A 288358-nucleotide genomic window follows, 5' to 3' on the forward strand; every position below is an offset into this window, starting at 1 on the left:
AACTACTAGAACTCTTTATTAGTTTGATTCCATAATAACCCAATGGATGAATTGCAAAAAGCAAGTGCATATTTACTATCTAGATGGCAGACTACACAAATAAACAAGGTATGCAAAGTGGTGCAATGGATCGCTGGGTCCTACCACCTTGGTGAAAACTTGCTGGGACCCGAGGGGTATATATGCCTCCAGCAAAGGCTTCAGCATATACCAATGGGGAACAGGCTTTGACCCCATAGGTGAAATCTTTTCCCTTCAAGGTCTAGTCATAGAACATCACTGGAACAGAACAATACATCCACACAGAGCAAACTTGAACTAATATAAACTTCTTCTTACGATTAATTTTCACACTTTTATCATATAGTGAACAGTTGTGTTGTAAATACCCACAGAGTTACATATGCCAAGAAAGAAAACATATAAGTGGCTACATGTTGTGTGATAGAACTTCAAGAGCCTAGGCATAGTTGTCTGTAAAAATCTCATACAGCAATCATGTGAAAAGCAACATGAAAGCTAATAAGAAGAACCCGTCAAAGTCTAGAACTCTTGATTAGTTTGATTCCATAATAACCCAAAGGATGAATTGCAAAAAGCAAGTGCATATGTACTATCTGGATGGTACGCTACACGAATAAACAAGGTATGCAAAGTGGTGCAATGGATCGCTGGGTCCTACCACCTTGGTGAAAACTTGCTGGGACCCGAGGGGTATATATGCCTCCAGCAAAGGCTTCAGCATATACCAATGGGGAACAGGCTTTGACCCCATAGGTGAAATCTTTTCCCTTCAAGGTCTAGTCATAGAACATCACTGGAACAGAACAATACATCCACACAGAGCAAACTTGAGCTAATATAAACTTTTTCTTACAATTAATTTTCACACTTTAACCATATAGTGACCAGTGGTGTTGTAAATACCTAAAGAGTTACATATGCCAAGTAAGAAAACATATAAGTGGATATATGTGGTGTAATAGAACTGCAAGGCCCTAGGCATAGTTGTCTATAAAAATCTCATACAGCAATCATGTGAAAAGCAACAAGAAAGCAAATAAGAAGAACCCGTCAAAGTCTAGAACTCTTGATTAGTTTGATTCCATAATAACCCAATGGATGAATTGCAAAAAGCAAGTGCATATTTATTATCTGGATGGCAGGCTACACGAATAAAAAAGGAATGCAAAGTGGTGCAATGGATCGCTGGGTCCTACCACCTTGGTGAAAACTTGCTGGGACCCGAAGGGTATATATGCCTCCAGCAAAGGCTTCAGCAGATACCATTGGGGAACAGGCTTTGACCCCATAGGTGATATATTTTCCCTTCAAGATTTAGTCATAGAACATCACTGGAACAGAACAATACATTCACACAGAGCAAACTTGAACTAATATAAACTTTTACTTACAATTAATTTTCACACTTTAATCGTTGTAAAAACCTAAGGAGTTATATATGCCAAGTAAGAAAACATATAAGTGGCTACATGTGGTGTGATAGAACTTCAAGGCCCTAACCATAGTTGTCTATAAAAATCTCATACAGCAATCATGTGAAAAGCAACATGAAAGCAAATAAGAAGTACCCGTCAAAGTCTATAACTCTTGATTAGTTTGATTCCATAATAACCCAATGGATGAATTGCAAAAAGCAAGTGCATATTTTACTATCTGGATGGCAGACTACACGAATAAACAAGGTATGCATAGTGGTGCAATGGATCGCTGGGTCCTACCACCTTGGTGAAAACTTGCTGGGACCCGAGGGGTATATATTCCTCCAGCAAAGGCATCAGCAGATACCATTGGGGAACAGGCTTTGACCCCATATGTGATATCTTTTCCCTTCAAAGTTTAGTCATAGAACATCACTGGAACAGAACAATACATCCACACAGAGCAAACTTGAACTAATATAAACTTTTACTTACAATTAATTTCCACACTTTAATAGTTTTAAAAACCTAAAGAGTTACATATGCAAAGAAAACATATGAGTGGCTACATGTGGTGTGATAGAACTTCAAGGCTCTAACCATAGTTGTCTATAAAAATGTCATACAGCATACATGAGAACAGCAACATGAAAACAAATAAGAAGCACCCATCAAAGTCTAGAACTCTTGATTAGTTTGATTCCATAATAACCCAATGGATGAATTACAAAGCAAGTGCATATTTATTATCTGGAGGGCACGCTACACGAATAAACAAGGTATGCAAAGTGGTGCAATGGATCGCTGGGTCCTACCACCTTGGTGAAAACTTGCTGGGACCCGAGGGGTATATATGCCTCCAGCAAAGGCTTCAGCATATACCAATGGGAAACAGGCTTTAACCCCATAGGTGATATATTTTCCCTTCAAGGTTTAGTCATAGAACATCACTAGAACAGAACAATACATACACAAAGAGCAAACTTGAACTAATATAAACTTCTTCTTACGATTCATTTTCACACTTTTATCATATAGTTAACAGTGGTGTTGTAAATACCTACAGAGTTACATATGCCAAGTAAGAAAACATATAAGTGGCTACATGTTGTGTGATAGAACTTTAAGACCCTAGGCATAGTTGTCTGTAAAAATCTCATACAGCAATCATGTGAAAAGCAACATGAAAGCAAATAAGAAGAACCCATCAAAGTCTAGAACTCTTGATTAGTTTGATTCCATAATAACCCAATGGATGAATTACAAAGCAAGTGCATATTTATTATCTTGATTGCACGCTACACGAATAAACAAGGTATGCAAAGTGGTGCAATGGATCGCTGGGTCCTACCACCTTGGTGAAAACTTGCTGGGACCCGAGGGGTATATATGCCTCCAGCAAAGGCTTCAGCATATACCAATGGGGAACAGGCTTTGACCCCATAGGTGAAATCTTTTCCCTTCAAGGTCTAGTCATAGAACATCACTGGAACAGAACAATACATCCACACAGAGCAAACTTGAACTAATATAAACTTCTTCTTACGATTAATTTTCACACTTTTATCATATAGTGAACAGTGGTGTTGTAAATACCCACAGAGTTACATATGCCAAGAAAGAAAACATATAAGTGGCTACATGTTGTGTGATAGAACTTCAAGAGCCTAGGCATAGTTGTCTGTAAAAATCTCATACAGCAATCATGTGAAAAGCAACATGAAAGCAAATAAGAAGAACCCATCAATGTCTAGAACTCTTGATTAGTTTGATTCAATAATAACCCAAAGGATGAATTGCAAAAACAAGTGCATATTTACTATCTGGGTGGCAGGCTACACGAATAAACAACGTATGCAAAGTGGTGCAATGGATCGCTGGGTCCTACCACCTTGGTGAAAACTTGCTGGGACCTGAGGGGTATATATGCCGCCAGCAAAAACTTCAGCAGATACCATTGGGGAACAGGCTTTGACCCCATAGGTGATATCTTTTCCCTTCAAGGTTTAGTCATAGAACATCACTGGAACAGAACAATACATCCATACAGAGCAAACTTGAACTTATATAAACTTTTTCTTACAAATAATTTTCACACTTTAATCATATAGTGACCATTGGTGTTGTAAATACCTAAAGAGTTACATATGTCAAGTAAGAAAACATATAAGTGGCTATATGTAGTGTAATAGAACTTCAAGGCCCTAGGCATAAAAATCTCATACAGCAATCATGTGAAAAGCAACATGAAAGCAAATAAGAAGAACCTTTCGAAGTCTAGAACTCTTGATTAGTTTGATTCCATAATAATCCAATGGATGAATTGCAAAAAGCAAGTGCATATTTATTATCTGGATGGCAGACTACACGAATAAACAAGGTATGCATAGTGGTGCAATGGATCACTGGGTCCTACCACCTTGGTGAAAACTTGCTGGGACCCGAGGGGTATATATGCCTCCAGCAAAAGCTTCAGCAGATACCAATGGGGAACAGGCTTTGACCCCATAGGTGGTATCTTTTCCCTTCAAGGTTTAGTCATAGGACATCACTGGAACAGAACAATACATCCACACAGAGCAAACTTGAACTAATATAAACTTTTTCTTACAATTAATTTTCACACTTTAATCATATAGTGACCAGTGGTGTTGTAAATACCTAAAGAGTTACATATGCCAAGTAAGGAAACATATAAGTGGCTACATGTTGTGTGATAGAACTTCAAGACCCTAACCATAGTTGTCTATAAAAATCTCATACAGCAATCATGTGAAAAGCAGCATGAAAGTAAATAAGAATAACCCGTGAAAAAATATAGAACTCTTGATTAGTTTGATTACATAATAACCCAATGGATGAACTGCAAAAACAAGTGCATATTTACTATCTGGATGGCAGGCTACACGAATAAACAAGGTATGCAAAGTGGTGCAATGGATCGCTGGGTCCTTCCACCTTGGTGAAAACTTGCTGGGACCCGAGGGGTATATATGCCTCCAGCAAAGATTTCAGCAGATACCATTGGGGAACAGGCTTTGATCCCATAGGTGATATCTTTTCCCTTCAAGGTTTAGTCATAGAACATCACTGGAACAGAACAATACATCCACACAGAGCAAACTTGAACTAATATAAACTTTTTCTTACAATTAATTTTCATACTTTAATCATATAGTGACCAGTGGTGTTGTAAATACCTAAAGAGTTACATATGCCAAGTAAGAAAACATATAAGTGGCTACATGTGGTGTGATAGAACTTCAAGGCCCTAACCATAGTTGTCTATAAAAATCTCATACAGCAATCATGTGAAAAGCAACATGAAAGCAAATAAGAAGAACCCATCAAACTACTAGAACTCTTGATTAGTTTGATTCCATAATAACCCAATGGATGAATTGCAAAAAGCAAGTGCATATTTACTATCTGGATGGCAGACTACACAAATAAACAAGGTATGCATAGTGGTGCAATGGATCACTGGGTCCTTCCACCTTGGTGAAAACTTGCTGGGACCCTAGGGGTATATATGCCTCCAGCAAAGATTTCAGCAGATACCATTGGGGAACAGGCTTTGATCCCATAGGTGATATCTTTTCTCTTCAAGGTTTAGTCATAGAACATCACTGGAACAGAACAATACATCCACACAGAGCAAACTTGAACTAATATAAACTTTTACTTACAATTAATTTTCACACTTTAATTGTTGTAAAAACCTACAGAGTTACATATGACAAGTAAGAAAACATATAAGTGGCTACATGTGGTGTGATAGAACTTCAAGGCCCTAACCATAGTTGTCTATAAAAATCGCATACAGCAATCATGTGAAAAGCAACATGAAAGCAAATAAGAAGAACCCATCAAACTACTAGAGCTCTTGATTAGTTTGATTCCATAATAACCCAATGGATGAATTGCAAAAAGCATGTGCATATTTACTATCTGGATGGCAGACTACACAAATAAACAAGGTATGCATAGTGGTGCAATGGATCACTGGGTCCTACCACCTTGGTGAAAACTTGCTGGGACCCGAGGGGTATATATGCCTCCAGCAAAGACTTCAGCAGATACCATTGGGGAACAAGCTTTGACCCCATAGGTGATATCTTTTCCCTTCAAGGTTTAGTCATAGAACATCACTGGAACAGAACAATACATCCACACAGAGCAAACTTGAACTAATATAAACTTTTTCTTACAAATAATTTTCACACTTTAATCATATAGTGACCATTGGTGTTGTAAATACCTAAAGAGTTACATATGCCAAGTAAGAAAACATAAGTGGCTACATGTGGTGTGATAGAACTTCAAGGCCCTAACCATAGTTGTCAATAAAAATCTCATACAGCAATCATGTGAAAAGCAACATGAAAGCAAATAAGAAGAACCCATCAAACTACTAGAACTCTTGATTAGTTTGATTCCATAATAACCCAATGGATGAATTACAAAGCAAGTGCATATTTATTATCTGGAGGGCACGCTACACGAATAAACAAGGTATGCAAAGTGGTGCAATGGATCGCTGGGTCCTACCACCTTGGTGAAAACTTGCTGGGACCCGAGGGGTATATATGCCTCCAGCAAAGGCTTCAGCATATACCAATGGGAAACAGGCTTTGACCCCATAGGTGATATATTTTCCCTTCAAGGTTTAGTCATAGAACATCACTAGAACACAACAATACATACACAAAGAGCAAACTTGAACTAATATAAACTTCTTCTTATGATTAATTTTCACACTTTTATCATATAGTTAACCTTCTGAGGTCGACAAACGCGCCGGCGCGTTTTGCTGGATTTTCTCCACATTGTAGCACTTTAAACTTAAATTTCTCCGTCATTTATGGTCATACAGAAAAAATAAATATAAAAAAAGAATCTGTGGTATTTCTACTTTTGTATGTGTCCACTTCCAATCAAATCAAAACATTGTGCTTTTGTAAAATAAAGAAAATAAACAGTGTGTGCGTTCTGCCTCTCCGTCGCGGTGAACTTTTTTTTCTTGAGCACGTCTATAAACTGAAACAAAACTCAGCGAATACTTGTTACACATTTATGAGCCATACACCTTTATAAACATTTAAGTGTGTACTTTTAAATGATCGGATTCAAAACGAAAACAAATATTCTCTGTTTAAGTAATTTGTATAAAACCAACAAGATTTCCAGCTTCTCAAACGCTTCCTAATTATTTTTAATTCGGCCACGCCCACTCGCGCAAAAGATATTCACATGCAAATCTCCACATGGAACGCGATCGCCCTCATTACCTCAACAACAAAACACTTCACTTCACTTTTCGTCGAGTTTGAAAGACGTGCCTGAGCTTACATTGGATTTACATCAGAAGGAGAAGAACGATATTTGAAGACAAGAAAGATAAGGTAAGAAATTCTTACATATTAGTTTGCTATTGTTGCATAAATTTCACATTGCAGTTGAACTGTTGCTAGATATATGGTGAATATTATAATATTTAGACCCGTGTTTACTGTTACTGTGTTTGTGGATATCTGCTCAAACGTAGATAGGCTATGTATATGGTAGGCCTAACCATAATGTTTTATATTTGATCGCAATCGCGTTTTAATGTATCATATTTTTGATCGCGATCGCGTTTTAATGTATCATATTTTTGATCGCGATCGCGTTTGAATGTATCATATTTTGGAAAAGCAAAACGCTCCAAACGGCTTCATGTTTTTACTATTATCTCATTTCATATCATCATAACGAATGGAAACATTTGAAGTAACATGATAATCAATATATTTTTCTCTAGCTTAGTTGTTACTGAAATCTTTTTGAAAATATATATAGGCTGCTATATTGTTATTATTTTATGCAGCACTGCGCATAGCCTATACCTACAAGGCACAACAAACCTGGTGTTCATTATATATTGTTGGAAACATTTGTGTGAGTGTGTGTGTGTATTCTGTGAATTAAAAAGCAATTTTAACAAGAAAAATCTAAAATGTATTCCCAAAATCGTGCAGGCCTTTCTCTTGATATCAGTATGTTCACTTTTTTTTTTTCAGGGCCCAGATGCCACTGAGTCCTGCTGACTTCAACATTCACAGTACATGTCTCTGTACATGAACATGGTAAAGTGAAAATCAAACACCTTAGAAAATGAAAGGTATGTACAATGTTTTTAGGAATGGCACAAAGGTCTCTTTCTTCAATAAGTGCTTTTTTGTTGTGTATCTTTGGATTATGTTGTGTTGTAAATAAATCCAAACAATTTTAAAAGCCATTCTTTTTTAAATCTCCTCATTCTTTGTGCAAGGTTGGTCAGAATGATGGGCCCTGATAAGCTCCTAATAGGGCCATTAGGGAGGTTCTTTGTCTTTCTCAGGTGTGGAAAGCTTTCATATTAATGAGGTGATCCGCCCCTTCGCATATTGCTTTCTAACACAAAACACGTCGTAAAATTTTTAAATCAATATATTGTCTTCTCTGAATGAGCAGTCAGGGTGATTCTCACATAGTTTTAGAGCAAATATTCTAGGCTACGTGATACAATTTTCAAAAGTCTTGTGAAGAAATAATCAGTATGGGTTTCATGACCTTATTTCAGTGAGAATTTATTTTTGTATTTTCACAAACCACGCATAAATGTCATTATCTCAAAACTACAAACTTTTACATACATGCTGCTGATATATTATTGTAGCAGAGTTTGTGCTGAATACAGTGTAATTAGACTTTAGCCATGAAAATGTCACAAGTAACAGAAATAACTACAAATGTCAGAGCATGTCAGAACACCTCCAGGGCCCAGAAAACAGCTCAGACCTCAGAGGGTTAACAGTGGTGTTGTAAATACCTACAGAGTTACATATGCCAAGTAAGAAAACATATAAGTGGCTACATGTTGTGTGATAGAACTTTAAGACCCTAGGCATAGTTGTCTGTAAAAATCTCATACAGCAATCATGTGAAAAGCAACATGAAAGCAAATAAGAAGAACCCATCAAAGTCTAGAACTCTTGATTAGTTTGATTCAATAATAACCCAAAGGATGAATTGCAAAAACAAGTGCATATTTACTAGGGCTGACTTCTAATAGTCGAGGATTCGACGATTCGATTCGGAGAGGTCTGATTCGACTATGAACCTCATAGTCGAATACATGGGCGTCAGCTTGGTTTGAAATGTGCTGGGGACAGAGACGCATTCGCATTTTCAGAAGGGCTGGGTACCATTTTTATTTTATTTTTTTCAGGTCATGTTTTGAAAGACGATGTCCTGTAGCTTACTAATGTAAATAAATAAAAATGTATTCAAAAATCTGCTTCACATTTTCAGCAGGGCTGCGGAGCGGCTGTGAGTTGACTCCACACGGATCTCATGTGCGTTAAAAAGCTTTACGTGGTTTAATGTACCTAAACAATGATTACTAAATTCCCCTCTCATGTTGCTCCACATAACCACTTAAAATGATAAAAAAAATCGAACCCAGAGTCCAATTATTATGGACGTTATCTGATATTAAGCGTTTCTGCTTCACATTTTCAGCAGGGCTGCGGAGCGGCTGTGAGTTGACTCCACGCGGTTCTCATGGGCGTGAAAAGCTTTACGTGGTTTAATGTAGGCTACCTAAACAACCATCACCAAATTTCTCTCTCATATTGCTCCTCATGTTTATGAAATGTTATGATATATGTGTGATATATATGTGTTTTTTAGCTCTTTTGTTTGAAATGGAAAAAATCTAGCTGCTATCTAAAAAAAAAAAAGAAAAAGAAAAAAAAAGGTTCGACTATCAGTCGACTACGGAAAAATCTAACGAATCAGATTCGACTATGAAAATCCTTAGTCGAAAACAGCCCTAATATTTACTATCTGGGTGGCAGGCTACACGAATAAACAACGTATGCAAAGTGGTGCAATGGATCGCTGGGTCCTACCACCTTGGTGAAAACTTGCTGGGACCTGAGGGGTATATATGCCGCCAGCAAAAACTTCAGCAGATACCATTGGGGAACAGGCTTTGACCCCATAGGTGATATCTTTTCCCTTCAAGGTTTAGTCATAGAACATCACTGGAACAGAACAATACATCCATACAGAGCAAACTTGAACTTATATAAACTTTTTCTTACAAATAATTTTCACACTTTAATCATATAGTGACCATTGGTGTTGTAAATACCTAAAGAGTTACATATGTCAAGTAAGAAAACATATAAGTGGCTATATGTAGTGTAATAGAACTTCAAGGCCCTAGGCATAAAAATCTCATACAGCAATCATGTGAAAAGCAACATGAAAGCAAATAAGAAGAACCTTTCGAAGTCTAGAACTCTTGATTAGTTTGATTCCATAATAATCCAATGGATGAATTGCAAAAAGCAAGTGCATATTTATTATCTGGATGGCAGACTACACGAATAAACAAGGTATGCATAGTGGTGCAATGGATCACTGGGTCCTACCACCTTGGTGAAAACTTGCTGGGACCCGAGGGGTATATATGCCTCCAGCAAAAGCTTCAGCAGATACCAATGGGGAACAGGCTTTGACCCCATAGGTGATATCTTTTCCCTTCAAGGTTTAGTCATAGGACATCACTGGAACACAACAATACATCCACACAGAGCAAACTTGAACTAATATAAACTTTTTCTTACAATTAATTTTCACACTTTAATCATATAGTGACCAGTGGTGTTGTAAATACCTAAAGAGTTACATATGCCAAGTAAGGAAACATATAAGTGGCTACATGTTGTGTGATATAACTTCAAGACCCTAACCATAGTTGTCTATAAAAATCTCATACAGCAATCATGTGAAAAGCAGCATGAAAGTAAATAAGAATAACCCGTCAAAATCTAGAACTCTTGATTAGTTTGATTACATAATAACCCAATGGATGAACTGCAAAAACAAGTGCATATTTACTATCTGGATGGCAGGCTACACGAATAAACAAGGTATGCAAAGTGGTGCAATGGATCGCTGGGTCCTACCACCTTGGTGAAAACTTGCTGGGACCCGAGGGGTAAATATTCCTCCACCAAAGGCTTCAGCAGATACCAATGGGGAACAGGCTTTGACCCCATAGTTGATATCTTTTCCCTTCAAGGTTTAGTCATAGAACATCACTGGAACAGAACAATACATCCACACAGAGCAAACTTGAACTAATATGAACTTTTTCTTACAATTAATTTTCACACTTTAATCATTGTAAATACCTAAAGAGTTACATATGCAAAGTGGTGCAATGGATAACTGGGTCCTACCACCTTGGTGAAAACTTGCTGGGACCCGAGGGGTATATATGCCTCCAGCAAAGGCTTCAGCAGATACCAATGGGGAACATGTTTGACCCCATAGTTGATATCTTTTCCCTTCAAGGTTTAGTAATAGAACATCACTGGAACACAACAATACATCCAAACAGAGCAAACTTGAACTAATATAAACTTTTTCTTACAATTAATTTTCATACTTTAATCATATAGTGACCAGTGGTGTTGTAAATACCTAAAGAGTTACATATGCCAAGTAAGAAAACATATAAGTGGCTACATGTGGTGTGATAGAACTTCAAGGCCCTAACCATAGTTGTCTATAAAAATCTCATACAGCAATCATGTGAAAAGCAACATGAAAGCAAATAAGAAGAACCCATCAAACTACTAGAACTCTTGATTAGTTTGATTCCATAATAACCCAATGGATGAATTGCAAAAAGCAAGTGCATATTTACTATCTGGATGGCAGACTACACAAATAAACAAGGTATGCATAGTGGTGCAATGGATCACTGGGTCCTTCCACCTTGGTGAAAACTTGCTGGGACCCGAGGGGTATATATGCCTCCAGCAAAAGCTGCAGCAGATACCATTGGGGAACAGGCTTTGACCCCATATGTGATATCTTTTCCCTTCAAGGTTTAGTCATAGAACATCACTGGAACAGAACAATACATCCACACAGAGCAAACTTGAACTAATATAAACTTTTACTTACAATTAATTTTCACACTTTAATTGTTGTAAAAACCTACAGAGTTACATATGCCAAGTAAGAAAACATATAAGTGGCTACATGTGGTGTGATATAACTTCAAGGCCCTAACCATAGTTGTCTATAAAAATCGCATACAGCAATCATGTGAAAAGCAACATGAAAGCAAATAAGAAGAACCCATCAAACTACTAGAGCTCTTGATTAGTTTGATTCCATAATAACCCAATGGATGAATTGCAAAAAGCATGTGCATATTTACTATCTGGATGGCAGACTACACAAATAAACAAGGTATGCATAGTGGTGCAATGGATCACTGGGTCCTACCACCTTGGTGAAAACTTGCTGGGACCCGAGGGGTATATATGCCTCCAGCAAAGACTTCAGCAGATACCATTGGGGAACAGGCTTTGACCCCATAGGTGATATCTTTTCCCTTCAAGGTTTAGTCATAGAACATCACTGGAACAGAACAATACATCCACACAGAGCAAACTTGAACGGTAACACTTTAGAATACTGTATCTTACTTACTGCATAACTAATAAGTAATTATTGAAGAACTAATAGGTAATTATTCATTAACTACTTCTTCACTACTGTTAACTACTAAGGAATTTGTGTTAACTAATCAGTATGTAATATATTTTTATGATTGTGTTCAGTAACAGTTAGTTAATCAATAAATAATTAATTCTGTCATAACTCTTGAAGAACTACTACTAATTATCTACTAATTAAGGTTCAAGAAAAATAACTAAGAAGTAACTACTAATGAACAGTCATACAAAACTAACCTCAGATTAGTTTTTATATTTTATATACAGTACTGTGTGTGTCTGTTTTCCTCAGCATAGAATGCCATTGAGTAAATTCATGTTTGAGGCAATGACTGAGGGAAACTGAAAATATAGGGAACTTATTAGTAATTCATAAATAATTATCAAATAATTCCACAGGAATTACTTAGAACCTGGAACAGTATTCTAAAGTGAGAATATAGGGAACTCATTAGTAATTAATAAATAATTATCAAATAATTATCCAGGAATTAGGCTACTTATAACCTGAAACTGTATTCTAAAGTGAACATATAAGGAAATTAATTGGTAATTAACAAATAATTATTAGATAATTCTTCAGGAATTACTTGGAACCTGGAACAGTATTCTAAAGTGAGAATATAGGGAACTCATTAGTAATTAATAAATAATTATCAAATAATTATCCAGGAATTAGGCTACTTATAACCTGAAACAGTATTCTAAAGTGAACATATAAGGAAATTAATTGGTAATTAACAAATAATTATTAGATAATTCTTCAGGAATTACTTGGAACCTGGAACAGTATTCTAAAGTGAGAATATAGGGAACTCATTAGTAATTAATAAATAATTATCAAATAATTATCCAGGAATTAGGCTACTTATAACCTGAAACAGTATTCTAAAGTGAACATATAAGGAAATTAATTGGTAATTAACAAATAATTATTAGATAATTCTTCAGGAATTTCTTGGAACCTGGAACAGTATTCTAAAGTGAGAATATAGGGAACTCATTAGTAATTAATACAGAATTGCCACATACTTCTGACTCAAATCAAACTTACTGTAAAAAACACATTATTAACGGTATTATCTAAACCTTTGTAAAATAGATAAGTTATCATACATTATGATACATTTTGCTAATTAAATAAAAAGTTTGCTTATTTGCAGATCAATATATAGCCTAGTAAATGTCTGCACTTATCTTTCTTATTAGTGCTGAAGAATGACTAAAACTGTCTAGAAAATAAAATAAAAAACATTGATCAGTGCTTTTTACTTTTCAAGTAATTACCTTATACTTTTACTAAGGTAATTTTGAAAATGAATAGGCCAATAGTTTATCATTTTACTGGAGTAATATTTTATTGGGTTATCTGTACTTTTACTCAAGTACTTTATTTGTGTACTTCATCCACCACTCCACTGCTAAAATAAAACGGTTTATTGTCACTGTGTATGACTGTTCATTAGTAGTTACTTCTTAGTTATTTTTCTTGCACATTAATTAATAGATAATTAATAATAGTTCTTCAAGAGTTATGACATAATTCATTAGTTATTGATTAACTAACTTAAACTTAACACAATCATACAATTCTATTACATACTAATTAGTTAACACATCTTCCTTAGTAGTTAACAGTAGTGACTTAAGTGTTAATAAATAATTATCTATTAGTTCCTCAATAATGCCTTATTAGTTATGCAGTAAGTAAGATACAGTATTCTAAAGTGTTACCACTTGAACTAATATAAACTTTTTCTTACAATTCATTTTCACACTTTAATCTTTGTAAATACCTAAAGAGTTACATATGCCAAGTAAGAAAACATATAAGTGGCTATATGTTGTGTAATAGAACTTCAAGGCCCTAGGCATAGTTGTCTATAAAAATCTCATACAGCAATCATGAGAACAGCAACATGAAAACAAATAAGAAGAACCCGTCAAAGTCTAGAACTCTTGATTAGTTTGATTCCATAATAACCCAATGGATGAATTACAAAGCAAGTGCATATTTATTATCTGGAGGGCACGCTACACAAATAAACAAGGTATGCAAAGTGGTGCAATGGATCGCTGGGTCCTACCACCTTGGTGAAAACTTGCTGGGACCCGAGGGGTATATATGCCTCCAGCAAAAGCTGCAGCAGATACCATTGGGGAACAGGCTTTGACCCCATAGGTGATATCTTTTCCCTTCAAGGTTTAGTCATAGAACATCACTGGAACAGAACAATACATCCACACAGAGCAAACTTGAACTAATATAAACTTTTACTTACAATTAATTTCCACACTTTTATCATATAGTGAACAGTGGTGTTGTAAATACCCACAGAGTTACATATGCCAAGAAAGAAAACATATAAGTGGCTACATGTTGTGTGATAGAACTTCAAGAGCCTAGGCATAGTTGTCTGGAAAAATCTCATACAGCAATCATGTGAAAAGCAACATGAAAGCAAATAAGAAGAACCCGTCAAAGTCTAGAACTCTTGATTAGTTTGATTCCATAATAACCCAAAGGATGAATTGCAAAAAGCAAGTGCATATGTACTATCTGGATGGTACGCTACACGAATAAACAACGTATGCAAAGTGGTGCAATGGATCGCTGGGTCCTACCACCTTGGTGAAAACTTGCTGGGACCCGAGGGGTATATATGCCTCCAGCAAAGACTTCAGCAGATACCATTGGGGAAAAGGCTTTGACCCCATAGGTCATAACTTTTCCCTTCAAGATTTAGTCATAGAACATCACTGGAACAGAACAATACATTCACACAGAGCAAACTTGAACTAATATAAACTTTTTCTTACAATTCATTTCCACACTTTTATCATATAGTGAACAGTGGTGTTGTAAATACCTACAGAGTTACATATGCCAAGTAAGAAAACATATAAGTGGCTACATGTTGTGTGATAGAACTTCAAGAGCCTAGGCATAGTTGTCTGTAAAAATCTCATACAGCAATCATGTGAAAAGCAACATGAAAGCAAATAAGAAGAACCCGTCAAAGTCTAGAACTCTTGATTAGTTTGATTCCATAATAACCCAATGGATGAATTGCAAAAAGCAAGTGCATATTTACTATCGGGATGGCAGGCTACAAAAATAAACAAGGTATGCAAAGTGGTGCAATGGATCGCTGGGTCCTACCACCTTGGTGAAAACTTGCTGGGACCCGAGGGGTATATATGCCTCCAGCAAAGGCTGCAGCAGATACCATTGGGGAACAGGTTTTGACCCCATAGGTGATATATTTTCCCTTCAAGATTTAGTCATAGAAAATCACTGGAACAGAACAATACATCCACACAGAGCAAACTTGAACTAATATAAACTTTTTCTTACAATTAATTTTCACACTTTAACCATATAGTGACCAGTGGTGTTGTAAATACCTAAAGAGTTACATATGCCAAGTAAGAAAACATATAAGTGGATATATGTGGTGTAATAGAACTGCAAGGCCCTAACCATAGTTGTCTATAAAAATCTCATACAGCAATCATGTGAAAAGCAGCATGAAAGTAAATAAGAATAACCCGTCAAAATCTAGAACTCTTGATTAGTTTGATTACATAATAACCCAATGGATGAACTGCAAAAACAAGTGCATATTTACTATCTGGATGGCAGGCTACACGAATAAACAAGGTATGCAAAGTGGTGCAATGGATCGCTGGGTCCTACCACCTTGGTGAAAACTTGCTGGGACCCGAGGGGTATATATTCCTCCACCAAAGGCTTCAGCAGATACCAATGGGGAACAGGCTTTGACCCCATAGTTGATATCTTTTCCCTTCAAGGTTTAGTCATAGAACATCACTGGAACAGAACAATACATCCACACAGAGCAAACTTGAACTAATATGAACTTTTCCTTACAATTAATTTTCACACTTTAATCGTTGTAAATACCTAAAGAGTTACATATGCAAAGTGGTGCAATGGATAACTGGGTCCTACCACCTTGGTGAAAACTTGCTGGGACCCGAGGGGTATATATGCCTCCAGCAAAGGCTTCAGCAGATACCAATGGGGAACATGTTTGACCCCATAGTTGATATCTTTTCCCTTCAAGGTTTAGTAATAGAACATCACTGGAACACAACAATACATCCAAACAGAGCAAACTTGAACTAATATAAACTTTTTCTTACAATTAATTTTCATACTTTAATCATATAGTGACCAGTGGTGTTGTAAATACCTAAAGAGTTACATATGCCAAGTAAGAAAACATATAAGTGGATATATGTGGTGTAATAGAACTGCAAGGCCCTAACCATAGTTGTCTATAAAAATCTCATACAGCAATCATGTGAAAAGCAGCATGAAAGTAAATAAGAATAACCCGTCAAAATCTAGAACTCTTGATTAGTTTGATTACATAATAACCCAATGGATGAACTGCAAAAACAAGTGCATATTTACTATCTGGATGGCAGGCTACACGAATAAACAAGGTATGCAAAGTGGTGCAATGGATCGCTGGGTCCTACCACCTTGGTGAAAACTTGCTGGGACCCGAGGGGTATATATTCCTCCACCAAAGGCTTCAGCAGATACCAATGGGGAACAGGCTTTGACCCCATAGTTGATATCTTTTCCCTTCAAGGTTTAGTCATAGAACATCACTGGAACAGAACAATACATCCACACAGAGCAAACTTGAACTAATATGAACTTTTCCTTACAATTAATTTTCACACTTTAATCGTTGTAAATACCTAAAGAGTTACATATGCAAAGTGGTGCAATGGATAACTGGGTCCTACCACCTTGGTGAAAACTTGCTGGGACCCGAGGGGTATATATGCCTCCAGCAAAGGCTTCAGCAGATACCAATGGGGAACATGTTTGACCCCATAGTTGATATCTTTTCCCTTCAAGGTTTAGTAATAGAACATCACTGGAACACAACAATACATCCAAACAGAGCAAACTTGAACTAATATAAACTTTTTCTTACAATTAATTTTCATACTTTAATCATATAGTGACCAGTGGTGTTGTAAATACCTAAAGAGTTACATATGCCAAGTAAGAAAACATATAAGTGGCTACATGTGGTGTGATAGAACTTCAAGGCCCTAACCATAGTTGTCTATAAAAATCTCATACAGCAATCATGTGAAAAGCAACATGAAAGCAAATAAGAAGAACCCATCAAACTACTAGAACTCTTGATTAGTTTGATTCCATAATAACCCAATGGATGAATTGCAAAAAGCAAGTGCATATTTACTATCTGGATGGCAGACTACACAAATAAACAAGGTATGCATAGTGGTGCAATGGATCACTGGGTCCTTCCACCTTGGTGAAAACTTGCTGGGACCCGAGGGGTATATATGCCTCCAGCAAAAGCTGCAGCAGATACCATTGGGGAACAGGCTTTGACCCCATATGTGATATCTTTTCCCTTCAAGGTTTAGTCATAGAACATCACTGGAACAGAACAATACATCCACACAGAGCAAACTTGAACTAATATAAACTTTTACTTACAATTAATTTTCACATTTTAATCATTGTAAATACCTAAAGAGTTACATATGCCAAGTAAGAAAACATATAAGTGGCTACATGTTGTGTGATAGAACTTCAAAGCCCTAACCATAGTTGTCTATACAAATCTCATACAGCAATCATGTGAAAAGCAACATGAAAACAAATAAGAAGAACCCGTCAAAGTCTAGAACTCTTGATTAGTTTGATTCCATAATAACCCAAAGGATGAATTGCAAAAAGCAAGTGCATATGTACTATCTGGATGGTACGCTACACGAATAAACAACGTATGCAAAGTGGTGCAATGGATCGCTGGGTCCTACCACCTTGGTGAATACTTGCTGGGACCCGAGGGGTATATATGCCTCCAGCAAAGACTTCAGCAGATACCATTGGGGAAAAGGCTTTGACCCCATAGGTCATAACTTTTCCCTTCAAGATTTAGTCATAGAACATCACTGGAACAGAACAATACATTCACACAGAGCAAACTTGAACTAATATAAACTTTTTCTTACAATTCATTTCCACACTTTTATCATATAGTGAACAGTGGTGTTGTAAATACCTACAGAGTTACATATGCCAAGTAAGAAAACATATAAGTGGCTACATGTTGTGTGATAGAACTTCAAGAGCCTAGGCATAGTTGTCTGTAAAAATCTCATACAGCAATCATGTGAAAAGCAACATGAAAGCAAATAAGAAGAACCCGTCAAAGTCTAGAACTCTTGATTAGTTTGATTCCATAATAACCCAATGGATGAATTGCAAAAAGCAAGTGCATATTTACTATCGGGATGGCAGGCTACAAAAATAAACAAGGTATGCAAAGTGGTGCAATGGATCGCTGGGTTCTACCACCTTGGTGAAAACTTGCTGGGACCCGAGGGGTATATATGCCTCCAGCAAAGGCTGCAGCAGATACCATTGGGGAACAGGCTTTGACCCCATAGGTGAAATCTTTTCCCTTCAAGGTTTAGTCATAGAACATCACTGGAACAGAACAATACATCCACACAGAGCAAACTTGAACTAATATACACTTTTTCTTACAAATAATTTTCACACTTTAATCATATAGTGACCATTGGTGTTGTAAATACCTAAAGAGTTACATATGTCAAGTAAGAAAACATATAAGTGGCTATATGTAGTGTAATAGAACTTCAAGGCCCTAGGCATAAAAATCTCATACAGCAATCATGAGAACAGCAACATGAAAACAAATAAGAAGAATCTGTCAAAGTCTAGATGTCTTGATTAGTTTTATTTCATAATAACCCAATGGATGAATTGAAAAGCAAGTGCATATTTATTATCTGGAGGGCAGGCTACACGAATAAACAAGGTATGCAAAGTGGTGCAATGGATCGCTGGGTCCTACCATCTTGGTGAAAACTTGCTGGGACCCGAGGGGTATATATGCCTCCAGCAAAGGCTGCAGCAGATACCATTGGGGAACAGGCTTTGACCCCATAGGTGATATCTTTTCCCTTCAAGATTTAGTCATAGAACATCACTGGAACAGAACAATACATCCACACAGAGCAAACTTGAACTAATATGAACTTTTTCTTACAATTCATTTTCACACTTTTATCATATAATGACCAGTGGTGTTGTAAATACCTACAGAGTTACATATGCCAAGTAAGAAAACACATAAGTGGCTACATGTTGTGTGATAGAACTTCAAGACCCTAGGCATAGTTGTCTATAAAAATCTCATACAGCAATCATGTGAAAAGCAACATGAAAGCAAATAAGAAGAACCCGTCAAAGTCTAGAACTCTTGATTAGTTTGATTCCATAATAACCCAATGGATGAATTGCAAAATGCAAGTGCATATTTACTATCTGGATGGCAGACTACACAAATAAACAAGGTATGCATAGTGGTGCAATGGATCGCTGGGTCCTACCACCTTGGTGAAAACTTAATGGGACCCGAGGGGTATATATGCCTCCAACAAAGGCTTCAGCAGATACCAATGGGGAACAGGCTTTGACCCCATAGGTGATATCTTTTCCCTTCAAGGTTTAGTCATAGAACATCACTGGAACAGAACAATACATCCACACAGAGCAAACTTGAACTAATATAAACTTTTTCTTACAATTCATTTTCACACTTTAATCGTATAGTGACCAGTGGTGTTGTAAATACCTAAAGAGTTACATATGCCAAGTAAGAAAACATATAAGTGGCTACATGTGGTGTGATAGAACTTCAAGGCCCTAACCATAGTTGTCTATAAAAATCTCATACAGCAATCATGTGAAAAGCAACATGAAAGCAAATAAGAAGTACCCGTCAAAGTCTATAACTCTTGATTAGTTTGATTCCATAATAACCCAATGGATGAATTGCAAAAAGCAAGTGCATATTTTACTATCTGAATGGCAGACTACACGAATAAACAAGGTATGCATAGTGGTGCAATGGATCGCTGGGTCCTACCACCTTGGTGAAAACTTGCTGGGACCCGAGGGGTATATATTCCTCCAGCAAAGGCATCAGCAGATACCATTGGGGAACAGGCTTTGACCCCATATGTGATATCTTTTCCCTTCAAAGTTTAGTCATAGAACATCACTGGAACAGAACAATACATCCACACAGAGCAAACTTGAACTAATATAAACTTTTACTTACAATTAATTTCCACACTTTAATAGTTTTAAAAACCTAAAGAGTTACATATGCAAAGAAAACATATGAGTGGCTACATGTGGTGTGATAGAACTTCAAGGCTCTAACCATAGTTGTCTATAAAAATGTCATACAGCAATCATGAGAACAGCAACATGAAAACAAATAAGAAGAACCCATCAAAGTCTAGAACTCTTGATTAGTTTGATTCCATAATAACCCAATGGATGAATTACAAAGCAAGTGCATATTTATTATCTGGAGGGCACGCTACACGAATAAACAAGGTATGCAAAGTGGTGCAATGGATCGCTGGGTCCTACCACCTTGGTGAAAACTTGCTGGGACCCGAGGGGTATATATGCCTCCAGCAAAGGCTTCAGCATATACCAATGGGAAACAGGCTTTGACCCCATAGGTGATATATTTTCTCTTCAAGGTTTAGTCATAGAACATCACTGGAACAGAACAATACATCCACACAGAGCAAACTTGAACTAATATAAACTTTTACTTACAATTAATTTTCACACTTTAATTGTTGTAAAAACCTACAGAGTTACATATGCCAAGTAAGAAAACATATAAGTGGCTACATGTGGTGTGATAGAACTTCAAGGCCCTAACCATAGTTGTCTATAAAAATCGCATACAGCAATCATGTGAAAAGCAACATGAAAGCAAATAAGAAGAACCCATCAAACTACTAGAGCTCTTGATTAGTTTGATTCCATAATAACCCAATGGATGAATTGCAAAAAGCATGTGCATATTTACTATCTGGATGGCAGACTACACAAATAAACAAGGTATGCATAGTGGTGCAATGGATCACTGGGTCCTACCACCTTGGTGAAAACTTGCTGGGACCCGAGGGGTATATATGCCTCCAGCAAAGACTTCAGCAGATACCATTGGGGAACAAGCTTTGACCCCATAGGTGATATCTTTTCCCTTCAAGGTTTAGTCATAGAACATCACTGGAACAGAACAATACATCCACACAGAGCAAACTTGAACTAATATAAACTTTTTCTTACAAATAATTTTCACACTTTAATCATATAGTGACCATTGGTGTTGTAAATACCTAAAGAGTTACATATGCCAAGTAAGAAAACATAAGTGGCTACATGTGGTGTGATAGAACTTCAAGGCCCTAACCATAGTTGTCAATAAAAATCTCATACAGCAATCATGTGAAAAGCAACATGAAAGCAAATAAGAAGAACCCATCAAACTACTAGAACTCTTGATTAGTTTGATTCCATAATAACCCAATGGATGAATTACAAAGCAAGTGCATATTTATTATCTGGAGGGCACGCTCCACGAATAAACAAGGTATGCAAAGTGGTGCAATGGATCGCTGGGTCCTACCACCTTGGTGAAAACTTGCTGGGACCCGAGGGGTATATATGCCTCCAGCAAAGGCTTCAGCATATACCAATGGGAAACAGGCTTTGACCCCATAGGTGATATATTTTCCCTTCAAGGTTTAGTCATAGAACATCACTAGAACACAACAATACATACACAAAGAGCAAACTTGAACTAATATAAACTTCTTCTTATGATTAATTTTCACACTTTTATCATATAGTTAACAGTGGTGTTGTAAATACCTACAGAGTTACATATGCCAAGTAAGAAAACATATAAGTGGCTACATGTTGTGTGATAGAACTTTAAGGCCCTAGGCATAGTTGTCTGTAAAAATCTCATACAGCAATCATGTGAAAAGCAACATGAAAGCAAATAAGAAGAACCCATCAAAGTCTAGAACTCTTGATTAGTTTGATTCAATAATAACCCAAAGGATGAATTGCAAAAACAAGTGCATATTTACTATCTGGGTGGCAGGCTACACGAATAAACAACGTATGCAAAGTGGTGCAATGGATCGCTGGGTCCTACCACCTTGGTGAAAACTTGCTGGGACCTGAGGGGTATATATGCCGCCAGCAAAAACTTCAGCAGATACCATTGGGGAACAGGCTTTGACCCCATAGGTGATATCTTTTCCCTTCAAGGTTTAGTCATAGAACATCACTGGAACAGAACAATACATCCATACAGAGCAAACTTGAACTTATATAAACTTTTTCTTACAAATAATTTTCACACTTTAATCATATAGTGACCATTGGTGTTGTAAATACCTAAAGAGTTACATATGTCAAGTAAGAAAACATATAAGTGGCTATATGTAGTGTAATAGAACTTCAAGGCCCTAGGCATAAAAATCTCATACAGCAATCATGTGAAAAGCAACATGAAAGCAAATAAGAAGAACCTTTCGAAGTCTAGAACTCTTGATTAGTTTGATTCCATAATAATCCAATGGATGAATTGCAAAAAGCAAGTGCATATTTATTATCTGGATGGCAGACTACACGAATAAACAAGGTATGCATAGTGGTGCAATGGATCACTGGGTCCTACCACCTTGGTGAAAACTTGCTGGGACCCGAGGGGTATATATGCCTCCAGCAAAAGCTTCAGCAGATACCAATGGGGAACAGGCTTTGACCCCATAGGTGATATCTTTTCCCTTCAAGGTTTAGTCATAGGACATCACTGGAACACAACAATACATCCACACAGAGCAAACTTGAACTAATATAAACTTTTTCTTACAATTAATTTTCACACTTTAATCATATAGTGACCAGTGGTGTTGTAAATACCTAAAGAGTTACATATGCCAAGTAAGGAAACATATAAGTGGCTACATGTTGTGTGATAGAACTTCAAGACCCTAACCATAGTTGTCTATAAAAATCTCATACAGCAATCATGTGAAAAGCAGCATGAAAGTAAATAAGAATAACCCGTCAAAATCTAGAACTCTTGATTAGTTTGATTACATAATAACCCAATGGATGAACTGCAAAAACAAGTGCATATTTACTATCTGGATGGCAGGCTACACGAATAAACAAGGTATGCAAAGTGGTGCAATGGATCGCTGGGTCCTACCACCTTGGTGAAAACTTGCTGGGACCCGAGGGGTAAATATTCCTCCACCAAAGGCTTCAGCAGATACCAATGGGGAACAGGCTTTGACCCCATAGTTGATATCTTTTCCCTTCAAGGTTTAGTCATAGAACATCACTGGAACAGAACAATACATCCACACAGAGCAAACTTGAACTAATATGAACTTTTTCTTACAATTAATTTTCACACTTTAATCATTGTAAATACCTAAAGAGTTACATATGCAAAGTGGTGCAATGGATAACTGGGTCCTACCACCTTGGTGAAAACTTGCTGGGACCCGAGGGGTATATATGCCTCCAGCAAAGGCTTCAGCAGATACCAATGGGGAACATGTTTGACCCCATAGTTGATATCTTTTCCCTTCAAGGTTTAGTAATAGAACATCACTGGAACACAACAATACATCCAAACAGAGCAAACTTGAACTAATATAAACTTTTTCTTACAATTAATTTTCATACTTTAATCATATAGTGACCAGTGGTGTTGTAAATACCTAAAGAGTTACATATGCCAAGTAAGAAAACATATAAGTGGCTACATGTGGTGTGATAGAACTTCAAGGCCCTAACCATAGTTGTCTATAAAAATCTCATACAGCAATCATGTGAAAAGCAACATGAAAGCAAATAAGAAGAACCCATCAAACTACTAGAACTCTTGATTAGTTTGATTCCATAATAACCCAATGGATGAATTGCAAAAAGCAAGTGCATATTTACTATCTGGATGGCAGACTACACAAATAAACAAGGTATGCATAGTGGTGCAATGGATCACTGGGTCCTACCACCTTGGTGAAAACTTGCTGGGACCCGAGGGGTATATATGCCTCCAGCAAAAGCTGCAGCAGATACCATTGGGGAACAGGCTTTGACCCCATATGTGATATCTTTTCCCTTCAAGGTTTAGTCATAGAACATCACTGGAACAGAACAATACATCCACACAGAGCAAACTTGAACTAATATAAACTTTTACTTACAATTAATTTTCACACTTTAATTGTTGTAAAAACCTACAGAGTTACATATGCCAAGTAAGAAAACATATAAGTGGCTACATGTTGTGTGATATAACTTCAAGGCCCTAACCATAGTTGTCTATAAAAATCGCATACAGCAATCATGTGAAAAGCAACATGAAAGCAAATAAGAAGAACCCATCAAACTACTAGAGCTCTTGATTAGTTTGATTCCATAATAACCCAATGGATGAATTGCAAAAAGCAAGTGCATATTTACTATCTGGATGGCAGACTACACAAATAAACAAGGTATGCATAGTGGTGCAATGGATCACTGGGTCCTACCACCTTGGTGAAAACTTGCTGGGACCCGAGGGGTATATATGCCTCCAGCAAAGACTTCAGCAGATACCATTGGGGAACAGGCTTTGACCCCATAGGTGATATCTTTTCCCTTCAAGGTTTAGTCATAGAACATCACTGGAACAGAACAATACATCCACACAGAGCAAACTTGAACGGTAACACTTTAGAATACTGTATCTTACTTACTGCATAACTAATAAGTAATTATTGAAGAACTAATAGGTAATTATTCATTAACTACTTCTTCACTACTGTTAACTACTAAGGAATTTGTGTTAACTAATCAGTATGTAATATATTTTTATGATTGTGTTCAGTAACAGTTAGTTAATCAATAAATAATTAATTCTGTCATAACTCTTGAAGAACTACTACTAATTATCTACTAATTAAGGTTCAAGAAAAATAACTAAGAAGTAACTACTAATGAACAGTCATACAAAACTAACCTCAGATTAGTTTTTATATTTTATATACAGTACTGTGTGTGTCTGTTTTCCTCAGCATAGAATGCCATTGAGTAAATTCATGTTTGAGGCAATGACTGAGGGAAACTGAAAATATAGGGAACTTATTAGTAATTCATAAATAATTATCAAATAATTCCACAGGAATTACTTAGAACCTGGAACAGTATTCTAAAGTGAGAATATAGGGAACTCATTAGTAATTAATAAATAATTATCAAATAATTATCCAGGAATTAGGCTACTTATAACCTGAAACTGTATTCTAAAGTGAACATATAAGGAAATTAATTGGTAATTAACAAATAATTATTAGATAATTCTTCAGGAATTACTTGGAACCTGGAACAGTATTCTAAAGTGAGAATATAGGGAACTCATTAGTAATTAATAAATAATTATCAAATAATTATCCAGGAATTAGGCTACTTATAACCTGAAACAGTATTCTAAAGTGAACATATAAGGAAATTAATTGGTAATTAACAAATAATTATTAGATAATTCTTCAGGAATTTCTTGGAACCTGGAACAGTATTCTAAAGTGAGAATATAGGGAACTCATTAGTAATTAATACAGAATTGCCACATACTTCTGACTCAAATCAAACTTACTGTAAAAAACACATTATTAACGGTATTATCTAAACCTTTGTAAAATAGATAAGTTATCATACATTATGATACATTTTGCTAATTAAATAAAAAGTTTGCTTATTTGCAGATCAATATATAGCCTAGTAAATGTCTGCACTTATCTTTCTTATTAGTGCTGAAGAATGACTAAAACTGTCTAGAAAATAAAATAAAAAACATTGATCAGTGCTTTTTACTTTTCAAGTAATTACCTTATACTTTTACTAAGGTAATTTTGAAAATGAATAGGCCAATAGTTTATCATTTTACTGGAGTAATATTTTATTGGGTTATCTGTACTTTTACTCAAGTACTTTATTTGTGTACTTCATCCACCACTCCACTGCTAAAATAAAACGGTTTATTGTCACTGTGTATGACTGTTCATTAGTAGTTACTTCTTAGTTATTTTTCTTGCACATTAATTAATAGATAATTAATAATAGTTCTTCAAGAGTTATGACATAATTCATTAGTTATTGATTAACTAACTTAAACTTAACACAATCATACAATTCTATTACATACTAATTAGTTAACACATCTTCCTTAGTAGTTAACAGTAGTGACTTAAGTGTTAATAAATAATTATCTATTAGTTCCTCAATAATGCCTTATTAGTTATGCAGTAAGTAAGATACAGTATTCTAAAGTGTTACCACTTGAACTAATATAAACTTTTTCTTACAATTCATTTTCACACTTTAATCTTTGTAAATACCTAAAGAGTTACATATGCCAAGTAAGAAAACATATAAGTGGCTATATGTTGTGTAATAGAACTTCAAGGCCCTAGGCATAGTTGTCTATAAAAATCTCATACAGCAATCATGAGAACAGCAACATGAAAACAAATAAGAAGAACCCGTCAAAGTCTAGAACTCTTGATTAGTTTGATTCCATAATAACCCAATGGATGAATTACAAAGCAAGTGCATATTTATTATCTGGAGGGCACGCTACACAAATAAACAAGGTATGCAAAGTGGTGCAATGGATCGCTGGGTCCTACCACCTTGGTGAAAACTTGCTGGGACCCGAGGGGTATATATGCCTCCAGCAAAAGCTGCAGCAGATACCATTGGGGAACAGGCTTTGACCCCATATGTGATATCTTTTCCCTTCAAGGTTTAGTCATAGAACATCACTGGAACAGAACAATACATCCACACAGAGCAAACTTGAACTAATATAAACTTTTACTTACAATTAATTTCCACACTTTTATCATATAGTGAACAGTGGTGTTGTAAATACCCACAGAGTTACATATGCCAAGAAAGAAAACATATAAGTGGCTACATGTTGTGTGATAGAACTTCAAGAGCCTAGGCATAGTTGTCTGGAAAAATCTCATACAGCAATCATGTGAAAAGCAACATGAAAGCAAATAAGAAGAACCCGTCAAAGTCTAGAACTCTTGATTAGTTTGATTCCATAATAACCCAAAGGATGAATTGCAAAAAGCAAGTGCATATGTACTATCTGGATGGTACGCTACACGAATAAACAACGTATGCAAAGTGGTGCAATGGATCGCTGGGTCCTACCACCTTGGTGAAAACTTGCTGGGACCCGAGGGGTATATATGCCTCCAGCAAAGACTTCAGCAGATACCATTGGGGAAAAGGCTTTGACCCCATAGGTCATAACTTTTCCCTTCAAGATTTAGTCATAGAACATCACTGGAACAGAACAATACATTCACACAGAGCAAACTTGAACTAATATAAACTTTTTCTTACAATTCATTTCCACACTTTTATCATATAGTGAACAGTGGTGTTGTAAATACCTACAGAGTTACATATGCCAAGTAAGAAAACATATAAGTGGCTACATGTTGTGTGATAGAACTTCAAGAGCCTAGGCATAGTTGTCTGTAAAAATCTCATACAGCAATCATGTGAAAAGCAACATGAAAGCAAATAAGAAGAACCCGTCAAAGTCTAGAACTCTTGATTAGTTTGATTCCATAATAACCCAATGGATGAATTGCAAAAAGCAAGTGCATATTTACTATCGGGATGGCAGGCTACAAAAATAAACAAGGTATGCAAAGTGGTGCAATGGATCGCTGGGTCCTACCACCTTGGTGAAAACTTGCTGGGACCCGAGGGGTATATATGCCTCCAGCAAAGGCTGCAGCAGATACCATTGGGGAACAGGTTTTGACCCCATAGGTGATATATTTTCCCTTCAAGATTTAGTCATAGAAAATCACTGGAACAGAACAATACATCCACACAGAGCAAACTTGAACTAATATAAACTTTTTCTTACAATTAATTTTCACACTTTAACCATATAGTGACCAGTGGTGTTGTAAATACCTAAAGAGTTACATATGCCAAGTAAGAAAACATATAAGTGGATATATGTGGTGTAATAGAACTGCAAGGCCCTAACCATAGTTGTCTATAAAAATCTCATACAGCAATCATGTGAAAAGCAGCATGAAAGTAAATAAGAATAACCCGTCAAAATCTAGAACTCTTGATTAGTTTGATTACATAATAACCCAATGGATGAACTGCAAAAACAAGTGCATATTTACTATCTGGATGGCAGGCTACACGAATAAACAAGGTATGCAAAGTGGTGCAATGGATCGCTGGGTCCTACCACCTTGGTGAAAACTTGCTGGGACCCGAGGGGTATATATTCCTCCACCAAAGGCTTCAGCAGATACCAATGGGGAACAGGCTTTGACCCCATAGTTGATATCTTTTCCCTTCAAGGTTTAGTCATAGAACATCACTGGAACAGAACAATACATCCACACAGAGCAAACTTGAACTAATATGAACTTTTCCTTACAATTAATTTTCACACTTTAATCGTTGTAAATACCTAAAGAGTTACATATGCAAAGTGGTGCAATGGATAACTGGGTCCTACCACCTTGGTGAAAACTTGCTGGGACCCGAGGGGTATATATGCCTCCAGCAAAGGCTTCAGCAGATACCAATGGGGAACATGTTTGACCCCATAGTTGATATCTTTTCCCTTCAAGGTTTAGTAATAGAACATCACTGGAACACAACAATACATCCAAACAGAGCAAACTTGAACTAATATAAACTTTTTCTTACAATTAATTTTCATACTTTAATCATATAGTGACCAGTGGTGTTGTAAATACCTAAAGAGTTACATATGCCAAGTAAGAAAACATATAAGTGGCTACATGTGGTGTGATAGAACTTCAAGGCCCTAACCATAGTTGTCTATAAAAATCTCATACAGCAATCATGTGAAAAGCAACATGAAAGCAAATAAGAAGAACCCATCAAACTACTAGAACTCTTGATTAGTTTGATTCCATAATAACCCAATGGATGAATTGCAAAAAGCAAGTGCATATTTACTATCTGGATGGCAGACTACACAAATAAACAAGGTATGCATAGTGGTGCAATGGATCACTGGGTCCTTCCACCTTGGTGAAAACTTGCTGGGACCCGAGGGGTATATATGCCTCCAGCAAAAGCTGCAGCAGATACCATTGGGGAACAGGCTTTGACCCCATATGTGATATCTTTTCCCTTCAAGGTTTAGTCATAGAACATCACTGGAACAGAACAATACATCCACACAGAGCAAACTTGAACTAATATAAACTTTTACTTACAATTAATTTTCACATTTTAATCATTGTAAATACCTAAAGAGTTACATATGCCAAGTAAGAAAACATATAAGTGGCTACATGTTGTGTGATAGAACTTCAAAGCCCTAACCATAGTTGTCTATAAAAATCTCATACAGCAATCATGTGAAAAGCAACATGAAAACAAATAAGAAGAACCCGTCAAAGTCTAGAACTCTTGATTAGTTTGATTCCATAATAACCCAAAGGATGAATTGCAAAAAGCAAGTGCATATGTACTATCTGGATGGTACGCTACACGAATAAACAACGTATGCAAAGTGGTGCAATGGATCGCTGGGTCCTACCACCTTGGTGAATACTTGCTGGGACCCGAGGGGTATATATGCCTCCAGCAAAGACTTCAGCAGATACCATTGGGGAAAAGGCTTTGACCCCATAGGTCATAACTTTTCCCTTCAAGATTTAGTCATAGAACATCACTGGAACAGAACAATACATTCACACAGAGCAAACTTGAACTAATATAAACTTTTTCTTACAATTCATTTCCACACTTTTATCATATAGTGAACAGTGGTGTTGTAAATACCTACAGAGTTACATATGCCAAGTAAGAAAACATATAAGTGGCTACATGTTGTGTGATAGAACTTCAAGAGCCTAGGCATAGTTGTCTGTAAAAATCTCATACAGCAATCATGTGAAAAGCAACATGAAAGCAAATAAGAAGAACCCGTCAAAGTCTAGAACTCTTGATTAGTTTGATTCCATAATAACCCAATGGATGAATTGCAAAAAGCAAGTGCATATTTACTATCGGGATGGCAGGCTACAAAAATAAACAAGGTATGCAAAGTGGTGCAATGGATCGCTGGGTTCTACCACCTTGGTGAAAACTTGCTGGGACCCGAGGGGTATATATGCCTCCAGCAAAGGCTGCAGCAGATACCATTGGGGAACAGGCTTTGACCCCATAGGTGAAATCTTTTCCCTTCAAGGTTTAGTCATAGAACATCACTGGAACAGAACAATACATCCACACAGAGCAAACTTGAACTAATATACACTTTTTCTTACAATTAATTTTCACACTTTAATCATATAGTGACCATTGGTGTTGTAAATACCTAAAGAGTTACATATGTCAAGTAAGAAAACATATAAGTGGCTATATGTAGTGTAATAGAACTTCAAGGCCCTAGGCATAAAAATCTCATACAGCAATCATGAGAACAGCAACATGAAAACAAATAAGAAGAATCTGTCAAAGTCTAGATGTCTTGATTAGTTTTATTTCATAATAACCCAATGGATGAATTGAAAAGCAAGTGCATATTTATTATCTGGAGGGCAGGCTACACGAATAAACAAGGTATGCAAAGTGGTGCAATGGATCGCTGGGTCCTACCATCTTGGTGAAAACTTGCTGGGACCCGAGGGGTATATATGCCTCCAGCAAAGGCTGCAGCAGATACCATTGGGGAACAGGCTTTGACCCCATAGGTGATATCTTTTCCCTTCAAGATTTAGTCATAGAACATCACTGGAACAGAACAATACATCCACACAGAGCAAACTTGAACTAATATGAACTTTTTCTTACAATTCATTTTCACACTTTTATCATATAATGACCAGTGGTGTTGTAAATACCTACAGAGTTACATATGCCAAGTAAGAAAACACATAAGTGGCTACATGTTGTGTGATAGAACTTCAAGACCCTAGGCATAGTTGTCTATAAAAATCTCATACAGCAATCATGTGAAAAGCAACATGAAAGCAAATAAGAAGAACCCGTCAAAGTCTAGAACTCTTGATTAGTTTGATTCCATAATAACCCAATGGATGAATTGCAAAATGCAAGTGCATATTTACTATCTGGATGGCAGACTACACAAATAAACAAGGTATGCATAGTGGTGCAATGGATCGCTGGGTCCTACCACCTTGGTGAAAACTTGCTGGGACCCGAGGGGTATATATGCCTCCAACAAAGGCTTCAGCAGATACCAATGGGGAACAGGCTTTGACCCCATAGGTGATATCTTTTCCCTTCAAGGTTTAGTCATAGAACATCACTGGAACAGAACAATACATCCACACAGAGCAAACTTGAACTAATATAAACTTTTTCTTACAATTCATTTTCACACTTTAATCGTATAGTGACCAGTGGTGTTGTAAATACCTAAAGAGTTACATATGCCAAGTAAGAAAACATATAAGTGGTTACATAATGTGTGATAGAACTTCAAGGCCCTAGGCATAGTTTTCTATAAAAATCTCATACAGCAATCATGAGAACAGCAACATGAAAAGAAATAAGAAGAACCCGCAAAGTCTAGAACTCTTGATTAGTTTGATTCCATAATAACCCAATGGATGAATTATAAAGCAAGTGCATATTTATTATCTGGAGGGCAGGCTACACGAATAAACAAGGTATGCAAAGTGGTGCAATGGATCGCTGGGTCCTACCACCTTGGTGAAAACTTGCTGGGACCCAAGGGGTATATATACCTCCAGCAAAGTCTTCAGCAGATATCATTGGGGAACAGGCTTTGAGCCCATAGGTGATATCTTTTCCCTTCAAGGTTTAGTCATAGAACATCACTGGAACAGAATAATACATCCACACAGAGCAAACTTGAACTAATATAAACTTTTTCTTACAATTCATTTTCACACTTTAATCGTTGTAACCCAGATAGCAACATTGTTTCGGCCCAGATGCCCCACATGCAGTGTGGAATGATGGCACTTGTGCGGACTACTCCTGTTTGCCAGATCTGGGCCACAAGCAGGCCATAGCAATGCCACATTTCAGCCAAGAGCAAAGAACTAAACCAGAACTGGACCTTATCTGAGCCACAAAGTCTGTGTATATTAAATATGGAGTCATTTCAGCCTTTTATAAGCCTTTTAACAAACAGAACCACTGAAGGAAAGAAGAGAACAGAAAAAGAGACGAGCAGAAACACAAGAACTACAACTGACTTCAGCCACAGCCTTAGATGAAATCAACTGAAGAGAAAAGAAGACATTAAATCTTTGAAGATCTCAGCAGAGGAGGATTAAACGACTCCACAAACAGCATTACCAGCTTCACTTATTACTAACCAGACTGACTTTATTTCTGTCAGACGTTTACAAAAGTTTTATTGCGAATAAAACAATTCTGCCATTCGATGGTGTGAGGCATTATTTTTCCATAACAAACATGCCATACAAACACACAGTCACACCAACCAGAAAACTAATAATAATGTTAGGGATAATTTTTGCCCCAGGGTTACACCCCTTATTTTCTGGGGTTTATTTTAACCCTTTATTCCATACAGTTTATGGCAACTGTACTGGGGCGTTGGATGATATGTGATATAGGGACTATTTTACACCAAGGGTACCCTTATACAGTACAGCTTATTGTGACTATACTGGGGCGTTAGGACCCACTAAGGCCACAGGTTGATCAGACCTGCTGGCCTCTCTAACACCTCTTCCAGCAGCTACCCAGTCTCCCAGGAGGTCTCCCATCCAGATAAAGACCAGGCTCAACCCTTCTTAGCTTTAATGGGAGTGCATGCGAAAGCTTTAGGTTGACCACTGCTGGCTGGTACTGCTTTCTTTGCAAGAGTTAAAAAGACCAACTAATGGAAACAATAATCACCACTATGGTGATTTCAAATGAAACACATTAGAGTTAAACCTCTGTTAATTCTCAATAAAAAACTTCTGTAGACATCTGACAGAAATAAAGTCAGTCTGGTTAGTAATAAGTGAAGCTGGTAGTGCTGTTTGTGGAGTTGTTTAATCCTCCTCTGCTGAGATCTTCAGAGATTTGATGTCTTCTTTTCTCTTCAGTTGATTTCATCTAAGGCTGTGGGTGAAGTCAGTTGTAGTTCTTGTGTTTCTGCTCGTCTCTTTTTCTGTTCCCTTCTTTCCTTCAGTGATTCTGCTTGTTAACAGGCTTATTAAGGCTGAAATGACTCCATATTTAATATACACAGACATTGTGGCTTAGATTAGGTCCAGGTCTGGTTTATTTTTTTGCTCTTAGCTGACATGTGGCATTGCTATGGCCTGCTTGTTGCCCAGATCTGGCAAACAGGAGCGGTCCGCCCAAGTGGCATCATTCCACGCTGCATGTAGGCCAGATCCGCATTCCACAAGTGCCAGATGTGGGCCGGATCTGGGCTGAAACAATGTTGCTATCTAGGAAGTGGCTACATGTGGTGTGATAGAACTTCAAGGCCCTAGGCATAATTGTCTATAAAAATCTAATACAGCAATCATGTGAAAAGCAACATGAAAGCAAATAAGAAGAACCCGTCAAAGTCTAGAACTCTTGATTAGTTTGATTTCATAATAACCCAGTGGATGAATTGCAAAGCAAGTGCATATTTATTATCTGGAGGGCAGGCTACACGAATAAACAAGGTATGCAAAGTGGTGCAATGGATCGCTGGGTCCTACCACCTTGGTGAAAACTTGCTGGGACCCGAGGGGTATATATGCCTCCAGCAAAGGCTTCAGCAGATACCATTGGGGAACAGGCTTTGATCCCATAGGTGATTTCTTTTCCCTTCAAGGTTTAGTTATAGAACATCACTGGAACAGAACAATACATCCACACAGAGCAAACTTGAAATAATATAAACTTTTTCTTACAATTAATTTTCACACTTTAATCTTTGTAAATACCTAAAGAGTTACATATGCCAAGTAAGAAAACATATAAGTGGCTATATGTGGTGTAATAGAATTTCAAGGCCCTAGGCATAGTTGTCTATAAAAATCTCATACAGCAATCATGTGAACAGCAACATGAAAACAAATAAGAAGAACCCGTCAAAGTATAGAACTCTAGATTAGTTTAATTCCATAATAACCCAATGGATGAATTACAAAGCAAGTGCATATTTATTATCTGGAGGGAAGGCTACACGAATAAACAAGGTATGCAAAGTGGTGCAATGGATCGCTGGGTCCTACCACCTTGGTGATAACTTGCTGGGACCCGAGGGGTATATATGCCTCCAGCAAAGACTTCAGCAGATACCATTGGGGAACAGGCTTTGACCCCATAGGTGATATCTTTTCCCTTCAAGGTTTAGTCATAGAACATCACTGGAACAGAACAATACATCCACACAGAGCAAACTTGAACTAATATAAACTTTTTCTTACAATTAATTTTCACACTTTAATCGTTGTAAATACCTAAAGAGTTGCATATGCAAAGTGGTGCAATGGATCGCTGGGTCCTACCACCTTGGTGAAAACTTGCTGGGACCCGAGGGGTATATATACCTCCAGCAAAGACTTCAACAGATATCATTGGGGAACAGGTTTGACCCCATAGTTGATATCTTTTCCCTTCAAGGTTTAGAAATAGAACATCACTGGAACACAACAATACATCCAAACAGAGCAAACTTGAACTAATATAAACTTTTTCTTACAATTAATTTTCACACTTTAATCATATAGTGACCAGTGGTGTTGTAAATACCTAAAGAGTTACATATGCCAAGTAAGAAAACATATAAGTGGCTACATGTGGTGTGATAGAACTTCAAGGCCCTAACCATAGTTGTCTATAAAAATCTCATACAGCAATCATGTGAAAAGCAACATGAAAGCAAATAAGAAGTACCCGTCAAAGTCTATAACTCTTGATTAGTTTGATTCCATAATAACCCAATGGATGAATTGCAAAAAGCAAGTGCATATTTTACTATCTGAATGGCAGACTACACGAATAAACAAGGTATGCATAGTGGTGCAATGGATCGCTGGGTCCTACCACCTTGGTGAAAACTTGCTGGGACCCGAGGGGTATATATTCCTCCAGCAAAGGCATCAGCAGATACCATTGGGGAACAGGCTTTGACCCCATATGTGATATCTTTTCCCTTCAAAGTTTAGTCATAGAACATCACTGGAACAGAACAATACATCCACACAGAGCAAACTTGAACTAATATAAACTTTTACTTACAATTAATTTCCACACTTTAATAGTTTTAAAAACCTAAAGAGTTACATATGCAAAGAAAACATATGAGTGGCTACATGTGGTGTGATAGAACTTCAAGGCTCTAACCATAGTTGTCTATAAAAATGTCATACAGCAATCATGAGAACAGCAACATGAAAACAAATAAGAAGAACCCATCAAAGTCTAGAACTCTTGATTAGTTTGATTCCATAATAACCCAATGGATGAATTACAAAGCAAGTGCATATTTATTATCTGGAGGGCACGCTACACGAATAAACAAGGTATGCAAAGTGGTGCAATGGATCGCTGGGTCCTACCACCTTGGTGAAAACTTGCTGGGACCCGAGGGGTATATATGCCTCCAGCAAAGGCTTCAGCATATACCAATGGGAAACAGGCTTTGACCCCATAGGTGATATATTTTCTCTTCAAGGTTTAGTCATAGAACATCACTGGAACAGAACAATACATCCACACAGAGCAAACTTGAACTAATATAAACTTTTACTTACAATTAATTTTCACACTTTAATTGTTGTAAAAACCTACAGAGTTACATATGCCAAGTAAGAAAACATATAAGTGGCTACATGTGGTGTGATAGAACTTCAAGGCCCTAACCATAGTTGTCTATAAAAATCGCATACAGCAATCATGTGAAAAGCAACATGAAAGCAAATAAGAAGAACCCATCAAACTACTAGAGCTCTTGATTAGTTTGATTCCATAATAACCCAATGGATGAATTGCAAAAAGCATGTGCATATTTACTATCTGGATGGCAGACTACACAAATAAACAAGGTATGCATAGTGGTGCAATGGATCACTGGGTCCTACCACCTTGGTGAAAACTTGCTGGGACCCGAGGGGTATATATGCCTCCAGCAAAGACTTCAGCAGATACCATTGGGGAACAAGCTTTGACCCCATAGGTGATATCTTTTCCCTTCAAGGTTTAGTCATAGAACATCACTGGAACAGAACAATACATCCACACAGAGCAAACTTGAACTAATATAAACTTTTTCTTACAAATAATTTTCACACTTTAATCATATAGTGACCATTGGTGTTGTAAATACCTAAAGAGTTACATATGCCAAGTAAGAAAACATAAGTGGCTACATGTGGTGTGATAGAACTTCAAGGCCCTAACCATAGTTGTCAATAAAAATCTCATACAGCAATCATGTGAAAAACAACGTGAAAGCAAATAAGAAGAACCCATCAAACTACTAGAACTCTTGATTAGTTTGATTCCATAATAACGCAATGGATGAATTACAAAGCAAGTGCATATTTATTATCTGGAGGGCACGCTACACGAATAAACAAGGTATGCAAAGTGGTGCAATGGATCGCTGGGTCCTACCACCTTGGTGAAAACTTGCTGGGACCCGAGGGGTATATATGCCTCCAGCAAAGGCTTCAGCATATACCAATGGGAAACAGGCTTTGACCCCATAGGTGATATATTTTCCCTTCAAGGTTTAGTCATAGAACATCACTAGAACAGAACAATACATACACAAAGAGCAAACTTGAACTAATATAAACTTCTTCTTATGATTAATTTTCACACTTTTATCATATAGTTAACAGTGGTGTTGTAAATACCTACAGAGTTACATATGCCAAGTAAGAAAACATATAAGTGGCTACATGTTGTGTGATAGAACTTTAAGGCCCTAGGCATAGTTGTCTGTAAAAATCTCATACAGCAATCATGTGAAAAGCAACATGAAAGCAAATAAGAAGAACCCATCAAAGTCTAGAACTCTTGATTAGTTTGATTCAATAATAACCCAAAGGATGAATTGCAAAAACAAGTGCATATTTACTATCTGGGTGGCAGGCTACACGAATAAACAACGTATGCAAAGTGGTGCAATGGATCGCTGGGTCCTACCACCTTGGTGAAAACTTGCTGGGACTTGAGGGGTATATATGCCGCCAGCAAAAACTTCAGCAGATACCATTGGGGAACAGGCTTTGACCCCATAGGTGATATCTTTTCCCTTCAAGGTTTAGTCATAGAACATCACTGGAACAGAACAATACATCCATACAGAGCAAACTTGAACTTATATAAACTTTTTCTTACAAATAATTTTCACACTTTAATCATATAGTGACCATTGGTGTTGTAAATACCTAAAGAGTTACATATGTCAAGTAAGAAAACATATAAGTGGCTATATGTAGTGTAATAGAACTTCAAGGCCCTAGGCATAAAAATCTCATACAGCAATCATGTGAAAAGCAACATGAAAGCAAATAAGAAGAACCTTTCGAAGTCTAGAACTCTTGATTAGTTTGATTCCATAATAATCCAATGGATGAATTGCAAAAAGCAAGTGCATATTTATTATCTGGATGGCAGACTACACGAATAAACAAGGTATGCATAGTGGTGCAATGGATCGCTGGGTCCTACCACCTTGGTGAAAACTTGCTGGGACCCGAGGGGTATATATGCCTCCAGCAAAAGCTTCAGCAGATACCAATGGGGAACAGGCTTTGACCCCATAGGTGATATCTTTTCCCTTCAAGGTTTAGTCATAGGACATCACTGGAACAGAACAATACATCCACACAGAGCAAACTTGAACTAATATAAACTTTTTCTTACAATTAATTTTCACACTTTAATCATATAGTGACCAGTGGTGTTGTAAATACCTAAAGAGTTACATATGCCAAGTAAGGAAACATATAAGTGGCTACATGTTGTGTGATAGAACTTCAAGACCCTAACCATAGTTGTCTATAAAAATCTCATACAGCAATCATGTGAAAAGCAGCATGAAAGTAAATAAGAAGAACCCGTCAAAATCTAGAACTCTTGATTAGTTTGATTACATAATAACCCAATGGATGAACTGCAAAAACAAGTGCATATTTACTATCTGGATGGCAGGCTACACGAATAAACAAGGTATGCAAAGTGGTGCAATGGATCGCTGGGTCCTACCACCTTGGTGAAAACTTGCTGGGACCCGAGGGGTATATATTCCTCCAGCAAAGGCATCAGCAGATACCATTGGGGAACAGGCTTTGACCCCATATGTGATATCTTTTCCCTTCAAAGTTTAGTCAAAGAACATCACTGGAACAGAACAATACATCCACACAGAGCAAACTTGAACTAATATAAACTTTTACTTACAATTAATTTCCACACTTTAATAGTTTTAAAAACCTAAAGAGTTACATATGCAAAGAAAACATATGAGTGGCTACATGTGGTGTGATAGAACTTCAAGGCTCTAACCATAGTTGTCTATAAAAATGTCATACAGCAATCATGAGAACAGCAACATGAAAACAAATAAGAAGAACCCATCAAAGTCTAGAACTCTTGATTAGTTTGATTCCATAATAACCCAATGGATGAATTACAAAGCAAGTGCATATTTATTATCTGGAGGGCACGCTACACGAATAAACAAGGTATGCAAAGTGGTGCAATGGATCGCTGGGTCCTACCACCTTGGTGAAAACTTGCTGGGACCCGAGGGGTATATATGCCTCCAGCAAAGGCTTCAGCATATACCAATGGGAAACAGGCTTTGACCCCATAGGTGATATATTTTCTCTTCAAGGTTTAGTCATAGAACATCACTGGAACAGAACAATACATCCACACAGAGCAAACTTGAACTAATATAAACTTTTACTTACAATTAATTTTCACACTTTAATTGTTGTAAAAACCTACAGAGTTACATATGCCAAGTAAGAAAACATATAAGTGGCTACATGTGGTGTGATAGAACTTCAAGGCCCTAACCATAGTTGTCTATAAAAATCGCATACAGCAATCATGTGAAAAGCAACATGAAAGCAAATAAGAAGAACCCATCAAACTACTAGAGCTCTTGATTAGTTTGATTCCATAATAACCCAATGGATGAATTGCAAAAAGCATGTGCATATTTACTATCTGGATGGCAGACTACACAAATAAACAAGGTATGCATAGTGGTGCAATGGATCACTGGGTCCTACCACCTTGGTGAAAACTTGCTGGGACCCGAGGGGTATATATGCCTCCAGCAAAGACTTCAGCAGATACCATTGGGGAACAAGCTTTGACCCCATAGGTGATATCTTTTCCCTTCAAGGTTTAGTCATAGAACATCACTGGAACAGAACAATACATCCACACAGAGCAAACTTGAACTAATATAAACTTTTTCTTACAAATAATTTTCACACTTTAATCATATAGTGACCATTGGTGTTGTAAATACCTAAAGAGTTACATATGCCAAGTAAGAAAACATAAGTGGCTACATGTGGTGTGATAGAACTTCAAGGCCCTAACCATAGTTGTCAATAAAAATCTCATACAGCAATCATGTGAAAAACAACGTGAAAGCAAATAAGAAGAACCCATCAAACTACTAGAACTCTTGATTAGTTTGATTCCATAATAACGCAATGGATGAATTACAAAGCAAGTGCATATTTATTATCTGGAGGGCACGCTACACGAATAAACAAGGTATGCAAAGTGGTGCAATGGATCGCTGGGTCCTACCACCTTGGTGAAAACTTGCTGGGACCCGAGGGGTATATATGCCTCCAGCAAAGGCTTCAGCATATACCAATGGGAAACAGGCTTTGACCCCATAGGTGATATATTTTCCCTTCAAGGTTTAGTCATAGAACATCACTAGAACAGAACAATACATACACAAAGAGCAAACTTGAACTAATATAAACTTCTTCTTATGATTAATTTTCACACTTTTATCATATAGTTAACAGTGGTGTTGTAAATACCTACAGAGTTACATATGCCAAGTAAGAAAACATATAAGTGGCTACATGTTGTGTGATAGAACTTTAAGGCCCTAGGCATAGTTGTCTGTAAAAATCTCATACAGCAATCATGTGAAAAGCAACATGAAAGCAAATAAGAAGAACCCATCAAAGTCTAGAACTCTTGATTAGTTTGATTCAATAATAACCCAAAGGATGAATTGCAAAAACAAGTGCATATTTACTATCTGGGTGGCAGGCTACACGAATAAACAACGTATGCAAAGTGGTGCAATGGATCGCTGGGTCCTACCACCTTGGTGAAAACTTGCTGGGACTTGAGGGGTATATATGCCGCCAGCAAAAACTTCAGCAGATACCATTGGGGAACAGGCTTTGACCCCATAGGTGATATCTTTTCCCTTCAAGGTTTAGTCATAGAACATCACTGGAACAGAACAATACATCCATACAGAGCAAACTTGAACTTATATAAACTTTTTCTTACAAATAATTTTCACACTTTAATCATATAGTGACCATTGGTGTTGTAAATACCTAAAGAGTTACATATGTCAAGTAAGAAAACATATAAGTGGCTATATGTAGTGTAATAGAACTTCAAGGCCCTAGGCATAAAAATCTCATACAGCAATCATGTGAAAAGCAACATGAAAGCAAATAAGAAGAACCTTTCGAAGTCTAGAACTCTTGATTAGTTTGATTCCATAATAATCCAATGGATGAATTGCAAAAAGCAAGTGCATATTTATTATCTGGATGGCAGACTACACGAATAAACAAGGTATGCATAGTGGTGCAATGGATCGCTGGGTCCTACCACCTTGGTGAAAACTTGCTGGGACCCGAGGGGTATATATGCCTCCAGCAAAAGCTTCAGCAGATACCAATGGGGAACAGGCTTTGACCCCATAGGTGATATCTTTTCCCTTCAAGGTTTAGTCATAGGACATCACTGGAACAGAACAATACATCCACACAGAGCAAACTTGAACTAATATAAACTTTTTCTTACAATTAATTTTCACACTTTAATCATATAGTGACCAGTGGTGTTGTAAATACCTAAAGAGTTACATATGCCAAGTAAGGAAACATATAAGTGGCTACATGTTGTGTGATAGAACTTCAAGACCCTAACCATAGTTGTCTATAAAAATCTCATACAGCAATCATGTGAAAAGCAGCATGAAAGTAAATAAGAAGAACCCGTCAAAATCTAGAACTCTTGATTAGTTTGATTACATAATAACCCAATGGATGAACTGCAAAAACAAGTGCATATTTACTATCTGGATGGCAGGCTACACGAATAAACAAGGTATGCAAAGTGGTGCAATGGATCGCTGGGTCCTACCACCTTGGTGAAAACTTGCTGGGACCCGAGGGGTAAATATTCCTCCACCAAAGGCTTCAGCAGATACCAATGGGGAACAGGCTTTGACCCCATAGTTGATATCTTTTCCCTTCAAGGTTTAGTAATAGAACATCACTGGAACACAACAATACATCCAAACAGAGCAAACTTGAACTAATATAAACTTTTTCTTACAATTAATTTTCATACTTTAATCATATAGTGACCAGTGGTGTTGTAAATACCTAAAGAGTTACATATTCCAAGTAAGAAAACATATAAGTGGCTACATGTGGTGTGATAGAACTTCAAGGCCCTAACCATAGTTGTCTATAAAAATCTCATACAGCAATCATGTGAAAAGCAACATGAAAGCAAATAAGAAGAACCCATCAAACTACTAGAACTCTTGATTAGTTTGATTCCATAATAACCCAATGGATGAATTGCAAAAAGCAAGTGCATATTTACTATCTGGATGGCAGACTACACAAATAAACAAGGTATGCATAGTGGTGCAATGGATCACTGGGTCCTTCCACCTTGGTGAAAACTTGCTGGGACCCGAGGGGTATATATGCCTCCAGCAAAGATTTCAGCAGATACCATTGGGGAACAGGCTTTGATCCCAGAGGTGATATCTTTTCCCTTCAAGGTTTAGTCATAGAACATCACTGGAACAGAACAATACATCCACACAGAGCAAACTTGAACTAATATAAACTTTTACTTACAATTAATTTTCACACTTTAATTGTTGTAAAAACCTACAGAGTTACATATGCCAAGTAAGAAAACATATAAGTGGCTACATGTGGTGTGATAGAACTTCAAGGCCCTAACCATAGTTGTCTATAAAAATCGCATACAGCAATCATGTGAAAAGCAACATGAAAGCAAATAAGAAGAACCCATCAAACTACTAGAGCTCTTGATTAGTTTGATTCCATAATAACCCAATGGATGAATTGCAAAAAGCATGTGCATATTTACTATCTGGATGGCAGACTACACAAATAAACAAGGTATGCATAGTGGTGCAATGGATCACTGGGTCCTACCACCTTGGTGAAAACTTGCTGGGACCCGAGGGGTATATATGCCTCCAGCAAAGACTTAAGCAGATACCATTGGGGAACAGGCTTTGACCCCATAGGTGATATCTTTTCCCTTCAAGGTTTAGTCATAGAACATCACTGGAACAGAACAATACATCCACACAGAGCAAACTTGAACTAATATAAACTTTTTCTTACAATTCATTTTCACACTTTAATCTTTGTAAATACCTAAAGAGTTACATATGCCAAGTAAGAAAACATATAAGTGGCTATATGTTGTGTAATAGAACTTCAAGGCCCTAGGCATAGTTGTCTATAAAAATCTCATACAGCAATCATGAGAACAGCAACATGAAAACAAATAAGAAGAACCCGTCAAAGTCTAGAACTCTTGATTAGTTTGATTCCATAATAACCCAATGGATGAATTACAAAGCAAGTGCATATTTATTATCTGGAGGGCACGCTACACGAATAAACAAGGTATGCAAAGTGGGGCAATGGATCGCTGGGTCCTACCACCTTGGTGAAAACTTGCTGGGACCCGAGGGGTATATATGCCTCCAGCAAAGGCTTCAGCATATACCAATGGGAAACAGGCTTTGACCCCATAGGTGATATATTTTCCCTTCAAGGTTTAGTCATAGAACATCACTAGAACACAACAATACATACACAAAGATCAAACTTGAACTAATATAAACTTCTTCTTATGATTATTTTTTTACACTTTTATCATATAGTTAACAGTGGTGTTGTAAATACCTACAGAGTTACATATGCCAAGTAAGAAAACATATAAGTGGCTACATGTTGTGTGATAGAACTTTAAGGCCCTAGGCATAGTTGTCTGTAAAAATCTCATACAGCAATCATGTGAAAAGCAACATGAAAGCAAATAAGAAGAACCCATCAAAGTCTAGAACTCTTGATTAGTTTGATTCAATAATAACCCAAAGGATGAATTGCAAAAACAAGTGCATATTTACTATCTGGGTGGCAGGCTACACGAATAAACAACGTATGCAAAGTGGTGCAATGGATCGCTGGGTCCTACCACCTTGGTGAAAACTTGCTGGGACCCGAGGGGTATATATGCCGCCAGCAAAAACTTCAGCAGATACCATTGGGGAACAGGCTTTGACCCCATAGGTGATATCTTTTCCCTTCAAGGTTTAGTCATAGAACATCACTGGAACAGAACAATACATCCATACAGAGCAAACTTGAACTTATATAAACTTTTTCTTACAAATAATTTTCACACTTTAATCATATAGTGACCATTGGTGTTGTAAATACCTAAAGAGTTACATATGTCAAGTAAGAAAACATATAAGTGGCGATATGTAGTGTAATAGAACTTCAAGGGCCTAGGCATAAAAATCTCATACAGCAATCATGTGAAAAGCAACATGAAAGCAAATAAGAAGAACCTTTCGAAGTCTAGAACTCTTGATTAGTTTGATTCCATAATAATCCAATGGATGAATTGCAAAAAGCAAGTGCATATTTATTATCTGGATGGCAGACTACACGAATAAACAAGGTATGCATAGTGGTGCAATGGATCGCTGGGTCCTACCACCTTGGTGAAAACTTGCTGGGACCCGAGGGGTATATATGCCTCCAGCAAAAGCTTCAGCAGATACCAATGGGGAACAGGCTTTGACCCCATAGGTGATATCTTTTCCCTTCAAGGTTTAGTCATAGGACATCACTGGAACAGAACAATACATCCACACAGAGCAAACTTGAACTAATATAAACTTTTTCTTACAATTAATTTTCACACTTTAATCATATAGTGACCAGTGGTGTTGTAAATACCTAAAGAGTTACATATGCCAAGTAAGGAAACAAATAAGTGGCTACATGTTGTGTGATAGAACTTCAAGACCCTAACCATAGTTGTCTATAAAAATCTCATACAGCAATCATGTGAAAAGCAGCATGAAAGTAAATAAGAATAACCCGTCAAAATCTAGAACTCTTGATTAGTTTGATTACATAATAACCCAATGGATGAACTGCAAAAACAAGTGCATATTTACTATCTGGATGGCAGGCTACACGAATAAACAAGGTATGCAAAGTGGTGCAATGGATCGCTGGGTCCTACCACCTTGGTGAAAACTTGCTGGGACCCGAGGGGTATATATGCCTCCAGCAAAAGCTGCAGCAGATACCATTGGGGAACAGGCTTTGACCCCATATGTGATATCTTTTCCCTTCAAGGTTTAGTCATAGAACATCACTGGAACAGAACAATACATCCACACAGAGCAAACTTGAACTAATATAAACTTTTACTTACAATTAATTTTCACATTTTAATCATTGTAAATACCTAAAGAGTTACATATGCCAAGTAAGAAAACATATAAGTGGCTACATGTTGTGTGATAGAACTTCAAAGCCCTAACCATAGTTGTCTATAAAAATCTCATACAGCAATCATGTGAAAAGCAACATGAAAACAAATAAGAAGAACCTGCAAAGTCTAGAACTCTTGATTAGTTTGATTCCATAATAACCCAAAGGATGAATTGCAAAAAGCAAGTGCATATGTACTATCTGGATGGTACGCTACACGAATAAACAACGTATGCAAAGTGGTGCAATGGATCGCTGGGTCCTACCACCTTGGTGAAAACTTGCTGGGACCCGAGGGGTATATATGCCTCCAGCAAAGACTTCAGCAGATACCATTGGGGAAAAGGCTTTGACCCCATAGGTCATAACTTTTCCCTTCAAGATTTAGTCATAGAACATCACTGGAACAGAACAATACATTCACACAGAGCAAACTTGAACTAATATAAACTTTTTCTTACAATTCATTTCCACACTTTTATCATATAGTGAACAGTGGTGTTGTAAATACCTACAGAGTTACATATGCCAAGTAAGAAAACATATAAGTGGCTACATGTTGTGTGATAGAACTTCAAGAGCCTAGGCATAGTTGTCTGTAAAAATCTCATACAGCAATCATGTGAAAAGCAACATGAAAGCAAATAAGAAGAACCCGTCAAAGTCTAGAACTCTTGATTAGTTTGATTCCATAATAACCCAATGGATGAATTGCAAAAAGCAAGTGCATATTTACTATCGGGATGGCAGGCTACAAAAATAAACAAGGTATGCAAAGTGGTGCAATGGATCGCTGGGTTCTACCACCTTGGTGAAAACTTGCTGGGACCCGAGGGGTATATATGCCTCCAGCAAAGGCTGCAGCAGATACCATTGGGGAACAGGCTTTGACCCCATAGGTGATATCTTTTCCCTTCAAGGTTTAGTCATAGAACATCACTGAAACAGAACAATACATCCACACAGAGCAAACTTTAACTAATATACACTTTTTCTTACAAATAATTTTCACATTTTAATCATATAGTGACCATTGGTGTTGTAAATACCTAAAGAGTTACATATGTCAAGTAAGAAAACATATAAGTGGCTATATGTAGTGTAATAGAACTTCAAGGCCCTAGGCATAAAAATCTCATACAGCAATCATGAGAACAGCAACATGAAAACAAATAAGAAGAATCTGTCAAAGTCTAGATGTCTTGATTAGTTTTATTTCATAATAACCCAATGGATGAATTGAAAAGCAAGTGCATATTTATTATCTGGAGGGCAGGCTACACGAATAAACAAGGTATGCAAAGTGGTGCAATGGATCGCTGGGTCCTACCATCTTGGTGAAAACTTGCTGGGACCCGAGGGGTATATATGCCTCCAGCAAAGGCTGCAGCAGATACCATTGGGGAACAGGCTTTGATCCCATAGGTGATATCTTTTCTCTTCAAGGTTTAGTCATAGAACATCACTGGAACAGAACAATACATCCACACAGAGCAAACTTGAACTAATATAAACTTTTACTTACAATTAATTTTCACACTTTAATTGTTGTAAAAACCTACAGAGTTACATATGCCAAGTAAGAAAACATATAAGTGGCTACATGTGGTGTGATAGAACTTCAAGGCCCTAACCATAGTTGTCTATAAAAATCGCATACAGCAATCATGTGAAAAGCAACATGAAAGCAAATAAGAAGAACCCATCAAACTACTAGAGCTCTTGATTAGTTTGATTCCATAATAACCCAATGGATGAATTGCAAAAAGCATGTGCATATTTATTATCTGGAGGGCACGCTACACGAATAAACAAGGTATGCAAAGTGGTGCAATGGATCGCTGGGTCCTACCACCTTGGTGAAAACTTGCTGGGACCCGAGGGGTATATATGCCTCCAGCAAAGGCTTCAGCATATACCAATGGGAAACAGGCTTTGACCCCATAGGTGATATATTTTCCCTTCAAGGTTTAGTCATAGAACATCACTAGAACACAACAATACATACACAAAGAGCAAACTTGAACTAATATAAACTTCTTCTTATGATTAATTTTCACACTTTTATCATATAGTTAACAGTGGTGTTGTAAATACCTACAGAGTTACATATGCCAAGTAAGAAAACATATAAGTGGCTACATGTTGTGTGATAGAACTTTAAGACCCTAGGCATAGTTGTCTGTAAAAATCTCATACAGCAATCATGAGAACAGCAACATGAAAGCAAATAAGAAGAACCCATCAAAGTCTAGAACTCTTGATTAGTTTGATTCAATAATAACCCAAAGGATGAATTGCAAAAACAAGTGCATATTTACTATCTGGGTGGCAGGCTACACGAATAAACAACGTATGCAAAGTGGTGCAATGGATCGCTGGGTCCTACCACCTTGGTGAAAACTTGCTGGGACCTGAGGGGTATATATGCCGCCAGCAAAAACTTCAGCAGATACCATTGGGGAACAGGCTTTGACCCCATAGGTGATATCTTTTCCCTTCAAGGTTTAGTCATAGAACATCACTGGAACAGAACAATACATCCATACAGAGCAAACTTGAACTTATATAAACTTTTTCTAACAAATAATTTTCACACTTTAATCATATAGTGACCATTGGTGTTGTAAATACCTAAAGAGTTACATATGTCAAGTAAGAAAACATATAAGTGGCTATATGTAGTGTAATAGAACTTCAAGGGCCTAGGCATAAAAATCTCATACAGCAATCATGTGAAAAGCAACATGAAAGCAAATAAGAAGAACCTTTCGAAGTCTAGAACTCTTGATTAGTTTGATTCCATAATAATCCAATGGATGAATTGCAAAAAGCAAGTGCATATTTATTATCTGGATGGCAGACTACACGAATAAACAAGGTATGCATAGTGGTGCAATGGATCGCTGGGTCCTACCACCTTGGTGAAAACTTGCTGGGACCCGAGGGGTATATATGCCTCCAGCAAAGACTTCAGCAGATACCATTGGGGAACAGGCTTTGACCCCATAGGTGATATCTTTTCCCTTCAAGGTTTAGTCATAGGACATCACTGGAACAGAACAATACATCCACACAGAGCAAACTTGAACTAATATAAACTTTTTCTTACAATTAATTTTCACACTTTAATCATATAGTGACCAGTGGTGTTGTAAATACCTAAAGAGTTACATATGCCAAGTAAGGAAACATATAAGTGGCTACATGTTGTGTGATAGAACTTCAAGACCCTAACAATAGTTGTCTATAAAAATCTCATACAGCAATCATGTGAAAAGCAGCATGAAAGTAAATAAGAATAACCCGTCAAAATCTAGAACTCTTGATTAGTTTGATTACATAATAACCCAATGGATGAACTGCAAAAACAAGTGCATATTTACTATCTGGATGGCAGGCTACACGAATAAACAAGGTATGCAAAGTGGTGCAATGGATCGCTGGGTCCTACCACCTTGGTGAAAACTTGCTGGGACCCGAGGGGTAAATATTCCTCCACCAAAGGCTTCAGCAGATACCAATGGGGAACAGGCTTTGACCCCATAGTTGATATCTTTTCCCTTCAAGGTTTAGTCATAGAACATCACTGGAACAGAACAATACATCCACACAGAGCAAACTTGAACTAATATGAACATTTTCTTACAATTAATTTTCACACTTTTATCATATAGTTAACAGTGGTGTTGTAAATACCTACAGAGTTACATATGCCAAGTAAGAAAACATATAAGTGGCTACATGTTGTGTGATAGAACTTTAAGACCCTAGGCATAGTTGTCTGTAAAAATCTCATACAGCAATCATGTGAAAAGCAACATGAAAGCAAATAAGAAGAACCCATCAAAGTCTAGAACTCTTGATTAGTTTGATTCAATAATAACCCAAAGGATGAATTGCAAAAACAAGTGCATATTTACTATCTGGGTGGCAGGCTACACGAATAAACAACGTATGCAAAGTGGTGCAATGGATCGCTGGGTCCTACCACCTTGGTGAAAACTTGCTGGGACCTGAGGGGTATATATGCCGCCAGCAAAAACTTCAGCAGATACCATTGGGGAACAGGCTTTGACCCCATAGGTGATATCTTTTCCCTTCAAGGTTTAGTCATAGAACATCACTGGAACAGAACAATACATCCATACAGAGCAAACTTGAACTTATATAAACTTTTTCTTACAAATAATTTTCACACTTTAATCATATAGTGACCATTGGTGTTGTAAATACCTAAAGAGTTACATATGTCAAGTAAGAAAAAATATAAGTGGCTATATGTAGTGTAATAGAACTTCAAGGCCCTAGGCATAAAAATCTCATACAGCAATCATGTGAAAAGCAACATGAAAGCAAATAAGAAGAACCTTTCGAAGTCTAGAACTCTTGATTAGTTTGATTCCATAATAATCCAATGGATGAATTGCAAAAAGCAAGTGCATATTTATTATCTGGATGGCAGACTACACGAATAAACAAGGTATGCATAGTGGTGCAATGGATCGCTGGGTCCTACCACCTTGGTGAAAACTTGCTGGGACCCGAGGGGTATATATGCCTCCAGCAAAAGCTTCAGCAGATACCAATGGGGAACAGGCTTTGACCCCATAGGTGGTATCTTTTCCCTTCAAGGTTTAGTCATAGGACATCACTGGAACAGAACAATACATCCACACAGAGCAAACTTGAACTAATATAAACTTTTTCTTACAATTAATTTTCACACTTTAATCATATAGTGACCAGTGGTGTTGTAAATACCTAAAGAGTTACATATGCCAAGTAAGGAAACATATAAGTGGCTACATGTTGTGTGATAGAACTTCAAGACCCTAACCATAGTTGTCTATAAAAATCTCATACAGCAATCATGTGAAAAGCAGCATGAAAGTAAATAAGAATAACCGGTGAAAAAATATAGAACTCTTGATTAGTTTGATTACATAATAACCCAATGGATGAACTGCAAAAACAAGTGCATATTTACTATCTGGATGGCAGGCTACACGAATAAACAAGGTATGCAAAGTGGTGCAATGGATCGCTGGGTCCTACCACCTTGGTGAAAACTTGCTGGGACCCGAGGGGTATATATTCCTCCACCAAAGGCTTCAGCAGATACCAATGGGGAACAGGCTTTGACCCCATAGTTGATATCTTTTCCCTTCAAGGTTTAGTCATAGAACATCACTGGAACAGAACAATACATCCACACAGAGCAAACTTGAACTAATATAAACTTTTTCTTACAATTAATTTTCACACTTTAATCGTTGTAAATACCTAAAGAGTTACATATGCAAAGTGGTGCAATGGATCACTGGGTCCTACCACCTTGGTGAAAACTTGCTGGGACCCGGGGGGTATATATGCCTCCAGCAAAAGCTTCAGCAGATACCAATGGGGAACATGTTTGACCCCATAGTTGATATCTTTTCCCTTCAAGGTTTAGTAATAGAACATCACTGGAACACAACAATACATCCAAACAGAGCAAACTTGAACTAATATAAACTTTTTCTTACAATTAATTTTCATACTTTAATCATATAGTGACCAGTGGTGTTGTAAATACCTAAAGAGTTACATATGCCAAGTAAGAAAACATAAGTGGCTACATGTGGTGTGATAGAACTTCAAGGCCCTAACCATAGTTGTCAATAAAAATCTCATACAGCAATCATGTGAAAAGCAACATGAAAGCAAATAAGAAGAACCCATCAAACTACTAGAACTCTTGATTAGTTTGATTCCATAATAACCCAATGGATGAATTACAAAGCAAGTGCATATTTATTATCTGGAGGGCACGCTACACGAATAAACAAGGTATGCAAAGTGGTGCAATGGATCGCTGGGTCCTACCACCTTGGTGAAAACTTGCTGGGACCCGAGGGGTATATATGCCTTCAGCAAAGGCTTCAGCATATACCAATGGGAAACAGGCTTTGACCCCATAGGTGATATATTTTCCCTTCAAGGTTTAGTCATAGAACATCACTAGAACACAACAATACATACACAAAGAGCAAACTTGAACTAATATAAACTTCTTCTTATGATTAATTTTCACACTTTTATCATATAGTTAACAGTGGTGTTGTAAATACCTACAGAGTTACATATGCCAAGTAAGAAAACATATAAGTGGCTACATGTTGTGTGATAGAACTTTAAGACCCTAGGCATAGTTGTCTGTAAAAATCTCATACAGCAATCATGTGAAAAGCAACATGAAAGCAAATAAGAAGAACCCATCAAAGTCTAGAACTCTTGATTAGTTTGATTCAATAATAACCCAAAGGATGAATTGCAAAAACAAGTGCATATTTACTATCTGGGTGGCAGGCTACACGAATAAACAACGTATGCAAAGTGGTGCAATGGATCGCTGGGTCCTACCACCTTGGTGAAAACTTGCTGGGACCTGAGGGGTATATATGCCGCCAGCAAAAACTTCAGCAGATACCATTGGGGAACAGGCTTTGACCCCATAGGTGATATCTTTTCCCTTCAAGGTTTAGTCATAGAACATCACTGGAACAGAACAATACATCCATACAGAGCAAACTTGAACTTATATAAACTTTTTCTTACAAATAATTTTCACACTTTAATCATATAGTGACCATTGGTGTTGTAAATACCTAAAGAGTTACATATTTCAAGTAAGAAAACATATAAGTGGCTATATGTAGTGTAATAGAACTTCAAGGCCCTAGGCATAAAAATCTCATACAGCAATCATGTGAAAAGCAACATGAAAGCAAATAAGAAGAACCTTTCGAAGTCTAGAACTCTTGATTAGTTTGATTCCATAATAATCCAATGGATGAATTGCAAAAAGCAAGTGCATATTTATTATCTGGATGGCAGACTACACGAATAAACAAGGTATGCATAGTGGTGCAATGGATCGCTGGGTCCTACCACCTTGGTGAAAACTTGCTGGGACCCGAGGGGTACATATGCCTCCAGCAAAAGCTTCAGCAGATACCAATGGGGAACAGGCTTTGACCCCATAGGTGATATCTTTTCCCTTCAAGGTTTAGTCATAGGACATCACTGGAACAGAACAATACATCCACACAGAGCAAACTTGAACTAATATAAACTTTTTCTTACAATTAATTTTCACACTTTAATCATATAGTGACCAGTGGTGTTGTAAATACCTAAAGAGTTACATATGCCAAGTAAGGAAACATATAAGTGGCTACATGTTGTGTGATAGAACTTCAAGACCCTAACCATAGTTGTCTATAAAAATCTCATACAGCAATCATGTGAAAAGCAGCATGAAAGTAAATAAGAATAACCCGTCAAAATCTAGAACTCTTGATTAGTTTGATTACATAATAACCCAATGGATGAACTGCAAAAACAAGTGCATATTTACTATCTGGATGGCAGGCTACACAAATAAACAAGGTATGCAAAGTGGTGCAATGGATCGCTGGGTCCTACCACCTTGGTGAAAACTTGCTGGGACCCGAGGGGTAAATATTCCTCCACCAAAGGCTTCAGCAGATACCAATGGGGAACAGGCTTTGACCCCATAGTTGATATCTTTTCCCTTCAAGGTTTAGTCATAGAACATCACTGGAACAGAACAATACATCCACACAGAGCAAACTTGAACTAATATGAACTTTTTCTTACAATTAATTTTCACACTTTAATCGTTGTAAATACCTAAAGAGTTACATATGCAAAGTGGTGCAATGGATAACTGGGTCCTACCACCTTGGTGAAAACTTGCTGGGACCCGAGGGGTATATATGCCTCCAGCAAAGGCTTCAGCAGATACCAATGGGGAACATGTTTGACCCCATAGTTGATATCGTTTCCCTTCAAGGTTTAGTAATAGAACATCACTGGAACACAACAATACATCCAAACAGAGCAAACTTGAACTAATATAAACTTTTTCTTACAATTAATTTTCATACTTTAATCATATAGTGACCAGTGGTGTTGTAAATACCTAAAGAGTTACATATGCCAAGTAAGAAAACATATAAGTGGCTACATGTGGTGTGATAGAACTTCAAGGCCCTAACCATAGTTGTCTATAAAAATCTCATACAGCAATCATGTGAAAAGCAACATGAAAGCAAATAAGAAGAACCCATCAAACTACTAGAACTCTTGATTAGTTTGATTCCATAATAACCCAATGGATGAATTGCAAAAAGCAAGTGCATATTTACTATCTGGATGGCAGACTACACAAATAAACAAGGTATGCATAGTGGTGCAATGGATCACTGGGTCCTTCCACCTTGGTGAAAACTTGCTGGGACCCTAGGGGTATATATGCCTCCAGCAAAGATTTCAGCAGATACCATTGGGGAACAGGCTTTGATCCCATAGGTGATATCTTTTCTCTTCAAGGTTTAGTCATAGAACATCACTGGAACAGAACAATACATCCACACAGAGCAAACTTGAACTAATATAAACTTTTACTTACAATTAATTTTCACACTTTAATTGTTGTAAAAACCTACAGAGTTACATATGCCAAGTAAGAAAACATATAAGTGGCTACATGTGGTGTGATAGAACTTCAAGGCCCTAACCATAGTTGTCTATAAAAATCGCATACAGCAATCATGTGAAAAGCAACATGAAAGCAAATAAGAAGAACCCATCAAACTACTAGAGCTCTTGATTAGTTTGATTCCATAATAACCCAATGGATGAATTGCAAAAAGCATGTGCATATTTACTATCTGGATGGCAGACTACACAAATAAACAAGGTATGCATAGTGGTGCAATGGATCACTGGGTCCTACCACCTTGGTGAAAACTTGCTGAGACCCGAGGGGTATATATGCCTCCAGCAAAGACTTCAGCAGATACCATTGGGGAACAAGCTTTGACCCCATAGGTGATATCTTTTCCCTTCAAGGTTTAGTCATAGAACATCACTGGAACAGAACAATACATCCACACAGGGCAAACTTGAACTAATATAAACTTTTTCTTACAAATAATTTTCACACTTTAATCATATAGTGACCATTGGTGTTGTAAATACCTAAAGAGTTACATATGCCAAGTAAGAAAACATAAGTGGCTACATGTGGTGTGATAGAACTTCAAGGCCCTAACCATAGTTGTCAATAAAAATCTCATACAGCAATCATGTGAAAAGCAACATGAAAGCAAATAAGAAGAACCCATCAAACTACTAGAAATCTTGATTAGTTTGATTCCATAATAACACAATGGATGAATTACAAAGCAAGTGCATATTTATTATCTGGAGGGCACGCTACACGAATAAACAAGGTATGCAAAGTGGTGCAATGGATCGCTGGGTCCTACCACCTTGGTGAAAACTTGCTGGGACCCGAGGGGTATATATGCCTCCAGCAAAGGCTTCAGCATATACCAATGGGAAACAGGCTTTGACCCCATAGGTGATATATTTTCCCTTCAAGGTTTAGTCATAGAACATCACTAGAACACAACAATACATACACAAAGAGCAAACTTGAACTAATATAAACTTCTTCTTATGATTAATTTTCACACTTTTATCATATAGTTAACAGTGGTGTTGTAAATACCTACAGAGTAACATATGCCAAGTAAGAAAACATATAAGTGGCTACATGTTTTGTGATAGAACTTTAAGACCCTAAGCATAGTTGTCTGTAGAAATCTCATACAGCAATCATGTGAAAAGCAACATGAAAGCAAATAAGAAGAACCCATCAAAGTCTAGAACTCTTGATTAGTTTGATTCAATAATAACCCAAAGGATGAATTGCAAAAACAAGTGCATATTTACTATCTGGGTGGCAGGCTACACGAATAAACAACGTATGCAAAGTGGTGCAATGGATCGCTGGGTCCTACCACCTTGGTGAAAACTTGCTGGGACCTGAGGGGTATATATGCCGCCAGCAAAAACTTCAGCAGATACCATTGGGGAACAGGCTTTGACCCCATAGGTGATATCTTTTCCCTTCAAGGTTTAGTGTTAGAACATCACTGGAACAGAACAATACATCCATACAGAGCAAACTTGAACTTATATAAACTTTTTCTTACAAATAATTTTCACAGTTTAATCATATAGTGACCATTGGTGTTGTAAATACCTAAAGAGTTACATATGTCAAGTAAGAAAACATATAAGTGGCTATATGTAGTGTAATAGAACTTCAAGGCCCTAGGCATAAAAATCTCATACAGCAATCATGTGAAAAGCAACATGAAAGCAAATAAGAAGAACCTTTCGAAGTCTAGAACTCTTGATTAGTTTGATTCCATAATACTCTAATGGATGAATTGCAAAAAGCAAGTGCATATTTATTATCTGGATGGCAGACTACACGAATAAACAAGGTATGCATAGTGGTGCAATGGATCGCTGGGTCCTACCACCTTGGTGAAAACTTGCTGGGACCCGAGGGGTATATATGCCTCCAGCAAAAGCTTCAGCAGATACCAATGGGGAACAGGCTTTGACCCCATAGGTGATATCTTTTCCCTTCAAAGTTTAGTCATAGAACATCACTGGAACAGAACAATACATCCACACAGAGCAAACTTGAACTAATATGAACTTTTACTTACAATTATTTTCCACACTTTAATAGTTTTAAAAACCTAAAGAGTTACATATGCAAAGAAAACATATGAGTGGCTACATGTGGTGTGATAGAACTTCAAGGCTCTAACCATAGTTGTCTATAAAAATGTCATACAGCAATCATGAGAACAGCAACATGAAAACAAATAAGAAGAACCCATCAAAGTCTAGAACTCTTGATTAGTTTGATTCCATAATAACCCAATGGATGAATTACAAAGCAAGTGCATATTTATTATCTGGAGGGCACGCTACACGAATAAACAAGGTATGCAAAGTGGTGCAATGGATCGCTGGGTCCTACCACCTTGGTGAAAACTTGTTGGGACCCGAGGGGTATATATGCCTCCAGCAAAGGCTTCAGCATATACCAATGGGGAACAGGCTTTGACCCCATAGGTGAAATCTTTTCCCTTCAAGGTCTAGTCATAGAACATCACTGGAACAGAACAATACATCCACACAGAGCAAACTTGAACTAATATAAACTTCTTCTTACGATTAATTTTCACACTTTTATCATATAGTGAACAGTGGTGTTGTAAATACCCACAGAGTTACATATGCCAAGAAAGAAAACATATAAGTGGCTACATGTTGTGTGATAGAACTTCAAGAGCCTAGGCATAGTTGTCTGTAAAAATCTCATACAGCAATCATGTGAAAAGCAACATGAAAGCAAATAAGAAGAACCCGTCAAAGTCTAGAACTCTTGATTAGTTTGATTCCATAATAACCCAAAGGATGAATTGCAAAAAGCAAGTGCATATGTACTATCTGGATGGTACGCTACACGAATAAACAACGTATGCAAAGTGGTGCAATGGATCGCTGGGTCCTACCACCTTGGTGAAAACTTGCTGGGACCCGAGGGGTATATATGCCTCCAGCAAAGACTTCAGCAGATACCATTGGGGAAAAGGCTTTGACCCCATAGGTCATAACTTTTCCCTTCAAGATTTAGTCATAGAACATCACTGGAACAGAACAATACATTCACACAGAGCAAACTTGAACTAATATAAACTTTTTCTTACAATTCATTTCCACACTTTTATCATATAGTGAACAGTGGTGTTGTAAATACCTACAGAGTTACATATGCCAAGTAAGAAAACATATAAGTGGCTACATGTTGTGTGATAGAACTTCAAGAGCCTAGGCATAGTTGTCTGTAAAAATCTCATACAGCAATCATGTGAAAAGCAACATGAAAGCAAATAAGAAGAACCCGTCAAAGTCTAGAACTCTTGATTAGTTTGATTCCATAATAACCCAATGGATGAATTGCAAAAAGCAAGTGAATATTTACTATCGGGATGGCAGGCTACAAAAATAAACAAGGTATGCAAAGTGGTGCAATGGATCGCTGGGTCCTACCACCTTGGTGAAAACTTGCTGGGACCCGAGGGGTATATATGCCTCCAGCAAAGGCTGCAGCAGATACCATTGGGGAACAGGTTTTGACCCCATAGGTGATATATTTTCCCTTCAAGATTTAGTCATAGAAAATCACTGGAACAGAACAATACATCCACACAGAGCAAACTTGAACTAATATAAACTTTTTCTTACAATTAATTTTCACACTTTAACCATATAGTGACCAGTGGTGTTGTAAATACCTAAAGAGTTACATATGCCAAGTAAGAAAACATATAAGTGGATATATGTGGTGTAATAGAACTGCAAGGCCCTAGGCATAGTTGTCTATAAAAATCTCATACAGCAATCATGTGAAAAGCAACAAGAAAGCAAATAAGAAGAACCCGTCAAAGTCTAGAACTCTTGATTAGTTTGATTCCATAATAACCCAATGGATGAATTGCAAAAAGCAAGTGCATATTTATTATCTGGATGGCAGGCTACACGAATAAAAAAGGAATGCAAAGTGGTGCAATGGATCGCTGGGTCCTACCACCTTGGTGAAAACTTGCTGGGACCCGAAGGGTATATATGCCTCCAGCAAAGACTTCAGCAGATACCATTGGGGAACAGGCTTTGACCCCATAGGTGATATCTTTTCCCTTCAAGGTTTAGTCATAGGACATCACTGGAACAGAACAATACATCCACACATAGCAAACTTGAACTAATATAAACTTTTTCTTACAATTAATTTTCACACTTTAATCATATAGTGACCAGTGGTGTTGTAAATACCTACAGAGTTACATATGCCAAGTAAGAAAACATATAAGTGGCTACATGTTGTGTGATAGAACTTCAAGAGCCTAGGCATAGTTGTCTGTAAAAATCTCATACAGCAATCATGTGAAAAGCAACATGAAAGCAAATAAGAAGAACCCGTCAAAGTCTAGAACTCTTGATTAGTTTGATTCCATAATAACCCAATGGATGAATTGCAAAAAGCAAGTGCATATTTACTATCGGGATGGCAGGCTACAAAAATAAACAAGGTATGCAAAGTGGTGCAATGGATCGCTGGGTCCTACCACCTTGGTGAAAACTTGCTGGGACCCGAGGGGTATATATGCCTCCAGCAAAGGCTGCAGCAGATACCATTGGGGAACAGGTTTTGACCCCATAGGTGATATATTTTCCCTTCAAGATTTAGTCATAGAAAATCACTGGAACAGAACAATACATCCACACAGAGCAAACTTGAACTAATATAAACTTTTTCTTACAATTAATTTTCACACTTTAACCATATAGTGACCAGTGGTGTTGTAAATACCTAAAGAGTTACATATGCCAAGTAAGAAAACATATAAGTGGATATATGTGGTGTAATAGAACTGCAAGGCCCTAGGCATAGTTGTCTATAAAAATCTCATACAGCAATCATGTGAAAAGCAACAAGAAAGCAAATAAGAAGAACCCGTCAAAGTCTAGAACTCTTGATTAGTTTGATTCCATAATAACCCAATGGATGAATTGCAAAAAGCAAGTGCATATTTATTATCTGGATGGCAGGCTACACGAATAAAAAAGGAATGCAAAGTGGTGCAATGGATCGCTGGGTCCTACCACCTTGGTGAAAACTTGCTGGGACCCGAAGGGTATATATGCCTCCAGCAAAGACTTCAGCAGATACCATTGGGGAACAGGCTTTGACCCCATAGGTGATATATTTTCCCTTCAAGATTTAGTCATAGAACATCACTGGAACAGAACAATACATTCACACAGAGCAAACTTGAACTAATATAAACTTTTACTTACAATTAATTTTCACACTTTAATCGTTGTAAAAACCTAAGGAGTTACATATGCCAAGTAAGAAAACATATAAGTGGCTACATTTGGTGTGATAGAACTTCAAGGCCCTAACCATAGTTGTCTATAAAAATCTCATACAGCAATCATGTGAAAAGCAACATGAAAGCAAATAAGAAGAACCCGTCAAAGTCTAGAACTCTTGATTAGTTTGATTCCATAATAACCCAAAGGATGAATTGCAAAAACAAGTGCATATTTACAATCTGGATGGCACGCTACACGAATAAACAACGTATGCAAAGTGGTGCAATGGATCGCTGGGTCCTACCACCTTGGTGAAAACTTGCTGGGACCCAAGGGGTATTAAATACCTTCAGCAAAGGCTTCAGCAGATACCATTGGGGAACAAGTTTTGACCCCATAGGTGATATATTTTCCTTTCAAGATTTAGTCATAGAACATCACTGGAACAGAACAATACATCCACACAGAGCAAACTTGAACTAATATAAACTTTTTCTTACAATTAATTTTCACACTTTAATCATATAGTGACCAGTGGTGTTGTAAATACCTAAAGAGTTACATATGCCAAGTAAGAAAACATATAAGTGGCTACATGTGGTGTGATAGAACTTCAAGGCCCTAACCATAGTTGTCTATAAAAATCTCATACAGCAATCATGTGAAAAGCAACATGAAAGCAATTAAGAAGTACCCGTCAAAGTCTATAACTCTTGATTAGTTTGATTCCATAATAACCCAATGGATGAATTGCAAAAAGCAAGTGCATATTTTACTATCTGGATGGCAGACTACACGAATAAACAAGGTATGCATAGTGGTGCAATGGATCGCTGGGTCCTACCACCTTGGTGAAAACTTGCTGGGACCCGAGTGGTATATATTCCTCCAGCAAAGGCATCAGCAGATACCATTGGGGAACAGGCTTTGACCCCATAGGTGATATCTTTTCCCTTCAAAGTTTAGTCATAGAACATCACTGGAACAGAACAATACATCCACACAGAGCAAACTTGAACTAATATAAACTTTTACTTACAATTAATTTCCACACTGTAATAGTTTTAAAAACCTAAAGAGTTACATATGCAAAGAAAACATATGAGTGGCTACATGTGGTGTGATAGAACTTCAAGGCTCTAACCATAGTTGTCTATAAAAATGTCATACAGCAATCATGAGAACAGCAACATGAAAACAAATAAGAAGAACCCATCAAAGTCTAGAACTCTTGATTAGTTTGATTCCATAATAACCCAATGGATGAATTACAAAGCAAGTGCATATTTATTATCTGGAGGGCACGCTACACGAATAAACAAGGTATGCAAAGTGGTGCAATGGATCGCTGGGTCCTACCACCTTGGTGAAAACTTGCTGGGACCCGAGGGGTATATATGCCTCCAGCAAAGGCTTCAGCATATACCAATGGGAAACAGGCTTTGACCCCATAGGTGATATATTTTCCCTTCAAGGTTTAGTCATAGAACATCACTAGAACAGAACAATACATACACAAAGAGCAAACTTGAACTAATATAAACTTCTTCTTACGATTAATTTTCACACTTTTATCATATAGTTAACAGTGGTGTTGTAAATACCTACAGAGTTACATATGCCAAGTAAGAAAACATATAAGTGGCTACATGTTGTGTGATAGAACTTTAAGACCCTAGGCATAGTTGTCTGTAAAAATCTCATACAGCAATCATGTGAAAAGCAACATGAAAGCAAATAAGAAGAACCCATCAAAGTCTAGAACTCTTGATTAGTTTGATTCAATAATAACCCAAAGGATGAATTGCAAAAACAAGTGCATATTTACTATCTGGGTGGCAGGCTACACGAATAAACAACGTATGCAAAGTGGTGCAATGGATCGCTGGGTCCTACCACCTTGGTGAAAACTTGCTGGGACCCGAGGGGTATATATGCCTCCAGCAAAAACTTCAGCAGATACCATTGGGGAACAGGCTTTGACCCCATAGGTGATATCTTTTCCCTTCAAGGTTTAGTCATAGAACATCACTGGAACAGAACAATACATCCATACAGAGCAAACTTGAACTTATATAAACTTTTTCTTACAAATAATTTTCACACTTTAATCATATAGTGACCATTGGTGTTGTAAATACCTAAAGAGTTACATATGTCAAGTAAGAAAACATATAAGTGGCTATATGTAGTGTAATAGAACTTCAAGGCCCTAGGCATAAAAATCTCATACAGCAATCATGTGAAAAGCAACATGAAAGCAAATAAGAAGAACCTTTCGAAGTCTAGAACTCTTGATTAGTTTGATTCCATAATAATCCAATGGATGAATTGCAAAAAGCAAGTGCATATTTATTATCTGGATGGCAGACTACACGAATAAACAAGGTATGCATAGTGGTGCAATGGATCGCTGGGTCCTACCACCTTGGTGAAAACTTGCTGGGACCCGAGGGCTATATATGCCTCCAGCAAAAGCTTCAGCAGATACCAATGGGGAACAGGCTTTGACCCCATAGGTGGTATCTTTTCCCTTCAAGGTTTAGTCATAGGACATCACTGGAACAGAACAATACATCCACACAGAGCAAACTTGAACTAATATAAACTTTTTCTTACAATTAATTTTCACACTTTAATCATATAGTGACCAGTGGTGTTGTAAATACCTAAAGAGTTACATATGCCAAGTAAGGAAACATATAAGTGGCTACATGTTGTGTGATAGAACTTCAAGACCCTAACCATAGTTGTCTATAAAAATCTCATACAGCAATCATGTGAAAAGCAGCATGAAAGTAAATAAGAATAACCCGTGAAAAAATATAGAACTCTTGATTAGTTTGATTACATAATAACCCAATGGATGAACTGCAAAAACAAGTGCATATTTACTATCTGGATGGCAGGCTACACGAATAAACAAGGTATGCAAAGTGGTGCAATGGATCGCTGGGTCCTACCACCTTGGTGAAAACTTGCTGGGACCCGAGGGGTATATATTCCTCCACCAAAGGCTTCAGCAGATACCAATGGGGAACAGGCTTTGACCCCATAGTTGATATCTTTTCCCTTCAAGGTTTAGTCATAGAATATCACTGGAACAGAACAATACATCCACACAGAGCAAACTTGAACTAATATAAACTTTTTCTTACAATTAATTTTCACACTTTAATCGTTGTAAATACCTAAAGAGTTACATATGCAAAGTGGTGCAATGGATAACTGGGTCCTACCACCTTGGTGAAAACTTGCTGGGACCCGAGGGGTATATATGCCTCCAGCAAAAGCTTCAGCAGATACCAATGGGGAACATGTTTGACCCCATAGTTGATATCTTTTCCCTTCAAGGTTTAGTCATAGAACATCACTGGAACACAACAATACATCCAAACAGAGCAAACTTGAACTAATATAAACTTTTTCTTACAATTAATTTTCATACTTTAATCATATAGTGACCAGTGGTGTTGTAAATACCTAAAGAGTTACATATGCCAAGTAAGAAAACATATAAGTGGCTACATGTGGTGTGATAGAACTTCAAGGCCCTAACCATAGTTGTCTATAAAAATCTCATACAGCAATCATGTGAAAAGCAACATGAAAGCAAATAAGAAGAACCCATCAAACTACTAGAACTCTTGATTAGTTTGATTCCATAATAACCCAATGGATGAATTGCAAAAAGCAAGTGCATATTTACTATCTGGATGGCAGACTACACAAATAAACAAGGTATGCATAGTGGTGCAATGGATCACTGGGTCCTTCCACCTTGGTGAAAACTTGCTGGGACCCTAGGGGTATATATGCCTCCAGCAAAGATTTCAGCAGATACCATTGGGGAACAGGCTTTGATCCCATAGGTGATATCTTTTCTCTTCAAGGTTTAGTCATAGAACATCACTGGAACAGAACAATACATCCACACAGAGCAAACTTGAACTAATATAAACTTTTACTTACAATTAATTTTCACACTTTAATTGTTGTAAAAACCTACAGAGTTACATATGCCAAGTAAGAAAACATATAAGTGGCTACATGTGGTGTGATAGAACTTCAAGGCCCTAACCATAGTTGTCTATAAAAATCGCATACAGCAATCATGTGAAAAGCAACATGAAAGCAAATAAGAAGAACCCATCAAACTACTAGAGCTCTTGATTAGTTTGATTCCATAATAACCCAATGGATGAATTACAAAGCAAGTGCATATTTATTATCTGGAGGGCACGTTACACGAATAAACAAGGTATGCAAAGTGGTGCAATGGATCGCTGGGTCCTACCACCTTGGTGAAAACTTGCTGGGACCCGAGGGGTATATATGCCTCCAGCAAAGGCTTCAGCATATACCAATGGGAAACAGGCTTTGACCCCATAGGTGATATATTTTCCCTTCAAGGTTTAGTCATAGAACATCACTAGAACAGAACAATACATACACAAAGAGCAAACTTGAACTAATATAAACTTCTTCTTACGATTAATTTTCACACTTTTATCATATAGTTAACAGTGGTGTTGTAAATACCTACAGAGTTACATATGCCAAGTAAGAAAACATATAAGTGGCTACATGTTGTGTGATAGAACTTTAAGACCCTAGGCATAGTTGTCTGTAAAAATCTCATACAGCAATCATGTGAAAATCAACATGAAAGCAAATAAGAAGAACCTTTCGAAGTCTAGAACTCTTGATTAGTTTGATTCCATAATAATCCAATGGATGAATTGCAAAAAGCAAGTGCATATTTATTATCTGGATGGCAGACTACACGAATAAACAAGGTATGCATAGTGGTGCAATGGATCACTGGGTCCTACCACCTTGGTGAAAACTTGCTGGGACCTGAGGGGTATATATGCCGCCAGCAAAAACTTCAGCAGATACCATTGGGGAACAGGCTTTGACCCCATAGGTGATATCTTTTCCCTTCAAGGTTTAGTCATAGGACATCACTGGAACAGAACAATACATCCACACAGAGCAAACTTGAACTAATATAAACTTTTTCTTACAATTAATTTTCACACTTTAATCATATAGTGACCAGTGGTGTTGTAAATACCTAAAGAGTTACATATGCCAAGTAAGGAAACATATAAGTGGCTACATGTTGTGTGATAGAACTTCAAGACCCTAACCATAGTTGTCTATAAAAATCTCATACAGCAATCATGTGAAAAGCAGCATGGAAGTAAATAAGAATAACCCGTCAAAATCTAGAACTCTTGATTAGTTTGATTACATAATAACCCAATGGATGAACTGCAAAAACAAGTGCATATTTACTATCTGGATGGCAGGCTACACGAATAAACAAGGTATGCAAAGTGGTGCAATGGATCGCTGGGTCCTACCACCTTGGTGAAAACTTGCTGGGACCCGAGGGGTAAATATTCCTCCACCAAAGGCTTCAGCAGATACCAATGGGGAACAGGCTTTGACCCCATAGTTGATATCTTTTCCCTTCAAGGTTTAGTCATAGAACATCACTGGAACAGAACAATACATCCACACAGAGCAAACTTGAACTAATATGAACTTTTTCTTACAATTAATTTTCACACTTTAATCGTTGTAAATACCTAAAGAGTTACATATGCAAAGTGGTGCAATGGATAACTGGGTCCTACCACCTTGGTGAAAACTTGCTGGGACCTGAGGGGTATATATGCCTCCAGCAAAGGCTTCAGCAGATACCAATGGGGAACATGTTTGACCCCATAGTTGATATCTTTTCCCTTCAAGGTTTAGTAATAGAACATCACTGGAACACAACAATACATCCACACAGAGCAAACTTGAACTAATATAAACTTTTTCTTACAATTAATTTTCATACTTTAATCATATAGTGACCAGTGGTGTTGTAAATACCTAAAGAGTTACATATGCCAAGTAAGAAAACATATAAGTGGCTACATGTGGTGTGATAGAACTTCAAGGCCCTAACCATAGTTGTCTATAAAAATCTCATACAGCAATCATGTGAAAAGCAACATGAAAGCAAATAAGAAGAACCCATCAAACTACTAGAACTCTTGATTAGTTTGATTCCATAATAACCCAATGGATGAATTGCAAAAAGCAAGTGCATATTTACTATCTGGATGGCAGACTACACAAATAAACAAGGTATGCATGGTGGTGCAATGGATCACTGGGTCCTTCCACCTTGGTGAAAACTTGCTGGGACCCGAGGGGTATATATGCCTCCAGCAAAGATTTCAGCAGATACCATTGGGGAACAGGCTTTGATCCCATAGGTGATATCCTTTCCCTTCAAGGTTTAGTCATAGAACATCACTGGAACAGAACAATACATCCACACAGAGCAAACTTGAACTTATATAAACTTTTTCTTACAATTAATTTTCACAATTTTATCATATAGTTAACAGTGGTGTTGTAAATACCTACAGAGTTACATATGCCAAGTAAGAAAACATATAAGTGGCTACATGTTGTGTGATAGAACTTCAAGAGCCTAGGCATAGTTGTCTGTAAAAATCTCATACAGCAATCATGTGAAAAGCAACATGAAAGCAAATAAGAAGAACCCGTCAAAGTCTAGAACTCTTGATTAGTTTGATTTCATAATAACCCAGTGGATGAATTGCAAAGCAAGTGCATATTTATTATCTGGAGGGCAGGCTACACGAATAAACAAGGTATGCAAAGTGGTGCAATGGATCGCTGGGTCCTACCACCTTGGTGAAAACTTGCTGGGACCCGAGGGGTATATATGCCTCCAGCAAAGGCTTCAGCAGATACCATTGGGGAACAGGCTTTGACCCCATAGGTGATATCTTTTCCCTTCAAGATTTAGTCATAGAACATCACTGGAACAGAACAATACATTCACACAGAGCAAACTTGAACTAATATAAACTTTTACTTACAATTAATTTTCACACTTTAATCGTTGTAAAAACCTAAAGAGTTATATATGCCAAGTAAGAAAACATATAAGTGGCTAAATGTGGTGTGATAGAACTTCAAGGCCCTAACCATAGTTGTCTATAAAAATCTCATACAGCAATCATGTGAAAAGCAACATGAAAGCAAATAAGAAGAACCCGTCAAAGTCTAGAACTCTTGATTAGTTTGATTCCTTAATAACCCAGTGGATGAATTGCAAAAAGCAAGTGCATATGTACTATCTGGATGGCAGACTACACAAATAAAAAAGGTATGCATAGTGGTGCAATGGATCGCTGGGTCCTACCACCTAGGAGAAAACTTGCTGGGACCTGAGGGGTATATATGCCTCCAGCAAAGGCTCCAGCAGATACCATTGGGGAACAAGCTTTGACCCCATAGGTGATATCTTTTCCCTTCAAGATTTAGTCATAGAACATCACCGGAACAGAACAATACATCCACACAGAGCAAACTTGAACTAATTTAAACATTTTCTTACAATTTATTTTCACACTTTAATAGTTGTAAAAACCTAAAGAGTTACATATGCAAAGTAAGAAAACATATAAGTGGCTACATGTGGTGTGATAGAACTTCAAGGCCCTAGGCATAGTTATCTATAAAAATCTCACACAGCAATCATGAGAACAGCAACATGAAAACAAATAAGAAGAATCCGTCAAAGTCTAGAACTCTTGATTAGTTTGATTCCATAATAACCCAATGGATGAATTACAAAGCAAGTGCATATTTATTATATGGAGGGCACGCTACACAAATAAACAAGGTATGCAAAGTGGTGCAATGGATCGCTGGGTCCTACCACCTTGGTGAAAACTTGCTGGGACCCGAGGGGTATATATGCCTCCAGCAAAGGCTTCAGCATATACCAATGGGGAACAGGCTTTGACCCCATAGGTGAAATCTTTTCCCTTCAAGGTTTAGTCATAGAACATCACTGGAACAGAAAAATACATCCACACAGAGCAAACTTGAACTGATATAAACTTTTTCTTACAAATAATTTTCACACTTTAATCATATAGTGACCATTGGTGTTGTAAATACCTAAAGAGTTACATATGCCAAGTAAGAAAACATAAGTGGTTACATGTGGTGTGATAGAACTTCAAGGCCCTAACCATAGTTGTCTATAAAAATCTCATACAGCAATCATGTGAAAAGCAACATGAAAGGAAATAAGAAGAACCCATCAATCTACTAGAATTCTTGATTAGTTTGATTCCATAATAACCCAATGGATGAATTGCAAAAAGCAAGTGCATATTTACTATCTGGATGGCAGGCTACAAAAATAAACAAGGTATGCAAAGTGGTGCAATGGATCGCTGGGTCCTACCACCTTGGTGAAAACTTGCTGGGACCCGAGGGGTATATATGCCTCCAGCAAAGGCTTCAGCAGATACCATTGGGGAACAGGCTTTGACCCCATAGGTGATATCTTTTCCCTTCAAGGTTTAGTCATAGAACATCAGTGGGACAGAACAATACATCCACACAGAGCAAACTTGAACTAATATAAACTTTTTCTTACAAATAATTTTCACACTTTAATCATATAGTGACCATTGGTGTTGTAAATACCTAAAGAGTTACATATGCCAAGTAAGAAAACATAAGTGGCTACATGTGGTGTGATAGAACTTCAAGGCCCTAACCATAGTTGTCTATAAAAATCTCATACAGCAATCATGTGAAAAGCAACATGAAATCAAATAAGAAGAACCCATCACAGTCTAGAACTCTTGATTAGTTTGATTCCATAATAACCCAATGGATGAATTGCAAAAAGCAAGTGCATATTTACTATCTAGATGGCAGACTACACAAATAAACAAGGTATGCATAGTGGTGCAATGGATCACTGGGTCCTACCACCTTGGTGAAAACTTGCTGGGACCCGAGGGGTATATATGCCTCCAGCAAAGACTTCAGCAGATACCATTGGGGAACAGGCTTTTACCCCATAGGTCAGGGATAGACAACTCCGGTCCTGGAGGGCCACTGTCCTGCAGAGTTTAGCTTCAGCCCTGATAAAAACTCACCTGTCTGTATCTATTTAGTAATCCTGAAAACACTGATTGCCTTTTTCAGGTGTGCTTAATTAGGGTTGGAGCTAAACTCTGCAGGACAGTGGCCCTCCAGGATCGGAGTTGTCTATCCCTGCCATAGGTGATATCTTTTCCCTTCAAGGTTTAGTCATAGAACATCACTGGAACAGAACAATACATCCACACAGAGCAAACTTGAACTAATATAAACTTTTTCTTACAAATAATTTTCACACTTTAATCATATAGTGACCAGTGGTGTTGTAAATACCTAAAGAGTTACATATGCCAAGTAAGAAAACATAAGTGGCTACATGTGGTGTGATAGAACTTCAAGGCCCTAACCATAGTTGTCAATAAAAATCTCATACAGCAATCATGTGAAAAGCAACATGAAAGCAAATAAGAAGAACCCATCAAACTACTAGAACTCTTGATTAGTTTGATTCCATAATAACCCAATGGATGAATTGCAAAAAGCAAGTGCATATTTACTATCTGGATGGCAGGCTACAAAAATAAACAAGGTATGCAAAGTGGTGCAATGGATCGCTGGGTCCCACCACCTTGGTGAAAACTTGCTGGGACCCGAGGGGTATATATGCCTCCAGCAAAAGCTTCAGCAGATACCATTGGGGAACAGGCTTTGACCCCATAGGTGATATCTTTTCCCTTCAAGGTTTAGTCATAGAACATCACTGGAACAGAACAATACATCCACACAGAGCAAACTTGAACTAATATAAACTTTTTCTTACAATTCATTTTCACACTTTAATCTTTGTAAATACCTAAAGAGTTGCATATGCCAAGTAAGAAAACATATAAGTGGCTATATGTTGTGTAATAGAACTTCAAGGCCCTAGGCATAGTTGTCTATAAAAATGTCATACAGCAATCATGAGAACAGCAACATGAAAACAAATAAGAAGAACCCATCAAAGTCTAGAACTCTTGATTAGTTTGATTCCATAATAACCCAATGGATGAATTACAAAGCAAGTGCATATTTATTATCTGGATTGCACGCTACACGAATAAACAAGGTATGCAAAGTGGTGCAATGGATCGCTGGGTCCTACCACCTTGGTGAAAACTTGCTGGGACCCGAGGGGTATATATGCCTCCAGCAAAGGCTTCAGCATATACCAATGGGGAACAGGCTTTGACCCCATAGGTGAAATCTTTTCCCTTCAAGGTCTAGTCATAGAACATCACTGGAACAGAACAATACATTCACACAGAGCAAACTTGAACTAATATAAACTTCTTCTTACGATTAATTTTCACACTTTAATCATTGTAAATACCAAAAGAGTTACATATGCCAAGTAAGAAAACATATACCGTATTTTCCGGACTATAAGTCGCACTTTTTTTCATAGTTGGCTGGTCCTGCGACTTATATTCAGGTACGACTTATATATCAAAATTAATTCAGACTGAGATGAACCAAGAGAAAACATTACCGTCTACAGCCGCGAGAGGGCGCTCTAGTTGGCGGAGTTATTCAGAAGCGACACCATATGAAGAAAATTCAATGGATTCAGTGATGTGGAATGAGATCGCGGGAGCTTGGTGAACTTGTTTACTGGTAACTTGCTTGTTGGACTCCCTGGCTTATGTTAATTTAGCCTATTCCGCCTCCCAGGTATATGTTCTTTATGCTATTGTGTAACTTAGCTGAATAACTGTTAATGTGTTGCGTTAACATACCGGACACCTACTCAGCCTGTTGTTCTGTGTGCTACTGTGTAGTTGAATAACTTGCCTTTCCAGATTAAATGTCTGTTCTTGGATTTTGTGAAATAAATTTCTAAATAAATGCGACTTATACTCCAGTGCGACTTATATATGTTTTTTTCCTCTTCATGGCGCATTTTTTGACTGATGCGACTTATACTCCGGAGCGACTTATAGTCCGGAAAATACGGTAAGTGGCTACATGTGGTGTGATAGAACTTCAATGCCCTAGGCATAGTTGTCTATAAAAAATCTCATACAGCAATCATGAGAACAGCAACATGAAAACAAATAAGAAGAATCCGTCAAAGTCTAGAACTCTTGATTAGTTTGATTCCATAATAACCCAATGCATGAATTGCAAAAAGCAAGTGCATATTTACTATCTGGATGGCAGGCTACAAGAATAAACAAGGTATGCAAAGGGGCGAAATGGATCGCTGGGTCCTACCACCTTGGTGAAAACTTGCTGGGACCCGAGGGGTATATATGCCTCCAGCAAAGTCTTCAGCAGATACCAATGGGGAACAGGTTTGACCCCATAGTTGATATCTTTTCCCTTCAAGGTTTAGAAATAGAACATCACTGGAACACAACAATACATCCAAACAGAGCAAACTTGAACTAATATAAACTTTTTCTTACAATTAATTTTCACAATTTTATCATATAGTTAACAGTGGTGTTGTAAATACCTACAGAGTTACATATGCCAAGTAAGAAAATATATAAGTGGCTACATGTTGTGTGATAGAACTTCAAGAGCCTAGGCATAGTTGTCTGTAAAAATCTCATACAGCAATCATGTGAAAAGCAACATGAAAACAAATAAGAAGAACCCGTCAAAGTCTAGAAGTCTTGATTAGTTTGATTTCATAATAACCCAGTGGATGAATTGCAAAGCAAGTGCATATTTATTATCTGGAGGGCAGGCTACACGAATAAACAAGGTATGCAAAGTGGTGCAATGGATCGCTGGGTCCTACCACCTTGGAGAAAACTTGCTGGGACCCGAGGGGTATATATGCCTCCAGCAAAGGCTCCAGCAGATACCATTGGGGAACAAGCTTTGACCCCATAGGTGATATCTTTTCCCTTCAAGGTTTAGTCATAGAACATCACTGGAACAGAACAATACATCCACACAGAGCAAACTTGAACTAATATAAACTTTTACATACAATTAATTTTCATACTTTAATCATTGTAAATACCCAAAGAGTTACATATGCCAAGTAAGAAAACATATAAGTGGCTACGTGTTGTGTGATAGAACTTCAAGAGCCTAGGTATAGTTGTCTATAAAAATCTCATACAGCAATCATGTGAAAAGCAACATGAAAGCAAATAAGAAGAACCCATCAAAGTCTAGAACTCTTGATTAGTTTGATTCCATAATAACCCAAAAGATGAATTGCAAAAAGCAAGTGCATATTTACTATCTGGATGGCAGGCTGCACGAATAAACAAGGTATGCAAAGTGGTGCAATGGATCGCTGGGTCCTACCACCTTGGTGAAAACTTGCTGGGACCCGAGGGGTATTTATGCCTCCAGCAAAGGCTTCGGCAGATACCATTGGGGAACAGGCTTTGACCCCATAGGTGATATCATTTCCCTTCAAGATTCAGTCATAGAACATCACTGGAACAGAACAATACATTCACAGAGAGCAAACTTGAACTAATATAAACTTTTACTTACAATTAATTTTCACACTTTAATCGTTGTAAAAACCTAAAGAGTTACATATGCCAAATAAGAAAACATATAAGTGGCTACATGTGGTGTGATAGAACTTCAAGGCCCTAACCATAGTTTTCTATAAAATCTCATACAGCAATCATGTGAAAAGCAACATGAAAGCAAATAAGAAGAACCCTTCAAAGTCTAGAACTCTTGATTAGTTTAATTCCAATATAACCCAATGGATGAAATGCAAAAAGCAAGTGCATATTTACTATCTGGATGGCAGACTACATGAATAAACAAGGTATGCATAGTGCAGCAATGGATCGCTGGGTCCTACCACCTTGGTGAAAACTTGCTGGGACCCAAGGGGTATATATGCCTCCAGCAAAGGCTTCAGCATATACCAATGGGGAACAGGCTTTGACCCCATAGGTGAAATCTTTTCCCTTCAAGGTTTAGTCATAGAACATCACTGGAACAGAACAATACATCCACACAGAGCAAACTTGAACTAATATAAACTTTTTCTCACAAATAATTTTCATACTTTTATCATATAGTGACCATTGGTGTTTTAAATACCTAAAGAGTTGCATATGACAAGTAAGAAAACATACAAGTGGCTATATTTGGTGTAATAGACCTTCAAGGCCATAGGCATAGTTGTCTATAAAAATCTCATACAGCAATCATGTGAAAAGCAAAACGAAAGCAAATAAGAAGAACCCGTCAAAGTCTAGAACTCTTGATTAGTTTGATTCCATAATAACCCAATGGATGAATTGCAAAAAGCAAGTGCATATTTACTATCTGGATGGCAGGCTACACAAATAAACAAGGTATGCAAAGTGGTGCAATGGATCGCTGGGTCCTACCACCTTGGTGAAAACTTGCTGGGACCCGAGGGGTATATATGCTTCCAGCAAAGGCTGCAGTAGATAACATTGGGGAACAGGCTTTGACCCCATAGGTGATATCTTTTCCCTTCAAGGTTTAGTCATAGAACATCACTGGAACAGAACAATACATCCACACAGAGCAAACTTGAACTAATATAAACTTTTTCTTACAATTAATTTTCACACTTTAATCATATAGTGACCAGTGGTGTTGTAAATACCTAAAGAGTTACATATGCCAAGTAAGAAAACATATAAGTGGCTACATGTGGTGTGATAGAACTTCAAGGCCCTAGGCATAGTTGTCTATAAAAATCTCATACAGTAATCATGAGAACAGCAACATGAAAACAAATAAGAAGAACCCGTCAAAGTCTAGAAGTCTTGATTAGTTTGATTTCATAATAACCCAGTGGATGAATTGCAAAGCAAGTGCATATTTATTATCTGGAGGGCAGGCTACACGAATAAACAAGGTATGCAAAGTGGTGCAATGGATCGCTGGGTCCTACCACCTTGGTGAAAACTTGCTGGGACCCGAGGGGTATATATGCCTCCAGCAAAGGCTTCAGCAGATACCATTGGGGAACAGGCTTTGATCCCATAGGTGATTTCTTTTCCCTTCAAGGTTTAGTTATAGAACATCACTGGAACAGAACAATACATCCACACAGAGCAAACTTGAAATAATATAAACTTTTTCTTACAATTAATTTTCACACTTTAATCTTTGTAAATACCTAAAGAGTTACATATGCCAAGTAAGAAAACATATAAGTGGCTATATGTGGTGTAATAGAATTTCAAGGCCCTAGGCATAGTTGTCTATAAAAATCTCATACAGCAATCATGTGAACAGCAACATGAAAACAAATAAGAAGAACCCGTCAAAGTCTAGAACTCTAGATTAGTTTAATTCCATAATAACCCAATGGATGAATTACAAAGCAAGTGCATATTTATTATCTGGAGGGAAGGCTACACGAATAAACAAGGTATGCAAAGTGGTGCAATGGATCGCTGGGTCCTACCACCTTGGTGATAACTTGCTGGGACCCGCGGGGTATATATGCCTCCAGCAAAGACTTCAGCAGATACCATTGGGGAACAGGCTTTGACCCCATAGGTGATATCTTTTCCCTTCAAGGTTTAGTCATAGAACATCACTGGAACAGAACAATACATCCACACAGAGCAAACTTGAACTAATATAAACTTTTTCTTACAATTAATTTTCACACTTTAATCGTTGTAAATACCTAAAGAGTTGCATATGCAAAGTGGTGCAATGGATCGCTGGGTCCTACCACCTTGGTGAAAACTTGCTGGGACCCGAGGGGTATATATACCTCCAGCAAAGACTTCAACAGATATCATTGGGGAACAGGTTTGACCCCATAGTTGATATCTTTTCCCTTCAAGGTTTAGAAATAGAACATCACTGGAACACAACAATACATCCAAACAGAGCAAACTTGAACTAATATAAACTTTTTCTTACAATTAATTTTCACACTTTAATCATATAGTGACCAGTGGTGTTGTAAATACCTAAAGAGTTACATATGCCAAGTAAGAAAACATATAAGTGGCTACATGTGGTGTGATAGAACTTCAAGGCCCTAACCATAGTTGTCTATAAAAATCTCATACAGCAATCATGTGAAAAGCAACATGAAAGCAAATAAGAAGAACCCATCAAACTACTAGAACTCTTGATTAGTTTGATTCCATAATAACGCAATGGATGAATTGCAAAAAGCAAGTGCATATTTACTATCTGGATGGCAGACTACACAAATAAACAAGGTATGCATAGTGGTGCAATGGATCACTGGGTCCTTCCACCTTGGTGAAAACTTGCTGGGACCCGAGGGCTATATATGCCTCCAGCAAAGACTTCAGCAGATACCATTGGGGAACAGGCTTTGACCCCATGGGTGATATCTTTTCCCTTCAAGGTTTAGTCATAGAACATCACTGGAACAGAACAGTACATCCACACAGACAAACTTGAACTAACATAAACTTTTTCTTACAATTAATTTTCACACTTTAATCGTTGTAAATACCTAAAGAGTTACATATGCAAAGTGGTGCAATGGATCGCTGGGTCCTACCACCTTGGTGAAAACTTGCTGGGACCCGAGGGGTATATATACCTCCAGCAAAGACTTCAGCAGATATCATTGGGGAACAGGTTTGACCCCATAGTTGATATCTTTTCCCTTCAAGGTTTAGAAATAGAACATCACTGGAACACAACAATACATCCAAACAGAGCAAACTTGAACTAATATAAACTTTTTCTTACAATTAATTTTCACACTTTAATCATATAGTGACCAGTGGTGTTGTAAATACCTAAAGAGTTACATATGCCAAGTAAGAAAACATATAAGTGGCTGCATGTGGTGTGATAGAACTTCAAGGCCCTAACCATAGTTGTCTATAAAAATCTCATACAGCAATCATGTGAAAAGCAACATGAAAGCAAATAAGAAGAACCCATCAAACTACTAGAACTCTTGATTAGTTTGATTCCATAATAACCCAATGGATGAATTGCAAAAAGCAAGTACATATTTACTATCGGGATGGCAGACTACACAAATAAACAAGGTATGCATAGTGGTGCAATGGATCACTGGGTCCTACCACCTTGGTGAAAACTTGCTGGGACCCGAGGGGTATATATGCCTCCAGCAAAGACTTCAGCAGATACCATTGGGGAACAGGCTTTGACCCCATAGGTGATATCTTTTCCCTTCAAGGTTTAGTCATAGAACATCACTGGAACAGAACAATACATCCACACAGAGCAAACTTGAACTGATATAAACTTTTTCTTACAAATAATTTTCACACTTTAATCATATAGTGACCATTGGTGTTGTAAATACCTAAAGAGTTACATATGCCAAGTAAGAAAACATAAGTGGTTACATGTGGTGTGATAGAACTTCAAGGCCCTAACCATAGTTGTCTATAAAAATCTCATACAGCAATCATGTGAAAAGCAACATGAAAGGAAATAAGAAGAACCCATCAATCTACTAGAACTCTTGATTAGTTTGATTCCATAATAACCCAATGGATGAATTGCAAAAAGCAAGTGCATATTTACTATCTAGATGGCAGACTACACAAATAAACAAGGTATGCAAAGTGGTGCAATGGATCGCTGGGTCCTACCACCTTGGTGAAAACTAGCTGGGACCCGAGGGGTATATATGCCTCCAGCAAAGACTTCAGCAGATACCAATGGGGAACAGGCTTTGACCCCATAGGTGAAATCTTTTCCCTTCAAGGTCTAGTCATAGAACATCACTGGAACAGAACAATACATCCACACAGAGCAAACTTGAACTAATATAAACTTCTTCTTACGATTAATTTTCACACTTTTATCATATAGTGAACAGTGGTGTTGTAAATACCCACAGAGTTACATATGCCAAGAAAGAAAACATATAAGTGGCTACATGTTGTGTGATAGAACTTCAAGAGCCTAGGCATAGTTGTCTGTAAAAATCTCATACAGCAATCATGTGAAAAGCAACATGAAAGCTAATAAGAAGAACCCGTCAAAGTCTAGAACTCTTGATTAGTTTGATTCCATAATAACCCAAAGGATGAATTGCAAAAAGCAAGTGCATATGTACTATCTGGATGGTACGCTACACGAATAAACAACGTATGCAAAGTGGTGCAATGGATCGCTGGGTCCTACCACCTTGGTGAAAACTTGCTGGGACCCGAGGGGTATATATGCCTCCAGCAAAGACTTCAGCAGATACCATTGGGGAAAAGGCTTTGACCCCATAGGTCATAACTTTTCCCTTCAAGATTTAGTCATAGAACATCACTGGAACAGAACAATACATTCACACAGAGCAAACTTGAACTAATATAAACTTTTTCTTACAATTCATTTCCACACTTTTATCATATAGTGAACAGTGGTGTTGTAAATACCTACAGAGTTACATATGCCAAGTAGGCGGTGGGCCGGACCTCGAAATTATGAATTTAATACTTACCTCACAGCTGTCTACGTTTTTTTTTTGCTGAGGTCATGTAATAAAATCGTATAAGTACTATAGACATTGTTTCCAACTTTGTTGTATGCACATTTGACGCAAAATGTCCTTTCAAACTCTTACTTTTTTAAACCGGCAAAGAAGCAGGAGTACTAATCATAACGTTAGAAAACCTCCCGTTTCCTTGACAACCAATGTAAATAATGAACACAGATTCTACAGCGGAGGCATATAATCTGTCAGTGACCAGAAAGCTGGGCCATATAGTGAAACTGACGCATAGCTTGTCTAACGGCAGATGAAGTAAAATCTCTGTAAAGTCCTAATCATTATAAATACAGTGCATGTTCACAATAACGGTTTAAATAAATACAATAATACATGTTTTACCTCTGATATAAACATTTAGATTAAATATGCCATTCTCATTAATGGTGTTAAACACTTTACCTACATGAAATAATTACTGAGAAGTTACAACATTTTTATATTCAATAAATATAAATATTTGTTGTAGATGCAATGCTTTTGAACACTTCTCCTCTGGCATGCTGTGTTTTAATGTTTGAACTAATTGCTTATTATGATAATAGCAGATTGTCTGAGAAAATGGTTTCGTGCAAATAATGCACAACAAGGTCTATCTGTTTCCATTAAAAATAGAAATCAATTAAAAATACTATTTGGCCAGTGGAAAAGATTGAGAAAAAAATTCTCTGAAATGTATTTTACACTATTTGATTTATTCATTCAAAAACAAGGCAAGGATAGGCTACTAAATTATTTGTATTAATAAAATGAGAGCATATGAATAAAGCGGAGCGGTGTGACACTTAAATATAAGTTAAAAAACTTAAACATACGTTTAATTTATATAAGTTTAACCCCTTACTAGTCAGCCCCAATTTTGGCAAGTGATGCATACATGACATACCCAAAATAAAAAGGTAGCTGCTCAGAAGTCATTCTGAATTGACACAACCATTTAAAAATCCAACCCTTGAGAGTTTACAATTCAAGACTCAAAATTAACCAGACTGTTATTAATATTGAGATAAATAAGCTCAAACATAGAAACGAAAACAACAAATATTAAGAATATATTTATTAAATGTATAAAAATTTTATGTGAATTTAGGATTGCAACTTATAACCACAACTAAAACATGGGGATTTTTTAAAGACAATCATCCCGCACATCCTATTCTATAATAAAATCAGCTAATCGAATATTCGAAAATCGTGACTCATTCCTAATTAATATAGTGTTATTGTGTAAGTGGATGACATGACAAGCAGCAAAAGGCAGTGCAATTTGTGTGTAAGTGGGGTCAAATGTTCATAGCAAATTTCAAAATAAACCAATGTAGCAGCATCATAGTGTAAACTACCAGTGTATTTGTGCAAGAGTCAATCAGCTGCCCTTAGGTTATTGGAGGGTGAGGGTGGAAGGAAGAGGCTCTCTATGATTCCCCTATAGAAAGTTAAGAGGATGGATTTTTGGGAGATGAGCCTTCCTCAACTGTGGGAGGAAGTGCAGAGGTTTTTGGACTTTCTTGGCCAGGTTCTGTTGGTGGTGTCGATAGATCAAGATGGGTCATCTGTGATGTGGATACTAAGCAACTCCGTGATCTTGACCTGCTCCATCATGCTGCTGTTGATGTGATGATTGTCAACGATCACCTCTGTAGTCATTTGGGTGTGGAGAGATATGATGTTGTCCTGTCCGTGTCTGTGAGTTAGATAAACAACTGAATTATAATCAGATAAATAAACACAGAAAGCGCACATTACTCATTTTAAATCACACTTTTCATCTTGACATTTGTATTAAGATGCTAACCATCTTAAACGAGCTTGCCAAGACTACTGCAGTTCTGACCACAAATAATTTTGTTAAATAACTCAAAAACAGCCATCTTATAGCCATCAAAATATTTTTCCACCATACAGTATACCTGTTCTGTTATGTTGGTGAAGCCCAACCACTATCAATCGTGACAATCAACCATAATTGTCTTAAATAACTCCATGACTACCACTATAAAGTTGATTTGAAATCATTTCTTTGTTTTGGTTTGCACTCTTTTTAGCTGATAATTAGTCTAGCTTACTTGTAGCCTGCTGTAACCAACCTGGACATACCCTCCCGTTTACTCCGAGATTCTCCCTTACTGGTCACTTATTTCCTGCTGTCTTCCCGTTTAAATATTTTTCCCGTAATTATCCCGTATTTGAATACTCTTTGCTTAGTTCATTGTGTATGTACCGAATGATTATTTTGGATTAGCCTAAGCAACATACCGTTAGACCTAACGTCAGCTTTACTGCTCCACTGCCCACATTCTTTCGTGGCTAACGTTACTGTTTTCATCAAAAAAACATTTTATAGCTTGCAGTCTTAAATACAACTTATATGAAAAGCATTAAGATTTAGGGGTGTATAATCATTGCAAAACAAATCTTACCTTGACGTTGTCTTGCCGAGACACACCGGTCTCTCTCCAGGGTGGGTTGATTTGGCTTCAGACTGACGCGACGCCGGTTCAACGAATAACGTGATTGGCCAAATCAATTCAACAAGGTAACCACACGAGCGTTGATTGGATCTCACTCCGGCCAACGTTTGTGATCAGCTAGCGAAATTAAATCTATTTTTATACTTTAATGTGCAACAATTGGCGTTGGAAACAATCGGTAATCTTTTTGTGAATTATTCATACAGACAAATAAAAAAAATGAGCCAGACAGCTGCTGGGTAACTGTCAAATCAAAAACTAAACGAGATAGACGGACTTGGCCCACTGCCTAAAGTAAGAAAACATATAAGTGGCTACATGTTGTGTGATAGAACTTCAAGAGCCTAGGCATAGTTGTCTGTAAAAATCTCATACAGCAATCATGTGAAAAGCAACATGAAAGCAAATAAGAAGAACCCGTCAAAGTCTAGAACTCTTGATTAGTTTGATTCCATAATAACCCAATGGATGAATTACAAAAAGCAAGTGCATATTTACTATCGGGATGGCAGGCTACAAAAATAAACAAGGTATGCAAAGTGGTGCAATGGATCGCTGGGTCCTACCACCTTGGTGAAAACTTGCTGGGACCCGAGGGGTATATATGCCTCCAGCAAAGGCTTCAGCATATACCAATGGGGAACAGGCTTTGACCCCATAGGTGAAATCTTTTCCCTTCAAGGTCTAGTCATAGAACATCACTGGAACAGAACAATACATCCACACAGAGCAAACTTGAACTAATATAAACTTCTTCTTACGATTAATTTTCACACTTTTATCATATAGTGAACAGTGGTGTTGTAAATACCCACAGAGTTACATATGCCAAGAAAGAAAACATATAAGTGGCTACATGTTGTGTGATAGAACTTCAAGAGCCTAGGCATAGTTGTCTGTAAAAATCTCATACAGCAATCATGTGAAAAGCAACATGAAAGCAAATAAGAAGAACCCGTCAAAGTCTAGAACTCTTGATTAGTTTGATTCCATAATAACCCAAAGGAGGAATTGCAAAAAGCAAGTGCATATGTACTATCTGGATGGTACGCTACACGAATAAACAACGTATGCAAAGTGGTGCAATGGATCGCTGGGTCCTACCACCTTGGTGAAAACTTGCTGGGACCCGAGGGGTATATATGCCTCCAGCAAAGACTTCAGCAGATACCATTGGGGAAAAGGCTTTGACCCCATAGGTAATAACTTTTCCCTTCAAGATTTAGTCATAGAACATCACTGGAACAGAACAATACATTCACACAGAGCAAACTTGAACTAATATAAACTTTTTCTTACAATTCATTTCCACACTTTTATCATATAGTGAACAGTGGTGTTGTAAATACCTACAGAGTTACATATGCCAAGTAAGAAAACATATAAGTGGCTACATGTGGTGTGATAGAACTTCAAGGCCCTAACCATAGTTGTCTATAAAAATCGCATACAGCAATCATGTGAAAAGCAACATGAAAGCAAATAAGAAGAACCCATCAAACTACTAGAGCTCTTGATTAGTTTGATTCCATAATAACCCAATGGATGAATTGCAAAAAGCATGTGCATATTTACTATCTGGATGGCAGACTACACAAATAAACAAGGTATGCATAGTGGTGCAATGGATCACTGGGTCCTACCACCTTGGTGAAAACTTGCTGGGACCCGAGGGGTATATATGCCTCCAGCAAAGACTTCAGCAGATACCATTGGGGAACAAGCTTTGACCCCATAGGTGATATCTTTTCCCTTCAAGGTTTAGTCATAGAACATCACTGGAACAGAACAATACATCCACACAGAGCAAACTTGAACTAATATAAACTTTTTCTTACAAATAATTTTCACACTTTAATCATATAGTGACCATTGGTGTTGTAAATACCTAAAGAGTTACATATGCCAAGTAAGAAAACATATAAGTGGCTACATGTTGTGTGATAGAACTTTAAGACCCTAGGCATAGTTGTCTGTAAAAATCTCATACAGCAATCATGTGAAAAGCAACATGAAAGCAAATAAGCAGAACCCATCAAAGTCTAGAACTCTTGATTAGTTTGATTCAATAATAACCCAAAGGATGAATTGCAAAAACAAGTGCATATTTACTATCTGGGTGGCAGGCTACACGAATAAACAACGTATGCAAAGTGGTGTAATGGATCGCTGGGTCCTACCACCTTGGTGAAAACTTGCTGGGACCTGAGGGGTATATATGCCGCCAGCAAAAACTTCAGCAGATACCATTGGGGAACAGGCTTTGACCCCATAGGTGATATCTTTTCCCTTCAAGGTTTAGTCATAGAACATCACTGGAACAGAACAATACATCCATACAGAGCAAACTTGAACTTATATAAACTTTTTCTTACAAATAATTTTCACACTTTAATCATATAGTGACCAGTGGTGTTGTAAATACCTAAAGAGTTACATATGCCAAGTAAGGAAACATATAAGTGGCTACATGTTGTGTGATAGAACTTCAAGACCCTAACCATAGTTGTCTATAAAAATCTAATACAGCAATCATGTGAAAAGCAACATGAAAGCAAATAAGAAGAACCCGTCAAAGTCTAGAACTCTTGATTAGTTTGATTCCATAATAACCCAATGCATGAATTGCAAAAAGCAAGTGCATATTTACTATCTGGATGGCAGGCTACAAGAATAAACAAGGTATGCAAAGGGGCGAAATGGATCGCTGGGTCCTACCACCTTGGTGAAAACTTGCTGGGACCCGAGGGGTATATATGCCTCCAGCAAAGTCTTCAGCAGATAACAATGGGGAACAGGTTTGACCCCATAGTTGATATCTTTTCCCTTCAAGGTTTAGTAATAGAACATCACTGGAACAGAACAATACATCCAAACAGAGCAAACTTGAACTAATATAAACTTTTTCTTACAATTATTTTTCACACTTTAATCATATAGTGACCAGTGGTGATCTAAATACCTAAAGAGTTACATATGCCAAGTAAGAAAACATATAAGTGGCTACATGTGGTGTGATAGAACTTCAAGGCCCTAGGCATAGTTGTCTATAAAAATCTCATACAGCAATCATGAGAACAGCAACATGAAAACAAATAACAAGAACCAGTCAAAGTCTAGAAGTCTTGATTAGTTTGATTCCATAATAACCCAATGGATGAATTGCAAAAAGCAAGTGCATATTTGCTATCTGGATGGCAGGCTACACGAATAAACAAGGTATGCAAAGTGGTGCAATGGATCGCTGGGTCCTACCACCTTGGTGAAAACTTGCTGGGACCCGAGGGGTATATATGCCTCCAGCAAAGGCTTCAGCAGATACCATTGGGGAACAGGCTTTGACCCCATAGGTGATATCTTTTCCCTTCAAGGTTTAGTCATAGAACATCACTGGAACAGAACAATACATCCACACAGAGCAAACTTGAACTAATATAAACTTTTTCTTACAATTAATTTTCACAATTTTATCATATACTTAACAGTGGTGTTGTAAATACCTACAGAGTTACATATGCCAAGTAAGAAAACATATAAGTGGCTACATGTTGTGTGATAGAACTTCAAGAGCCTAGGCATAGTTGTCTTTAAAAATCTCATACAGCAATCATGTGAAAAGCAACATGAAAGCAAATAAGAAGAACCCGTCAAAGTCTAGAACTCTTGATTAGTTTGATTTCATAATAACCCAGTGGATGAATTGCAAAGCAAGTGCATATTTATTATCTGGAGGGCAGGCTACACGAATAAACAAGGTATGCAAAGTGGTGCAATGGATCGCTGGGTCCTACCACCTTGGTGAAAACTTGCTGGGACCCGAGGGGTATATATGCCTCCAGCAAAGGCTTCAGCAGATACCATTGGGGAACAGGCTTTGACCCCATAGGTGATATCTTTTCCCTTCAAGATTTAGTCATAGAACATCACTGGAACAGAACAATACATTCACACAGAGCAAACTTGAACTAATATAAACTTTTTCTTACAAATAATTTTCACACTTTAATCATATAGTGACCATTGGTGTTGTAAATACCTAAAGAGTTACATATGCCAAGTAAGAAAACATAAGTGGCTACATGTGGTGTGATAGAACTTCAAGGCCCTAACCATAGTTGTCTATAAAAATCTCATACAGCAATCATGTGAAAAGCAACATGAAATCAAATAAGAAGAACCCATCACAGTCTAGAACTCTTGATTAGTTTGATTCCATAATAACCCAATGGATGAATTGCAAAAAGCAAGTGCATATTTACTATCTAGATGGCAGACTACACAAATAAACAAGGTCTGCATTGTGGTGCAATGGATCACTGGGTCCTACCACCTTGGTGAAAACTTGCTGGGACCCGAGGGGTATATATGCCTCCAGCAAAGACTTCAGCAGATACCATTGGGGAACAGGCTTTTACCCCATAGGTCAGGGATAGACAACTCCGGTCCTGGAGGGCCACTGTCCTGCAGAGTTTAGCTTCAGCCCTGATAAAAACTCACCTGTCTGTATCTATTTAGTAATCCTGAAAACACTGATTGCCTTTTTCAGGTGTGCTTAATTAGGGTTGGAGCTAAACTCTGCAGGACAGTGGCCCTCCAGGATCGGAGTTGTCTATCCCTGCCATAGGTGATATCTTTTCCCTTCAAGGTTTAGTCATAGAACATAACTGGAACAGAACAATACATCCACACAGAGCAAACTTGAACTAATATAAACTTTTTCTTACAATTAATTTTCACAATTTTATCATATAGTTAACAGTGGTGTTGTAAATACCTACAGAGTTACATATGCCAAGTAAGAAAATATATAAGTGGCTACATGTTGTGTGATAGAACTTCAAGAGCCTAGGCATAGTTGTCTGTAAAAATCTCATACAGCAATCATGTGAAAAGCAACATGAAAACAAATAAGAAGAACCCGTCAAAGTCTAGAAGTCTTGATTAGTTTGATTTCATAATAACCCAGTGGATGAATTGCAAAGCAAGTGCATATTTATTATCTGGAGGGCAGGCTACACGAATAAACAAGGTATGCAAAGTGGTGCAATGGATCGCTGGGTCCTACCACCTTGGAGAAAACTTGCTGGGACCCGAGGGGTATATATGCCTCCAGCAAAGGCTCCAGCAGATACCATTGGGGAACAAGCTTTGACCCCATAGGTGATATCTTTTCCCTTCAAGGTTTAGTCATAGAACATCATTGGAACAGAACAATACATCCACACAGAGCAAACTTGAACTAATATAAACTTTTACATACAATTAATTTTCATACTTTAATCATTGTAAATACCCAAAGAGTTACATATGCCAAGTAAGAAAACATATAAGTGGCTACGTGTTGTGTGATAGAACTTCAAGAGCCTACGTATAGTTGTCTATAAAAATCTCATACAGCAATCATGTGAAAAGCAACATGAAAGCAAATAAGAAGAACCCATCAAAGTCTAGAACTCTTGATTAGTTTGATTCCATAATAACCCAAAAGATGAATTGCAAAAAGCAAGTGCATATTTACTATCTGGATGGCAGGCTGCACGAATAAACAAGGTATGCAAAGTGGTGCAATGGATCGCTGGGTCCTACCACCTTGGTGAAAACTTGCTGGGACCCGAGGGGTATTTATGCCTCCAGCAAAGGCTTCGGCAGATACCATTGGGGAACAGGCTTTGACCCCATAGGTGATATAATTTCCCTTCAAGATTCAGTCATAGAACATCACTGGAACAGAACAATACATTCACAGAGAGCAAACTTGAACTAATATAAACTTTTACTTACAATTAATTTTCACACTTTAATCGTTGTAAAAACCTAAAGAGTTACATATGCCAAATAAGAAAACATATAAGTGGCTACATGTGGTGTGATAGAACTTCAAGGCCCTAACCATAGTTTTCTATAAAATCTCATACAGCAATCATGTGAAAAGCAACATGAAAGCAAATAAGAAGAACCCTTCAAAGTCTAGAACTCTTGATTAGTTTAATTCCAATATAACCCAATGGATGAAATGCAAAAAGCAAGTGCATATTTACTATCTGGATGGTAGACTACATGAATAAACAAGGTATGCATAGTGCAGCAATGGATCGCTGGGTCCTACCACCTTGGTGAAAACTTGCTGGGACCCAAGGGGTATATATGCCTCCAGCAAAGGCTTCAGCATATACCAATGGGGAACAGGCTTTGACCCCATAGGTGAAATCTTTTCCCTTCAAGGTTTAGTCATAGAACATCACTGGAACAGAACAATACATCCACACAGAGCAAACTTGAACTAATATAAACTTTTTCTCACAAATAATTTTCATACTTTTATCATATAGTGACCATTGGTGTTTTAAATACCTAAAGAGTTGCATATGACAAGTAAGAAAACATACAAGTGGCTATATTTGGTGTAATAGACCTTCAAGGCCATAGGCATAGTTGTCTATGAAAATCTCATACAGCAATCATGTGAAAAGCAAAACGAAAGCAAATAAGAAGAACCCGTCAAAGTCTAGAACTCTTGATTAGTTTGATTCCATAATAACCCAATGGATGAATTGCAAAAAGCAAGTGCATATTTACTATCTGGATGGCAGGCTACACAAATAAACAAGGTATGCAAAGTGGTGCAATGGATCGCTGGGTCCTACCACCTTGGTGAAAACTTGCTGGGACCCGTGGAGTATATATGCTTCCAGCAAAGGCTGCAGTAGATAACATTGGGGAACAGGCTTTGACCCCATAGGTGATATCTTTTCCCTTCAAGGTTTAGTCATAGAACATCACTGGAACAGAACAATACATCCACACAGAGCAAACTTGAACTAATATAAACTTTTTCTTACAATTAATTTTCACACTTTAATCATATAGTGACCAGTTGTGTTGTAAATACCTAAAGAGTTACATATGCCAAGTAAGAAAACATATAAGTGGCTACATGTGGTGTGATAGAACTTCAAGGCCCTAGGCATAGTTGTCTATAAAAATCTCATACAGTAATCATGAGAACAGCAACATGAAAACAAATAAGAAGAACCCGTCAAAGTCTAGAAGTCTTGATTAGTTTGATTTCATAATAACCCAGTGGATGAATTGCAAAGCAAGTGCATATTTATTATCTGGAGGGCAGGCTACACGAATAAACAAGGTATGCAAAGTGGTGCAATGGATCGCTGGGTCCTACCACCTTGGTGAAAACTTGCTGGGACCCGAGGGGTATATATGCCTCCAGCAAAGGCTTCAGCAGATACTATTGGGGAACAGGCTTTGATCCCATAGGTGATTTCTTTTCCCTTCAAGGTTTAGTTATAGAACATCACTGGAACAGAACAATACATCCACACAGAGCAAACTTGAAATAATATAAACTTTTTCTTACAATTAATTTTCACACTTTAATCTTTGTAAATACCTAAAGAGTTACATATGCCAAGTAAGAAAACATATAAGTGGCTATATGTGGTGTAATAGAATTTCAAGGCCCTAGGCATAGTTGTCTATAAAAATCTCATACAGCAATCATGTGAAAAGCAACATGAAAACAAATAGGAAGAACCCGTCAAAGTCTAGAACTCTAGATTAGTTTAATTCCATAATAACCCAATGGATGAATTACAAAGCAAGTGCATATTTATTATCTGGAGGGAAGGCTACACGAATAAACAAGGTATGCAAAGTGGTGCAATGGATCGCTGGGTCCTACCACCTTGGTGATAACTTGCTGGGACCCGAGGGGTATATATGCCTCCAGCAAAGACTTCAGCAGATACCATTGGGGAACAGGCTTTGACCCCATAGGTGATATCTTTTCCCTTCAAGGTTTAGTCATAGAACATCACTGGAACAGAACAATACATCCACACAGAGCAAACTTGAACTAATATAAACTTTTTCTTACAATTAATTTTCACACTTTAATCGTTGTAAATACCTAAAGAGTTGCATATGCAAAGTGGTGCAATGGATCGCTGGGTCCTACCACCTTGGTGAAAACTTGCTGGGACCCGAGGGGTATATATACCTCCAGCAAAGACTTCAACAGATATCATTGGGGAACAGGTTTGACCCCATAGTTGATATCTTTTCCCTTCAAGGTTTAGAAATAGAACATCACTGGAACACAACAATACATCCAAACAGAGCAAACTTGAACTAATATAAACTTTTTCTTACAATTAATTTTCACACTTTAATCATATAGTGACCAGTGGTGTTGTAAATACCTACAGAGTTACATATGCCAAGTAAGAAAACATATAAGTGGCTACATGTGGTGTGATAGAACTTCAAGGCCCTAACCATAGTTGTCTATAAAAATCTCATACAGCAATCATGTGAAAAGCAACATGAAAGCAAATAAGAAGAACCCATCAAACTACTAGAACTCTTGATTAGTTTGATTCCATAATAACGCAATGGATGAATTGCAAAAAGCAAGTGCATATTTACTATCTGGATGGCAGACTACACAAATAAACAAGGTATGCATAGTGGTGCAATGGATCACTGGGTCCTACCACCTTGGTGAAAACTTGCTGGGACCCGAGGGCTATATATGCCTCCAGCAAAGACTTCAGCAGATACCATTGGGGAACAGGCTTTGACCCCATGGGTGATATCTTTTCCCTTCAAGGTTTAGTCATAGAACATCACTGGAACAGAACAGTACATCCACACAGACAAACTTGAACTAACATAAACTTTTTCTTACAATTAATTTTCACACTTTAATCGTTGTAAATACCTAAAGAGTTACATATGCAAAGTGGTGCAATGGATCGCTGGGTCCTACCACCTTGTTGAAAACTTGCTGGGACCCGAGGGGTATATATACCTCCAGCATAGACTTCAGCAGATATCATTGGGGAACAGGTTTGACCCCATAGTTGATATCTTTTCCCTTCAAGGTTTAGAAATAGAACATCACTGGAACACAACAATACATCCAAACAGAGCAAACTTGAACTAATATAAACTTTTTCTTACAATTAATTTTCACACTTTAATCATATAGTGACCAGTGGTGTTGTAAATACCTAAAGAGTTACATATGCCAAGTAAGAAAACATATAAGTGGCTGCATGTGGTGTGATAGAACTTCAAGGCCCTAACCATAGTTGTCTATAAAAATCTCATACAGCAATCATGTGAAAAGCAACATGAAAGCAAATAAGAAGAACCCATCAAACTACTAGAACTCTTGATTAGTTTGATTCCATAATAACCCAATGGATGAATTGCAAAAAGCATGTGCATATTTACTATCTGGATGGCAGACTACACAAATAAACAAGGTATGCATAGTGGTGCAATGGATCACTGGGTCCTACCACCTTGGTGAAAACTTGCTGGGACCCGAGGGGTATATATGCCTCTAGCAAAGACTTCAGCAGATACCATTGGGGAACAAGCTTTGACCCCATAGGTGATATCTTTTCCCTTCAAGGTTTAGTCATAGAACATCACTGGAACAGAACAATACATCCACACAGAGCAAACTTGAACTAATATAAACTTTTTCTTACAAATAATTTTCACACTTTAATCATATAGTGACCATTGGTGTTGTAAATACCTAAAGAGTTACATATGCCAAGTAAGAAAACATAAGTGGCTACATGTGCTGGATAGAACTTCAAGGCCCTAACCATAGTTGTCAATAAAAATCTCATACAGCAATCATGTGAAAAGCAACATGAAAGCAAATAAGAAGAACCCATCAAACTACTAGAACTCTTGATTAGTTTGATTCCATAATAACCCAATGGATGAATTACAAAGCAAGTGCATATTTATTATCTGGAGGGCACGCTACACGAATAAACAAGGTATGCAAAGTGGTGCAATGGATCGCTGGGTCCTACCACCTTGGTGAAAACTTGCTGGGACCCGAGGGGTATATATGCCTCCAGCAAAGGCTTCAGCAGATACCAATGGGAAACAGGCTTTGACCCCATAGGTGATATATTTTCCCTTCAAGGTTTAGTCATAGAACATCACTAGAACACAACACTACATACACAAAGAGCAAACTTGAACTAATATAAACTTCTTCTTATGATTAATTTTCACACTTTTATCATATAGTTAACAGTGGTGTTGTAAATACCTACAGAGTTACATATGCCAAGTAAGAAAACATATAAGTGGCTACATGTTGTGTGATAGAACTTTAAGACCCTAGGCATAGTTGTCTGTAAAAATCTCATACAGCAATCATGTGAAAAGCAACATGAAAGCAAATAAGAAGAACCCATCAAAGTCTAGAACTCTTGATTAGTTTGATTCAATAATAACCCAAAGGATGATTTGCAAAAACAAGTGCATATTTACTATCTGGGTGGCAGGCTACACGAATAAACAACGTATGCAAAGTGGTGCAATGGATCGCTGGGTCCTACCACCTTGGTGAAAACTTGCTGGGACCTGAGGGGTATATATGCCGCCAGCAAAAACTTCAGCAGATACCATTGGGGAACATGCTTTGACCCCATAGGTGATATCTTTTCCCTTCAAGGTTTAGTCATAGAACATCACTGGAACAGAACAATACATCCATACAGAGCAAACTTGAACTTATATAAACTTTTTCTTACAAATAATTTTCACACTTTAATCATATAGTGACCATTGGTGTTGTAAATACCTAAAGAGTTACATATGTCAAGTAAGAAAACATATAAGTGGCTATATGTAGTGTAATAGAACTTCAAGGCCCTAGGCATAAAAATCTCATACAGCAATCATGTGAAAAGCAACATGAAAGCAAATAAGAAGAACCTTTCGAAGTCTAGAACTCTTGATTAGTTTGATTCCATAATAATCCAATGGATGAATTGCAAAAAGCAAGTGCATATTTATTATCTGGATGGCAGACTACACGAATAAACAAGGTATGCATAGTGGTGCAATGGATCACTGGGTCCTACCACCTTGGTGAAAACTTGCTGGGACCCGAGGGGTATATATGCCTCCAGCAAAAGCTTCAGCAGATACCAATGGGGAACAGGCTTTGACCCCATAGGTGATATCTTTTCCCTTCAAGGTTTAGTCATAGGACATCACTGGAACAGAACAATACATCCACACAGAGCAAACTTGAACTAATATAAACTTTTTCTTACAATTAATTTTCACACTTTAATCATATAGTGACCAGTGGTGTTGTAAATACCTAAAGAGTTACATATGCCAAGTAAGGAAACATATAAGTGGCTACATGTTGTGTGATAGAACTTCAAGACCCTAACCATAGTTGTCTATAAAAATCTCATACAGCAATCATGTGAAAAGCAGCATGAAAGTAAATAAGAATAACCCGTCAAAATCTAGAACTCTTGATTAGTTTGATTACATAATAACCCAATGGATGAACTGCAAAAACAAGTGCATATTTACTATCTGGATGGCAGGCTACACGAATAAACAAGGTATGCAAAGTGGTGCAATGGATCGCTGGGTCCTACCACCTTGGTGAAAACTTGCTGGGACCCGAGGGGTAAATATTCCTCCACCAAAGGCTTCAGCAGATACCAATGGGGAACAGGCTTTGACCCCATAGTTGATATCTTTTCCCTTCAAGGTTTAGTCATAGAACATCACTGGAACAGAACAATACATCCACACAGAGCAAACTTGAACTAATATGAACTTTTTCTTACAATTAATTTTCACACTTTAATCGTTGTAAATACCTAAAGAGTTACATATGCAAAGTGGTGCAATGGATAACTGGGTCCTACCACCTTGGTGAAAACTTGCTGGGACCCGAGGGGTATATATGCCTCCAGCAAAGGCTCCAGCAGATACCAATGGGGAACATGTTTGACCCCATAGTTGATATCTTTTCCCTTCAAGGTTTAGTAATAGAACATCACTGGAACACAACAATACATCCAAACAGAGCAAACTTGAACTAATATAAACTTTTTCTTACAATTAATTTTCATACTTTAATCATATAGTGACCAGTGGTGTTGTAAATACCTAAAGAGTTACATATGCCAAGTAAGAAAACATATAAGTGGCTACATGTGGTGTGATAGAACTTCAAGGCCCTAACCATAGTTGTCTATAAAAATCTCATACAGCAATCATGTGAAAAGCAACATGAAAGCAAATAAGAAGAACCCATCAAACTACTAGAACTCTTGATTAGTTTGATTCCATAATAACCCAATGGATGAATTGCAAAAAGCAAGTGCATATTTACTATCTGGATGGCAGACTACACAAATAAACAAGGTGTGCATAGTGGTGCAATGGATCACTGGGTCCTTCCACCTTGGTGAAAACTTGCTGGGACCCGAGGGGTATATATGCCTCCAGCAAAGATTTCAGCAGATACCATTGGGGAACAGGCTTTGATCCCATAGGTGATATCTTTTCCCTTCAAGGTTTAGTCATAGAACATCACTGGAACAGAACAATACATCCACACAGAGCAAACTTGAACTAATATAAACTTTTACTTACAATTAATTTTCACACTTTAATTGTTGTAAAAACCTACAGAGTTACATATGCCAAGTAAGAAAACATATAAGTGGCTACATGTGGTGTGATATAACTTCAAGGCCCTAACCATAGTTGTCTATAAAAATCGCATACAGCAATCATGTGAAAAGCAACATGAAAGCAAATAAGAAGAACCCATCAAACTACTAGAGCTCTTGATTAGTTTGATTCCATAATAACCCAATGGATGAATTGCAAAAAGCATGTGCATGTTTACTATCTGGATGGCAGACTACACAAATAAACAAGGTATGCATAGTGGTGCAATGGATCACTGGGTCCTACCACCTTGGTGAAAACTTGCTGGGACCCGAGGGGTATATATGCCTCCAGCAAAGACTTCAGCAGATACCATTGGGGAACAGGCTTTGACCCCATAGGTGATATCTTTTCCCTTCAAGGTTTAGTCATATAACATCACTGGAACAGAACAATACATCCACACAGAGCAAACTTGAACTAATATAAACTTTTTCTTACAATTCATTTTCACACTTTAATCATATAGTGACCATTGGTGTTGTAAATACCTAAAGAGTTACATATGCCAAGTAAGAAAACATAAGTGGCTACATGTGGTGTGATAGAACTTCAAGGCCCTAACCATAGTTGTCAATAAAAATCTCATACAGCAATCATGTGAAAAGCAACATGAAAGCAAATAAGAAGAACCCATCAAACTACTAGAACTCTTGATTAGTTTGATTCCATAATAACCCAATGGATGAATTACAAAGCAAGTGCATATTTATTATCTGGAGGGCACGCTACACGAATAAACAAGGTATGCAAAGTGGTGCAATGGATCGATGGGTCCTACCACCTTGGTGAAAACTTGCTGGGACCCGAGGGGTATATATGCCTCCAGCAAAGGCTTCAGCATATACCAATGGGAAACAGGCTTTGACCCCATAGGTGATATATTTTCCCTTCAAGGTTTAGTCATAGAACATCACTAGAACACAACAATACATACACAAAGAGCAAACTTGAACTAATATAAACTTCTTCTTATGATTAATTTTCACACTTTTATCATATAGTTAACAGTGGTGTTGTAAATACCTACAGAGTTACATATGCCAAGTAAGAAAACATATAAGTGGCTACATGTTGTGTGATAGAACTTTAAGACCCTAGGCATAGTTGTCTGTAAAAATCTCATACAGCAATCATGTGAAAAGCAACATGAAAGCAAATAAGAAGAACCCATCAAAGTCTAGAACTCTTGATTAGTTTGATTCAATAATAACCAAAAGGATGAATTGCAAAAACAAGTGCATATTTACTATCTGGGTGGCAGGCTACACGAATAAACAACGTATGCAAAGTGGTGCAATGGATCGCTGGGTCCTACCACCTTGGTGAAAACTTGCTGGGACCTGAGGGGTATATATGCAGCCAGCAAAAACTTCAGCAGATACCATTGGGGAACAGGCTTTGACCCCATAGGTGATATATTTTCCCTTCAAGGTTTAGTCATAGAACATCACTGGAACAGAACAATACATCCATACAGAGCAAACTTGAACTTATATAAACTTTTTCTTACAAATAATTTTCACACTTTAATCATATAGTGACCATTGGTGTTGTAAATACCTAAAGAGTTACATATGTCAAGTAAGAAAACATATAAGTGGCTATATGTAGTGTAATAGAACTTCAAGGCCCTAGGCATAAAAATCTCATACAGCAATCATGTGAAAAGCAACATGAAAGCAAATAAGAAGAACCTTTCGAAGTCTAGAACTCTTGATTAGTTTGATTCCATAATAATCCAATGGATGAATTGCAAAAAGCAAGTGCATATTTATTATCTGGATGGCAGACTACACGAATAAACAAGGTATGCATAGTGGTGCAATGGATCGCTGGGTCCTTCCACCTTGGTGAAAACTTGCTGGGACCCGAGGGGTATATATGCCTCCAGCAAAAGCTTCAGCAGATACCAATGGGGAACAGGCTTTGACCCCATAGGTGAAATCTTTTCCCTTCAAGGTTTAGTCATAGGACATCACTGGAACAGAACAATACATCCACACAGAGCAAACTTGAACTAATATAAACTTTTTCTTACAATTAATTTTCACACTTTAATCGTTGTAAATACCTAAAGAGTTACATATGCAAAGTGGTGCAATGGATCACTGGGTCCTACCACCTTGGTGAAAACTTGCTGGGACCCGAGGGGTATATATGCCTCCAGCAAAAGCTTCAGCAGATACCAATGGGGAACATGTTTGACCCCATAGTTGATATCTTTTCCCTTCAAGGTTTAGTAATAGAACATCACTGGAACACAACAATACATCCAAACAGAGCAAACTTGAACTAATATAAACTTTTTCTTACAATTAATTTTCATACTTTAATCATATAGTGACCAGTGGTGTTGTAAATACCTAAAGAGTTACATATGCCAAGTAAGAAAACATATAAGTGGCTACATGTGGTGTGATAGAACTTCAAGGCCCAAACCATAGTTGTCTATAAAAATCTCATACAGCAATCATGTGAAAAGCAAGATGAAAGCAAATAAGAAGAACCCATCAAACAACTAGAACTCTTGATTAGTTTGATTCCATAATAACCCAATGGATGAATTGCAAAAAGCAAGTGCATATTTACTATCTGGATGGCAGACTACACAAATAAACAAGGTATGCATAGTGGTGCAATGGATCACTGGGTCCTTCCACCTTGGTGAAAACTTGCTGGGACCCTAGGGGTATATATGCCTCCAGCAAAGATTTCAGCAGATACCATTGGGGAACAGGCTTTGATCCCATAGGTGATATCTTTTCTCTTCAAGGTTTAGTCATAGAACATCACTGGAACAGAACAATACATCCACACAGAGCAAACTTGAACTAATATAAACTTTTACTTACAATTAATTTTCACACTTTAATTGTTGTAAAAACCTACAGAGTTACATATGCCAAGTAAGAAAACATATAAGTGGCTACATGTGGTGTGATAGAACTTCAAGGCCCTAACCATAGTTGTCTATAAAAATCGCATACAGCAATCATGTGAAAAGCAACATGAAAGCAAATAAGAAGAACCCATCAAACTACTAGAGCTCTTGATTAGTTTGATTCCATAATAACCCAATGGATGAATTGCAAAAAGCATGTGCATATTTACTATCTGGATGGCAGACTACACAAATAAACAAGGTATGCATAGTGGTGCAATGGATCACTGGGTCCTACCACCTTGGTGAAAACTTGCTGGGACCCGAGGGGTATATATGCCTCCAGCAAAGACTTCATCAGATACCATTGGGGAACAAGCTTTGACCCCATAGGTGATATCTTTTCCCTTCAAGGTTTAGTCATAGAACATCACTGGAACAGAACAATACATCCACACAGAGCAAACTTGAACTAATATAAACTTTTTCTTACAAATAATTTTCACACTTTAATCATATAGTGACCATTGGTGTTGTAAATACCTAAAGAGTTACATATGCCAAGTAAGAAAACATAAGTGGCTACATGTGGTGTGATAGAACTTCAAGGCCCTAACCATAGTTGTCAATAAAAATCTCATACAGCAATCATGTGAAAAGCAACATGAAAGCAAATAAGAAGAACCCATCAAACTACTAGAACTCTTGATTAGTTTGATTCCATAATAACCCAATGGATGAATTACAAAGCAAGTGCATATTTATTATCTGGAGGGCACGCTACACGAATAAACAAGGTATGCAAAGTGGTGCAATGGATCGATGGGTCCTACCACCTTGGTGAAAACTTGCTGGGACCCGAGGGGTATATATGCCTCCAGCAAAGGCTTCAGCATATACCAATGGGAAACAGGCTTTGACCCCATAGGTGATATATTTTCCCTTCAAGGTTTAGTCATAGAACATCACTAGAACACAACAATACATACACAAAGAGCAAACTTGAACTAATATAAACTTCTTCTTATGATTAATTTTCACACTTTTATCATATAGTTAACAGTGGTGTTGTAAATACCTACAGAGTTACATATGCCAAGTAAGAAAACATATAAGTGGCTACATGTTGTGTGATAGAACTTTAAGACCCTAGGCATAGTTGTCTGTAAAAATCTCATACAGCAATCATGTGAAAAGCAACATGAAAGCAAATAAGAAGAACCCATCAAAGTCTAGAACTCTTGATTAGTTTGATTCAATAATAACCAAAAGGATGAATTGCAAAAACAAGTGCATATTTACTATCTGGGTGGCAGGCTACACGAATAAACAACGTATGCAAAGTGGTGCAATGGATCGCTGGGTCCTACCACCTTGGTGAAAACTTGCTGGGACCTGAGGGGTATATATGCCGCCAGCAAAAACTTCAGCAGATACCATTGGGGAACAGGCTTTGACCCCATAGGTGATATATTTTCCCTTCAAGGTTTAGTCATAGAACATCACTGGAACAGAACAATACATCCATACAGAGCAAACTTGAACTTATATAAACTTTTTCTTACAAATAATTTTCACACTTTAATCATATAGTGACCATTGGTGTTGTAAATACCTAAAGAGTTACATATGTCAAGTAAGAAAACATATAAGTGGCTATATGTAGTGTAATAGAACTTCAAGGCCCTAGGCATAAAAATCTCATACAGCAATCATGTGAAAAGCAACATGAAAGCAAATAAGAAGAACCTTTCGAAGTCTAGAACTCTTGATTAGTTTGATTCCATAATAATCCAATGGATGAATTGCAAAAAGCAAGTGCATATTTATTATCTGGATGGCAGACTACACGAATAAACAAGGTATGCATAGTGGTGCAATGGATCGCTGGGTCCTTCCACCTTGGTGAAAACTTGCTGGGACCCGAGGGGTATATATGCCTCCAGCAAAAGCTTCAGCAGATACCAATGGGGAACAGGCTTTGACCCCATAGGTGAAATCTTTTCCCTTCAAGGTTTAGTCATAGGACATCACTGGAACAGAACAATACATCCACACAGAGCAAACTTGAACTAATATAAACTTTTTCTTACAATTAATTTTCACACTTTAATCGTTGTAAATACCTAAAGAGTTACATATGCAAAGTGGTGCAATGGATCACTGGGTCCTACCACCTTGGTGAAAACTTGCTGGGACCCGAGGGGTATATATGCCTCCAGCAAAAGCTTCAGCAGATACCAATGGGGAACATGTTTGACCCCATAGTTGATATCTTTTCCCTTCAAGGTTTAGTAATAGAACATCACTGGAACACAACAATACATCCAAACAGAGCAAACTTGAACTAATATAAACTTTTTCTTACAATTAATTTTCATACTTTAATCATATAGTGACCAGTGGTGTTGTAAATACCTAAAGAGTTACATATGCCAAGTAAGAAAACATATAAGTGGCTACATGTGGTGTGATAGAACTTCAAGGCCCAAACCATAGTTGTCTATAAAAATCTCATACAGCAATCATGTGAAAAGCAACATGAAAGCAAATAAGAAGAACCCATCAAACAACTAGAACTCTTGATTAGTTTGATTCCATAATAACCCAATGGATGAATTGCAAAAAGCAAGTGCATATTTACTATCTGGATGGCAGACTACACAAATAAACAAGGTATGCATAGTGGTGCAATGGATCACTGGGTCCTTCCACCTTGGTGAAAACTTGCTGGGACCCTAGGGGTATATATGCCTCCAGCAAAGATTTCAGCAGATACCATTGGGGAACAGGCTTTGATCCCATAGGTGATATCTTTTCTCTTCAAGGTTTAGTCATAGAACATCACTGGAACAGAACAATACATCCACACAGAGCAAACTTGAACTAATATAAACTTTTACTTACAATTAATTTTCACACTTTAATTGTTGTAAAAACCTACAGAGTTACATATGCCAAGTAAGAAAACATATAAGTGGCTACATGTGGTGTGATAGAACTTCAAGGCCCTAACCATAGTTGTCTATAAAAATCGCATACAGCAATCATGTGAAAAGCAACATGAAAGCAAATAAGAAGAACCCATCAAACTACTAGAGCTCTTGATTAGTTTGATTCCATAATAACCCAATGGATGAATTGCAAAAAGCATGTGCATATTTACTATCTGGATGGCAGACTACACAAATAAACAAGGTATGCATAGTGGTGCAATGGATCACTGGGTCCTACCACCTTGGTGAAAACTTGCTGGGACCCGAGGGGTATATATGCCTCCAGCAAAGACTTCAGCAGATACCATTGGGGAACAAGCTTTGACCCCATAGGTGATATCTTTTCCCTTCAAGGTTTAGTCATAGAACATCACTGGAACAGAACAATACATCCACACAGAGCAAACTTGAACTAATATAAACTTTTTCTTACAAATAATTTTCACACTTTAATCATATAGTGACCATTGGTGTTGTAAATACCTAAAGAGTTACATATGCCAAGTACGAAAACATAAGTGGCTACATGTGGTGTGATAGAACTTCAAGGCCCTAACCATAGTTGTCAATAAAAATCTCATACAGCAATCATGTGAAAAGCAACATGAAAGCAAATAAGAAGAACCCATCAAACTACTAGAACTCTTGATTAGTTTGATTCCATAATAACCCAATGGATGAATTACAAAGCAAGTGCATATTTATTATCTGGAGGGCACGCTACACGAATAAACAAGGTATGCAAAGTGGTGCAATGGATGGCTGGGTCCTACCACCTTGGTGAAAACTTGCTGGGACCCGAGGGGTATATATGCCTCCAGCAAAGACTTCAGCAGATACCATTGGGGAAAAGGCTTTGACCCCATAGGTGATATATTTTCCCTTCAAGGTTTAGTCATAGAACATCACTAGAACACAACAATACATACACAAAGAGCAAACTTGAACTAATATAAACTTCTTCTTATGATTAATTTTCACACTTTTATCATATAGTTAACAGTGGTGTTGTAAATACCTACAGAGTTACATATGCCAAGTAAGAAAACATATAAGTGGCTACATGTTGTGTGATAGAACTTTAAGACCCTAGGCATAGTTGTCTGTAAAAATCTCATACAGCAATCATGTGAAAAGCAACATGAAAGCAAATAAGAAGAACCCATCAAAGTCTAGAACTCTTGATTAGTTTGATTCAATAATAACCCAAAGGATGAATTGCAAAAACAAGTGCATATTTACTATCTGGGTGGCAGGGTACACGAATAAACAACGTATGCAAAGTGGTGCAATGGATCGCTGGGTCCTACCACCTTGGTGAAAACTTGCTGGGACCTGAGGGGTATATATGCCGCCAGCAAAAACTTCAGCAGATACCATTGGGGAACAGGCTTTGACCCCATAGGTGATATCTTTTCCCTTCAAGGTTTAGTCATAGAACATCACTGGAACAGAACAATACATCCATACAGAGCAAACTTGAACTTATATAAACTTTTTCTTACAAATAATTTTCACACTTTAATCATATAGTGACCATTGGTGTTGTAAATACCTAAAGAGTTACATATGTCAAGTAAGAAAACATATAAGTGGCTATATGTAGTGTAATAGAACTTCAAGGCCCTAGGCATAAAAATCTCATACAGCAATCATGTGAAAAGCAACATGAAAGCAAATAAGTAGAACCTTTCGAAGTCTAGAACTCTTGATTAGTTTGATTCCATAATAATCCAATGGATGAATTGCAAAAAGCAAGTGCATATTTATTATCTGGATGGCAGACTACACGAATAAACAAGGTATGCATAGTGGTGCAATGGATCACTGGGTCCTACCACCTTGGTGAAAACTTGCTGGGACCCGAGGGGTATATATGCCTCCAGCAAAAGCTTCAGCAGATACCAATGGGGAACAGGCTTTGACCCCATAGGTGATATCTTTTCCCTTCAAGGTTTAGTCATAGGACATCACTGGAACAGAACAATACATCCACACAGAGCAAACTTGAACTAATATAAACTTTTTCTTACAATTAATTTTCACACTTTAATCATATAGTGACCAGTGGTGTTGTAAATACCTAAAGAGTTACATATGCCAAGTAAGGAAACATATAAGTGGCTACATGTTGTGTGATAGAACTTCAAGACCCTAACCATAGTTGTCTATAAAAATCTCATACAGCAATCATGTGAAAAGCAGCATGAAAGTAAATAAGAATAACCCGTCAAAATCTAGAACTCTTGATTAGTTTGATTACATAATCACCCAATGGATGAACTGCAAAAACAAGTGCATATTTACTATCTGGATGGCAGGCTACACGAATAAACAAGGTATGCAAAGTGGTGCAATGGATCGCTGGGTCCTACCACCTTGGTGAAAACTTGCTGGGACCCGAGGGGTAAATATTCCTCCACCAAAGGCTTCAGCAGATACCAATGGGGAACAGGCTTTGACCCCATAGTTGATATCTTTTCCCTTCAAGGTTTAGTCATAGAACATCACTGGAACAGAACAATACATCCACACAGAGCAAACTTGAACTAATATGAACTTTTTCTTACAATTAATTTTCACACTTTAATCGTTGAAAATACCTAAAGAGTTACATATGCAAAGTGGTTCAATGGATAACTGGGTCCTACCACCTTGGTGAAAACTTGCTGGGACCCGAGGGGTATATATGCCTCCAGCAAAGGCTTCAGCAGATACCAATGGGGAACATGTTTGACCCCATAGTTGATATCTTTTCCCTTCAAGGTTTAGTAATAGAACATCACTGGAACACAACAATACATCCAAACAGAGCAAACTTGAACTAATATAAACTTTTTCTTACAATTAATTTTCATACTTTATTCATATAGTGACCAGTGGTGTTGTAAATACCTAAAGAGTTACATATGCCAAGTAAGAAAACATATAAGTGGCTACATGTGGTGTGATAGAACTTCAAGGCCCTAACCATAGTTGTCTATAAAAATCTCATACAGCAATCATGTGAAAAGCAACATGAAAGCAAATAAGAAGAACCCATCAAACTACTAGAACTCTTGATTAGTTTGATTCCATAATAACCCAATGGATGAATTGCAAAAAGCAAGTGCATATTTACTATCTGGATGGCAGACTACACAAATAAACAAGGTATGCATAGTGGTGCAATGGATCACTGGGTCCTTCCACCTTGGTGAAAACTTGCTGGGACCCGAGGGGTATATATGCCTCCAGCAAAGATTTCAGCAGATACCATTGGGGAACAGGCTTTGATCCCATAGGTGATATCTTTTCCCTTCAAGGTTTAGTCATAGAACATCACTGGAACAGAACAATACATCCACACAGAGCAAACTTGAACTAATATAAACTTTTACTTACAATTAATTTTCACACTTTAATTGTTGTAAAAACCTACAGAGTTACATATGCCAAGTAAGAAAACATATAAGTGGCTACATGTGGTGTGATATAACTTCAAGGCCCTAACCATAGTTGTCTATGTTGACTATAGAGTTGATATTCAGGTGATATCTTTTCCCTTCAAGTCTGAAACTGACATTTCGAAACTTCCTGTTTCGAATGCGCATGCGTCGCGTCTGAGCGCGTTGTTGTCTTTGGAGCTCCATCGATTGATTTATAATTCTTGATTTCTCTTTAAACTCACTTACAACGAACATTTTCTACTTTTCCTCACCTCATAGTTATAACGCGGATTGTTGAGCAGACGCGTCTCAAGCCTAGTGATCCAACGCTGGATACTCTTATAGGTTACGTCCGTGGATCACGGCTGAACGCGTCTTCTCCGCACTCATTTAAGTTACAAACAAACATTTTTTCGCCTATCGTGCGTCTACTCTACACCCGTACCACTGAAAAGACGGATTATATCCAAGACTTAAGCCATAAATTAGTATTAATATTGATAGCACCACTGGTAGCGTCGTTGCTAACTTAACTTACTGTCCATCTGTTAAAATGGCGAATATATCAAATGTAAGTAGTCTACCTTTTGGTGCAGGTGAGGACACATTTGAGCTGCACGCGGTGCAGTCTGAGCTGGAAGCTGTTGAGAAACAGATCCACGACCTTTTAGTAAGAAAAGCCGAGCTGATAGACCGGCGTTTGGCTCTCGAAACATCACGTGCCGAGGCACAAAAATCAGAGATTAATGTTACTAACCCGCTGACTCCGACCTCGTCTACTCCGTGCGTTCCTCAACATCGGTCCCGAACGTCGAGGTCGCGATCAGCCATGGTCTCGTTCACTCCGGCTCCAACATGCCATCACGAAGCCTGGATTTTTCCGCAGCGGAAGTCGCGAGTCAGGTCTAGACCAAGAAAACTCTCTCCGACCCTCCCGGTTTTCGAGATATCCACACAAAACCGCTTCTCCTCTCTTCGCGAAACAGAACGCGATGCTGTGATCATCGGCGATTCCATCGTTCGACACGTACACGTTACGTTAAATAAAAGTAAGGTGCATAGTCACTGCTTTCCTGGTGCTCGTGTTTCTGAAATCGCTGCTCACGTTCCCGAGATTCTGAACGAGCGCGTCGGAACCGTTGTCCTGCACGCGGGAGGGGCCGACATCAGACTGCGCCAAACGGAGGTTTTGAAGAAAGACTTCAGGAATCTGATCGATACGGTACGCAGCACATCGCCTGATATAACGATTATTGTGTCAGGACCGCTTCCCACGTATCGACTAGGTCATGAAAAGTTTAGTAGATTATTTGCGCTTAATGAATGGTTAATGTCATGGTGCAATGAGCAGAAACTTCTATTTGTAAATAATTGGAATCTGTTTTGGGAGCGTCCTAGGCTTTACCGTGCTGATGGCTTACACCCAAGCAGATTCGGATCGGATCTTCTGTCAGATAACATCTCCAAAATGTTAAATACCTTTTGACTAGTAAACAAAAGTCCAAATCATAGTCTCTGCTGCACCAATTTAACTGATATAAATAGTGTAGAACATTGCATAGAAACTGTGTCTATTCCTCGTTTAGTGAGATCAAATCATAAATCTACTGCAGGATCTAGAAAAAATCTAATTGTTATTAAACCAGAAAATGTTGCTATTGGTAATCAAAAACAATTTTTAAAGCTAGGTCTTCTAAACATTAGATCACTCACACCTAAGGCAGTTATTGTAAATAAAATAGTCACAGATAATAGCTTCGATGTACTTTGCCTTACTGAAACCTGGCTTAAACCAAATGATTATTTCGGTTTAAATGAGTCTACTCCATCAGGATACTCCTATAAGCACGAGCCCCGTCTGAATGGTCGTGGCGGCGGTGTTGCAACAATCTATAGAGATTTTCTCAATGTTACTCAGAAAACGGGTTATAAGTTTATTTCATTTGAAGTACTTGTACTAAATGTTACGCTCTTAGATGTTCGAAAAACATCCCTATTATCTCTAGCCTTGGCTACCGTATATAGACCGCCTGGGCCTTACGCTGATTTCCTAAAAGAGTTTGCAGATTTTCTCTCAGACCTATTAGTTAACTTCGATAAAGCATTAATTGTTGGAGACTTTAATATCCATGTAGATAATCAAAATGATGCGTTAGGGGCTGCGTTTACAGATTTATTAAACTCCTTTGGGGTCAAGCAAAACATTACCGGACCGACTCATCGATTTAATCATACACTCGATTTAATTATATCACATGGAACCGATCCAACCGATATAGATATCATTCCACAAAGTGACGATGTCACTGACCATTACATGGTAACTTGCATATTACGTACTCCTGTAATATATCATGCTGCGCCGCGTTATCGATTAGGCAGAACAATCCTTCCATCCACCATAGATAATTTTTCAAACAGCTTATCGGATCTGTCTCAGCTGCTCAGTGAACCCAAACAAACAGATGAACTTGAGGAATTAACTAGCACTATGAGCACCATTCTCTCTGGATCATTGGATATTGTTGCGCCCATTAGATTAAAAAAGGTCAGAGAGAAAAGTAAAGCACCATGGTACAACAGTACTACGCGTGTTCTAAAGAGAGAAACCCGTAATTTAGAGCGTAAATGGAAACAAACCAACTTAGAGGTCTTTAGAATCGCATGGAAAGACAGTATGTCACGTTATAAAAAGGCCCTAAAAGCGGCCAGGGCTGAGCATCTACGCAAACTAATAGAAAACAACCATAACAATCCTAAGTTCTTATTTAACACCGTGGCGAGACTAACAAATAAACAGATGTCTCCTGAACAAAGTATTCCATTACAGTTTAGTAGTAATGATTTCATGAAGTTCTTCACTGAGAAAATAGAAAACATCAGAACCACAATTGTAAACGTTCAATCCTCAATCGCGCCTTATAATTCAGCCTCAATTATCACGCCGCAAGAACAATTACAGTGCTTTTCAACTATAGAACAAAAAGAGTTAAATAAATTTATCATTTCCTCTAAAACAACAACATGTTTATTAGATCCCATACCAACTAAACTATTGAAAGAAGTGTTACCTGTAGTGGAAGAGCCTCTCCTCAATATTATTAACTCGTCTTTATCTTTAGGTCATGTTCCAAGAACATTTAAACTGGCAGTTATAAAACCTCTCATTAAGAAACCACAATTAGATCCGAATAATCTAGTAAATTATAGACCCATTTCAAGTCTACCTTTTATGTCTAAAATACTAGAAAAAGTTGTGTCCGCTCAACTGGGCTCTTTCTTACAAGAAAATGACACCTATGAAAAGTTTCAGTCTGGATTCAGGCCGCATCATAGCACTGAAACTGCGCTCGTTAAAATCACAAATGATTTACTTTTAGCTTCTGACCAAGGCTGTATCTCAATATTAGTTTTACTTGATCTTAGTGCTGCGTTCGATACTATAGATCATACAATACTCTTAGATCGACTACAAAATTATACTGGTGTTCAAGGACAAGCATTAAGCTGGTTTAGATCGTATTTATCTGACCGCTACCATTTTGTTTATTTAAATGGAGAAAAATCTATCATAACTCCAGTAAACTATGGAGTGCCGCAGGGATCTGTGTTAGGCCCTCTATTATTCTCAATATATATGCTACCACTTGGAAATATTATAAGGAAACATGGAATTAGTTTCCATTGTTATGCTGATGACACTCAAATCTATATTTCATCACGGCCAGATGAAAACGCTAAATTATCCAAATTGACAGAGTGTGTTAAAGATATAAAAGATTGGATGACGCATAATTTTCTTTTATTAAATCCAGACAAGACAGAGGTACTACTTATCGGTTCAAAAAACCACCCACAAAACCTCTCACAATACAACTTTAACATAGTAGGATGTCCTGTTACTTCATCCTCTACAGTAAAAGACCTGGGTGTTATATTAGACTGCAACCTGTCTTTTGAAAATCATATTTCATATGTTACAAGAACAGCCTTTTTCCACCTTAGAAACATTGCTAAGCTACGTAATATGCTATCAGTTTCTGACGCAGAAAAGTTAGTTCATGCATTCATGACCTCGAGACTAGATTACTGTAATGCGTTATTAGCCGGTTGTCCTGCATCCTTAATAAACAAGCTACAGTTAGTCCAAAATGCCGCCGCTAGAGTTCTAACTAGATCAAGAAAATATGATCATATAACACCGATTTTATCATCCCTACATTGGTTACCTATAAAGTCCCGTATTAATTACAAGGTATTGCTACTGACTTATAAAGCCCTAAACGGCTTAGCTCCAGTCTATTTAACCGATCTTCTATCGCCCTATAATCCATCGCGCTCTTTAAGGTCACTAAATTCGAGGCTTTTGGTCATACCTAGGATATCCAGATCCACCAAAGGAGGGAGAGCATTTTCACATTTAGCACCAAAACTCTGGAATAGTCTTCCGGATACTGTTCGTTGCTCAGACTCGCTCTCCCAGTTTAAAACTAGATTAAAGACGCATCTCTTCAGCCAGGCATTCATATAATACTTTTAATCCTACAGTTAAATCCGACCTCTAGTTCATAAACGCCAGAGGAGAACTGGCCCCCGACTGAGCCCGGGTTCTCCCAAGGTTTTTTTTTTCTCCATTAGGTCACCTGATGGAGTTTTTCGGTTCCTTGCCACTGTTGCCTTTGGCTTGCTCAGTTGGGGATATTTGGGGATATTTAATTGAATTAATCAATCAACGATACTATTGATCAGCATTACTGAACGTAGACGTTCCACTAGAAACAAACATTGATGTATTGTTCTAATTTATTACTGTGAAGCTGCTTTGATACAACCTGTGTTGTGAAAAGCGCTATATAAATAAACTTGACTTGACTTGACTTGAATATATGTAGTGTAATAGAACTTCAAGGCCCTAGGCATAAAAATCTCATACAGCAATCATGTGAAAAGCAACATGAAAGCAAATAAGAAGAACCTTTCGAAGTCTAGAACTCTTGATTAGTTTGATTCCATAATAATCCAATGGATGAATTGCAAAAAGCAAGTGCATATTTATTATCTGGATGGCAGACTACACGAATAAACAAGGTATGCATAGTGGTGCAATGGATCGCTGGGTCCTACCACCTTGGTGAAAACTTGCTGGGACCCGAGGGGTATATATGCCTCCAGCAAAAGCTTCAGCAGATACCATTGGGGAACAGGCTTTGACCCCATAGGTGATATCTTTTCCCTTCAAGGTTTAGTCATAGGACATCACTGGAACAGAACAATACATCCACACCGAGCAAACTTGAACTAATATAAACTTTTTCTTACAATTAATTTTCACACTTTAATCATATAGTGACCAGTGGTGTTGTAAATACCTAAAGAGTTACATATGCCAAGTAAGGAAACATATAAGTGGCTACATGTTGTGTGATAGAACTTCAAGACCCTAACCATAGTTGTCTATAAAAATCTCATACAGCAATCATGTGAAAAGCAGCATGAAAGTAAATAAGAATAACCCGTGAAAAAATATAGAACTCTTGATTAGTTTGATTACATAATAACCCAATGGATGAACTGCAAAAACAAGTGCATATTTACTATCTGGATGGCAGGCTACACGAATAAACAAGGTATGCAAAGTGGTGCAATGGATCGCTGGGTCCTACCACCTTGGTGAAAACTTGCTGGGACCCGAGGGGTATATATTCCTCCACCAAAGGCTTCAGCAGATACCAATGGGGAACAGGCTTTGACCCCATAGTTGATATCTTTTCCCTTCAAGGTTTAGTCATAGAACATCACTGGAACAGAACAATACATCCACACAGAGCAAACTTGAACTAATATAAACTTTTTCTTACAATTAATTTTCACACTTTAATCGTTGTAAATACCTAAAGAGTTACATATGCAAAGTGGTGCAATGGATCACTGGGTCCTACCACCTTCGTGAAAACTTGCTGGGACCCGAGGGGTATATATGCCTCCAGCAAAAGCTTCAGCAGATACCAATGGCGAACATGTTTGACCCCATAGTTGATATCTTTTCCCTTCAAGGTTTAGTAATAGAACATCACTGGAACACAACAATACATCCAAACAGAGCAAACTTGAACTACTATAAACTTTTTCTTACAATTAATTTTCATACTTTAATCATATAGTGACCAGTGGTGTTGTAAATACCTAAAGAGTTACATATGCCAAGTAAGAAAACATATAAGTGGCTACATGTGGTGTGATAGAACTTCAAGGCCCTAACCATAGTTGTCTATAAAAATCTCATACAGCAATCATGTGAAAAGCAACATGAAAGCAAATAAGAAGAACCCATCAAACTACTAGAACTCTTGATTAGTTTGATTCCATAATAACCCAATGGATGAATTGCAAAAAGCAAGTGCATATTTACTATCTGGATGGCAGACTACACAAATACACAAGGTATGCATAGTGGTGCAATGGATCACTGGGTCCTTCCACCTTGGTGAAAACTTGCTGGGACCCGAGGGGTATATATGCCTCCAGCAAAGGCTGCAGCAGATACCATTGGGGAACAGGCTTTGATCCCATAGGTGATATCTTTTCTCTTCAAGGTTTAGTCATAGAACATCACTGGAACAGAACAATACATCCACACAGAGCAAACTTGAACTAATATAAACTTTTACTTACAATTAATTTTCACACTTTAATTGTTGTAAAAACCTACAGAGTTACATATGCCAAGTAAGAAAACATATAAGTGGCTACATGTGGTGTGATAGAACTTCAAGGCCCTAACCATAGTTGTCTATAAAAATCGCATACAGCAATCATGTGAAAAACAACATGAAAGCAAATAAGAAGAACCCATCAAACTACTAGAGCTCTTGATTAGTTTGATTCCATAATAACCCAATGGATGAATTGCAAAAAGCATGTGCATATTTACTATCTGGATGGCAGACTACACAAATAAACAAGGTATGCATAGTGGTGCAATGGATCACTGGGTCCTACCACCTTGGTGAAAACTAGCTGGGACCCGAGGGGTATATATGCCTCCAGCAAAGACTTCAGCAGATACCATTGGGGAACAAGCTTTGACCCCATAGGTGATATCTTTTCCCTTCAAGGTTTAGTCATAGAACATCACTGGAACAGAACAATACATCCACACAGAGCAAACTTGAACTAATATAAACTTTTTCTTACAAATAATTTTCACACTTTAATCATATAGTGACCATTGGTGTTGTAAATACCTAAAGAGTTACATATGCCAAGTAAGAAAACATAAGTGGCTACATGTGGTGTGATAGAACTTCAAGGCCCTAACCATAGTTGTCAATAAAAATCTCATACAGCAATCATGTGAAAAGCAACATGAAAGCAAATAAGAAGAACCCATCAAACTACTAGAACTCTTGATTAGTTTGATTCCATAATAACCCAATGGATGAATTACAAAGCAAGTGCATATTTATTATCTGGAGGGCACGCTACACGAATAAACAAGGTATGCAAAGTGGTGCAATGGATCGCTGGGTCCTACCACCTTGGTGAAAACTTGCTGGGACCCGAGGGGTATATATGCCTTCAGCAAAGGCTTCAGCATATACCAATGGGAAACAGGCTTTGACCCCATAGGTGATATATTTTCCCTTCAAGGTTTAGTCATAGAACATCACTAGAACACAACAATACATACACAAAGAGCAAACTTGAACTAATATAAACTTCTTCTTATGATTAATTTTCACACTTTTATCATATAGTTAACAGTGGTGTTGTAAATACCTACAGAGTTACATATGCCAAGTAAGAAAACATATAAGTGGCTACATGTTGTGTGATAGAACTTCAAAGCCCTAACCATAGTTGTGTATAAAAATCTCATACAGCAATCATGTGAAAAGCAACATGAAAACAAATAAGAAGAACCCGTCAAAGTCTAGAACTCTTGATTAGTTTGATTCCATAATAACCCAAAGGATGAATTGCAAAAAGCAAGTGCATATGTACTATCTGGATGGTACGCTACACGAATAAACAACGTATGCAAAGTGGTGCAATGGATCGCTGGGTCCTACCACCTTGGTGAAAACTTGCTGGGACCCGAGGGGTATATATGCCTCCAGCAAAGACTTCAGCAGATACCATTGGGGAAAAGGCTTTGACCCCATAGGTCATAACTTTTCCCTTCAAAATTTAGTCATAGAACATCACTGGAACAGAACAATACATTCACACAGAGCAAACTTGAACTAATATAAACTTTTTCTTACAATTCATTTCCACACTTTTATCATATAGTTAACAGTGGTGTTGTAAATACCTACAGAGTTACATATGCCAAGTAAGAAAACATATAAGTGGCTACATGTTGTGTGATAGAACTTCAAGAGCCTAGGCATAGTTGTCTGTAAAAATCTCATACAGCAATCATGTGAAAAGCAACATGAAAGCAAATAAGAAGAACCCGTCAAAGTCTAGAACTCTTGATTAGTTTGATTCCATAATAACCCAATGGATGAATTGCAAAAAGCAAGTGCATATTTACTATCGGGATGGCAGGCTACAAAAATAAACAAGGTATGCAAAGTGGTGCAATGGATCGCTGGGTTCTACCACCTTGGTGAAAACTTGCTGGGACCCGAGGGGTATATATGCCTCCAGCAAAGGCTGCAGCAGATACCATTGGGGAACAGGCTTTGACCCCATAGGTGAAATCTTTTCCCTTCAAGGTTTAGTCATAGAACATCACTGGAACAGAACAATACATCCACACAGAGCAAACTTGAACTAATATACACTTTTTCTTACAAATAATTTTCACACTTTAATCATATAGTGACCATTGGTGTTGTAAATACCTAAAGAGTTACATATGTCAAGTAAGAAAACATATAAGTGGCTATATGTAGTGTAATAGAACTTCAAGGCCCTAGGCATAAAAATCTCATACAGCAATCATGAGAACAGCAACATGAAAACAAATAAGAAGAATCTGTCAAAGTCTAGATGTCTTGATTAGTTTTATTTCATAATAACCCAATGGATGAATTGAAAAGCAAGTGCATATTTATTATCTGGAGGGCAGGCTACACGAATAAACAAGGTATGCAAAGTGGTGCAATGGATCGCTGGGTCCTACCATCTTGGTGAAAACTTGCTGGGACCCGAGGGGTATATATGCCTCCAGCAAAGGCTGCAGCAGATACCATTGGGGAACAGGCTTTGACCCCATAGGTGATATATTTTCCCTTCAAGATTTAGTCATAGAACATCACTGGAACAGAACAATACATCCACACAGAGCAAACTTGAACTAATATAAACTTTTACTTACAATTAATTTTCACACTTTAATTGTTGTAAAAACCTACAGAGTTACATATGCCAAGTAAGAAAACATATAAGTGGCTACATGTGGTGTGATAGAACTTCAAGGCCCTAACCATAGTTGTCTATAAAAATCGCATACAGCAATCATGTGAAAAGCAACATGAAAGCAAATAAGAAGAACCCATCAAACTACTAGAGCTCTTGATTAGTTTGATTCCATAATAACCCAATGGATGAATTGCAAAAAGCATGTGCATATTTACTATCTGGATGGCAGACTACACAAATAAACAAGGTATGCATAGTGGTGCAATGGATCACTGGGTCCTACCACCTTGGTGAAAACTTGCTGGGACCCGAGGGGTATATATGCCTCCAGCAAAGACTTCAGCAGATACCATTGGGGAACAAGCTTTGACCCCATAGGTGATATCTTTTCCCTTCAAGGTTTAGTCATAGAACATCACTGGAACAGAACAATACATCCACACAGAGCAAACTTGAACTAATATAAACTTTTTCTTACAAATAATTTTCACACTTTAATCATATAGTGACCATTGGTGTTGTAAATACCTAAAGAGTTACATATGCCAAGTAAGAAAACATAAGTGGCTACATGTGGTGTGATAGAACTTCAAGGCCCTAACCATAGTTGTCAATAAAAATCTCATACAGCAATCATGTGAAAAGCAACATGAAAGCAAATAAGAAGAACCCATCAAACTACTAGAACTCTTGATTAGTTTGATTCCATAATAACCCAATGGATGAATTACAAAGCAAGTGCATATTTATTATCTGGAGGGCACGCTACACGAATAAACAAGGTATGCAAAGTGGTGCAATGGATCGCTGGGTCCTACCACCTTGGTGAAAACTTGCTGGGACCCGAGGGGTATATATGCCTCCAGCAAAGGCTTCAGCATATACCAATGGGAAACAGGCTTTGACCCCATAGGTGATATATTTTCCCTTCAAGGTTTAGTCATAGACCATCACTAGAACACAACAATACATACACAAAGAGCAAACTTGAACTAATATAAACTTCTTCTTATGATTAATTTTCACACTTTTATCATATAGTTAACAGTGGTGTTGTAAATACCTACAGAGTTACATATGCCAAGTAAGAAAACATATAAGTGGCTACATGTTGTGTGATAGAACTTTAAGACCCTAGGCATAGTTGTCTGTACAAATCTCATACAGCAATCATGTGAAAAGCAACATGAAAGCAAATAAGAAGAACCCATCAAAGTCTAGAACTCTTGATTAGTTTGATTCAATAATAACCCAAAGGATGAATTGCAAAAACAAGTGCATATTTACTATCTGGGTGGCAGGCTACACGAATAAACAACGTATGCAAAGTGGTGCAATGGATCGCTGGGTCCTACCACCTTGGTGAAAACTTGCTGGGACCCGAGGGGTATATATGCCGCCAGCAAAAACTTCAGCAGATACCATTGGGGAACAGGCTTTGACCCCATAGGTGATATCTTTTCCCTTCAAGGTTTAGTCATAGAACATCACTGGAACAGAACAATACATTCATACAGAGCAAACTTGAACTTATATAAACTTTTTCTTACAAATAATTTTCACACTTTAATCATATAGTGACCATTGGTGTTGTAAATACCTAAAGAGTTACATATGTCAAGTAAGAAAACATATAAGTGGCTATATGTAGTGTAATAGAACTTCAAGGCCCTAGGCATAAAAATCTCATACAGCAATCATGTGAAAAGCAACATGAAAGCAAATAAGAAGAACCTTTCGAAGTCTAGAACTCTTGATTAGTTTGATTCCATAATAATCCAATGGATGAATTGCAAAAAGCAAGTGCATATTTATTATCTGGATGGCAGACTACACGAATAAACAAGGTATGCATAGTGGTGCAATGGATCGCTGGGTCCTACCACCTTGGTGAAAACTTGCTGGGACCCGAGGGGTATATATGCCTCCAGCAAAAGCTTCAGCAGATACCAATGGGGAACAGGCTTTGACCCCATAGGTGATATCTTTTCCCTTCAAGGTTTAGTCATAGGACATCACTGGAACAGAACAATACATCCACACAGAGCAAACTTGAACTAATATAAACTTTTTCTTACAATTAATTTTCACACTTTAATCATATAGTGACCAGTGGTGTTGTAAATACCTAAAGAGTTACATATGCCAAGTAAGGAAACATATAAGTGGCTACATGTTGTGTGATAGAACTTCAAGACCCTAACCATAGTTGTCTATAAAAATCTCATACAGCAATCATGTGAAAAGCAGCATGAAAGTAAATAAGAATAACCCGTCAAAATCTAGAACTCTTGATTAGTTTGATTACATAATAACCCAATGGATGAACTGCAAAAACAAGTGCATATTTACTATCTGGATGGCAGGCTACACGAATAAACAAGGTATGCAAAGTGGTGCAATGGATCGCTGGGTCCTACCACCTTGGTGAAAACTTGCTGGGACCCGAGGGGTAAATATTCCTCCACCAAAGGCTTCAGCAGATACCAATGGGGAACAGGCTTTGACCCCATAGTTGATATCTTTTCCCTTCAAGGTTTAGTCATAGAACATCACTGGAACAGAACAATACATCCACACAGAGCAAACTTGAACTAATATGAACTTTTTCTTACAATTAATTTTCACACTTTAATCATTGTAAATACCTAAAGAGTTACATATGCAAAGTGGTGCAATGGATTACTGGGTCCTACCACCTTGGTGAAAACTTGCTGGGACGCGAGGGGTATATATGCCTCCAGCAAAGGCTTCAGCAGATACCAATGGGGAACATGTTTGACCCCATAGTTGATATCTTTTCCCTTCAAGGTTTAGTAATAGAACATCACTGGAACACAACAATACATCCAAACAGAGCAAACTTGAACTAATATAAACTTTTTCTTACAATTAATTTTCATACTTTAATCATATAGTGACCAGTGGTGTTGTAAATACCTAAAGAGTTACATATGCCAAGTAAGAAAACATATAAGTGGCTACATGTGGTGTGATATAACTTCAAGGCCCTAACCATAGTTGTCTATAAAAATCTCATACAGCAATCATGTGAAAAGCAACATGAAAGCAAATAAGAAGAACCCATCAAACTACTAGAACTCTTGATTAGTTTGATTCCATAATAACCCAATGGATGAATTGCAAAAAGCAAGTGCATATTTACTATCTGGATGGCAGACTACACAAATAAACAAGGTATGCATAGTGGTGCAATGGATCACTGGGTCCTTCCACCTTGGTGAAAACTTGCTGGGACCCGAGGGGTATATATGCCTCCAGCAAAGATTTCAGCAGATACCATTGGGGAGCAGGCTTTGATCCCATAGGTGATATCTTTTCCCTTCAAGGTTTAGTCATAGAACATCACTGGAACAGAACAATACATCCACACAGAGCAAACTTGAACTAATATAAACTTTTACTTACAATTCATTTTCACACTTTAATCTTTGTAAATACCTAAAGAGTTACATATGCCAAGTAAGAAAACATATAAGTGGCTATATGTTGTGTAATAGAACTTCAAGGCCCTAGGCATAGTTGTCTATAAAAATCTCATACAGCAATCATGAGAACAGCAACATGAAAACAAATAAGAAGAACCCGTCAAAGTCTAGAACTCTTGATTAGTTTGATTCCATAATAACCCAATGGATGAATTACAAAGCAAGTGCATATTTATTATCTGGAGGGCACGCTACACAAATAAACAAGGTATGCAAAGTGGTGCAATGGATCGCTGGGTCCTACCACCTTGGTGAAAACTTGCTGGGACCCGAGGGGTATATATGCCTCCAGCAAAAGCTGCAGCAGATACCATTGGGGAACAGGCTTTGACCCCATATGTGATATCTTTTCCCTTCAAGGTTTAGTCATAGAACATCACTGGAACAGAACAATACATCCACACAGAGCAAACTTGAACTAATATAAACTTTTACTTACAATTAATTTTCACACTTTAATTGTTGTAAAAACCTACAGAGTTACATATGCCAAGTAAGAAAACATATAAGTGGCTACATGTGGTGTGATAGAACTTCAAGGCCCTAACCATAGTTGTCTATAAAAATCTCATACAACAATCATGTGAAAAGCAACATGAAAACAAATAAGAAGAACCCGTCAAAGTCTAGAACTCTTGATTAGTTTGATTCCATAATAACCCAAAGGATGAATTGCAAAAAGCAAGTGCATATGTACTATCTGGATGGTACGCTACACGAATAAACAACGTATGCAAAGTGGTGCAATGGATCGCTGGGTCCTACCACCTTGGTGAAAACTTGCTGGGACCCGAGGGGTATATATGCCTCCAGCAAAAACTTCAGCAAATACCATTGGGGAACAGGCTTTGACCCCATAGGTCATAACTTTTCCCTTCAAGATTTAGTCATAGAACATCACTGGAACAGAACAATACATTCACACAGAGCAAACTTGAACTAATATAAACTTTTTCTTACAATTCATTTCCACACTTTTATCATATAGTGAACAGTGGTGTTGTAAATACCTACAGAGTTACATATGCCAAGTAAGAAAACATATAAGTGGCTACATGTTGTGTGATAGAACTTCAAGAGCCTAGGCATAGTTGTCTGTAAAAATCTCATACAGCAATCATGTGAAAAGCAACATGAAAGCAAATAAGAAGAACCCGTCAAAGTCTAGAACTCTTGATTAGTTTGATTCCATAATAACCCAATGGATGAATTGCAAAAAGCAAGTGCATATTTACTATCGGGATGGCAGGCTACAAAAATAAACAAGGTATGCAAAGTGGTGCAATGGATCGCTGGGTCCTACCACCTTGGTGAAAACTTGCTGGGACCCGAGGGGTATATATGCCTCCAGCAAAGGCTGCAGCAGATACCATTGGGGAACAGGCTTTGACCCCATAGGTGAAATCTTTTCCCTTCAAGGTTTAGTCATAGAACATCACTGGAACAGAACAATACATCCACACAGAGCAAACTTGAACTAATATACACTTTTTCTTACAAATAATTTTCACACTTTAATCATATAGTGACCATTGGTGTTGTAAATACCTAAAGAGTTACATATGTCAAGTAAGAAAACATATAAGTGGCTATATGTAGTGTAATAGAACTTCAAGGCCCTAGGCATAAAAATCTCATACAGCAATCATGAGAACAGCAACATGAAAACAAATAAGAAGAATCTGTCAAAGTCTAGATGTCTTGATTAGTTTTATTTCATAATAACCCAATGGATGAATTGAAAAGCAAGTGCATATTTATTATCTGGAGGGCAGGCTACACGAATAAACAAGGTATGCAAAGTGGTGCAATGGATCGCTGGGTCCTACCATCTTGGTGAAAACTTGCTGGGACCCGAGGGGTATATATGCCGCCAGCAAAGGCTGCAGCAGATATCATTGGGGAACAGGCTTTGACCCCATAGGTGATATCTTTTCCCTTCAAGATTTAGTCATAGAACATCACTGGAACAGAACAATACATCCACACAGAGCAAACTTGAACTAATATAAACTTTTACTTACAATTAATTTTACACTTTAATTGTTGTAAAAACCTACAGAGTTACATATGCCAAGTAAGAAAACATATAAGTGGCTACATGTGGTGTGATAGAACTTCAAGGCCCTAACCATAGTTGTCTATAAAAATCGCATACAGCAATCATGTGAAAAGCAACATGAAAGCAAATAAGAAGATCCCATCAAACTACTAGAGCTCTTGATTAGTTTGATTCCATAATAACCCAATGGATGAATTGCAAAAAGCATGTGCATATTTACTATCTGGATGGCAGACTACACAAATAAACAAGGTATGCATAGTGGTGCAATGGATCACTGGGTCCTACCACCTTGGTGAAAACTTGCTGGGACCCGAGGGGTATATATGCCTCCAGCAAAGACTTCAGCAGATACCATTGGGGAACAAGCTTTGACCCCATAGGTGATATCTTTTCCCTTCAAGGTTTAGTCATAGAACATCACTGGAACAGAACAATACATCCACACAGAGCAAACTTGAACTAATATAAACTTTTTCTTACAAATAATTTTCACACTTTAATCATATAGTGACCATTGGTGTTGTAAATACCTAAAGAGTTACATATGCCAAGTAAGAAAACATAAGTGGCTACATGTGGTGTGATAGAACTTCAAGGCCCTAACCATAGTTGTCAATAAAAATCTCATACAGCAATCATGTGAAAAGCAACATGAAAGCAAATAAGAACCCATCAAACTACTAGAACTCTTGATTAGTTTGATTCCATAATAACCCAATGGATGAATTACAAAGCAAGTGCATATTTATTATCTGGAGGGCACGCTACACGAATAAACAAGGTATGCAAAGTGGTGCAATGGATCGCTGGGTCCTACCACCTTGGTGAAAACTTGCTGGGACCCGAGGGGTATATATGCCTCCAGCAAAGGCTTCAGCATATACCAATGGGAAACAGGCTTTGACCCCATAGGTGATATATTTTCCCTTCAAGGTTTAGTCATAGAACATCACTAGAACACAACACTACATACACAAAGAGCAAACTTGAACTAATATAAACTTCTTCTTATGATTAATTTTCACACTTTTATCATATAGTTAACAGTGGTGTTGTAAATACCTACAGAGTTACATATGCCAAGTAAGAAAACATATAAGTGGCTACATGTTGTGTGATAGAACTTTAAGACCCTAGGCATAGTTGTCTGTAAAAATCTCATACAGCAATCATGTGAAAAGCAACATGAAAGCAAATAAGAAGAACCCATCAAAGTCTAGAACTCTTGATTAGTTTGATTCAATAATAACCCAAAGGATGAATTGCAAAAACAAGTGCATATTTACTATCTGGGTGGCAGGCTACACGAATAAACAACGTATGCAAAGTGGTGCAATGGATCGCTGGGTCCTACCACCTTGGTGAAAACTTGCTGGGACCCGAGGGGTATATATGCCGCCAGCAAAGGCTTCAGCAGATACCATTGGGGAACAGGCTTTGACCCCATAGGTGATATCTTTTCCCTTCAAGGTTTAGTCATAGAACATCACTGGAACAGAACAATACACCCATACAGAGCAAACTTGAACTTATATAAACTTTTTCTTACAAATAATTTTCACACTTTAATCATATAGTGACCATTGGTGTTGTAAATACCTAAAGAGTTACATATGTCAAGTAAGAAAACATATAAGTGGCTATATGTAGTGTAATAGAACTTCAAGGCCCTAGGCATAAAAATCTCATACAGCAATCATGTGAAAAGCAACATGAAAGCAAATAAGAAGAACCTTTCGAAGTCTAGAACTCTTGATTAGTTTGATTCCATAATAATCCAATGGATGAATTGCAAAAAGCAAGTGCATATTTATTATCTGGATGGCAGACTACACGAATAAACAAGGTATGCATAGTGGTGCAATGGATCGCTGGGTCCTACCACCTTGGTGAAAACTTGCTGGGACCCGAGGGGTATATATGCCTCCAGCAAAAGCTTCAGCAGATACCAATGGGGAACAGGCTTTGACCCCATAGGTGATATCTTTTCCCTTCAAGGTTTAGTCATAGGACATCACTGGAACAGAACAATACATCCACACAGAGCAAACTTGAACTAATATAAACTTTTTCTTACAATTAATTTTCACACTTTAATCATATAGTGACCAGTGGTGTTGTAAATACCTAAAGAGTTACATATGCCAAGTAAGGAAACATATAAGTGGCTACATGTTGTGTGATAGAACTTCAAGACCCTAACCATAGTTGTCTATAAAAATCTCATACAGCAATCATGTGAAAAGCAGCATGAAAGTAAATAAGAATAACCCGTCAAAATCTAGAACTCTTGATTAGTTTGATTACATAATAACCCAATGGATGAACTGCAAAAACAAGTGCATATTTACTATCTGGATGGCAGGCTACACGAATAAACAAGGTATGCAAAGTGGTGCAATGGATCGCTGGGTCCTACCACCTTGGTGAAAACTTGCTGGGACCCGAGGGGTATATATTCCTCCACCAAAGGCTTCAGCAGATACCAATGGGGAACAGGCTTTGACCCCATAGTTGATATCTTTTCCCTTCAAGGTTTAGTCATAGAACATCACTGGAACAGAACAATACATCCACACAGAGCAAACTTGAACTAATATGAACTTTTTCTTACAATTAATTTTCACACTTTAATCGTTGTAAATACCTAAAGAGTTACATATGCAAAGTGGTGCAATGGATAACTGGGTCCTACCACCTTGGTGAAAACTTGCTGGGACCCGAGGGGTATATATGCCTCCAGCAAAGGCTTCAGCAGATACCAATGGGGAACAGGCTTTGACCCCATAGTTGATATCTTTTCCCTTCAAGGTTTAGTAATAGAACATCACTGGAACACAACAATACATCCAAACAGAGCAAACTTGAACTAATATAAACTTTTTCTTACAATTAATTTTCATACTTTAATCATATAGTGACCAGTGGTGTTGTAAATACCTAAAGAGTTACATATGCCAAGTAAGAAAACATATAAGTGGCTACATGTGGTGTGATAGAACTTCAAGGCCCTAACCATAGTTGTCTATAAAAATCTCATACAGCAATCATGTGAAAAGCAACATGAAAGCAAATAAGAAGAACCCATCAAACTACTAGAACTCTTGATTAGTTTGATTCCATAATAACCCAATGGATGAATTGCAAAAAGCAAGTGCATATTTACTATCTGGATGGCAGACTACACAAATAAACAAGGTATGCATAGTGGTGCAATGGATCACTGGGTCCTTCCACCTTGGTGAAAACTTGCTGGGACCCGAGGGGTATATATGCCTCCAGCAAAGATTTCAGCAGATACCATTGGGGAACAGGCTTTGATCCAATAGGTGATATCTTTTCCCTTCAAGGTTTAGTCATAGAACATCACTGGAACAGAACAATACATCCACACAGAGCAAACTTGAACTAATATAAACTTTTACTTACAATTAATTTTCACACTTTAATTGTTGTAAAAACCTACAGAGTTACACATGCCAAGTAAGAAAACATATAAGTGGCTACATGTGGTGTGATAGAACTTCAAGGCCCTAACCATAGTTGTCTATAAAAATCGCATACAGCAATCATGTGAAAAGCAACATGAAAGCAAATAAGAAGAACCCATCAAACTACTAGAGCTCTTGATTAGTTTGATTCCATAATAACCCAATGGATGAATAGCAAAAAGCATGTGCATATTTACTATCTGGATGGCAGACTACACAAATAAACAAGGTATGCATAGTGGTGCAATGGATCGCTGGGTTCTACCACCTTGGTGAAAACTTGCTGGGACCCGAGGGGTATATATGCCTCCAGCAAAGACTTCAGCAGATACCATTGGGGAACAGGCTTTGACCCCATAGGTGATATCTTTTCCCTTCAAGGTTTAGTCATAGAACATCACTGGAACAGAACAATACATCCACACAGAGCAAACTTGAACTAATATAAACTTTTTCTTACAATTCATTTTCACACTTTAATCTTTGTAAATACCTAAAGAGTTACATATGCCAAGTAAGAAAACATATAAGTGGCTATATGTTGTGTAATAGAACTTCAAGGCCCTAGGCATAGTTGTCTATAAAAATCTCATACAGCAATCATGAGAACAGCAACATGAAAACAAATAAGAAGAACCCGTCAAAGTCTAGAACTCTTGATTAGTTTGATTCCATAATAACCCAATGGATGAATTATAAAAGCAAGTGCATATTTATTATCTGGAGGGCACGCTACACAAATAAACAAGGTATGCAAAGTGGTGCAATGGATCGCTGGGTCCTACCACCTTGGTGAAAACTTGCTGGGACCCGAGGGGTATATATGCCTCCAGCAAAAGCTGCAGCAGATACCATTGGGGAACAGGCTTTGACCCCATATGTGATATCTTTTCCCTTCAAGGTTTAGTCATAGAACATCACTGGAACAGAACAATACATCCACACAGAGCAAACTTGAACTAATATAAACTTTTACTTACAATTAATTTTCACACTTTAATCATATAGTGACCATTGGTGTTGTAAATACCTAAAGAGTTACATATGTCAAGTAAGAAAACATATAAGTGGCTATATGTAGTGTAATAGAACTTCAAGGCCCTAGGCATAAAAATCTCATACAGCAATCATGAGAACAGCAACATGAAAACAAATAAGAAGAATCTGTCAAAGTCTAGATGTCTTGATTAGTTTTATTTCATAATAACCCAATGGATGAATTGAAAAGCAAGTGCATATTTATTATCTGGAGGGCAGGCTACACGAATAAACAAGGTATGCAAAGTGGTGCAATGGATCGCTGGGTCCTACCATCTTGGTGAAAACTTGCTGGGACCCGAGGGGTATATATGCCTCCAGCAAAGGCTGCAGCAGATACCATTGGGGAACAGGCTTTGACCCCATAGGTGATATCTTTTCCCTTCAAGATTTAGTCATAGAACATCACTGGAACAGAACAATACATCCACACAGAGCAAACTTGAACTAATATAAACTTTTACTTACAATTAATTTTCACACTTTAATCGTTGTAAATACCAAAAGAGTTACATATGCCAAGTGAGAAAACATATAAGTGGCTACATGTGGTGTGATAGAACTTCAATGCCCTAGGCATAGTTGTCTATAAAAATCTCATACAGCAATCATGTGAAAAGCAACATGAAAGCAAATAAGAAGAACCCGTCAAAGTCTAGAACTCTTGATTAGTTTGATTCCATAATAACCCAATGGATGAATTGCAAAATGCAAGTGCATATTTACTATCTGGATGGCAGACTACACAAATAAACAAGGTATGCATAGTGGTGCAATGGATCGCTGGGTCCTACCACCTTGGTGAAAACTTGCTGGGACCCGAGGGGTATATATGCCTCCAACAAAGGCTTCAGCAGATACCAATGGGGAACAGGCTTTGACCCCATAGGTGATATCTTTTCCCTTCAAGGTTTAGTCATAGAACATCACTGGAACAGAACAATACATCCACACAGAGCAAACTTGAACTAATATAAACTTTTTCTTACAATTCATTTTCACACTTTAATCGTATAGTGACCAGTGGTGTTGTAAATACCTAAAGAGTTACATATGCCAAGTAAGAAAACATATAAGTGGTTACATAATGTGTGATAGAACTTCAAGACCCTAGGCATAGTTGTCTATAAAAATCTCATACAGCAATCATGTGAAAAGCAACATGAAAGCAAATAAGAAGAACCCGTCAAAGTCTAGGGGCCCTATTTTAACGATCTGAAACGCAAGTGTCAAAGCGCAAAGCGCAAGTAACTTTGTGGGTGGGTCTTGGCGCTGTTGCTATTTTCCCGGCGGGATAAATGACTCTTGCGCCAGGCGCAAATCTAAAATGGGTTGGTCTGAAGTAGCTTCATTATTCATAGGTGTGGTTTGGGCGTAACGTGAAATAAACCAATCAGAGCGTCATCTCGCATTCCCTTTAAGAGCAGACGCGCTTGTTCTAATCGGATTCCTATTATAACGGCGGATTTTCCAGGCGCGCGCCAGGAGCGGTTCACAGCCAAGGAGAGCAACGCTCTCGTCAGGGACGTTGGGGATGGAGAAACCCACCCAAATTAACTTCGGTTAAAAGGCGTATGATAATTTGGGTAAATGTGTAAGCTAGATGTATGCTTTTATAATAAATTATCTATCTATCTATCTATCTATCTATCTATCTATCTATCTATCTATCTATCTATCGTAATAATGTATGATTTGCAAAAATGAAAACTGCACACGCTACATTGATTATGGCCAAGCATGTGCCCTTAAAATAGCATATGAATAACATGCGCAACGCGCCACTGACTTTAAACTATTTTTTCCTGGTTAGTGGCGCAATTGTTTTCTAAACCTGCAAAATAGCATGTAGGAACGTTTGCGCCGGGACACGCCTCCTTTTTTGCGCTGAACCGCCCAGGGAGCGCAAGTTCATTCCCTAGTTTAGCGACGTGCTTCTGTGGAGGGAACAGAACAATACATCCACACAGAGCAAACTTGAACTAATATAAACTTTTTCTTACAATTCATTTTCACACTTTAATCGTTGTAACCCAGATAGCAACATTGTTTCGGCCCAGATGCCCCACATGCAGTGTGGAATGATGGCACTTGTGCGGACTACTCCTGTTTGCCAGATCTGGGCCACAAGCAGGCCATAGCAATGCCACATTTCAGCCAAGAGCAAAGAACTAAACCAGAACTGGACCTTATCTGAGCCACAAAGTCTGTGTATATTAAATATGGAGTCATTTCAGCCTTTTATAAGCCTTTTAACAAACAGAACCACTGAAGGAAAGAAGAGAACAGAAAAAGAGACGAGCAGAAACACAAGAACTACAACTGACTTCAGCCACAGCCTTAGATGAAATCAACTGAAGAGAAAAGAAGACATTAAATCTTTGAAGATCTCAGCAGAGGAGGATTAAACGACTCCACAAACAGCATTACCAGCTTCACTTATTACTAACCAGACTGACTTTATTTCTGTCAGACGTTTACAAAAGTTTTATTGAGAATAAAACAATTCTGCCATTCGATGGTGTGAGGCATTATTTTTCCATAACAAACATGCCATACAAACACACAGTCACACCAACCAGAAAACTAATAATAATGTTAGGGATAATTTTTGCCCCAGGGTTACACCCCTTATTTTCTGGGGTTTATTTTAACCCTTTATTCCATACAGTTTATGGCAACTGTACTGGGGCGTTGGATGATATGTGATATAGGGACTATTTTACACCAAGGGTACCCTTATACAGTACAGCTTATTGTGACTATACTGGGGCGTTAGGACCCACTAAGGCCACAGGTTGATCAGACCTGCTGGCCTCTCTAACACCTCTTCCAGCAGCTACCCAGTCTCCCAGGAGGTCTCCCATCCAGATAAAGACCAGGCTCAACCCTTCTTAGCTTTAATGGGAGTGCATGCGAAAGCTTTAGGTTGACCACTGCTGGCTGGTACTGCTTTCTTTGCAAGAGTTAAAAAGACCAACTAATGGAAACAATAATCACCACTATGGTGATTTCAAATGAAACACATTAGAGTTAAACCTCTGTTAATTCTCAATAAAAAACTTCTGTAGACATCTGACAGAAATAAAGTCAGTCTGGTTAGTAATAAGTGAAGCTGGTAGTGCTGTTTGTGGAGTTGTTTAATCCTCCTCTGCTGAGATCTTCAGAGATTTGATGTCTTCTTTTCTCTTCAGTTGATTTCATCTAAGGCTGTGGGTGAAGTCAGTTGTAGTTCTTGTGTTTCTGCTCGTCTCTTTTTCTGTTCCCTTCTTTCCTTCAGTGATTCTGCTTGTTAACAGGCTTATTAAGGCTGAAATGACTCCATATTTAATATACACAGACATTGTGGCTTAGATTAGGTCCAGGTCTGGTTTATTTTTTTGCTCTTAGCTGACATGTGGCATTGCTATGGCCTGCTTGTTGCCCAGATCTGGCAAACAGGAGCGGTCCGCCCAAGTGGCATCATTCCACGCTGCATGTAGGCCAGATCCGCATTCCACAAGTGCCAGATGTGGGCCGGATCTGGGCTGAAACAATGTTGCTATCTAGGAAGTGGCTACATGTGGTGTGATAGAACTTCAAGGCCCTAGGCATAATTGTCTATAAAAATCTAATACAGCAATCATGTGAAAAGCAACATGAAAGCAAATAAGAAGAACCCGTCAAAGTCTAGAACTCTTGATTAGTTTGATTCCATAATAACCCAATGCATGAATTGCAAAAAGCAAGTGCATATTTACTATCTGGATGGCAGGCTACAAGAATAAACAAGGTATGCAAAGGGGCAAAATGGATCGCTGGGTCCTACCACCTTGGTGAAAACTTGCTGGGACCCGAGGGGTATATATGCCTCCAGCAAAGTCTTCAGCAGATACCAATGGGGAACAGGTTTGACCCCATAGTTGATATCTTTTCCCTTCAAGGTTTAGTAATAGAACATCACTGGAACAGAACAATACATCCAAACAGAGCAAACTTGAACGAATATAAACTTTTTCTTACAATTATTTTTCACACTTTAATCATATAGTGACCAGTGGTGATCTAAATACCTAAAGAGTTACATATGCCAAGTAAGAAAACATATAAGTGGCTACATGTGGTGTGATAGAACTTCAAGGCCCTAGGCATAGTTGTCTATAAAAATCTCATACAGCAATCATGAGAACAGCAACATGAAAACAAATAACAAGAACCCGTCAAAGTCTAGAAGTCTTGATTAGTTTGATTCCATAATAACCCAATGGATGAATTGCAAAAAGCAAGTGCATATTTGCTATCTGGATGGCAGGCTACACGAATAAACAAGGTATGCAAAGTGGTGCAATGGATCGCTGGGTCCTACCACCTTGGTGAAAACTTGCTGGGACCCGAGGGGTATATATGCCTCCAGCAAAGGCTTCAGCAGATACCATTGGGGAACAGGCTTTGACCCCATAGGTGATATCTTTTCCCTTCAAGGTTTAGTCATAGAACATCACTGGAACAGAACAATACATCCACACAGAGCAAACTTGAACTAATATAAACTTTTTCTTACAATTAATTTTCACAATTTTATCATATAGTTAACAGTGGTGTTGTAAATACCTACAGAGTTACATATGCCAAGTAAGAAAACATATAAGTGGCTACATGTTGTGTGATAGAACTTCAAGAGCCTAGGCATAGTTGTCTGTAAAAATCTCATACAGCAATCATGTGAAAAGCAACATGAAAGCAAATAAGAAGAACCCGTCAAAGTCTAGAACTCTTGATTAGTTTGATTTCATAATAACCCAGTGGATGAATTGCAAAGCAAGTGCATATTTATTATCTGGAGGGCAGGCTACACGAATAAACAAGGTATGCAAAGTGGTGCAATGGATCGCTGGGTCCTACCACCTTGGTGAAAACTTGCTGGGACCCGAGGGGTATATATGCCTCCAGCAAAGGCTTCAGCAGATACCATTGGGGAACAGGCTTTGACCCCATAGGTGATATCTTTTCCCTTCAAGATTTAGTCATAGAACATCACTGGAACAGAACGTACTCGGTTACTAACGTAACCTCGGTTCTCTCTAGAGAGAGGAACGAGTACTGCGTAGAATACGCTAGGGGAAAATCCTTTTCCACGAGAATACTGAAGCCAAAAAATTATCCTTTAATTTTGTATTAATGTAAAACGCGTTGCGGCAGCATACAGACATAGGCGAGGCAGCTCGCGCGCCTATTGGCTGGTCTGCTGGCAACTGCTTAAGCCTATCGAGCGAGACCTAGAGTGACGTCAGACCCAATGAGGGCGCTTCGCGCCCTCTGCGTCACGTCCCGCCGAAACGGGCGTGGCTTAGGTCTATAAATACCGCTCGCAGGCATTATAACTCTGGTTTTTCATAGTCGAAGCAACCAGAGCGCGTGCAAGCACGGCAGGATACGCAGTACTCGTTCCTCTCTCTAGAGAGAACCGAGGTTACGTTAGTAACCGAGTACGTTCTCTTACGAGAGATACTCTCGTACTGCGTAGAATACGCTAGGGGAACCTACTGTAAAACGCCGTGCGTGCTGGGATCTGATACCATAGACTCAAGGGCGACAGCCCGGAGTTCATACAGTACATAATCACCCAGGGGACTCACAGGGAATCCTGGAAGAGAGGGGGGGTTAGCCACTATCTTCCTTATAGCAGCATAGAGCAAGGATTGCAATACTCAATAGCTGCATAACTGACAGCGCCAGTTATGAGATTTTGGCCATACTAGACCGACAGTAGTCTGGCCTGTAGTGCGGGAACCCCTAGGTTGTAAAACCCTAATAAATGTAGACGGAGAGGCCCAGCCTGCCGCCATACAAATATCTTACAAGGCAATCCCACTTGACCATACCCACGATGAAGCCATGCTTCTCGTGGAGTGCGCTTTGACACCCAGCGGGCGCTGTATGCCCCTGGTTGTGTAAGCTAGCGCTATTGCGTCCACTACCCATCTGGATAGGGTCTGTTTCGAAGCGGCTAGTCCCTTAGAACGCCCGCTGAACGAAACAAAGAGCCGCTCCATCTGTCTGAAAACAGACGAGCGAGACACATAAGCTCCTAACGCCCTGACTGGGCAAAGGGAGCTTTCATCCATATTTCCTTCAGTGACCGGCAGGGCAGACAGGGAATGACCTGTGCTCTGAACGGTGTATTGAGGGATTTAGGAACATAACCGTGCTTAGGTTTGAGTATAACTCTAGAGTCATTCGGCCCAAATTCCATGCACGTCGCGCTTACTGAGAGCGCGTGTAAGTCCCCTATGCGCTTCACTGAAGCGAGAGCCAGAAGAAACGCCGTCTTGAAAGACAGGTGTTTAAGATCAATCTCCTGCAAGGGCTCAAATGGATGACCTTTCATGGCTTCCAGTACCGTAGAAAGGTCCCATATAGGGACTGTGGGAGGTCTCGGAGGATTCAGTCTCTTAGCTCCACGAAGGAAGCGAATAACTAAATCATTCCTTCCAATAGACTGGCCGAGCGTGGTCGAAGAGAACACTGCTATGGCCGCTACATAGACTTTGAGCGTGGAGGGGGACCTGCCCTTATCCAACAGCTCCTGTAGGAAGGAAAAAACCTCCGTCACACCGCAATGCAGGGGTGACACACCACGAGCTGTGCACCAGCTAGAGAACACTGACCATTTTGAGGCATAGAGACGTCGTGTAGACGGAGCTCTGGCCTGTGTGATAGTGTTTAGCACCCCCTGTGGGAGGTCAGCGGGTACCCGTTGATGGCCCACACATGGAGGGACCACAGCTCTGGGTGAGGATGCCAAATCGAGCCGTTGGCTTGAGAGAGGAGATTCCTCCTCAGAGGCACTGGCCACTGGCTCATCCAAAGTGGGGCTACAAGCAGCACTGAGCATCCTTCTTCCCTGACCCGTTCTACCACCTGAGTCAGGAGGGAGACGGGGGGAAAAAGCGTAGAGAGGACGGCGAGGCCACTCGTGGGTCAGCGCGTCCTTGCTCTCCGAGAAAAATTCGGGACAATGAGCGTTTTCCTGAGACGCGAACAGGTCTACTTCCGCTCTGCCGAATTTCTTCCACAGCAGCTGGACTGTCTGTGGGTGCAAAGACCATTCTCCTGTCGGAACTTGCTTCCTGGACAGTCTGTCTGGTCCTATGTTTAGGAGCCCTGGCACGTGCGCTGCTCTCAGCGAGAGCAGGTTGCTGCGGGCCCATATCAGGAGGCGCCTGGTTAGCCTGTACAGAGACAGGGACCTGAGGCCGCCCTGGCAAGTTATGTAGGACACCACTGAGACGTTGTCTGAACGTATTAGCACGTGGTGTCCCTGTATGAGGGGACAAAAGCGCGTGAGCGCTTTGCTCACTGCCAGCATTTCGAGGCAGTTGATATGTAAGAGCATCTCCCGCTTTGACCATAGGCCAAAAAACGGTCTGCCCTCGAGCAGCGCTCCCCATCCCGAGGTGGATGCGTCCGTGGACACCACCATCACTCTCGAGGAAGTCCCCAGGCTTACACCTGATTGGTACCAGTCTTTTGCCTCCCAAGGTTTCAAAGCTGCAATGCATGCTTGATTGACCTTGACGCGAAGCTGACCGGATCCAGTGTGCGCTGAGATGACAGGCGTGCTGTCATTAGCAGCGAGTTCAGCTCTATTCTCAGAAAAGATATAATCTGTCTGGGGAAAAGCGAGCTCTTTTCCCAGTTCACTGCGAGACCGAGATTCTCGAGGTGATCGAGTAAAATGGTCCTGTGCTCTACGAGCTCTGAGTGAGATTGGGCTAGAATCAGCCAGTCGTCCAGATAGTTCAGCACTCGTATGCCCCGTATCTGAGGGGTGCGAGCGCTGCATCCATGCACCTCGTAAATGTACGGGGTGCCAGGGACAAGCCGAAAGGCAGGACTGTGTACTGATATGCCTGGCCCTCGAAGGCGAATCTCAAAAATCGCCTGTAACGTGACGCTATCTGTATTTGAAAATACGCGTCTTTTAGATCTATTGACACAAACCAGTCCCCCTGGCGGACGTGCGCGAGGATTTTTCTGGTTGTGAGCATCCTGAACTGGCGCTTCATAAGCGCTCTGTTCAACTGCCGCAGATCTAGTATGGGTCTGAGACCCCCGTCTTTTTTGGGCACCAGGAAGTATCTGCTGTAAAGCCCCCCTCGCTTTGAGCTTGAGATAGGGGTTCTATAGCCCCTTTGCTCAACAGTTTCAAAATTTCGGCTCGAAGTAGATGGGCTACTTTCGATTCTACCGTGGTCTCGACGCGCGCCATGAAGCGGCGAGGGCGTCGGCGAAACTGCAGCGAATAGCCTCCTTTATGATGTTCAGCACCCATCTCGAAAACCCCGGGAAGCTTTTCCCACGCAGGTGCGCGAGTAGCTAGGGGCCGGATGCGAAGCGCGCTCTGATCGGCTCGCGATACAGCGGCTTTTGCGTGCTGTGACATAAGCGTCGCGCTCATGACATCTGAGGCAGGGGGCGCGCTGATAACAGCGGGCAGAATGCCCGCGCTCGACTCCTCCGCAGTGTTTAGCTGAGAGGAGGAGGGCTGGGCTAGTTTCATGTCTGTGTGTGGGCGTGGGCGCAGAGCAGCGGGCACATACACCACTTTTACAGCATTGCTCGCGTGAGCAGAGCGTATGCATACTGGTCCTGTATTTACAGAGACCGTGAGACATGTGGGAAGTAGCGTTTGTGGGCACTGGGTAGTGTGCACGTTTGCTACGTTTAAAGCGCAATCGATCTGAGTCGATTTTATGTGCGCAAGCCCTGTGTGAAGGGCTGTGTTTGTGTGTAGGAATGGGCACTGAGTAGTAGCCATTTTTTCTACACATGAAAACACCGTCGGCCGTGGCCGGGACACCAGAAAATACACTCTTTAAGGGATTTATCTGGGTAGCCATAAAAAGGCTTTTTTATGCAGGCAAGCGGGCAATGGAACCGGCTTGTTGGCTGCTAAATACGCTGGACCAGTCACATTTCTTGGAACTGGACGAGCGGCAAGGTTTGGGTGCAGGCGAGGGGGTTGTACAACGCACTCGTTGGCTGCAAAATACACATCTGCAGTCGCCTCTTCAGGGAACTGACAGAGCGAGCATTGGCGGCATAATTTTATTTGCCGGTAGACCCGGGATCGAACACGGGTCTCTCGTGCAGAAATCTGTGATTCTGCCACTGGCCCACAGGGGATGACACATAAGATTTCAGTCAGCGCGAGTTTTATCAGAGAGCGTCAACATGCTGGCGTTTGATTGCAGGCGTGCGTGTAACAACAGGCTCGCTCACTGCAATAAAGACATTTCCAGTCGCCTGAATATCAGAGGGGAATGAGAAATGTGTAAGAGATTGAGATCGGCCCGGCCACAGCGGGACTAAAACACTCTTTTCTCCTTTCGCCAGTGACGCACGGGAACCATAGAAACGGTGTCTGGGTGCAGGCGAGCGGGTTACACAACGCGCTCGTCGGCTGCAAAATGCACGTCTGCAGTCGCCTTCCAGGGAACTGACAGAACGAAGCATTGGCGGCATAATTTTTCTGCCGTTAGACCGGGATTCGAACACCGGTCTCCCGTGTGACAAAACCTAGGTTTCTGCCACTGAGCCACAGGGGGGGAAACACAAAAGCTTTCAGATGCACGAGAATATAAAAGAGCGTCAACATGTTTACTTCGGCATTTGCTTGCAGGCGTGCGTGTATAATAAACAGGCACGTTTGCTGCAGTATAGACATTTCCAGTCGCCTGATCAGGGAACTGAGACATGTGTGAGAAATGAGGTCAGTCCGGTCTCGACGGGACTGTAAACACTTTTCTCCTTTCGCCAGTGACGCACGGGAACCATAGAAACGGTGTCTGGATGCAGGCGAGCGGGTTGTACAACGCGCTCGTCGGCTGCAAAATGCACGTCTGCAGTCGCCTTCCAGGGAACTGACAGAACGAAGCATTGGCGGCATAATTTATCTGCCGTTAGACCGGGATTCGAACACCGGTCTCCCGTGTGAAAAAACCTTGGATTCCGCCACTGAGCCACAGGGGGGAAACACAAAGGCTTTCAGATGCACGAGCATATGAAAGAGCGTCAACATGTTTTCTTCGGCGTTTGCTTGCAGGCGTGCGTGTATTAAACAGGCACGTTTGCTGCAGTATAGGCACTTCCAGTCGCCTGATCAGGGAACTGAGACGTGTGCGAGAAATGTGTTCAGTCCGGTCTCGACGGGACTGTAAACACTTTTCTCCTTTCGCCGGTGAGTGACGCGTGACGGTCCGCTCCAGACATCCCCTGTGAACGGCGCGGTTGCGCGGCTCGAACAGAGGGCGAGCAGGTATCATCCCCCAAGCAGGCAAGGCAAGCGGGCGAACCGGCAAGCTTTGCGGCTTGGAAGGACGGAGGAGCAGTCTCGGAGAAGGATGCCCGGTGAGTCCTCAGAGTCACCATAGGCAGTACCTAGCTCAGTGAGGGCAGTCGCCGTCAGCGAGCGCGAGAACTGCGTGATCCTCAGGAAAGGGGCGTCTTGAAAAAGACGCCCGGCTCTTTTAGTGCAATGAGAGTGTGTGTCGCGGTGGCGAGCACACACACAAGGCATAGTAAAAGAGAAAAGGATACAGCACCGGATAGCGCAGCAGGAAGGCGATGAAGGCGGCGCGGCCAGCAGCTTCTCGACTCGTCCCGCTGAAGTGCTTCTTCAACAGCGCGGCTTCTTCTCGGATCCAGCGATGTGAGTTGCTTTGCTGAAGGATGAAAAATCAGAGTTATAATGCCTGCGAGCGGTATTTATAGACCTAAGCCACGCCCGTTTCGGCGGGACGTGACGCAGAGGGCGCGAAGCGCCCTCATTGGGTCTGACGTCACTCTAGGTCTCGCTCGATAGGCTTAAGCAGTTGCCAGCAGACCAGCCAATAGGCGCGCGAGCTGCCTCGCCTATGTCTGTATGCTGCCGCAACGCGTTTTACATTAATACAAAATTAAAGGATAATTTTTTGGCTTCAGTATTCTCGTGGAAAAGGATTTTCCCCTAGCGTATTCTACGCAGTACGAGAGTATCTCTCGTAAGAGAACAATACATTCACACAGAGCAAACTTGAACTAATATAAACTTTTACTTACAATTAATTTTCACACTTTAATCGTTGTAAAAACCTAAAGAGTTATATATGCCAAGTAAGAAAACATATAAGTGGCTAAATGTGGTGTGATAGAACTTCAAGGCCCTAACCATAGTTGTCTATAAAAATCTCATACAGCAATCATGTGCAAAGCAACATGAAAGCAAATAAGAAGAACCCGTCAAAGTCTAGAACTCTTGATTAGTTTGATTCCTTAATAACCCAGTGGATGAATTGCAAAAAGCAAGTGCATATGTACTATCTGGATGGCAAACTACACAAATAAAAAAGGTATGCATAGTGGTGCAATGGATCGCTGGGTCCTACCACCTAGGAGAAAACTTGCTGGGACCTGAGGGGTATATATGCCTCCAGCAAAGGCTCCAGCAGATACCATTGGGGAACAAGCTTTGACCCCATAGGTTATATCTTTTCCCTTCAAGATTTAGTCATAGAACATCACCGGAACAGAACAATACATCCACACAGAGCAAACTTGAACTAATTTAAACTTTTTCTTACAATTTATTTTCACACTTTAATAGTTGTAAAAACCTAAAGAGTTACATATGCAAAGTAAGAAAACATATAAGTGGCTACATGTGGTGTGATAGAACTTCAAGGCCCTAGGCATAGTTGTCTATAAAAATCTCACACAGCAATCATGAGAACAGCAACATGAAAACAAATAAGAAGAATCCGTCAAAGTCTAGAACTCTTGATTAGTTTGATTCCATAATAACCCAATGGATGAATTACAAAGCAAGTGCATATTTATTATATGGAGGGCACGCTACACAAATAAACAAGGTATGCAAAGTGGTGCAATGGATCGCTGGGTCCTACCACCTTGGTGAAAACTTGCTGGGACCCGAGGGGTATATATGCCTCCAGCAAAGGCTTCAGCATGTACCAATGGGGAACAGGCTTTGACCCCATAGGTGAAATCTTTTCCCTTCAAGGTTTAGTCATAGAACATCACTGGAACAGAAAAATACATCCACACAGAGCAAACTTGAACTGATATAAACTTTTTCTTACAAATAATTTTCACACTTTAATCATATAGTGACCATTAATAATAATAATAATTCCTTACATTTATATAGCGCTTTTCTCTGCACTCAAAGCGCTTTACATAGAAGGGGGAATCTCCTCAACCACCACCAATATGCAGCATCCACCTGGATGATGCGACGGCAGCCATATTGCGCCAGTACGCCCACCACACACCAGCTTACTGGTGGAGAGGAGACAGTGATGAAGCCAATCAGTATATGGGGATGATTAGGAGGCCATGATGGACAGAGGCCAAGGGGCAAATTTGGCCAGGATGCCGGGGTTACACCCCTACTCTTTTTCGAAGGACATCCTGGGATTTTTAATGACCACAGAGAGTCAGGACCTCGGTTTAACGTCTCATCCGAAGGACGGTGCTCTTTTGACAGTATAGTGTCCCCATCACTATACTGGGGCGTTAGGACCCACTCAGACCACAGGGTGAGCGCCCCCTGCTGGCCTCACTAACACCTCTTCTACCATTGGTGTTGTAAATACCTAAAGAGTTACATATGCCAAGTAAGAAAACATAAGTGGTTACATGTGGTGTGATAGAACTTCAAGGCCCTAACCATAGTTGTCTATAAAAATCTCATACAGCAATCATGTGAAAAGCAACATGAAAGGAAATAAGAAGAACCCATCAATCTACTAGAATTCTTGATTAGTTTGATTCCATAATAACCCAATGGATGAATTGCAAAAAGCAAGTGCATATTTACTATCTGGATGGCAGGCTACAAAAATAAACAAGGTATGCAAAGTGGTGCAATGGATCGCTGGGTCCTACCACCTTGGTGAAAACTTGCTGGGACCCGAGGGGTATATATGCCTCCAGCAAAGGCTTCAGCAGATACCATTGGGGAACAGGCTTTGACCCCATAGGTGATATCTTTTCCCTTCAAGGTTTAGTCATAGAACATCACTGGGACAGAACAATACATCCACACAGAGCAAACTTGAACTAATATAAACTTTTTCTTACAAATATTTTTCACACTTTAATCATATAGTGACCATTGGTGTTGTAAATACCTAAAGAGTTACATATGCCAAGTAAGAAAACATAAGTGGCTACATGTGGTGTGATAGAACTTCAAGGCCCTAACCATAGTTGTCTATAAAAATCTCATACAGCAATCATGTGAAAAGCAACATGAAATCAAATAAGAAGAACCCATCACAGTCTAGAACTCTTGATTAGTTTGATTCCATAATAACCCAATGGATGAATTGCAAAAAGCAAGTGCATATTTACTATCTAGATGGCAGACTACACAAATAAACAAGGTATGCATAGTGGTGCAATGGATCACTGGGTCCTACCACCTTGGTGAAAACTTGCTGGGACCCGAGGGGTATATATGCCTCCAGCAAAGACTTCAGCAGATGCCATTGGGGAACAGGCTTTGACCCCATAGGTGATATCTTTTCCCTTCAAGGTTTAGTCATAGAACATCACTGGAACAGAACAATACATCCACACAGAGCAAACTTGAACTAATATAAACTTTTTCTTACAATTCATTTTCACACTTTAATCTTTGTAAATACCTAAAGAGTTGCATATGCCAAGTAAGAAAACATATAAGTGGCTATATGTTGTGTAATAGAACTTCAAGGCCCTAGGCATGGTTGTCTATAAAAAATGTCATACAGCAATCATGAGAACAGCAACATGAAAACAAATAAGAAGAACCCATCAAAGTCTAGAACTCTTGATTAGTTTGATTCCATAATAACCCAATGGATGAATTACAAAGCAAGTGCATATTTATTATCTGGATTGCACGCTACACGAATAAACAAGGTATGCAAAGTGGTGCAATGGATCGCTGGGTCCTACCACCTTGGTGAAAACTTGCTGGGACCCGAGGGGTATATATGCCTCCAGCAAAGGCTTCAGCATATACCAATGGGGAACAGGCTTTGACCCCATAGGTGAAATCTTTTCCCTTCAAGGTTTAGTCATAGAACATCACTGGAACAGAACAATACATCCACACAGAGCAAACTTGAACTAATATAAACTTCTTCTTACGATTAATTTTCACACTTTAATCATTGTAAATACCAAAAGAGTTACATATGCCAAGTAAGAAAACATATACCGTATTTTCCGGACTATAAGTCGCACTTTTTTTCATAGTTGGCTGGTCCTGCGACTTATATTCAGGTGCGACTTATATATCAAAATTAATTCAGACTGAGATGAACCAAGAGAAAACATTACCGTCTACAGCCGCGAGAGGGCGCTCTAGTTGGCGGAGTTATTCAGAAGCGACACCATATGAAGAAAATTCAATGGATTCAGTGATGTGGAATGAGATCGCGGGAGCTTGGTGAACTTGTTTACTGGTAACTTGCTTGTTGGACTCCCTGGCTTATGTTAATTTAGCCTATTCCGCCTCCCAGGTATATGTTCTTTATGCTATTGTGTAACTTAGCTGAATAACTGTTAATGTGTTGCGTTAACATACCGGACACCTACTCAGCCTGTTGTTCTGTGTGCTACTGTGTAGTTGAATAACTTGCCTTTCCAGATTAAATGTCTGTTCTTGGATTTTGTGAAATAAATTTCTAAATAAATGCGACTTATACTCCAGTGCGACTTATATATGTTTTTTTCCTCTTCATGGCGCATTTTTTGACTGATGCGACTTATACTCCGGAGCGACTTATAGTCCGGAAAATACGGTAAGTGGCTACATGTGGTGTGATAGAACTTCAATGCCCTAGGCATAGTTGTCTATAAAAATCTCATACAGCAATCATGAGAACATCAACATGAAAACAAATAACAAGAACCCGTCAAAGTCTAGACGTCTTGATTAGTTTGATTCCATAATAACCCAATGGATGAATTGCAAAAAGCAAGTGCATATTTGCTATCTGGATGGCAGGCTACACGAATAAACAAGGTATGCAAAGTGGTGCAATGGATCGCTGGGTCCTACCACCTTGGTGAAAACTTGCTGGGACCCGAGGGGTATATATGCCTCCAGCAAAGGCTTCAGCAGATACCATTGGGGAACAGGCTTTGACCCCATAGGTGATATCTTTTCCCTTCAAGGTTTAGTCATAGAACATCACTGGAACAGAACAATACATCCACACAGAGCAAACTTGAACTAATATAAACTTTTTCTTACAATTAATTTTCACAATTTTATCATATAGTTAACAGTGGTGTTGTAAATACCTACAGAGTTATTATGCCAAGTAAGAAAATATATAAGTGGCTACATGTTGTGTGATAGAACTTCAAGAGCCTAGGCATAGTTGTCTGTAAAAATCTCATACAGCAATCATGTGAAAAGCAACATGAAAACAAATAAGAAGAACCCGTCAAAGTCTAGAAGTCTTGATTAGTTTGATTTCATAATAACCCAGTGGATGAATTGCAAAGCAAGTGCATATTTATTATCTGGAGGGCAGGCTACACGAATAAACAAGGTATGCATAGTGGTGCAATGGATCACTGGGTCCTACCACCTTGGTGAAAACTTGCTGGGACCCGAGGGCTATATATGCCTCCAGCAAAGGCTCCAGCAGATACCATTGGGGAACAAGCTTTGACCCCATAGGTGATATCTTTTCCCTTCAAGGTTTAGTCATAGAACATCACTGGAACAGAACAATACATCCACACAGAGCAAACTTGAACTAATATAAACTTTTACATACAATTAATTTTCATACTTTAATCATTGTAAATACCCAAAGAGTTACATATGCCAAGTAAGAAAACATATAAGTGGCTACGTGTTGTGTGATAGAACTTCAAGAGCCTAGGTATAGTTGTCTATAAAAATCTCATACAGCAATCATGTGAAAAGCAACATGAAAGCAAATAAGAAGAACCCATCAAAGTCTAGAACTCTTGATTAGTTTGATTCCATAATAACCCAAAAGATGAATTGCAAAAAGCAAGTGCATATTTACTATCTGGATGGCAGGCTGCACGAATAAACAAGGTATGCAAAGTGGTGCAATGGATCGCTGGGTCCTACCACCTTGGTGAAAACTTGCTGGGACCCAAGGGGTATTTATGCCTCCAGCAAAGGCTTCGGCAGATACCATTGGGGAACAGGCTTTGACCCCATAGGTGATATCATTTCCCTTCAAGATTCAGTCATAGAACATCACTGGAACAGAACAATACATTCACAGAGAGCAAACTTGAACTAATATAAACTTTTACTTACAATTAATTTTCACACTTTAATCGTTGTAAAAACCTAAAGAGTTACATGTGCCAAATAAGAAAACATATAAGTGGCTACATGTGGTGTGATAGAACTTCAAGGCCCTAACCATAGTTTTCTATAAAATCTCATACAGCAATCATGTGAAAAGCAACATGAAAGCAAATAAGAAGAACCCTTCAAAGTCTAGAACTCTTGATTAGTTTAATTCCAATATAACCCAATGGATGAAATGCAAAAAGCAAGTGCATATTTACTATCTGGATGGCAGACTACATGAATAAACAAGGTATGCATAGTGCAGCAATGGATCGCTGGGTCCTACCACCTTGGTGAAAACTTGCTGGGACCCAAGGGGTATATATGCCTCCAGCAAAGGCTTCAGCATATACCAATGGGGAACAGGCTTTGACCCCATAGGTGAAATCTTTTCCCTTCAAGGTTTAGTCATAGAACATCACTGGAACAGAACAATACATCCACACAGAGCAAACTTGAACTAATATAAACTTTTTCTCACAAATAATTTTCATACTTTTATCATATAGTGACCATTGGTGTTTTAAATACCTAAAGAGTTGCATATGACAAGTAAGAAAACATACAAGTGGCTATATTTGGTGTAATAGACCTTCAAGGCCATAGGCATAGTTGTCTATAAAAATCTCATACAGCAATCATGTGAAAAGCAAAACGAAAGCAAATAAGAAGAACCCGTCAAAGTCTAGAACTCTTGATTAGTTTGATTCCATAATAACCCAATGGATGAATTGCAAAAAGCAAGTGCATATTTACTATCTGGATGGCAGGCTACACAAATAAACAATGTATGCAAAGTGGTGCAATGGATCGCTGGGTCCTACCACCTTGGTGAAAACTTGCTGGGACCCGAGGGGTATATATGCTTCCAGCAAAGGCTGCAGTAGATAACATTGGGGAACAGGCTTTGACCCCATAGGTGATATCTTTTCCCTTCAAGGTTTAGTCATAGAACATCACTGGAACAGAACAATACATCCACACAGAGCAAACTTGAACTAATATAAACTTTTTCTTACAATTAATTTTCACACTTTAATCATATAGTGACCAGTGGTGTTGTAAATACCTAAAGAGTTACATATGCCAAGTAAGAAAACATATAAGTGGCTACATGTGGTGTGATAGAACTTCAAGGCCTTAGGCATAGTTGTCTATAAAAATCTCATACAGTAATCATGAGAACAGCAACATGAAAACAAATAAGAAGAACCCGTCAAAGTCTAGAAGTCTTGATTAGTTTGATTTCATAATAACCCAGTGGATGAATTGCAAAGCAAGTGCATATTTATTATCTGGAGGGCAGGCTACACGAATAAACAAGGTATGCAAAGTGGTGCAATGGATCGCTGGGTCCTACCACCTTGGTGAAAACTTGCTGGGACCCGAGGGGTATATATGCCTCCAGCAAAGGCTTCAGCAGATACCATTGGGGAACAGGCTTTGATCCCATAGGTGATTTCTTTTCCCTTCAAGGTTTAGTTATAGAACATCACTGGAACAGAACAATACATCCACACAGAGCAAACTTGAAATAAAATAAACTTTTTCTTACAATTAATTTTCACACTTTAATCTTTGTAAATACCTAAAGAGTTACATATGCCAAGTAAGAAAACATATAAGTGGCTATATGTGGTGTAATAGAATTTCAAGGCCCTAGGCATAGTTGTCTATAAAAATCTCATACAGCAATCATGTGAACAGCAACATGAAAACAAATAAGAAGAGCCCGTCAAAGTCTAGAACTCTAGATTAGTTTAATTCCATAATAACCCAATGGATGAATTACAAAGCAAGTGCATATTTATTATCTGGAGGGAAGGCTACACGAATAAACAAGGTATGCAAAGTGGTGCAATGGATCGCTGGGTCCTACCACCTTGGTGATAACTTGCTGGGACCCGAGGGGTATATATGCCTCCAGCAAAGACTTCAGCAGATACCATTGGGGAACAGGCTTTGACCCCATAGGTGATATCTTTTCCCTTCAAGGTTTAGTCATAGAACATCACTGGAACAGAACAATACATCCACACAGAGCAAACTTGAACTAATATAAACTTTTTCTTACAATTAATTTTCACACTTTAATCGTTGTAAATACCTAAAGAGTTGCATATGCAAAGTGGTGCAATGGATCGCTGGGTCCTACCACTTTGGTGAAAACTTGCTGGGACCCGAGGGGTATATATACCTCCAGCAAAGACTTCAACAGATATCATTGGGGAACAGGTTTGACCCCATAGTTGATATCTTTTCCCTTCAAGGTTTAGAAATAGAACATCACTGGAACACAACAATACATCCAAACAGAGCAAACTTGAACTAATATAAACTTTTTCTTACAATTAATTTTCACACTTTAATCGTTGTAAATACCTAAAGAGTTGCATATGCAAAGTGGTGCAATGGATCGCTGGGTCCTACCACCTTGGTGAAAACTTGCTGGGACCCGAGGGGTATATATACCTCCAGCAAAGACTTCAACAGATATCATTGGGGAACAGGTTTGACCCCATAGTTGATATCTTTTCCCTTCAAGGTTTAGAAATAGAACATCACTGGAACACAACAATACATCCAAACAGAGCAAACTTGAACTAATATAAACTTTTTCTTACAATTAATTTTCACACTTTAATCATATAGTGACCAGTGGTGTTGTAAATACCTAAAGAGTTACATATGCCAAGTAAGAAAACATATAAGTGGCTACATGTGGTGTGATAGAACTTCAAGGCCCTAACCATAGTTGTCTATAAAAATCTCATACAGCAATCATGTGAAAAGCAACATGAAAGCAAATAAGAAGAACCCATCAAACTACTAGAACTCTTGATTAGTTTGATTCCATAATAACGCAATGGATGAATTGCAAAAAGCAGGTGCATATTTACTATCTGGATGGCAGACTACACAAATAAACAAGGTATGCATAGTGGTGCAATGGATCACTGGGTCCTACCACCTTGGTGAAAACTTGCTGGGACCCGAGGGCTATATATGCCTCCAGCAAAGACTTCAGCAGATACCATTGGGGAACAGGCTTTGACCCCATGGGTGATATCTTTTCCCTTCAAGGTTTAGTCATAGAACATCACTGGAACAGAACAGTACATCCACACAGACAAACTTGAACTAACATAAACTTTTTCTTACAATTTATTTTCACACTTTAATCGTTGTAAATACCTAAAGAGTTACATATGCAAAGTGGTGCAATGGATCGCTGGGTCCTACCACCTTGGTGAAAACTTGCTGGGACCCGAGGGGTATATATACCTCCAGCAAAGACTTCAGCAGATATCATTGGGGAACAGGTTTGACCCCATAGTTGATATCTTTTCCCTTCAAGGTTTAGAAATAGAACATCACTGGAACACAACAATACATCCAAACAGAGCAAACTTGAACTAATATAAACTTTTTCTTACAATTAATTTTCACACTTTAATCATATAGTGACCAGTGGTGTTGTAAATACCTAAAGAGTTACATATGCCAAGTAAGAAAACATATAAGTGGCTGCATGTGGTGTGATAGAACTTCAAGGCCCTAACCATAGTTGTCTATAAAAATCTCATACAGCAATCATGTGAAAAGCAACATGAAAGCAAATAAGAAGAACCCATCAAACTACTAGAACTCTTGATTAGTTTGATTCCATAATAACCCAATGGATGAATTGCAAAAAGCAAGTACATATTTACTATCTGGATGGCAGACTACACAAAGAAACAAGGTATGCATAGTGGTGCAATGGATCACTGGGTCCTACCACCTTGGTGAAAACTTGCTGGGACCCGAGGGGTATATATGCCTCCAGCAAAGACTTCAGCAGATACCATTGGGGAACAGGCTTTGACCCCATAGGTGATATCTTTTCCCTTCAAGGTTTAGTCATAGAACATCACTGGAACAGAACAATACATCCACACAGAGCAAACTTGAACTGATATAAACTTTTTCTTACAAATAATTTTCACACTTTAATCATATAGTGACCATTGGTGTTGTAAATACCTAAAGAGTTACATATGCCAAGTAAGAAAACATAAGTGGTTACATGTGGTGTGATAGAACTTCAAGGCCCTAACCATAGTTGTCTATAAAAATCTCATACAGCAATCATGTGAAAAGCAACATGAAAGGAAATAAGAAGAACCCATCAATCTACTAGAACTCTTTATTAGTTTGATTCCATAATAACCCAATGGATGAATTGCAAAAAGCAAGTGCATATTTACTATCTAGATGGCAGACTACACAAATAAACAAGGTATGCAAAGTGGTGCAATGGATCGCTGGGTCCTACCACCTTGGTGAAAACTTGCTGGGACCCGAGGGGTATATATGCCTCCAGCAAAGGCTTCAGCATATACCAATGGGGAACAGGCTTTGACCCCATAGGTGAAATCTTTTCCCTTCAAGGTCTAGTCATAGAACATCACTGGAACAGAACAATACATCCACACAGAGCAAACTTGAACTAATATAAACTTCTTCTTACGATTAATTTTCACACTTTTATCATATAGTGAACAGTGGTGTTGTAAATACCCAAAGAGTTACATATGCCAAGAAAGAAAACATATAAGTGGCTACATGTTGTGTGATAGAACTTCAAGAGCCTAGGCATAGTTGTCTGTAAAAATCTCATACAGCAATCATGTGAAAAGCAACATGAAAGCTAATAAGAAGAACCCGTCAAAGTCTAGAACTCTTGATTAGTTTGATTCCATAATAACCCAAAGGATGAATTGCAAAAAGCAAGTGCATATGTACTATCTGGATGGTACGCTACACGAATAAACAAGGTATGCAAAGTGGTGCAATGGATCGCTGGGTCCTACCACCTTGGTGAAAACTTGCTGGGACCCGAGGGGTATATATGCCTCCAGCAAAGGCTTCAGCATATACCAATGGGGAACAGGATTTGACCCCATAGGTGAAATCTTTTCCCTTCAAGGTCTAGTCATAGAACATCACTGGAACAGAACAATACATCCACACAGAGCAAACTTGAACTAATATAAACTTCTTCTTACGATTAATTTTCACACTTTTATCATATAGTGAACAGTGGTGTTGTAAATACCCACAGAGTTACATATGCCAAGAACGAAAACATATAAGTGGCTACATGTTGTGTGATAGAACTTCAAGAGCCTAGGCATAGTTGTCTGTAAAAATCTCATACAGCAATCATGTGAAAAGCAACATGAAAGCAAATAAGAAGAACCCGTCAAAGTCTAGAACTCTTGATTAGTTTGATTCCATAATAACCCAAAGGATGAATTGCAAAAAGCAAGTGCATATGTACTATCTGGATGGTACGCTACACGAATAAACAACGTATGCAAAGTGGTGCAATGGATCGCTGGGTCCTACCACCTTGGTGAAAACTTGCTGGGACCCGAGGGGTATATATACCTCCAGCAAAGACTTCAGCAGATACCATTGGGGAAAAGGCTTTGACCCCATAGGTCATAACTTTTCCCTTCAAGATTTAGTCATAGAACATCACTGGAACAGAACAATACATTCACACAGAGCAAACTTGAACTAATATAAACTTTTTCTTAAAATTCATTTCCACACTTTTATCATATAGTGAACAGTGGTGTTGTAAATACCTACAGAGTTACATATGCCAAGTAAGAAAACATATAAGTGGCTACATGTTGTGTGATAGAACTTCAAGAGCCTAGGCATAGTTGTCTGTAAAAATCTCATACAGCAATCATGTGAAAAGCAACATGAAAGCAAATAAGAAGAACCCGTCAAAGTCTAGAACTCTTGATTAGTTTGATTCCATAATAACCCAATGGATGAATTGCAAAAAGCAAGTGCATATTTACTATCGGGATGGCAGGCTACAAAAATAAACAAGGTATGCAAAGTGGTGCAATGGATCGCTGGGTCCTACCACCTTGGTGAAAACTTGCTGGGACCCGAGGGGTATATATGCCTCCAGCAAAGGCTGCAGCAGATACCATTGGGGAACAGGTTTTGACCCCATAGGTGATATATTTTCCCTTCAAGATTTAGTCATAGAAAATCACTGGAACAGAACAATACATCCACACAGAGCAAACTTGAGCTAATATAAACTTTTTCTTACAATTAATTTTCACACTTTAACCATATAGTGACCAGTGGTGTTGTAAATACCTAAAGAGTTACATATGCCAAGTAAGAAAACATATAATTGGATATATGTGGTGTAATAGAACTGCAAGGCCCTAGGCATAGTTGTCTATAAAAATCTCATACAGCAATCATGTGAAAAGCAACAAGAAAGCAAATAAGAAGAACCCGTCAAAGTCTAGAACTCTTGATTAGTTTGATTCCATAATAACCCAATGGATGAATTGCAAAAAGCAAGTGCATATTTATTATCTGGATGGCAGGCTACACGAATAAAAAAGGAATGCAAAGTGGTGCAATGGATCGCTGGGTCCTACCACCTTGGTGAAAACTTGCTGGGACCCGAAGGGTATATATGCCTCCAGCAAAGGCTTCAGCAGATACCATTGGGGAACAGGTTTTGACCCCATAGGTGATATATTTTCCCTTCAAGATTTAGTCATAGAACATCACTGGAACAGAACAATACATTCACACAGAGCAAACTTGAACTAATATAAACTTTTACTTACAATTAATTTTCACACTTTAATCGTTGTAAAAACCTAAGGAGTTACATATGCCAAGTAAGAAAACATATAAGTGGCTACATGTGGTGTGATAGAACATCAAGGCCCTAACCATAGTTGTCTATAAAAATCTCATACAGCAATCATGTGAAAAGCAACATGAAAGCAAATAAGAAGAACCCGTCAAAGTCTAGAACTCTTGATTAGTTTGATTCCATAATAACCCAAAGGATGAATTGCAAAAACAAGTGCATATTTACAATCTGGATGGCACGCTACACGAATAAACAACGTATGCAAAGTGGTGCAATGGATCGCTGGGTCCTACCACCTTGGTGAAAACTTGCTGGGACCCAAGGGGTATTAAATACCTTCAGCAAAGGCTTCAGCAGATACCATTGGGGAACAGGTTTTGACCCCATAGGTGATATATTTTCCTTTCAAGATTTAGTCATAGAACATCACTGGAACAGAACAATACATCCACACAGAGCAAACTTGAACTAATATAAACTTTTTCTTACAATTAATTTTCACACTTTAATCATATAGTGACCAGTGGTGTTGTAAATACCTAAGGAGTTACATATGCCAAGTAAGAAAACATATAAGTGGCTACATGTGGTGTGATAGAACTTCAAGGCCCTAACCATAGTTGTCTATAAAAATCTCATACAGCAATCATGTGAAAAGCAACATGAAAGCAAATAAGAAGAACCCGTCAAAGTCTAGAACTCTTGATTAGTTTGATTCCATAATAACCCAAAGGATGAATTGCAAAAACAAGTGCATATTTACAATCTGGATGGCACGCTACACGAATAAACAACGTATGCAAAGTGGTGCAATGGATCGCTGGGTCCTACCACCTTGGTGAAAACTTGCTGGGACCCAAGGGGTATTAAATACCTTCAGCAAAGGCTTCAGCAGATACCATTGGGGAACAGGTTTTGACCCCATAGGTGATATATTTTCCTTTCAAGATTTAGTCATAGAACATCACTGGAACAGAACAATACATCCACACAGAGCAAACTTGAACTAATATAAACTTTTACTTACAATTAATTTCCACACTGTAATAGTTTTAAAAACCTAAAGAGTTACATATGCAAAGAAAACATATGAGTGGCTACATGTGGTGTGATAGAACTTCAAGGCTCTAACCATAGTTGTCTATAAAAATGTCATACAGCAATCATGAGAACAGCAACATGAAAACAAATAAGAAGAACCCATCAAAGTCTAGAACTCTTGATTAGTTTGATTCCATAATAACCCAATGGATGAATTACAAAGCAAGTGCATATTTATTATCTGGAGGGCACGCTACACGAATAAACAAGGTATGCAAAGTGGTGCAATGGATCGCTGGGTCCTACCACCTTGGTGAAAACTTGCTGGGACCCGAGGGGTATATATGCCTCCAGCAAAGGCTTCAGCATATACCAATGGGAAACAGGCTTTGACCCCATAGGTGATATATTTTCCCTTCAAGGTTTAGTCATAGAACATCACTAGAACAGAACAATACATACACAAAGAGCAAACTTGAACTAATATAAACTTCTTCTTACGATTAATTTTCACACTTTTATCATATAGTTAACAGTGGTGTTGTAAATACCTACAGAGTTACATATGCCAAGTAAGGAAACATATAAGTGGCTACATGTTGTGTGATAGAACTTCAAGACCCTAACCATAGTTGTCTATAAAAATCTCATACAGCAATCATGTGAAAAGCAGCATGAAAGTAAATAAGAATAACCCGTCAAAATCTAGAACTCTTGATTAGTTTGATTACATAATAACCCAATGGATGAACTGCAAAAACAAGTGCATATTTACTATCTGGATGGCAGGCTACACGAATAAACAAGGTATGCAAAGTGGTGCAATGGATCGCTGGGTCCTACCACCTTGGTGAAAACTTGCTGGGACCCGAGGGGTAAATATTCCTCCACCAAAGGCTTCAGCAGATACCAATGGGGAACAGGCTTTGACCCCATAGTTGATATCTTTTCCCTTCAAGGTTTAGTCATAGAACATCACTGGAACAGAACAATACATCCACACAGAGCAAACTTGAACTAATATGAACTTTTTCTTACAATTAATTTTCACACTTTAATCGTTGTAAATACCTAAAGAGTTACATATGCAAAGTGGTGCAATGGATAACTGGGTCCTACCACCTTGGTGAAAACTTGCTGGGACCCGAGGGGTATATATGCCTCCAGCAAAGGCTTCAGCAGATACCAATGGGGAACATGTTTGACCCCATAGTTGATATCTTTTCCCTTCAAGGTTTAGTAATAGAACATCACTGGAACACAACAATACATCCAAACAGAGCAAACTTGAACTAATATAAACTTTTTCTTACAATTAATTTTCATACTTTAATCATATAGTGACCAGTGGTGTTGTAAATACCTAAAGAGTTACATATGCCAAGTAAGAAAACATATAAGTGGCTACATGTGGTGTGATAGAACTTCAAGGCCCTAACCATAGTTGTCTATAAAAATCTCATACAGCAATCATGTGAAAAGCAACATGAAAGCAAATAAGAAGAACCCATCAAACTACTAGAACTCTTGATTAGTTTGATTCCATAATAACCCAATGGATGAATTGCAAAAAGCAAGTGCATATTTACTATCTGGATGGCAGACTACACAAATAAACAAGGTATGCATAGTGGTGCAATGGATCACTGGGTCCTTCCACCTTGGTGAAAACTTGCTGGGACCCGAGGGATATATATGCCTCCAGCAAAGACTTCAGCAGATACCATTGGGGAACAGGCTTTGATCCCATAGGTGATATCTTTTCCCTTCAAGGTTTAGTCATAGAACATCACTGGAACAGAACAATACATCCACACAGAGCAAACTTGAACTAATATAAACCTTTTTCTTACAATTCATTTTCACACTTTAATCTTTGTAAATACCTAAAGAGTTACATATGCCAAGTAAGAAAACATATAAGTGGCTATATGTTGTGTAATAGAACTTCAAGGCCCTAGGCATAGTTGTCTATAAAAATCTCATACAGCAATCATGAGAAAAGCAACATGAAAACAAATAAGAAGAACCCGTCAAAGTCTAGAACTCTTGATTAGTTTGATTCCATAATAACCCAATGGATGAATTACAAAGCAAGTGCATATTTATTATCTGGAGGGCACGCTACACGAATAAACAAGGTATGCAAAGTGGTGCAATGGATCGCTGGGTCCTACCACCTTGGTGAAAACTTGCTGGGACCCGAGGGGTATATATGCCTCCAGCAAAGGCTTCAGCATATACCAATGGGAAACAGGCTTTGACCCCATAGGTGATATATTTTCCCTTCAAGGTTTAGTCATAGAACATCACTAGAACACAACAATACATACACAAAGAGCAAACTTGAACTAATATAAACTTCTTCTTATGATTAATTTTCACACTTTTATCATATAGTTAACAGTGGTGTTGTAAATACCTACAGAGTTACATATGCCAAGTAAGAAAACATATAAGTGGCTACATGTTGTGTGATAGAACTTTAAGACCCTAGGCATAGTTGTCTGTAAAAATCTCATACAGCAATCATGTGAAAAGCAACATGAAAGCAAATAAGAAGAACCCATCAAAGTCTAGAACTCTTGATTAGTTTGATTCAATAATAACCCAAAGGATGAATTGCAAAAACAAGTGCATATTTACTATCTGGGTGGCAGGCTACACGAATAAACAACGTATGCAAAGTGGTGCAATGGATCGCTGGGTCCTACCACCTTGGTGAAAACTTGCTGGGACCTGAGGGGTATATATGCCGCCAGCAAAAACTTCAGCAGATACCATTGGGGAACAGGCTTTGACCCCATAGGTGATATCTTTTCCCTTCAAGGTTTAGTCATAGAACATCACTGGAACAGAACAATACATCCATACAGAGCAAACTTGAACTTATATAAACTTTTTCTTACAAATAATTTTCACACTTTAATCATATAGTGACCATTGGTGTTGTAAATACCTAAAGAGTTACATATGTCAAGTAAGAAAACATATAAGTGGCTATATGTAGTGTAATAGAACTTCAAGGCCCTAGGCATAAAAATCTCATACAGCAATCATGTGAAAAGCAACATGAAAGCAAATAAGAAGAACCTTTCGAAGTCTAGAACTCTTGATTAGTTTGATTCCATAATAATCCAATGGATGAATTGCAAAAAGCAAGTGCATATTTATTATCTGGATGGCAGACTACACGAATAAACAAGGTATGCATAGTGGTGCAATGGATCGCTGGGTCCTACCACCTTGGTGAAAACTTGCTGGGACCCGAGGGGTATATATGCCTCCAGCAAAAGCTTCAGCAGATACCAATGGGGAACAGGCTTTGACCCCATAGGTGATATCTTTTCCCTTCAAGGTTTAGTCATAGGACATCACTGGAACAGAACAATACATCCACACAGAGCAAACTTGAACTAATATAAACTTTTTCTTACAATTAATTTTCACACTTTAATCATATAGTGACCAGTGGTGTTGTAAATACCTAAAGAGTTACATATGCCAAGTAAGGAAACATATAAGTGGCTACATGTTGTGTGATAGAACTTCAAGGCCCTAGGCATAGTTGTCTATAAAAATCTCATACAGCAATCATGAGAACAGCAACATGAAAACAAATAAGAAGAACCCGTCAAAGTCTAAAACTCTTGATTAGTTTGATTCCATAATAACCCAATGGATGAATTACAAAGCAAGTGCATATTTATTATCTGGAGGGCACGCTACACAAATAAACAAGGTATGCAAAGTGGTGCAATGGATCGCTGGGTCCTACCACCTTGGTGAAAACTTGCTGGGACCCGAGGGGTATATATGCCTCCAGCAAAAGCTGCAGCAGATACCATTGGGGAACAGGCTTTGACCCCATATGTGATATCTTTTCCCTTCAAGGTTTAGTCATAGAACATCACTGGAACAGAACAATACATCCACACAGAGCAAACTTGAACTAATATAAACTTTTACTTACAATTAATTTTCACATTTTAATCATTGTAAATACCTAAAGAGTTACATATGCCAAGTAAGAAAACATATAAGTGGCTACATGTTGTGTGATAGAACTTCAAAGCCCTAACCATAGTTGTCTATAAAAATCTCATACAGCAATCATGTGAAAATCAACATGAAAACAAATAAGAAGAACCCGTCAAAGTCTAGAACTCTTGATTAGTTTGATTCCATAATAACCCAAAGGATGAATAGCAAAAAGCAAGTGCATATGTACTATCTGGATGGTACGCTACACGAATAAACAACGTATGCAAAGTGGTGCAATGGATCGCTGGGTCCTACCACCTTGGTGAAAACTTGCTGGGACCCGAGGGGTATATATGCCTCCAGCAAAGACTTCAGCAGATACCATTGGGGAAAAGGCTTTGACCCCATAGGTCATAACTTTTCCCTTCAAGATTTAGTCATATAACATCACTGGAACAGAACAATACATTCACACAGAGCAAACTTGAACTAATATAAACTTTTTCTTACAATTCATTTCCACACTTTTATCATATAGTGAACAGTGGTGTTGTAAATACCTACAGAGTTACATATGCCAAGTAAGAAAACATATAAGTGGCTACATGTTGTGTGATAGAACTTCAAGAGCCTAGGCATAGTTGTCTGTAAAAATCTCATACAGCAATCATGTGAAAAGCAACATGAAAGCAAATAAGAAGAACCCATCAAAGTCTAGAACTCTTGATTAGTTTGATTCAATAATAACCCAAAGGATGAATTGCAAAAACAAGTGCATATTTACTATCTGGGTGGCAGGCTACACGAATAAACAACGTATGCAAAGTGGTGCAATGGATCGCTGGGTCCTACCACCTTGGTGAAAACTTGCTGGGACCTGAGGGGTATATATGCCGCCAGCAAAAACTTCAGCAGATACCATTGGGGAACAGGCTTTGACCCCATAGGTGATATCTTTTCCTTTCAAGATTTAGTCATAGAACATCACTGGAACAGAACAATACATTCACACAGAGCAAACTTGAACTAATATAAACTTTTTCTTACAAATAATTTTCACACTTTAATCATATAGTGACCATTGGTGTTGTAAATACCTAAAGAGTTACATATGTCAAGTAAGAAAACATATAAGTGGCTATATGTAGTGTAATAGAACTTCAAGGCCCTAGGCATAAAAATCTCATACAGCAATCATGTGAAAAGCAACATGAAAGCAAATAAGAAGAACCTTTCGAAGTCTAGAACTCTTGATTAGTTTGATTCCATAATAATCCAATGGATGAATTGCAAAAAGCAAGTGCATATTTATTATCTGGATGGCAGACTACACGAATAAACAAGGTATGCATAGTGGTGCAATGTATCGCTGGGTCCTACCACCTTGGTGAAAACTTGCTGGGACCCGAGGGGTATATATGCCTCCAGCAAAAGCTTCAGCAGATACCAATGGGGAACAGGCTTTGACCCCATAGGTGATATCTTTTCCCTTCAAGGTTTAGTCATAGGACATCACTGGAACAGAACAATACATCCACACAGAGCAAACTTGAACTAATATAAACTTTTTCTTACAATTAATTTTCACACTTTAATCATATAGTGACCAGTGGTGTTGTAAATACCTAAAGAGTTACATATGCCAAGTAAGGAAACATATAAGTGGCTACATGTTGTGTGATAGAACTTCAAGACCCTAACCATAGTTGTCTATAAAAATCTCATACAGCAATCATGTGAAAAGCAGCATGAAAGTAAATAAGAATAACCCGTCAAAATCTAGAACTCTTGATTAGTTTGATTACATAATAACCCAATGGATGAACTGCAAAAACAAGTGCATATTTACTATCTGGATGGCAGGCTACACGAATAAACAAGGTATGCAAAGTGGTGCAATGGATCGCTGGGTCCTACCACCTTGGTGAAAACTTGCTGGGACCCGAGGGGTATATATTCCTCCACCAAAGGCTTCAGCAGATACCAATGGGGAACAGGCTTTGACCCCATAGTTGATATCTTTTCCCTTCAAGGTTTAGTCATAGAACATCACTGGAACAGAACAATACATCCACACAGAGCAAACTTGAACTAATATGAACTTTTTCTTACAATTAATTTTCACTCTTTAATCGTTGTAAATACCTAAAGAGTTACATATGCAAAGTGGTGCAATGGATAACTGGGTCCTACCACCTTGGTGAAAACTTGCTGGGACCCGAGGGGTATATATGCCTCCAGCAAAGGCTTCAGCAGATACCAATGGGGAACATGTTTGACCCCATAGTTGATATCTTTTCCCTTCAAGGTTTAGTAATAGAACATCACTGGAACACAACAATACATCCAAACAGAGCAAACTTGAACTAATATAAACTTTTTCTTACAATTAATTTTCATACTTTAATCATATAGTGACCAGTGGTGTTGTAAATACCTAAAGAGTTACATATGCCAAGTAAGAAAACATATAAGTGGCTACATGTTGTGTGATAGAACTTCAAAGCCCTAACCATAGTTGTCTATAAAAATCTCATACAGCAATCATGTGAAAATCAACATGAAAACAAATAAGAAGAACCCGTCAAAGTCTAGAACTCTTGATTAGTTTGATTCCATAATAACCCAAAGGATGAATAGCAAAAAGCAAGTGCATATGTACTATCTGGATGGTACGCTACACGAATAAACAACGTATGCAAAGTGGTGCAATGGATCGCTGGGTCCTACCACCTTGGTGAAAACTTGCTGGGACCCGAGGGGTATATATGCCTCCAGCAAAGACTTCAGCAGATACCATTGGGGAAAAGGCTTTGACCCCATAGGTCATAACTTTTCCCTTCAAGATTTAGTCATATAACATCACTGGAACAGAACAATACATTCACACAGAGCAAACTTGAACTAATATAAACTTTTTCTTACAATTCATTTCCACACTTTTATCATATAGTGAACAGTGGTGTTGTAAATACCTACAGAGTTACATATGCCAAGTAAGAAAACATATAAGTGGCTACATGTTGTGTGATAGAACTTCAAGAGCCTAGGCATAGTTGTCTGTAAAAATCTCATACAGCAATCATGTGAAAAGCAACATGAAAGCAAATAAGAAGAACCCATCAAAGTCTAGAACTCTTGATTAGTTTGATTCAATAATAACCCAAAGGATGAATTGCAAAAACAAGTGCATATTTACTATCTGGGTGGCAGGCTACACGAATAAACAACGTATGCAAAGTGGTGCAATGGATCGCTGGGTCCTACCACCTTGGTGAAAACTTGCTGGGACCTGAGGGGTATATATGCCGCCAGCAAAAACTTCAGCAGATACCATTGGGGAACAGGCTTTGACCCCATAGGTGATATCTTTTCCTTTCAAGATTTAGTCATAGAACATCACTGGAACAGAACAATACATTCACACAGAGCAAACTTGAACTAATATAAACTTTTTCTTACAAATAATTTTCACACTTTAATCATATAGTGACCATTGGTGTTGTAAATACCTAAAGAGTTACATATGTCAAGTAAGAAAACATATAAGTGGCTATATGTAGTGTAATAGAACTTCAAGGCCCTAGGCATAAAAATCTCATACAGCAATCATGTGAAAAGCAACATGAAAGCAAATAAGAAGAACCTTTCGAAGTCTAGAACTCTTGATTAGTTTGATTCCATAATAATCCAATGGATGAATTGCAAAAAGCAAGTGCATATTTATTATCTGGATGGCAGACTACACGAATAAACAAGGTATGCATAGTGGTGCAATGGATCGCTGGGTCCTACCACCTTGGTGAAAACTTGCTGGGACCCGAGGGGTATATATGCCTCCAGCAAAAGCTTCAGCAGATACCAATGGGGAACAGGCTTTGACCCCATAGGTGATATCTTTTCCCTTCAAGGTTTAGTCATAGGACATCACTGGAACAGAACAATACATCCACACAGAGCAAACTTGAACTAATATAAACTTTTTCTTACAATTAATTTTCACACTTTAATCATATAGTGACCAGTGGTGTTGTAAATACCTAAAGAGTTACATATGCCAAGTAAGGAAACATATAAGTGGCTACATGTTGTGTGATAGAACTTCAAGACCCTAACCATAGTTGTCTATAAAAATCTCATACAGCAATCATGTGAAAAGCAGCATGAAAGTAAATAAGAATAACCCGTCAAAATCTAGAACTCTTGATTAGTTTGATTACATAATAACCCAATGGATGAACTGCAAAAACAAGTGCATATTTACTATCTGGATGGCAGGCTACACGAATAAACAAGGTATGCAAAGTGGTGCAATGGATCGCTGGGTCCTACCACCTTGGTGAAAACTTGCTGGGACCCGAGGGGTATATATTCCTCCACCAAAGGCTTCAGCAGATACCAATGGGGAACAGGCTTTGACCCCATAGTTGATATCTTTTCCCTTCAAGGTTTAGTCATAGAACATCACTGGAACAGAACAATACATCCACACAGAGCAAACTTGAACTAATATGAACTTTTTCTTACAATTAATTTTCACACTTTAATCGTTGTAAATACCTAAAGAGTTACATATGCAAAGTGGTGCAATGGATAACTGGGTCCTACCACCTTGGTGAAAACTTGCTGGGACCCGAGGGGTATATATGCCTCCAGCAAAGGCTTCAGCAGATACCAATGGGGAACATGTTTGACCCCATAGTTGATATCTTTTCCCTTCAAGGTTTAGTAATAGAACATCACTGGAACACAACAATACATCCAAACAGAGCAAACTTGAACTAATATAAACTTTTTCTTACAATTAATTTTCATACTTTAATCATATAGTGACCAGTGGTGTTGTAAATACCTACAGAGTTACATATGCCAAGTAAGAAAACATATAAGTGGCTACATGTGGTGTGATAGAACTTCAAGGCCCTAACCATAGTTGTCTATAAAAATCTCATACAGCAATCATGTGAAAAGCAACATGAAAGCAAATAAGAAGAACCCATCAAACTACTAGAACTCTTGATTAGTTTGATTCCATAATAACCCAATGGATGAATTGCAAAAAGCAAGTGCATATTTACTATCTGGATGGCAGACTACACAAATAAACAAGGTATGCATAGTGGTGCAATGGATCACTGGGTCCTTCCACCTTGGTGAAAACTTGCTGGGACCCTAGGGGTATATATGCCTCCAGCAAAGATTTCAGCAGATACCATTGGGGAACAGGCTTTGATCCCATAGGTGATATCTTTTCTCTTCAAGGTTTAGTCATAGAACATCACTGGAACAGAACAATACATCCACACAGAGCAAACTTGAACTAATATAAACTTTTACTTACAATTAATTTTCACACTTTAATTGTTGTAAAAACCTACAGAGTTACATATGCCAAGTAAGAAAACATATAAGTGGCTACATGTGGTGTGATAGAACTTCAAGGCCCTAACCATAGTTGTCTATAAAAATCGCATACAGCAATCATGTGAAAAGCAACATGAAAGCAAATAAGAAGAACCCATCAAACTACTAGAGCTCTTGATTAGTTTGATTCCATAATAACCCAATGGATGAATTGCAAAAAGCATGTGCATATTTACTATCTGGATGGCAGACTACACAAATAAACAAGGTATGCATAGTGGTGCAATGGATCACTGGGTCCTACCACCTTGGTGAAAACTTGCTGGGACCCGAGGGGTATATATGCCTCCAGCAAAGACTTCAGCAGATACCATTGGGGAACAGGCTTTGACCCCATAGGTGATATCTTTTCCCTTCAAGGTTTAGTCATAGAACATCACTGGAACAGAACAATACATCCACACAGAGCAAACTTGAACTAATATAAACTTTTTCTTACAATTCATTTTCACACTTTAATCTTTGTAAATACCTAAAGAGTTACATATGCCAAGTAAGAAAACATTTAAGTGGCTATATGTTGTGTAATAGAACTTCAAGGCCCTAGGCATAGTTGTCTATAAAAATCTCATACAGCAATCATGAGAACAGCAACATGAAAACAAATAAGAAGAACCCGTCAAAGTCTAGAACTCTTGATTAGTTTGATTCCATAATAACCCAATGGATGAATTACAAAGCAAGTGCATATTTATTATCTGGAGGGCACGCTACACAAATAAACAAGGTATGCAAAGTGGTGCAATGGATCGCTGGGTCCTACCACCTTGGTGAAAACTTGCTGGGACCCGAGGGGTATATATGCCTCCAGCAAAAGCTGCAGCAGATACCATTGGGGAACAGGCTTTGACCCCATATGTGATATCTTTTCCCTTCAAGGTTTAGTCATAGAACATCACTGGAACAGAACAATACATCCACACAGAGCAAACTTGAACTAATATAAACTTTTACTTACAATTAATTTTCACATTTTAATCATTGTAAATACCTAAAGAGTTACATATGCCAAGTAAGAAAACATATAAGTGGCTACATGTTGTGTGATAGAACTTCAAAGCCCTAACCATAGTTGTCTATAAAAATCTCATACAGCAATCATGTGAAAAGCAACATGAAAACAAATAAGAAGAACCCGTCAAAGTCTAGAACTCTTGATTAGTTTGATTCCATAATAACCCAAAGGATGAATTGCAAAAAGCAAGTGCATATGTACTATCTGGATGGTACGCTACACGAATAAACAACGTATGCAAAGTGGTGCAATGGATCGCTGGGTCCTACCACCTTGGTGAAAACTTGCTGGGACCCGAGGGGTATATATGCCTCCAGCAAAGACTTCAGCAGATACCATTGGGGAAAAGGCTTTGACCCCATAGGTCATAACTTTTCCCTTCAAGATTTAGTCATAGAACATCACTGGAACAGAACAATACATTCACACAGAGCAAACTTGAACTAATATAAACTTTTTCTTACAATTCATTTCCACACTTTTATCATATAGTGAACAGTGGTGTTGTAAATACCTACAGAGTTACATATGCCAAGTAAGAAAACATATAAGTGGCTACATGTGGTGTGATAGAACTTCAAGGCCCTAACCATAGTTGTCTATAAAAATCTCATACAGCAATCATGTGAAAAGCAACATGAAAGCAAATAAGAAGAACCCATCAAAGTCTAGAACTCTTGATTAGTTTGATTCAATAATAACCCAAAGGATGAATTGCAAAAACAAGTGCATATTTACTATCTGGATGGCAGGCTACACGAATAAACAACGTATGCAAAGTGGTGCTATGGATCGCTGGGTCCTACCACCTTGGTGAAAACTTGCTGGGACCCGAGGGGTATATATGCCGCCAGCAAAAACTTCAGCAGATACCATTGGGGAACAGGCTTTGACCCCATAGGTGATATCTTTTCCCTTCAAGGTTTAGTCATAGAACATCACTGGAACAGAACAATACATCCATACAGAGCAAACTTGAACTTATATAAACTTTTTCTTACAAATAATTTTCACACTTTAATCATATAGTGACCATTGGTGTTGTAAATACCTAAAGAGTTACATATGTCAAGTAAGAAAACATATAAGTGGCTATATGTAGTGTAATAGAACTTCAAGGCCCTAGGCATAAAAATCTCATACAGCAATCATGTGAAAAGCAACATGAAAGCAAATAAGAAGAACCTTTCGAAGTCTAGAACTCTTGATTAGTTTGATTCCATAATAATCCAATGGATGAATTGCAAAAAGCAAGTGCATATTTATTATCTGGATGGCAGACTACACGAATAAACAAGCTATGCATAGTGGTGCAATGGATCGCTGGGTCCTACCACCTTGGTGAAAACTTGCTGGGACCCGAGGGGTATATATGCCTCCAGCAAAAGCTGCAGCAGATACCATTGGGGAACAGGCTTTGACCCCATATGTGATATCTTTTCCCTTCAAGGTTTAGTCATAGAACATCACTGGAACAGAACAATACATCCACACAGAGCAAACTTGAACTAATATAAACTTTTACTTACAATTAATTTCCACACTTTAATAGTTTTAAAAACCTAAAGAGTTACATATGCCAAGTAAGAAAACATATAAGTGGCTACATGTTGTGTGATAGAACTTCAAGGCTCTAACCATAGTTGTCTATAAAAATGTCATACAGCAATCATGAGAACAGCAACATGAAAACAAATAAGAAGAACCCATAAAAGTCTAGAACTCTTGATTAGTTTGATTCCATAATAACCCAATGGATGAATTACAAAGCAAGTGCATATTTATTATCTGGATTGCACGCTACACGAATAAACAAGGTATGCAAGGTGGTGCAATGTATCGCTGGGTCCTACCATCTTGGTGAAAACTTGCTGGGACCCGAGGGGTATATATGCCTCCAGCAAAGGCTTCAGCATATACCAATGGGGAACAGGCTTTGACCCCATAGGTGAAATCTTTTCCCTTCAAGGTCTAGTCATAGAACATCACTGGAACAGAACAATACATCCACACAGAGCAAACTTGAACTAATATAAACTTCTTCTTACGATTAATTTTCACACTTTTATCATATAGTGAACAGTGGTGTTGTAAATACCCACAGAGTTACATATGCCAAGAAAGAAAACATATAAGTGGCTACATGTTGTGTGATAGAACTTCAAGAGCCTAGGCATAGTTGTCTGTAAAAATCTCATACAGCAATCATGTGAAAAGCAACATGAAAGCAAATAAGAAGAACCCGTCAAAGTCTAGAACTCTTGATTAGTTTGATTCCATAATAACCCAAAGGATGAATTGCAAAAAGCAAGTGCATATGTACTATCTGGATGGTACGCTACACGAATAAACAACGTATGCAAAGTGGTGCAATGGATCGCTGGGTCCTACCACCTTGGTGAAAACTTGCTGGGACCCGAGGGGTATATATGCCTCCAGCAAAGACTTCAGCAGATACCATTGGGGAAAAGGCTTTGACCCCATAGGTCATAACTTTTCCCTTCAAGATTTAGTCATAGAACATCACTGGAACAGAACAATACATTCACACAGAGCAAACTTGAACTAATATAAACTTTTTCTTACAATTCATTTCCACACTTTTATCATATAGTGAACAGTGGTGTTGTAAATACCTACAGAGTTACATATGCCAAGTAAGAAAACATATAAGTGGCTACATGTTGTGTGATAGAACTTCAAGAGCCTAGGCATAGTTGTCTGTAAAAATCTCATACAGCAATCATGTGAAAAGCAACATGAAAGCAAATAAGAAGAACCCGTCAAAGTCTAGAACTCTTGATTAGTTTGATTCCATAATAACCCAATGGATGAATTGCAAAAAGCAAGTGCATATTTATTATCTGGATGGCAGGCTACACGAATAAAAAAGGAATGCAAAGTGGTGCAATGGATCGCTGGGTCCTACCACCTTGGTGAAAACTTGCTGGGACCCGAAGGGTATATATGCCTCCAGCAAAGGCTTCAGCAGATACCATTGGGGAACAGGCTTTGACCCCATAAGTGATATATTTTCCCTTCAAGATTTAGTCATAGAACATCACTGGAACAGAACAATACATTCACACAGAGCAAACTTGAACTAATATAAACTTTTACTTACAATTAATTTTCACACTTTAATCGTTGTAAAAACCTAAGGAGTTACATATGCCAAGTAAGAAAACATATAAGTGGCTACATGTGGTGTGATAGAACTTCAAGGCCCTAACCATAGTTGTCTATAAAAATCTCATACAGCAATCATGTGAAAAGCAACATGAAAGCAAATAAGAAGAACCCGTCAAAGTCTAGAACTCTTGATTAGTTTGATTCCATAATAACCCAAAGGATGAATTGCAAAAACAAGTGCATATTTACAATCTGGATGGCACGCTACACGAATAAACAACGTATGCAAAGTGGTGCAATGGATCGCTGGGTCCTACCACCTTGGTGAAAACTTGCTGGGACCCAAGGGGTATTAAATACCTTCAGCAAAGGCTTCAGCAGATACCATTGGGGAACAGGTTTTGACCCCATAGGTGATATATTTTCCTTTCAAGATTTAGTCATAGAACATCACTGGAACAGAACAATACATCCACACAGAGCAAACTTGAACTAATATAAACTTTTTCTTACAATTAATTTTCACACTTTAATCATATAGTGACCAGTGGTGTTGTAAATACCTAAAGAGTTACATATGCCAAGTAAGAAAAAATATAAGTGGCTACATGTGGTGTGATAGAACTTCAAGGCCCTAACCATAGTTGTCTATAAAAATCTCATACAGCAATCATGTGAAAAGCAACATGAAAGCAAATAAGAAGAACCCATCAAACTACTAGAACTCTTGATTAGTTTGATTCCATAATAACCCAATGGATGAATTGCAAAAAGCAAGTGCATATTTACTATCTGGATGGCAGACTACACAAATAAACAAGGTATGCATAGTGGTGCAATGGATCACTGGGTCCTTCCACCTTGGTGAAAACTTGCTGGGACCCTAGGGGTATATATGCCTCCAGCAAAGATTTCAGCAGATACCATTGGGGAACAGGCTTTGATCCCATAGGTGATATCTTTTCTCATCAAGGTTTAGTCATAGAACATCACTGGAACAGAACAATACATCCACACAGAGCAAACTTGAACTAATATAAACTTTTACTTACAATTAATTTTCACACTTTAATTGTTGTAAAAACCTACAGAGTTACATATGCCAAGTAAGAAAACATATAAGTGGCTACATGTGGTGTGATAGAACTTCAAGGCCCTAACCATAGTTGTCTATAAAAATCGCATACAGCAATCATGTGAAAAGCAACATGAAAGCAAATAAGAAGAACCCATCAAACTACTAGAGCTCTTGATTAGTTTGATTCCATAATAACCCAATGGATGAATTGCAAAAAGCATGTGCATATTTACTATCTGGATGGCAGACTACACAAATAAACAAGGTATGCATAGTGGTGCAATGGATCACTGGGTCCTACCACCTTGGTGAAAACTTGCTGGGACCCGAGGGGTATATATGCCTCCAGCAAAGACTTCAGCAGATACCATTGGGGAACAGGCTTTGACCCCATAGGTGATATCTTTTCCCTTCAAGGTTTAGTCATAGAACATCACTGGAACAGAACAATACATCCACACAGAGCAAACTTGAACTAATATAAACTTTTTCTTACAATTCATTTTCACACTTTAATCTTTGTAAATACCTAAAGAGTTACATATGCCAAGTAAGAAAACATTTAAGTGGCTATATGTTGTGTAATAGAACTTCAAGGCCCTAGGCATAGTTGTCTATAAAAATCTCATACAGCAATCATGAGAACAGCAACATGAAAACAAATAAGAAGAACCCGTCAAAGTCTAGAACTCTTGATTAGTTTGATTCCATAATAACCCAATGGATGAATTACAAAGCAAGTGCATATTTATTATCTGGAGGGCACGCTACACAAATAAACAAGGTATGCAAAGTGGTGCAATGGATCGCTGGGTCCTACCACCTTGGTGAAAACTTGCTGGGACCCGAGGGGTATATATGCCTCCAGCAAAAGCTGCAGCAGATACCATTGGGGAACAGGCTTTGACCCCATATGTGATATCTTTTCCCTTCAAGGTTTAGTCATAGAACATCACTGGAACAGAACAATACATCCACACAGAGCAAACTTGAACTAATATAAACTTTTACTTACAATTAATTTTCACATTTTAATCATTGTAAATACCTAAAGAGTTACATATGCCAAGTAAGAAAACATATAAGTGGCTACATGTTGTGTGATAGAACTTCAAAGCCCTAACCATAGTTGTCTATAAAAATCTCATACAGCAATCATGTGAAAAGCAACATGAAAACAAATAAGAAGAATCCGTCAAAGTCTAGAACTCTTGATTAGTTTGATTCCATAATAACCCAAAGGATGAATTGCAAAAAGCAAGTGCATATGTACTATCTGGATGGTACGCTACACGAATAAACAACGTATGCAAAGTGGTGCAATGGATCGCTGGGTCCTACCACCTTGGTGAAAACTTGCTGGGACCCGAGGGGTATATATGCCTCCAGCAAAGACTTCAGCAGATACCATTGGGGAAAAGGCTTTGACCCCATAGGTCATAACTTTTCCCTTCAAGATTTAGTCATAGAACATCACTGGAACAGAACAATACATTCACACAGAGCAAACTTGAACTAATATAAACTTTTTCTTACAATTCATTTCCACACTTTTATCATATAGTGAACAGTGGTGTTGTAAATACCTACAGAGTTACATATGCCAAGTAAGAAAACATATAAGTGGCTATATGTTGTGTAATAGAACTTCAAGAGCCTAGGCATAGTTGTCTGTAAAAATCTCATACAGCAATCATGTGAAAAGCAACATGAAAGCAAATAAGAAGAACCCATCAAAGTCTAGAACTCTTGATTAGTTTGATTCAATAATAACCCAAAGGATGAATTGCAAAAACAAGTGCATATTTACTATCTGGGTGGCAGGCTACACGAATAAACAACGTATGCAAAGTGGTGCAATGGATCGCTGGGTCCTACCACCTTGGTGAAAACTTGCTGGGACCTGAGGGGTATATATGCCGCCAGCAAAAACTTCAGCAGATACCATTGGGGAACAGGCTTTGACCCCATAGGTGATATCTTTTCCCTTCAAGGTTTAGTCATAGAACATCACTGGAACAGAACAATACATCCATACAGAGCAAACTTGAACTTATATAAACTTTTTCTTACAAATAATTTTCACACTTTAATCATATAGTGACCATTGGTGTTGTAAATACCTAAAGAGTTACATATGTCAAGTAAGAAAACATATAAGTGGCTATATGTAGTGTAATAGAACTTCAAGGCCCTAGGCATAAAAATCTCATACAGCAATCATGTGAAAAGCAACATGAAAGCAAATAAGAAGAACCTTTCGAAGTCTAGAACTCTTGATTAGTTTGATTCCATAATAATCCAATGGATGAATTGCAAAAAGCAAGTGCATATTTATTATCTGGATGGCAGACTACACGAATAAACAAGGTATGCATAGTGGTGCAATGGATCGCTGGGTCCTACCACCTTGGTGAAAACTTGCTGGGACCCGAGGGGTATATATGCCTCCAGCAAAAGCTTCAGCAGATACCAATGGGGAACAGGCTTTGACCCCATAGGTGATATCTTTTCCCTTCAAGGTTTAGTCATAGGACATCACTGGAACAGAACAATACATCCACACAGAGCAAACTTGAACTAATATAAACTTTTTCTTACAATTAATTTTCACACTTTAATCATATAGTGACCAGTGGTGTTGTAAATACCTAAAGAGTTACATATGCCAAGTAAGGAAACATATAAGTGGCTACATGTTGTGTGATAGAACTTCAAGGCCCTAGGCATAGTTGTCTATAAAAATCTCATACAGCAATCATGAGAACAGCAACATGAAAACAAATAAGAAGAACCCGTCAAAGTCTAGAACTCTTGATTAGTTTGATTCCATAATAACCCAATGGATGAATTACAAAGCAAGTGCATATTTATTATCTGGAGGGCACGCTACACAAATAAACAAGGTATGCAAAGTGGTGCAATGGATCGCTGGGTCCTACCACCTTGGTGAAAACTTGCTGGGACCCGAGGGGTATATATGCCTCCAGCAAAAGCTGCAGCAGATACCATTGGGGAACAGGCTTTGACCCCATATGTGATATCTTTTCCCTTCAAGGTTTAGTCATAGAACATCACTGGAACAGAACAATACATCCACACAGAGCAAACTTGAACTAATATAAACTTTTACTTACAATTAATTTTCACATTTTAATCATTGTAAATACCTAAAGAGTTACATATGCCAAGTAAGAAAACATATAAGTGGCTACATGTTGTGTGATAGAACTTCAAAGCCCTAACCATAGTTGTCTATAAAAATCTCATACAGCAATCATGTGAAAAGCAACATGAAAACAAATAAGAAGAACCCGTCAAAGTCTAGAACTCTTGATTAGTTTGATTCCATAATAACCCAAAGGATGAATTGCAAAAAGCAAGTGCATATGTACTATCTGGATGGTACGCTACACGAATAAACAACGTATGCAAAGTGGTGCAATGGATCGCTGGGTCCTACCACCTTGGTGAAAACTTGCTGGGACCCGAGGGGTATATATGCCTCCAGCAAAGACTTCAGCAGATACCATTGGGGAAAAGGCTTTGACCCCATAGGTCATAACTTTTCCCTTCAAGATTTAGTCATAGAACATCACTGGAACAGAACAATACATTCACACAGAGCAAACTTGAACTAATATAAACTTTTTCTTACAATTCATTTCCACACTTTTATCATATAGTGAACAGTGGTGTTGTAAATACCTACAGAGTTACATATGCCAAGTAAGAAAACATATAAGTGGCTACATGTGGTGTGATAGAACTTCAAGGCCCTAACCATAGTTGTCTATAAAAATCTCATACAGCAATCATGTGAAAAGCAACATGAAAGCAAATAAGAAGAACCCATCAAAGTCTAGAACTCTTGATTAGTTTGATTCAATAATAACCCAAAGGATGAATTGCAAAAACAAGTGCATATTTACTATCTGGGTGGCAGGCTACACGAATAAACAACGTATGCAAAGTGGTGCAATGGATCGCTGGGTCCTACCACCTTGGTGAAAACTTGCTGGGACCCGAGGGGTATATATGCCGCCAGCAAAAACTTCAGCAGATACCATTGGGGAACAGGCTTTGACCCCATAGGTGATATCTTTTCCCTTCAAGGTTTAGTCATAGAACATCACTGGAACAGAACAATACATCCATACAGAGCAAACTTGAACTTATATAAACTTTTTCTTACAAATAATTTTCACACTTTAATCATATAGTGACCATTGGTGTTGTAAATACCTAAAGAGTTACATATGTCAAGTAAGAAAACATATAAGTGGCTATATGTAGTGTAATAGAACTTCAAGGCCCTAGGCATAAAAATCTCATACAGCAATCATGTGAAAAGCAACATGAAAGCAAATAAGAAGAACCTTTCGAAGTCTAGAACTCTTGATTAGTTTGATTCCATAATAATCCAATGGATGAATTGCAAAAAGCAAGTGCATATTTATTATCTGGATGGCAGACTACACAAATAAACAAGCTATGCATAGTGGTGCAATGGATCGCTGGGTCCTACCACCTTGGTGAAAACTTGCTGGGACCCGAGGGGTATATATGCCTCCAGCAAAAGCTGCAGCAGATACCATTGGGGAACAGGCTTTGACCCCATATGTGATATCTTTTCCCTTCAAGGTTTAGTCATAGAACATCACTGGAACAGAACAATACATCCACACAGAGCAAACTTGAACTAATATAAACTTTTACTTACAATTAATTTCCACACTTTAATAGTTTTAAAAACCTAAAGAGTTACATATGCCAAGTAAGAAAACATATAAGTGGCTACATGTTGTGTGATAGAACTTCAAGGCTCTAACCATAGTTGTCTATAAAAATGTCATACAGCAATCATGAGAACAGCAACATGAAAACAAATAAGAAGAACCCATAAAAGTCTAGAACTCTTGATTAGTTTGATTCCATAATAACCCAATGGATGAATTACAAAGCAAGTGCATATTTATTATCTGGATTGCACGCTACACGAATAAACAAGGTATGCAAGGTGGTGCAATGTATCGCTGGGTCCTACCATCTTGGTGAAAACTTGCTGGGACCCGAGGGGTATATATGCCTCCAGCAAAGGCTTCAGCATATACCAATGGGGAACAGGCTTTGACCCCATAGGTGAAATCTTTTCCCTTCAAGGTCTAGTCATAGAACATCACTGGAACAGAACAATACATCCACACAGAGCAAACTTGAACTAATATAAACTTCTTCTTACGATTAATTTTCACACTTTTATCATATAGTGAACAGTGGTGTTGTAAATACCCACAGAGTTACATATGCCAAGAAAGAAAACATATAAGTGGCTACATGTTGTGTGATAGAACTTCAAGAGCCTAGGCATAGTTGTCTGTAAAAATCTCATACAGCAATCATGTGAAAAGCAACATGAAAGCAAATAAGAAGAACCCGTCAAAGTCTAGAACTCTTGATTAGTTTGATTCCATAATAACCCAAAGGATGAATTGCAAAAAGCAAGTGCATATGTACTATCTGGATGGTACGCTACACGAATAAACAACGTATGCAAAGTGGTGCAATGGATCGCTGGGTCCTACCACCTTGGTGAAAACTTGCTGGGACCCGAGGGGTATATATGCCTCCAGCAAAGACTTCAGCAGATACCATTGGGGAAAAGGCTTTGACCCCATAGGTCATAACTTTTCCCTTCAAGATTTAGTCATAGAACATCACTGGAACAGAACAATACATTCACACAGAGCAAACTTGAACTAATATAAACTTTTTCTTACAATTCATTTCCACACTTTTATCATATAGTGAACAGTGGTGTTGTAAATACCTACAGAGTTACATATGCCAAGTAAGAAAACATATAAGTGGCTACATGTTGTGTGATAGAACTTCAAGAGCCTAGGCATAGTTGTCTGTAAAAATCTCATACAGCAATCATGTGAAAAGCAACATGAAAGCAAATAAGAAGAACCCGTCAAAGTCTAGAACTCTTGATTAGTTTGATTCCATAATAACCCAATGGATGAATTGCAAAAAGCAAGTGCATATTTATTATCTGGATGGCAGGCTACACGAATAAAAAAGGAATGCAAAGTGGTGCAATGGATCGCTGGGTCCTACCACCTTGGTGAAAACTTGCTGGGACCCGAAGGGTATATATGCCTCCAGCAAAGGCTTCAGCAGATACCATTGGGGAACAGGCTTTGACCCCATAAGTGATATATTTTCCCTTCAAGATTTAGTCATAGAACATCACTGGAACAGAACAATACATTCACACAGAGCAAACTTGAACTAATATAAACTTTTACTTACAATTAATTTTCACACTTTAATCGTTGTAAAAACCTAAGGAGTTACATATGCCAAGTAAGAAAAAATATAAGTGGCTACATGTGGTGTGATAGAACTTCAAGGCCCTAACCATAGTTGTCTATAAAAATCTCATACAGCAATCATGTGAAAAGCAACATGAAAGCAAATAAGAAGAACCCATCAAAGTCTAGAACTCTTGATTAGTTTGATTCAATAATAACCCAAAGGATGAATTGCAAAAACAAGTGCATATTTACTATCTGGGTGGCAGGCTACACGAATAAACAACGTATGCAAAGTGGTGCAATGGATCGCTGGGTCCTACCACCTTGGTGAAAACTTGCTGGGACCTGAGGGGTATATATGCCGCCAGCAAAAACTTCAGCAGATACCATTGGGGAACAGGCTTTGACCCCATAGGTGATATCTTTTCCCTTCAAGGTTTAGTCATAGAACATCACTGGAACAGAACAATACATCCATACAGAGCAAACTTGAACTTATATAAACTTTTTCTTACAAATAATTTTCACACTTTAATCATATAGTGACCATTGGTGTTGTAAATACCTAAAGAGTTACATATGTCAAGTAAGAAAACATATAAGTGGCTATATGTAGTGTAATAGAACTTCAAGGCCCTAGGCATAAAAATCTCATACAGCAATCATGTGAAAAGCAACATGAAAGCAAATAAGAAGAACCTTTCGAAGTCTAGAACTCTTGATTAGTTTGATTCCATAATAATCCAATGGATGAATTGCAAAAAGCAAGTGCATATTTATTATCTGGATGGCAGACTACACGAATAAACAAGGTATGCATAGTGGTGCAATGGATCGCTGGGTCCTACCACCTTGGTGAAAACTTGCTGGGACCCGAGGGGTATATATGCCTCCAGCAAAAGCTTCAGCAGATACCAATGGGGAACAGGCTTTGACCCCATAGGTGATATCTTTTCCCTTCAAGGTTTAGTCATAGGACATCACTGGAACAGAACAATACATCCACACAGAGCAAACTTGAACTAATATAAACTTTTTCTTACAATTAATTTTCACACTTTAATCATATAGTGACCAGTGGTGTTGTAAATACCTAAAGAGTTACATATGCCAAGTAAGGAAACATATAAGTGGCTACATGTTGTGTGATAGAACTTCAAGGCCCTAGGCATAGTTGTCTATAAAAATCTCATACAGCAATCATGAGAACAGCAACATGAAAACAAATAAGAAGAACCCGTCAAAGTCTAGAACTCTTGATTAGTTTGATTCCATAATAACCCAATGGATGAATTACAAAGCAAGTGCATATTTATTATCTGGAGGGCACGCTACACAAATAAACAAGGTATGCAAAGTGGTGCAATGGATCGCTGGGTCCTACCACCTTGGTGAAAACTTGCTGGGACCCGAGGGGTATATATGCCTCCAGCAAAAGCAGCAGCAGATACCATTGGGGAACAGGCTTTGACCCCATATGTGATATCTTTTCCCTTCAAGGTTTAGTCATAGAACATCACTGGAACAGAACAATACATCCACACAGAGCAAACTTGAACTAATATAAACTTTTACTTACAATTAATTTTCACATTTTAATCATTGTAAATACCTAAAGAGTTACATATGCCAAGTAAGAAAACATATAAGTGGCTACATGTTGTGTGATAGAACTTCAAAGCCCTAACCATAGTTGTCTATAAAAATCTCATACAGCAATCATGTGAAAAGCAACATGAAAACAAATAAGAAGAACCCGTCAAAGTCTAGAACTCTTGATTAGTTTGATTCCATAATAACCCAAAGGATGAATTGCAAAAAGCAAGTGCATATGTACTATCTGGATGGTACGCTACACGAATAAACAACGTATGCAAAGTGGTGCAATGGATCGCTGGGTCCTACCACCTTGGTGAAAACTTGCTGGGACCCGAGGGGTATATATGCCTCCAGCAAAGATTTCAGCAGATACCATTGGGGAACAGGCTTTGATCCCATAGGTGATATCTTTTCTCTTCAAGGTTTAGTCATAGAACATCACTGGAACAGAACAATACATCCACACAGAGCAAACTTGAACTAATATAAACTTTTACTTACAATTAATTTTCACACTTTAATTGTTGTAAAAACCTACAGAGTTACATATGCCAAGTAAGAAAACATATAAGTGGCTACATGTGGTGTGATAGAACTTCAAGGCCCTAACCATAGTTGTCTATAAAAATCGCATACAGCAATCATGTGAAAAGCAACATGAAAGCAAATAAGAAGAACCCATCAAACTACTAGAGCTCTTGATTAGTTTGATTCCATAATAACCCAATGGATGAATTGCAAAAAGCATGTGCATATTTACTATCTGGATGGCAGACTACACAAATAAACAAGGTATGCATAGTGGTGCAATGGATCACTGGGTCCTACCACCTTGGTGAAAACTTGCTGGGACCCGAGGGGTATATATGCCTCCAGCAAAGACTTCAGCAGATACCATTGGGGAACAGGCTTTGACCCCATAGGTGATATCTTTTCCCTTCAAGGTTTAGTCATAGAACATCACTGGAACAGAACAATACATCCACACAGAGCAAACTTGAACTAATATAAACTTTTTCTTACAATTCATTTTCACACTTTAATCTTTGTAAATACCTAAAGAGTTACATATGCCAAGTAAGAAAACATTTAAGTGGCTATATGTTGTGTAATAGAACTTCAAGGCCCTAGGCATAGTTGTCTATAAAAATCTCATACAGCAATCATGAGAACAGCAACATGAAAACAAATAAGAAGAACCCGTCAAAGTCTAGAACTCTTGATTAGTTTGATTCCATAATAACCCAATGGATGAATTACAAAGCAAGTGCATATTTATTATCTGGAGGGCACGCTACACAAATAAACAAGGTATGCAAAGTGGTGCAATGGATCGCTGGGTCCTACCACCTTGGTGAAAACTTGCTGGGACCCGAGGGGTATATATGCCTCCAGCAAAAGCTGCAGCAGATACCATTGGGGAACAGGCTTTGACCCCATATGTGATATCTTTTCCCTTCAAGGTTTAGTCATAGAACATCACTGGAACAGAACAATACATCCACACAGAGCAAACTTGAACTAATATAAACTTTTACTTACAATTAATTTTCACATTTTAATCATTGTAAATACCTAAAGAGTTACATATGCCAAGTAAGAAAACATATAAGTGGCTATATGTTGTGTAATAGAACTTCAAGGCCCTAGGCATAGTTGTCTATAAAAATCTCATACAGCAATCATGTGAAAAGCAACATGAAAACAAATAAGAAGAACCCGTCAAAGTCTAGAACTCTTGATTAGTTTGATTCCATAATAACCCAAAGGATGAATTGCAAAAAGCAAGTGCATATGTACTATCTGGATGGTACGCTACACGAATAAACAACGTATGCAAAGTGGTGCAATGGATCGCTGGGTCCTACCACCTTGGTGAAAACTTGCTGGGACCCGAGGGGTATATATGCCTCCAGCAAAGACTTCAGCAGATACCATTGGGGAAAAGGCTTTGACCCCATAGGTCATAACTTTTCCCTTCAAGATTTAGTCATAGAACATCACTGGAACAGAACAATACATTCACACAGAGCAAACTTGAACTAATATAAACTTTTTCTTACAATTCATTTCCACACTTTTATCATATAGTGAACAGTGGTGTTGTAAATACCTACAGAGTTACATATGCCAAGTAAGAAAACATATAAGTGGCTATATGTTGTGTAATAGAACTTCAAGAGCCTAGGCATAGTTGTCTGTAAAAATCTCATACAGCAATCATGTGAAAAGCAACATGAAAGCAAATAAGAAGAACCCATCAAAGTCTAGAACTCTTGATTAGTTTGATTCAATAATAACCCAAAGGATGAATTGCAAAAACAAGTGCATATTTACTATCTGGGTGGCAGGCTACACGAATAAACAACGTATGCAAAGTGGTGCAATGGATCGCTGGGTCCTACCACCTTGGTGAAAACTTGCTGGGACCTGAGGGGTATATATGCCGCCAGCAAAAACTTCAGCAGATACCATTGGGGAACAGGCTTTGACCCCATAGGTGATATCTTTTCCCTTCAAGGTTTAGTCATAGAACATCACTGGAACAGAACAATACATCCATACAGAGCAAACTTGAACTTATATAAACTTTTTCTTACAAATAATTTTCACACTTTAATCATATAGTGACCATTGGTGTTGTAAATACCTAAAGAGTTACATATGTCAAGTAAGAAAACATATAAGTGGCTATATGTAGTGTAATAGAACTTCAAGGCCCTAGGCATAAAAATCTCATACAGCAATCATGTGAAAAGCAACATCAAAGCAAATAAGAAGAACCTTTCGAAGTCTAGAACTCTTGATTAGTTTGATTCCATAATAATCCAATGGATGAATTGCAAAAAGCAAGTGCATATTTATTATCTGGATGGCAGACTACACGAATAAACAAGGTATGCATAGTGGTGCAATGGATCGCTGGGTCCTACCACCTTGGTGAAAACTTGCTGGGACCCGAGGGGTATATATGCCTCCAGCAAAAGCTTCAGCAGATACCAATGGGGAACAGGCTTTGACCCCATAGGTGATATCTTTTCCCTTCAAGGTTTAGTCATAGGACATCACTGGAACAGAACAATACATCCACACAGAGCAAACTTGAACTAATATAAACTTTTTCTTACAATTAATTTTCACACTTTAATCATATAGTGACCAGTGGTGTTGTAAATACCTAAAGAGTTACATATGCCAAGTAAGGAAACATATAAGTGGCTACATGTTGTGTGATAGAACTTCAAGGCCCTAGGCATAGTTGTCTATAAAAATCTCATACAGCAATCATGAGAACAGCAACATGAAAACAAATAAGAAGAACCCGTCAAAGTCTAGAACTCTTGATTAGTTTGATTCCATAATAACCCAATGGATGAATTACAAAGCAAGTGCATATTTATTATCTGGAGGGCACGCTACACAAATAAACAAGGTATGCAAAGTGGTGCAATGGATCGCTGGGTCCTACCACCTTGGTGAAAACTTGCTGGGACCCGAGGGGTATATATGCCTCCAGCAAAAGCTGCAGCAGATACCATTGGGGAACAGGCTTTGACCCCATATGTGATATCTTTTCCCTTCAAGGTTTAGTCATAGAACATCACTGGAACAGAACAATACATCCACACAGAGCAAACTTGAACTAATATAAACTTTTACTTACAATTAATTTTCACATTTTAATCATTGTAAATACCTAAAGAGTTACATATGCCAAGTAAGAAAACATATAAGTGGCTACATGTTGTGTGATAGAACTTCAAAGCCCTAACCATAGTTGTCTATAAAAATCTCATACAGCAATCATGTGAAAAGCAACATGAAAACAAATAAGAAGAACCCGTCAAAGTCTAGAACTCTTGATTAGTTTGATTCCATAATAACCCAAAGAATGAATTGCAAAAAGCAAGTGCATATGTACTATCTGGATGGTACGCTACACGAATAAACAACGTATGCAAAGTGGTGCAATGGATCGCTGGGTCCTACCACCTTGGTGAAAACTTGCTGGGACCCGAGGGGTATATATGCCTCCAGCAAAGACTTCAGCAGATACCATTGGGGAAAAGGCTTTGACCCCATAGGTCATAACTTTTCCCTTCAAGATTTAGTCATAGAACATCACTGGAACAGAACAATACATTCACACAGAGCAAACTTGAACTAATATAAACTTTTTTCTTACAATTCATTTCCACACTTTTATCATATAGTGAACAGTGGTGTTGTAAATACCTACAGAGTTACATATGCCAAGTAAGAAAACATATAAGTGGCTACATGTGGTGTGATAGAACTTCAAGGCCCTAACCATAGTTGTCTATAAAAATCTCATACAGCAATCATGTGAAAAGCAACATGAAAGCAAATAATAAGAACCCATCAAAGTCTAGAACTCTTGATTAGTTTGATTCAATAATAACCCAAAGGATGAATTGCAAAAACAAGTGCATATTTACTATCTGGGTGGCAGGCTGCACGAATAAACAACGTATGCAAAGTGGTGCAATGGATCGCTGGGTCCTACCACCTTGGTGAAAACTTGCTGGGACCTGAGGGGTATATATGCCGCCAGCAAAAACTTCAACAGATACCATTGGGGAACAGGCTTTGACCCCATAGGTGATATCTTTTCCCTTCAAGGTTTAGTCATAGAACATCACTGGAACAGAACAATACATCCATACAGAGCAAACTTGAACTTATATAAACTTTTTCTTACAAATAATTTTCACACTTTAATCATATAGTGACCATTGGTGTTGTAAATACCTAAAGAGTTACATATGTCAAGTAAGAAAACATATAAGTGGCTATATGTAGTGTAATAGAACTTCAAGGCCCTAGGCATAAAAATCTCATACAGCAATCATGTGAAAAGCAACATGAAAGCAAATAAGAAGAACCTTTCGAAGTCTAGAACTCTTGATTAGTTTGATTCCATAATAATCCAATGGATGAATTGCAAAAAGCAAGTGCATATTTATTATCTGGATGGCAGACTACACGAATAAACAAGCTATGCATAGTGGTGCAATGGATCGCTGGGTCCTACCACCTTGGTGAAAACTTGCTGGGACCCGAGGGGTATATATGCCTCCAGCAAAAGCTTCAGCAGATACCAATGGGGAACAGGCTTTGACCCCATAGGTGATATCTTTTCCCTTCAAGGTTTAGTCATAGGACATCACTGGAACAGAACAATACATCCACACAGAGCAAACTTGAACTAATATAAACTTTTTCTTACAATTAATTTTCACACTTTAATCATATAGTGACCAGTGGTGTTGTAAATACCTAAAGAGTTACATATGCCAAGTAAGGAAACATATAAGTGGCTACATGTTGTGTGATAGAACTTCAAGACCCTAACCATAGTTGTCTATAAAAATCTCATACAGCAATCATGTGAAAAGCAGCATGAAAGTAAATAAGAATAACCCGTCAAAATCTAGAACTCTTGATTAGTTTGATTACATAATAACCCAATGGATGAACTGCAAAAACAAGTGCATATTTACTATCTGGATGGCAGGCTACACGAATAAACAAGGTATGCAAAGTGGTGCAATGGATCGCTGGGTCCTACCACCTTGGTGAAAACTTGCTGGGACCCGAGGGGTATATATTCCTCCACCAAAGGCTTCAGCAGATACCAATGGGGAACAGGCTTTGACCCCATAGTTGATATCTTTTCCCTTCAAGGTTTAGTCATAGAACATCACTGGAACAGAACAATACATCCACACAGAGCAAACTTGAACTAATATGAACTTTTTCTTACAATTAATTTTCACACTTTAATCGTTGTAAATACCTAAAGAATTACATATGCAAAGTGGTGCAATGGATAACTGGGTCCTACCACCTTGGTGAAAACTTGCTGGGACCCGAGGGGTATATATGCCTCCAGCAAAGGCTTCAGCAGATACCAATGGGGAACATGTTTGACCCCATAGTTGATATCTTTTCCCTTCAAGGTTTAGTAATAGAACATCACTGGAACACAACAATACATCCAAACAGAGCAAACTTGAACTAATATAAACTTTTTCTTACAATTAATTTTCATACTTTAATCATATAGTGACCAGTGGTGTTGTAAATACCTAAAGAGTTACATATGCCAAGTAAGAAAACATATAAGTGGCTACATGTGGTGTGATAGAACTTCAAGGCCCTAACCATAGTTGTCTATAAAAATCTCATACAGCAATCATGTGAAAAGCAACATGAAAGCAAATAAGAAGAACCCATCAAACTACTAGAACTCTTGATTAGTTTGATTCCATAATAACCCAATGGATGAATTGCAAAAAGCAAGTGCATATTTACTATCTGGATGGCAGACTACACAAATAAACAAGGTATGCATAGTGGTGCAATGGATCACTGGGTCCTTCCACCTTGGTGAAAACTTGCTGGGACCCTAGGGGTATATATGCCTCCAGCAAAGATTTCAGCAGATACCATTGGGGAACAGGCTTTGATCCCATAGGTGATATCTTTTCTCTTCAAGGTTTAGTCATAGAACATCACTGGAACAGAACAATACATCCACACAGAGCAAACTTGAACTAATATAAACTTTTACTTACAATTAATGTTCACACTTTAATTGTTGTAAAAACCTACAGAGTTACATATGCCAAGTAAGAAAACATATAAGTGGCTACATGTGGTGTGATAGAACTTCAAGGCCCTAACCATAGTTGTCTATAAAAATCGCATACAGCAATCATGTGAAAAGCAACATGAAAGCAAATAAGAAGAACCCATCAAACTACTAGAGCTCTTGATTAGTTTGATTCCATAATAACCCAATGGATGAATTGCAAAAAGCATGTGCATATTTACTATCTGGATGCCAGACTACACAAATAAACAAGGTATGCATAGTGGTGCAATGGATCACTGGGTCCTACCACCTTGGTGAAAACTTGCTGGGACCCGAGGGGTATATATGCCTCCAGCAAAGACTTCAGCAGATACCATTGGGGAACAAGCTTTGACCCCATAGGTGATATCTTTTCCCTTCAAGGTTTAGTCATAGAACATCACTGGAACAGAACAATACATCCACACAGAGCAAACTTGAACTAATATAAACTTTTTCTTACAAATAATTTTCACACTTTAATCATATAGTGACCATTGGTGTTGTAAATACCTAAAGAGTTACATATGCCAAGTAAGAAAACATAAGTGGCTACATGTGGTGTGATAGAACTTCAAGGCCCTAACCATAGTTGTCAATAAAAATCTCATACAGCAATCATGTGAAAAGCAACATGAAAGCAAATAAGAAGAACCCATCAAACTTCTAGAACTCTTGATTAGTTTGATTCCATAATAACCCAATGGATGAATTACAAAGCAAGTGCATATTTATTATCTGGAGGGCACGCTACACGAATAAACAAGGTATGCAAAGTGGTGCAATGGATCGCTGGGTCCTACCACCTTGGTGAAAACTTGCTGGGACCCGAGGGGTATATATGCCTCCAGCAAAGGCTTCAGCATATACCAATGGGAAACAGGCTTTGACCCCATAGGTGATATATTTTCCCTTCAAGGTTTAGTCATAGAACATCACTAGAACACAACAATACATACACAAAGAGCAAACTTGAACTAATATAAACTTCTTCTTATGATTAATTTTCACACTTTTATCATATAGTTAACAGTGGTGTTGTAAATACCTACAGAGTTACATATGCCAAGTAAGAAAACATATAAGTGGCTACATGTTGTGTGATAGAACTTTAAGACCCTAGGCATAGTTGTCTGTAAAAATCTCATACAGCAATCATGTGAAAAGCAGCATGAAAGTAAATAAGAAGAACCCATCAAACTACTAGAACTCTTGATTAGTTTGATTCCATAATAACCCAATGGATGAATTGCAAAAAGCAAGTGCATATTTACTATCTGGATGGCAGACTACACAAATAAACAAGGTATGCATAGTGGTGCAATGGATCACTGGGTCCTTCCACCTTGGTGAAAACTTGCTGGGACCCGAGGGGTATATATGCCTCCAGCAAAGATTTCAGCAGATACCATTGGGGAACAGGCTTTGATCCCATAGGTGATATCTTTTCCCTTCAAGGTTTAGTCATAGAACATCACTGGAACAGAACAATACATCCACACAGAGCAAACTTGAACTAATATAAACTTTTACTTACAATTAATTTTCACACTTTAATTGTTGTAAAAACCTACAGAGTTACATATGCCAAGTAAGAAAACATATAAGTGGCTACATGTGGTGTGATATAACTTCAAGGCCCTAACCATAGTTGTCTATAAAAATCGCATACAGCAATCATGTGAAAAGCAACATGAAAGCAAATAAGAAGAACCCATCAAACTACTAGAGCTCTTGATTAGTTTGATTCCATAATAACCCAATGGATGAATTGCAAAAAGCATGTGCATATTTACTATCTGGATGGCAGACTACACAAATAAACAAGGTATGCATAGTGGTGCAATGGATCACTGGGTCCTACCACCTTGGTGAAAACTTGCTGGGACCCGAGGGGTATATATGCCTCCAGCAAAGACTTCAGCAGATACCATTGGGGAACAGGCTTTGACCCCATAGGTGATATCTTTTCCCTTCAAGGTTTAGTCATAGAACATCACTGGAACAGAACAATACATCCACACAGAGCAAACTTGAACTAATATAAACTTTTTCTTACAATTCATTTTCACACTTTAATATTTGTAAATACCTAAAGAGTTACATATGCCAAGTAAGAAAACATATAAGTGGCTATATGTTGTGTAATAGAACTTCAAGGCCCTAGGCATAGTTGTCTATAAAAATCTCATACAGCAATCATGAGAACAGCAACATGAAAACAAATAAGAAGAACCCGTCAAAGTCTAGAACTCTTGATTAGTTTGATTCCATAATAACCCAATGGATGAATTACAAAGCAAGTGCATATTTATTATCTGGAGGGCACGCTACACAAATAAACAAGGTATGCAAAGTGGTGCAATGGATCGCTGGGTCCTACCACCTTGGTGAAAACTTGCTGGGACCCGAGGGGTATATATGCCTCCAGCAAAAGCTGCAGCAGATACCATTGGGGAACAGGCTTTGACCCCATATGTGATATCTTTTCCCTTCAAGGTTTAGTCATAGAACATCACTGGAACAGAACAATACATCCACACAGAGCAAACTTGAACTAATATAAACTTTTACTTACAATTAATTTTCACATTTTAATCATTGTAAATACCTAAAGAGTTACATATGCCAAGTAAGAAAACATATAAGTGGCTACATGTTGTGTGATAGAACTTCAAAGCCCTAACCATAGTTGTCTATAAAAATCTCATACAGCAATCATGTGAAAAGCAACATGAAAACAAATAAGAAGAACCCGTCAAAGTCTAGAACTCTTGATTAGTTTGATTCCATAATAACCCAAAGGATGAATTGCAAAAAGCAAGTGCATATATACTATCTGGATGGTACGCTACACGAATAAACAACGTATGCAAAGTGGTGCAATGGATCGCTGGGTCCTACCACCTTGGTGAAAACTTGCTGGGACCCGAGGGGTATATATGCCTCCAGCAAAGACTTCAGCAGATACCATTGGGGAAAAGGCTTTGACCCCATAGGTCATAACTTTTCCCTTCAAGATTTAGTCATAGAACATCACTGGAACAGAACAATACATTCACACAGAGCAAACTTGAACTAATATAAACTTTTTCTTACAATTCATTTCCACACTTTTATCATATAGTGAACAGTGGTGTTGTAAATACCTACAGAGTTACATATGCCAAGTAAGAAAACATATAAGTGGCTACATGTTGTGTGATAGAACTTCAAGGCCCTAGGCATAAAAATCTCATACAGCAATCATGTGAAAAGCAACATGAAAGCAAATAAGAAGAACCTTTCGAAGTCTAGAACTCTTGATTAGTTTGATTCCATAATAATCCAATGGATGAATTGCAAAAAGCAAGTGCATATTTATTATCTGGATGGCAGACTACACGAATAAACAAGGTATGCATAGTGGTGCAATGGATCGCTGGGTCCTACCACCTTGGTGAAAACTTGCTGGGACCCGAGGGGTATATATGCCTCCAGCAAAAGCTTCAGCAGATACCAATGGGGAACAAGCTTTGACCCCATAGGTGATATCTTTTCCCTTCAAGGTTTAGTCATAGGACATCACTGGAACAGAACAATACATCCACACAGAGCAAACTTGAACTAATATAAACTTTTTCTTACAATTAATTTTCACACTTTAATGATATAGTGACCAGTGGTGTTGTAAATACCTAAAGAGTTACATATGCCAAGTAAGGAAACATATAAGTGGCTACATGTTGTGTGATAGAACTTCAAGACCCTAACCATAGTTGTCTATAAAAATCTCATACAGCAATCATGTGAAAAGCAGCATGAAAGTAAATAAGAATAACCCGTCGAAATCTAGAACTCTTGATTAGTTTGATTACATAATAACCCAATGGATGAACTGCAAAAACAAGTGCATATTTACTATCTGGATGGCAGGCTACACGAATAAACAAGGTATGCAAAGTGGTGCAATGGATCGCTGGGTCCTACCACCTTGGTGAAAACTTGCTGGGACCCGAGGGGTAAATATTCCTCCACCAAAGGCTTCAGCAGATACCAATGGGGAACAGGCTTTGACCCCATAGTTGATATCTTTTCCCTTCAGGGTTTAGTCATAGAACATCACTGGAACAGAACAATACATCCACACAGAGCAAACTTGAACTAATATGAACTTTTTCTTACAATTAATTTTCACACTTTAATCGTTGTAAATACCTAAAGAGTTACATATGCAAAGTGGTGCAATGGATAACTGGGTCCTACCACCTTGGTGAAAACTTGCTGGGACCCGAGGGGTATATATGCCTCCAGCAAAGGCTTCAGCAGATACCAATGGGGAACATGTTTGACCCCATAGTTGATATCTTTTCCCTTCAAGGTTTAGTAATAGAACATCACTGGAACACAACAATACATCCAAACAGAGCAAACTTGAACTAATATAAACTTTTTCTTACAATTAATTTTCATACTTTAATCATATAGTGACCAGTGGTGTTGTAAATACCTAAAGAGTTACATATGCCAAGTAAGAAAACATATAAGTGGCTACATGTGGTGTGATAGAACTTCAAGGCCCTAAACATAGTTGTCTATAAAAATCTCATACAGCAATCATGTGAAAAGCAACATGAAAGCAAATAAGAAGAACCCATCAAACTACTAGAACTCTTGATTAGTTTGATTCCATAATAACCCAAGGGATGAATTGCAAAAAGCAAGTGCATATTTACTATCTGGATGGCAGACTACACAAATAAACAAGGTATGCATAGTGGTGCAATGGATCACTGGGTCCTTCCACCTTGGTGAAAACTTGCTGGGACCCGAGGGGTATATATGCCTCCAGCAAAGATTTCAGCAGATACCATTGGGGAACAGGCTTTGATCCCATAGGTGATATCTTTTCCCTTCAAGGTTTAGTCATAGAACATCACTGGAACAGAACAATACATCCACACAGAGCAAACTTGAACTAATATAAACTTTTACTTACAATTAATTTTCACACTTTAATTGTTGTAAAAACCTACAGAGTTACATATGCCAAGTAAGAAAACATATAAGTGGCTACATGTGGTGTGATATAACTTCAAGGCCCTAACCATAGTTGTCTATAAAAATCGCATACAGCAATCATGTGAAAAGCAACATGAAAGCAAATAAGAAGAACCCATCAAACTACTAGAGCTCTTGACTAGTTTGATTCCATAATAACCCAATGGATGAATTGCAAAAAGCATGTGCATATATACTATCTGGATGGCAGACTACACAAATAAACAAGGTATGCATAGTGGTGCAATGGATCACTGGGTCCTACCACCTTGGTGAAAACTTGCTGGGACCCGAGGGGTATATATGCCTCCAGCAAAGACTTCAGCAGATACCATTGGGGAACAGGCTTTGACCCCATAGGTGATATCTTTTCCCTTCAAGGTTTAGTCATAGAACATCACTGGAACAGAACAATACATCCACACAGAGCAAACTTGAACTAATATAAACTTTTTCTTACAATTCATTTTCACACTTTAATCTTTGTAAATACCTAAAGAGTTACATATGCCAAGTAAGAAAACATATAAGTGGCTATATGTTGTGTAATAGAACTTCAAGGCCCTAGGCATAGTTGTCTATAAAAATCTCATACAGCAATCATGAGAACAGCAACATGAAAACAAATAAGAAGAACCCGTCAAAGTCTAGAACTCTTGATTAGTTTGATTCCATAATAACCCAATGGATGAATTACAAAGCAAGTGCATATTTATTATCTGGAGGGCACGCTACACGAATAAACAAGGTATGCAAAGTGGTGCAATGGATCGCTGGGTCCTACCACCTTGGTGAAAACTTGCTGGGACCCGAGGGGTATATATGCCTCCAGCAAAGACTTCAGCAGATACCATTGGGGAAAAGGCTTTGACCCCATAGGTCATAACTTTTCCCTTCAAGATTTAGTCATAGAACATCACTGGAACAGAACAATACATTCACACAGAGCAAACTTGAACTAATATAAACTTTTTCTTACAATTCATTTCCACACTTTTATCATATAGTGAACAGTGGTGTTGTAAATACCTACAGAGTTACATATGCCAAGTAAGAAAACATATAAGTGGCTACATGTTGTGTGATAGAACTTTAAGACCCTAGGCATAGTTGTCTGTAAAAATCTCATACAGCAATCATGTGAAAAGCAACATGAAAGCAAATAAGAAGAACCCATCAAAGTCTAGAACTCTTGATTAGTTTGATTCAATAATAACCCAAAGGATGAATTGCAAAAACAAGTGCATATTTACTATCTGGGTGGCAGGCTACACGAATAAACAACGTATGCAAAGTGGTGCAATGGATCGCTGGGTCCTACCACCTTGGTGAAAACTTGCTGGGACCTGAGGGGTATATATGCCGCCAGCAAAAACTTCAGCAGATACCATTGGGGAACAGGCTTTGACCCCATAGGTGATATCTTTTCCCTTCAAGGTTTAGTCATAGAACATCACTGGAACAGAACAATACATCCATACAGAGCAAACTTGAACTTATATAAACTTTTTCTTACAAATAATTTTCACACTTTAATCATATAGTGACCATTGGTGTTGTAAATACCTAAAGAGTTACATATGTCAAGTAAGAAAACATATAAGTGGCTATATGTAGTGTAATAGAACTTCAAGGCCCTAGGCATAAAAATCTCATACAGCAATCATGTGAAAAGCAACATGAAAGCAAATAAGAAGAACCTTTCGAAGTCTAGAGCTCTTGATTAGTTTGATTCCATAATAATCCAATGGATGAATTGCAAAAAGCAAGTGCATATTTATTATCTGGATGGCAGACTACACGAATAAACAAGGTATGCATAGTGGTGCAATGGATCGCTGGGTCCTACCACCTTGGTGAAAACTTGCTGGGACCCGAGGGGTATATATGCCTCCAGCAAAAGCTTCAGCAGATACCAATGGGGAACAGGCTTTGACCCCATAGGTGATATCTTTTCCCTTCAAGGTTTAGTCATAGGACATCACTGGAACAGAACAATACATCCACACAGAGCAAACTTGAACTAATATAAACTTTTTCTTACAATTAATTTTCACACTTTAATCATATAGTGACCAGTGGTGTTGTAAATACCTAAAGAGTTACATATGCCAAGTAAGGAAACATATAAGTGGCTACATGTTGTGTGATAGAACTTCAAGACCCTAACCATAGTTGTCTATAAAAATCTCATACAGCAATCATGTGAAAAGCAGCATGAAAGTAAATAAGAATAACCCGTCAAAATCTAGAACTCTTGATTAGTTTGATTACATAATAACCCAATGGATGAACTGCAAAAACAAGTGCATATTTACTATCTGGATGGCAGGCTACACGAATAAACAAGGTATGCAAAGTGGTGCAATGGATCGCTGGGTCCTACCACCTTGGTGAAAACTTGCTGGGACCCGAGGGGTAAATATTCCTCCACCAAAGGCTTCAGCAGATACCAATGGGGAACAGGCTTTGACCCCATAGTTGATATCTTTTCCCTTCAGGGTTTAGTCATAGAACATCACTGGAACAGAACAATACATCCACACAGAGCAAACTTGAACTAATATGAACTTTTTCTTACAATTAATTTTCACACTTTAATCGTTGTAAATACCTAAAGAGTTACATATGCAAAGTGGTAAAATGGATAACTGGGTCCTACCACCTTGGTGAAAACTTGCTGGGACCCGAGGGGTATATATGCCTCCAGCAAAGGCTTCAGCAGATACCAATGGGGAACATGTTTGACCCCATAGTTGATATCTTTTCCCTTCAAGGTTTAGTAATAGAACATCACTGGAACACAACAATACATCCAAACAGAGCAAACTTGAACTAATATAAACTTTTTCTTACAATTAATTTTCATACTTTAATCATATAGTGACCAGTGGTGTTGTAAATACCTAAAGAGTTACATATGCCAAGTAAGAAAACATATAAGTGGCTACATGTGGTGTGATAGAACTTCAAGGCCCTAACCATAGTTGTCTATAAAAATCTCATACAGCAATCATGTGAAAAGCAACATGAAAGCAAATAAGAAGAACCCATCAAACTACTAGAACTCTTGATTAGTTTGATTCCATAATAACCCAATGGATGAATTGCAAAAAGCAAGTGCATATTTACTATCTGGATGGCAGACTACACAAATAAACAAGGTATGCATAGTGGTGCAATGGATCACTGGGTCCTTCCACCTTGGTGAAAACTTGCTGGGACCCGAGGGGTATATATGCCTCCAGCAAAGATTTCAGCAGATACCATTGGGGAACAGGCTTTGATCCCATAGGTGATATCTTTTCCCTTCAAGGTTTAGTCATAGAACATCACTGGAACAGAACAATACATCCACACAGAGCAAACTTGAACTAATATAAACTTTTACTTACAATTCATTTCCACACTTTAATAGTTTTAAAAACCTAAAGAGTTACATATGCCAAGTAAGAAAACATATAAGTGGCTACATGTTGTGTGATAGAACTTCAAGGCTCTAACCATAGTTGTCTATAAAAATGTCATACAGCAATCATGAGAACAGCAACATGAAAACAAATAAGAAGAACCCATAAAAGTCTAGAACTCTTGATTAGTTTGATTCCATAATAACCCAATGGATGAATTACAAAGCAAGTGCATATTTATTATCTGGATTGCACGCTACACGAATAAACAAGGTATGCAAAGTGGTGCAATGGATCGCTGGGTCCTACCACCTTGGTGAAAACTTGCTGGGACCCGAGGGGTATATATGCCTCCAGCAAAGGCTTCAGCATATACCAATGGGGAACAGGCTTTGACCCCATAGGTGAAATCTTTTCCCTTCAAGGTCTAGTCATAGAACATCACTGGAACAGAACAATACATCCACACAGAGCAAACTTGAACTAATATAAACTTCTTCTTACGATTAATTTTCACACTTTTATCATATAGTGAACAGTGGTGTTGTAAATACCCACAGAGTTACATATGCCAAGAAAGAAAACATATAAGTGGCTACATGTTGTGTGATAGAACTTCAAGAGCCTAGGCATAGTTGTCTGTAAAAATCTCATACAGCAATCATGTGAAAAGCAACATGAAAGCAAATAAGAAGAACCCGTCAAAGTCTAGAACTCTTGATTAGTTTGATTCCATAATAACCCAAAGGATGAATTGCAAAAAGCAAGTGCATATGTACTATCTGGATGGTACGCTACACGAATAAACAACGTATGCAAAGTGGTGCAATGGATCGCTGGGTCCTACCACCTTGGTGAAAACTTGCTGGGACCCGAGGGGTATATATGCCTCCAGCAAAGACTTCAGCAGATACCATTGGGGAAAAGGCTTTGACCCCATAGGTCATAACTTTTCCCTTCAAGATTTAGTCATAGAACATCACTGGAACAGAACAATACATTCACACAGAGCAAACTTGAACTAATATAAACTTTTTCTTACAATTCATTTCCACACTTTTATCATATAGTGAACAGTGGTGTTGTAAATACCTACAGAGTTACATATGCCAAGTAAGAAAACATATAAGTGGCTACATGTTGTGTGATAGAACTTCAAGAGCCTAGGCATAGTTGTCTGTAAAAATCTCATACAGCAATCATGTGAAAAGCAACATGAAAGCAAATAAGAAGAACCCGTCAAAGTCTAGAACTCTTGATTAGTTTGATTCCACAATAACCCAATGGATGAATTGCAAAAAGCAAGTGCATATTTACTATCGGGATGGCAGGCTACAAAAATAAACAAGGTATGCAAAGTGGTGCAATGGATCGCTGGGTCCTACCACCTTGGTGAAAACTTGCTGGGACCCGAGGGGTATATATGCCTCCAGCAAAGGCTGCAGCAGATACCATTGGGGAACAGGTTTTGACCCCATAGGTGATATATTTTCCCTTCAAGATTTAGTCATAGAAAATCACTGGAACAGAACAATACATCCACACAGAGCAAACTTGAACTAATATAAACTTTTTCTTACAATTAATTTTCACACTTTAACCATATAGTGACCAGTGGTGTTGTAAATACCTAAAGAGTTACATATGCCAAGTAAGAAAACATATAAGTGGATATATGTGGTGTAATAGAACTGCAAGGCCCTAGGCATAGTTGTCTGTAAAAATCTCATACAGCAATCATGTGAAAAGCAACAAGAAAGCAAATAAGAAGAACCCGTCAAAGTCTAGAACTCTTGATTAGTTTGATTCCATAATAACCCAATGGATGAATTGCAAAAAGCAAGTGCATATTTATTATCTGGATGGCAGGCTACACGAATAAAAAAGGAATGCAAAGTGGTGCAATGGATCGCTGGGTCCTACCACCTTGGTGAAAACTTGCTGGGACCCGAAGGGTATATATGCCTCCAGCAAAGGCTTCAGCAGATACCATTGGGGAACAGGCTTTGACCCCATAGGTGATATATTTTCCCTTCAAGATTTAGTCATAGAACATCACTGGAACAGAACAATACATTCACACAGAGCAAACTTGAACTAATATAAACTTTTACTTACAATTAATTTTCACACTTTAATCGTTGTAAAAACCTAAGGAGTTACATATGCCAAGTAAGAAAACATATAAGTGGCTACATGTGGTGTGATAGAACTTCAAGGCCCTAACCATAGTTGTCTATAAAAATCTCATACAGCAATCATGTGAAAAGCAACATGAAAGCAAATAAGAAGAACCCGTCAAAGTCTAGAACTCTTGATTAGTTTGATTCCATAATAACCCAAAGGATGAATTGCAAAAACAAGTGCATATTTACAATCTGGATGGCACGCTACACGAATAAACAACGTATGCAAAGTGGTGCAATGGATCGCTGGGTCCTACCACCTTGGTGAAAACTTGCTGGGACCCAAGGGGTATTAAATACCTTCAGCAAAGGCTTCAGCAGATACCATTGGGGAACAGGTTTTGACCCCATAGGTGATATATTTTCCCTTCAAGGTTTAGTCATAGAACATCACTGGAACAGAACAATACATCCACACAGAGCAAACTTGAACTAATATAAACTTTTTCTTACAATTCATTTTCACACTTTAATCTTTGTAAATACCTAAAGAGTTACATATGCCAAGTAAGAAAACATATAAGTGGCTATATGTTGTGTAATAGAACTTCAAGGCCCTAGGCATAGTTGTCTATAAAAATCTCATACAGCAATCATGAGAACAGCAACATGAAAACAAATAAGAACCCGTCAAAGTCTAGAACTCTTGATTAGTTTGATTCCATAATAACCCAATGGATGAATTACAAAGCAAGTGCATATTTATTATCTGGAGGGCACGCTACACAAATAAACAAGGTATGCAAAGTGGTGCAATGGATCGCTGGGTCCTACCACCTTGGTGAAAACTTGCTGGGACCCGAGGGGTATATATGCCTCCAGCAAAAGCTGCAGCAGATACCATTGGGGAACAGGCTTTGACCCCATATGTGATATCTTTTCCCTTCAAGGTTTAGTCATAGAACATCACTGGAACAGAACAATACATCCACACAGAGCAAACTTGAACTAATATAAACTTTTACTTACAATTAATTTTCACACTTTAATTGTTGTAAAAACCTACAGAGTTACATATGCCAAGTAAGAAAACATATAAGTGGCTACATGTGGTGTGATAGAACTTCAAGGCCCTAACCATAGTTGTCTATAAAAATCGCATACAGCAATCATGTGAAAAGCAACATGAAAGCAAATAAGAAGAACCCATCAAACTACTAGAGCTCTTGATTAGTTTGATTCCATAATAACCCAAAGGATGAATTGCAAAAAGCAAGTGCATATGTACTATCTGGATGGTACGCTACACGAATAAACAACGTATGCAAAGTGGTGCAATGGATCGCTGGGTCCTACCACCTTGGTGAAAACTTGCTGGGACCCGAGGGGTATATATGCCTCCAGCAAAGACTTCAGCAGATACCATTGGGGAAAAGGCTTTGACCCCATAGGTCATAACTTTTCCCTTCAAGATTTAGTCATAGAACATCACTGGAACAGAACAATACATTCACACAGAGCAAACTTGAACTAATATAAACTTTTTCTTACAATTCATTTCCACACTTTTATCATATAGTGAACAGTGGTGTTGTAAATACCTACAGAGTTACATATGCCAAGTAAGAAAACATATAAGTGGCTACATGTTGTGTGATAGAACTTCAAGAGCCTAGGCATAGTTGTCTGTAAAAATCTCATACAGCAATCATGTGAAAAGCAACATGAAAGCAAATAAGAAGAACCCATCAAAGTCTAGAACTCTTGATTAGTTTGATTCAATAATAACCCAAAGGATGAATTGCAAAAACAAGTGCATATTTACTATCTGGGTGGCAGGCTACACGAATAAACAACGTATGCAAAGTGGTGCAATGGATCGCTGGGTCCTACCACCTTGGTGAAAACTTGCTGGGACCTGAGGGGTATATATGCCGCCAGCAAAAACTTCAGCAGATACCATTGGGGAACAGGCTTTGACCCCATAGGTGATATCTTTTCCTTTCAAGATTTAGTCATAGAACATCACTGGAACAGAACAATACATTCACACAGAGCAAACTTGAACTAATATAAACTTTTTCTTACAAATAATTTTCACACTTTAATCATATAGTGACCATTGGTGTTGTAAATACCTAAAGAGTTACATATGTCAAGTAAGAAAACATATAAGTGGCTATATGTAGTGTAATAGAACTTCAAGGCCCTAGGCATAAAAATCTCATACAGCAATCATGTGAAAAGCAACATGAAAGCAAATAAGAAGAACCTTTCGAAGTCTAGAACTCTTGATTAGTTTGATTCCATAATAATCCAATGGATGAATTGCAAAAAGCAAGTGCATATTTATTATCTGGATGGCAGACTACACGAATAAACAAGGTATGCATAGTGGTGCAATGGATCGCTGGGTCCTACCACCTTGGTGAAAACTTGCTGGGACCCGAGGGGTATATATGCCTCCAACAAAGGCTTCAGCAGATACCAATGGGGAACAGGCTTTGACCCCATAGGTGATATCTTTTCCCTTCAAGGTTTAGTCATAGAACATCACTGGAACAGAACAATACATCCACACAGAGCAAACTTGAACTAATATAAACTTTTTCTTACAATTCATTTTCACACTTTAATCGTATAGTGACCAGTGGTGTTGTAAATACCTAAAGAGTTACATATGCCAAGTAAGAAAACATATAAGTGGTTACATAATGTGTGATAGAACTTCAAGACCCTAGGCATAGTTGTCTATAAAAATCTCATACAGCAATCATGTGAAAAGCAACATGAAAGCAAATAAGAAGAACCCGTCAAAGTCTAGGGGCCCTATTTTAACGATCTGAAACGCAAGTGTCAAAGCGCAAAGCGCAAGTAACTTTGTGGGTGGGTCTTGGCGCTGTTGCTATTTTCCCGGCGGGATAAATGACTCTTGCGCCAGGCGCAAATCTAAAATGGGTTGGTCTGAAGTAGCTTCATTATTCATAGGTGTGGTTTGGGCGTAACGTGAAATAAACCAATCAGAGCGTCATCTCGCATTCCCTTTAAGAGCAGACGCGCTTGTTCTAATCGGATTCCTATTATAACGGCGGATTTTCCAGGCGCGCGCCAGGAGCGGTTCACAGCCAAGGAGAGCAACGCTCTCGTCAGGGACGTTGGGGATGGAGAAACCCACCCAAATTAACTTCGGTTAAAAGGCGTATGATAATTTGGGTAAATGTGTAAGCTAGATGTATGCTTTTATAATAAATTATCTATCTATCTATCTATCTATCTATCTATCTATCTATCTATCTATCTATCTATCGTAATAATGTATGATTTGCAAAAATGAAAACTGCTGCTTCTGTGTAGATGAGAGAATCAAAGTGTATGCGCGTTGTGCACACGCTACATTGATTATGGCCAAGCATGTGCCCTTAAAATAGCATATGAATAACATGCGCAACGCGCCACTGACTTTAAACTATTTTTTCCTGGTTAGTGGCGCAATTGTTTTCTAAACCTGCAAAATAGCATGAAGGAACGTTTGCGCCGGGACACGCCTCCTTTTTTGCGCTGAACCGCCCAGGGAGCGCAAGTTCATTCCCTAGTTTAGCGACGTGCTTCTGTGGAGGGAAAAGCGCGCTTTGCGCGGGTGCAAAATAGGAATGATACATGCGTCGCTGTACAAAGTCAATTGCGCTGGGTGCAAGATAGGGCCCTAGAACTCTTGATTAGTTTGATTCCATAATAACCCAAAGGATGAATTGCAAAAACAAGTGCATATTTACTATCTGGATGGCACGCTACACGAATAAACAACGTATGCAAAGTGGTGCAATGGATCGCTGGGTCCTACCTACTTGGTGAAAACTTGCTTGGACCCAAGGGGTATATAGACCTCCAGCAAAGGCTTCAGCAGATACCATTGGGGAACAGGTTTTGACCCCATAGGTGATATCTTTTCCCTTCAAGATTTAGTCATAGAACATCAATGGAACAGAACAATACATTCACACAGAGCAAACTTGAACTAATATAAACTTTTACTTACAATTCATTTTCACACTTTAATCTTTGTAAATACCTAAAGAGTTACATATGCCAAGTAAGAAAACATATAAGTGGCTATATGTAGTGTAATAGAACTTCAAGGCCCTAGGCATAGTTGTTTATAAAAATCTCATACAGCAATCATGAGAACAGCAACATGAAAAGAAATAAGAAGAACCCGTCAAAGTCTAGAACTCTTGATTAGTTTGATTCCATAATAACCCAATGGATGAATTACAAAGCAAGTGCATATTTATTATCTGGAGGGCAGGCTACACGAATAAACAAGGTATGCAAAGTGGTGCAATGGATCGCTGGGTCCTACCACCTTGGTGAAAACTTGCTGGGACCCAAGGGGTATATATACCTCCAGCAAAGTCTTCAGCAGATATCATTGGGGAACAGGCTTTGAGCCCATAGGTGATATCTTTTCCCTTCAAGGTTTAGTCATAGAACATCACTGGAACAGAATAATACATCCACACAGAGCAAACTTGAACTAATATAAACTTTTTCTTACAATTCATTTTCACACTTTAATCGTTGTAACCCAGATAGCAACATTGTTTCGGCCCAGATGCCCCACATGCAGTGTGGAATGATGGCACTTGTGCGGACTACTCCTGTTTGCCAGATCTGGGCCACAAGCAGGCCATAGCAATGCCACATTTCAGCCAAGAGCAAAGAACTAAACCAGAACTGGACCTTATCTGAGCCACAAAGTCTGTGTATATTAAATATGGAGTCATTTCAGCCTTTTATAAGCCTTTTAACAAACAGAACCACTGAAGGAAAGAAGAGAACAGAAAAAGAGACGAGCAGAAACACAAGAACTACAACTGACTTCAGCCACAGCCTTAGATGAAATCAACTGAAGAGAAAAGAAGACATTAAATCTTTGAAGATCTCAGCAGAGGAGGATTAAACGACTCCACAAACAGCATTACCAGCTTCACTTATTACTAACCAGACTGACTTTATTTCTGTCAGACGTTTACAAAAGTTTTATTGAGAATAAAACAATTCTGCCATTCGATGGTGTGAGGCATTATTTTTCCATAACAAACATGCCATACAAACACACAGTCACACCAACCAGAAAACTAATAATAATGTTAGGGATAATTTTTGCCCCAGGGTTACACCCCTTATTTTCTGGGGTTTATTTTAACCCTTTATTCCATACAGTTTATGGCAACTGTACTGGGGCGTTGGATGATATGTGATATAGGGACTATTTTACACCAAGGGTACCCTTATACAGTACAGCTTATTGTGACTATACTGGGGCGTTAGGACCCACTAAGGCCACAGGTTGATCAGACCTGCTGGCCTCTCTAACACCTCTTCCAGCAGCTACCCAGTCTCCCAGGAGGTCTCCCATCCAGATAAAGACCAGGCTCAACCCTTCTTAGCTTTAATGGGAGTGCATGCGAAAGCTTTAGGTTGACCACTGCTGGCTGGTACTGCTTTCTTTGCAAGAGTTAAAAAGACCAACTAATGGAAACAATAATCACCACTATGGTGATTTCAAATGAAACACATTAGAGTTAAACCTCTGTTAATTCTCAATAAAAAACTTCTGTAGACATCTGACAGAAATAAAGTCAGTCTGGTTAGTAATAAGTGAAGCTGGTAGTGCTGTTTGTGGAGTTGTTTAATCCTCCTCTGCTGAGATCTTCAGAGATTTGATGTCTTCTTTTCTCTTCAGTTGATTTCATCTAAGGCTGTGGGTGAAGTCAGTTGTAGTTCTTGTGTTTCTGCTCGTCTCTTTTTCTGTTCCCTTCTTTCCTTCAGTGATTCTGCTTGTTAACAGGCTTATTAAGGCTGAAATGACTCCATATTTAATATACACAGACATTGTGGCTTAGATTAGGTCCAGGTCTGGTTTATTTTTTTGCTCTTAGCTGACATGTGGCATTGCTATGGCCTGCTTGTTGCCCAGATCTGGCAAACAGGAGCGGTCCGCCCAAGTGGCATCATTCCACGCTGCATGTAGGCCAGATCCGCATTCCACAAGTGCAAGATGTGGGCCGGATCTGGGCTGAAACAATGTTGCTATCTAGGAAGTGGCTACATGTGGTGTGATAGAACTTCAAGGCCCTAGGCATAATTGTCTATAAAAATCTAATACAGCAATCATGTGAAAAGCAACATGAAAGCAAATAAGAAGAACCCGTCAAAGTCTAGAACTCTTGATTAGTTTGATTCCATAATAACCCAATGCATGAATTGCAAAAAGCAAGTGCATATTTACTATCTGGATGGCAGGCTACAAGAATAAACAAGGTATGCAAAGGGGCAAAATGGATCGCTGGGTCCTACCACCTTGGTGAAAACTTGCTGGGACCCGAGGGGTATATATGCCTCCAGCAAAATCTTCAGCAGATACCAATGGGGAACAGGTTTGACCCCATAGTTGATATCTTTTCCCTTCAAGGTTTAGTAATAGAACATCACTGGAACAGAACAATACATCCAAACAGAGCAAACTTGAACGAATATAAACTTTTTCTTACAATTATTTTTCACACTTTAATCATATAGTGACCAGTGGTGATCTAAATACCTAAAGAGTTACATATGCCAAGTAAGAAAACATATAAGTGGCTACATGTGGTGTGATAGAACTTCAAGGCCCTAGGCATAGTTGTCTATAAAAATCTCATACAGCAATCATGAGAATAGCAACATGAAAACAAATAACAAGAACCCGTCAAAGTCTAGAAGTCTTGATTAGTTTGATTCCATAATAACCCAATGGATGAATTGCAAAAAGCAAGTGCATATTTGCTATCTGGATGGCAGGCTACACGAATAAACAAGGTATGCAAAGTGGTGCAATGGATCGCTGGGTCCTACCACCTTGGTGAAAACTTGCTGGGACCCGAGGGGTATATATGCCTCCAGCAAAGGCTTCAGCAGATACCATTGGGGAACAGGCTTTGACCCCATAGATGATATCTTTTCCCTTCAAGGTTTAGTCATAGAACATCACTGGAACAGAACAATACATCCACACAGAGCAAACTTGAACTAATATAAACTTTTTCTTACAATTAATTTTCACAATTTTATCATATAGTTAACAGTGGTGTTGTAAATACCTACAGAGTTACATATGCCAAGTAAGAAAACATATAAGTGGCTACATGTTGTGTGATAGAACTTCAAGAGCCTAGGCATAGTTGTCTGTAAAAATCTCATACAGCAATCATGTGAAAAGCAACATGAAAGCAAATAAGAAGAACCCGTCAAAGTCTAGAACTCTTGATTAGTTTGATTTCATAATAACCCAGTGGATGAATTGCAAAGCAAGTGCATATTTATTATCTGGAGGGCAGGCTACACGAATAAACAAGGTATGCAAAGTGGTGCAATGGATCGCTGGGTCCTACCACCTTGGTGAAAACTTGCTGGGACCCGAGGGGTATATATGCCTCCAGCAAAGGCTTCAGCAGATACCATTGGGGAACAGGCTTTGACCCCATAGGTGATATCTTTTCCCTTCAAGATTTAGTCATAGAACATCACTGGAACAGAACAATACATTCACACAGAGCAAACTTGAACTAATATAAACTTTTACTTACAATTAATTTTCACACTTTAATCGTTGTAAAAACCTAAAGAGTTATATATGCCAAGTAAGAAAACATATAAGTGGCTAAATGTGGTGTGATAGAACTTCAAGGCCCTAACCATAGTTGTCTATAAAAATCTCATACAGCAATCATGTGCAAAGCAACATGAAAGCAAATAAGAAGAACCCGTCAAAGTCTAGAACTCTTGATTAGTTTGATTCCATAATAACCCAATGGATGAATTACAAAGCAAGTGCATATTTATTATCTGGAGGGCACGCTACACAAATAAACAAGGTATGCAAAGTGGTGCAATGGATCGCTGGGTCCTACCACCTAGGAGAAAACTTGCTGGGACCTGAGGGGTATATATGCCTCCAGCAAAGGCTCCAGCAGATACCATTGGGGAACAAGCTTTGACCCCATAGGTGATATATTTTCCCTTCAAGATTTAGTCATAGAACATCACCGGAACAGAACAATACATCCACACAGAGCAAACTTGAACTAATTTAAACTTTTTCTTACAATTTATTTTCACACTTTAATAGTTGTAAAAACCTAAAGAGTTACATATGCAAAGTAAGAAAACATATAAGTGGCTACATGTGGTGTGATAGAACTTCAAGGCCCTAGGCATAGTTGTCTATAAAAATCTCACACAGCAATCATGAGAACAGCAACATGAAAACAAATAAGAAGAATCCGTCAAAGTCTAGAACTCTTGATTAGTTTGATTCCATAATAACCCAATGGATGAATTACAAAGCAAGTGCATATTTATTATATGGAGGGCACGCTACACAAATAAACAAGGTATGCAAAGTGGTGCAATGGATCGCTGGGTCCTACCACCTTGGTGAAAACTTGCTGGGACCCGAGGGGTATATATGCCTCCAGCAAAGGCTTCAGCATATACCAATGGGGAACAGGCTTTGACCCCATAGGTGAAATCTTTTCCCTTCAAGGTTTAGTCATAGAACATCACTGGAACAGAAAAATACATCCACACAGAGCAAACTTGAACTGATATAAACTTTTTCTTACAAATAATTTTCACACTTTAATCATATAGTGACCATTGGTGTTGTAAATACCTAAAGAGTTACATATGCCAAGTAAGAAAACATAAGTGGTTACATGTGGTGTGATAGAACTTCAAGGCCCTAACCATAGTTGTCTATAAAAATCTCATACAGCAATCATGTGAAAAGCAACATGAAAGGAAATAAGAAGAACCCATCAATCTACTAGAATTCTTGATTAGTTTGATTCCATAATAACCCAATGGATGAATTGCAAAAAGCAAGTGCATATTTACTATCTGGATGGCAGGCTACAAAAATAAACAAGGTATGCAAAGTGGTGCAATGGATCGCTGGGTCCTACCACCTTGGTGAAAACTTGCTGGGACCCGAGGGGTATATATGCCTCCAGCAAAGGCTTCAGCAGATACCATTGGGGAACAGGCTTTGACCCCATAGGTGATATCTTTTCCCTTCAAGGTTTAGTCATAGAACATCACTGGGACAGAACAATACATCCACACAGAGCAAACTTGAACTAATATAAACTTTTTCTTACAAATAATTTTCACACTTTAATCATATAGTGACCATTGGTGTTGTAAATACCTAAAGAGTTACATATGCCAAGTAAGAAAACATAAGTGGCTACATGTGGTGTGATAGAACTTCAAGGCCCTAACCATAGTTGTCTATAAAAATCTCATACAGCAATCATGTGAAAAGCAACATGAAATCAAATAAGAAGAACCCATCACAGTCTAGAACTCTTGATTAGTTTGATTCCATAATAACCCAATGGATGAATTGCAAAAAGCAAGTGCATATTTACTATCTAGATGGCAGACTACACAAATAAACAAGGTATGCATAGTGGTGCAATGGATCACTGGGTCCTACCACCTTGGTGAAAACTTGCTGGGACCCGAGGGGTATATATGCCTCCAGCAAAGACTTCAGCAGATACCATTGGGGAACAGGCTTTTACCCCATAGGTCAGGGATAGACAACTCCGGTCCTGGAGGGCCACTGTCCTGCAGAGTTTAGCTTCAGCCCTGATAAAAACTCACCTGTCTGTATCTATTTAGTAATCCTGAAAACACTGATTGCCTTTTTCAGGTGTGCTTAATTAGGGTTGGAGCTAAACTCTGCAGGACAGTGGCCCTCCAGGATCGGAGTTGTCTATCCCTGCCATAGGTGATATCTTTTCCCTTCAAGGTTTAGTCATAGAACATCACTGGAACAGAACAATACATCCACACAGAGCAAACTTGAACTAATATAAACTTTTTCTTACAAATAATTTTCACACTTTAATCATATAGTGACCAGTGGTGTTGTAAATACCTAAAGAGTTACATATGCCAAGTAAGAAAACATAAGTGGCTACATGTGGTGTGATAGAACTTCAAGGCTCTAACCATAGTTGTCAATAAAAATCTCATACAGCAATCATGTGAAAAGCAACATGAAAGCAAATAAGAAGAACCCATCAAACTACTAGAACTCTTGATTAGTTTGATTCCATAATAACCCAATGGATGAATTGCAAAAAGCAAGTGCATATTTACTATCTGGATGGCAGGCTACAAAAATAAACAAGGTATGCAAAGTGGTGCAATGGATCGCTGGGTCCCACCACCTTGGTGAAAACTTGCTGGGACCCGAGGGGTATATATGCCTCCAGCAAAAGCTTCAGCAGATGCCATTGGGGAACAGGCTTTGACCCCATAGGTGATATCTTTTCCCTTCAAGGTTTAGTCATAGAACATCACTGGAACAGAACAATACATCCACACAGAGCAAACTTGAACTAATATAAACTTTTTCTTACAATTCATTTTCACACTTTAATCTTTGTAAATACCTAAAGAGTTGCATATGCCAAGTAAGAAAACATATAAGTGGCTATATGTTGTGTAATAGAACTTCAAGGCCCTAGGCATAGTTGTCTATAAAAATGTCATACAGCAATCATGAGAACAGCAACATGAAAACAAATAAGAAGAACCCATCAAAGTCTAGAACTCTTGATTAGTTTGATTCCATAATAACCCAATGGATGAATTACAAAGCAAGTGCATATTTATTATCTGGATTGCACGCTACACGAATAAACAAGGAATGCAAAGTGGTGCAATGGATCGCTGGGTCCTACCACCTTGGTGAAAACTTGCTGGGACCCGAGGGGTATATATGCCTCCAGCAAAGGCTTCAGCATATACCAATGGGGAACAGGCTTTGACCCCATAGGTGAAATCTTTTCCCTTCAAGGTCTAGTCATAGAACATCACTGGAACAGAACAATACATTCACACAGAGCAAACTTGAACTAATATAAACTTCTTCTTACGATTAATTTTCACACTTTAATCATTGTAAATACCAAAAGAGTTACATATGCCAAGTAAGAAAACATATACCGTATTTTCCGGACAATAAGTCGCACTTTTTTTCATAGTTGGCTGGTCCTGCGACTTATATTCAGGTGCGACTTATATATCAAAATTAATTCAGACTGAGATGAACCAAGAGAAAACATTACCGTCTACAGCCGCGAGAGGGCGCTCTAGTTGGCGGAGTTATTCAGAAGCGACACCATATGAAGAAAATTCAATGGATTCAGTGATGTGGAATGAGATCGCGGGAGCTTGGTGAACTTGTTTACTGGTAACTTGCTTGTTGGACTCCCTGGCTTATGTTAATTTAGCCTATTCCGCCTCCCAGGTATATGTTCTTTATGCTATTGTGTAACTTAGCTGAATAACTGTTAATGTGTTGCGTTAACATACCGGACACCTACTCAGCCTGTTTTTCTGTGTGCTACTGTGTAGTTGAATAACTTGCCTTTCCAGATTAAATGTCTGTTCTTGGATTTTGTGAAATAAATTTCTAAATAAATGCGACTTATACTCCAGTGCGACTTATATATGTTTTTTTCCTCTTCATGGCGCATTTTTTGACTGATGCGACTTATACTCCGGAGCGACTTATAGTCCGGAAAATACGGTAAGTGGCTACATGTGGTGTGATAGAACTTCAATGCCCTAGGCATAGTTGTCTATAAAAAATCTCATACAGCAATCATGAGAACAGCAACATGAAAACAAATAAGAAGAATCCGTCAAAGTCTAGAACTCTTGATTAGTTTGATTCCATAATAACCCAATGCATGAATTGCAAAAAGCAAGTGCATATTTACTATCTGGATGGCAGGCTACAAGAATAAACAAGGTATGCAAAGGGGCGAAATGGATCGCTGGGTCCTACCACCTTGGTGAAAACTTGCTGGGACCCGAGGGGTATATATGCCTCCAGCAAAGTCTTCAGCAGATACCAATGGGGAACAGGTTTGACCCCATAGTTGATATCTTTTCCCTTCAAGGTTTAGTAATAGAACATCACTGGAACAGAACAATACATCCAAACAGAGCAAACTTGAACGAATATAAACTTTTTCTTACAATTATTTTTCACACTTTAATCATATAGTGACCAGTGGTGATGTAAATACCTAAAGAGTTACATATGCCAAGTAAGAAAACATATAAGTGGCTACATGTTGTGTGATAGAACTTCAAGGCCCTAGGCATAGTTGTCTATAAAAATCTCATACAGCAATCATGAGAACATCAACATGAAAACAAATAACAAGAACCCGTCAAAGTCTAGACGTCTTGATTAGTTTGATTCCATAATAACCCAATGGATGAATTGCAAAAAGCAAGTGCATATTTGCTATCTGGATGGCAGGCTACACGAATAAACAAGGTATGCAAAGTGGTGCAATGGATCGCTGGGTCCTACCACCTTGGTGAAAACTTGCTGGGACCCGAGGGGTATATATGCCTCCAGCAAAGGCTTCAGCAGATACCATTGGGGAACAGGCTTTGACCCCATAGGTGATATCTTTTCCCTTCAAGGTTTAGTCATAGAACATCACTGGAACAGAACAATACATCCACACAGAGCAAACTTGAACTAATATAAACTTTTTCTTACAATTAATTTTCACAATTTTATCATATAGTTAACAGTGGTGTTGTAAATACCTACAGAGTTACATATGCCAAGTAAGAAAATATATAAGTGGCTACATGTTGTGTGATAGAACTTCAAGAGCCTAGGCATAGTTGTCTGTAAAAATCTCATACAGCAATCATGTGAAAAGCAACATGAAAACAAATAAGAAGAACCCGTCAAAGTCTAGAAGTCTTGATTAGTTTGATTTCATAATAACCCAGTGGATGAATTGCAAAGCAAGTGCATATTTATTATCTGGAGGGCAGGCTACACGAATAAACAAGGTATGCAAAGTGGTGCAATGGATCGCTGGGTCCTACCACCTTGGAGAAAACTTGCTGGGACCCGAGGGGTATATATGCCTCCAGCAAAGGCTCCAGCAGATACCATTGGGGAACAAGCTTTGACCCCATAGGTGATATCTTTTCCCTTCAAGGTTTAGTCATAGAACATCACTGGAACAGAACAATACATCCACACAGAGCAAACTTGAACTAATATAAACTTTTACATACAATTAATTTTCATACTTTAATCATTGTAAATACCCAAAGAGTTACATATGCCAAGTAAGAAAACATATAAGTGGCTACGTGTTGTGTGATAGAACTTCAAGAGCCTAGGTATAGTTGTCTATAAAAATCTCATACAGCAATCATGTGAAAAGCAACATGAAAGCAAATAAGAAGAACCCATCAAAGTCTAGAACTCTTGATTAGTTTGATTCCATAATAACCCAAAAGATGAATTGCAAAAAGCAAGTGCATATTTACTATCTGGATGGCAGGCTGCACGAATAAACAAGGTATGCAAAGTGGTGCAATGGATCGCTGGGTCCTACCACCTTGGTGAAAACTTGCTGGGACCCAAGGGGTATTTATGCCTCCAGCAAAGGCTTCGGCAGATACCATTGGGGAACAGGCTTTGACCCCATAGGTGATATCATTTCCCTTCAAGATTCAGTCATAGAACATCACTGGAACAGAACAATACATTCACAGAGAGCAAACTTGAACTAATATAAACTTTTACTTACAATTAATTTTCACACTTTAATCGTTGTAAAAACCTACAGAGTTACATATGCCAAATAAGAAAACATATAAGTGGCTACATGTGGTGTGATAGAACTTCAAGGCCCTAACCATAGTTTTCTATAAAATCTCATACAGCAATCATGTGAAAAGCAACATGAAAGCAAATAAGAAGAACCCTTCAAAGTCTAGAACTCTTGATTAGTTTAATTCCAATATAACCCAATGGATGAAATGCAAAAAGCAAGTGCATATTTACTATCTGGATGGCAGACTACATGAATAAACAAGGTATGCATAGTGCAGCAATGGATCGCTGGGTCCTACCACCTTGGTGAAAACTTGCTGGGACCCAAGGGGTATATATGCCTCCAGCAAAGGCTTCAGCATATACCAATGGGGAACAGGCTTTGACCCCATAGGTGAAATCTTTTCCCTTCAAGGTTTAGTCATAGAACATCACTGGAACAGAACAATACATCCACACAGAGCAAACTTGAACTAATATAAACTTTTTCTCACAAATAATTTTCATACTTTTATCATATAGTGACCATTGGTGTTTTAAATACCTAAAGAGTTGCATATGACAAGTAAGAAAACATACAAGTGGCTATATTTGGTGTAATAGACCTTCAAGGCCCTAACCATAGTTGTCTATAAAAATCTCATACAGCAATCATGTGAAAAGCAAAACGAAAGCAAATAAGAAGAACCCGTCAAAGTCTAGAACTCTTGATTAGTTTGATTCCATAATAACCCAATGGATGAATTGCAAAAAGCAAGTGCATATTTACTATCTGGATGGCAGGCTACACAAATAAACAAGGTATGCAAAGTGGTGCAATGGATCGCTGGGTCCTACCACCTTGGTGAAAACTTGCTGGGACCCGAGGGGTATATATGCTTCCAGCAAAGGCTGCAGTAGATAACATTGGGGAACAGGCTTTGACCCCATAGGTGATATCTTTTCCCTTCAAGGTTTAGTCATAGAACATCACTGGAACAGAACAATACATCCACACAGAGCAAACTTGAACTAATATAAACTTTTTCTTACAATTAATTTTCACACTTTAATCATATAGTGACCAGTGGTGTTGTAAATACCTAAAGAGTTACATATGCCAAGTAAGAAAACATATAAGTGGCTACATGTGGTGTGATAGAACTTCAAGGCCCTAGGCATAGTTGTCTATAAAAATCTCATACAGTAATCATGAGAACAGCAACATGAAAACAAATAAGAAGAACCGGTCAAAGTCTAGAAGTCTTGATTAGTTTGATTTCATAATAACCCAGTGGATGAATTGCAAAGCAAGTGCATATTTATTATCTGGAGGGCAGGCTACACGAATAAACAAGGTATGCAAAGTGGTGCAATGGATCGCTGGGTCCTACCACCTTGGTGAAAACTTGCTGGGACCCGAGGGGTATATATGCCTCCAGCAAAGGCTTCAGCAGATACCATTGGGGAACAGGCTTTGATCCCATAGGTGATTTCTTTTCCCTTCAAGGTTTAGTTATAGAACATCACTGGAACAGAACAATACATCCACACAGAGCAAACTTGAAATAATATAAACTTTTTCTTACAATTAATTTTCACACTTTAATCTTTGTAAATACCTAAAGAGTTACATATGCCAAGTAAGAAAACATATAAGTGGCTATATGTGGTGTAATAGAATTTCAAGGCCCTAGGCATAGTTGTCTATAAAAATCTCATACAGCAATCATGTGAACAGCAACATGAAAACAAATAAGAAGAACCCGTCAAAGTCTGGAACTCTAGATTAGTTTAATTCCATAATAACCCAATGGATGAATTACAAAGCAAGTGCATATTTATTATCTGGAGGGAAGGCTACACGAATAAACAAGGTATGCAAAGTGGTGCAATGGATCGCTGGGTCCTACCACCTTGGTGATAACTTGCTGGGACCCGAGGGGTATATATGCCTCCAGCAAAGACTTCAGCAGATACCATTGGGGAACAGGCTTTGACCCCATAGGTGATATCTTTTCCCTTCAAGGTTTAGTCATAGAACATCACTGGAACAGAACAATACATCCACACAGAGCAAACTTGAACTAATATAAACTTTTTCTTACCATTAATTTTTACACTTTAATCGTTGTAAATACCTAAAGAGTTGCATATGCAAAGTGGTGCAATGGATCGCTGGGTCCTACCACTTTGGTGAAAACTTGCTGGGACCCGAGGGGTATATATACCTCCAGCAAAGACTTCAACAGATATCATTGGGGAACAGGTTTGACCCCATAGTTGATATCTTTTCCCTTCAAGGTTTAGAAATAGAACATCACTGGAACACAACAATACATCCAAACAGAGCAAACTTGAACTAATATTAACTTTTTCTTACAATTAATTTTCACACTTTAATCATATAGTGACCAGTGGTGTTGTAAATACCTAAAGAGTTACATATGCCAAGTAAGAAAACATATAAGTGGCTACATGTGGTGTGATAGAACTTCAAGGCCCTAACCATAGTTGTCTATAAAAATCTCATACAGCAATCATGTGAAAAGCAACATGAAAGCAAATAAGAAGAACCCATCAAACTACTAGAACTCTTGATTAGTTTGATTCCATAATAACGCAATGGATGAATTGCAAAAAGCAAGTGCATATTTACTATCTGGATGGCAGACTACACAAATAAACAAGGTATGCATAGTGGTGCAATGGATCACTGGGTCCTACCACCTTGGTGAAAACTTGCTGGGACCCGAGGGCTATATATGCCTCCAGCAAAGACTTCAGCAGATACCATTGGGGAACAGGCTTTGACCCCATGGGTGATATCTTTTCCCTTCAAGGTTTAGTCATAGAACATCACTGGAACAGAACAGTACATCCACACAGACAAACTTGAACTAACATAAACTTTTTCTTACAATTAATTTTCACACTTTAATCGTTGTAAATACCTAAAGAGTTACATATGCAAAGTGGTGCAATGGATCGCTGGGTCCTACCACCTTGGTGAAAACTTGCTGGGACCCGAGGGGTATATATGCCTCCAGCAAAGGCTTCAGCATATACCAATGGGGAACAGGCTTTGACCCCATAGGTGAAATCTTTTCCCTTCAAGGTCTAGTCATAGAACATCACTGGAACAGAACAATACATCCACACAGAGCAAACTTGAACTAATATAAACTTCTTCTTACGATTAATTTTCACACTTTTATCATATAGTGAACAGTGGTGTTGTAAATACCCACAGAGTTACATATGCCAAGAAAGAAAACATATAAGTGGCTACATGTTGTGTGATAGAACTTCAAGAGCCTAGGCATAGTTGTCTGTAAAAATCTCATACAGCAATCATGTGAAAAGCAACATGAAAGCTAATAAGAAGAACCCGTCAAAGTCTAGAACTCTTGATTAGTTTGATTCCATAATAACCCAAAGGATGAATTGCAAAAAGCAAGTGCATATGTACTATCTGGATGGTACGCTACACGAATAAACAACGTATGCAAAGTGGTGCAATGGATCGCTGGGTCCTACCACCTTGGTGAAAACTTGCTGGGACCCGAGGGGTATATATGCCTCCAGCAAAGACTTCAGCAGATACCATTGGGGAAAAGGCTTTGACCCCATAGGTCATAACTTTTCCCTTCAAGATTTAGTCATAGAACATCACTGGAACAGAACAATACATTCACACAGAGCAAACTTGAACTAATATAAACTTTTTCTTACAATTCATTTCCACACTTTTATCATATAGTGAACAGTGGTGTTGTAAATACCTACAGAGTTACATATGCCAAGTAGGCGGTGGGCCGGACCTCGAAATTATGAATTTAATACTTACCTCACAGCTGTCTACGTTTTTTTTTGCTGAGGTCATGTAATAAAATCGTTTAAGTACTATAGACATTGTTTCCAACTTTGTTGTATGCACATTTGACGCAAAATGTCCTTTCAAACTCTTACTTTTTTAAACCGGCAAAGAAGCAGGAGTACTAATCATAACGTTAGAAAACCTCCCGTTTCCTTGACAACCAATGTAAATAATGAACACAGATTCTACAGCGGAGGCATATAATCTGTCAGTGACCAGAAAGCTGGGCCATATAGTGAAACTGACGCATAGCTTGTCTAACGGCAGATGAAGTAAAATCTCTGTAAAGTCCTAATCATTATAAATACAGTGCATGTTCACAATAACGGTTTAAATAAATACAATAATACATGTTTTACCTCTGATATAAACATTTAGATTAAATATGCCATTCTCATTAATGGTGTTAAACACTTTACCTACATGAAATAATTACTGAGAAGTTACAACATTTTTATATTCAATAAATATAAATATTTGTTGTAGATGCAATGCTTTTGAACACTTCTCCTCTGGCATGCTGTGTTTTAATGTTTGAACTAATTGCTTATTATGATAATAGCAGATTGTCTGAGAAAATGGTTTCGTGCAAATAATGCACAACAAGGTCTATCTGTTTCCATTAAAAATAGAAATCAATTAAAAATACTATTTGGCCAGTGGAAAAGATTGAGAAAAAAATTCTCTGAAATGTATTTTACACTATTTGATTTATTCATTCAAAAACAAGGCAAGGATAGGCTACTAAATTATTTGTATTAATAAAATGAGAGCATATGAATAAAGCGGAGCGGTGTGACACTTAAATATAAGTTAAAAAACTTAAACATACGTTTAATTTATATAAGTTTAACCCCTTACTAGTCAGCCCCAATTTTGGCAAGTGATGCATACATGACATACCCAAAATAAAAAGGTAGCTGCTCAGAAGTCATTCTGAATTGACAACCATTTAAAAATCCAACCCTTGAGAGTTTACAATTCAAGACTCAAAATTAACCAGACTGTTATTAATATTGAGATAAATAAGCTCAAACATAGAAACGAAAACAACAAATATTAAGAATATATTTATTAAATGTATAAAAATTTTATGTGAATTTAGGATTGCAACTTATAACCACAACTAAAACATGGGGATTTTTTAAAGACAATCATCCCGCACATCCTATTCTATAATAAAATCAGCTAATCGAATATTCGAAAATCGTGACTCATCCCTAATTAATATAGTGTTATTGTGTAAGTGGATGACATGACAAGCAGCAAAAGGCAGTGCAATTTGTGTGTAAGTGGGGTCAAATGTTCATAGCAAATTTCAAAATAAACCAATGTAGCAGCATCATAGTGTAAACTACCAGTGTATTTGTGCAAGAGTCAATCAGCTGCCCTTAGGTTATTGGAGGGTGAGGGTGGAAGGAAGAGGCTCTCTATGATTCCCCTATAGAAAGTTAAGAGGATGGATTTTTGGGAGATGAGCCTTCCTCAACTGTGGGAGGAAGTGCAGAGGTTTTTGGACTTTCTTGGCCAGGTTCTGTTGGTGGTGTCGATAGATCAAGATGGGTCATCTGTGATGTGGATACTAAGCAACTCCGTGATCTTGACCTGCTCCATCATGCTGCTGTTGATGTGATGATTGTCAACGATCACCTCTGTAGTCATTTGGGTGTGGAGAGATATGATGTTGTCCTGTCCGTGTCTGTGAGTTAGATAAACAACTGAATTATAATCAGATAAATAAACACAGAAAGCGCACATTACTCATTTTAAATCACACTTTTCATCTTGACATTTGTATTAAGATGCTAACCATCTTAAACGAGCTTGCCAAGACTACTGCAGTTCTGACCACAAATAATTTTGTTAAATAACTCAAAAACAGCCATCTTATAGCCATCAAAATATTTTTCCACCATACAGTATACCTGTTCTGTTATGTTGGTGAAGCCCAACCACTATCAATCGTGACAATCAACCATAATTGTCTTAAATAACTCCATGACTACCACTATAAAGTTGATTTGAAATCATTTCTTTGTTTTGGTTTGCACTCTTTTTAGCTGATAATTAGTCTAGCTTACTTGTAGCCTGCTGTAACCAACCTGGACATACCCTCCCGTTTACTCCGAGATTCTCCCTTACTGGTCACTTATTTCCTGCTGTCTTCCCGTTTAAATATTTTTCCCGTAATTATCCCGTATTTGAATACTCTTTGCTTAGTTCATTGTGTATGTACCGAATGATTATTTTGGATTAGCCTAAGCAACATACCGTTAGACCTAACGTCAGCTTTACTGCTCCACTGCCCACATTCTTTCGTGGCTAACGTTACTGTTTTCATCAAAAAAACATTTTATAGCTTGCAGTCTTAAATACAACTTATATGAAAAGCATTAAGATTTAGGGGTGTATAATCATTGCAAAACAAATCTTACCTTGACGTTGTCTTGCCGAGACACACCGGTCTCTCTCCAGGGTGGGTTGATTTGGCTTCAGACTGACGCGACGCCGGTTCAACGAATAACGTGATTGGCCAAATCAATTCAACAAGGTAACCAAACGAGCGTTGATTGGATCTCACTCCGGCCAACATTTGTGATCAGCTAGCGAAATTAAATCTATTTTTATACTTTAATGTGCAACAATTGGCGTTGGAAACAATCGGTAATCTTTTTGTGAATTATTCATACAGACAAATAAAAAAAATGAGCCAGACAGCTGCTGGGTAACTGTCAAATCAAAAACTAAACGAGATAGACGGACTTGGCCCACTGCCTAAAGTAAGAAAACATATAAGTGGCTACATGTTGTGTGATAGAACTTCAAGAGCCTAGGCATAGTTGTCTGTAAAAATCTCATACAGCAATCATGTGAAAAGCAACATGAAAGCAAATAAGAAGAACCCGTCAAAGTCTAGAACTCTTGATTAGTTTGATTCCATAATAACCCAAAGGAGGAATAGCAAAAAGCAAGTGCATATGTACTATCTGGATGGTACGCTACACGAATAAACAACGTATGCAAAGTGGTGCAATGGATCGCTGGGTCCTACCACCTTGGTGAAAACTTGCTGGGACCCGAGGGGTATATATGCCTCCAGCAAAGACTTCAGCAGATACCATTGGGGAAAAGGCTTTGACCCCATAAGTCATAACTTTTCCCTTCAAGATTTAGTCATAGAACATCACTGGAACAGAACAATACATTCACACAGAGCAAACTTGAACTAATATAAACTTTTTCTTACAATTCATTTCCACACTTTTATCATATAGTGAACAGTGGTGTTGTAAATACCTACAGAGTTACATATGCCAAGTAAGAAAACATATAAGTGGCTACATGTTGTGCGATAGAACTTCAAGAGCCTAGGCATAGTTGTCTATAAAAATCTCATACAGCAATCATGTGAAAAGCAACATGAAAGCAAATAAGAAGAACCCGTCAAAGTCTAGAACTCTTGATTAGTTTGATTCCATAATAACCCAATGGATGAATTGCAAAAAGCAAGTGCATATTTACTATCGGGATGGCAGGCTACAAAAATAAACAAGGTATGCAAAGTGGTGCAATGGATCGCTGGGTCCTACCACCTTGGTGAAAACTTGCTGGGACCCGAGGGGTATATATGCCTCCAGCAAAGGCTGCAGCAGATACCATTGGGGAACAGGTTTTGACCCCATAGGTGATATATTTTCCCTTCAAGATTTAGTCATAGAAAATCACTGGAACAGAACAATACATCCACACAGAGCAAACTTGAACTAATATAAACTTTTTCTTACAATTAATTTTCACACTTTAACCATATAGTGACCAGTGGTGTTGTAAATACCTAAAGAGTTACATATGCCAAGTAAGAAAACATATAAGTGGATATATGTGGTGTAATAGAACTGCAAGGCCCTAGGCATAGTTGTCTATAAAAATCTCATACAGCAATCATGTGAAAAGCAACAAGAAAGCAAATAAGAAGAACCCGTCAAAGTCTAGAACTCTTGATTAGTTTGATTCCATAATAACCCAATGGATGAATTGCAAAAAGCAAGTGCATATTTATTATCTGGATGGCAGGCTACACGAATAAAAAAGGAATGCAAAGTGGTGCAATGGATCGCTGGGTCCTACCACCTTGGTGAAAACTTGCTGGGACCCGAAGGGTATATATGCCTCCAGCAAAGGCTTCAGCAGATACCATTGGGGAACAGGCTTTGACCCCATAGGTGATATATTTTCCCTTCAAGATTTAGTCATAGAACATCACTGGAACAAAACAATACATTCACACAGAGCAAACTTGAACTAATATAAACTTTTACTTACAATTAATTTTCACACTTTAATCGTTGTAAAAACCTAAGGAGTTACATATGCCAAGTAAGAAAACATATAAGTGGCTACATGTGGTGTGATAGAACTTCAAGGCCCTAACCATAGTTGTCTATAAAAATCTCATACAGCAATCATGTGAAAAGCAACATGAAAGCAAATAAGAAGAACCCGTCAAAGTCTAGAACTCTTGATTAGTTTGATTCCATAATAACCCAAAGGATGAATTGCAAAAACAAGTGCATATTTACAATCTGGATGGCACGCTACACGAATAAACAACGTATGCAAAGTGGTGCAATGGATCGCTGGGTCCTACCACCTTGGTGAAAACTTGCTGGGACCCAAGGGGTATTAAATACCTTCAGCAAAGGCTTCAGCAGATACCATTGGGGAACAGGTTTTGACCCCATAGGTGATATATTTTCCTTTCAAGATTTAGTCATAGAACATCACTGGAACAGAACAATACATCCACACAGAGCAAACTTGAACTAATATAAACTTTTTCTTACAATTAATTTTCACACTTTAATCATATAGTGACCAGTGGTGTTGTAAATACCTAAAGAGTTACATATGCCAAGTAAGAAAACATATAAGTGGCTACATGTGGTGTGATAGAACTTCAAGGCCCTAACCATAGTTGTCTATAAAAATCTCATACAGCAATCATGTGAAAAGCAACATGAAAGCAAATAAGAAGTACCCGTCAAAGTCTATAACTCTTGATTAGTTTGATTCCATAATAACCCAATGGATGAATTGCAAAAAGCAAGTGCATATTTTACTATCTGGATGGCAGACTACACGAATAAACAAGGTATGCATAGTGGTGCAATGGATCGCTGGGTCCTACCACCTTGGTGAAAACTTGCTGGGACCCGAGGGGTATATATTCCTCCAGCAAAGGCATCAGCAGATACCATTGGGGAACAGGCTTTGACCCCATATGTGATATCTTTTCCCTTCAAAGTTTAGTCATAGAACATCACTGGAACAGAACAATACATCCACACAGAGCAAACTTGAACTAATATAAACTTTTACTTACAATTAATTTCCACACTTTAATAGTTTTAAAAACCTAAAGAGTTACATATGCAAAGAAAACATATGAGTGGCTACATGTGGTGTGATAGAACTTCAAGGCTCTAACCATAGTTGTCTATAAAAATGTCATACAGCAATCATGAGAACAGCAACATGAAAACAAATAAGAAGAACCCATCAAATTCTAGAACTCTTGATTAGTTTGATTCCATAATAACCCAATGGATGAATTACAAAGCAAGTGCATATTTATTATCTGGAGGGCACGCTACACGAATAAACAAGGTATGCAAAGTGGTGCAATGGATCGCTGGGTCCTACCACCTTGGTGAAAACTTGCTGGGACCCGAGGGGTATATATGCCTCCAGCAAAGGCTTCAGCATATACCAATGGGAAACAGGCTTTGACCCCATAGGTGATATATTTTCCCTTCAAGGTTTAGTCATAGAACATCACTAGAACAGAACAATACATACACAAAGAGCAAACTTGAACTAATATAAACTTCTTCTTACGATTAATTTTCACACTTTTATCATATAGTTAACAGTGGTGTTGTAAATACCTACAGAGTTACATATGCCAAGTAAGAAAACATATAAGTGGCTACATGTTGTGTGATAGAACTTTAAGACCCTAGGCATAGTTGTCTGTAAAAATCTCATACAGCAATCATGTGAAAAGCAACATGAAAGCAAATAAGAAGAACCCATCAAAGTCTAGAACTCTTGATTAGTTTGATTCAATAATAACCCAAAGGATGAATTGCAAAAACAAGTGCATATTTACTATCTGGGTGGCAGGCTACACGAATAAACAACGTATGCAAAGTGGTGCAATGGATCGCTGGGTCCTACCACCTTGGTGAAAACTTGCTGGGACCTGAGGGGTATATATGCCGCCAGCAAAAACTTCAGCAGATACCATTGGGGAACAGGCTTTGACCCCATAGGTGATATCTTTTCCCTTCAAGGTTTAGTCATAGAACATCACTGGAACAGAACAATACATCCATACAGAGCAAACTTGAACTTATATAAACTTTTTCTTACAAATAATTTTCACACTTTAATCATATAGTGACCATTGGTGTTGTAAATACCTAAAGAGTTACATATGTCAAGTAAGAAAACATATAAGTGGCTATATGTAGTGTAATAGAACTTCAAGGCCCTAGGCATAAAAATCTCATACAGCAATCATGTGAAAAGCAACATGAAAGCAAATAAGAAGAACCTTTCGAAGTCTAGAACTCTTGATTAGTTTGATTCCATAATAATCCAATGGATGAATTGCAAAAAGCAAGTGCATATTTATTATCTGGATGGCAGACTACACGAATAAACAAGGTATGCATAGTGGTGCAATGGATCGCTGGGTCCTACCACCTTGGTGAAAACTTGCTGGGACCCGAGGGGTATATATGCCTCCAGCAAAAGCTTCAGCAGATACCATTGGGGAACAGGCTTTGACCCCATAGGTGATATCTTTTCCCTTCAAGGTTTAGTCATAGGACATCACTGGAACAGAACAATACATCCACACAGAGCAAACTTGAACTAATATAAACTTTTTCTTACAATTAATTTTCACACTTTAATCATATAGTGACCAGTGGTGTTGTAAATACCTAAAGAGTTACATATGCCAAGTAAGGAAACATATAAGTGGCTACATGTTGTGTGATAGAACTTCAAGACCCTAACCATAGTTGTCTATAAAAATCTCATACAGCAATCATGTGAAAAGCAGCATGAAAGTAAATAAGAATAACCCGTGAAAAAATATAGAACTCTTGATTAGTTTGATTACATAATAACCCAATGGATGAACTGCAAAAACAAGTGCATATTTACTATCTGGATGGCATGCTACACGAATAAACAAGGTATGCAAAGTGGTGCAATGGATCGCTGGGTCCTACCACCTTGGTGAAAACTTGCTGGGACCCGAGGGGTATATATTCCTCCACCAAAGGCTTCAGCAGATACCAATGGGGAACAGGCTTTGACCCCATAGTTGATATCTTTTCCCTTCAAGGTTTAGTCATAGAACATCACTGGAACAGAACAATACATCCACACAGAGCAAACTTGAACTAATATAAACTTTTTCTTACAAATAATTTTCACACTTTAATCATATAGTGACCATTGGTGTTGTAAATACCTAAAGAGTTACATATGCCAAGTAAGAAAACATAAGTGGCTACATGTGGTGTGATAGAACTTCAAGGCCCTAACCATAGTTGTCAATAAAAATCAAATACAGCAATCATGTGAAAAGCAACATGAAAGCAAATAAGAAGAACCCATCAAACTACTAGAACTCTTGATTAGTTTGATTCCATAATAACCCAATGGATGAATTACAAAGCAAGTGCATATTTATTATCTGGAGGGCACGCTACACGAATAAACAAGGTATGCAAAGTGGTGCAATGGATCGCTGGGTCCTACCACCTTGGTGAAAACTTGCTGGGACCCGAGGGGTATATATGCCTTCAGCAAAGGCTTCAGCAGATACCATTGGGGAACAGGCTTTGACCCCATAGGTGATATCTTTTCCCTTCAAGGTTTAGTCATAGAACATCACTGGAACAGAACAATACATCCACACAGAGCAAACTTGAACTAATATAAACTTTTTCTTACAAATAATTTTCACACTTTAATCATATAGTGACCATTGGTGTTGTAAATACCTAAAGAGTTACATATGCCAAGTAAGAAAACATAAGTGGCTACATGTGGTGTGATAGAACTTCAAGGCCCTAACCATAGTTGTCAATAAAAATCTCATACAGCAATCATGTGAAAAGCAACATGAAAGCAAATAAGAAGAACCCATCAAACTACTAGAACTCTTGATTAGTTTGATTCCATAATAACCCAATGGATGAATTACAAAGCAAGTGCATATTTATTATCTGGAGGGCACGCTACACGAATAAACAAGGTATGCAAAGTGGTGCAATGGATCGCTGGGTCCTACCACCTTGGTGAAAACTTGCTGGGACCCGAGGGGTATATATGCCTCCAGCAAAGGCTTCAGCATATACCAATGGGAAACAGGCTTTGACCCCATAGGTGATATATTTTCCCTTCAAGGTTTAGTCATAGAACATCACTAGAACACAACAATACATACACAAAGAGCAAACTTGAACTAATATAAACTTCTTCTTATGATTAATTTTCACACTTTTATCATATAGTTAACAGTGGTGTTGTAAATACCTACAGAGTTACATATGCCAAGTAAGAAAACATATAAGTGGCTACATGTTGTGTGATAGAACTTCAAAGCCCTAACCATAGTTGTCTATAAAAATCTCATACAGCAATCATGTGAAAAGCAACATGAAAACAAATAAGAAGAACCCGTCAAAGTCTAGAACTCTTGATTAGTTTGATTCCATAATAACCCAAAGGATGAATTGCAAAAAGCAAGTGCATATGTACTATCTGGATGGTACGCTACACGAATAAACAACGTATGCAAAGTGGTGCAATGGATCGCTGGGTCCTACCACCTTGGTGAAAACTTGCTGGGACCCGAGGGGTATATATGCCTCCAGCAAAGACTTCAGCAGATACCATTGGGGAAAAGGCTTTGACCCCTTAGGTCATAACTTTTCCCTTCAAGATTTAGTCATAGAACATCACTGGAACAGAACAATACATTCACACAGAGCAAACTTGAACTAATATAAACTTTTTCTTACAATTCATTTCCACACTTTTATCATATAGTGAACAGTGGTGTTGTAAATACCTACAGAGTTACATATGCCAAGTAAGAAAACATATAAGTGGCTACATGTTGTGTGATAGAACTTCAAGAGCCTAGGCATAGTTGTCTGTAAAAATCTCATACAGCAATCATGTGAAAAGCAACATGAAAGCAAATAAGAAGAACCCGTCAAAGTCTAGAACTCTTGATTAGTTTGATTCCATAATAACCCAATGGATGAATTGCAAAAAGCAAGTGCATATTTACTATCGGGATGGCAGGCTACAAAAATAAACAAGGTATGCAAAGTGGTGCAATGGATCGCTGGTTTCTACCACCTTGGTGAAAACTTGCTGGGACCCGAGGGGTATATATGCCTCCAGCAAAGGCTGCAGCAGATACCATTGGGGAACAGGCTTTGACCCCATAGGTGAAATCTTTTCCCTTCAAGGTTTAGTCATAGAACATCACTGGAACAGAACAATACATCCACACAGAGCAAACTTGAACTAATATACACTTTTTCTTACAAATAATTTTCACACTTTAATCATATAGTGACCATTGGTGTTGTAAATACCTAAAGAGTTACATATGTCAAGTAAGAAAACATATAAGTGGCTATATGTAGTGTAATAGAACTTCAAGGCCCTAGGCATAAAAATCTCATACAGCAATCATGAGAACAGCAACATGAAAACAAATAAGAAGAATCTGTCAAAGTCTAGATGTCTTGATTAGTTTTATTTCATAATAACCCAATGGATGAATTGAAAAGCAAGTGTATATTTATTATCTGGAGGGCAGGCTACACGAATAAACAAGGTATGCAAAGTGGTGCAATGGATCGCTGGGTCCTACCATCTTGGTGAAAACTTGCTGGGACCCGAGGGGTATATATGCCTCCAGCAAAGGCTGCAGCAGATACCATTGGGGAACAGGCTTTGACCCCATAGGTGATATCTTTTCCCTTCAAGATTTAGTCATAGAACATCACTGGAACAGAACAATACATCCACACAGAGCAAACTTGAACTAATATAAACTTTTACTTACAATTAATTTTCACACTTTAATTGTTGTAAAAACCTACAGAGTTACATATGCCAAGTAAGAAAACATATAAGTGGCTACATGTGGTGTGATAGAACTTCAAGGCCCTAACCATAGTTGTCTATAAAAATCGCATACAGCAATCATGTGAAAAGCAACATGAAAGCAAATAAGAAGAACCCATCAAACTACTAGAGCTCTTGATTAGTTTGATTCCATAATAACCCAATGGATGAATTGCAAAAAGCATGTGCATATTTACTATCTGGATGGCAGACTACACAAATAAACAAGGTATGCATAGTGGTGCAATGGATCACTGGGTCCTACCACCTTGGTGAAAACTTGCTGGGACCCGAGGGGTATATATGCCTCCAGCAAAGACTTCAGCAGATACCATTGGGGAACAAGCTTTGACCCCATAGGTGATATCTTTTCCCTTCAAGGTTTAGTCATAGAACATCACTGGAACAGAACAATACATCCACACAGAGCAAACTTGAACTAATATAAACTTTTTCTTACAAATAATTTTCACACTTTAATCATATAGTGACCATTGGTGTTGTAAATACCTAAAGAGTTACATATGCCAAGTAAGAAAACATAAGTGGCTACATGTGGTGTGATAGAACTTCAAGGCCCTAACCATAGTTGTCAATAAAAATCTCATACAGCAATCATGTGAAAAGCAACATGAAAGCAAATAAGAAGAACCCATCAAACTACTAGAACTCTTGATTAGTTTGATTCCATAATAACCCAATGGATGAATTACAAAGCAAGTGCATATTTATTATCTGGAGGGCACGCTACACGAATAAACAAGGTATGCAAAGTGGTGCAATGGATCACTGGGTCTTACCACCTTGGTGAAAACTTGCTGGGACCCGAGGGGTATATATGCCTCCAGCAAAGGCTGCAGCAGATACCATTGGGGAACAGGCTTTGACCCCATAGGTGATATATTTTCCCTTCAAGGTTTAGTCATAGAACATCACTAGAACACACCACTACATACACAAAGAGCAAACTTGAACTAATATAAACTTCTTCTTATGATTAATTTTCACACTTTTATCATATAGTTAACAGTGGTGTTGTAAATACCTACAGAGTTACATATGCCAAGTAAGAAAACATATAAGTGGCTACATGTTGTGTGATAGAACTTTAAGACCCTAGGCATAGTTGTCTGTAAAAATCTCATACAGCAATCATGTGAAAAGCAACATGAAAGCAAATAAGAAGAACCCATCAAAGTCTAGAACTCTTTATTAGTTTGATTCAATAATAACCCAAAGGATGAATTGCAAAAACAAGTGCATATTTACTATCTGGGTGGCAGGCTACACGAATAAACAACGTATGCAAAGTGGTGCAATGGATCGCTGGGTCCTACCACCTTGGTGAAAACTTGCTGGGACCTGAGGGGTATATATGCCGCCAGCAAAAACTTCAGCAGATACCACTGGGGAACAGGCTTTGACCCCATAGGTGATATCTTTTCCCTTCAAGGTTTAGTCATAGAACATCACTGGAACAGAACAATACATCCATACAGAGCAAACTTGAACTTATATAAACTTTTTCTTACAAATAATTTTCACACTTTAATCATATAGTGACCATTGGTGTTGTAAATACCTAAAGAGTTACATATGTCAAGTAAGAAAACATATAAGTGGCTATATGTAGTGTAATAGAACTTCAAGGCCCTAGGCATAAAAATCTCATACAGCAATCATGTGAAAAGCAACATGAAAGCAAATAAGAAGAACCTTTCGAAGTCTAGAACTCTTGATTAGTTTGATTCCATAATAATCCAATGGATGAATTGCAAAAAGCAAGTGCATATTTATTATCTGGATGGCAGACTACACGAATAAACAAGGTATGCATAGTGGTGCAATGGATCGCTGGGTCCTACCACCTTGGTGAAAACTTGCTGGGACGCGAGGGGTATATATGCCTCCAGCAAAAGCTTCAGCAGATACCAATGGGGAACAGGCTTTGATCCCATAGGTGATATCTTTTCTCTTCAAGGTTTAGTCATAGAACATCACTGGAACAGAACAATACATCCACACAGAGCAAACTTGAACTAATATAAACTTTTACTTACAATTAATTTTCACACTTTAATTGTTGTAAAAACCTACAGAGTTACATATGCCAAGTAAGAAAACATATAAGTGGCTACATGTGGTGTGATAGAACTTCAAGGCCCTAACCATAGTTGTCTATAAAAATCGCATACAGCAATCATGTGAAAAGCAACATGAAAGCAAATAAGAAGAACCCATCAAACTACTAGAGCTCTTGATTAGTTTGATTCCATAATAACCCAATGGATGAATTGCAAAAAGCATGTGCATATTTACTATCTGGATGGCAGACTACACAAATAAACAAGGTATGCATAGTGGTGCAATGGATCACTGGGTCCTACCACCTTGGTGAAAACTTGCTGGGACCCGAGGGGTATATATGCCTCCAGCAAAGACTTCAGCAGATACCATTGGGGAACAGGCTTTGACCCCATAGGTGATATCTTTTCCCTTCAAGGTTTAGTCATAGAACATCACTGGAACAGAACAATACATCCACACAGAGCAAACTTGAACTAATATAAACTTTTTCTTACAATTCATTTTCACACTTTAATCTTTGTAAATACCTAAAGAGTTACATATGCCAAGTAAGAAAACATATAAGTGGCTATATGTTGTGTAATAGAACTTCAAGGCCCTAGGCATAGTTGTCTATAAAAATCTCATACAGCAATCATGAGAACAGCAACATGAAAACAAATAAGAAGAACCCGTCAAAGTCTAGAACTCTTGATTAGTTTGATTCCATAATAACCCAAAGGATGAATTGCAAAAAGCAAGTGCATATGTACTATCTGGATGGTACGCTACACGAATAAACAACGTATGCAAAGTGGTGCAATGGATCGCTGGGTCCTACCACCTTGGTGAAAACTTGCTGGGACCCGAGGGGTATATATGCCTCCAGCAAAGACTTCAGCAGATACCATTGGGGAAAAGGCTTTGACCCCATAGGTCATAACTTTTCCCTTCAAAATTTAGTCATAGAACATCACTGGAACAGAACAATACATTCACACAGAGCAAACTTGAACTAATATAAACTTTTTCTTACAATTCATTTCCACACTTTTATCATATAGTGAACAGTGGTGTTGTAAATACCTACAGAGTTACATATGCCAAGTAAGAAAACATATAAGTGGCTACATGTTGTGTGATAGAACTTCAAGAGCCTAGGCATAGTTGTCTGTAAAAATCTCATACAGCAATCATGTGAAAAGCAACATGAAAGCAAATAAGAAGAACCCATCAAAGTCTAGAACTCTTGATTAGTTTGATTCAATAATAACCCAAAGGATGAATTGCAAAAACAAGTGCATATTTACTATCTGGGTGGCAGGCTACACGAATAAACAACGTATGCAAAGTGGTGCAATGGATCGCTGGGTCCTACCACCTTGGTGAAAACTTGCTGGGACCTGAGGGGTATATATGCCGCCAGCAAAAACTTCAGCAGATACCATTGGGGAACAGGCTTTGACCCCATAGGTGATATCTTTTCCCTTCAAGGTTTAGTCATAGAACATCACTGGAACAGAACAATACATCCATACAGAGCAAACTTGAACTTATATAAACTTTTTCTTACAAATAATTTTCACACTTTAATCATATAGTGACCATTGGTGTTGTAAATACCTAAAGAGTTACATATGTCAAGTAAGAAAACATATAAGTGGCTATATGTAGTGTAATAGAACTTCAAGGCCCTAGGCATAAAAATCTCATACAGCAATCATGTGAAAAGCAACATGAAAGCAAATAAGAAGAACCTTTCGAAGTCTAGAACTCTTGATTAGTTTGATTCCATAATAATCCAATGGATGAATGCAAAAAGCAAGTGCATATTTATTATCTGGATGGCAGACTACACGAATAAACAAGGTATGCATAGTGGTGCAATGGATCGCTGGGTCCTACCACCTTGGTGAAAACTTGCTGGGACCCGAGGGGTATATATGCCTCCGGCAAAAGCTTCAGCAGATACCAATGGGGAACAGGCTTTGACCCCATAGGTGATATCTTTTCCCTTCAAGGTTTAGTCATAGGACATCACTGGAACAGAACAATACATCCACACAGAGCAAACTTGAACTAATATAAACTTTTTCTTACAATTAATTTTCACACTTTAATCATATAGTGACCAGTGGTGTTGTAAATACCTAAAGAGTTACATATGCCAAGTAAGGAAACATATAAGTGGCTACATGTTGTGTGATAGAACTTCAAGACCCTAACCATAGTTGTCTATAAAAATCTCATACAGCAATCATGTGAAAAGCAGCATGAAAGTAAATAAGAATAACCCGTGAAAAAATATAGAACTCTTGATTAGTTTGATTACATAATAACCCAATGGATGAACTGCAAAAACAAGTGCATATTTACTATCTGGATGGCAGGCTACACGAATAAACAAGGTATGCAAAGTGGTGCAATGGATCGCTGGGTCCTACCACCTTGGTGAAAACTTGCTGGGACCCGAGGGGTATATATTCCTCCACCAAAGGCTTCAGCAGATACCAATGGGGAGCAGGCTTTGACCCCATAGTTGATATCTTTTCCCTTCAAGGTTTAGTAATAGAACATCACTGGAACACAACAATACATCCAAACAGAGCAAACTTGAACTAATATAAACTTTTTCTTACAATTAATTTTCACACTTTAATCATATAGTGACCAGTGGTGTTGTAAATACCTAAAGAGTTACATATGCCAAGTAAGAAAACATATAAGTGGCTGCATGTGGTGTGATAGAACTTCAAGGCCCTAACCATAGTTGTCTATAAAAATCTCATACAGCAATCATGTGAAAAGCAACATGAAAGCAAATAAGAAGAACCCATCAAACTACTAGAACTCTTGATTAGTTTGATTCCATAATAACCCAATGGATGAATTGCAAAAAGCAAGTGCATATTTACTATCTGGATGGCAGACTACACAAATAAACAAGGTATGCATAGTGGTGCAATGGATCACTGGGTCCTTCCACCTTGGTGAAAACTTGCTGGGACCCTAGGGGTATATATGCCTCCAGCAAAGATTTCAGCAGATACCATTGGGGAACAGGCTTTGATCCCATAGGTGATATCTTTTCTCTTCAAGGTTTAGTCATAGAACATCACTGGAACAGAACAATACATCCACACAGAGCAAACTTGAACTAATATAAACTTTTACTTACAATTAATTTTCACACTTTAATTGTTGTAAAAACCTACAGAGTTACATATGCCAAGTAAGAAAACATATAAGTGGCTACATGTGGTGTGATAGAACTTCAAGGCCCTAACCATGGTTGTCTATAAAAATCGCATACAGCAATCATGTGAAAAGCAACATGAAAGCAAATAAGAAGAACCCATCAAACTACTAGAGCTCTTGATTAGTTTGATTCCATAATAACCCAATGGATGAATTGCAAAAAGCATGTGCATATTTACTATCTGGATGCCAGACTACACAAATAAACAAGGTATGCATAGTGGTGCAATGGATCACTGGGTCCTACCACCTTGGTGAAAACTTGCTGGGACCCGAGGGGTATATATGCCTCCAGCAAAGACTTCAGCAGATACCATTGGGGAACAAGCTTTGACCCCATAGGTGATATCTTTTCCCTTCAAGGTTTAGTCATAGAACATCACTGGAACAGAACAATACATCCACACAGAGCAAACTTGAACTAATATAAACTTTTTCTTACAAATAATTTTCACACTTTAATCATATAGTGACCATTGGTGTTGTAAATACCTAAAGAGTTACATATGCCAAGTAAGGAAACATAAGTGGCTACATGTGGTGTGATAGACCTTCAAGGCCCTAACCATAGTTGTCAATAAAAATCTCATACAGCAATCATGTGAAAAGCAACATGAAAACAAATAAGAAGAACCCATCAAACTACTAGAACTCTTGATTAGTTTGATTCCATAATAACCCAATGGATGAATTACAAAGCAAGTGCATATTTATTATCTGGAGGGCACGCTACACGAATAAACAAGGTATGCAAAGTGGTGCAATGGATCGCTGGGTCCTACCACCTTGGTGAAAACTTGCTGGGACCCGAGGGGTATATATGCCTCCAGCAAAGGCTTCAGCATATACCAATGGGAAACAGGCTTTGACCCCATAGGTGATATATTTTCCCTTCAAGGTTTAGTCATAGAACATCACTAGAACACAACAATACATACACAAAGAGCAAACTTGAACTAATATAAACTTCTTATGATTAATTTTCAAATGAATTGCAAAAACAAGTGCATATTTACTATCTGTGTGGCAGGCTACACGAATAAACAACGTATGCAAAGTGGTGCAATGGATCGCTGGGTCCTACCACCTTGGTGAAAACTTGCTGGGACCCGAGGGGTATATATGCCTCCAGCAAAAGCTGCAGCAGATACCATTGGGGAACAGGCTTTGACCCCATATGTGATATCTTTTCCCTTCAAGGTTTAGTCATAGAACATCACTGGAACAGAACAATACATCCACACAGAGCAAACTTGAACTAATATAAACTTTTACTTACAATTAATTTTCACACTTTAATTGTTGTAAAAACCTACAGAGTTACATATGCCAAGTAAGAAAACATATAAGTGGCTACATGTGGTGTGATAGAACTTCAAGGCCCTAACCATAGTTGTCTATAAAAATCGCATACAGCAATCATGTGAAAAGCAACATGAAAGCAAATAAGAAGAACCCATCAAACTACTAGAGCTCTTGATTAGTTTGATTCCATAATAACCCAATGGATGAATTGCAAAAAGCATGTGCATATTTACTATCTGGATGGCAGACTACACAAATAAACAAGGTATGCATAGTGGTGCAATGGATCACTGGGTCCTACCACCTTGGTGAAAACTTGCTGGGACCCGAGGGGTATATATGCCTCCAGCAAAGACTTCAGCAGATACCATTGGGGAACAGGCTTTGACCCCATAGGTGATATCTTTTCCCTTCAAGGTTTAGTCATAGAACATCACTGGAACAGAACAATACATCCACACAGAGCAAACTTGAACTAATATAAACTTTTTCTTACAATTCATTTTCACACTTTAATCTTTGTAAATACCTAAAGAGTTACATATGCCAAGTAAGAAAACATATAAGTGGCTATATGTTGTGTAATAGAACTTCAAGGCCCTAGGCATAGTTGTCTATAAAAATCTCATACAGCAATCATGAGAACAGCAACATGAAAACAAATAAGAAGAACCCGTCAAAGTCTAGAACTCTTGATTAGTTTGATTCCATAATAACCCAATGGATGAATTACAAAGCAAGTGCATATTTATTATCTGGAGGGCACGCTACACAAATAAACAAGGTATGCAAAGTGGTGCAATGGATCGCTGGGTCCTACCACCTTGGTGAAAACTTGCTGGGACCCGAGGGGTATATATGCCTCCAGCAAAAGCTGCAGCAGATACCATTGGGGAACAGGCTTTGACCCCATATGTGATATCTTTTCCCTTCAAGGTTTAGTCATAGAACATCACTGGAACAGAACAATACATCCACACAGAGCAAACTTGAACTAATATAAACTTTTACTTACAATTAATTTTCACATTTTAATCATTGTAAATACCTAAAGAGTTACATATGCCAAGTAAGAAAACATATAAGTGGCTACATGTTGTGTGATAGAACTTCAAAGCCCTAACCATAGTTGTCTATAAAAATCTCATACAGCAATCATGTGAAAAGCAACATGAAAACAAATAAGAAGAACCCGTCAAAGTCTAGAACTCTTGATTAGTTTGATTCCATAATAACCCAAAGGATGAATTGCAAAAAGCAAGTGCATATGCACTATCTGGATGGTACGCTACACGAATAAACAAAGTATGCAAAGTGGTGCAATGGATCGCTGGGTCCTACCACCTTGGTGAAAACTTGCTGGGACCCGAGGGGTATATATGCCTCCAGCAAAGACTTCAGCAGATACCATTGGGGAAAAGGCTTTGACCCCATAGGTCATAACTTTTCCCTTCAAAATTTAGTCATAGAACATCACTGGAACAGAACAATACATTCACACAGAGCAAACTTGAACTAATATAAACTTTTTCTTACAATTCATTTCCACACTTTTATCATATAGTGAACAGTGGTGTTGTAAATACCTACAGAGTTACATATGCCAAGTAAGAAAACATATAAGTGGCTACATGTTGTGTGATAGAACTTCAAGAGCCTAGGCATAGTTGTCTGTAAAAATCTCATACAGCAATCATGTGAAAAGCAACATGAAAGCAAATAAGAAGAACCCATCAAAGTCTAGAACTCTTGATTAGTTTGATTTAATAATAACCCAAAGGATGAATTGCAAAAACAAGTGCATATTTACTATCTGGGTGGCAGGCTACACGAATAAACAACGTATGCAAAGTGGTGCAATGGATCGCTGGGTCCTACCACCTTGGTGAAAACTTGCTGGGACCTGAGGGGTATATATGCCGCCAGCAAAAACTTCAGCAGATACCATTGGGGAACAGGCTTTGACCCCATAGGTGATATCTTTTCCCTTCAAGGTTTAGTCATAGAACATCACTGGAACAGAACAATACATCCATACAGAGCAAACTTGAACTTATATAAACTTTTTCTTACAAATAATTTTCACACTTTAATCATATAGTGACCATTGGTGTTGTAAATACCTAAAGAGTTACATATGTCAAGTAAGAAAACATATAAGTGGCTATATGTAGTGTAATAGAACTTCAAGGCCCTAGGCATAAAAATCTCATACAGCAATCATGTGAAAAGCAACATGAAAGCAAATAAGAAGAACCTTTCGAAGTCTAGAACTCTTGATTAGTTTGATTCCATAATAATCCAATGGATGAATTGCAAAAAGCAAGTGCATATTTATTATCTGGATGGCAGACTACACGAATAAACAAGGTATGCATAGTGGTGCAATGGATCGCTGGGTCCTACCACCTTGGTGAAAACTTGCTGGGACCCGAGGGGTATATATGCCTCCGGCAAAAGCTTCAGCAGATACCAATGGGGAACAGGCTTTGACCCCATAGGTGATATCTTTTCCCTTCAAGGTTTAGTCATAGGACATCACTGGAACAGAACAATACATCCACACAGAGCAAACTTGAACTAATATAAACTTTTTCTTACAATTAATTTTCACACTTTAATCATATAGTGACCAGTGGTGTTGTAAATACCTAAAGAGTTACATATGCCAAGTAAGGAAACATATAAGTGGCTACATGTTGTGTGATAGAACTTCAAGACCCTAACCATAGTTGTCTATAAAAATCTCATACAGCAATCATGTGAAAAGCAGCATGAAAGTAAATAAGAATAACCCGTGAAAAAATATAGAACTCTTGATTAGTTTGATTACATAATAACCCAATGGATGAACTGCAAAAACAAGTGCATATTTACTATCTGGATGGCAGGCTACACGAATAAACAAGGTATGCAAAGTGGTGCAATGGATCGCTGGGTCCTACCACCTTGGTGAAAACTTGCTGGGACCCGAGGGGTATATATTCCTCCACCAAAGGCTTCAGCAGATACCAATGGGGAGCAGGCTTTGACCCCATAGTTGATATCTTTTCCCTTCAAGGTTTAGTAATAGAACATCACTGGAACACAACAATACATCCAAACAGAGCAAACTTGAACTAATATAAACTTTTTCTTACAATTAATTTTCACACTTTAATCATATAGTGACCAGTGGTGTTGTAAATACCTAAAGAGTTACATATGCCAAGTAAGAAAACATATAAGTGGCTGCATGTGGTGTGATAGAACTTCAAGGCCCTAACCATAGTTGTCTATAAAAATCTCATACAGCAATCATGTGAAAAGCAACATGAAAGCAAATAAGAAGAACCCATCAAACTACTAGAACTCTTGATTAGTTTGATTCCATAATAACCCAATGGATGAATTGCAAAAAGCAAGTGCATATTTACTATCTGGATGGCAGACTACACAAATAAACAAGGTATGCATAGTGGTGCAATGGATCACTGGGTCCTTCCACCTTGGTGAAAACTTGCTGGGACCCTAGGGGTATATATGCCTCCAGCAAAGATTTCAGCAGATACCATTGGGGAACAGGCTTTGATCCCATAGGTGATATCTTTTCTCTTCAAGGTTTAGTCATAGAACATCACTGGAACAGAACAATACATCCACACAGAGCAAACTTGAACTAATATAAACTTTTACTTACAATTAATTTTCACACTTTAATTGTTGTAAAAACCTACAGAGTTACATATGCCAAGTAAGAAAACATATAAGTGGCTACATGTGGTGTGATAGAACTTCAAGGCCCTAACCATGGTTGTCTATAAAAATCGCATACAGCAATCATGTGAAAAGCAACATGAAAGCAAATAAGAAGAACCCATCAAACTACTAGAGCTCTTGATTAGTTTGATTCCATAATAACCCAATGGATGAATTGCAAAAAGCATGTGCATATTTACTATCTGGATGCCAGACTACACAAATAAACAAGGTATGCATAGTGGTGCAATGGATCACTGGGTCCTACCACCTTGGTGAAAACTTGCTGGGACCCGAGGGGTATATATGCCTCCAGCAAAGACTTCAGCAGATACCATTGGGGAACAAGCTTTGACCCCATAGGTGATATCTTTTCCCTTCAAGGTTTAGTCATAGAACATCACTGGAACAGAACAATACATCCACACAGAGCAAACTTGAACTAATATAAACTTTTTCTTACAAATAATTTTCACACTTTAATCATATAGTGACCATTGGTGTTGTAAATACCTAAAGAGTTACATATGCCAAGTAAGGAAACATAAGTGGCTACATGTGGTGTGATAGAACTTCAAGGCCCTAACCATAGTTGTCAATAAAAATCTCATACAGCAATCATGTGAAAAGCAACATGAAAGCAAATAAGAAGAACCCATCAAACTACTAGAACTCTTGATTAGTTTGATTCCATAATAACCCAATGGATGAATTACAAAGCAAGTGCATATTTATTATCTGGAGGGCACGCTACACGAATAAACAAGGTATGCAAAGTGGTGCAATGGATCGCTGGGTCCTACCACCTTGGTGAAAACTTGCTGGGACCCGAGGGGTATATATGCCTCCAGCAAAGGCTTCAGCATATACCAATGGGAAACAGGCTTTGACCCCATAGGTGATATATTTTCCCTTCAAGGTTTAGTCATAGAACATCACTAGAACACAACAATACATACACAAAGAGCAAACTTGAACTAATATAAACTTCTTCTTATGATTAATTTTCAAATGAATTGCAAAAACAAGTGCATATTTACTATCTGTGTGGCAGGCTACACGAATAAACAACGTATGCAAAGTGGTGCAATGGATCGCTGGGTCCTACCACCTTGGTGAAAACTTGCTGGGACCTGAGGGGTATATATGCCGCCAGCAAAAACTTCAGCAGATACCATTGGGGAACAGGCTTTGACCCCATAGGTGATATCTTTTCCCTTCAAGGTTTAGTCATAGAACATCACTGGAACAGAACAATACATCCATACAGAGCAAACTTGAACTTATATAAACTTTTTCTTACAAATAATTTTCACACTTTAATCATATAGTGACCATTGGTGTTGTAAATACCTAAAGAGTTACATATGTCAAGTAAGAAAACATATAAGTGGCTATATGTAGTGTAATAGAACTTCAAGGCCCTAGGCATAAAAATCTCATACAGCAATCATGTGAAAAGCAACATGAAAGCAAATAAGAAGAACCTTTCGAAGTCTAGAACTCTTGATTAGTTTGATTCCATAATAATCCAATGGATGAATTGCAAAAAGCAAGTGCATATTTATTATCTGGATGGCAGACTACACGAATAAACAAGGTATGCATAGTGGTGCAATGGATCACTGGGTCCTACCACCTTGGTGAAAACTTGCTGGTACCCGAGGGGTATATATGCCTCCAGCAAAAGCTTCAGCAGATACCAATGGGGAACAGGCTTTGAAAACTTGCTGGGACCCGAGGGGTAAATATTCCTCCACCAAAGGCTTCAGCAAATACCAATGGGGAACAGGCTTTGACCCCATAGTTGATATCTTTTCCCTTCAAGGTTTAGTCATAGAACATCACTGGAACAGAACAATACATCCACACAGAGCAAACTTGAACTAATATGAACTTTTTCTTACAATTAATTTTCACACTTTAATCGTTGTAAATACCTAAAGAGTTACATATGCAAAGTGGTGCAATGGATAACTGGGTCCTACCACCTTGGTGAAAACTTGCTGGGACCCGAGGGGTATATATGCCTCCAGCAAAGGCTTCAGCAGATACCAATGGGGAACATGTTTGACCCCATAGTTGATATCTTTTCCCTTCAAGGTTTAGTAATAGAACATCACTGGAACACAACAATACATCCAAACAGAGCAAACTTGAACTAATATAAACTTTTTCTTACAATTAATTTTCATACTTTAATCATATAGTGACCAGTGGTGTTGTAAATACCTAAAGAGTTACATATGCCAAGTAAGAAAACATATAAGTGGCTACATGTGGTGTGATAGAACTTCAAGGCCCTAACCATAGTTGTCTATAAAAATCTCATACAGCAATCATGTGAAAAGCAACATGAAAGCAAATAAGAAGAACCCATCAAACTACTAGAACTCTTGATTAGTTTGATTCCATAATAACCCAATGTATGAATTGCAAAAAGCAAGTGCATATTTCTATCTGGATGGCAGACTACACAAATAAACAAGGTATGCATAGTGGTGCAATGGATCACTGGGTCCTTCCACCTTGGTGAAAACTTGCTGGGACCCGAGGGGTATATATGCCTCCAGCAAAGATTTCAGCAGATACCATTGGGGAACAGGCTTTGATCCCATAGGTGATATCTTTTCCCTTCAAGGTTTAGTCATAGAACATCACTGGAACAGAACAATACATCCACACAGAGCAAACTTGAACTAATATAAACTTTTACTTACAATTAATTTTCACACTTTAATTGTTGTAAAAACCTACAGAGTTACATATGCCAAGTAAGAAAACATATAAGTGGCTACATGTGGTGTGATATAACTTCAAGGCCCTAACCATAGTTGTCTATAAAAATCGCATACAGCAATCATGTGAAAAGCAACATGAAAGCAAATAAGAAGAACCCATCAAACTACTAGAGCTCTTGATTAGTTTGATTCCATAATAACCCAATGGATGAATTGCAAAAAGCATGTGCATATTTACTATCTGGATGGCAGACTACACAAATAAACAAGGTATGCATAGTGGTGCAATGGATCACTGGGTCCTACCACCTTGGTGAAAACTTGCTGGGACCCGAGGGGTATATATGCCTCCAGCAAAAGCTGCAGCAGATACCATTGGGGAACAGGCTTTGACCCCATATGTGATATCTTTTCCCTTCAAGGTTTAGTCATAGAACATCACTGGAACAGAACAATACATCCACACAGAGCAAACTTGAACTAATATAAACTTTTACTTACAATTAATTTTCACATTTTAATCATTGTAAATACCTAAAGTGTTACATATGCCAAGTAAGAAAACATATAAGTGGCTACATGTTGTGTGATAGAACTTCAAAGCCCTAACCATAGTTGTCTATAAAAATCTCATACAGCAATCATGTGAAAAGCAACATGAAAACAAATAACAAGAACCCGTCAAAGTCTAGAACTCTTGATTAGTTTGATTCCATAATAACCCAAAGGATGAATTGCAAAAAGCAAGTGCATATGTACTATCTGGATGGTATGCTACACGAATAAACAACGTATGGAAAGTGGTGCAATGGATCGCTGGGTCCTACCACCTTGGTGAAAACTTGCTGGGACCCGAGGGGTATATATGCCTCCAGCAAAGACTTCAGCAGATACCATTGGGGAAAAGGCTTTGACCCCATAGGTCATAACTTTTCCCTTCAAGATTTAGTCATAGAACATCACTGGAACAGAACAATACATTCACACAGAGCAAACTTGAACTAATATAAACTTTTTCTTACAATTCATTTCCACACTTTTATCATATAGTGAACAGTGGTGTTGTAAATACCTACAGAGTTACATATGCCAAGTAAGAAAACATATAAGTGGCTACATGTTGTGTGATAGAACTTCAAGAGCCTAGGCATAGTTGTCTGTAAAAATCTCATACAGCAATCATGTGAAAAGCAACATGAAAGCAAATAAGAAGAACCCGTCAAAGTCTAGAACTCTTGATTAGTTTGATTCCATAATAACCCAATGGATGAATTGCAAAAAGCAAGTGCATATTTACTATCGGGATGGCAGGCTACAAAAATAAACAAGGTATGCAAAGTGGTGCAATGGATCGCTGGGTTCTACCACCTTGGTGAAAACTTGCTGGGACCCGAGGGGTAAATATTCCTCCACCAAAGGCTTCAGCAGATACCAATGGGGAACAGGCTTTGACCCCATAGTTGATATCTTTTCCCTTCAAGGTTTAGTCATAGAACATCACTGGAACAGAACAATACATCCACACAGAGCAAACTTGAACTAATATGAACTTTTTCTTACAATTAATTTTCACACTTTAATCGTTGTAAATACCTAAAGAGTTACATATGCAAAGTGGTGCAATGGATAACTGGGTCCTACCACCTTGGTGAAAACTTGCTGGGACCCGAGGGGTATATATGCCTCCAGCAAAGGCTTCAGCAGATACCAATGGGGAACATGTTTGACCCCATAGTTGATATCTTTTCCCTTCAAGGTTTAGTAATAGAACATCACTGGAACACAACAATACATCCAAACAGAGCAAACTTGAACTAATATAAACTTTTTCTTACAATTAATTTTCATACTTTAATCATATAGTGACCAGTGGTGTTGTAAATACCTAAAGAGTTACATATGCCAAGTAAGAAAACATATAAGTGGCTACATGTGGTGTGATAGAACTTCAAGGCCCTAACCATAGTTGTCTATAAAAATCTCATACAGCAATCATGTGAAAAGCAACATGAAAGCAAATAAGAAGAACCCATCAAACTACTAGAACTCTTGATTAGTTTGATTCCATAATAACCCAATGGATGAATTGCAAAAAGCAAGTGCATATTTACTATCTGGATGGCAGACTACACAAATAAACAAGGTATTTATAGTGGTGCAATGGATCACTGGGTCCTTCCACCTTGGTGAAAACTTGCTGGGACCCGAGGGGTATATATGCCTCCAGCAAAGATTTCAGCAGATACCATTGGGGAACAGGCTTTGATCCCATAGGTGATATCTTTTCCCTTCAAGGTTTAGTCATAGAACATCACTGGAACAGAACAATACATCCACACAGAGCAAACTTGAACTAATATAAACTTTTACTTACAATTAATTTTCACACTTTAATTGTTGTAAAAACCTACAGAGTTACATATGCCAAGTAAGAAAACATATAAGTGGCTACATGTGGTGTGATAGAACTTCAAGGCCCTAACCATAGTTGTCTATAAAAATCGCATACAGCAATCATGTGAAAAGCAACATGAAAGCAAATAAGAAGAACCCATCAAACTACTAGAGCTCTTGATTAGTTTGATTCCATAATAACCCAATGGATGAATTGCAAAAAGCATGTGCATATTTACTATCTGGATGGCAGACTACACAAATAAACAAGGTATGCATAGTGGTGCAATGGATCACTGGGTCCTACCACCTTGGTGAAAACTTGCTGGGACCCGAGGGGTATATATGCCTCCAGCAAAGACTTAAGCAGATACCATTGGGGAACAGGCTTTGACCCCATAGGTGATATCTTTTCCCTTCAAGGTTTAGTCATAGAACATCACTGGAACAGAACAATACATCCACACAGAGCAAACTTGAACTAATATAAACTTTTTCTTACAATTCATTTTCACACTTTAATCTTTGTAAATACCTAAAGAGTTACATATGCCAAGTAAGAAAACATATAAGTGGCTATATGTTGTGTAATAGAACTTCAAGGCCCTAGGCATAGTTGTCTATAAAAATCTCATACAGCAATCATGAGAACAGCAACATGAAAACAAATAAGAAGAACCCATCAAAGTCTAGAACTCTTGATTAGTTTGATTCCATAATAACCCAATGGATGAATTACAAAGCAAGTGCATATTTATTATCTGGAGGGCACGCTACACGAATAAACAAGGTATGCAAAGTGGGGCAATGGATCGCTGGGTCCTACCACCTTGGTGAAAACTTGCTGGGACCCGAGGGGTATATATGCCTCCAGCAAAGGCTTCAGCATATACCAATGGGAAACAGGCTTTGACCCCATAGGTGATATATTTTCCCTTCAAGGTTTAGTCATAGAACATCACTAGAACACAACAATACATACACAAAGAGCAAACTTGAACTAATATAAACTTCTTCTTATGATTAATTTTTTACACTTTTATCATATAGTTAACAGTGGTGTTGTAAATACCTACAGAGTTACATATGCCAAGTAAGAAAACATATAAGTGGCTACATGTTGTGTGATAGAACTTTAAGGCCCTAGGCATAGTTGTCTGTAAAAATCTCATACAGCAATCATGTGAAAAGCAACATGAAAGCAAATAAGAAGAACCCATCAAAGTCTAGAACTCTTGATTAGTTTGATTCAATAATAACCCAAAGGATGAATTGCAAAAACAAGTGCATATTTACTATCTGGGTGGCAGGCTACACGAATAAACAACGTATGCAAAGTGGTGCAATGGATCGCTGGGTCCTACCACCTTGGTGAAAACTTGCTGGGACCTGAGGGGTATATATGCCGCCAGCAAAAACTTCAGCAGATACCATTGGGGAACAGGCTTTGACCCCATAGGTGATATCTTTTCCCTTCAAGGTTTAGTCATAGAACATCACTGGAACAGAACAATACATCCATACAGAGCAAACTTGAACTTATATAAACTTTTTCTTACAAATAATTTTCACACTTTAATCATATAGTGACCATTGGTGTTGTAAATACCTAAAGAGTTACATATGTCAAGTAAGAAAACATATAAGTGGCTATATGTAGTGTAATAGAACTTCAAGGGCCTAGGCATAAAAATCTCATACAGCAATCATGTGAAAAGCAACATGAAAGCAAATAAGAAGAACCTTTCGAAGTCTAGAACTCTTGATTAGTTTGATTCCATAATAATCCAATGGATGAATTGCAAAAAGCAAGTGCATATTTATTATCTGGATGGCAGACTACACGAATAAACAAGGTATGCATAGTGGTGCAATGGATCGCTGGGTCCTACCACCTTGGTGAAAACTTGCTGGGACCCGAGGGGTATATATGCCTCCAGCAAAAGCTTCTGCAGATACCAATGGGGAACAGGCTTTGACCCCATAGGTGATATCTTTTCCCTTCAAGGTTTAGTCATAGGACATCACTGGAACAGAACAATACATCCACACAGAGCAAACTTGAACTAATATAAACTTTTTCTTACAATTAATTTTCACACTTTAATCATATAGTGACCAGTGGTGTTGTAAATACCTAAAGAGTTACATATGCCAAGTAAGGAAACATATAAGTGGCTACATGTTGTGTGATAGAACTTCAAGACCCTAACCATAGTTGTCTATAAAAATCTCATACAGCAATCATGTGAAAAGCAGCATGAAAGTAAATAAGAATAACCCGTCAAAATCTAGAACTCTTGATTAGTTTGATTACATAATAACCCAATGGATGAACTGCAAAAACAAGTGCATATTTACTATCTGGATGGCAGGCTACACGAATAAACAAGGTATGCAAAGTGGTGCAATGGATCGCTGGGTCCTACCACCTTGGTGAAAACTTGCTGGGACCCGAGGGGTAAATATTCCTCCACCAAAGGCTTCAGCAGATACCAATGGGGAACAGGCTTTGACCCCATAGTTGATATCTTTTCCCTTCAAGGTTTAGTCATAGAACATCACTGGAACAGAACAATACATCCACACAGAGCAAACTTGAACTAATATGAACATTTTCTTACAATTAATTTTCACACTTTTATCATATAGTTAACAGTGGTGTTGTAAATACCTACAGAGTTACATATGCCAAGTAAGAAAACATATAAGTGGCTACATGTTGTGTGATAGAACTTTAAGACCCTAGGCATAGTTGTCTGTAAAAATCTCATACAGCAATCATGTGAAAAGCAACATGAAAGCAAATAAGAAGAACCCATCAAAGTCTAGAACTCTTGATTAGTTTGATTCAATAATAACCCAAAGGATGAATTGCAAAAACAAGTGCATATTTACTATCTGGGTGGCAGGCTACACGAATAAACAACGTATGCAAAGTGGTGCAATGGATCGCTGGGTCCTACCACCTTGGTGAAAACTTGCTGGGACCTGAGGGGTATATATGCCGCCAGCAAAAACTTCAGCAGATACCATTGGGGAACAGGCTTTGACCCCATAGGTGATATCTTTTCCCTTCAAGGTTTAGTCATAGAACATCACTGGAACAGAACAATACATCCATACAGAGCAAACTTGAACTTATATAAACTTTTTCTTACAAATAATTTTCACACTTTAATCATATAGTGACCATTGGTGTTGTAAATACCTAAAGAGTTACATATGTCAAGTAAGAAAAAATATAAGTGGCTATATGTAGTGTAATAGAACTTCAAGGCCCTAGGCATAAAAATCTCATACAGCAATCATGTGAAAAGCAACATGAAAGCAAATAAGAAGAACCTTTCGAAGTCTAGAACTCTTGATTAGTTTGATTCCATAATAATCCAATGGATGAATTGCAAAAAGCAAGTGCATATTTATTATCTGGATGGCAGACTACACGAATAAACAAGGTATGCATAGTGGTGCAATGGATCGCTGGGTCCTACCACCTTGGTGAAAACTTGCTGGGACCCGAGGGGTATATATGCCTCCAGCAAAAGCTTCAGCAGATACCAATGGGGAACAGGCTTTGACCCCATAGGTGGTATCTTTTCCCTTCAAGGTTTAGTCATAGGACATCACTGGAACAGAACAATACATCCACACAGAGCAAACTTGAACTAATATAAACTTTTTCTTACAATTAATTTTCACACTTTAATCATATAGTGACCAGTGGTGTTGTAAATACCTAAAGAGTTACATATGCCAAGTAAGGAAACATATAAGTGGCTACATGTTGTGTGATAGAACTTCAAGACCCTAACCATAGTTGTCTATAAAAATCTCATACAGCAATCATGTGAAAAGCAGCATGAAAGTAAATAAGAATAACCGGTGAAAAAATATAGAACTCTTGATTAGTTTGATTACATAATAACCCAATGGATGAACTGCAAAAACAAGTGCATATTTACTATCTGGATGGCAGGCTACACGAATAAACAAGGTATGCAAAGTGGTGCAATGGATCGCTGGGTCCTACCACCTTGGTGAAAACTTGCTGGGACCCGAGGGGTATATATTCCTCCACCAAAGGCTTCAGCAGATACCAATGGGGAACAGGCTTTGACCCCATAGTTGATATCTTTTCCCTTCAAGGTTTAGTCATAGAACATCACTGGAACAGAACAATACATCCACACAGAGCAAACTTGAACTAATATAAACTTTTTCTTACAATTAATTTTCACACTTTAATCGTTGTTAATACCTAAAGAGTTACATATGCAAAGTGGTGCAATGGATCACTGGGTCCTACCACCTTGGTGAAAACTTGCTGGGACCCGGGGGGTATATATGCCTCCAGCAAAAGCTTCAGCAGATACCAATGGGGAACATGTTTGACCCCATAGTTGATATCTTTTCCCTTCAAGGTTTAGTAATAGAACATCACTGGAACACAACAATACATCCAAACAGAGCAAACTTGAACTAATATAAACTTTTTCTTACAATTAATTTTCATACTTTAATCATATAGTGACCAGTGGTGTTGTAAATACCTAAAGAGTTACATATGCCAAGTAAGAAAACATATAAGTGGCTACATGTGGTGTGATAGAACTTCAAGGCCCTAACCATAGTTGTCTATAAAAATCTCATACAGCAATCATGTGAAAAGCAACATGAAAGCAAATAAGAAGAACCCATCAAACTACTAGAACTCTTGATTAGTTTGATTCCATAATAACCCAATGGATGAATTGCAAAAAGCAAGTGCATATTTACTATCTGGATGGCAGACTACACAAATAAACAAGGTATGCATAGTGGTGCAATGGATCACTGGGTCCTTCCACCTTGGTGAAAACTTGCTGGGACCCTAGGGGTATATATGCCTCCAGCAAAGATTTCAGCAGATACCATTGGGAAACAGGCTTTGATCCCATAGGTGATATCTTTTCTCTTCAAGGTTTAGTCATAGAACATCACTGGAACAGAACAATACATCCACACAGAGCATACTTGAACTAATATAAACTTTTACTTACAATTAATTTTCACACTTTAATTGTTGTAAAAACCTACAGAGTTACATATGCCAAGTAAGAAAACATATAAGTGGCTACATGTGGTGTGATAGAACTTCAAGGCCCTAACCATAGTTGTCTATAAAAATCGCATACAGCAATCATGTGAAAAGCAACATGAAAGCAAATAAGAAGAACCCATCAAACTACTAGAGCTCTTGATTAGTTTGATTCCATAATAACCCAATGGATGAATTGCAAAAAGCATGTGCATATTTACTATCTGGATGGCAGACTACACAAATAAACAAGGTATGCATAGTGGTGCAATGGATCACTGGGTCCTACCACCTTGGTGAAAACTTGCTGGGACCCGAGGGGTATATATGCCTCCAGCAAAGACTTCAGCAGATACCATTGGGGAACAAGCTTTGACCCCATATGTGATATCTTTTCCCTTCAAGGTTTAGTCATAGAACATCACTGGAACAGAACAATACATCCACACAGAGCAAACTTGAACTAATATAAACTTTTTCTTACAAATAATTTTCACACTTTAATCATATAGTGACCATTGGTGTTGTAAATACCTAAAGAGTTACATATGCCAAGTAAGAAAACATAAGTGGCTACATGTGGTGTGATAGAACTTCAAGGCCCTAACCATAGTTGTCAATAAAAATCTCATACAGCAATCATGTGAAAAGCAACATGAAAGCAAATAAGAAGAACCCATCAAACTACTAGAACTCTTGATTAGTTTGATTCCATAATAACCCAATGGATGAATTACAAAGCAAGTGCATATTTATTATCTGGAGGGCACGCTACACGAATAAACAAGGTATGCAAAGTGGTGCAATGGATCGCTGGGTCCTACCACCTTGGTGAAAACTTGCTGGGACCCGAGGGGTATATATGCCTTCAGCAAAGGCTTCAGCATATACCAATGGGAAACAGGCTTTGACCCCATAGGTGATATATTTTCCCTTCAAGGTTTAGTCATAGAACATCACTAGAACACAACAATACATACACAAAGAGCAAACTTGAACTAATATAAACTTCTTCTTATGATTAATTTTCACACTTTTATCATATAGTTAACAGTGGTGTTGTAAATACCTACAGAGTTACATATGCCAAGTAAGAAAACATATAAGTGGCTACATGTTGTGTGATAGAACTTTAAGACCCTAGGCATAGTTGTCTGTAAAAATCTCATACAGCAATCATGTGAAAAGCAACATGAAAGCAAATAAGAAGAACCCGTCAAAGTCTAGAACTCTTGATTAGTTTGATTCCATAATAACCCAAAGGATGAATTGCAAAAAGCAAGTGCATATGTACTATCTGGATGGTACGCTACACGAATAAACAAGGTATGCAAAGTGGTGCAATGGATCGCTGGGTCCTACCACCTTGGTGAAAACTTGCTGGGACCCGAGGGGTATATATGCCTCCAGCAAAGGCTTCAGCATATACCAATGGGAAACAGGCTTTGACCCCATAGGTGATATATTTTCCCTTCAAGGTTTAGTCATAGAACATCACTGGAACACAACAATACATCCAAACAGAGCAAACTTGAACTAATATAAACTTTTTCTTACAATTAATTTTCATACTTTAATCATATAGTGACCAGTGGTGTTGTAAATACCTAAAGAGTTACATATGCCAAGTAAGAAAACATATAAGTGGCTACATGTGGTGTGATAGAACTTCAAGGCCCTAACCATAGTTGTCTATAAAAATCTCATACAGCAATCATGTGAAAAGCAACATGAAAGCAAATAAGAAGAACCCATCAAACTACTAGAACTCTTGATTAGTTTGATTCCATAATAACCCAATGGATGAATTGCAAAAAGCAAGTGCATATTTACTATCTGGATGGCAGACTACACGAATAAACAAGGTATGCAAAGTGGTGCAATGGATCGCTGGGTCCTACCACCTTGGTGAAAACTTGCTGGGACCCGAGGGGTAAATATTCCTCCACCAAAGGCTTCAGCAGATACCAATGGGGAACAGGCTTTGACCCCATAGTTGATATCTTTTCCCTTCAAGGTTTAGTCATAGAACATCACTGGAACAGAACAATACATCCACACAGAGCAAACTTGAACTAATATGAACTTTTTCTTACAATTAATTTTCACACTTTAATCGTTGTAAATACCTAAAGAGTTACATATGCAAAGTGGTGCAATGGATAACTGGGTCCTACCACCTTGGTGAAAACTTGCTGGGACCCGAGGGGTATATATGCCTCCAGCAAAGGCTTCAGCAGATACCAATGGGGAACATGTTTGACCCCATAGTTGATATCGTTTCCCTTCAAGGTTTAGTAATAGAACATCACTGGAACACAACAATACATCCAAACAGAGCAAACTTGAACTAATATAAACTTTTTCTTACAATTAATTTTCATACTTTAATCATATAGTGACCAGTGGTGTTGTAAATACCTAAAGAGTTACATATGCCAAGTAAGAAAACATATAAGTGGCTACATGTGGTGTGATAGAACTTCAAGGCCCTAACCATAGTTGTCTATAAAAATCTCATACAGCAATCATGTGAAAAGCAACATGAAAGCAAATAAGAAGAACCCATCAAACTACTAGAACTCTTGATTAGTTTGATTCCATAATAACCCAATGGATGAATTGCAAAAAGCAAGTGCATATTTACTATCTGGATGGCAGACTACACAAATAAACAAGGTATGCATAGTGGTGCAATGGATCACTGGGTCCTTCCACCTTGGTGAAAACTTGCTGGGACCCTAGGGGTATATATGCCTCCAGCAAAGATTTCAGCAGATACCATTGGGGAACAGGCTTTGATCCCATAGGTGATATCTTTTCTCTTCAAGGTTTAGTCATAGAACATCACTGGAACAGAACAATACATCCACACAGAGCAAACTTGAACTAATATAAACTTTTACTTACAATTAATTTTCACACTTTAATTGTTGTAAAAACCTACAGAGTTACATATGCCAAGTAAGAAAACATATAAGTGGCTACATGTGGTGTGATAGAACTTCAAGGCCCTAACCATAGTTGTCTATAAAAATCGCATACAGCAATCATGTGAAAAGCAACATGAAAGCAAATAAGAAGAACCCATCAAACTACTAGAGCTCTTGATTAGTTTGATTCCATAATAACCCAATGGATGAATTGCAAAAAGCATGTGCATATTTACTATCTGGATGGCAGACTACACAAATAAACAAGGTATGCATAGTGGTGCAATGGATCACTGGGTCCTACCACCTTGGTGAAAACTTGCTGGGACCCGAGGGGTATATATGCCTCCAGCAAAGACTTCAGCAGATACCATTGGGGAACAAGCTTTGACCCCATAGGTGATATCTTTTCCCTTCAAGGTTTAGTCATAGAACATCACTGGAACAGAACAATACATCCACACAGAGCAAACTTGAACTAATATAAACTTTTTCTTACAAATAATTTTCACACTTTAATCATATAGTGACCATTGGTGTTGTAAATACCTAAAGAGTTACATATGCCAAGTAAGAAAACATAAGTGGCTACATGTGGTGTGATAGAACTTCAAGGCCCTAACCATAGTTGTCAATAAAAATTTCATACAGCAATCATGTGAAAAGCAACATGAAAGCAAATAAGAAGAACCCATCAAACTACTAGAAATCTTGATTAGTTTGATTCCATAATAACACAATGGATGAATTACAAAGCAAGTGCATATTTATTATCTGGAGGGCACGCTACACGAATAAACAAGGTATGCAAAGTGGTGCAATGCATCGCTGGGTCCTACCACCTTGGTGAAAACTTGCTGGGACCCGAGGGGTATATATGCCTCCAGCAAAGGCTTCAGCATATACCAATGGGAAACAGGCTTTGACCCCATAGGTGATATATTTTCCCTTCAAGGTTTAGTCATAGAACATCACTAGAACACAACAATACATACACAAAGAGCAAACTTGAACTAATATAAACTTCTTCTTATGATTAATTTTCACACTTTTATCATATAGTTAACAGTGGTGTTGTAAATACCTACAGAGTAACATATGCCAAGTAAGAAAACATATAAGTGGCTACATGTTTTGTGATAGAACTTTAAGACCCTAAGCATAGTTGTCTGTAAAAATCTCATACAGCAATCATGTGAAAAGCAACATGAAAGCAAATAAGAAGAACCCATCAAAGTCTAGAACTCTTGATTAGTTTGATTCAATAATAACCCAAAGGATGAATTGCAAAAACAAGTGCATATTTACTATCTGGGTGGCAGGCTACACGAATAAACAACGTATGCAAAGTGGTGCAATGGATCGCTGGGTCCTACCACCTTGGTGAAAACTTGCTGGGACCTGAGGGGTATATATGCCGCCAGCAAAAACTTCAGCAGATACCATTGGGGAACAGGCTTTGACCCCATAGGTGATATCTTTTCCCTTCAAGGTTTAGTGTTAGAACATCACTGGAACAGAACAATACATGCATACAGAGCAAACTTGAACTTATATAAACTTTTTCTTACAAATAATTTTCACAGTTTAATCATATAGTGACCATTGGTGTTGTAAATACCTAAAGAGTTACATATGTCAAGTAAGAAAACATATAAGTGGCTATATGTAGTGTAATAGAACTTCAAGGCCCTAGGCATAAAAATCTCATACAGCAATCATGTGAAAAGCAACATGAAAGCAAATAAGAAGAACCTTTCGAAGTCTAGAACTCTTGATTAGTTTGATTCCATAATAATCTAATGGATGAATTGCAAAAAGCAAGTGCATATTTATTATCTGGATGGCAGACTACACGAATAAACAAGGTATGCATAGTGGTGCAATGGATCGCTGGGTCCTACCACCTTGGTGAAAACTTGCTGGGACCCGAGGGGTATATATGCCTCCAGCAAAAGCTTCAGCAGATACCAATGGGGAACAGGCTTTGACCCCATAGGTGATATCTTTTCCCTTCAAAGTTTAGTCATAGAACATCACTGGAACAGAACAATACATCCACACAGAGCAAACTTGAACTAATATGAACTTTTACTTACAATTATTTTCCACACTTTAATAGTTTTAAAAACCTAAAGAGTTACATATGCAAAGAAAACATATGAGTGGCTACATGTGGTGTGATAGAACTTCAAGGCTCTAACCATAGTTGTCTATAAAAATGTCATACAGCAATCATGAGAACAGCAACATGAAAACAAATAAGAAGAACCCATCAAAGTCTAGAACTCTTGATTAGTTTGATTCCATAATAACCCAATGGATGAATTACAAAGCAAGTGCATATTTATTATCTGGAGGGCACGCTACACGAATAAACAAGGTATGCAAAGTGGTGCAATGGATCGCTGGGTCCTACCACCTTGGTGAAAACTTGCTGGGACCCGAGGGGTATATATGCCTCCAGCAAAGGCTTCAGCATATACCAATGGGAAACAGGCTTTGACCCCATAGGTGATATATTTTCCCTTCAAGGTTTAGTCATAGAACATCACTAGAACAGAACAATACATACACAAAGAGCAAACTTGAACTAATATAAACTTCTTCTTACGATTAATTTTCACACTTTTATCATATAGTTAACAGTGGTGTTGTAAATACCTACATAGTTACATATGCCAAGTAAGAAAACATATAAGTGGCTACATGTTGTGTGATAGAACTTTAAGACCCTAGGCATAGTTGTCTGTAAAAATCTCATACAGCAATCATGTGAAAAGCAACATGAAAGCAAATAAGAAGAACCCATCAAAGTCTAGAACTCTTGATTAGTTTGATTCCATAATAACCCAATGGATGAATTACAAAGCAAGTGCATATTTATTATCTGGATTGCACGCTACACGAATAAACAAGGTATGCAAAGTGGTGCAATGGATCGCTGGGTCCTACCACCTTGGTGAAAACTTGTTGGGACCCGAGGGGTATATATGCCTCCAGCAAAGGCTTCAGCATATACCAATGGGGAACAGGCTTTGACCCCATAGGTGAAATCTTTTCCCTTCAAGGTCTAGTCATAGAACATCACTGGAACAGAACAATACATCCACACAGAGCAAACTTGAACTAATATAAACTTCTTCTTACGATTAATTTTCACACTTTTATCATATAGTGAACAGTGGTGTTGTAAATACCCACAGAGTTACATATGCCAAGAAAGAAAACATATAAGTGGCTACATGTTGTGTGATAGAACTTCAAGAGCCTAGGCATAGTTGTCTGTAAAAATCTCATACAGCAATCATGTGAAAAGCAACATGAAAGCAAATAAGAAGAACCCGTCAAAGTCTAGAACTCTTGATTAGTTTGATTCCATAATAACCCAAAGGATGAATTGCAAAAAGCAAGTGCATATGTACTATCTGGATGGTACGCTACACGAATAAACAACGTATGCAAAGTGGTGCAATGGATCGCTGGGTCCTACCACCTTGGTGAAAACTTGCTGGGACCCGAGGGGTATATATGCCTCCAGCAAAGACTTCAGCAGATACCATTGGGGAAAAGGCTTTGACCCCATAGGTCATAACTTTTCCCTTCAAGATTTAGTCATAGAACATCACTGGAACAGAACAATACATTCACACAGAGCAAACTTGAACTAATATAAACTTTTTCTTACAATTCATTTCCACACTTTTATCATATAGTGAACAGTGGTGTTGTAAATACCTACAGAGTTACATATGCCAAGTAAGAAAACATATAAGTGGCTACATGTTGTGTGATAGAACTTCAAGAGCCTAGGCATAGTTGTCTGTAAAAATCTCATACAGCAATCATGTGAAAAGCAACATGAAAGCAAATAAGAAGAACCCGTCAAAGTCTAGAACTCTTGATTAGTTTGATTCCATAATAACCCAATGGATGAATTGCAAAAAGCAAGTGCATATTTACTATCGGGATGGCAGGCTACAAAAATAAACAAGGTATGCAAAGTGGTGCAATGGATCGCTGGGTCCTACCACCTTGGTGAAAACTTGCTGGGACCCGAGGGGTATATATGCCTCCAGCAAAGGCTGCAGCAGATACCATTGGGGAACAGGTTTTGACCCCATAGGTGATATATTTTCCCTTCAAGATTTAGTCATAGAAAATCACTGGAACAGAACAATACATCCACACAGAGCAAACTTGAACTAATATAAACTTTTTCTTACAATTAATTTTCACACTTTAACCATATAGTGACCAGTGGTGTTGTAAATACCTAAAGAGTTACATATGCCAAGTAAGAAAACATATAAGTGGATATATGTGGTGTAATAGAACTGCAAGGCCCTAGGCATAGTTGTCTATAAAAATCTCATACAGCAATCATGTGAAAAGCAACAAGAAAGCAAATAAGAAGAACCCGTCAAAGTCTAGAACTCTTGATTAGTTTGATTCCATAATAACCCAATGGATGAATTGCAAAAAGCAAGTGCATATTTATTATCTGGATGGCAGGCTACACGAATAAAAAAGGAATGCAAAGTGGTGCAATGGATCGCTGGGTCCTACCACCTTGGTGAAAACTTGCTGGGACCCGAAGGGTATATATGCCTCCAGCAAAGGCTTCAGCAGATACCATTGGGGAACAGGCTTTGACCCCATAGGTGATATATTTTCCCTTCAAGATTTAGTCATAGAACATCACTGGAACAGAACAATACATTCACACAGAGCAAACTTGAACTAATATAAACTTTTACTTACAATTAATTTTCACACTTTAATCGTTGTAAAAACCTAAGGAGTTACATATGCCAAGTAAGAAAACATATAAGTGGCTACATTTGGTGTGATAGAACTTCAAGGCCCTAACCATAGTTGTCTATAAAAATCTCATACAGCAATCATGTGAAAAGCAACATGAAAGCAAATAAGAAGAACCCGTCAAAGTCTAGAACTCTTGATTAGTTTGATTCCATAATAACCCAAAGGATGAATTGCAAAAACAAGTGCATATTTACAATCTGGATGGCACGCTACACGAATAAACAACGTATGCAAAGTGGTGCAATGGATCGCTGGGTCCTACCACCTTGGTGAAAACTTGCTGGGACCCAAGGGGTATTAAATACCTTCAGCAAAGGCTTCAGCAGATACCATTGGGGAACAGGTTTTGACCCCATAGGTGATATATTTTCCTTTCAAGATTTAGTCATAGAACATCACTGGAACAGAACAATACATCCACACAGAGCAAACTTGAACTAATATAAACTTTTTCTTACAATTAATTTTCACACTTTAATCATATAGTGACCAGTGGTGTTGTAAATACCTAAAGAGTTACATATGCCAAGTAAGAAAACATATAAGTGGCTACATGTGGTGTGATAGAACTTCAAGGCCCTAACCATAGTTGTCTATAAAAATCTCATACAGCAATCATGTGAAAAGCAACATGAAAGCAAATAAGAAGTACCCGTCAAAGTCTATAACTCTTGATTAGTTTGATTCCATAATAACCCAATGGATGAATTGCAAAAAGCAAGTGCATATTTTACTATCTGGATGGCAGACTACACGAATAAACAAGGTATGCATAGTGGTGCAATGGATCGCTGGGTCCTACCACCTTGGTGAAAACTTGCTGGGACCCGAGTGGTATATATTCCTCCAGCAAAGGCATCAGCAGATACCATTGGGGAACAGGCTTTGACCCCATAGGTGATATCTTTTCCCTTCAAAGTTTAGTCATAGAACATCACTGGAACAGAACAATACATCCACACAGAGCAAACTTGAACTAATATAAACTTTTACTTACAATTAATTTCCACACTGTAATAGTTTTAAAAACCTAAAGAGTTACATATGCAAAGAAAACATATGAGTGGCTACATGTGGTGTGATAGAACTTCAAGGCTCTAACCATAGTTGTCTATAAAAATGTCATACAGCAATCATGAGAACAGCAACATGAAAACAAATAAGAAGAACCCATCAAAGTCTAGAACTCTTGATTAGTTTGATTCCATAATAACCCAATGGATGAATTACAAAGCAAGTGCATATTTATTATCTGGAGGGCACGCTACACGAATAAACAAGGTATGCAAAGTGGTGCAATGGATCGCTGGGTCCTACCACCTTGGTGAAAACTTGCTGGGACCCGAGGGGTATATATGCCTCCAGCAAAGGCTTCAGCATATACCAATGGGAAACAGGCTTTGACCCCATAGGTGATATATTTTCCCTTCAAGGTTTAGTCATAGAACATCACTAGAACAGAACAATACATACACAAAGAGCAAACTTGAACTAATATAAACTTCTTCTTACGATTAATTTTCACACTTTTATCATATAGTTAACAGTGGTGTTGTAAATACCTACAGAGTTACATATGCCAAGTAAGAAAACATATAAGTGGCTACATGTTGTGTGATAGAACTTTAAGACCCTAGGCATAGTTGTCTGTAAAAATCTCATACAGCAATCATGTGAAAAGCAACATGAAAGCAAATAAGAAGAACCCATCAAAGTCTAGAACTCTTGATTAGTTTGATTCAATAATAACCCAAAGGATGAATTGCAAAAACAAGTGCATATTTACTATCTGGGTGGCAGGCTACACGAATAAACAACGTATGCAAAGTGGTGCAATGGATCGCTGGGTCCTACCACCTTGGTGAAAACTTGCTGGGACCCGAGGGGTATATATGCCTCCAGCAAAAACTTCAGCAGATACCATTGGGGAACAGGCTTTGACCCCATAGGTGATATCTTTTCCCTTCAAGGTTTAGTCATAGAACATCACTGGAACAGAACAATACATCCATACAGAGCAAACTTGAACTTATATAAACTTTTTCTTACAAATAATTTTCACACTTTAATCATATAGTGACCATTGGTGTTGTAAATACCTAAAGAGTTACATATGTCAAGTAAGAAAACATATAAGTGGCTATATGTAGTGTAATAGAACTTCAAGGCCCTAGGCATAAAAATCTCATACAGCAATCATGTGAAAAGCAACATGAAAGCAAATAAGAAGAACCTTTCGAAGTCTAGAACTCTTGATTAGTTTGATTCCATAATAATCCAATGGATGAATTGCAAAAAGCAAGTGCATATTTATTATCTGGATGGCAGACTACACGAATAAACAAGGTATGCATAGTGGTGCAATGGATCGCTGGGTCCTACCACCTTGGTGAAAACTTGCTGGGACCCGAGGGGTATATATGCCTCCAGCAAAAGCTTCAGCAGATACCAATGGGGAACAGGCTTTGACCCCATAGGTGGTATCTTTTCCCTTCAAGGTTTAGTCATAGGACATCACTGGAACAGAACAATACATCCACACAGAGCAAACTTGAACTAATATAAACTTTTTCTTACAATTAATTTTCACACTTTAATCATATAGTGACCAGTGGTGTTGTAAATACCTAAAGAGTTACATATGCCAAGTAAGGAAACATATAAGTGGCTACATGTTGTGTGATAGAACTTCAAGACCCTAACCATAGTTGTCTATAAAAATCTCATACAGCAATCATGTGAAAAGCAGCATGGAAGTAAATAAGAATAACCCGTCAAAATCTAGAACTCTTGATTAGTTTGATTACATAATAACCCAATGGATGAACTGCAAAAACAAGTGCATATTTACTATCTGGATGGCAGGCTACACGAATAAACAAGGTATGCAAAGTGGTGCAATGGATCGCTGGGTCCTACCACCTTGGTGAAAACTTGCTGGGACCCGAGGGGTAAATATTCCTCCACCAAAGGCTTCAGCAGATACCAATGGGGAACAGGCTTTGACCCCATAGTTGATATCTTTTCCCTTCAAGGTTTAGTCATAGAACATCACTGGAACAGAACAATACATCCACACAGAGCAAACTTGAACTAATATGAACTTTTTCTTACAATTAATTTTCACACTTTAATCGTTGTAAATACCTAAAGAGTTACATATGCAAAGTGGTGCAATGGATAACTGGGTCCTACCACCTTGGTGAAAACTTGCTGGGACCTGAGGGGTATATATGCCTCCAGCAAAGGCTTCAGCAGATACCAATGGGGAACATGTTTGACCCCATAGTTGATATCTTTTCCCTTCAAGGTTTAGTAATAGAACATCACTGGAACACAACAATACATCCAAACAGAGCAAACTTGAACTAATATAAACTTTTTCTTACAATTAATTTTCATACTTTAATCATATAGTGACCAGTGGTGTTGTAAATACCTAAAGAGTTACATATGCCAAGTAAGAAAACATATAAGTGGCTACATGTGGTGTGATAGAACTTCAAGGCCCTAACCATAGTTGTCTATAAAAATCTCATACAGCAATCATGTGAAAAGCAACATGAAAGCAAATAAGAAGAACCCATCAAACTACTAGAACTCTTGATTAGTTTGATTCCATAATAACCCAATGGATGAATTGCAAAAAGCAAGTGCATATTTACTATCTGGATGGCAGACTACACAAATAAACAAGGTATGCATGGTGGTGCAATGGATCACTGGGTCCTTCCACCTTGGTGAAAACTTGCTGGGACCCGAGGGGTATATATGCCTCCAGCAAAGATTTCAGCAGATACCATTGGGGAACAGGCTTTGATCCCATAGGTGATATCCTTTCCCTTCAAGGTTTAGTCATAGAACATCACTGGAACAGAACAATACATCCACACAGAGCAAACTTGAACTTATATAAACTTTTTCTTACAATTAATTTTCACAATTTTATCATATAGTTAACAGTGGTGTTGTAAATACCTACAGAGTTACATATGCCAAGTAAGAAAACATATAAGTGGCTACATGTTGTGTGATAGAACTTCAAGAGCCTAGGCATAGTTGTCTGTAAAAATCTCATACAGCAATCATGTGAAAAGCAACATGAAAGCAAATAAGAAGAACCCGTCAAAGTCTAGAACTCTTGATTAGTTTGATTTCATAATAACCCAGTGGATGAATTGCAAAGCAAGTGCATATTTATTATCTGGAGGGCAGGCTACACGAATAAACAAGGTATGCAAAGTGGTGCAATGGATCGCTGGGTCCTACCACCTTGGTGAAAACTTGCTGGGACCCGAGGGGTATATATGCCTCCAGCAAAGGCTTCAGCAGATACCATTGGGGAACAGGCTTTGACCCCATAGGTGATATCTTTTCCCTTCAAGATTTAGTCATAGAACATCACTGGAACAGAACAATACATTCACACAGAGCAAACTTGAACTAATATAAACTTTTACTTACAATTAATTTTCACACTTTAATCGTTGTAAAAACCTAAAGAGTTATATATGCCAAGTAAGAAAACATATAAGTGGCTAAATGTGGTGTGATAGAACTTCAAGGCCCTAACCATAGTTGTCTATAAAAATCTCATACAGCAATCATGTGAAAAGCAACATGAAAGCAAATAAGAAGAACCCGTCAAAGTCTAGAACTCTTGATTAGTTTGATTCCTTAATAACCCAGTGGATGAATTGCAAAAAGCAAGTGCATATGTACTATCTGGATGGCAGACTACACAAATAAAAAAGGTATGCATAGTGGTGCAATGGATCGCTGGGTCCTACCACCTAGGAGAAAACTTGCTGGGACCTGAGGGGTATATATGCCTCCAGCAAAGGCTCCAGCAGATACCATTGGGGAACAAGCTTTGACCCCATAGGTGATATCTTTTCCCTTCAAGATTTAGTCATAGAACATCACCGGAACAGAACAATACATCCACACAGAGCAAACTTGAACTAATTTAAACATTTTCTTACAATTTATTTTCACACTTTAATAGTTGTAAAAACCTAAAGAGTTACATATGCAAAGTAAGAAAACATATAAGTGGCTACATGTGGTGTGATAGAACTTCAAGGCCCTAACCATAGTTGTCTATAAAAATCGCATACAGCAATCATGTGAAAAGCAACATGAAAGCAAATAAGAAGAACCCATCAAACTACTAGAGCTCTTGATTAGTTTGATTCCATAATAACCCAATGGATGAATTACAAAGCAAGTGCATATTTATTATCTGGAGGGCACACTACACGAATAAACAAGGTATGCAAAGTGGTGCAATGGATCGCTGGGTCCTACCACCTTGGTGAAAACTTGCTGGGACCCGAGGGGTATATATGCCTCCAGCAAAGGCTTCAGCATATACCAATGGGAAACAGGCTTTGACCCCATAGGTGATATATTTTCCCTTCAAGGTTTAGTCATAGAACATCACTAGAACAGAACAATACATACACAAAGAGCAAACTTGAACTAATATAAACTTCTTCTTACGATTAATTTTCACACTTTTATCATATAGTTAACAGTGGTGTTGTAAATACCTACAGAGTTACATATGCCAAGTAAGAAAACATATAAGTGGCTACATGTTGTGTGATAGAACTTTAAGACCCTAGGCATAGTTGTCTGTAAAAATCTCATACAGCAATCATGTGAAAAGCAACATGAAAGCAAATAAGAAGAACCCATCAAAGTCTAGAACTCTTGATTAGTTTGATTCAATAATAACCCAAAGGATGAATTGCAAAAACAAGTGCATATTTACTATCTGGGTGGCAGGCTACACGAATAAACAACGTATGCAAAGTGGTGCAATGGATCGCTGGGTCCTACCACCTTGGTGAAAACTTGCTGGGACCTGAGGGGTATATATGCCGCCAGCAAAAACTTCAGCAGATACCATTGGGGAACAGGCTTTGACCCCATAGGTGATATCTTTTCCCTTCAAGGTTTAGTCATAGAACATCACTGGAACAGAACAATACATCCATACAGAGCAAACTTGAACTTATATAAACTTTTTCTTACAAATAATCTTCACACTTTAATCATATAGTGACCATTGGTGTTGTAAATACCTAAAGAGTTACATATGTCAAGTAAGAAAACATATAAGTGGCTATATGTAGTGTAATAGAACTTCAAGGCCCTAGGCATAAAAATCTCATACAGCAATCATGTGAAAAGCAACATGAAAGCAAATAAGAAGAACCTTTCGAAGTCTAGAACTCTTGATTAGTTTGATTCCATAATAATCCAATGGATGAATTGCAAAAAGCAAGTGCATATTTATTATCTGGATGGCAGACTACACGAATAAACAAGGTATGCATAGTGGTGCAATGGATCACTGGGTCCTACCACCTTGGTGAAAACTTGCTGGGACCTGAGGGGTATATATGCCGCCAGCAAAAACTTCAGCAGATACCATTGGGGAACAGGCTTTGACCCCATAGGTGATATCTTTTCCCTTCAAGGTTTAGTCATAGGACATCACTGGAACAGAACAATACATCCACACAGAGCAAACTTGAACTAATATAAACTTTTTCTTACAATAAATTTTCACACTTTAATCATATAGTGACCAGTGGTGTTGTAAATACCTAAAGAGTTACATATGCCAAGTAAGGAAACATATAAGTGGCTACATGTTGTGTGATAGAACTTCAAGACCCTAACCATAGTTGTCTATAAAAATCTCATACAGCAATCATGTGAAAAGCAGCATGGAAGTAAATAAGAATAACCCGTCAAAATCTAGAACTCTTGATTAGTTTGATTACATAATAACCCAATGGATGAACTGCAAAAACAAGTGCATATTTACTATCTGGATGGCAGGCTACACGAATAAACAAGGTATGCAAAGTGGTGCAATGGATCGCTGGGTCCTACCACCTTGGTGAAAACTTGCTGGGACCCGAGGGGTAAATATTCCTCCACCAAAGGCTTCAGCAGATACCAATGGGGAACAGGCTTTGACCCCATAGTTGATATCTTTTCCCTTCAAGGTTTAGTCATAGAACATCACTGGAACAGAACAATACATCCACACAGAGCAAACTTGAACTAATATGAACTTTTTCTTACAATTAATTTTCACACTTTAATCGTTGTAAATACCTAAAGAGTTACATATGCAAAGTGGTGCAATGGATAACTGGGTCCTACCACCTTGGTGAAAACTTGCTGGGACCTGAGGGGTATATATGCCTCCAGCAAAGGCTTCAGCAGATACCAATGGGGAACATGTTTGACCCCATAGTTGATATCTTTTCCCTTCAAGGTTTAGTAATAGAACATCACTGGAACACAACAATACATCCAAACAGAGCAAACTTGAACTAATATAAACTTTTTCTTACAATTAATTTTCATACTTTAATCATATAGTGACCAGTGGTGTTGTAAATACCTAAAGAGTTACATATGCCAAGTAAGAAAACATATAAGTGGCTACATGTGGTGTGATAGAACTTCAAGGCCCTAACCATAGTTGTCTATAAAAATCTCATACAGCAATCATGTGAAAAGCAACATGAAAGCAAATAAGAAGAACCCATCAAACTACTAGAACTCTTGATTAGTTTGATTCCATAATAACCCAATGGATGAATTGCAAAAAGCAAGTGCATATTTACTATCTGGATGGCAGACTACACAAATAAACAAGGTATGCATGGTGGTGCAATGGATCACTGGGTCCTTCCACCTTGGTGAAAACTTGCTGGGACCCGAGGGGTATATATGCCTCCAGCAAAGATTTCAGCAGATACCATTGGGGAACAGGCTTTGATCCCATAGGTGATATCCTTTCCCTTCAAGGTTTAGTCATAGAACATCACTGGAACAGAACAATACATCCACACAGAGCAAACTTGAACTTATATAAACTTTTTCTTACAATTAATTTTCACAATTTTATCATATAGTTAACAGTGGTGTTGTAAATACCTACAGAGTTACATATGCCAAGTAAGAAAACATATAAGTGGCTACATGTTGTGTGATAGAACTTCAAGAGCCTAGGCATAGTTGTCTGTAAAAATCTCATACAGCAATCATGTGAAAAGCAACATGAAAGCAAATAAGAAGAACCCGTCAAAGTCTAGAACTCTTGATTAGTTTGATTTCATAATAACCCAGTGGATGAATTGCAAAGCAAGTGCATATTTATTATCTGGAGGGCAGGCTACACGAATAAACAAGGTATGCAAAGTGGTGCAATGGATCGCTGGGTCCTACCACCTTGGTGAAAACTTGCTGGGACCCGAGGGGTATATATGCCTCCAGCAAAGGCTTCAGCAGATACCATTGGGGAACAGGCTTTGACCCCATAGGTGATATCTTTTCCCTTCAAGATTTAGTCATAGAACATCACTGGAACAGAACAATACATTCACACAGAGCAAACTTGAACTAATATAAACTTTTACTTACAATTAATTTTCACACTTTAATCGTTGTAAAAACCTAAAGAGTTATATATGCCAAGTAAGAAAACATATAAGTGGCTAAATGTGGTGTGATAGAACTTCAAGGCCCTAACCATAGTTGTCTATAAAAATCTCATACAGCAATCATGTGAAAAGCAACATGAAAGCAAATAAGAAGAACCCGTCAAAGTCTAGAACTCTTGATTAGTTTGATTCCTTAATAACCCAGTGGATGAATTGCAAAAAGCAAGTGCATATGTACTATCTGGATGGCAGACTACACAAATAAAAAAGGTATGCATAGTGGTGCAATGGATCGCTGGGTCCTACCACCTAGGAGAAAACTTGCTGGGACCTGAGGGGTATATATGCCTCCAGCAAAGGCTCCAGCAGATACCATTGGGGAACAAGCTTTGACCCCATAGGTGATATCTTTTCCCTTCAAGATTTAGTCATAGAACATCACCGGAACAGAACAATACATCCACACAGAGCAAACTTGAACTAATTTAAACATTTTCTTACAATTTATTTTCACACTTTAATAGTTGTAAAAACCTAAAGAGTTACATATGCAAAGTAAGAAAACATATAAGTGGCTACATGTGGTGTGATAGAACTTCAAGGCCCTAGGCATAGTTGTCTATAAAAATCTCACACAGCAATCATGAGAACAGCAACATGAAAACAAATAAGAAGAATCCGTCAAAGTCTAGAACTCTTGATTAGTTTGATTCCATAATAACCCAATGGATGAATTACAAAGCAAGTGCATATTTATTATATGGAGGGCACGCTACACAAATAAACAAGGTATGCAAAGTGGTGCAATGGATCGCTGGGTCCTACCACCTTGGTGAAAACTTGCTGGGACCCGAGGGGTATATATGCCTCCAGCAAAGGCTTCAGCATATACCAATGGGGAACAGGCTTTGACCCCATAGGTGAAATCTTTTCCCTTCATGGTTTAGTCATAGAACATCACTGGAACAGAAAAATACATCCACACAGAGCAAACTTGAACTGATATAAACTTTTTCTTACAAATAATTTTCACACTTTAATCATATAGTGACCATTGGTGTTGTAAATACCTAAAGAGTTACATATGCCAAGTAAGAAAACATAAGTGGTTACATGTGGTGTGATAGAACTTCAAGGCCCTAACCATAGTTGTCTATAAAAATCTCATACAGCAATCATGTGAAAAGCAACATGAAAGGAAATAAGAAGAACCCATCAATCTACTAGAATTCTTGATTAGTTTGATTCCATAATAACCCAATGGATGAATTGCAAAAAGCAAGTGCATATTTACTATCTGGATGGCAGGCTACAAAAATAAACAAGGTATGCAAAGTGGTGCAATGGATCGCTGGGTCCTACCACCTTGGTGAAAACTTGCTGGGACCCGAGGGGTATATATGCCTCCAGCAAAGGCTTCAGCAGATACCATTGGGGAACAGGCTTTGACCCCATAGGTGATATCTTTTCCCTTCAAGGTTTAGTCATAGAACATCACTGGGACAGAACAATACATCCACACAGAGCAAACTTGAACTAATATAAACTTTTTCTTACAAATAATTTTCACACTTTAATCATATAGTGACCATTGGTGTTGTAAATACCTAAAGAGTTACATATGCCAAGTAAGAAAACATAAGTGGCTACATGTGGTGTGATAGAACTTCAAGGCCCTAACCATAGTTGTCTATAAAAATCTCATACAGCAATCATGTGAAAAGCAACATGAAATCAAATAAGAAGAACCCATCACAGTCTAGAACTCTTGATTAGTTTGATTCCATAATAACCCAATGGATGAATTGCAAAAAGCAAGTGCATATTTACTATCTAGATGGCAGACTACACAAATAAACAAGGTATGCATAGTGGTGCAATGGATCACTGGGTCCTACCACCTTGGTGAAAACTTGCTGGGACCCGAGGGGTATATATGCCTCCAGCAAAGACTTCAGCAGATACCATTGGGGAACAGGCTTTTACCCCATAGGTCAGGGATAGACAACTCCGGTCCTGGAGGGCCACTGTCCTGCAGAGTTTAGCTTCAGCCCTGATAAAAACTCACCTGTCTGTATCTATTTAGTAATCCTGAAAACACTGATTGCCTTTTTCAGGTGTGCTTAATTAGGGTTGGAGCTAAACTCTGCAGGACAGTGGCCCTCCAGGATCGGAGTTGTCTATCCCTGCCATAGGTGATATCTTTTCCCTTCAAGGTTTAGTCATAGAACATCACTGGAACAGAACAATACATCCACACAGAGCAAACTTGAACTAATATAAACTTTTTCTTACAAATAATTTTCACACTTTAATCATATAGTGACCAGTGGTGTTGTAAATACCTAAAGAGTTACATATGCCAAGTAAGAAAACATAAGTGGCTACATGTGGTGTGATAGAACTTCAAGGCCCTAACCATAGTTGTCAATAAAAACCTCATACAGCAATCATGTGAAAAGCAACATGAAAGCAAATAAGAAGAACCCATCAAACTACTAGAACTCTTGATTAGTTTGATTCCATAATAACCCAATGGATGAATTGCAAAAAGCAAGTGCATATTTACTATCTGGATGGCAGGCTACAAAAATAAACAAGGTATGCAAAGTGGTGCAATGGATCGCTGGGTCCCACCACCTTGGTGAAAACTTGCTGGGACCCGAGGGGTATATATGCCTCCAGCAAAAGCTTCAGCAGATACCATTGGGGAACAGGCTTTGACCCCATAGGTGATATCTTTTCCCTTCAAGGTTTAGTCATAGAACATCACTGGAACAGAACAATACATCCACACAGAGCAAACTTGAACTAATATAAACTTTTTCTTACAATTCATTTTCACACTTTAATCTTTGTAAATACCTAAAGAGTTGCATATGCCAAGTAAGAAAACATATAAGTGGCTATATGTTGTGTAATAGAACTTCAAGGCCCTAGGCATAGTTGTCTATAAAAATGTCATACAGCAATCATGAGAACAGCAACATGAAAACAAATAAGAAGAACCCATCAAAGTCTAGAACTCTTGATTAGTTTGATTCCATAATAACCCAATGGATGAATTACAAAGCAAGTGCATATTTATTATCTGGATTGCACGCTACACGAATAAACAAGGTATGCAAAGTGGTGCAATGGATCGCTGGGTCCTACCACCTTGGTGAAAACTTGCTGGGACCCGAGGGGTATATATGCCTCCAGCAAAGGCTTCAGCATATACCAATGGGGAACAGGCTTTGACCCCATAGGTGAAATCTTTTCCCTTCAAGGTCTAGTCATAGAACATCACTGGAACAGAACAATACATTCACACAGAGCAAACTTGAACTAATATAAACTTCTTCTTACGATTAATTTTCACACTTTAATCATTGTAAATACCAAAAGAGTTACATATGCCAAGTAAGAAAACATATACCGTATTTTCCGGACTATAAGTCGCACTTTTTTTCATAGTTGGCTGGTCCTGCGACTTATATTCAGGTGCGACTTATATATCAAAATTAATTCAGACTGAGATGAACCAAGAGAAAACATTACCGTCTACAGCCGCGAGAGGGCGCTCTAGTTGGCGGAGTTATTCAGAAGCGACACCATATGAAGAAAATTCAATGGATTCAGTGATGTGGAATGAGATCGCGGGAGCTTGGTGAACTTGTTTACTGGTAACTTGCTTGTTGGACTCCCTGGCTTATGTTAATTTAGCCTATTCCGCCTCCCAGGTATATGTTCTTTATGCTATTGTGTAACTTAGCTGAATAACTGTTAATGTGTTGCGTTAACATACCGGACACCTACTCAGCCTGTTGTTCTGTGTACTACTGTGTAGTTGAATAACTTGCCTTTCCAGATTAAATGTCTGTTCTTGGATTTTGTGAAATAAATTTCTAAATAAATGCGACTTATACTCCAGTGCGACTTATATATGTTTTTTTCCTCTTCATGGCGCATTTTTTGACTGATGCGACTTATACTCCGGAGCGACTTATAGTCCGGAAAATACGGTAAGTGGCTACATGTGGTGTGATAGAACTTCAATGCCCTAGGCATAGTTGTCTATAAAAAATCTCATACAGCAATCATGAAAACAGCAACATGAAAACAAATAAGAAGAATCCGTCAAAGTCTAGAACTCTTGATTAGTTTGATTCCATAATAACCCAATGCATGAATTGCAAAAAGCAAGTGCATATTTACTATCTGGATGGCAGGCTACAAGAATAAACAAGGTATGCAAAGGGGCGAAATGGATCGCTGGGTCCTACCACCTTGGTGAAAACTTGCTGGGACCCGAGGGGTATATATGCCTCCAGCAAAGTCTTCAGCAGATACCAATGGGGAACAGGTTTGACCCCATAGTTGATATCTTTTCCCTTCAAGGTTTAGAAATAGAACATCACTGGAACACAACAATACATCCAAACAGAGCAAACTTGAACTAATATAAACTTTTTCTTACAATTAATTTTCACAATTTTATCATATAGTTAACAGTGGTGTTGTAAATACCTACAGAGTTACATATGCCAAGTAAGAAAATATATAAGTGGCTACATGTTGTGTGATAGAACTTCAAGAGCCTAGGCATAGTTGTCTGTAAAAATCTCATACAGCAATCATGTGAAAAGCAACATGAAAACAAATAAGAAGAACCCGTCAAAGTCTAGAAGTCTTGATTAGTTTGATTTCATAATAACCCAGTGGATGAATTGCAAAGCAAGTGCATATTTATTATCTGGAGGGCAGGCTACACGAATAAACAAGGTATGCAAAGTGGTGCAATGGATCGCTGGGTCCTACCACCTTGGAGAAAACTTGCTGGGACCCGAGGGGTATATATGCCTCCAGCAAAGGCTCCAGCAGATACCATTGGGGAACAAGCTTTGACCCCATAGGTGATATCTTTTCCCTTCAAGGTTTAGTCATAGAACATCACTGGAACAGAACAATACATCCACACAGAGCAAACTTGAACTAATATAAACTTTTACATACAATTCATTTTCATACTTTAATCATTGTAAATACCCAAAGAGTTACATATGCCAAGTAAGAAAACATATAAGTGGCTACGTGTTGTGTGATAGAACTTCAAGAGCCTAGGTATAGTTGTCTATAAAAATCTCATACAGCAATCATGTGAAAAGCAACATGAAAGCAAATAAGAAGAACCCATCAAAGTCTAGAACTCTTGATTAGTTTGATTCCATAATAACCCAAAAGATGAATTGCAAAAAGCAAGTGCATATTTACTATCTGGATGGCAGGCTGCACGAATAAACAAGGTATGCAAAGTGGTGCAATGGATCGCTGGGTCCTACCACCTTGGTGAAAACTTGCTGGGACCCGAGGGGTATTTATGCCTCCAGCAAAGGCTTCGGCAGATACCATTGGGGAACAGGCTTTGACCCCATAGGTGATATCATTTCCCTTCAAGATTCAGTCATAGAACATCACTGGAACAGAACAATACATTCACAGAGAGCAAACTTGAACTAATATAAACTTTTACTTACAATTAATTTTCACACTTTAATCGTTGTAAAAACCTAAAGAGTTACATATGCCAAATAAGAAAACATATAAGTGGCTACATGTGGTGTGATAGAACTTCAAGGCCCTAACCATAGTTTTCTATAAAATCTCATACAGCAATCATGTGAAAAGCAACATGAAAGCAAATAAGAAGAACCCTTCAAAGTCTAGAACTCTTGATTAGTTTAATTCCAATATAACCCAATGGATGAAATGCAAAAAGCAAGTGCATATTTACTATCTGGATGGCAGACTACATGAATAAACAAGGTATGCATAGTGCAGCAATGGATCGCTGGGTCCTACCACCTTGGTGAAAACTTGCTGGGACCCAAGGGGTATATATGCCTCCAGCAAAGGCTTCAGCATATACCAATGGGGAACAGGCTTTGACCCCATAGGTGAAATCTTTTCCCTTCAAGGTTTAGTCATAGAACATCACTGGAACAGAACAATACATCCACACAGAGCAAACTTGAACTAATATAAACTTTTTCTCACAAATAATTTTCATACTTTTATCATATAGTGACCATTGGTGTTTTAAATACCTAAAGAGTTGCATATGACAAGTAAGAAAACATACAAGTGGCTATATTTGGTGTAATAGACCTTCAAGGCCATAGGCATAGTTGTCTATAAAAATCTCATACAGCAATCATGTGAAAAGCAAAACGAAAGCAAATAAGAAGAACCCGTCAAAGTCTAGAACTCTTGATTAGTTTGATTCCATAATAACCCAATGGATGAATTGCAAAAAGCAAGTGCATATTTACTATCTGGATGGCAGGCTACACAAATAAACAAGGTATGCAAAGTGGTGCAATGGATCGCTGGGTCCTACCACCTTGGTGAAAACTTGCTGGGACCCGAGGGGTATATATGCTTCCAGCAAAGGCTGCAGTAGATAACATTGGGGAACAGGCTTTGACCCCATAGGTGATATCTTTTCCCTTCAAGGTTTAGTCATAGAACATCACTGGAACAGAACAATACATCCACACAGAGCAAACTTGAACTAATATAAACTTTTTCTTACAATTAATTTTCACACTTTAATCATATAGTGACCAGTGGTGTTGTAAATACCTAAAGAGTTACATATGCCAAGTAAGAAAACATATAAGTGGCTACATGTGGTGTGATAGAACTTCAAGGCCCTAGGCATAGTTGTCTATAAAAATCTCATACAGTAATCATGAGAACAGCAACATGAAAACAAATAAGAAGAACCCGTCAAAGTCTAGAAGTCTTGATTAGTTTGATTTCATAATAACCCAGTGGATGAATTGCAAAGCAAGTGCATATTTATTATCTGGAGGGCAGGCTACACGAATAAACAAGGTATGCAAAGTGGTGCAATGGATCGCTGGGTCCTACCACCTTGGTGAAAACTTGCTGGGACCCGAGGGGTATATATGCCTCCAGCAAAGGCTTCAGCAGATACCATTGGGGAACAGGCTTTGATCCCATAGGTGATTTCTTTTCCCTTCAAGGTTTAGTTATAGAACATCACTGGAACAGAACAATACATCCACACAGAGCAAACTTGAAATAATATAAACTTTTTCTTACAATTAATTTTCACACTTTAATCTTTGTAAATACCTAAAGAGTTACATATGCCAAGTAAGAAAACATATAAGTGGCTATATGTGGTGTAATAGAATTTCAAGGCCCTAGGCATAGTTGTCTATAAAAATCTCATACAGCAATCATGTGAACAGCAACATGAAAACAAATAAGAAGAACCCGTCAAAGTCTAGAACTCTAGATTAGTTTAATTCCATAATAACCCAATGGATGAATTACAAAGCAAGTGCATATTTATTATCTGGAGGGAAGGCTACACGAATAAACAAGGTATGCAAAGTGGTGCAATGGATCGCTGGGTCCTACCACCTTGGTGATAACTTGCTGGGACCCGCGGGGTATATATGCCTCCAGCAAAGACTTCAGCAGATACCATTGGGGAACAGGCTTTGACCCCATAGGTGATATCTTTTCCCTTCAAGGTTTAGTCATAGAACATCACTGGAACAGAACAATACATCCACACAGAGCAAACTTGAACTAATATAAACTTTTTCTTACAATTAATTTTCACACTTTAATCGTTGTAAATACCTAAAGAGTTGCATATGCAAAGTGGTGCAATGGATCGCTGGGTCCTACCACCTTGGTGAAAACTTGCTGGGACCCGAGGGGTATATATACCTCCAGCAAAGACTTCAACAGATATCATTGGGGAACAGGTTTGACCCCATAGTTGATATCTTTTCCCTTCAAGGTTTAGAAATAGAACATCACTGGAACACAACAATACATCCAAACAGAGCAAACTTGAACTAATATAAACTTTTTCTTACAATTAATTTTCACACTTTAATCATATAGTGACCAGTGGTGTTGTAAATACCTAAAGAGTTACATATGCCAAGTAAGAAAACATATAAGTGGCTACATGTGGTGTGATAGAACTTCAAGGCCCTAACCATAGTTGTCTATAAAAATCTCATACAGCAATCATGTGAAAAGCAACATGAAAGCAAATAAGAAGAACCCATCAAACTACTAGAACTCTTGATTAGTTTGATTCCATAATAACGCAATGGATGAATTGCAAAAAGCAAGTGCATATTTACTATCTGGATGGCAGACTACACAAATAAACAAGGTATGCATAGTGGTGCAATGGATCACTGGGTCCTACCACCTTGGTGAAAACTTGCTGGGACCCGAGGGCTATATATGCCTCCAGCAAAGACTTCAGCAGATACCATTGGGGAACAGGCTTTGACCCCATGGGTGATATCTTTTCCCTTCAAGGTTTAGTCAAAGAACATCACTGGAACAGAACAGTACATCCACACAGACAAACTTGAACTAACATAAACTTTTTCTTACAATTAATTTTCACACTTTAATCGTTGTAAATACCTAAAGAGTTACATATGCAAAGTGGTGCAATGGATCGCTGGGTCCTACCACCTTGGTGAAAACTTGCTGGGACCCGAGGGGTATATATACCTCCAGCAAAGACTTCAGCAGATATCATTGGGGAACAGGTTTGACCCCATAGTTGATATCTTTTCCCTTCAAGGTTTAGAAATAGAACATCACTGGAACACAACAATACATCCAAACAGAGCAAACTTGAACTAATATAAACTTTTTCTTACAATTAATTTTCACACTTTAATCATATAGTGACCAGTGGTGTTGTAAATACCTAAAGAGTTACATATGCCAAGTAAGAAAACATATAAGTGGCTGCATGTGGTGTGATAGAACTTCAAGGCCCTAACCATAGTTGTCTATAAAAATCTCATACAGCAATCATGTGAAAAGCAACATGAAAGCAAATAAGAAGAACCCATCAAACTACTAGAACTCTTGATTAGTTTGATTCCATAATAACCCAATGGATGAATTGCAAAAAGCAAGTACATATTTACTATCGGGATGGCAGACTACACAAATAAACAAGGTATGCATAGTGGTGCAATGGATCACTGGGTCCTACCACCTTGGTGAAAACTTGCTGGGACCCGAGGGGTATATATGCCTCCAGCAAAGACTTCAGCAGATACCATTGGGGAACAGGCTTTGACCCCATAGGTGATATCTTTTCCCTTCAAGGTTTAGTCATAGAACATCACTGGAACAGAACAATACATCCACACAGAGCAAACTTGAACTGATATAAACTTTTTCTTACAAATAATTTTCACACTTTAATCATATAGTGACCATTGGTGTTGTAAATACCTAAAGAGTTACATATGCCAAGTAAGAAAACATAAGTGGTTACATGTGGTGTGATAGAACTTCAAGGCCCTAACCATAGTTGTCTATAAAAATCTCATACAGCAATCATGTGAAAAGCAACATGAAAGGAAATAAGAAGAACCCATCAATCTACTAGAACTCTTGATTAGTTTGATTCCATAATAACCCAATGGATGAATTGCAAAAAGCAAGTGCATATTTACTATCTAGATGGCAGACTACACAAATAAACAAGGTATGCAAAGTGGTGCAATGGATCGCTGGGTCCTACCACCTTGGTGAAAACTAGCTGGGACCCGAGGGGTATATATGCCTCCAGCAAAGACTTCAGCAGATACCAATGGGGAACAGGCTTTGACCCCATAGGTGAAATCTTTTCCCTTCAAGGTCTAGTCATAGAACATCACTGGAACAGAACAATACATCCACACAGAGCAAACTTGAACTAATATAAACTTCTTCTTACGATTAATTTTCACACTTTTATCATATAGTGAACAGTGGTGTTGTAAATACCCACAGAGTTACATATGCCAAGAAAGAAAACATATAAGTGGCTACATGTTGTGTGATAGAACTTCAAGAGCCTAGGCATAGTTGTCTGTAAAAATCTCATACAGCAATCATGTGAAAAGCAACATGAAAGCTAATAAGAAGAACCCGTCAAAGTCTAGAACTCTTGATTAGTTTGATTCCATAATAACCCAAAGGATGAATTGCAAAAAGCAAGTGCATATGTACTATCTGGATGGTACGCTACACGAATAAACAACGTATGCAAAGTGGTGCAATGGATCGCTGGGTCCTACCACCTTGGTGAAAACTTGCTGGGACCCGAGGGGTATATATGCCTCCAGCAAAGACTTCAGCAGATACCATTGGGGAAAAGGCTTTGACCCCATAGGTCATAACTTTTCCCTTCAAGATTTAGTCATAGAACATCACTGGAACAGAACAATACATTCACACAGAGCAAACTTGAACTAATATAAACTTTTTCTTACAATTCATTTCCACACTTTTATCATATAGTGAACAGTGGTGTTGTAAATACCTACAGAGTTACATATGCCAAGTAGGCGGTGGGCCGGACCTCGAAATTATGAATTTAATACTTACCTCACAGCTGTCTACGTTTTTTTTTTGCTGAGGTCATGTAATAAAATCGTATAAGTACTATAGACATTGTTTCCAACTTTGTTGTATGCACATTTGACGCAAAATGTCCTTTCAAACTCTTACTTTTTTAAACCGGCAAAGAAGCAGGAGTACTAATCATAACGTTAGAAAACCTCCCGTTTCCTTGACAACCAATGTAAATAATGAACACAGATTCTACAGCGGAGGCATATAATCTGTCAGTGACCAGAAAGCTGGGCCATATAGTGAAACTGACGCATAGCTTGTCTAACGGCAGATGAAGTAAAATCTCTGTAAAGTCCTAATCATTATAAATACAGTGCATGTTCACAATAACGGTTTAAATAAATACAATAATACATGTTTTACCTCTGATATAAACATTTAGATTAAATATGCCATTCTCATTAATGGTGTTAAACACTTTACCTACATGAAATAATTACTGAGAAGTTACAACATTTTTATATTCAATAAATATAAATATTTGTTGTAGATGCAATGCTTTTGAACACTTCTCCTCTGGCATGCTGTGTTTTAATGTTTGAACTAATTGCTTATTATGATAATAGCAGATTGTCTGAGAAAATGGTTTCGTGCAAATAATGCACAACAAGGTCTATCTGTTTCCATTAAAAATAGAAATCAATTAAAAATACTATTTGGCCAGTGGAAAAGATTGAGAAAAAAATTCTCTGAAATGTATTTTACACTATTTGATTTATTCATTCAAAAACAAGGCAAGGATAGGCTACTAAATTATTTGTATTAATAAAATGAGAGCATATGAATAAAGCGGAGCGGTGTGACACTTAAATATAAGTTAAAAAACTTAAACATACGTTTAATTTATATAAGTTTAACCCCTTACTAGTCAGCCCCAATTTTGGCAAGTGATGCATACATGACATACCCAAAATAAAAAGGTAGCTGCTCAGAAGTCATTCTGAATTGACACAACCATTTAAAAATCCAACCCTTGAGAGTTTACAATTCAAGACTCAAAATTAACCAGACTGTTATTAATATTGAGATAAATAAGCTCAAACATAGAAACGAAAACAACAAATATTAAGAATATATTTATTAAATGTATAAAAATTTTATGTGAATTTAGGATTGCAACTTATAACCACAACTAAAACATGGGGATTTTTTAAAGACAATCATCCCGCACATCCTATTCTATAATAAAATCAGCTAATCGAATATTCGAAAATCGTGACTCATCCCTAATTAATATAGTGTTATTGTGTAAGTGGATGACATGACAAGCAGCAAAAGGCAGTGCAATTTGTGTGTAAGTGGGGTCAAATGTTCATAGCAAATTTCAAAATAAACCAATGTAGCAGCATCATAGTGTAAACTACCAGTGTATTTGTGCAAGAGTCAATCAGCTGCCCTTAGGTTATTGGAGGGTGAGGGTGGAAGGAAGAGGCTCTCTATGATTCCCCTATAGAAAGTTAAGAGGATGGATTTTTGGGAGATGAGCCTTCCTCAACTGTGGGAGGAAGTGCAGAGGTTTTTGGACTTTCTTGGCCAGGTTCTGTTGGTGGTGTCGATAGATCAAGATGGGTCATCTGTGATGTGGATACTAAGCAACTCCGTGATCTTGACCTGCTCCATCATGCTGCTGTTGATGTGATGATTGTCAACGATCACCTCTGTAGTCATTTGGGTGTGGAGAGATATGATGTTGTCCTGTCCGTGTCTGTGAGTTAGATAAACAACTGAATTATAATCAGATAAATAAACACAGAAAGCGCACATTACTCATTTTAAATCACACTTTTCATCTTGACATTTGTATTAAGATGCTAACCATCTTAAACGAGCTTGCCAAGACTACTGCAGTTCTGACCACAAATAATTTTGTTAAATAACTCAAAAACAGCCATCTTATAGCCATCAAAATATTTTTCCACCATACAGTATACCTGTTCTGTTATGTTGGTGAAGCCCAACCACTATCAATCGTGACAATCAACCATAATTGTCTTAAATAACTCCATGACTACCACTATAAAGTTGATTTGAAATCATTTCTTTGTTTTGGTTTGCACTCTTTTTAGCTGATAATTAGTCTAGCTTACTTGTAGCCTGCTGTAACCAACCTGGACATACCCTCCCGTTTACTCCGAGATTCTCCCTTACTGGTCACTTATTTCCTGCTGTCTTCCCGTTTAAATATTTTTCCCGTAATTATCCCGTATTTGAATACTCTTTGCTTAGTTCATTGTGTATGTACCGAATGATTATTTTGGATTAGCCTAAGCAACATACCGTTAGACCTAACGTCAGCTTTACTGCTCCACTGCCCACATTCTTTCGTGGCTAACGTTACTGTTTTCATCAAAAAAACATTTTATAGCTTGCAGTCTTAAATACAACTTATATGAAAAGCATTAAGATTTAGGGGTGTATAATCATTGCAAAACAAATCTTACCTTGACGTTGTCTTGCCGAGACACACCGGTCTCTCTCCAGGGTGGGTTGATTTGGCTTCAGACTGACGCGACGCCGGTTCAACGAATAACGTGATTGGCCAAATCAATTCAACAAGGTAACCAAACGAGCGTTGATTGGATCTCACTCCGGCCAACATTTGTGATCAGCTAGCGAAATTAAATCTATTTTTATACTTTAATGTGCAACAATTGGCGTTGGAAACAATCGGTAATCTTTTTGTGAATTATTCATACAGACAAATAAAAAAAATGAGCCAGACAGCTGCTGGGTAACTGTCAAATCAAAAACTAAACGAGATAGACGGACTTGGCCCACTGCCTAAAGTAAGAAAACATATAAGTGGCTACATGTTGTGTGATAGAACTTCAAGAGCCTAGGCATAGTTGTCTGTAAAAATCTCATACAGCAATCATGTGAAAAGCAACATGAAAGCAAATAAGAAGAACCCGTCAAAGTCTAGAACTCTTGATTAGTTTGATTCCATAATAACCCAAAGGAGGAATAGCAAAAAGCAAGTGCATATGTACTATCTGGATGGTACGCTACACGAATAAACAACGTATGCAAAGTGGTGCAATGGATCGCTGGGTCCTACCACCTTGGTGAAAACTTGCTGGGACCCGAGGGGTATATATGCCTCCAGCAAAGACTTCAGCAGATACCATTGGGGAAAAGGCTTTGACCCCATAAGTCATAACTTTTCCCTTCAAGATTTAGTCATAGAACATCACTGGAACAGAACAATACATTCACACAGAGCAAACTTGAACTAATATAAACTTTTTCTTACAATTCATTTCCACACTTTTATCATATAGTGAACAGTGGTGTTGTAAATACCTACAGAGTTACATATGCCAAGTAAGAAAACATATAAGTGGCTACATGTTGTGCGATAGAACTTCAAGAGCCTAGGCATAGTTGTCTATAAAAATCTCATACAGCAATCATGTGAAAAGCAACATGAAAGCAAATAAGAAGAACCCGTCAAAGTCTAGAACTCTTGATTAGTTTGATTCCATAATAACCCAATGGATGAATTGCAAAAAGCAAGTGCATATTTACTATCGGGATGGCAGGCTACAAAAATAAACAAGGTATGCAAAGTGGTGCAATGGATCGCTGGGTCCTACCACCTTGGTGAAAACTTGCTGGGACCCGAGGGGTATATATGCCTCCAGCAAAGGCTGCAGCAGATACCATTGGGGAACAGGTTTTGACCCCATAGGTGATATATTTTCCCTTCAAGATTTAGTCATAGAAAATCACTGGAACAGAACAATACATCCACACAGAGCAAACTTGAACTAATATAAACTTTTTCTTACAATTAATTTTCACACTTTAACCATATAGTGACCAGTGGTGTTGTAAATACCTAAAGAGTTACATATGCCAAGTAAGAAAACATATAAGTGGATATATGTGGTGTAATAGAACTGCAAGGCCCTAGGCATAGTTGTCTATAAAAATCTCATACAGCAATCATGTGAAAAGCAACAAGAAAGCAAATAAGAAGAACCCGTCAAAGTCTAGAACTCTTGATTAGTTTGATTCCATAATAACCCAATGGATGAATTGCAAAAAGCAAGTGCATATTTATTATCTGGATGGCAGGCTACACGAATAAAAAAGGAATGCAAAGTGGTGCAATGGATCGCTGGGTCCTACCACCTTGGTGAAAACTTGCTGGGACCCGAAGGGTATATATGCCTCCAGCAAAGGCTTCAGCAGATACCATTGGGGAACAGGCTTTGACCCCATAGGTGATATATTTTCCCTTCAAGATTTAGTCATAGAACATCACTGGAACAGAACAATACATTCACACAGAGCAAACTTGAACTAATATAAACTTTTACTTACAATTAATTTTCACACTTTAATCGTTGTAAAAACCTAAGGAGTTACATATGCCAAGTAAGAAAACATATAAGTGGCTACATGTGGTGTGATAGAACTTCAAGACCCTAACCATAGTTGTCTATAAAAATCTCATACAGCAATCATGTGAAAAGCAACATGAAAGCAAATAAGAAGAACCCGTCAAAGTCTAGAACTCTTGATTAGTTTGATTCCATAATAACCCAATGGATGAATTACAAAAAGCAAGTGCATATTTACTATCGGGATGGCAGGCTACAAAAATAAACAAGGTATGCAAAGTGGTGCAATGGATCGCTGGGTCCTACCACCTTGGTGAAAACTTGCTGGGACCCGAGGGGTATATATGCCTCCAGCAAAGGCTTCAGCATATACCAATGGGGAACAGGCTTTGACCCCATAGGTGAAATCTTTTCCCTTCAAGGTCTAGTCATAGAACATCACTGGAACAGAACAATACATCCACACAGAGCAAACTTGAACTAATATAAACTTCTTCTTACGATTAATTTTCACACTTTTATCATATAGTGAACAGTGGTGTTGTAAATACCCACAGAGTTACATATGCCAAGAAAGAAAACATATAAGTGGCTACATGTTGTGTGATAGAACTTCAAGAGCCTAGGCATAGTTGTCTGTAAAAATCTCATACAGCAATCATGTGAAAAGCAACATGAAAGCAAATAAGAAGAACCCGTCAAAGTCTAGAACTCTTGATTAGTTTGATTCCATAATAACCCAAAGGAGGAATTGCAAAAAGCAAGTGCATATGTACTATCTGGATGGTACGCTACACGAATAAACAACGTATGCAAAGTGGTGCAATGGATCGCTGGGTCCTACCACCTTGGTGAAAACTTGCTGGGACCCGAGGGGTATATATGCCTCCAGCAAAGACTTCAGCAGATACCATTGGGGAAAAGGCTTTGACCCCATAGGTAATAACTTTTCCCTTCAAGATTTAGTCATAGAACATCACTGGAACAGAACAATACATTCACACAGAGCAAACTTGAACTAATATAAACTTTTTCTTACAATTCATTTCCACACTTTTATCATATAGTAAACAGTGGTGTTGTAAATACCTACAGAGTTACATATGCCAAGTAAGAAAACATATAAGTGGCTACATGTGGTGTGATAGAACTTCAAGGCCCTAACCATAGTTGTCTATAAAAATCGCATACAGCAATCATGTGAAAAGCAACATGAAAGCAAATAAGAAGAACCCATCAAACTACTAGAGCTCTTGATTAGTTTGATTCCATAATAACCCAATGGATGAATTGCAAAAAGCATGTGCATATTTACTATCTGGATGGCAGACTACACAAATAAACAAGGTATGCATAGTGGTGCAATGGATCACTGGGTCCTACCACCTTGGTGAAAACTTGCTGGGACCCGAGGGGTATATATGCCTCCAGCAAAGACTTCAGCAGATACCATTGGGGAACAAGCTTTGACCCCATAGGTGATATCTTTTCCCTTCAAGGTTTAGTCATAGAACATCACTGGAACAGAACAATACATCCACACAGAGCAAACTTGAACTAATATAAACTTTTTCTTACAAATAATTTTCACACTTTAATCATATAGTGACCATTGGTGTTGTAAATACCTAAAGAGTTACATATGCCAAGTAAGAAAACATAAGTGGCTACATGTGGTGTGATAGAACTTCAAGGCCCTAACCATAGTTGTCAATAAAAATCTCATACAGCAATCATGTGAAAAGCAACATGAAAGCAAATAAGAAGAACCCATCAAACTACTAGAACTCTTGATTAGTTTGATTCCATAATAACCCAATGGATGAATTACAAAGCAAGTGCATATTTATTATCTGGAGGGCACGCTACACGAATAAACAAGGTATGCAAAGTGGTGCAATGGATCGCTGGGTCCTACCACCTTGGTGAAAACTTGCTGGGACCCGAGGGGTATATATGCCTCCAGCAAAGGCTTCAGCATATACCAATGGGAAACAGGCTTTGACCCCATAGGTGATTTATTTTCCCTTCAAGGTTTAGTCATAGAACATCACTAGAACACAACAATACATACACAAAGAGCAAACTTGAACTAATATAAACTTCTTCTTATGATTAATTTTCACACTTTTATCATATAGTTAACAGTGGTGTTGTAAATACCTACAGAGTTACATATGCCAAGTAAGAAAACATATAAGTGGCTACATGTTGTGTGATAGAACTTTAAGACCCTAGGCATAGTTGTCTGTAAAAATCTCATACAGCAATCATGTGAAAAGCAACATGAAAGCAAATAAGAAGAACCTTTCGAAGTCTAGAACTCTTGATTAGTTTGATTCCATAATAATCCAATGGATGAATTGCAAAAAGCAAGTGCATATTTATTATCTGGATGGCAGACTACACGAATAAACAAGGTATGCATAGTGGTGCAATGGATCGCTGAGTCCTACCACCTTGGTGAAAACTTGCTGGGACCCGAGGGGTATATATGCCTCCAGCAAAAGCTTCAGCAGATACCAATGGGGAACAGGCTTTGACCCCATAGGTGATATCTTTTCCCTTCAAGGTTTAGTCATAGGACATCACTGGAACAGAACAATACATCCACACAGAGCAAACTTGAACTAATATAAACTTTTTCTTACAATTAATTTTCACACTTTAATCATATAGTGACCAGTGGTGTTGTAAATACCTAAAGAGTTACATATGCCAAGTAAGGAAACATATAAGTGGCTACATGTTGTGTGATAGAACTTCAAGACCCTAACCATAGTTGTCTATAAAAATCTCATACAGCAATCATGTGAAAAGCGGCATGAAAGTAAATAAGAAGAACCCGTCAAAATCTAGAACTCTTGATTAGTTTGATTACATAATAACCCAATGGATGAACTGCAAAAACAAGTGCATATTTACTATCTGGATGGCAGGCTACACGAATAAACAAGGTATGCAAAGTGGTGCAATGGATCGCTGGGTCCTACCACCTTGGTGAAAACTTGCTGGGACCCGAGGGGTAAATATTCCTCCACCAAAGGCTTCAGCAGATACCAATGGGGAACAGGCTTTGACCCCATAGTTGATATCTTTTCCCTTCAAGGTTTAGTCATAGAACATCACTGGAACAGAACAATACATCCACACAGAGCAAACTTGAACTAATATGAACTTTTTCTTACAATTAATTTTCACACTTTAATCGTTGTAAATACCTAAAGAGTTACATATGCAAAGTGGTGCAATGGATAACTGGGTCCTACCACCTTGGTGAAAACTTGCTGGGACCTGAGGGGTATATATGCCTCCAGCAAAGGCTTCAGCAGATACCAATGGGGAACAGGCTTTGATCCCATAGGTGATATCTTTTCCCTTCAAGGTTTAGTCATAGAACATCACTGGAACAGAACAATATATCCACACAGAGCAAACTTGAACTAATATAAACTTTTACTTACAATTAATTTTCACACTTTAATTGTTGTAAAAACCTACAGAGTTACATATGCCAAGTAAGAAAACATATAAGTGGCTACATGTGGTGTGATAGAACTTCAAGGCCCTAACCATAGTTGTCTATAAAAATCGCATACAGCAATCATGTGAAAAGCAACATGAAAGCAAATAAGAAGAACCCATCAAACTACTAGAGCTCTTGATTAGTTTGATTCCATAATAACCCAATGGATGAATTGCAAAAAGCATGTGCATATTTACTATCTGGATGGCAGACTACACAAATAAACAAGGTATGCATAGTGGTGCAATGGATCACTGGGTCCTACCACCTTGGTGAAAACTTGCTGGGACCCGAGGGGTATATATGCCTCCAGCAAAGACTTCAGCAGATACCATTGGGGAACAGGCTTTGACCCCATAGGTGATATCTTTTCCCTTCAAGGTTTAGTCATAGAACATCACTGGAACAGAACAATACATCCACACAGAGCAAACTTGAACTAATATAAACTTTTTCTTACAATTCATTTTCACACTTTAATCTTTGTAAATACCTAAAGAGTTACATATGCCAAGTAAGAAAACATATAAGTGGCTATATGTTGTGTAATAGAACTTCAAGGCCCTAGGCATAGTTGTCTATAAAAATCTCATACAGCAATCATGAGAACAGCAACATGAAAACAAATAAGAAGAACCCGTCAAAGTCTAGAACTCTTGATTAGTTTGATTCCATAATAACCCAAAGGATGAATTGCAAAAAGCAAGTGCATATGTACTATCTGGATAGTACGCTACACGAATAAACAACGTATGCAAAGTGGTGCAATGGATCGCTGGGTCCTACCACCTTGGTGAAAACTTGCTGGGACCCGAGGGGTATATATGCCTCCAGCAAAGACTTCAGCAGATACCATTGGGGAAAAGGCTTTGACCCCATAGGTCATAACTTTTCCCTTCAAGATTTAGTCATAGAACATCACTGGAACAGAACAATACATTCACACAGAGCAAACTTGAACTAATATAAACTTTTTCTTACAATTAATTTCCACACTTTTATCATATAGTGAACAGTGGTGTTGTAAATACCTACAGAGTTACATATGCCAAGTAAGAAAACATATAAGTGGCTACATGTTGTGTGATAGAACTTCAAGAGCCTAGGCATAGTTGTCTGTAAAAATCTCATACAGCAATCATGTGAAAAGCAACATGAAAGCAAATAAGAAGAACCCGTCAAAGTCTAGAACTCTTGATTAGTTTGATTCCATAATAACCCAATGGATGAATTGCAAAAAGCAAGTGCATATTTACTATCGGGATGGCAGGTTACAAAAATAAACAAGGTATGCAAAGTGGTGCAATGGATCGCTGGGTTCTACCACCTTGGTGAAAACTTGCTGGGACCCGAGGGGTATATATGCCTCCAGCAAAGGCTGCAGCAGATACCATTGGGGAACAGGCTTTGACCCCATAGGTGAAATCTTTTCCCTTCAAGGTTTAGTCATAGAACATCACTGGAACAGAACAATACATCCACACAGAGCAAACTTGAACTAATATAAACTTTTTCTTACAAATAATTTTCACACTTTAATCATATAGTGACCATTGGTGTTGTAAATACCTAAAGAGTTACATATGTCAAGTAAGAAAACATATAAGTGGCTATATGTAGTGTAATAGAACTTCAAGGCCCTAGGCATAAAAATCTCATACAGCAATCATGAGAACAGCAACATGAAAACAAATAAGAAGAATCTGTCAAAGTCTAGATGTCTTGATTAGTTTTATTTCATAATAACCCAATGGATGAATTGAAAAGCAAGTGCATATTTATTATCTGGAGGGCAGGCTACACGAATAAACAAGGTATGCAAAGTGGTGCAATGGATCGCTGGGTCATTCCATCTTGGTGAAAACTTGCTGGGACCCGAGGGGTATATATGCCTCCAGCAAAGGCTGCAGCAGATACCATTGGGGAACAGGCTTTGACCCCATAGGTGATATCTTTTCCCTTCAAGATTTAGTCATAGAACATCACTGGAACAGAACAATACATCCACACAGAGCAAACTTGAACTAATATAAACTTTTACTTACAATTAATTTTCACACTTTAATCGTTGTAAATACCAAAAGAGTTACATATGCCAAGTGAGAAAACATATAAGTGGCTACATGTTGTGTGATAGAACTTCAAGAGCCTAGGCATAGTTGTCTGTAAAAATCTCATACAGCAATCATGTGAAAAGCAACATGAAAGCAAATAAGAAGAACCCGTCAAAGTCTAGAACTCTTGATTAGTTTGATTTCATAATAACCCAGTGGATGAATTGCAAAGCAAGTGCATATTTATTATCTGGAGGGCAGGCTACACGAATAAACAAGGTATGCAAAGTGGTGCAATGGATTGCTCGGTCCTACCAGCTTGGTGAAAACTTGCTGGGACCCGAGGGGTATATATGCCTCCAGCAAAGGCTGCAGCAGATACCATTGGGGAACAGGCTTTGACCCCATAGGTGATATCTTTTCCCTTCAAGATTTAGTCATAGAACATCACTGGAACAGAACAATACATCCACACAGAGCAAACTTGAACTAATATGAACTTTTTCTTACAATTCATTTTCACACTTTTATCATATAATGACCAGTGGTGTTGTAAATACCTACAGAGTTACATATGCCAAGTAAGAAAACACATAAGTGGCTACATGTTGTGTGATAGAACTTCAAGACCCTAGGCATAGTTGTCTATAAAAATCTCATACAGCAATCATGTGAAAAGCAACATGAAAGCAAATAAGAAGAACCCGTCAAAGTCTAGAACTCTTGATTAGTTTGATTCCATAATAACCCAATGGATGAATTGCAAAATGCAAGTGCATATTTACTATCTGGATGGCAGACTACACAAATAAACAAGGTATGCATAGTGGTGCAATGGATCGCTGGGTCCTACCACCTTGGTGAAAACTTGCTGGGACCCGAGGGGTATATATGCCTCCAACAAAGGCTTCAGCAGATACCAATGGGTAACAGGCTTTGAGCCCATAGGTGATATCTTTTCCCTTCAAGGTTTAGTCATAGAACATCACTGGAACAGAACAATACATCCACACAGAGCAAACTTGAACTAATATAAACTTTTTCTTACAATTCATTTTCACACTTTAATCGTATAGTGACCAGTGGTGTTGTAAATACCTAAAGAGTTACATATGCCAAGTAAGAAAACATATAAGTGGTTACATAATGTGTGATAGAACTTCAAGACCCTAGGCATAGTTGTCTATAAAAATCTCATACAGCAATCATGTGAAAAGCAACATGAAAGCAAATAAGAAGAACCCGTCAAAGTCTAGGGGCCCTATTTTAACGATCTGAAACGCAAGTGTCAAAGCGCAAAGCACAAGTAACTTTGTGGGTGGGTCTTGGAGCTGTTGCTATTTTCCCGGCGGGATAAATGACTCTTGCGCCTGGCGCAAATCTAAAATGGGTTGGTCTGAAGTAGCTTCACTATTCATAGGTGTGGTTTGGGCGTAACGTGAAATAAACCAATCAGAGCGTCATCTCGCATTCCCTTTAAGAGCAGACGCGCTTGTTCTAATCGGATTCCTATTATAACGGCGGATTTTCCAGGCGCGCGCCAGGAGCGGTTCACAGCCAAGGAGAGCAACGCTCTCGTCAGGGACGTTGGGGATGGAGAAACCCACCCAAATTAACTTCGGTTAGAAGGCGTATGATAATTTGGGTAAATGTGTAAGCTAGATGTATGCTTTTATAATAAATTATCTATCTATCTATCTATCTATCTATCTATCTATCTATCTATCTATCTATCTATCTATCTATCTATCTATCTATCTATCTATCTATCGTAATAATGTATGATTTGCAAAAATGAAAACTGCTGCTTCTGTGTAGATGAGAGAATCAAAGTGTATGCTTGTTGTGCACACGCTACATTGATTATGGCCAAGCATGTGCCCTTAAAATAGCATATGAATAACATGCGCAACGCGCCACTGACTTTAAACTATTTTTTCCTGGTTAGTGGCGCAATTGTTTTCTAAACCTGCAAAATAGCATGAAGGAACGTTTGCGCCGGGACACGCCTCCTTTTTTGCGCTGAACCGCCCAGGGAGCGCAAGTTCATTCCCTAGTTTAGCGACGTGCTTCTGTGGAGGGAAAAGCGCGCTTTGCGCGGGTGCAAAATAGGAATGATACATGCGTCGCTGTACAAAGTCAATTGCGCTGGGTGCAAGATAGGGCCCTAGAACTCTTGATTAGTTTGATTCCATAATAACCCAAAGGATGAATTGCAAAAACAAGTGCATATTTACTATCTGGATGGCACGCTACACGAATAAACAACGTATGCAAAGTGGTGCAATGGATCGCTGGGTCCTACCACCTTGGTGAAAACTTGCTTGGACCCAAGGGGTATATAGACCTCCAGCAAAGGCTTCAGCAGATACCATTGGGGAACAGGTTTTGACCCCATAGGTGATATCTTTTCCCTTCAAGATTTAGTCATAGAACATCAATGGAACAGAACAATACATTCACACAGAGCAAACTTGAACTAATATAAACTTTTACTTACAATTCATTTTCACACTTTAATCTTTGTAAATACCTAAAGAGTTACATATGCCAAGTAAGAAAACATATAAGTGGCTATATGTAGTGTAATAGAACTTCAAGGCCCTAGGTATAGTTGTCTATAAAAATCTCATACAGCAATCATGAGAACAGCAACATGAAAAGAAATAAGAAGAACCCGTCAAAGTCTAGAACTCTTGATTAGTTTGATTCCATAATAACCCAATGGATGAATTACAAAGCAAGTGCATATTTATTATCTGGAGGGCAGGCTACACGAATAAACAAGGTATGCAAAGTGGTGCAATGGATCGCTGGGTCCTACCACCTTGGTGAAAACTTGCTGGGACCCAAGGGGTATATATACCTCCAGCAAAGTCTTCAGCAGATATCATTGGGGAACAGGCTTTGAGCCCATAGGTGATATCTTTTCCCTTCAAGGTTTAGTCATAGAACATCACTGGAACAGAATAATACATCCACACAGAGCAAACTTGAACTAATATAAACTTTTTCTTACAATTCATTTTCACACTTTAATCGTTGTAACCCAGATAGCAACATTGTTTCGGCCCAGATGCCCCACATGCAGTGTGGAATGATGGCACTTGTGCGGACTACTCCTGTTTGCCAGATCTGGGCCACAAGCAGGCCATAGCAATGCCACATTTCAGCCAAGAGCAAAGAACTAAACCAGAACTGGACCTTATCTGAGCCACAAAGTCTGTGTATATTAAATATAGAGTCATTTCAGCCTTTTATAAGCCTTTTAACAAACAGAACCACTGAAGGAAAGAAGAGAACAGAAAAAGAGACGAGCAGAAACACAAGAACTACAACTGACTTCAGCCACAGCCTTAGATGAAATCAACTGAAGAGAAAAGAAGACATTAAATCTTTGAAGATCTCAGCAGAGGAGGATTAAACGACTCCACAAACAGCATTACCAGCTTCACTTATTACTAACCAGACTGACTTTATTTCTGTCAGACGTTTACAAAAGTTTTATTGAGAATAAAACAATTCTGCCATTCGATGGTGTGAGGCATTATTTTTCCATAACAAACATGCCATACAAACACACAGTCACACCAACCAGAAAACTAATAATAATGTTAGGGATAATTTTTGCCCCAGGGTTACACCCCTTATTTTCTGGGGTTTATTTTAACCCTTTATTCCATACAGTTTATGGCAACTGTACTGGGGCGTTGGATGATATGTGATATAGGGACTATTTTACACCAAGGGTACCCTTATACAGTACAGCTTATTGTGACTATACTGGGGCGTTAGGACCCACTAAGGCCACAGGTTGATCAGACCTGCTGGCCTCTCTAACACCTCTTCCAGCAGCTACCCAGTCTCCCAGGAGGTCTCCCATCCAGATAAAGACCAGGCTCAACCCTTCTTAGCTTTAATGGGAGTGCATGCGAAAGCTTTAGGTTGACCACTGCTGGCTGGTACTGCTTTCTTTGCAAGAGTTAAAAAGACCAACTAATGGAAACAATAATCACCACTATGGTGATTTCAAATGAAACACATTAGAGTTAAACCTCTGTTAATTCTCAATAAAAAACTTCTGTAGACATCTGACAGAAATAAAGTCAGTCTGGTTAGTAATAAGTGAAGCTGGTAGTGCTGTTTGTGGAGTTGTTTAATCCTCCTCTGCTGAGATCTTCAGAGATTTGATGTCTTCTTTTCTCTTCAGTTGATTTCATCTAAGGCTGTGGGTGAAGTCAGTTGTAGTTCTTGTGTTTCTGCTCGTCTCTTTTTCTGTTCCCTTCTTTCCTTCAGTGATTCTGCTTGTTAACAGGCTTATTAAGGCTGAAATGACTCCATATTTAATATACACAGACATTGTGGCTTAGATTAGGTCCAGGTCTGGTTTATTTTTTTGCTCTTAGCTGACATGTGGCATTGCTATGGCCTGCTTGTTGCCCAGATCTGGCAAACAGGAGCGGTCCGCCCAAGTGGCATCATTCCACGCTGCATGTAGGCCAGATCCGCATTCCACAAGTGCCAGATGTGGGCCGGATCTGGGCTGAAACAATGTTGCTATCTAGGAAGTGGCTACATGTGGTGTAGGCATAATTGTCTATAAAAATCTAATACAGCAATCATGTGAAAAGCAACATGAAAGCAAATAAGAAGAACCCGTCAAAGTCTAGAACTCTTGATTAGTTTGATTCCATAATAACCCAATGCATGAATTGCAAAAAGCAAGTGCATATTTACTATCTGGATGGCAGGCTACAAGAATAAACAAGGTATGCAAAGGGGCGAAATGGATCGCTGGGTCCTACCACCTTGGTGAAAACTTGCTGGGACCCGAGGGGTATATATGCCTCCAGCAAAGTCTTCAGCAGATAACAATGGGGAACAGGTTTGACCCCATAGTTGATATCTTTTCCCTTCAAGGTTTAGTAATAGAACATCACTGGAACAGAACAATACATCCAAACAGAGCAAACTTGAACTAATATAAACTTTTTCTTACAATTATTTTTCACACTTTAATCATATAGTGACCAGTGGTGATCTAAATACCTAAAGAGTTACATATGCCAAGTAAGAAAACATATAAGTGGCTACATGTGGTGTGATAGAACTTCAAGGCCCTAGGCATAGTTGTCTATAAAAATCTCATACAGCAATCATGAGAACAGCAACATGAAAACAAATAACAAGAACCAGTCAAAGTCTAGAAGTCTTGATTAGTTTGATTCCATAATAACCCAATGGATGAATTACAAAAAGCAAGTGCATATTTGCTATCTGGATGGCAGGCTACACGAATAAACAAGGTATGCAAAGTGGTGCAATGGATCGCTGGGTCCTACCACCTTGGTGAAAACTTGCTGGGACCCGAGGGGTATATATGCCTCCAGCAAAGGCTTCAGCAGATACCATTGGGGAACAGGCTTTGACCCCATAGGTGATATCTTTTCCCTTCAAGGTTTAGTCATAGAACATCACTGGAACAGAACAATACATCCACACAGAGCAAACTTGAACTAATATAAACTTTTTCTTACAATTAATTTTCACAATTTTATCATATAGTTAACAGTGGTGTTGTAAATACCTACAGAGTTACATATGCCAAGTAAGAAAACATATAAGTGGCTACATGTTGTGTGATAGAACTTCAAGAGCCTAGGCATAGTTGTCTTTAAAAATCTCATACAGCAATCATGTGAAAAGCAACATGAAAGCAAATAAGAAGAACCCGTCAAAGTCTAGAACTCTTGATTAGTTTGATTTCATAATAACCCAGTGGATGAATTGCAAAGCAAGTGCATATTTATTATCTGGAGGGCAGGCTACACGAATAAACAAGGTATGCAAAGTGGTGCAATGGATCGCTGGGTCCTACCACCTTGGTGAAAACTTGCTGGGACCCGAGGGGTATATATGCCTCCAGCAAAGGCTTCAGCAGATACCATTGGGGAACAGGCTTTGACCCCATAGGTGATATCTTTTCCCTTCAAGATTTAGTCATAGAACATCACTGGAACAGAACAATACATTCACACAGAGCAAACTTGAACTAATATAAACTTTTACTTACAATTAATTTTCACACTTTAATCGTTGTAAAAACCTAAAGAGTTATATATGCCAAGTAAGAAAACATATAAGTGGCTAAATGTGGTGTGATAGAACTTCAAGGCCCTAACCATAGTTGTCTATAAAAATCTCACACAGCAATCATGAGAACAGCAACATGAAAGGAAATAAGAAGAACCCATCAATCTACTAGAATTCTTGATTAGTTTGATTCCATAATAACCCAATGGATGAATTGCAAAAAGCAAGTGCATATTTACCATCTGGATGGCAGGCTACAAAAATAAACAAGGTATGCAAAGTGGTGCAATGGATCGCTGGGTCCTACCACCTTGGTGAAAACTTGCTGGGACCCGAGGGGTATATATGCCTCCAGCAAAGGCTTCAGCAGATACCATTGGGGAACAGGCTTTGACCCCATAGGTGATATCTTTTCCCTTCAAGGTTTAGTCATAGAACATCACTGGGACAGAACAATACATCCACACAGAGCAAACTTGAACTAATATAAACTTTTTCTTACAAATAATTTTCACACTTTAATCATATAGTGACCATTGGTGTTGTAAATACCTAAAGAGTTACATATGCCAAGTAAGAAAACATAAGTGGCTACATGTGGTGTGATAGAACTTCAAGGCCCTAACCATAGTTGTCTATAAAAATCTCATACAGCAATCATGTGAAAAGCAACATGAAATCAAATAAGAAGAACCCATCACAGTCTAGAACTCTTGATTAGTTTGATTCCATAATAACCCAATGGATGAATTGCAAAAAGCAAGTGCATATTTACTATCTAGATGGCAGACTACACAAATAAACAAGGTCTGCATTGTGGTGCAATGGATCACTGGGTCCTACCACCTTGGTGAAAACTTGCTGGGACCCGAGGGGTATATATGCCTCCAGCAAAGACTTCAGCAGATACCATTGGGGAACAGGCTTTTACCCCATAGGTCAGGGATAGACAACTCCGGTCCTGGAGGGCCACTGTCCTGCAGAGTTTAGCTTCAGCCCTGATAAAAACTCACCTGTCTGTATCTATTTAGTAATCCTGAAAACACTGATTGCCTTTTTCAGGTGTGCTTAATTAGGGTTGGAGCTAAACTCTGCAGGACAGTGGCCCTCCAGGATCAGAGTTGTCTATCCCTGCCATAGGTGATATCTTTTCCCTTCAAGGTTTAGTCATAGAACATCACTGGAACAGAACAATACATCCACACAGAGCAAACTTGAACTAATATAAACTTTTTCTTACAAATAATTTTCACACTTTAATCATATAGTGACCAGTGGTGTTGTAAATACCTAAAGAGTTACATATGCCAAGTAAGAAAACATAAGTGGCTACATGTGGTGTGATAGAACTTCAAGGCCCTAACCATAGTTGTCAATAAAAATCTCATACAGCAATCATGTGAAAAGCAACATGAAAGCAAATAAGAAGAACCCATCAAACTACTAGAACTCTTGATTAGTTTGATTCCATAATAACCCAATGGATGAATTGCAAAAAGCAAGTGCATATTTACTATCTGGATGGCAGGCTACAAAAATAAACAAGGTATGCAAAGTGGTGCAATGGATCGCTGGGTCCCACCACCTTGGTGAAAACTTGCTGGGACCCGAGGGGTATATATGCCTCCAGCAAAAGCTTCAGCAGATACCATTGGGGAACAGGCTTTGACCCCATAGGTGATATCTTTTCCCTTCAAGGTTTAGTCATAGAACATCACTGGAACAGAACAATACATCCACACAGAGCAAACTTGAACTAATATAAACTTTTTCTTACAATTCATTTTCGCACTTTAATCTTTGTAAATACCTAAAGAGTTGCATATGCCAAGTAAGAAAACATATAAGTGGCTATATGTTGTGTAATAGAACTTCAAGGCCCTAGGCATAGTTGTCTATAAAAATGTCATACAGCAATCATGAGAACAGCAACATGAAAACAAATAAGAAGAACCCATCAAAGTCTAGAACTCTTGATTAGTTTGATTCCATAATAACCCAATGGATGAATTACAAAGCAAGTGCATATTTATTATCTGGATTGCACGCTACACGAATAAACAAGGTATGCAAAGTGGTGCAATGGATCGCTGGGTCCTACCACCTTGGTGAAAACTTGCTGGGACCCGAGGGGTATATATGCCTCCAGCAAAGGCTTCAGCATATACCAATGGGGAACAGGCTTTGACCCCATAGGTGAAATCTTTTCCCTTCAAGGTCTAGTCATAGAACATCACTGGAACAGAACAATACATTCACACAGAGCAAACTTGAACTAATATAAACTTCTTCTTACGATTAATTTTCACACTTTAATCATTGTAAATACCAAAAGAGTTACATATGCCAAGTAAGAAAACATATACCGTATTTTCCGGACTATAAGTCGCACTTTTTTTCATAGTTGGCTGGTCCTGCGACTTATATTCAGGTGCGACTTATATATCAAAATTAATTCAGACTGAGATGAACCAAGAGAAAACATTACCGTCTACAGCCGCGAGAGGGCGCTCTAGTTGGCGGAGTTATTCAGAAGCGACACCATATGAAGAAAATTCAATGGATTCAGTGATGTGGAATGAGATCGCGGGAGCTTGGTGAACTTGTTTACTGGTAACTTGCTTGTTGGACTCCCTGGCTTATGTTAATTTAGCCTATTCCGCCTCCCAGGTATATGTTCTTTATGCTATTGTGTAACTTAGCTGAATAACTGTTAATGTGTTGCGTTAACATACCGGACACCTACTCAGCCTGTTGTTCTGTGTGCTACTGTGTAGTTGAATAACTTGCCTTTCCAGATTAAATGTCTGTTCTTGGATTTTGTGAAATAAATTTCTAAATAAATGCGACTTATACTCCAGTGCGACTTATATATGTTTTTTTCCTCTTCATGGTGCATTTTTTGACTGATGCGACTTATACTCCGGAGCGACTTATAGTCCGGAAAATACGGTAAGTGGCTACATGTGGTGTGATAGAACTTCAATGCCCTAGGCATAGTTGTCTATAAAAAATCTCATACAGCAATCATGAGAACAGCAACATGAAAACAAATAAGAAGAATCCGTCAAAGTCTAGAACTCTTGATTAGTTTGATTCCATAATAACCCAATGCATGAATTGCAAAAAGCAAGTGCATATTTACTATCTGGATGGCAGGCTACAAGAATAAACAAGGTATGCAAAGGGGCGAAATGGATCGCTGGGTCCTACCACCTTGGTGAAAACTTGCTGGGACCCGAGGGGTATATATGCCTCCAGCAAAGTCTTCAGCAGATACCAATGGGGAACAGGTTTGACCCCATAGTTGATATCTTTTCCCTTCAAGGTTTAGTAATAGAACATCACTGGAACAGAACAATACATCCAAACAGAGCAAACTTGAACGAATATAAACTTTTTCTTACAATTATTTTTCACACTTTAATCATATAGTGACCAGTGGTGATGTAAATACCTAAAGAGTTACATATGCCAAGTAAGAAAACATATAAGTGGCTACATGTGGTGTGATAGAACTTCAAGGCCCTAGGCATAGTTGTCTATAAAAATCTCATACAGCAATCATGAGAACATCAACATGAAAACAAATAACAAGAAACCGTCAAAGTCTAGACGTCTTGATTAGTTTGATTCCATAATAACCCAATGGATGAATTGCAAAAAGCAAGTGCATATTTGCTATCTGGATGGCAGGCTACACGAATAAACAAGGTATGCAAAGTGGTGCAATGGATCGCTGGGTCCTACCACCTTGGTGAAAACTTGCTGGGACCCGAGGGGTATATATGCCTCCAGCAAAGGCTTCAGCAGATACCATTGGGGAACAGGCTTTGACCCCATAGGTGATATCTTTTCCCTTCAAGGTTTAGTCATAGAACATCACTGGAACAGAACAATACATCCACACAGAGCAAACTTGAACTAATATAAACTTTTTCTTACAATTAATTTTCACAATTTTATCATATAGTTAACAGTGGTGTTGTAAATACCTACAGAGTTACATATGCCAAGTAAGAAAATATATAAGTGGCTACATGTTGTGTGATAGAACTTCAAGAGCCTAGGCATAGTTGTCTGTAAAAATCTCATACAGCAATCATGTGAAAAGCAACATGAAAACAAATAAGAAGAACCCGTCAAAGTCTAGAAGTCTTGATTAGTTTGATTTCATAATAACCCAGTGGATGAATTGCAAAGCAAGTGCATATTTATTATCTGGAGGGCAGGCTACACGAATAAACAAGGTATGCAAAGTGGTGCAATGGATCGCTGGGTCCTACCACCTTGGAGAAAACTTGCTGGGACCCGAGGGGTATATATGCCTCCAGCAAAGGCTCCAGCAGATACCATTGGGGAACAAGCTTTGACCCCATAGGTGATATCTTTTCCCTTCAAGGTTTAGTCATAGAACATCACTGGAACAGAACAATACATCCACACAGAGCAAACTTGAACTAATATAAACTTTTACATACAATTAATTTTCATACTTTAATCATTGTAAATACCCAAAGAGTTACATATGCCAAGTAAGAAAACATATAAGTGGCTACGTGTTGTGTGATAGAACTTCAAGAGCCTACGTATAGTTGTCTATAAAAATCTCATACAGCAATCATGTGAAAAGCAACATGAAAGCAAATAAGAAGAACCCATCAAAGTCTAGAACTCTTGATTAGTTTGATTCCATAATAACCCAAAAGATGAATTGCAAAAAGCAAGTGCATATTTACTATCTGGATGGCAGGCTGCACGAATAAACAAGGTATGCAAAGTGGTGCAATGGATCGCTGGGTCCTACCACCTTGGTGAAAACTTGCTGGGACCCGAGGGGTATTTATGCCTCCAGCAAAGGCTTCGGCAGATACCATTGGGGAACAGGCTTTGACCCCATAGGTGATATAATTTCCCTTCAAGATTCAGTCATAGAACATCACTGGAACAGAACAATACATTCACAGAGAGCAAACTTGAACTAATATAAACTTTTACTTACAATTAATTTTCACACTTTAATCGTTGTAAAAACCTAAAGAGTTACATATGCCAAATAAGAAAACATATAAGTGGCTACATGTGGTGTGATAGAACTTCAAGGCCCTAACCATAGTTTTCTATAAAATCTCATACAGCAATCATGTGAAAAGCAACATGAAAGCAAATAAGAAGAACCCTTCAAAGTCTAGAACTCTTGATTAGTTTAATTCCAATATAACCCAATGGATGAAATGCAAAAAGCAAGTGCATATTTACTATCTGGATGGTAGACTACATGAATAAACAAGGTATGCATAGTGCAGCAATGGATCGCTGGGTCCTACCACCTTGGTGAAAACTTGCTGGGACCCAAGGAGTATATATGCCTCCAGCAAAGGCTTCAGCATATACCAATGGGGAACAGGCTTTGACCCCATAGGTGAAATCTTTTCCCTTCAAGGTTTAGTCATAGAACATCACTGGAACAGAACAATACATCCACACAGAGCAAACTTGAACTAATATAAACTTTTTCTCACAAATAATTTTCATACTTTTATCATATAGTGACCATTGGTGTTTTAAATACCTAAATAGTTGCATATGACAAGTAAGAAAACATACAAGTGGCTATATTTGGTGTAATAGACCTTCAAGGCCATAGGCATAGTTGTCTATGAAAATCTCATACAGCAATCATGTGAAAAGCAAAACGAAAGCAAATAAGAAGAACCCGTCAAAGTCTAGAACTCTTGATTAGTTTGATTCCATAATAACCCAATGGATGAATTGCAAAAAGCAAGTGCATATTTACTATCTGGTTGGCAGGCTACACAAATAAACAAGGTATGCAAAGTGGTGCAATGGATCGCTGGGTCCTACCACCTTGGTGAAAACTTGCTGGGACCCGAGGAGTATATATGCTTCCAGCAAAGGCTGCAGTAGATAACATTGGGGAACAGGCTTTGACCCCATAGGTGATATCTTTTCCCTTCAAGGTTTAGTCATAGAACATCACTGGAACAGAACAATACATCCACACAGAGCAAACTTGAACTAATATAAACTTTTTCTTACAATTAATTTTCACACTTTAATCATATAGTGACCAGTTGTGTTGTAAATACCTAAAGAGTTACATATGCCAAGTAAGAAAACATATAAGTGGCTACATGTGGTGTGATAGAACTTCAAGGCCCTAGGCATAGTTGTCTATAAAAATCTCATACAGTAATCATGAGAACAGCAACATGAAAACAAATAAGAAGAACCCGTCAAAGTCTAGAAGTCTTGATTAGTTTGATTTCATAATAACCCAGTGGATGAATTGCAAAGCAAGTGCATATTTATTATCTGGAGGGCAGGCTACACGAATAAACAAGGTATGCAAAGTGGTGCAATGGATCGCTGGGTCCTACCACCTTGGTGAAAACTTGCTGGGACCCGAGGGGTATATATGCCTCCAGCAAAGGCTTCAGCAGATACCATTGGGGAACAGGCTTTGATCCCATAGGTGATTTCTTTTCCCTTCAAGGTTTAGTTATAGAACATCACTGGAACAGAACAATACATCCACACAGAGCAAACTTGAAATAATATAAACTTTTTCTTACAATTAATTTTCACACTTTAATCTTTGTAAATACCTAAAGAGTTACATATGCCAAGTAAGAAAACATATAAGTGGCTATATGTGGTGTAATAGAATTTCAAGGCCCTAGGCATAGTTGTCTATAAAAATCTCATACAGCAATCATGTGAAAAGCAACATGAAAACAAATAGGAAGAACCCGTCAAAGTCTAGAACTCTAGATTAGTTTAATTCCATAATAACCCAATGGATGAATTACAAAGCAAGTGCATATTTATTATCTGGAGGGAAGGCTACACGAATAAACAAGGTATGCAAAGTGGTGCAATGGATCGCTGGGTCCTACCACCTTGGTGATAACTTGCTGGGACCCGAGGGGTATATATGCCTCCAGCAAAGACTTCAGCAGATACCATTGGGGAACAGGCTTTGACCCCATAGGTGATATCTTTTCCCTTCAAGGTTTAGTCATAGAACATCACTGGAACAGAACAATACATCCACACAGAGCAAACTTGAACTAATATAAACTTTTTCTTACAATTAATTTTCACACTTTAATCGTTGTAAATACCTAAAGAGTTGCATATGCAAAGTGGTGCAATGGATCGCTGGGTCCTACCACCTTGGTGAAAACTTGCTGGGACCCGAGGGGTATATATACCTCCAGCAAAGACTTCAACAGATATCATTGGGGAACAGGTTTGACCCCATAGTTGATATCTTTTCCCTTCAAGGTTTAGAAATAGAACATCACTGGAACACAACAATACATCCAAACAGAGCAAACTTGAACTAATATAAACTTTTTCTTACAATTAATTTTCACACTTTAATCATATAGTGACCAGTGGTGTTGTAAATACCTAAAGAGTTACATATGCCAAGTAAGAAAACATATAAGTGGCTACATGTGGTGTGATAGAACTTCAAGGCCCTAACCATAGTTGTCTATAAAAATCTCATACAGCAATCATGTGAAAAGCAACATGAAAGCAAATAAGAAGAACCCATCAAACTACTAGAACTCTTGATTAGTTTGATTCCATAATAACGCAATGGATGAATTGCAAAAAGCAAGTGCATATTTACTATCTGGATGGCAGACTACACAAATAAACAAGGTATGCATAGTGGTGCAATGGATCACTGGGTCCTACCACCTTGGTGAAAACTTGCTGGGACCCGAGGGCTATATATGCCTCCAGCAAAGACTTCAGCAGATACCATTGGGGAACAGGCTTTGACCCCATGGGTGATATCTTTTCCCTTCAAGGTTTAGTCATAGAACATCACTGGAACAGAACAGTACATCCACACAGACAAACTTGAACTAACATAAACTTTTTCTTACAATTAATTTTCACACTTTAATCGTTGTAAATACCTAAAGAGTTACATATGCAAAGTGGTGCAATGGATCGCTGGGTCCTACCACCTTGGTGAAAACTTGCTGGGACCCGAGGGGTATATATACCTCCAGCATAGACTTCAGCAGATATCATTGGGGAACAGGTTTGACCCCATAGTTGATATCTTTTCCCTTCAAGGTTTAGAAATAGAACATCACTGGAACACAACAATACATCCAAACAGAGCAAACTTGAACTAATATAAACTTTTTCTTACAATTAATTTTCACACTTTAATCATATAGTGACCAGTGGTGTTGTAAATACCTAAAGAGTTACATATGCCAAGTAAGAAAACATATAAGTGGCTGCATGTGGTGTGATAGAACTTCAAGGCCCTAACCATAGTTGTCTATAAAAATCTCATACAGCAATCATGTGAAAAGCAACATGAAAGCAAATAAGAAGAACCCATCAAACTACTAGAACTCTTGATTAGTTTGATTCCATAATAACCCAATGGATGAATTGCAAAAAGCAAGTACATATTTACTATCTGGATGGCAGACTACACAAATAAACAAGGTATGCATAGTGGTGCAATGGATCACTGGGTCCTACCACCTTGGTGAAAACTTGCTGGGACCCGAGGGGTATATATGCCTCCAGCAAAGACTTCAGCAGATACCATTGGGGAACAGGCTTTGTGATAAGTGATATCTTTTCCCTTCAAGGTTTAGTCATAGAACATCACTGGAACAGAACAATACATCCACACAGAGCAAACTTGAACTGATATAAACTTTTTCTTACAAATAATTTTCACACTTTAATCATATAGTGACCATTGGTGTTGTAAATACCTAAAGAGTTACATATGCCAAGTAAGAAAACATAAGTGGTTACATGTGGTGTGATAGAACTTCAAGGCCCTAACCATAGTTGTCTATAAAAATCTCATACAGCAATCATGTGAAAAGCAACATGAAAGGAAATAAGAAGAACCCATCAATCTACTAGAACTCTTGATTAGTTTGATTCCATAATAACCCAATGGATGAATTGCAAAAAGCAAGTGCATATTTACTATCTAGATGGCAGACTACACAAATAAACAAGGTATGCAAAGTGGTGCAATGGATCGCTGGGTCCTACCACCTTGGTGAAAACTTGCTGGGACCCGAGGGGTATATATGCCTCCAGCAAAGGCTTCAGCATATACCAATGGGGAACAGGCTTTGACCCCATAGGTGAAATCTTTTCCCTTCAAGGTCTAGTCATAGAACATCACTGGAACAGAACAATACATCCACACAGAGCAAACTTGAACTAATATAAACTTCTTCTTACGATTAATTTTCACACTTTTATCATATAGTGAAGTGTGGTGTTGTAAATACCCACAGAGTTACATATGCCAAGAAAGAAAACATATAAGTGACTACATGTTGTGTGATAGAACTTCAAGAGCCTAGGCATAGTTGTCTGTAAAAATCTCATACAGCAATCATGTGAAAAGCAACATGAAAGCTAATAAGAAGAACCCGTCAAAGTCTAGAACTCTTGATTAGTTTGATTCCATAATAACCCAAAGGATGAATTGCAAAAAGCAAGTGCATATGTACTATCTGGATGGTACGCTACACGAATAAACAACGTATGCAAAGTGGTGCAATGGATCGCTGGGTCCTACCACCTTGGTGAAAACTTGCTGGGACCCGAGGGGTATATATGCCTCCAGCAAAGACTTCAGCAGATACCATTGGGGAAAAGGCTTTGACCCCATAGGTCATAACTTTTCCCTTCAAGATTTAGTCATAGAACATCACTGGAACAGAACAATACATTCACACAGAGCAAACTTGAACTAATATGAACTTTTTCTTACAATTCATTTCCACACTTTTATCATATAGTGAACAGTGGTGTTGTAAATACCTTCAGAGTTACATATGCCAAGTAGGCGGTGGGCCGGACCTCGAAATTATGAATTTAATACTTACCTCACAGCTGTCCTTTCAAACTCTTACTTTTTTAAACCGGCAAAGAAGCAGGAGTACTAATCATAACGTTAGAAAACCTCCCGTTTCCTTGACAACCAATGTAAATAATGAACACAGATTCTACAGCGGAGGCATATAATCTGTCAGTGACCAGAAAGCTGGGCCATATAGTGAAACTGACGCATAGCTTGTCTAACGGCAGATGAAGTAAAATCTCTGTAAAGTCCTAATCATTATAAATACAGTGCATGTTCACAATAACGGTTTAAATAAATACAATAATACATGTTTTACCTCTGATATAAACATTTAGATTAAATATGCCATTCTCATTAATGGTGTTAAACACTTTACCTACATGAAATAATTACTGAGAAGTTACAACATTTTTATATTCAATAAATATAAATATTTGTTGTAGATGCAATGCTTTTGAACACTTCTCCTCTGGCATGCTGTGTTTTAATGTTTGAACTAATTGCTTATTATGATAATAGCAGATTGTCTGAGAAAATGGTTTCGTGCAAATAATGCACAACAAGGTCTATCTGTTTCCATTAAAAATAGAAATCAATTAAAAATACTATTTGGCCAGTGGAAAAGATTGAGAAAAAAATTCTCTGAAATGTATTTTACACTATTTGATTTATTCATTCAAAAACAAGGCAAGGATAGGCTACTAAATTATTTGTATTAATAAAATGAGAGCATATGAATAAAGCGGAGCGGTGTGACACTTAAATATAAGTTAAAAAACTTAAACATACGTTTAATTTATATAAGTTTAACCCCTTACTAGTCAGCGCCAATTTTGGCAAGTGATGCATACATGACATACCCAAAATAAAAAGGTAGCTGCTCAGAAGTCATTCTGAATTGACACAACCATTTAAAAATCCAACCCTTGAGAGTTTACAATTCAAGACTCAAAATTAACCAGACTGTTATTAATATTGAGATAAATAAGCTCAAACATAGAAACGAAAACAACAAATATTAAGAATATATTTATTAAATGTATAAAAATTTTATGTGAATTTAGGATTGCAACTTATAACCACAACTAAAACATGGGGATTTTTTAAAGACAATCATCCCGCACATCCTATTCTATAATAAAATCAGCTAATCGAATATTCGAAAATCGTGACTCATCCCTAATTAATATAGTGTTATTGTGTAAGTGGATGACATGACAAGCAGCAAAAGGCAGTGCAATTTGTGTGTAAGTGGGGTCAAATGTTCATAGCAAATTTCAAAATAAACCAATGTAGCAGCATCATAGTGTAAACTACCAGTGTATTTGTGCAAGAGTCAATCAGCTGCCCTTAGGTTATTGGAGGGTGAGGGTGGAAGGAAGAGGCTCTCTATGATTCCCCTATAGAAAGTTAAGAGGATGGATTTTTGGGAGATGAGCCTTCCTCAACTGTGGGAGGAAGTGCAGAGGTTTTTGGACTTTCTTGGCCAGGTTCTGTTGGTGGTGTCGATAGATCAAGATGGGTCATCTGTGATGTGGATACTAAGCAACTCCGTGATCTTGACCTGCTCCATCATGCTGCTGTTGATGTGATGATTGTCAACGATCACCTCTGTAGTCATTTGGGTGTGGAGAGATATGATGTTGTCCTGTCCGTGTCTGTGAGTTAGATAAACAACTGAATTATAATCAGATAAATAAACACAGAAAGCGCACATTACTCATTTTAAATCACACTTTTCATCTTGACATTTGTATTAAGATGCTAACCATCTTAAACGAGCTTGCCAAGACTACTGCAGTTCTGACCACAAATAATTTTGTTAAATAACTCAAAAAAAGCCATCTTATAGCCATCAAAATATTTTTCCACCATACAGTATACCTGTTCTGTTATGTTGGTGAAGCCCAACCACTATCAATCGTGACAATCAACCATAATTGTCTTAACTCCATGACTACCACTATAAAGTTGATTTGAAATCATTTCTTTGTTTTGGTTTGCACTCTTTTTAGCTGATAATTAGTCTAGCTTACTTGTAGCCTGCTGTAACCAACCTGGACATACCCTCCCGTTTACTCCGAGATTCTCCCTTACTGGTCACTTATTTCCTGCTGTCTTCCCGTTTAAATATTTTTCCCGTAATTATCCCGTATTTGAATACTCTTTGCTTAGTTCATTGTGTATGTACCGAATGATTATTTTGGATTAGCCTAAGCAACATACCGTTAGACCTAACGTCAGCTTTACTGCTCCACTGCCCACATTCTTTCGCGGCTAACGTTACTGTTTTCATCAAAAAAACATTTTATAGCTTGCAGTCTTAAATACAACTTATATGAAAAGCATTAAGATTTAGGGGTGTATAATCATTGCAAAACAAATCTTACCTTGACGTTGTCTTGCCGAGACACACCGGTCTCTCTCCAGGGTGGGTTGATTTGGCTTCAGACTGACGCGACGCCGGTTCAACGAATAACGTGATTGGCCAAATCAATTCAACAAGGTAACCACACGACCGTTGATTGGATCTCACTCCGGCCAACGTTTGTGATCAGCTAGCGAAATTAAATCTATTTTTATACTTTAATGTGCAACAATTGGCGTTGGAAACAATCGGTAATCTTTTTGTGAATTATTCATACAGACAAATAAAAAAAATGAGCCAGACAGCTGCTGGGTAACTGTCAAATCAAAAACTAAACGAGATAGACGGACTTGGCCCACTGTCTAAAGTAAGAAAACATATAAGTGGCTACATGTTGTGTGATAGAACTTCAAGAGCCTAGGCATAGTTGTCTGTAAAAATCTCATACAGCAATCATGTGAAAAGCAACATGAAAGCAAATAAGAAGAACCCGTCAAAGTCTAGAACTCTTGATTAGTTTGATTCCATAATAACCCAATGGATGAATTGCAAAAAGCAAGTGCATATTTACTATCGGGATGGCAGGCTACAAAAATAAACAAGGTATGCAAAGTGGTGCAATGGATCGCTGGGTCCTACCACCTTGGTGAAAACTTGCTGGGACCCGAGGGGTATATATGCCTCCAGCAAAGGCTTCAGCATATACCAATGGGGAACAGGCTTTGACCCCATAGGTGAAATCTTTTCCCTTCAAGGTCTAGTCATAGAACATCACTGGAACAGAACAATACATCCACACAGAGCAAACTTGAACTAATATAAACTTCTTCTTACGATTAATTTTCACACTTTTATCATATAGTGAACAGTGGTGTTGTAAATACCCACAGAGTTACATATGCCAAGAAAGAAAACATATAAGTGGCTACATGTTGTGTGATAGAACTTCAAGAGCCTAGGCATAGTTGTCTGTAAAAATCTCATACAGCAATCATGTGAAAAGCAACATGAAAGCAAATAAGAAGAACCCGTCAAAGTCTAGAACTCTTGATTAGTTTGATTCCATAATAACCCAAAGGAGGAATTGCAAAAAGCAAGTGCATATG

This window comes from Scardinius erythrophthalmus (assembly GCF_964197995.2).
Source record: "Scardinius erythrophthalmus genome assembly, chromosome: 23".
NCBI classification, from domain to species: Eukaryota; Metazoa; Chordata; class Actinopteri; order Cypriniformes; family Leuciscidae; genus Scardinius; species Scardinius erythrophthalmus.